General features: G+C 38.4%; 5 protein-coding genes and 1 long non-coding RNA gene across 25 annotated transcripts; 5 read left to right on the top strand and 1 right to left on the bottom strand.

The window, feature by feature from the left end:
• The first annotated feature begins 51,594 nt into the window (after nt 1-51,594).
• On the top strand, nt 51,595-52,119 carry LOC129774201 (protein SET-like). The gene has a single exon (XM_055777907.1). The coding sequence runs from the start codon at nt 51,595-51,597 to the stop codon at nt 52,117-52,119; it is 525 nt and encodes a 174-aa protein (XP_055633882.1).
• Nucleotides 52,120-73,601: 21,482 nt separating this feature from the next.
• On the bottom strand, nt 73,602-204,904 carry LOC129778638 (phenoloxidase-activating factor 1-like). Of its 13 annotated transcripts, XM_055785663.1 has the most exons (5): nt 76,033-76,220; nt 75,805-75,963; nt 75,542-75,723; nt 75,168-75,475; nt 73,602-75,108 (listed from the first exon to the last, which is right to left on the bottom strand). In XM_055785663.1, exons 3-5 carry the CDS (start codon nt 75,555-75,557, stop codon nt 73,951-73,953), a joined length of 1,482 nt encoding a protein of 493 aa, XP_055641638.1. In that variant the 5' UTR covers nt 75,558-75,723; nt 75,805-75,963; nt 76,033-76,220; the 3' UTR covers nt 73,602-73,950. The 13 variants fall into 13 exon arrangements, with proteins under 13 accessions (XP_055641638.1, XP_055641640.1, XP_055641639.1 ...); XM_055785665.1 differs by lacking the exons at nt 75,805-75,963; nt 76,033-76,220 and adding an exon at nt 204,552-204,904; XM_055785664.1 differs by lacking the exons at nt 75,805-75,963; nt 76,033-76,220 and adding an exon at nt 76,240-76,531.
• Nucleotides 76,150-78,037, top strand: LOC129778643 (uncharacterized). The gene is made up of 3 exons (XR_008743472.1): nt 76,150-76,399; nt 77,634-77,819; nt 77,881-78,037. It is a non-coding gene; the product is annotated as an uncharacterized LOC129778643 (long non-coding RNA).
• On the top strand, nt 108,702-109,892 carry LOC129774200 (uncharacterized). The gene has a single exon (XM_055777906.1). It carries the CDS (start codon nt 108,702-108,704, stop codon nt 109,890-109,892), a length of 1,191 nt encoding a protein of 396 aa, XP_055633881.1.
• On the top strand, nt 134,701-136,875 carry LOC129778640 (serine protease gd-like). 3 transcript variants are annotated; one of them, XM_055785675.1, is made up of 4 exons: nt 134,701-135,089; nt 135,148-135,183; nt 135,321-135,561; nt 135,624-136,875. In XM_055785675.1, exons 1-4 carry the CDS (start codon nt 134,989-134,991, stop codon nt 136,701-136,703), a joined length of 1,458 nt encoding a protein of 485 aa, XP_055641650.1. In that variant the 5' UTR covers nt 134,701-134,988; the 3' UTR covers nt 136,704-136,875. The 3 variants fall into 3 exon arrangements, with proteins under 3 accessions (XP_055641650.1, XP_055641652.1, XP_055641651.1); XM_055785677.1 differs by having other exon boundaries at nt 134,987-135,089; nt 135,148-135,254; XM_055785676.1 differs by having other exon boundaries at nt 134,987-135,089; nt 135,148-135,254; nt 135,304-135,561.
• LOC129778642 (CLIP domain-containing serine protease B15-like) lies at nt 204,546-206,891 on the top strand. Of its 6 annotated transcripts, none has more exons than XM_055785682.1 (5): nt 204,590-204,836; nt 204,953-205,096; nt 205,155-205,520; nt 205,606-205,913; nt 205,982-206,891. In XM_055785682.1, the coding sequence occupies exons 3-5, from the start codon at nt 205,236-205,238 to the stop codon at nt 206,733-206,735; spliced, it is 1,347 nt and encodes a 448-aa protein (XP_055641657.1). In that variant the 5' UTR covers nt 204,590-204,836; nt 204,953-205,096; nt 205,155-205,235; the 3' UTR covers nt 206,736-206,891. The 6 variants fall into 6 exon arrangements, with proteins under 6 accessions (XP_055641655.1, XP_055641657.1, XP_055641653.1 ...); XM_055785684.1 differs by having other exon boundaries at nt 204,591-204,836; nt 204,953-205,233; nt 205,355-205,520; XM_055785680.1 differs by having other exon boundaries at nt 204,546-204,618; nt 204,953-205,520.
• Nucleotides 206,892-288,358: the final 81,467 nt, after the last annotated feature.

Below are 288,358 nucleotides of genomic sequence, written 5' to 3'. Positions count from 1 at the left end.
TTATTCCTTCCATTCCATCCTTTGTTTCCCTTGATTCCTTCCTGAAAGTTTTTTTTCTGACAACCTTATCCATTTTCGATTCTGATTTTTCCTTCCATTCCATCCTTAAGCTTCTCCCGTGATTCCCTCCTGAAAGTTTTACTGGACTACGCTGGTGCTACGTTCAGGCTGCTGTTGATGTCGTTGGCTGTTGTTGCTGGGTGCTTGCTGCTGGTTGCTTCAAGTACTACGGATCTATGTTGCTACTAATTGTTACGTTCACTAGTATGGATAGCTCAAGTGGTATTCAATACAATCACTTTTGAAATTTTCGCGTCACATTAGTATATATACATAGTTTTTTTTATGATGTTTGTAATTTTAGATAAATTTAGTTTAAATTTTGTTATATCAAGACACCTTTCATTGAATGTTTTCTTAGTTGCTGTTATGTATCCTAATGGATGATCTCAATCCAACTAACAACACCTCTTCGAATGTGTGTTTACCGGGTGTTGTGTTAAAATCAACTCGTCCAAGTAATAAGTTATCGGTTTGTTGTTTGAATATTCAAAGCATCTGTGCTAGGATAATGAGCAAATTTGAAGTGCTTAACCAGATTATCAGTACATCGGGCGTTGATATCATATGTATTGTAGAATCATGGCTTAATGAAAAAGTGAATGATTATGTTGTGCACATCGATGGATACAATACTGTAAGACATGATAGAGTATGTAGGCTGGGTGGAGGAATCTTGATTTACATCAAAAGTTCTATAAAGCACAAGATGGTTAGCACATCGTATAACGAGGGTATGAATAACACTGAATTTATCTTCATTGAAATTTCAATGAATAATAACAAAATATTGCTGGGAACGGTTTATAATCCTCCATGTTTGTCATGTAGTGAACAAAATGACAAACTTTATGAATCTTTATGACAAAATTAGTGAGATTGGTGTTGCTTACACTGACATAATCATACTCGGTGACTTCAATACAAATCTGTTGGATCACACAAATAAAGTATGTGAATTCAATAATGTTCTGAACAGTCTCGGTCTAATCAGTGCTGGTATTGAACCAACTTATTTTTATGCTCATGGTTCTTCGCAATTAGATTTCGTATTGACCAATAGACCGTCCAAACTGATTCGCTTTAACCAAGTAGGTGTTCCGGGTATGTCCAATCACGACTTGGTATTTGCATCATTCGATTATAATACTGCAGCTCCAAACAATATTAGTTCTTATAGAGATTACAAACGTGTGAACCCGCAATATGTTCTTGAAGAATTTAACAATATTTCTTGGGATATCTTTTTTAGTGATGTTCCGGGTGTTGTCAGAAAAAAAAAAAAAAAAAACTAAAAGAACATCAGGATGTATGATCCTGATGTTCTTTTAGAATCATTCAATGAAAATATTATTTTCTTGTACGATACATGCGTACCACTTAAAGCCTGGCGTTCAAAAAAGCCATACAACCCGTGGTTTAATGCTGATATTCAACGAGCAATAATTGATCGTGATCTAACGCATCACACATGGAAACAGTCAAGGGACGATCAAGATCTAGCAAGCTTCAGAAGAATGCGAAACAGAGTAAGCCTAGCAAAAAAACTGGGTGTAATTTTCAAATTCATAATAACCTACATCAAAAACATTCCGGTCTCGTATATCTTAATCTTTCCTATTCCTGCCTACCCTTTTTTCTTTTATTATTTATCTATTCCTAAGCGATTCGCGTGATCGAAGGTACATTGTCGATATTTACTAATCAGACTAACATGCCCGAAGGTAGTTTGAAATGGTTATATTTCAAATGTATATTATTACTTGATGTTTTTTCGAATGCTCAAGACACGTAGTCCTGACTCTTACTTAACCATTTGCATTTTCAACATTACCTGATATTTCCATAAAAACTTATCATTATAACATTGAATTATTATTAGACAAAATTTTTGTCCAATTCCATTAAGATTTTTGGTTCACAGGCTGTTGGCCATCTCTAGCTGGCTGCGCACCTTCACTATCCAGTAGAACCCTCGGTTTGTCAAGCGAGATCAACAAGTCAAGTCTGTCATCGGGCGGGCAAGCAATTGAAACAAAAGCTATAGGAAGGAGAAAACGTGTGCTACCGATTTAAGTCGATTTTCAGTTAAATTCTAACTTAAAAGACTAAATACTATTCTCGAATAACTTATATTAAAACTTACATTATTTATTGAGTTATTTAGTATACTTCAAATGAAAATGAACTCAAAACTATAGTAATCCTAATTTAAAATCATTCTAGCAAATTATCGTGAGGTTAACCTACACATAAGACTAAAACTAAAGATTGCTCTTAAAACTAAATGAAATTTATGAATTAACGATAAGGGGACTAAACGTGAGTAAACCTATCTTAACTATGAATTTAACTTACAACTAGCAGTTGAACATAATTCGCATGCAAATTTAATAAATATTAAGAACACATAAATACTAATAAGATACACATGTAAATGAATTAAAACCAATACAATTTATCATGTATTTAAATTTGCAGGAAAATTATAATCCTTATATGAACATTGAAACATCGTTCTGAGACTATAATCACGGCAGAAAACCCCTCTCCGTTGTTACCACTCGTAACACAGGCATTTACCCGTCAGATTCAAATCATCTTTAATGATGAATTTTAAAAAATATGGTAAATATATCTATAATCGAACAAAATAACATCTAATAACAACGACTCGTTTCGTAAACGGAATGAAAGTGTCGCTTTGAAGCAAATGGTGACGGGTTATGAAAATGCATAATTTACAACAATGTTGAATAACAAAAATTTGGGAAAAAAAAGATTGGGGATTCGGGATTGGAAAAGTTTAGCATACGTTCGGTCTCTGCAAAACACTCCCAAAGGCAAGAACTTCGACTCTATGGACAGCATAAAAATTACCTAGAACAGTTTTCGACGATAAATCACTTCTATTAGACCAGGTGATGATCCTGCTGCTTTGTGTCATTGTAAACAAACAACGCTTCAATTTATATTCTAGTGCTTTTGTATTAGTAACTATCATAGACTGCATGATTTTCATATGTGTGTGTGCAAGCGTTGAGCGTAAACAAATGTTTTCGTATTTTTCAGGTGTCAAGTTTCTATAAGACCAATTATGTTTTCCGTTGTTTTTAGTAAGTTTGATCGATAAATCTGCAAAATGCCGAAAGGAAATGTACTCACAGATAGAGAAAAAGGACAAATCGATACATTTCACCCAGAAAATGTTATAATTAGAGAAATTGCTCGTCGGATTGGACGATCCCATCAAGTAGTTCTCAATTATTTGATGAATTCTCGAGGATACGGTAGAAAGAAGAGTTTCACGTAGATCGAAGCTCTCTGACCGGGATAATCGAGAAATAGTTAAAACAGCTTCAAATACTTCAAAATAGCTTATGCAAATAAAGCAATCTTTGAATTTAAATGTTTAACGGGAGACAATTCGTCAAATTATGGTAAAAATTCCTTACATAAGGAGGGCTAAAAAGGTTAAAGTCACCTCGAAAGACGTCTGAGTTTTGTCATAGCTCACATGAATCAACAGTGGGACATGGTATGTAACGACAAAGAACGTTTTCAAAAGAATACATTTTGCTATACACCATAACGAAAAGTTCTTATTATTATTTTTTTTACTTTCAACTTTGCTAAGTTATCTTCAGTGACGAAAAAAAGTTCAATTTGAATGGTCCTGATGGTTTCAACCGATGCTGGCGTGATTTACAGAAGGAGGAACAGTATTTTTCAACCAGGAATTTCGGTGGAGGACCGTGCATGGTTTGTGCGGGATTCTGTTCAACCGGAAAGCTCAAGATAGCTTTAACATCATTCAAGGATTACATACATGTTCTGAAATCTTCTTTCGTACCGTTTTTGCGTGGATATCGTCAAAAAAAATCACATTCCTGCAAAAAATGCTACTATTCATACCAGCAAGGAAACTAAGCAATGGATTAAGGACCAAAAACTTCATTTTTGGGACTGACTGGTTCGCTCTCCAAACTTGAATTCTCTTGACAATCTTAGGGGGGTCCTTGTACGCAGAATCTACACTGAAGGAAAGCGGTACACCACGGTTGAAGAGCTCAAGGGCGCAATTTTGGGAAAAAGGTAAAAATATCGAGAGATCCGTCAGAAAAAATTGATAAATAGTATGCTAACACGAATTTTCCAGGTTATTAGCCCAAAATGGCAAGGTTGCCAATTATTGAGATGTAAATCAAGCAATAGTTCTGAATTTTCCATTGATCATACATATGAATTTTGAAAAGGTCTTATAGAAATTTGACAGCTGCAATTATCATATTTAAGCCCAATAAATAAACAAACAATTCTTTTGGACGAAATTGACGTTAAATATACTTTATTCTAAGCATTCTACATTGTATGAATGTATCTTGTTGAAATTCTAACTGTTTGTGTTGTAACGAAATATAATCAGGGTGGTCTTATAGAAGGTGTACATAGTGTATTCTGGAAGGGAATTTCTCAGCTGCGTGAAAGATGGCAGAACATTGTGGAACAAAACTTTTTTAACCGACCGATTACGCTTTGCTTCGTACACCAGGCCAGCTTTAGAGAACAATCTTTCTTTGTTAACTCTACTGTAAGGAGCTGAAAGATAAAGTCTAGCGAACCTTGCCAATTGGGGTACTACTTAGAGTTTAATGACTACCAATCGTAAGGAACGTGATTGCGACCCATTCAAAATATAATATATTTCTTGCAGGAAACTTGATATTCTATTAAGTGATATTCATTCTATACGGAAAATGTATTCATAGTTCATGCGCACATGCAGTTTCTCTCAGTTTAGATTTGTATATAAAGAGCCGTATATCCGGCCGCCGGATATCTGGTTATCCGGCCTCAAAGCTTTCCGGATATCCGGTATCCGGCCGAACTACTATCCGTCTCATCACTAGTATGTATCATTCACGAAAATGTGGATATCATAACTCACAGCTTCAAAAAATATGGCTTATCCAATGAACTAACCCTTTGCGGTCGGAATTAATTTCTCTTGAAAAAAAAACTCTAATCTTTCCACGCTAATAGTATTTTGTTTATATCGGGTACCGTTACCTATTGTTCATAGAAACTTTTTATACATTCGTTGAAAAGTTCACTAGACATTAAAATCGTTTATAAAAAACGTAAACTATTACATCGTCGAATAATGTTTTTAGTATGATTCCTGGCTATGGTGGCTGAGAGCAGACAAACTACCGCAAAGGGTTAAAAGTGTTTACAGATAGTTTGTCATGTGAAAATGCAGTAGTAGATTGTCCCTTATGCCGATGTGAAAATTGTATTAATCATTTAGGTAGTAATTTGCGAAGATTTTCGTCATGATATCCGTTAACTTATTTATCTAAAAAAATATTGATTTTATATGTCAAAAAAAGCACATTAATTTGAACAAAATTTATTTTCCGTCTAATAGAGGTGCATATATAAAAAAAGAAAAAAAAATTTCCAGTATTTGCCAATTTAGAAACAACTATGATATAGATGTGGAATGGCATTTTTTTGGCAACAATAAACCGCATGGCTACAAGGGCTAGTCTAGATGAAGAACGTGAAAATCCCATCAAAAAATGCAAAGGAACTATTCGATTGGGCTCAAAAGCGAATGGAGAAGCTACTAACCCGAATTCTGTTTTCCTATGCAACTACAACAGAGCATGGAAATACCAAGCTTAATGAACAGTATTCGAAAGCATTTACCATTCAAGCAACACAAAAATACTATTCATTTATTCCAGTTTCCGTAGATAAAATACAAGTTAAGCAATTTTCAAACCGTCATGATAATAAAAAATTGTAGGCAATATGAAACAATAAGAAATCTGTAATAAAATGTTATCATTGTATAAAAACATGAAATAAAATACATTCAGCAAAACGATTTTCTCATTTGACTAAACTCGAAAAACTTCCGAAAACGAGTGAAAGCTGGCGATTTCAGTTAATTTCATTTTAAAATCACTGTATCTCGAGAACGGTAGCAATTAGCATAATTTTGCCATACAAATAATGCATACTTTCATAAAATCGGAACAAAAACATTATTAAGAACAAATTTCAATAGATTTCAAAAATCCAACTTTTTTTTAAATTATAACTTTTTTTGTCCATTACTTTTCCATCTTGGCACACTGTGTAATCAACTTAATTAGTGGTCCTCGGCACCATATAAAAAAAACGAAAAAAATCATAAACACCTTTTATGAGAAAATTGAGTTTTAAGTGTTATTTTCGAAATAGAATACAAATAAAACTTTTTATAACAGTACATAACAGTATATTTCTTTACATAGTCCCAATAATAACCTAAAACATTGCGGAAGACATCAGAACAATTGGACAAACCGTTTCTGAGTTATATTTTTTGAAAATTTTCAACCAATTTTTGTTTGGACCCTTCTGAAAGGTAAGCCAGGATTCAAAATGGAAAACCGATGATACAAATTGTCCTATTTGGTCATAAAGAATTCTTCTGCAAAATTTGAGCCAAATCAAAAAATACAAGAAAAATCGACCTTCGACCAAATGGAATCGCTCATGTACGGAAATGGAAATGCTCATGCATTTGTGAGTGAAAAATTAAAATTATGATGGGGTGAGGTGGACAATGAAATGTTGAGATCACATAGAGGAGATGTGTCTAAAACGCGCCTGCCGGCAATTTGATCCGCTTGATTTTCACGTAAACCAGCAAGAATAGAAATGCAATGGTAATAGGCAATCGTGCTAGCCAATGATAGAAACCTACCATACAAGTTTTACATTCGTAACATGCTAAAAAAATAAGAAAATAATTTTCTTTAAAAGCGATTGTCGATGTAATTTTCTACATCATTTGTATATGGTTTTTGTTGCTTGCAACCGATTCAGAGGCGCTAACTGTGAGTCATATTTATTGAGCCGAGTTACCAGTGGATATCTCAGATGAAGGAAATGATGAAAAAGGATTCATTTCTTTCTCAATTTGATATTTTCCGTATCAGCATACCATCGGGCAGTACGGCAGACCCTCGATCGGGGCAATTTGCTCGCTTTCGGTCCGGTAACATTCTCACGAGAGAAATAGCGTGTATGTGAGGGATACCGGATGATTTTTTTTTTCAAATATCTCTGAATGACACGAATAAATGTCTTCAAATGTAATCGTAATAAAAAAAAATTAGCAAACCAATACGATATTTCTAAATCATGTTCGATAAATCACACAAACAACTGTTTTCATATACTTTGAAATGACCTCAGTATGTTTTCACAAAATTAAATGTCTTCAAAACGGAAATATGTCTTCACATCTGCCATCTATATTATGTGTTTAGAGAATGTAAATGGAAACACGCTCACCGGAGAAACGATTTCTTCTCTTCGCTGGTGGGCATGAAGCAGTCTTCAGAAAACAAACGCAGCACTGCGCTTGAGTTTAATTTTCATCAGCGCGCGCTCAAAGAAAACTCGTATTCTATCTTGGTGCGAAGAGCACAAAATTCATAAGCGAGACAGCGTAAAATGTACCCGGCGCAGAACTCAGATACTAAACATTCTCACTTGTGTGATGCCCGTCTCATTCTATACACACACACACACATACACATCAAATTCTAGCGTCCGCTTTGTCTTCGTTTGTTCTAAGCAAAGCATAAAAACAACAGCGCGCCCCCATTTGAACCGTATACGTTTGTGTGAAGAAAAATTACTCAACAGAGAGAGCAATCCAGTTTCAAGTGCGCTGTATAGAAATACGGCGCAAGCACGGCGCAAATTTCAGCGTAAAACTCAGCTTAACACTGGGCGCAAATCTCTGCGTAAGAACGGCGCTGACAACCAAACATTTCATCTGTGTTTCGGAGCGTGCTCATTCGCCAGAGCACATGTGTGCACAAGGAGTGGGAGCTCAACTGGGTACAAAAATCTTGTTGCGCATCAGCACCGAGTTGCATTCTGAAGACTGGCATGAAGTGAATAGAATGTCGGAATCTGTCATTCACACAAATTTCTCTGAGTATTATAGTCTCTGAGAGAAACAGTTTATGAGCATATTATACTTCTGCTAGGCCATTTAACACCGTATGATTGGAAAATATAAAATTTGGGCGCCTTACAAAATAAAATTCGTAGCACTTGTGTTATTCAGTATCTAAAACACAGAACCATTACAGATGACTGAGGGTTAACTAATCTACGTACTGATGTAGTTGTTACCTTAATTTTTAAGAGCACGGTCAAGATAAACCCATTCTCGCTTAGGGGGCGCGTATTACACACTTCTCCTATACAAAGCATGTTGGTTAATGATGGGAAGAATATTCAACGTTTTTTCCATTCTCTTTATCTATTTGTTCTATTTCAGTTGTTGGACAGATAAAAGATGAGCGAGAGCGAAATTATTGCTCTCGCGAGCGATAAACTTCTACGTTTCGTTTATCACAAACCTATCCGTATTAACCAACCCTATCCCTCCGCTCACTTACACTACCAAGGCGCGATGCACAAATTACGTAACGCTAAAAATTCGGATTATGGATCCCCTCATCTTCCTTACGTAACGCAAATCGTATACCTTATACATAAAGGGTGTGTCACATCAAATTGCATCACGGAAAAAACGCTGTAGAAATTCGCCCAGTAGACCGATCCTTTTGAAAATTTTAGACAGTAAAATAAAAACTATTAAACAACTTTTGGCATTTTCTTTTTATTCATACTTCGAGCCCAAGCCCGTATGCTCGCACCTTCCTCTTTACCCCGTCCATAAGGTTCTGTACAACGTCAGGTTGTAGTTTTTTTTGAACAGAAATCCATTTTCTCTTGAAGTCCGCCTCCGATTTGACAACTTTTGGGTTCTTCCGGAGGGCCTGCTTCATAATCGCCCAATATTTCTCTATTGTGCAAAGCTCCGGCGCGTTGGGCGGGTTCATTTCCTTTGGCACGAAGGTGACCCCGTTGGCTTCGTACCACTCCAACACGTCCTTTGAATAGTGGCACGAAGCGAGATCCGGCCAGAAGATGGTTGGGCCCTCGTGCTGCTTCAATAGTGGTAGTAAGCGCTTCTGTAGGCACTCCTTAAGGTAAACCTGCCCGTTTACCGTGCCGGTCATCACGAAGTATATGTATAAGTATAATTCCAAAAAATTAAATTTCTACAGCGTTTTTTCCGTGATGCAATTTGATGTGACACACCCTTTAGCAAATAACGTAACCTGGATAAAAAAAGACACTACTCTGTTTGTCACTCTTCAATTATCAAGTAGCCACTCAAACAAAGTAGCAAAGTAAAAATCGACTGAAACAGTTAACGTAACGTAACCATATACTTTACAAGTTTTATGAACAGAGCGGACCGATTTGGCTGAAAAAAAATTCCAATCTCCAAAGCTTTTTTGAAAATGAGAAAGAATGAACCAACTGGGGTAATTTTTCATTCAAACAGAAATATATCTGTATGGAAAAATTCAACAGGAACGTTCTAGAAATCAAATGGAATCTGGTCAATAAGGTTAATTGGATTTGCTATTGACTTAGTCAGCAAAAAAAAATGTTTTAGTCCACAAAAACTTTGAAAAAACGGGAAAAATCGATTTATTAATTCTTCCCGATATTTTTGTTCACAGTACTTTAGACACCCAGATGAAAGCATGTTCGTAAAATATTCAAAAATTTCACAAATCATGATTTAAAATTATGTACATTCCATCTTCATGCGTTGATTTTTCACGAAGTTACAGCATTTACAGCAAAAATACCTTAAAAATATGAACTTCGGACTTTGATTCTCTATTTTTTTTTGTCAACTATATATGCTGTAAATAATCAACCTGTTACTTGATTGGGGAACAAGAAATCTATTAATTTCTCGGTGGGTGGCTGTAGTGATCGATATCTCGCGTAATATCGATCACACAGTTTCAAATTAATGTCCGTTGTCAAGGCTGTTTTTTGTTTGTTCCATTCAGTTGTGAGTTACAGGGAAACAGAAACAGAAACAGAGAAAATTTGGTACATTTTACAGTTTTTGTTAACAAAAATCGAAAATGCATACCAGATCGCTGAAATTATGAATGGTGTTTATGGTGCCTATACTGTCACAGCTAATTACGTGCAATTTAATTTTTCAAATTGTATTCGATTAATTTGTTTTACCTATTTATTTTTTCTAGTGCAATATACTAAATTTAGATCTCTACGGTCAACAACTGGATCGTTTGAAGCTAGCGCTTGACCAGAAACGGCCATAATTGGCCAACAGAATAGGTGTTGTGTTCCATCAGGACAACGCAAGGCCACACACAATTCTGTAGTGACTCGCCAGAAACTCTGGGAGCTTGGTTGAATAGTTTTAATGCCTCCATCATATAGTCTGAACCTGGCAACAAGAGATTACAAACTTTTTCTCGCATTGAAAAACTATTCAGGAAATTCAGGGAAGTCAAGGGATTAGAATCAGGAGAATATTGTAAAAATTGATCACTAGAGTATATCGTCAGTAAGGACTGAAACTTTTATGAGAAAGCATTATGAAGCAACTTTTAGAATGACAACAAATTTTACAACAAAACGGTGCACTTTTGACACAAATAGGACAATCCGAAGCATATTAAATAAAGCTTTGAATTTCTTTTCCTCCAACCAAATATTATCTTCCAACGAATAATTTTACTCTAACAAGATTTTCGTGTCCAGATTTTTTCCGTGTTCAACTTTCCTATACCATAGAATCGTTATCAAATTAGTCATCTATGATAAATCTCAATTTTGCGAACAGAAACTCCGACTGAATTTTGTTGATGGTATAAACTCGGAAAGCTTTTCCTTATCCCATCCACACACACACAAACACACGTTTGACATGAATCCATGACAACGAACACGGCTTCCCTGACCGTAGCCCATTATTGAAGGAGTGCTTTCCCTTATCAACTGCAGCTTGTGTGGCCCATTCTCAAACTCAAACCGCTGGTCGAGATTTTATGCACACCTCTCCACAAATGTTACAAAGATAAGGACCAGAGCAGCACCTTCCCGCACAAAAGGACATGAGTTATTATTCCATTATCAATATAGCAGCAGCGCACTACTAGCAGCTCATGGGAGATTCATTTACCTCCAATGCACAATGACTATCGTCTCGCAGTTGCATGTTCGAAAGTCTCCTGAGAACAAAAGAGAAACTGGAAGTGAGGGTGGCAATACTTGCAAAGCCGTTTGTAAGCGGAGTGATGGGAAAATAGTGATAACGACAGGGTTGAAGTTGAATGGTGTGGATTTGCGTTGACTTCATAGTCATTTGATCTTACAGCCACGCTTACACTATCAACCCTCTCTATCGCCGCACAAAACCATGCTACAAAGGGAATGCGTCCCTGACCTTCCGTAACGGAGAAGCCACTATTCTTGATGGGATGCACTCATCCCGAACTACCTTGGTTCATGGATGCAGCTTTTACGCCATTTTCTACGTGAGTGCCCCCACACTATGCGATGCAATGTGGCAAATTCAATTAGTTGATTTCTCCCGGCCACTGACGCTTGATCATCACGCTCCCTCTGGGGACTTTATCTGAGACCACCCGGTCCCGTTAAGCTCTTTTCTGTTGAATGATTCTACCTTCTCCGGTGTGCAAGTGGAGAACTTACCCCCAGTGGAGTGTTCCCCAGACCCCGTTATCTTCCGACCAACCGAGGGAGATAGGGGGGATTGGGTGGATCCTTGACCCAAAACGGTTGTGAAGTTAATCTGGTATATCCAATTAATGAAGACACAGTCCTGAATGACTTCCAGGAGGACCAGGTGCACTAGACGAGCCACACAGAATAAACTTTCGATGGATTCCAGATTTACCCGGTTGCCAGGGTTTATGTTAGATGGGTTGTTATAATAACGCACAAATTAGTTCGAGACAACACAGTCAGGATATGAGTGCCATAGCAATGAACACAGTCATCCTTTTGAAATTGAAAATGTGTTTATTTTTCTAAAAATTTCTGTTCAAGTTTTTTTCTACTTTCAAGAAACTTGATACACTATTACATAGGATTTGGAGTGAACAAGTTCATTTTCAATTACAATTTTTTCAATGCGCCCTTTTTCGATACATCTCTAATTTGAATTTAACACGCCCTATAGCAATATTTGTGACCGATGAAGCTGAATCGTTTTCTAATTTCAAAACAAAATATAACATAGATGCAATTGGTTGCAACAATTCGAAGCGACTAAATTCCCTATTACTTCTACCAAAACTCGCCATTATAATACACTGATAGACATTCGTTTAGCCGCACTTGGAAAAAACTTGAAACACTTACGAAACAACTAGGAATGTTCTTTTTATCGGGATACTTATTTGCTGTAGTGGTAGTATATTAAGTCAATTTTATTGAAAGGACGTGCGTCACAATCGCACACACACAAGGCGGCATCGGTGGATATAAACATTCAAACGTCGTGTTTTCCCGAGACATACGTTTAGCCGCATGGCATAAAAATAAGGTTTTCGTATAATCACCAAGCCTTTATCTGTGTTTTTTTGAAAAAAAATACTTGGGAGTGTTCAATTTACAAGGTAAATATTAGATGTGCAACGTAAGAAGTTAGTCAGATTAGTGATTCACATAGCATTTGAAAAAATGGCGAAAGGTATTCTATTGACGGAAGAGGGGCGGAAAATAATAAAGATGTTCAAAGAACAAAAGTTTTCTAATCGCTCTATCGTAACAAAAATTGGTCGTTCTGAGAAAGTGGTACGGAATTTCTTTAAATAGTGCCAGAAATATGGGATATAACGACCAACAAATGGGAACACCAAAGTTACTTTATGTTTTAAATGTCGGATAAGACATGAAACAACCAAGAAACGATGTCCTGCTTATACATTAATGCAGAATCGGTTGTTCCAGTAACGAAGAGGCATATTGCGCGCATCTTGAAGTCACCAAACATCATGTGGAAGAAACTTCAAGGGAAGCCGAAACTGACCGCCACCCATAAGCAGAACCATCTCATTTTCGCCCGGCAATACATGGAATGGAAACTAGAATGGAGAAATGTTGTATTTTCCGGCGAAAAAAGTTCATTTTTCATGGTCCGAACTGTTACAGTTGCTATTGGTACAATTTAAGTCAACGACATGTCGTGAGATCGAAGCGAAACTTTGGGAGCGGAGCCGTTTCCTATCACAGCAAGCTTCCCATTTGTTTCATTTTCACCCGAATGAACTCCGAAAAGTATCTTCAATTACTGGAGAACGTTTTGATTGGCCATATTGAGAATAACGCTACCGAGGATGTCGTTTTTCAGCAGGATTATGCATAGATCCACGTTTCCAAGCAATCGAAGGCATGGTTTGCCGAGAAGGACGTTCCGCTTCTCGAATTACCTGCTTGCAGTCGATTGCAATCCCATAGAGAATCTATGGAGAATCTTGGCCGAGATGGTCTATATCGGATGACAATTTAACAACATTTCCAGTCTCAAGGCAGTAATTCAGGAGTGTTGGACTATAATCAATATGGCAACACTTTAAAAGCTGTCTGACTCGAAGCCAAATCGAGTTTTGAAAGTGATCCGAAATGGAGATGGACATAGTAATTATTAGCTACCGATTGGGCTCGAAATTTGCCGTACAAATGCCGTATCTTTTATTGAAATTTTAGGATGCGGCTAAACGAATGTCCACCCTGGTTACGTGAGTGTTTTACCATCACTTCTCTTTCAGTTTATCGAATCCGCGGTGAGTTTTCTCATTTTTACTCCAGGAATATATCCTTCTTCTTTATCTTGACAAAGGCCTACTAACTACGTTTGCAAGAGCAATCGGAAGTTATGGATGAACCATCGGATGGGGGAGGATGTAAAAGCTGTTAAGGAAGGGTCCTCCGCGAACACAGCTGCGTTGAATTCCAGTATTCCAAGAATAACACTCATACGGCACCTCAAAAATTCCAATTTTACACCACACCTAGGACCACTTTCGATAGTTTTCAGTCAACAGTAGCAACAAGAACTGGTGCGACATCCCCTGGACGTAGATTCTATGGGAAGGCTTTCGAACTGGCGGTGACATACGAACTGAAGAATTCGTTCATTACATCAACTAAGATGGGGGTCTCCGTAGCCACATTGGTTGCTCGTTCGCTTAGTAAGCGATCGATCGTGAGTTCAAAACTCAGGGCCCCCATTGACCATCTTTGTGTTGTTACAGAATAACTACGTCCACGCAACAATCATCAGCGATGGAGATCGATTCATCCAACTGCTCTGCTCTGCACAAATATCGGGCTGCTGTTCTATAAATAACTCAACAATGGATCAACGACTGTCTCCGCTGTCCAGTCTTAACTGTGGATAATGGAAGAACAGATAGAAAACTCTTACGCCTAAATGGCTACTGTGTAAATGTGTACCATATGCAATGGTATAGTAGGGAATAGTCTAACGCCGAAAAATGGCAACTGTGTAATGTGCTAATTATAGATATGATAAACATGTGACATGTACACGATTCAAATTCGGCTCTGTTACTGCTAAAATGCTAATGAGCCTAAAATAAACAAAAGGGATAAAACTCAACTAAGATGGCTCAATCAACTAAGATGGCTCAACTAAGATGGCTCAGATGGCTGAAACAACGGCGTAGTGAGGGTAGACAGAGCCCCCGGCAAACTATGAAATGGCGCCCCAAAAAATACCACTCTTTTTTCGATTTTTCACTAGTTTTCAGATTGCGATATTTTGTATAAACTATATAGGTCCTTCATCTGTGTCTTGAACATTTCCGCTTCTGATACAAGTTCCTCGTTCCAACATCTGAAGAATACTTCCGCCAGAGATTTGACGCAATCTGCTTCAATTGATCCATACACTTAGACGTAAGTCAGTCTCTTGTTCTAAATTATAAATGGAAATTCTTTTGCTATATCCGCTATGGCAGGGTTGGCCAATCTTTTCACCACCATGTGCGTCTTTTTTTCAAAAGCAGACGGCGGACTACCAATACAATATGTTTTTAAGTGACCGTTAATAAGTAGTAGTTTGATTGTAAAATGTTATTTAAGGTAGCGAGAATAATGATTTCTTCTCAAAAACTGATTATATAACAATATACTTTTTTTTTTACTTTTTTTTACTGCAAACGATTTTATTTTAAACATATTTTATCCTGAATGTTTATTTTGTATCTGATAAAGCGCTGGAAACATGAGATTGTATAGATTGTAGATTGTATGATTGTAGATTGTATGTTTTTCATATTTTTGTTCAAATGTACTCAAATTTATTTACAAACATGCTGCCAAATAGTTATCTGTCAAAAGAGAGCGATGTTATTTATAGCAGAAAAAATTGTTTTCAGATATAAGTATATCCGAAAAATATTTTCAAAAATACAACACATTTCCCCGCAAACTTAATTCCAACAAGTACAGTAAATATATTTTTGAAATTGAAATGCTTTCTAAATCAAGTGCTTCATCTTTCTTGGTTTTAAAAAAAATATCGCTATTAAAATTAATGATTCATTTTCACTTAATGCTCTTTAATTTCATTGATATTTCTTCTATGTTGATGGCATCATTGAATGGAAATGACATGATTTATATTTTTTCGTCTATTTTTGAAATATCTTCAAATCTTCTGTTGAACTCATTTCGTAACGAAGAAATTTAATCTGCATAACGATCGTATTCAGGTGTTTTAATCTGCTGAATTAGTCGCAATATTTCGGAACTGCTTTAAATTTTGTTTCCTAAATTGTGCTTCTAAGAGTGTTTTCAGTTTTTTTCCTTGATTTTTTTTATCCCTTTTGTTTACTTCAGGATCATTAGCATTTTAGCTGTAACAGAGCCGAATTTTAATTGTGTACATGTCACATGTTTATCATATCTATAATTAGCACATTACACAGTTGCCATTTTTTCGGCGTTAGAGTACTCCCTTCTATACCATTGCATGTGGTACACATTTACACAGTAGCCATTTAGGCATAAGAGTTTTCCTTCTGTTCTTCCATTATCCAGTTAGACCGGACAGCGGAGACAGTTGATTGATCATTGTGGAGTTATTTATAGAACAGCAGCCCGATGTGTCTTGCAGAGCAGAGCAGTTGTATGGATGAATCGATCTTATTTCGACCGTGGATCAATCTCCATCGCTGATGATTGTTGCTTGGACGTAGTTATTCTGTAACAACATAAAGATGGTCAATGAGGGCCCTGAGTTTTGAACTCACGATCGATCGCTTACTAAGCGAACGCGCAACCAATGTAGCTACGGAGACCCCCTTTTTTCCTTGATGTTTCAAATTTAATTAACTTTACTTCGCTTGGATGACACAATGAAAAACGCGTAATAATAATAATAATACTTCATTCACAATTCTCTTGCTTTGAATTTGCGTTTCTGTAAACTGATTTCTATACGTAGTTAACTATTTTAACTAACTATATTTACTATTTTGAGTGTCAAATTCCGCACATCATCGGATTTCAATATTTTTGCGCACAGTATTTGCTGAGGGAATGGTAATTGATAAAATTTGAAATATTATCATCTATTTTACAATGATTCATTGATCCATTATGATCAGCGTACAGATTTATCTGGAAAGGTACAGATTTTCTTCTTAATTTTTGGTACAGATTCTTTAAAAAAAAACTTTGTATAAGCATTTTAAAACACACGAAGGACTTGCAAATATAAATGTTGTATTTGTAATAAATAAATGAGTACTTTTCATGCTAAATTCTACAACGAATATTTTCGATGGTACATATTTTTGGTACAGAGTTTTGGACAAAAGGTACGGATGAGAAAGATTCATAACCCCTTTGGTACAGATTTAATGTGACAACGCTGACTATGATTTCCAAACGTGCAAGGAGCTCCATCAGCCATCGATACCAATTTTTTATAGGAAATCATGTTTTAGTGATGAAACACTTGAATGAGTTGCATATATATTTCGACTTGTCGTTTATCCCTTCATTGATAGAAATTTGTTCAAAATACTTCTTTATTAGACATATCCTGCAAACACATCCTTATGGATACACATAACTGTGCGGTATTAGTTCATTCGTCGAATTGTATTTTTAGCTTCTGTTCTGCTTATAATTGTGTTTCTTGAGAGCGACTTTTTTTTTATCAAAGCAATTATTTCAGATTAATTGTTGAAATTCTTCTAATATAGAAGCATTCGTATACTTCAATGCAAAAAAAAACACGGTCAAATGACGTCAAATGATGTTTCGTACTAATCATTAATGAAATAAAATTTTCCATCTAATCATGATTGTTGGCCGAAATCTATGTGTTTCTTTTAATTGTTAATCATATCGCTCTCATTGTGGAATCCTTTGTTTTCCATGAACAGCCACACAAATATGTCAAAATCAGAATTTGTTCCAGAAATATTTCAGGTACTCGATTTTTGGTACGCACAGTCACCATTTCGTTTATTCGATTATCCGAGAAGCTGCTTCAATACCTTTTAGACTGCCCAGGAATGATTTCTCTGTGGCGAATTGCTTTACTCAACTCCAATTTGCTCCAATATTCCTTGTTGACTGCCAAAAATCAGTGAAACTTCCTCAAAAAGTGTTAATCCACTTGAAAATTACTTAATCCATCTCCGTACGCATCGTTCCGATCATCCATCTCCAATGTATTCCCTGCCATGTTTCAAACCCCCACATTTTGGCAACAATCTGCCACCAGCTGTCCTCCGGAATAATTGCCTGCACGTTTCATACATGATTCCCATCGGGGGGGGGGGGGGGGGGGGGGGTGGCGAACAGACTCGGAGACCTATAATGTGTCGCTTTTTGGCAGAAGTCTTTGCGCTCGCATCGTGCCTCGAATTCCTTGCTGGGCGATGGATATCGAAATCCCACGCACGCTTTAATTTTATCATCCTCCCAGACACCGCCGCCGCCGTCGTCATCAACCAAACACCGGAATGCCCAGAGCACGCAAATAACCAACTCAAGATAACATGCATTCGTCCTGGTTCCGGGAGCATGAATTCCGAACCAGCAGTCGGCAAATGAATATAGATGAGGCATCCTTCCCGGAGAGCAGCGTAGTGATGAGACGTTATTGGAACCATCCGTTCGGCGGTGCGGTGAGTAAGTCATTCAAGGCAACCGAAGCGGCATCAAGCCTCAACTCCCTACTCTCCCAGAGCGTTTACGTGCGGTACGTGCGAATGCAAATTGGAGAAAATTAGTTTTAATTCCGTGATGTATCAGTGCAGCAATTGAGTGGAATCAGCCATCCGCAAAGGTGTAGAGGCCGACTGATGCCATGGTAATCTGAAGTTGCTGCTCTATGCTAATAAATATTATTAATTACAGTTGTTTGTTGGATCTAATTGGAATATGTGTGTGCACAAAGGATTCCTGTTTGATAACCGGAGAGTAGCTTTCATTAGTCATAACACTGTTCTAGAATCATGGATGTGCAGCGAAACAATTCAACGAATTCTGCTGGTGTAATAAGTCAAAAACATTGCTTCACTTTACTCTATTGATTAGTTCAGATTTATGGTGCAGCTTTCGGTCCCGGGGCAGTACCAATTTGCTCGAATCCCGGCCAGCCACGAAAACATCCCCACGAAGGCTGCTGCCATATGGTCCCTTTGTCGGTGACCCAGGAGCATATTTTTATGGCCACACAATCCCTTTACTGTCGAGTGAAAGCTCTAGCAAGGGAATACATCTATCTGTCCATTGTTTATAACGCGTGTTTGAATGGATGCGTGCGATCGTTCGGACCAGTTGACTATCAGAACACGCACCGTATTGCCACAAATCACACATCCGGGATGATAAATGAGCGTACATGATTAATATTTTTATTTTGCACTCCCACAGGTCGTACTTCTGTTGATGGAACCGAAGAAGCGCCATGCGACACGACGATGTACCCAAGCTCGCGCAATCTCCCGCTTTCCACGGTTGCACCTCAGCCGCCGCAGACCCGATGGATGGCCTGGGAAAGGATATTATGGCTCGTCTTCGACGTGATAAGAGCAGATGAACAGCGCAGCATATCACGCACGGTTGCATTCTCTGCCGTTGTCGGATAAGTTATTGATTCCTATAAATAATTTGTATTTGACAGAGAATCGTTTAGTAGAATAATGATAAAATCGATGAACGGACGTTATTGATGCGCTGAAGAACCGAAGCTCCATGTTCCAACTGAAATACAACATCAATAACCTGATACTATACCTGGATGGTCGACGAAATTAAATTGGATGGATGATAATTGTCAATTTTCATAAAATACTGAGAACGTTCGCAAACAGCTGAACCATACAACTGACACCCAGCAAACCATTAAGCATAGTATATGTAGTAAATCACCATTCTAAATTTCATCTACTTACTGCTATTAGTAAGAAAGTTTTTTTCAATAGCAATGAAAAGGTTGTCGATCGAAGAATAATTGATGATTTGAAGATGCAGATGATGATGGTCTCGCCTTCTTCCACTACAGAGGTTAGAGCAAGACGAGTTATCTAAAAGTTATTTTTTGTTTTCTCAGCATTGAAATCAGTTTAGCAAAAAAAAAGAACTGATTTTATTTACAGTTATAAATTCAAAAAATTGCAATGTCAATAGACAAGCCAATACTCAGTTTTGTCCGCCACAGACCCGATACGGATCCGACAAGGCCCTACCAAAATATGTGAACGGAAGAATCACATCATCAACGATCATTGTATTTTTTCCCTCTGAAATTATTGCACATCTCATGTATACGTAGTTCTCGAACCGCGAAAGTTTATTCACCTCTAGTATCTGAAATGGCGATTTTCCCAGGCGTCTCAGTTTAAAAGTACGTTTTAGAGAAACATTATCCGATCTGCACAACGACAAGCGAGTACAAAAGTACTCAATACCAAAAAATATCCCCGACTTGCATGTATTTACAAAGCGGATTCCCCCAGGCACATGGATTGAAGTCCGTGTTAGGAAAACACAGCTCGGTGGGAACAAAAATACCCCCGACTTGTATGTATATTTGCAGAGCGGATTTTCACAGGTACATAGATTTTGAAGTCCGTGTTGGAGAAACCGTAAATCGGGCCAATCAAAACTTGGCAATTAGGGCGTTAGATAACGCTTGACATTTTACAGTTATGCAATTGTTCTTCTCATGAAAAATAATATTTTATTGATTGTGATAGACGCGTAGAAATATTTCCTATCAATTGATGCAAACATCTTTCCGATCTGTTAAGAAATGTTCGAGTTATAAGCATTCGAAATACGGGTAGGGTTAGCACACAAATCGACAGAATAAATGTATGGGGAAAAAGGAAGTTCTTCCAGTTTTCATGAATTTGAACCGTTTAGATATAGCGAATTGTAATGTATAGCATATCAAACAAATCTTAGAGAATTTCTTATTCGATTGGTGCAAATCATGAGTATTCGTTCACAGTGAAAATAGTTATTAACGTTGACTTTATTTCATAAAAACGTGACCTGTTTTCTGATTTGGCACCCTTCCTGAAAGACGTAGTTCTACGTCAAAAAAAAACAAAAATCGAAGGGTTGTATCCGAGACACGATCGCTTAGGACGTAGGAGTACGCAATCTTTTTTTTAATTTATTGGTTTATCATTTCGGATATTATTTGCGAATACGTCGAAATTTCATAAATCACTCTTTAGTAAAAAGTTCCGGGGACTCTGTTTAATGGCTTGTGTGATTTTGTAGAACCATTTCGAAAAGCAACGATTCTTTCTTGCCTTCGCGAGAACAATACACTAATTGCTCATATGTCGCAATTTGTTTATTTATATCAATGCACGCATTGCATTGAGTATTTAATGAGTGGCATCTTCCGTGCATCGCCATTCAACAAGCATCAAACACGCGTCCAACAGATGCACACAGTGGCAGCGATAAAAATGAAACATCGCGAGAATGCCCGTTCATGAGAAATCGTTTCTCGACTCTCGGTCAAAACCGTCGCTAGGAGCTAGGAGCTTGTTGCATCAGAACAGAGCCGATGCGCACGAGAGCAAATACGAATGACAACTGAAAGTATCGAAGGTGTGCTATTCACATGTACAGGAAAAGAACAAGTTCTAGGTTTCGCGCAACGAAAACAAGCAACACACACAAAGGATGGTTGTGTTAATTGCAATGCCAGATACACTTCAAGTGAAATATTCGCTAGCGTTCACAGTTCGCTGACACAAAACGAGCAGAATAAGCGACCTTTGTTGTTTCGGGCACAGAAAGATTCTGAGAATTTTACTCAGAGAAAATGCAGTACTTATACGCTAGCGACAGCTTATTTACTATGCAAGGGAGGAGTTTACTTCGCAAATATTCTCTTTTCGCTATCCCCCTTCGTTGTTTCTATTCTAGCGGCTGCATAAGTTGCCCGTTATTGACAGCTCTGTTCGGGAAAGCACACAAATGGACAGAACAAATGTATGGGGAAATGGGAATGCTTCCAAATTTCATCAATTTAAACCATATATGGACTATGGGATTGTAATGTATAGCATATGAACCAAATCTCAGAAAATTTCCGATTCGATTGGTATGCAAATCGTTGAAATCCGTTCGAAGCAAAAATAGTTATTAACGTTAACTTTATTTCATAAAAACGTGACTTGTTTTCTGATTTAGAACCCTTAATGTAAGACGTAGTCCTACGTCAAAAAAACTGTTCACATTAAGATATCCGTTCGTATAAAATTTCGTCATTCAAAATCGTTGTCAAAAATTTAAAAAAATATCATTTTTGTCTGTTAGAAAAATTTGAATTTTGTGAAGCACATGTTAAGAAATGTGGTGTTCTTAATTCATCCGCGTTTCTAGTATTATATCTATGAATGTCACTTCCCCTCAGTGTTGTAAACGGTCGACATTTCTCTCAACCATCACATACTGCCCTTGCTCAAGAGTTACGGCTCAATATGTATTGCGAATGTAACCAAGAATGCATTGCTCGGTTCTAACAGTCACATCAGAAATAAACGCACGGCCGCAAACACGACTATCAATTGAACGTTTATATGTTTTCTCTTTCTGTCGACCGTACCCAGAAGAGCGATGAAAATATGCTATTTCCATTCTACCATTCGTGCTCATAACCATCCCTCAATTCCGGCTAATATGACTGTAGTTTTAATGTCATTTGACATTAAAACTGCAGTGGTGTGCATTCTTTTTCTCCCTTTATTCTGCATTCAAGCGTAGCTGCACATATACATCCACCTGCTCACTCACACATCTATACACGATGGATGGTATTCAGACGGATTGCTATATCAAAGCAACCGTTGAACTCTCCCCTATCAAGTGCGAATGTGTTGAATGAACGTTTTCAGCGGTGAGCGTTCCCCGTGAACACTGTTGTTTAATTACGGGGCGATGGATATCAAATATATAGGACGAAAAAAAGCCGAAATGTCATATGACATTTTTAGTTCGACGGTTGTTTGACTGTTCATTTTATGATGTTCATTAATGACACAGCACATACGTCTCCATGAACAGTCATACGATGGTGACCATTAGCAACACTGCTTCCCCTTTCAATTCGATCACACAAATATCGAGGCAGCAAACCGTTAACTGTCTTCAAAATGAACACCATAGTCAAATACGGAATTCTTTGCTTCACAGATAACCATTGCAGAGCGTCCAGCATCAAATATGAAGAAATAAACCTGCTACATTGTAAAATCAAACGCATTATTTTATTCTTCAAGCGCTGTAATCCCGATATTTGCATTTCATTGGCCAAACACAAAATGGAGGAACAAAAGTCTAGATGAAGAGGGATGATTGATTTGTATAGCTGTATTTTACTGCAAATAGTTAAATCGTTTCTTAGTCGACACAAAATGCCATACTTCTTGGCAATAATTTTCTTGATGACATTGTTAATGTGGGTATTGAACTTAAGTTTGTCATCAATAATCGCGCCAAGATATTTATTCTCCCGAACGCGATCAATGGTCTCATCATCAGTCACAATAGAGACGTTTTCATTTATTCAATTTCGCGAGATTACCATATATTTAGTCTTATTAATGTTCAATTTCAATAAGGTTAAAAGATACACTTTATGGTAGCGTATAAAATTCTAACGCAAAACTGAACTCTTGAAAGTAATAACAAAATTTAGTCAAAATTAACCAACTATCCCCGCTCTTCTTTAAGTCAAAAATATTTAGGGAATAGCTTAATACAGCCATTCCATGCCAAACCGATACAGTGGTTATCAGATTTTCGTTGAAAGTGGTTATTTTGTCTTTATCACAAAACATTAGACCCGTATTGTTTTATTTTTTCATTAGGGTCTCCATTTCCATTTTAGAGTGGTCCGAACAATCATTTTTTCCACTTTTTTCCATAAATGACTTTTTTCAATAATTCATAACGTTTGAATCACTGAACCGATTTAGATAATCGATATATAAAATTGAAGCCAACGAACTAGCCTTTCAAAAAAAATCGTTTATGATATTGGTTTTTTTTATTGTTTTCATGGCCTTGCACTGGAAGGCGCTATATTTTTTTAAATATTTTCTTGAAAGCTGAGGATTTTTTACATAATATATGTCGATATCAGAGATGCTATTTTTTGCATTTTTCAAGATATGATTTTTCAAAGTTAACCGGTGGTCCGAAAAATCATTTTCCCCTTTTATTCAAACTTTTTGCAAAAATTCACAACATTTGAACTACTGAACCGATTTAGATGATCGACATATTAAATTGAAGCCAATAAGCTAACCTATGATATGATATCACACGTGTGGGCAGACTGGATTCTAGTCGCATAGGTCTGGTCTAGTCACATAGGAATATTGAGCGAAGACTTAAAACATGTTAAATTTGAAAAATCATCTCTCAAAAACGAAAAAAATGCATCTCTTATATCGAGCTTTGTTATGTAAAAACATTCCAGAAAAAATAATTAAAAACAATATAGTGCCCTCTATATTTAACCGAGAGAACTATGAAAAACTAATTCAATCAATTATAGGAACAACAATTTTAATTTTTCGCAAAAGTAATATTTTTTTCAAACAAAAATAAACCATAAGCTTTAATTTGATATATCGATCATCAGAATCGGTCCAGTAGTTCGAAAGTTATAAATTTTTATAGCGGAAAAAAGGAGGAAAATCTGATTTGATTCATTTTGAAAAATCATGATTCAAAAACGAAATAAATAGTATCTCTGACATCGAGATATATTATGTGAGAAATTATCAGCTTTCAAGAAAAAATATTAAAAAATATAGCGCCCTCTAGTCCAAAGCCATAAAAACAATAAAAAAAACCACTACAATCACTGATTACGAAAATAAAATCCATTGTTTTTCTCAAGCTCAATATTATTTAATAAAAGGCTCATTGACTTCAATTCGATTTGTAGATCATCTGAATCGGTTCAGTGGTTCAAAAGTTATGAGTTTTTGAAAAAAAGTCATTTTTGGGTAAAAGCGGAAAACATATTTTTTCGGACCACCCTAAAATGGAAATGAGCACCCTGATAAAAAAAAATTAAAATACGGGTCTAATGTTTTGCGATAAAAAACAAAATTGCCACTTTTGACGAAAAACTGAGAACCACTATATCGGCTTGGCATGGAATGGCTGAATAACCAGTTCTTCCGGGATTTTCGAAAATGATTTCCAAATACAAAAAAGTGATATGGAATATAATCTGTAGCGCCCGAGCGGTCCAAGGCACTTTCTTTAGGAAATAAATACAACTTTTTTCTCCAAGCTGTGAGTTCCGACTCTCCTATATTTGATCCATTTTCTTTTAACGAAGCATTCCTAATCTTAATTTCTACCGACTGAACTCCAGAGGCGGAGCTTGTTCATTCTCACCTTCTCTCTGTTTATCTCTCTAACGCTCTATCTCCATTCCTTCTCTTCCTCCTTACATTCATATTGGAAAATCCTTGGTTGGATTTTCCCCTATCTCTTTCCCGTTAAAATCATAAATTCTTGTTGAAACTATTTACACGACCCGCCATAAAGATCGTTCGGGGAGATGTATTTATTTAGGCTCGAGCCTATTGATAATTTTGGGTATACAAAACCCGCCTGTTTTATTGGTCGCTGCAAATCATCACTAAACACATGATTTACTGAAGAAAACTCGAATCATTTAGATGATGAGAAAAAACATGCTGCGGTTATACGAGTATATATCAATCACTATTCTTTTCGGACATTAACTCTGTTTTGCCACGCCGTATAAAATCAGTAGTTCATAAAGGTGACGAATTCAGCTTAGATATTGATTCTGAGATGATATCATGACACTCCTCTCGTCCGATTCTGTACCTATTGTTGGCTGAACCGTCGCCATATCTGATGTGGTGATATTTTGACTCATGTTTTCACGCTTGGTTGGCCTGCCAAACGCGCATTCCTTCGCCATAAGAGTGCAGTATCTAGACCTGGTGGTCATGTCCCACGGGTGGCGGATCTGCCGAAGCAGATCCGTTTGCAATCCACCGAAGTTGGATTTCCGCATTTGCACACCAGTGCACACATATGATTCGAATTTCATGCGCCAGGATCGCTCGTCAAGGGATGTCCAGATGTCGCGATGCGAAGAACAGTTGCTGTTTTCTTAGTAGACAATCGGAGGAATAATATTCCCACGTGCGGATGTGCGCATTCGAGGGAGTTTTGAGCATCACCAGCAAAAACTTCGGTTCGCGGTAGACATACCGTTGGCGAGAAGGAAAAATGGAAAGATGGCGTGCAGAACGTCTCGACAGGATGTAGATTGAAACTGAAATTGAAAATGTATCATGCATGATGTGTTATAACCGTTAGTCTTCCTCGGATTGCATCGTGTACAGATAAGGTGTTTCCAGTGGCTTGAATCCCCGTTGGAGTGAACCCAACTACAAGTTTTCAACTCAGTACATATTGTTATAAAAAGCTGTCAAGCCCATTTTGTCAAAGAAATTGAATTGATGAAAATTCTCATGTTCATCGAACCCGAAGTAAAACTGCAGTAAAGTTGTGAAAATAATGAATGAGAATTAAGAAAGCAGGAATTGTTCACGTTGTCATGCTATTCATTTAGGAATCATTGCAAGAGATCAAACGTCAGTAGTGATGATAGAATAAATTTGTTTCCCTACCCCCCTTCATGTTCGATGGAAATGGAACTTTCATTCATCTTTTCACATTACCATTATTCTGCGATCTCGTGTCTTACTTCTTCGCTGTCGTCAAGGAATAGTTATTACTCATCACTTCAATCTTGTCACTGTATTCCCATCCATCTTCCCTTTATCGAGTCAGGACTGTGGCGGTTGTCTTTATTTGGGAAAAGTGGACGTACACACATAACTCCAGTGTTTTCCCCCACGAGACCTTCCGCGCCACCAAAGAAAGTATAATCCAATCTATAATAGCACACAACTATCTCGTCCCGTGATATCACCGGACGTTGTGGACGGTCAGGAGGGATGATTTATTGGCTGTTTTGCTGCTGTCCGTCAGTCAGTCAGTTAGTCAGTCACCTTTTGGCCTCTTGTCCGAAAAGCAGCCAATATTTGCGTTTATCTCTATCGATGCATCGTTCGAACCGATAGCAACGGGGGTGAACTTCCCAGCGTTATACATCAGGAATTTATTGAACTTTGTTAAGTCCCTGCAGCTAGGGTCGGGGCGCAGTTTGACGGTTCGTGTTCTAGCGAGAGCAAATCGGTTTGTTAGAATATGGATTGTGTTTGTAAGTCACTTTGTCATATGTAAATTTTCGGTTCCAGCAATAAACAGAGCGTGATTGATGGCCGAACGCTGATGAATTCATGTGCTCCTGCGGCTCGATAACACTATCTCCTTCCCGGGAACTATCGCGTTGGATGCTAATCGCCATAACCATTAACATCAATGCCAACGTTAATGAGGCTTGTTATGGATGCAGTGCCTTGCACCACAGCGCAGGAAATCGTGCCTAATTGATTTATTATAATTGGCAATTATCATTAGTTCACGAATGTCAGATTTCAGAGGGGTGACTATTATTGTTCGCGAGAGGCTATTCATACAGGACTAGCCATTCGACGTTGAAACACGTTCACGTAAACGATACATGAAGAACTTTTTTTCTTTATTATATTTGTAGCTAAGAGTTTAGAAGAAAAAGGTTTTAGCTACCTTCACAGGAATCTTGAATTATCAGTTGACTAACACAGCCTTATCACCCCTCCTTTGGTCACTTGTAGTTGACGACCTTCTGATAAGTTTAGAGGTAAAAGGATTCGAAGTTGTGGGCTTTGCCGATAATCTAGTCATAATGGTACGAGGCACGTTTGACGACGTGTTATCGACGTGTTATCGAACAGAATGCAGATGGCCTTAAACTTTACACAATCTTGGTGTATCACAGAAGGTCTGAACATAAATCCCTCAAAAACAACAATTAGTCCGTTCACTAAAAAGAAAAAACTGCATCTGCAGTCTTTACATCTTGGGGGAGAGAAAATAAAAAGCAGCGCTTCAGTGAAATATCTAGGTGTAATCTTAGATGCTAAATTTAACTGGAACGCGCACTTAGATTCAATAATCAGCAAGGCCAACTCAGCTTAATGGGCATGCTCTAAAATGATAGGAAGAACAGTGGGCCTTAAACCAACATGGGAACAGAACATCGAAGAACATGGAGCCTTAAACCAAAAATGGTTATGTGGGTTTACACTGCAATTGTACGGCCTAGGATAACCTATGCCTCACTTGTATGGTGGCCAAAGACTAAGGAGACTGTAGCTACAAAAAAGCTAAACAAACTCCAACGACTAGCATGCGTTGCAATTACTGGAGCAATGCGAAGTACACCCTCAAAGGCATTGGAGGCTATCCTTCATCTGGTACCTTTGAACCAATATGTTCAGCTGGAAATAGAAAAAAAATACTAGACGGGGACAAAACTGGTCACTTGAGCATCTTGAATCTTTTACCCATTGGACCAGCCTCAGAGATGAACAATGATTGGATGGAACTTAGGACATTTCATACAGAGTGATCGAACATTCTCGCTCAATATGGGATGAAGGTGGCCCCAACGTTCGTAATGGTTCAATCATGTTCTACACTGATGGGTCGAAAATGGGAATCAGAACAGGTGCTGGAGTGTATGGTCCCAGAACAAAAATCTCTGTGGCTATCGGAAACTGGCCAACAGTTTTTCAGGCAGAAATAGCTGCAATAATAGAATGTCTAAATGTCTGCCTCAAAAGAAAGTATAGACATGCTAACATCTGCATATTCTCTGACAGTCAAGCAGCACTTAAAGCTCTAAATGCCTTCAAGTGCTCTTCAAAAATTGTCTGGGAATGCATTTCCCTTTTACGGCAATTAAGTCAGATAAGTTCGGTACAATTGTACTGGATTCCTGGTCATTGCGGTATAGAGGGCAACGAGCGAGCAGATGAACTTGCCAGGAACGGTTCAAACTCACCATTTACAGGTCCAGAACCATTCGGTGGACTCTCCGACTGTGTGTTAAAAAGCGAGCTGAAAAAATGGGAAGACCGGGAAGTGACAACCAATTGGATGGCTGCAAAACTTAAACAGGCGGAAAAATTTATCACGCCGAGTATTAAAATTACTCAACGGCTGCTAAGCCTTAATAAGAAAGACTTAAGCGGAACATTTGCTCTGTAACAGCGGAGTTCTAACTAGACTCAGACTTCAACACCTTGATAAAGCTATTCTGGAGCCCAAGGAAACACCCAACAGGGGAAAAACACTGCCTTCTTATTATAATTATACAAATGTTGCCGTTCTTCTTCCCTGAACAATCTTATATTAAAATTTTTCATTTCTAATGGTAAAGCATTATACATTATAATGCCTTGGTAGAACAAATTTTTAGAATCAAAAGTTGTTCTCGAACCACTTATGTACATATGATCTTTCTGCCTAGTATTATACGAATATACTGTAGATACATAAAATAAGGTTACGTTTGTTTTGATCAAATTATGACGTATTTTGTGAATATGACATATAATATTTACATAAAAGTTGATCGGGAAGTGTTCACCTGTACATCCCCTTGAACAACTCATATAAGTAAGGTGTGGCATTATAAGTTATACGAGTTATACAATTTCCAGCCAGTATTTTCGCCAATAAATGATCTTGCTTTCCGGATGGCAAAAACGTTAAGTGTTATTTCTTTTATAAAATGAGCTATGTGGGTTTTTATATGATAAATTTGAATCTATCATTAATCCGAGAAAGTTCACAGAATCTACTTTCTTCAAGGGTATCGAATTAATGTTTCAACATTCATCTTTAACTTGATTGTAGTTAACCATTGTAACAGTGAGCTTATATTAAATTTCATATTTCATTCCAATTCTTCAATTGTGGATTGGAAAATAACTATTAAACTTCTTTTTGCCATTTTACTCGTATTTTATTTACAGTCCATACGCAAATGCTCGCACCTTAGCCTTAACACCGGCCATAAGATTCTGCACAACCTGGGAATCAACCGTTTTTTGCATGTAAACCCATACTTTCTTCAGTTCCTCGACTGTCTTCACTACCTTAGGTCGTTTAAGAAGGTGCTGCTTCATAATCGCCCAGTACTTCTCGATGGGGCGGAGTTCCGGAGTGTTGGGAGGGTTGAACATTTCCGGCACGAAATTGACCTTATTGTCCGCATACCACTTCAGCACGTCCTTGGAGTAGTGGCATGAGGCCAAATCCGGCCAGATGATTGTTGGGACGTTGTGGGCCTTCAGGAGAGGAAGCAGCCGCTTCTGGAGGCACTCTTTCATGTACACCTGTCCGTTCATCGTGTCCTGGGTCAGGAAAGGTGCACTCCGCTTCCCGCACGTGCAGATGGCTTGCCAAACCAGGAATTTCGTCGCAAATTTGGACATCTTCTGAGTGCGGACATGCTCCGGAACGCTGAACCTATCCTTGGCCGTGAAAAACAGGTTGCCGGGGATCTGATTGAAGTCGGCCTTCACATATGTTTCGTCTTCCATGATGCAGCATTCAACTTTCGTCAGTATGTTGAGGTTCAACTTTCTGGCACGGGTTTTGGCGGACTTGTTCTGCTTCTCGTCGCGATTAGGGGGCTTTTGTACCTTGAACGTTCGAAGCCCAGCCTTAGTTTTGGCCTTCTGGACAAAACTTCGGCTAAGGTGCAGCTTCTTAGCCACATCCCGGATGTGATTTTTGGTGTAGTACGGAATTCTTTTTCCTTCACTTCTGGGCTTCCGATCGGTGGTCAATCGAACCGCTTAATCACTCGCGACACCGTGGAATTCGCGATTCCCAACGTTTTAGCGATGGAACGATGCGAGAGATCCTTGTTCTCGTGATGAATGCGCAAGATTTTATCACGCACGAGCTGTTCTTTCGACTCCATTTCCGCGAGTTTTGATCACAGGACTTTAAAACTTGCAGGAAGTAAACAATGCACTATGAACTATATCCACCCAAATTTTCATTAAATTCTACCCAACGGTTAAAAAGTTAGAGCAATTTCATAGTGTGGCAATTTCATCGTGGACACCCTTTAATAGAGTTTGTGGGTGAGGAGTGCGTGTATATGTGGGAATGCATATGTATATGTGTGAGTTTCATCACTCCTTGCAATCCTCGTACCTATGAAATGAAAAAGAATGTAATCAATCCTTCATTCTGAGAGTACGCATAGTGCTTCTCTCATTTACTTCAATCTTTGTTCGATCGGCTGAATGTTGCTGATTATGAGATGTTCACAGGTTTTTTTCTGGGATACACTAAGCTAAAACATTGTCTGCTAACATTTGAACTTACTGCAATATGTATTTTCAAAATTACAGATGTTTTCTAAAACGTTAAAAAACCTGTTCTGGAACGTTTTTGAAATCGATGCAAAAAATTTAAATTATGATTTTTTCTTAATGGAAATAATTTAACCTTGTATAGAATTTATTGGAGTTTTCAAAACTGCCTTTTGATTTACGATGCGATGATTATCTATTGAATTACTAGCTCACCCGGCAAACTTCGTCCCGCCCAAAATTTATGTTTCATTCCATTCAAACAGGAATAATTCTGCATGGGATGATCATACAGGAACGTTCTTGGAACCAAATGTAAGCTGGTTGATAAGATTGATCGGATTTGCTATTAAGTTAATTTGAAAAGAATGTGTTAGTTCATTAAATCTTTGGAACAACAAAATATAAGTTTTTTATTTCTTCCCCATATAGTTGTGCACTAAACCTACACACCAAGATAAAAATATGTAACGGGTGTTGAATAAAAAATGAGAATTTTTTCAATCACATATTTATTTTTTTTTAAATTTGTTTCATCGATTTCAGTATTTTTTATTAATAACATAATGTATTTTCTTCAAAAAAATGTCAGTGAATGTTTGAGTAAGGGCCGTGGTCTGCTGTTCGACGTAACTGTGTCGCGATGCTCTCACAAGAACGTTGTCCATTTTCCATTTTCCGGATACAATTCCGGATTCTTGTAGTCAGTTGCTTCGTGTCCTTGGCCCTCCAATTGTTTTTATACACTAGGGCACTGAGTAAGCCAAATAAATCCTCTATTGGGCGGTACTGGGGCAAGTTTGTTGGGTTACGATCTTTCGGCACGAACGGTATCTTTTCCTCCTCAAGATACACCAGCGTCTTCTTGGCGTAATGGGAAGACGCCTTGTCCGGCCAGAAGACGTACTTCCCATCCGCGTAATGCTCGTTCAGGAACGGCAGCAGGATTTTATCGAGGCACTCTTCTCGATAGATTTGTTGGTTGATTGCCAGACCGCTCGGCTTAAACCAAGGCTTTGAAATGCCTCGGTCGGAAATGGCGATGTACAACATAACCTTTTTTTTCAAACTTGTGCTTGAACTTGTATTTCACTTCAGGCGGTGTGGATGACTTGTCGCTGGAGTAGTAATTATCATTTCCTGGAGTATGCGTTTTGGACAGCGGAAAATAGCTTTCGTCGTCCAGAACGAAAGACGTCCCACGGTATTTTTTGGTCATCCACCGACACGTTGATTTAACCGTCTCAATCTGCACCTCCGTGTACTCCGGCGACCTCGTCTTCTTCCTGCAGACGATTACTTCCATCTTGAGGGTCCGATGGATCAATTCGTGGGAGCAGCCATATTTCCGACCGGCGTCACGCAGGCTGGTTGCGTCCTTGTTGTCAAACAGCTTCTTTAACGATGTCTTCCTCTGCTTCGTCATTATCGTCACCGAACGACCACTTCCGACCTTCCGCTCTACGTTCAGGGAACTCAGGATATGATATACCTAACTGACAGGTACATTTTCTTCCTTAAAATGTGCCACCGTGAACTTTTTTCCTTGCTGGAAATGCGTTTCGTAGAACCGTACAACGTTCTTGTGAGAGCATCGCGACAAAGTTGCGTCGAACAGCAGACCACGGCCCTTACTCAAACATTCACTGACATTTTTTTGAAGAAAATACATTATGTTATTAATAAAAAATTGATGTGGCGAAACATCGCTTGTTGAATTTATTCAATCGGTTTCTGGAACATAATATTGTTCCAGATGATTGGAGACAAGTACGAGTTTTAGCTATTCAAAAACCCGGAAAACCCGCGTCCGACTTCAATTCGTACCGCCCAATAGCAATGCTGTCTTGTATACGGAATTTGTTGGAGAAAATGATCTTGTTTCGTCTTGATCGATGGGTTGAAACGAATGGCCTACTCTCAGATACACTATATGTGTTCCGCAGGGGCAAGGGGACGAATGATTGTCTTGCGTTGCTTTCTTCAGAAATTCAAATGGCTTACGGCGAAAAAAAACAAATGGCTTCAGTATTCTTGGACATAAAGGGGGCCTTTGATTCAGTTTCAATAGAGGTCCTGTCAGACAAATTACACTCTCGGGGTCTGCCGCCTCTATTGAATAATATGTTATATAACTTGCTTTGTGAGAAACATTTGAATTTTTCTCACGGGGATTCGACAAACATCGACAATTGCCTTACACAAAATTGCAGCCTAAGACAACTTGCAGATGATGGAGTGGTGTCTGTCGTAGGATCAAACGAATCCGACCTGCAAGGACCCTTACAAGATACTTTGAACAATTTTTCAACCTGGGCCATTGGGCTAGGGATCGAATTCTCCACGGAGAAAACAGAGATGGTGGTTTTTTCTAGGAAGCATAGACCAGCAAAACCAAAGCTTCAACTTTTGGGTAAACCGATCACTCATGCTATGTCATTCAAATATCTTGGGGTCTGGTTCGACTCCAAATGTACTTGGGGGGCCCATATTAGGTATCTGAGTAAAAAATGTCAACAAAGAATAAACTTTCTCCGTACAATTACCGGCACCTTGTGGGGAGCCCACCCCGAAGATCTTATAATGTTGTATCGAACAACTATTCTCTCAGTGATGGAGTATGGCAGTTTCTGTTTTCAATCAGCTGCCAAAACACACCTCATTAAACTCGAGCGAATTCAGTATCTTTGTCTCCGTATTGCGTTGGGATGTATGCCCTCAACGCATACCATGAGCCTCGAGGTTTTGGCAGGCGTACTCCCACTAAAAGATCGCTTCAATTTATTATCTCTTCGGTTCCTCATCCGGTGTAAGGTTATGAACCCATTGGTGATCGGAAATTTTCATTCTGGATTCATGAGCTCATATCATGAATTCGTCTCCATGCAGGTTGATCCTTCTTCGTATATTCCCAATCGTGTTTGTTTTCCTGACTACATCAATTCCTCTGTGCATTTTGATCTGTCCATGAAGCAGGATATCCATGGAATTCCAGATTATCATCGATCGAGGATCGTTCCTACGATTTTCGAAGCAAAGTATGGGCGTGTTAATTGTGATAATATGTACTTTACTGATGGGTCCTCTATGAATGAGTCCACAGGATTTGGAGTGTTCAACAATTTTTTTAGCACCTCACACAGTCTTCAGAATCCTTGCTCAGTGTATATTGCTGAATTGGCAGCAATTCATTGGGCACTGGACAGCGTCGCCTCACGACCTGTTGAACACTATTACATTGTAACGGATAGTCTGAGCTCTGTCGAAGCTATCCGTTCAGTGAGGCCGGAAAAGCACTCGCCGTACTTCCTTGAGAGAATACGAGAAATTTTGAGTGCTTTATCCAGACGCTGTTATGTCATTACCTTTGTCTGGGTCCCTTCACATTGCTCAATTCCGGGTAATGAGAGGGCTGACTCATTAGCAAAGGTAGGTGCAATTGAAGGTGAAATTTATCAGCGTCAAATCGCCTTCAATGAATTTTATTCTTTAGTTCGTAAAAATACCATCGTTAACTGGCAACGCAAATGGAACGAAGATGAATTGGGCCGGTGGCCCAATTCATCTTCTCAATTCATCCGACTCATGTCCAATCACTGTTCGTTAGACGCGCTGCTTTTTCGTTTTAATCTTGCCGACAGCAATCTCTGCGGTTGTGGCCATGGTTACCACGACATCGAACACGTTGTTTGGTCGTGCGAGTTGTATCTTGTCGCCAAATCGAATTTAGAAAACTCCCTTCGGGCTGGAGGAAAGCAGTCCAATGTGCCGGTGAGAGATGTGTTGGCTCGGTTAGACCTTGATTACATGTCCCAAATATATGTTTTCCTTAAAGCTATCGATCTTCGAGTGTGATTGTTCGTACATCCTTTTCCCCTCCTTTTCGTCCTTCGCGAGCTATCGGTTCCCTTCCTACTAACATTAGAATAAGTTAAATTGTAAACACATATTAAATGTAAGGATAGTTTTAAGAATTGAGTGTGAAGTGTCAGTGTGAATGAGAATGTGAATGTGAATGTGAATGTGAATGTGAGTGCGAGTGTAAACACACATCTCCTTACATCCCATCCTTTTCCTAATGAAAATGTGTCACCCTTCTAAACTCGAGTCGACCGCGAGTAATCGGTTTCCTATTTCATTAACCATAGAATTAAGGAAACAACATGTTGATATATGCTAGTTGAAATATAGTTAAGAGTTTGGCTCAATTAAACTTATGTAACTGAGCCTGTAAAAATAATCGGATTAATAAAAAAAAATTAATAAAAAATACTGAAATCGATGAAAAAAAAAAATTTTTTTATATGTGATTGAAAAAATTCTCATTTTTTATTTAACACCCGTTAGGGGAAGTGGGGTTAAAACGAACATGTTAAGAAGAACTTCAGTTATATCTTTGGAAACTCATGTTTCCCAAAACTTTGATGCAGCTTCTTGCAATTCAATATAATGTTTCTCTACCTAATTGGTCAAATATTTTGAGTGTTTTTCAATATTTTTCCTGAAATTAAAACAGACCGGAAAGACTTTTTTTTCGATGCGGGTAATATGGACATATTGTGGGGGGAATATGGCCAAGTTTGTGATATATAAAACGTAGAGGTTTATTGATCGCGAGAGGAATAATTTTATTCAACCAAGGTCTGAACTCATCACGAATGTCCGTTGGATGATGCAAAAATCGAATTATTCCACCTAGAAGTGATATCGTGTTTTTCAGCAGTATAAACAGACAGACCTATTTTTCATTTGGTTCCAGTCAGCTTCTAAACAGTCCACATTTGGCGATTTGATTTCCATTTATAGACGCAGGGCATTCCTTAGGAATAGATTAAACAGACTTTCACTCCCACTGGCAACTGTCCGTTTTACCCCACCAGTACAATTATTACAATTATTTAAAGTTTTCACTCAAAAATTAATTGACTTTTCCGTACATACCTAGTATCACTTCTTTGTTAACTCACAAACCGAAATGTAACCATCAGCGAATTGAATTTTGATATTAACCCTTTGCGGTCGTATTAAATTTGGGCATGGGTGTTTTACTGGTCGGAATTATTTTTCTTTGAAAAAGCAGTGATAAATGCAAGATTATGAAAAATGTTTTTTTATTTATTTTTTTAACTATATATAAGTATTAACTTCGTAAAATCGTTTAGAAAAAGCATAAACTGATACTTGGTGCAATATAAGATTATCATGGTTTCTGGTAGACAAACGACCAGAACGGTAAAAAAGGTATGGTGGCTGAGAGCAGACAAACGACCACAAAGAGTTGAACCACTCAAAATGCTTAATATCGAAGCAGCTAAAATCATGTATGATTTTCGGTTTTTGTTTCCCTTTTCCACTTTTGATCAGTATTCATTGCCATAGGGTAACTTAAATATTATAGAATAACATGTAGAAGGTGAAATTTGAAATGTAACTATACAAATCAACCACCTGTCCATATTACCCCCACTGTCCGTATTCCCCTACGTAAAATATTCTAATACCTTTTTTTTTTTTTTTATTCCATTTATTTATTTATCAGGCTCATTAGCATTTTATCTGTAACGTAGCCGGGTTTTTATCGTGTACATGTACATATGTTTATGTTTCTATAAACTGTAAATTACACAGTAGAAGTAGTAGCCATTTAGGCGTTAGATTTTCTGTTCCATTACATTATGGTAAATTACACTGTAGTAGCCATTTAGGCGTAAGGGTATTCTATCTGTTCTTCCATTGTTCAGCAGACCGGACAGCGGAGACAGTTGATATTGATCATTGTTGGGTTATTTATAGAACAGCAGCCCGATGTTTCTTGCAGAGCAGAGCAGTTGTATGGATGAATCGATTTTTGTTCCACCGTGGATCGATCTCCATAGCTGATGATGTTTGCGTGGACGTAGTTATTCTATAACAACACAAAGATGGTCAATTGAGAGCCCTGAGTTTGAACTCACGATCGATCGCTTAGTAAGCGAACGCGTAACCAAGTGGCTACGAAGACCCCCATTCTAATACCTGAAAATTGGTGCTTTGAAATGATGTATTTTCCATCTGAATGAGATGATTTTTCACGAATACAAATACAATCGCCTGATTTGAATAGAGAAATAACTTCAGTGATTTTTAATGTATTAGAATAAATATTATTCCTAAGCATTTGGTTTGCTAATTGTTTTAATGCTGTTGTCACAAAATGTCTCGTGCGGTAGAGAAATTTCACCTATAATCCATAATCCATTTTCCACGGACAATCGGTGCTCTTCTATGTATATTTTTATCTTGTATTTTCGTGTACTGGCTTTTATTTGAATATAAGAAAGGCAATCTTTACCAACTGCTGCAGTACGGTAAAGATTGATGATGGTTTGTGCAACGTCTGATTCTTCAACTTATGTGAAATGAAATACACTATTGTTGTCAATATTTGGAGTGGAATATTGATTTGAGTGTGGTACATTGACAGACCCTACGTTTATGAAATATTTATTGAAAATTTCAGCTATTCTGTATGCCGACCATTTTGAACTAGGACTTCAATATAATATTTTGAATAGGACTTCAATTATAATAGACCACAACTTTTTAGGATCTTTTTTACAACGATCAAACTTGGAATTGTAACATCTAATTTTAGCATTTTTCGTTTTGTTTTTTATATTGTTTCTAATCTTTATATATTGATTCTTCGATGGAACATTAGTGAGATCGGTTTTGAGCTGTTGAAATTACTTCTTCTTCTTCAATATACTTCCTAAGAGTTCCCTACTTATTTAAGGTTGCAAAGGTGTCTTAGCATCCGGTAATTGATAAGTATGCTTGTTACTATATATTTTATTGTTAAAAAGTTTCTCAAAATCTTCGCAGGAATTCACAAGTTTTAATTGTCGTCTAAACTCATTTTTTATTAAATGTTCATATTTTACCATACATTCATTCATTGATTTGTTCGATTTTTACTTTTGTATTCAATAGAACAAATAATTGTTTTATGACCAGATATGTGATTTTCGGTTTCATTGAGAATTATTGATATCTAAAATTCGAAAGATTCGAAATAATATGGTTTATTATTATTATTAGTGAGACTTTATTTGATATTATAGTTGCATATCTATTGTTCAGTTTATCCAATATTTCTTATCCTTGAGCACCTCTGCGGCAATAATAATCGATAACCACTGTATTTTTATCATCCAATAAACTATGTTATGCATTAGGATATATCAATATAACAATTCTACAGTATTTGCTCAATGTATCTTTAAACTTTTGAACGAAAACATTTCCACTCATTAATCCTCAACAATAGCCTCATGCCTGGGCCCAATAGAAAAAATTAGAATCCAAAAAGATAATTTTGCTAGAATTATTTAAGTTTTCAGTTCACACCGAAGAAATAATAATCAAAATTCCACCCAGTTTCGCAGATTTAACTGTCCCCATTTTTCAGATCATCCCATAACGTTCATTGTTTGGTTCAATAAGATTAGAAGTGAGGTTCACAAAACGCATAACTTTTAAAAAAATTGAACCAACAAGGTAAGTTAGCAGAATTTGAACCACGCAAAATATGGGGCTTGCATGTCTCATCGGACAAAGATGACCCAATTTCGTAAATAATTTCAGATAAATTATAGGACTGAAATTCACTCCGTAGAACCCCAATATCCATTACCACACAACATTTTCAACATTTGCCAAAATATGTCACAAAACGTCAAATTCCAAGTGAGTTTTTGAATGTAACATAAATCGCAGCTTTATAGAATATACTGTGAATCGTCGATGAGGGTTAAGATAATGATCGCCAAATAGAGTGATTCCGAACGACACAATTATATAGGATTATTAATAAATTATAGAAACTGATTCGAATTAATCTGGCACGGAATGTCGAAAGGTGTTTAATGAAAATAAACTAATCGTATATATACATTCATTCCTCGGGAAATCTCCTTCCTGTTCCCGTATGATATTCATTCAAACCTTAAAACCGATATGTGTGAGCATAAATTCTAGTAGTTTATGAATAATATTATACCATTTTCATCTACCTTTTCCACGCTCGGTTGGGAAAACGATTCCCACTTCGTAGGTGCTAATAACCTACGCTTCCTCTTCTATGAATCCCTCCGCTTGCATATCGCAGCCTCTACGATGCTGTCGCACCGTTTGGTGCTAAAACTTGAAAGCGCCCCGGTGACATGTGATGGAGGTTATAATGGGAAAATTTAAATGGAAATGATTCCAACATATTACAGAAGGCTTCCGTCTCCGCGTATACCACTGATTTTCACAAGGCAGCTCAGTTACATTGTGCCACTTTGAAGAAATAATTGTATGCTAGCAGCTATGGCGGTCGTCTCCCATGGCATACATATATGAGAAGGATGCTGATTTGCATTCTCAGAAAACAAAGTTTTTCAAGTTCCTCGAGGAACGCAAAAAAAACAGCACCAACGCTCGATTCCAATTTCTAAGCGCCCCTTTGTTGAAACAAATCTGTATAACCATTCACTTGGATTATAGGAACATAAAAAATCAGGAAGCAATATCGAATTTATCGAATCAATCCAATTCGAAAACTTTTCTTACGACGCTTTTCAAATCGGTATCTTGTATCACAAACAATCACCACTGTCAAAAGTCGTTAAAAATTGGATCGAGGAAAAACAATACCGTGGACGGGAAACTCGCATTCGAGGAACACTCGGCCCCAAATTAGCGCCATCGACGAGCAAGTACATAACAAATTTAAATTCCACTCGTAAATCTTATTTTTATCATTGCACCATTAGAAAATAACGCTAGTTCGAGCTCCGGGATGCACACAAAAACATGATTTAAACTTTTTATTCGCAATTGGAAAGTTTTACCGTTTTACCGCGATCGTAAACAATCCGTCGCATAATAAGATTATGCCAAAGTCATGCTGCCGATTGGGGCCGTAAAATCAAGTAATAACAGCGCCATGGCAGTTCTTTTCAGTCCGTAGGAGCAGGAAACGGACAGGAAGTGTGGCTCACATAGCAGCAAACTTGTAACCAAGTGCTGGTCAGGGTATTGCAAAGCGTTCGATTGCATTGTCATTTAGAAATCTTTACTAATGGAACTTTCGGTTTTTGTTTTATCCGAAGACGACTCATTTTGTTTAGTGGCTTTAGGTGCCCAATAGTTATATTATTTTTTGAATAACACAAAGCCGAATGATAGGACCTGTTCATCTTCATCCCAAATCGATAAGTGATCTCAGTACTAGAATGGGTTTATTACCGTCTGGTTCTTTTCCGAACTTTTCGAACCACATCTCTTTCCGCCACCAGTCTTTGCTTAGGAAACGCTTGTGTGTTAATTACATCACTACTTCGTTGATGAAAGTACTTAATTCCTTCTCAGACTTTTTCTTGTTTTGCAGCCATTGCTCAATCAAAGGTAGAGTAATTTGACAACTTTATAAAAGTTCATATCAATAGCGCACGGAGAACAAGACGAGATATTTTTCTTTTTATGAGACATTCGACGGAAACAAATGATAGTCAGAGGGTTAATGTCTGGAGAATAAGGCGCAATGGTATGTGGTTGCGCCCTATGCGCGGATTCGGACAAATTACAGAAAACCGTAAATCGTATTAACTGAATGAACTTCTCTTATATTTCCGACCGTTTCATTTTGTGGACTATTCAATTACATCCTAACTCGAATAGTAATATGGTGCGACTGGCTTGGGTAGCGACCGGCATAACGAAATACTTCCTAGAAGATAATGTCAGAGAAGAGATTACAGAATTCTTCGAGAATCTCTGATTCTGTGACCACGATAGCGCGATCATTATAATGTGACCGAAAGAGACGGATTTATTTCCATAATTTGTGGATCGCATGTTGGTACTTTAAATCGGAATCTAAGAATTTTATCTCTCGCTCAACCAGTATGACTATTTAACTCAATGTATCCAAAAATAAGACGACCCTTTTCGCAGCGCAGCACCATATGAAAATAGATATTATAGAGCTTAACATTTAGAATCTTTTTATTAAAAAATTGAAAAAAAGACTGAGAAAAACTTATTTTTCCCGAGTAGTTCAAAAAAATAGAGTAGAATTCCGAAAATATATTAACTTACAACGTTAAGGTGAAATTATGGTGGATTTTATATGTACAGTGGGGTCAAAATGGTGATTTTTGAAAATTTTGCTAGAGTTTTCACCGGGAATTGATTATATCGATATTGCAGCGAAAATAAGATAGATAGAAGCTGGATGTCAAAGAACAAATTGTAGAGCGGTTAGAAAGCTTTGTAGCGTGAATCCCTTATTCCTTTCCCACATTCAAACCTATTATCCCAATTCAATTTCTTGTTTTATCTCATTTCACACTAAGTGAAATGCAGTTAACAAACATCCCACATTCATATCCATCTGCATGTCATAAAGTATGAATCACCCGCTTTATGACTTATCCGGAAAACATTTCCCATGCTGTAACCAAACACCACACTTGTACCAACATGTGCACGCTTCGTCACAAGTTGCAAGAGTCGGTCGTTTTTATTTATGACCCACTTAAGTTGCGCTTGCCCAAGCAAGGCGAAAGCCTGAAGGCCAAGCGTAATAACTTCCACTCATCCTCATTCTTTCTCTTTCCATTTTTATCGCCGTGATGCTCCGCCCAGTAGTATACATTAGCTGTTTTGTGTAGAGTTGAGTAAAGTAAATGTAAACTAGTATTTAAGCGGACACTTGTAAAATATACGACGCAGCCATGGTGAGACATCTAGATACGTCTTTCTTTCTCTACTCTATCACAAAGTGTCCAGTATACGAAAGCTTCAATAAAATTGATAGAAACAATCAAATTCAATATGAATTTTTAGGATAAAATTAATAATAACTCATTAAAAATAACAAACTATGAAGTTTTTCACTCCCAAGATGTTATTTAAAGCCACTAATTTAAATGTTTCACAATTATATACTGTACTAAATTTTCTCATCTTTCTAATGGAAGTAACAGAATCGTCTTCTGTAGCGTACTTTTTAATGTAGCACCAGTTTGAGACAGCAGAGTCCGAAACAAACAAAAAGTTCTATAGCTCTGTCATTGTTGAAATTCGAACATATGCGTAGAAGGATTTTTTTCATCAAATATGATCCTCTATCACTTCCCGAATGAATTCGGATTTTTTATATGAGAAAGGTATTTTATGACTTCACGGAGATGAATCAAAAATTAAATTCATCTTTCATATCGGAAAAAATAAAAACAACTGCATGAAAAACGATTAAAAAAAGGTTTTTTTGACTCGATTATATACAGGATCCGATTATATACAGTGAAAATAAGTCCGAAACTGTATATAATCGAATCCGCCCTGTACTTCAAAAGTGATGATTGATGACTTTTCAAAAAAAAGTTTTAGAAAAAAGTTAAAAATGTATTTTTCGAACCTCCCTCGAAAAGAAATGGTCACCCCAATGAGAAAATAAAAAAATGTACGAACCTAATATTTTGCTATAAGGAACAAATTTTCACGAAAATCTGAAAATTACTACATCGGTTTCGCATGGAATGATTGAATAATGAAATAATAAGAAATGCTACTCAAAATTCAGGGTATAATTTTGTTATCAAATAAAAAAACATTTGTTTAGCTAATTTTAATTTTTAAAACAATATTTGTAACATGTAATTAGAAGTTCTTTTAAGGAAAAATAATATTTTAAATTCACCGTTAGAAAACCTTATTCAAAAATTGTATTTAATATTTAAAATGTTCACAGTTCAAAACATGACCACTTTTTATTATTTTTATTACAGGTCAGACTCGATCATATATAATCGCAATTTCACTTTTCACGTTAATTTTCGAATCCAATACATAATCGAATCACAAAAAAAAAGTTATTTTTCTATTAATGTTTGACATTCATACATTAATGAAAAAATTGTGGGCTTGACCAAAACGGATTAGCCCTCCCACAGATAACCACTATGTTGAAAAAACATTATTTTAGTAATTTGCAGAAAAAAATAAAAAAAACAATAAGGTAATGCCCATGACACGACGGCATTGTTAACGTAGGACCACGATTTTTTTTTATCAATTCGCCTGTTTATCACTTCCGATGTTGTCTTACGAGAGAATGAATTGAATAACTGAGTTAATTCTGTAGTTTTTTTTTTGTGGCGTTGATGCGTTGATGCGTAGACGTAGTTTTTTTTTTCAAATTTACGGATTTTTATATTTTCGGCTTTTCATATTTTTATTTAAGCTATACAGCAATTCCAAATAAAATCGTCGAATGACAAAACATGACTATTTTTGATTCGAATAAAAGTTTGTATTCCGTTTGGGTTGTAGCAAATATGAGTTTTCCATAGCATTTGAGAATATTTTACTCAAGTGTAACTTTTGAAAAGGGCGTATCGATTTTAGTAAGATAAATCTTTGATAACTTATACGTCAAAAACTATGAGTCCTACCGAAATAGTGTCTTAGAAAGAGTTATAGAGTATTTATGTCTAAATGTGAAAAAATATACACTTAGAAAAAAATTAGTATTTTTATTTAAAAAAAAACATAAATTTGCAATATCTAAAATACACATTTTTCAATTTTTGTTTAATTTTTTCATAAAATGTAGAAAATTTAAAAAACCGGTACAAGATGGTAAAACTATTTTTGACGAACTTTGTGAAACATCAAATTTTCATGAATTTTCGAAACTTCGAATTTTTGTATGTTAACACTCATTTTTAGCCACAAATTATGAACCCTGATTTGATTTGAAATAGATTTGAAAAAAAATCTCTTTTTCATTCGCTATTTATCAATCTCCTTCTTAATACAGCCATTCTCGAGATATTTGAGAAAACATTTCTAATTTATTGTCTTTTTAATTTTTTTCAATTCATACATGTATTTTTTATTATTTTTTTATTGTTTTTCATATAAATTAGAAGTCATGTACAAAATTAGAAAAATGAGTCCAAGATGGTAAAACTATTTTTGACGAACTAAGTGTGTGGTAAAACAAGCAAAACACAGCAAAACAGCAAAGAAAAGTGGTGGAAAAACATGGCATATACGGTTGACAATGTCACTGTGTAGAAAATGGTGTGAGGTTTTGCATTTTTTTTCTCGTGGGGAAATTGTAAATTTTGTGCTGTCAAATTCTACACTCAAACTGTCGTTGGCAGAAAACTTATTATCGTATTCTTGTCGTGTGCTGAAGGGTGAAATGAACAAATAAGATCACTTTTTTCGAAAGTTTTATAATGTTCGTATGTATGAGAACAGGCATCACTTTCTCTCAGACTGAACGTCAGCTTGGGATTTTCCCCAAAAAAAAAATCCAAACGATGTTAAGCGGGGATCGAACCAAGGGCGGCTGGAATGCAAAAGGTTGTTTTACCCGACCACACTATCCACATAGTCACTTGTGCTATTGCATAAATGCGTGATAATACTACACCACATTATAAAATGGAGTTGGAAAGTGTTTTGCGTGCTTATTTGCAATATGTCTCTTGTTTCACTCGCTCATTTTGCTCTTATATTCCTATGGCACACATGTTATACCAATTCTGTACCAATATGGGAGAGTAGCACATTTTCTGCTATTTTTAAGCTCATTTAATGTAATAAATCAGGATGCCAAAACATTTGCTAAAAATTAGTTTTGGGTGTACCTAGATGGAACAAGATTTACGGCTGCATTATATTGTCGAGTTATGAATTTTCAATCGACAAACAGAACTTATGGCTACACAGCACGAACTCGATTATATACAGTCTCCAAATTCTTTCCACTTTATATAACCCATCAAAATAAAATATTTTTTTTGTTTGTTTCATATGCATGTATTATTTTCGTTTCGGTACAGGATATAGTTCATTCTTCGCCGATTGCCCGAAGTAACCAGACGAAGGAAAGTCGCGTCTAAGTTTCGTTATCGGTTACCGCGTGATTGTTGTTTTTTTTCGCCGCTGAAGAGTTCATTTCGCTATCTGGATAGTGAGTGGAGTACCATGAATGAAAGCGGATAGAGGCTTTCATCATCGGAAAACCAAGGATTGGTTTTTATTTTGTCGCTGCTTCGCCGACATTGGAGTTTTCGCCGAATCATCGTGCCAACAGTACCAGTGCGGGTAAGCTTTTACCGACGACTGTGTGTAGTGGTGTCGTAAGCACATTCTCACCACCAACGAGCTTTCAGCGCGCTCCCGTTCATCTGCACTGGAGTGCGTTCATAGGTGAATAAGATTAAATATACTCAGAGAAAATATTTATTAATTATAAGTTTTTTTTTTGTTTTTGTGAATTATTTTATTGTGAAATATTGTTCAAAAAACAAAAAATACTTAGAATATAAGTGCAAATTTTAAAATGGCAGAGAGTGGGGGACCTTCGGATATGGAGGTCTCTGACTCCAGTTCCCTCCTAAGTGATAAAAAAAAGTCACTCAAACGCGTACCAAATACGGAAGATACTTCTTCTGGGGACGAGTCAGCTAACCCTACCAAGCCTCCCTCCAAAAAATTAGCAAATCTCCCATCTGCCCTTAACGATCCCACTTTACCTTCAACCTCATCTTCTCCCTCTGTTCCCCTCGCTCCTTCTCAACCTTCACCTTCCCACCCTACTGTCCCTGATCCCTCTCAATCCCCGTCCTCGCCTTCCTCCCCTGTTATTCCCACCCCGCGTGTGAAGGTCTATCCAGAAGATGCGCCCGAAATTGGTCCCTGGGTTGTTTTCTTCAGGCCTAAGCCTAATGGAAAAGCGTTGAGAGTCATGCAGATCGCGAAAGATCTGGCAAGGTATACCTCCGTTTCGGAAATTTCGAAGGTTAGACCAAACAAATTACGAGTTGTCGTGACTGACCGGAAAGACGCAAACAAGATTGTTGTCGATCAGCATTTTACAATTGAGTATCGGGTTTACATTCCCTCTCACATAGTCGAAATTGAGGGTGTGATAACCGAAACGGGCTTGACGTGCGAATACATTACGAGTGAAGGTACTGGCCGTTTTAAAAAACTGCCCTCGACGACTGTTAAGATCTTGGGTTGCCGCCAGCTCGGAACAGTCTCCCATGAAGGAAATGACACTAAATTTACGCCGTCCAACTCGTTTCGAGTCACCTTCGCTGGTTCAGCTCTACCTGACTACGTGATGGTAGATAAATTGAGGTTAGCCGTGCGACTTTTTATTCCAAAGCCAATGACTTGTCTAAAGTGCAAGTCAGTTGGTCACACGGCTGCTTATTGTGCCAATAAAGAACGATGTGCCACTTGCGGAGAACAACATGAGGGGAAATCCTGCAGTGCGACTGAGCATAAGTGTCCATATTGCGGGGGATCCCCACACGTGCTCTCAGCTTGTGAAACATACAAGATTCGCTGGGAGAAACAGAAGCGCTCTTTGAGGGAACGCTCTAAACGCACTTTCGCAGAAATTTTGAAGGGTGCTTCTCCACTGGCTCAAGAACAACAACCAAACAATACACACAATGTCTTCGCTACGTTGCCAGTTGACGAAATGGAAGCGGATACAGCTAACGGGGACACGCCATTTATTTCACAAGGGAATCCTCGGCGCAAAAATGTGACCACTCCCAAAGTTCAAGGACAAGTCCCTCCGGTGATACCCCCTGTTAGCTTGCCTAAAAAATCGAGTGCAGCGGATAAGCAAAATCAGGTCCCTCCTGGCCTCCGTGGTAATAGTTCACCTTCGAACAACCCAGCACTCGAGGGGACATCAAAAACCCCAACTGTCCCTGTTTTTCCGTCCAGTTCAACTTCCCAATCGGGATTTATAAAGTTGTCTGACCTTGTGGATCAAATCTTCATGTGTTTTAATGTTTCCGACTCCATCAGAACCATTGTCACCGCAATGCTTCCAGTACTAAAGACAATTTTGCAGCAATTGATGCAAACATGGCCCCTCCTTGCAATGATTATCTCTCTTGATGTCTAATTTAAATAGAGAGGTCGGAGATATCACTGTTTTACAGTGGAATTGTCGTAGTCTCATCCCTAAATTGGATACATTCAAATTTCTATTTCATAAACTCAATTGTGATGTTTTTGCTCTGTCCGAAACCTGGCTCTCTTCTCAAAATGATCTCTCTTTCCACGATTTTAATATAATACGCTTGGACCGCGATGACAGATACGGAGGGGTACTATTGGGGATCAATAAGTGTCACTCATTTTTTAGAATTGACCTTCCACCTATTGGAGGGATCGAAGCTGTTGCTTGTCGGGCAAACATCAGAGGCAAAGACCTCTGTATAGTCAGCTTGTATTGGCCTCCGAGAGCTGCGGTTAGCCGCAAGCAACTTGTTGACATGTGCTCACTCCTTCCTGAGCCACGATTAATCTTGGGAGACTTCAACTCTCACGGAACTGCCTGGGGGGAACAGTACGACGCCAATCATTCATCGTTGATATATGACCTTTGTAACAGCTTCAATATGACCGTTTCGAACACTGGGGAAACAACACGTGTACCTAAACCTCCTGCTAAGCCAAGTGCTCTTGACCTCTCGCTTTGTTCGAATTCACTATCGTTAGATTGCAAGTGGAATGTAATCCAGGACCCCAACGGTAGTGATCACTTGCCAATCAAAATTTCCATCACCATTGGGTCGAATTCTTCTGAATCTATAAACATGGCATATGACCTCACAAGACACATTGACTGGAAAAAATATGCGGACGCGATTACTCTAGCCATCAATTCCAGAGATGGTTTACCTCCATTGGAGGAGTATAGCTTCCTTTCTCGTTTGATCAATGACAGCGCGGTTCGCGCTCAAACGAAACCCATCCCAGGTTCCACTCTTCGCCGAAGGCCTCCCAATCCATGGTGGGATAGCCAATGTTCCAAGCTTTATCAGGATAAATCGAACGCATTCAAAGCTTTTCGGAAACGTGGAACCATTGAAAATTTTCAGTCGTATTTGGACCATGAAAATCAATTTAAAAACTTGATCAAAGGAAAAAAACGTGCTTATTGGCGAAATTTCGTGGAAGGATTGTCGCGAGAAACGTCAATGAAAAAATTATGGAAAGTGGCTCGAAACATGAGAAATCCCTCTTCAACGAATGAAAGCGAAGAATATTCACATCAATGGATTTTTAATTTTGCACGGAAGGTTTGTCCCGATTCCGCTCCCGTGCAAAAAATTGTTCGAGTTATACCACAAGATAGGTGCGATCTTGATTCCGGGTTTTCGATGGTAGAATTCTCTCTTGCTCTCCTTTCTTGTAACAATTCGGCTCCGGGAACGGATAGAATTAAGTTCAACTTGTTGAAAAACCTCCCTGATGTGGCGAAACATCGCTTGTTGAATTTATTCAATCGGTTTCTGGAACATAATATTGTTCCGGATGATTGGAGACAAGTACGAGTTATAGCTATTCAAAAACCCGGAAAACCCGCGTCCGACTTCAATTCGTACCGCCCAATAGCAATGCTGTCTTGTATACGGAAATTGTTGGAGAAAATGATCTTGTTTCGCCTTGATCGATGGGTTGAAACGAATGGCCTACTCTCAGATACACTATATGTGTTCCGCAGGGGCAAGGGGACGAATGATTGTCTTGCGTTGCTTTCTTCAGAAATTCAAATGGCTTACGCCGAAAAAAAACAAATGGCTTCAGTATTCTTGGACATAAAGGGGGCCTTTGATTCTGTTTCAATAGAGGTTTTGTCGGACAAATTACACTCTCGGGGTCTGCCGCCTCTATTGAATAATATGTTATATAACTTGCTTTGTGAGAAACATTTGAACTTTTCTCACGGAGATTCGGCAGTAAGTCGGGTCTCTTACATGGGCCTCCCCCAGGGCTCATGTTTAAGCCCCCTTTTGTACAACTTCTACGTAAGCGACATTGACAATTGCCTTACACAAAATTGCAGCCTAAGACAACTTGCAGATGATGGAGTGGTGTCTGTCGTAGGATCAAACGAATCCGACCTGCAAGGACCCTTACAAGATACTTTGAACAATTTTTCAACCTGGGCCATTGGGCTAGGGATCGAATTCTCCACGGAGAAAACAGAGATGGTGGTTTTTTCTAGGAAGCATAGACCAGCAAAACCAAAGCTTCAACTTTTGGGTAAACCGATCACTCATGCTATGTCATTCAAGTATCTTGGGGTCTGGTTCGACTCCAAATGTACTTGGGGGGCCCATATTAGGTATCTGAGTAAAAAATGCCAACCAAGAATAAACTTTCTCCGTACAATTACCGGCACATGGTGGGGAGCCCATCCCGAAGATCTTATAATGTTGTATAGAACAACTATTCTCTCAGTGATGGAGTACGGCAGTTTCTGTTTTAAATCAGCTGCCAAAACACACTTCATTAAACTCGAGCGAATTCAGTATCTTTGTCTCCGTATTGCTCTGGGATGTATGCCCTCAACGCATACCATGAGTCTCGAGGTTTTGGCAGGCGTACTCCCACTAAAAGATCGCTTCAATTTATTATCTCTTCGGTTCCTCATCCGGTGTAAGGTTATGAACCCATTGGTGATCGGAAATTTTGTACAGCTGATCGAGCTAAATTTTCAATCTGGGTTCATGAGTCCATATCATGAATTCATCTCCATGCAGGTTGATCCTTCGTCGTATATTCCCAACCGTGTTTGTTTTCCTGACTACATCAATTCCTCTGTGCATTTTGATCTGTCCATGAAGCAGGATATCCATGGAACATCAGATTATCTTCGATCGAAGATCGTTCCAACGATCTTCGATGCAAAGTATGGGGATATCAATTGTGATAATATGTACTTTACTGATGGGTCCTCTATGAATGAGTCCACAGGATTTGGAGTGTTCAACGAATTTTTTAGCACCTCCCACAGTCTTCAGAATCCTTGCTCAGTGTATATTGCTGAATTGGCAGCGATACACTGGGCGCTGGACAGCGTCGCCTCACGACCTGTTGAACACTATTACATTGTAACGGATAGTCTTAGCTCTGTCGAAGCTATCCGTTCAGTGAGGCCGGAAAAGCACTCGCCGTACTTCCTTGAGAGAATACGAAAAATTTTGAGTGCTTTATCCAGACGCTGTTGTGTCATTACCTTTGTGTGGGTCCCTTCTCATTGCTCAATTCCGGGTAATGAGAAGGCTGACTCATTAGCAAAGGTAGGTGCAATTGAAGGCGATATTTATCAGCGTCAAATCGCCTTCAATGAATTTTATTCTTTAGTCCGCAAAAATACCATAGTTAACTGGCAATGCAAATGGAACGAAGATGAATTGGGCCGGTGGCTCCACTCGATTATCCCTAAGGTTAGCCTCAAATCATGGTTCAAAAGTCTGGACTTGAGTCGGGACTTTATTCGCACCTTCTCCCGACTCATGTCCAATCACTGTTCGTTAGATGCGCTACTCTTTCGTATTAATCTTGCCGACAACAATCTTTGTGTTTGTGGCCAAGGTTACCACGACATCGAGCACATTGTTTGGTCGTGCGAGCTGTATCTTGTCGCCAAATCGAATTTAGAAGACACCCTTCGGGCCCGAGGAAGGCAGCCCATGGTGCCGGTGAGAGACGTGTTGGCTCGGTTAGACCTTGATTACATGTCCCAAATATATGTATTCCTTAAAGCTATCGATCTTCGTGTGTGATTGTCCTTATACCCTTAGTTTTTCCTTTTCCTTTTCCTTTGTGAGAGATCGGATCCCTTCTTAAGAATAAGATGAAATGTAAATACATATTAGATATAAGATAGGTTTAAGAATTGAGTGTGATGAGTGTGATTGAGTGTGTGAGTGTGATCATTGTCAATATATCCTCATATCCCCTCCTTTTCCTGAAGAAAATATGTCACCCTTCTAAACTCGAGTCGACCGCGAGTAATCGGTTTCCTATATTATTAACATTAGAATTAAGGAAAAATGTATATATACTAGTAACAATACAGTAAGGAGTTCGGCTCCTTTAAACCTATGTAACTGAGCCTGTAAAAATAAACGATTTAAATTAAAAAAAAATAAAGGATATAGTTGTGAAACATCTAAATTAGTGTATTTAAATAACATTTTGGAAGTGATAATTATAAATGTAAATTGTTTTTATGGTGTTATTATTAATTTTATCCCAAAAATGCATCATAAACATGATTGTTAATATCAACCAAATACAAGCTCTTTAATCACGCTACAATTCGTTCTTTCACATCCAATTCCTATATTTCATAATTTCGCTGCAGTATCATTTTACACAATTACTGGTGAGTCTTCAATTAAAATCTTTAAAAATAACCAAATAAACTTTCAGTTTAACGTTGGAATATATTATTTTTTCCTGATTTCCTTTCCTGAGCCATATTTGAAACATTAAAAAAATATTTTAAAAAAATTGTATATTATCGAATCATATGTAATCGGGTCTGTATATAATCGAGTCCGACCTGTACTAGGTATTCTCTGATCCACGATAACGTATCATCTGATCAGTCAGTATCAGAAAGTTAGTTCGGGGTAGCGTATTTTGAGATCTCGCATGTTCGCGTTGTGGATATTGATTTGAATTCATACCCAAAAAGAATCCAGGACAGGTAGCTGGTAGCTATTCGTATAAAAACCTGCGCTCGACCTGAACTAAACACATAGGCGGCACAACCTGTACAGATCATACTCTCGAGATTGAAGACTGAACACTCACTCAGTAGGAAATGGCAAGTTGGATTTACGTCCGGGACTTCGTAGTCCAGCAATCGTACTTCATGCTGTTGGCTGACGAGAATCAGTATTGGTGGTACTTGCAAAGGTTTACCGTGGAGGAAGTGGCCGGCCCACGAAGGAATGGTTTTCTGATTAAATTTTATTTCAACGAGAATCCAGTTTTTCGAAACCGGGTTCTGTCTAAGGAATACATCGTAATCGCATCTGGTGGTTTTTTCGTCAAGGGTGTAGCTAGTACTACGCTCAAGTGGCAACAGGGTCGACAGCCACCGGAATACGGCCTTGCGCAGCAAAGTTTCATCAACTGGTTCAGAGATGGTGCCACCTCGGAAATGGACCAAATGTTGGGTATATTGGATTACTACTTGCCGCAAATGATCGAAGCTGAGAGACGACTGTTTGATAACGCAGCAGATGATCTGGATCTTTCGATTATTACGGTGGATGAGGAGGATGAGGTGAACGATAGTGGCATAATGTTGGAGGAAGCATATGAGATAGATTCGGATTCATGAAATAAAAACTATTGCGCACGGAAAAAAACTGTTGTATGTTATATGTATTTTGTCTTTCATATTGTAATGTGTACTTAGCTGGTTTATGTATGATCTCAGTTGTTTCACAATTTTCAAACGGTTTTATTTAGCTTGCCCTATAATTTGTTGTTTGTATGTTTGTATATTTGTATGTTTGTATGTTTGTATGTTTGTATGTTTGTATGTTTGTATGTTTGTATGTTTGTATGTTTGTATGTTTGTATGTTTGTATGTTTGTATGTTTGTATGTTTGTATGTTTGTATGTTTGTATGTTTGTATGTTTGTATGTTTGTATGTTTGTATGTTTGTATGTTTGTATGTTTGTATGTTTGTATGTTTGTATGTTTGTATGTTTGTATGTTTGTATGTTTGTATGTTTGTATGTTTGTATGTTTGTATGTTTGTATGTTTGTATGTTTGTATGTTTGTATGTTTGTATGTTTGTATGTTTGTATGTTTGTATGTTTGTATGTTTGTATGTTTGTATGTTTGTATGTTTGTATGTTTGTATGTTTGTATGTTTGTATGTTTGTATGTTTGTATGTTTGTATGTTTGTATGTTTGTATGTTTGTATGTTTGTATGTTTGTATGTTTGTATGTTTGCATGTTTGAATGTTTGTTTTTTTATAGAGGTGTGGAAAGGAACGCTCTACCAGCCTTATTAAGGGTTAACCCAGACGTCGAGTGGGGATCTCACCCTCAAAAACCAAGCTCTCTACCCGTTTCCTCGTTCCCCCTGGAACCACATCTAGGCGACTAATTCAGGGGGCGGCTGAGCTCATGCACTTCTCGAGTTTTCAACGCTGACTAGCGTTGATCCTTCCCTTTTTCTCAATATTTTTTTCTCCATTCGTTTTTTTCTTTCCACTGCGCTTATGTACATTTCGCAGGCATCCATTTACTCGTCAAACGTGAACCGATTAGGAATTGCCCTCCAACTTGACGCGTGTCCCTTCACAGCCATCCTCGCAGGATTCCTCTTCCCAACGGAGCGCCGATAAGGCAGTGCCCTCCAACATAACGCGCACTCCGTCACAGAGCTCTCGTGGGGTATATTTTGTATGTTCGTATGTTTGTATGTTTGAATGTTTGTAACATGTTTGTCTGTAGCGCTTTAACACATTAATAGAAATTTGAACCCCTTCCTGTTGACCGATTGCACTGAAATTTGGAACACACCTTTATCTCTGCAGTAATTATGAAATTGCGTATTTCATGATTTTAAAAATCCAAGACGGCGGCCGCTACAAAATGGCGGATTACATATTTTCTCAAAACCCCATCAATATGGGTATTATCAATTATTGATCTGAAATTTGGAACAAACCTTTATCTCTGCTGTCATTATATAACTGTGTATTCCATTATCTTGAAAAATCCAATTTGGCCACCAATAAAAAATGGCTGAATGGCTTCACTTGGTAATTACATACTACATTTTGAACAACATAAATTCAAAAAGGTGTATGTATTTTTTTGTAATCCCCTCAATATCGGTATCGAATAAAATGATCTGACCAACAGAATACAGTACATCATTAAAATATTTCGAAGAAAATTAGGTAAAAAAGGTTTAATGGTTTTATTCTAGAGAAGTATACTAATCATACAGATAGTGTACTAAAAACTAGAAAATAAAAAAAAAATTAAAAATCTTTAAGTAAAACGGTTTAATGTACTAAAAACTAGAAAATAATCTGGCAAGTAGCAGCTAGTAGTTATCATATCCCTTCCTTCATTAATCTAGGGCAATGATGAGATTAAAATAAAATCGTGGGACACATCGGATTCCCATTATCCATAGTTAGTTGTTTCCTCATATGCCCACGATTTTATTTTAAACTCATCATTGCCCTAGATTCATTGGTTAACCAGCTGCCGAGGCATCCAGACGTAGAGTTGTTTGCGTCTGTTGTACTGTTACAACAATACCGTTATTGGCTTCGTGACTGGTGGAGTGCTTTTGTTTTCACCCAAGCGGGTTTGTGAGTGTCGCGTGTGATCCGTGCTGTGGAGAAGCGGAATACCAGTGCCACAATCAGCAGAGAACAAAGGCTGCTACAGCGGACGCTGTGACCTTTTGCAGGTGTCGGATTATCGGCATTGTTTTTCTTACATTGCCGTATTATCACCGAGGAATACCGATTCATCGCATTATTGGCCGATACACCATCTCGTCTGTATCAACGCGGTCTGCCGTTCGATTTGGTGCAACGAGGTACATACAAAATAAATATAGATATAAGATTATAAAATAAGTTAGAACATTTAATATAATGGAGAATGATGAGGGATCTCCAGAAATGGAGACCTCCGACTCTGAAACCAATTCAAAAAAAGTAAATGGAAAAAAACATAAACGAGTCCCTCCTACAGAATGTAGTTCGTCTGGGGACAAATCTGCTCATCCTACCAAGCCCCCTCGAAAAAAATTGCCTCCTCCCTCCTCCCTGAACTCCCCAAAACTCCCACTTCTCCTCTCCCACCATCGATTTCACTTCCTTCTTCTGATATTTCCGAGCCAGTTCAAACCTCGTCCTCGTCTTCCTCTTCTGTTGTATCCTCTCCCCATGTCAAGGTATATCCAGAAAATGCACCTGGAACTGATTCCTGGGTTGTTTTCTTCCGGCCCAAACCAAACGGAAAAGCGCTGAATGTTATTCAGATCACGAAAGATCTGACAAGATACTTCTCCTCCGTGATCGAAGTTTTAAAAGTTAGACCGAACAAACTGCGTGTTATCGTGAGTGATCGGAAACATGCAAACGGTATTGTGATCAACCAGAGGTTCACCCTAGAGTATCGTGTCTACGTGCCGTCCTATGACGTAGAAATCTCGGGTGTGGTAACTGAAACGGGTCTGACGTGTAAAGTGTTAAAAAAAGGATTTGGAAAATTTAAAAGACTCCCATTGGTGAGTGTTAAAATCATGGACTGCCGCCAATTAGGGAAAGTCTCCCAAGAAGGGGGAGAAACTAAATTCACACCGTCCGACTCGTTTCGAGTAACTTTTGCTGGTTCCGCTCTCCCTGACTACGTTATGGTGGATAAATTGAGGCTGCCTATGCGAACGCTCGAAACGCACATTTGCGGAAATTTTAAAGGGTGCTTCTCCACTGGCCCAGCAACAACAACAAGCAATCTCCACACACAATGTTTTCTCTACGTTGCCAGTTGATGAAATGGAAGCGGACACAGCTAGCGGGGGCACACCGTTTATATTCAAAGGGAATCCCCGGCACAAAAATGTGACCACTCCCAAAATTCAAGAACAAGTCCCCCCGGTGATACTCCCTGTTAGTTTGCCTAAAAAATCGAGTGCAGCGGACAAGCAAAATCAGGTTCCTCCTGGCTTCCGTGGGAATAGTTCATCTTCGAACGACCCAGCACTCGAAGGGACATGAAAAACCCCAACTGTCCCTGTTTTTCCGTCCAGTTCAACTTCCCAATCGGGATTTATAAAGTTGACTGACCTTGTGGATCAAATATTCACGTGTTTTAATGTTTCCGACTCCATCAGAACCATTGTCATCTCAATGTTTCCAGTATTAAAGACAATTTTGCAACAATTGATGCAAACATGGCCCCTCCTTGCAATGATTATCTCTCTTGATGTCTAATTCAAATAGAGAGGTCGGAGATATCACTGTTTTACAGTGGAATTGTCGTAGTCTTATCCTTAAATTGGATACATTCAAATTTTTAATTCATAAGTTCAATTGTGATGTTTTTGCTCTGTCCAAAACTTGGCTTTCTTCGCGAGATGATCTCTTTTTCCACGATTTTAATATTCTACGCTTGGACCGTGATGACAGATACGGAGGGGTGCTATTGGGGATTAATAAGTGTCACTCATTTTTTCGAATTGACCACCTATTGGAGGGATTGAAGCTGTTGCTTGTCATGCAAACATCAGAGGCAAAGACCTCTGTATTGTCAGCTTGTATTGGCCTCTGAGAGCTTCGGTTAGCCGCAAGCAACTTGTTGTCATGAGCTCACTCCTTCCTGAGCCACGATTGATCTTGCGAGACTTCAACTCTCACGGAACTGCCTGGGGGGAACAGTACGACGACAATCGTTCATTGTTGATATATGACCTTTGTAACAGCTTCTATATGACCGTTTTTAATACTGGGGAAACAACACGTGTACCTAAACCTCCTGCTAAGCCAAGTGCTCTTGACCTCTCACTTTGCTCGAATTCACTATCGTTAGATTGCAAGTGGAATGTAATCCAGGACCCCAACGGTAGTGATCACTTGCCAATAAAAATTTCCATCACCATTGAGTCGTATTCTTCTGAATCTATAAACATGGCATATGACCTCACAAGACACAATGACTGGAAAAAATATGCGGACGCGATTGCTCTAGCCATCAATTCCAGAGATGGCTTACCTCCATTGGAGGAGTATATCTTTCTTTCTCGTTTGATCTATGACAGCGCAGTTCGCGCTCAAACGAAACCCATCCCAGGTTCCACTATTCGCCGAAGGCCTCCCAATCTATGGTGGGATAGTCAATTTTCCAAGCTTTATGTAGAAAAATCGAATGCATTTAAAGCTTTTCGGAAACGTGGAACCCCTGAAAATTTTCAAACGTATTTAGCCCTTGAGAATCAGTTCAAAAATTTGATCAAAGGGAAAAAAACGTGCTTATTGGCGAAATTTCGTGGGAGGTTTGTCACGAGAAACGTCAATGAAAAAATTATGGAAAGTGGCTCGAAACATGAGAAATCGCTCTTCAACGAATGAAAGCGAAGAATATTCACATCAATGGATTTTTAATTTTGCACGAAAGGTTTGTCCTGATTCCGCTCCTGTGCAAAAAATTGTTCGAGATATACCACAAGATAGGTGCGATCTTGATTCCGAGTTTTCGATGGTAGAATTCTGTCTTGCTCTCCTTTCATGTAACAATTCTGCTCCAGGATCGGATCGAATTAAGTTCAACTTGTTGAAAAACCTTCCCGATGTGGCGAAACATCGCTTGTTGAATTTATTCAATCGGTTTCTGGAACATAATATTGTTCCAGATGATTGGAGACAAGTACGAGTTATAGCTATTCAAAAACCCGGAAAACCCGCGTCCGACTTCAATTCGTACCGCCCAATAGCAATGCTGTCTTGTATACGGAAATTGTTGGAGAAAATGATCTTGTTTCGCCTTGATCGATGGGTTGAAACGAATGGCCTACTCTCAGATACACAATATGGGTTCCGCAGGGGCAAGGGGACGAATGATTGTCTTGCGTTGCTTTCTTCAGAAATTCAAATGGCTTACGCCGAAAAAAAACAAATGGCTTCAGTATTCTTGGACATAAAGGGGGCCTTTGATTCAGTTTCAATAGAGGTTTTGTCAGACAAATTACACTCTCGGGGTCTACCGCCTCTATTGAATAATATGTTATATAACTTGCTTTGTGAGAAACATTTGAATTTTTCTCATGGGGATTCGACAGTAAGTCGGATCTCCTACATGGGAGTCCCCCAGGGCTCATGTTTAAGCCCCCTTTTGTACAACTTCTATGTAAGCGACATCGACAATTGCCTTACACAAAATTGCAGCCTAAGACAACTTGCAGATGATGGAGCGGTGTCTGTCGTAGGATCAAACGAATCCAACCTGCAAGGACCCTTACAAGATACTTTGAACAATTTTTCAACCTGGGCCATTGGGCTAGGGATCGAATTCTCCACGGAGAAAACAGAGATGGTGGTTTTTTCTAGGAAGCATAGACCAGCAAAACCACAGCTTCAACTTTTGGGTAAACCGATCACTCATGCTATGTCATTCAAGTATCTTGGGGTCTGGTTCGACTCCAAATGTACTTGGGGGGCCCATATTAGGTATCTGAGTAAAAAATGTCAACAAAGAATAAACTTTCTCCGTACAATTACCGGCACCTGGTGGGGAGCCCATCCGGAAGATCTTATAATGTTGTATCGAACAACTATTCTCTCAGTGATGGAGTATGGCAGTTTCTGTTTTCAATCAGCTGCCAAAACACATCTCATTAAACTCGAGCGAATTCAGTATCTTTGTCTCCGTATTGCTCTGGGATGTATGCCCTCAACGCATACCATGAGTCTCGAGGTTTTGGCAGGCGTACTCCCACTAAAAGATCGCTTCAATTTATTACCTCTTCGGTTCCTCATCCAGTGTAAGGTTATGAACCCATTGGCGATCGGAAATTTTGAGCAACTGATCGAGCTAAATTTTCACTCTGGATTCATGAGTTCATATCATGAATTCATCTCCATGCAGGTTGATCCTTCTTCGTATATTCCCAACCGTGTTTGTTTTCCTAACTACATCAATTCCTCTGTACATTTTGATCTGTTCATGAAGGAGAAAATCCATGAAATTCCAGATTATCTTCGATCGGTGATCGTTCCTACGATCTTCAATGCAAAGTATGTATATCAATTGTGATAATATGTACTTTACTGATGGGTCCTCTATGAATGAGTCCACAGGATTTGGAGTGTTCAACGTATTTTTTAGCACCTCACACAGTCTTCAGTATCCTTGCTCAGTATATATTGCTGAATTGGCAGCGATATACTGGGCGCTGGACAGCGTCGCCTCACGACCTGTTGAACACTATTACATTGTAACGGATAGTCTTAGCTCTGTCGAAGCTATCCGTTCAGTAGGCCGGAAAAGCACTCGCCGTACTTCCTTGAGAGAATACGAGAAATTTTGAGTGCTTTATCCAGACTGTTATGTCATTACCTTTGTCTCGGTCCCTTCACATTGCACAATTCCAGGTAATGAGAGGGCTGACTCATTAGCAAAGGTGGGTGCGATTGAAGGCGACATTTATCAGCGTCATCGCCTTCAATGAATTTTATTCTTTAGTCCGCAAAAATACCATGGTTAACTGGCAATGCAAATGGAACGAAGATGAATTGGGCCGGTGGCTCCACTCGATTATCCCTAAGGTTAGCCTCAAATCATGGTTCAAAAGTCTGGACTTGAGTCGGGACTTTATTCGCACCTTCTCCCGACTCATGTCCAATCACTGTTCGTTAGACGCGCTACTCTTTCGTTTCAATCTGGCCGGCAGCAATATTTGCGTTTGTGGCCAAGGTCACCACGACATCGAACGCGTTGTTTGGTCGTGTGAGGTGTATCTTGTCGCCAGATCGAATTTAGAAAACTCCCTCCGGGCTAGAGGAAGGCAGCCCAATGTGCCGGTGAGAGATATGTTGGCTCGGTTAGAACTTGATTACATGTCCCAAATATATGTTTTCCTTAAAGCTATCGATGTTCGTGTGTGATTATCCTTATATCCTAATACCCTCCTTTTCTTCCTTTGTGAGGGGACCATTTACCCCTTGCTATAAACAGAAGAAAAAGTTGAAGTTGAAATGTAAATTAACAATAGATATAGATTTAAGTATTGAGTGTGTGTGTGTGTGTGTGTGTCTCATATCCTAACCTTTTCCTGAGAAAATATGTCACCCTTCTAATCTCGAGCCCACCGCGAGTAATCGGTTTCTCACATTACTAACCACAGATTTAAGAAAATTGGTTATATATATAGTTTTTAAAAATATATTTAAGAATTCGGCTCCTTTAAACTTATGTAATTGAGCCTGTAAAAATAAACGAATTAATAAAAAAATTGCCCTAGATTAATGAAGAAAGGGCTTCATTAATCTAGGGCAATTCTGACTGCTACTTGCCTAATTATTTTCTAGTTTTCAGTACATTAAACCGCTTAACTTAAAAAGGTTTTTTTTTACTTTTTTTTATTATTTTTCTACATGCAAGGGTAAGACAGCTGGAGAAAACTGAACATGCACGACTTACATTTCCGTGATATAGATTATTGCTCGATAGTTATTTGAAACCTACAACACTGCGCGTTCATTTTGGCTCACATTATGCAAGAAAGAAAGGGAAGCGAGAGAGGGATACACTGTTCTTACAAATTTTGCGAAATAATTGAGATATTTAAAATTTATCCGCGGTTATTTGTCACTAGATGGTGTTGATGGTCATATATCGGGCAACAACGAGATGGAGTATTGAAGGTGGGAAGATTCACGGGTTTTGGTTGTTTCAAACTTTTATTGTATTAGTAACCAGGATGATAGGAAGTTCACATATCAGTAGGCTGACCAAACGTACCGTTTTCAACCCCTTCACGTATAACGTCGAACCACACTCGTGGCGATTGGGCTGTGCCAGAACGTACAGCATCGAACCTCACTCGTGGTCTATCGATGTGAAATGGATACATGCTTCAGGCGCGTGATGATGCGGGACTGCTACAGTCGTTAGTAAGATACACACACTCAGCAGAGTATCGAAACGACTCAATGTGCTCGTGGATGGGCCCTGTTGTTGGAAATTAAATCGTTCGCCGGGTGGGGGGGGGCTTTGGTTTACTGCCATACAAATGAAGCATACAGTTCTGCATAATTCAAGAACTAATCAAGCAAACTGAACCACATTTGGCATGTGGAGGTTTTAGGGAGCAAGAAATATTTCTAAGGTGGTTCAACTCCTCCTACCTTTCTGAAGAGGGGAAGGGGGAGGTCTACCATAGAAATTCAACGGGGTCAATTATAAAATCAATTAACGAACAGTTCTGCGATTGGACCCATAAACTTGCTCATAGTAAGAAAACGTGAATGTCTGAAGGTATTGATAACAAAACATAAATTTTGGGCGGGACGAAGTTTGCCGGGTCAGCTAGTAGAAAAATAAATTCATAATAAAAATTGTCGGCGGCGTTAATACGTAAGGACTATTGCATGATTTTTCTCTACAATGAAAAATTCCAATGGTACGGATTTTTCGAAGAAAAAGTACAGATGAAATGGATTTTTATCCCTTCTGATACAAATTAAAATGTGGCGGCAACACTGTCCCCAAAAAGCCTCAAGCCATGGTTCAGAAGTCTGTACTTCATTTGGGACTTCATTCGCAACTTCTCCCGACTCATATCCAATCACTGTTCGCTAGACGCGCTGTTTTTATCGTTTACAACCACTCCAGGCATTCTTCGGCATAAGCTTCGAGTAACCGGTCATGTGCTGTGAGCGTCTCCGTTAAAGCATTGTTTTCGGTTACCGTTGGCTGTTATTTTTTTATTTTATCGCCCGGGTGTGCTTTTTTCGCGCGTTTTCGAACTGTTCGAGATATCGTAAAACGCAGTGTGAACTCGGAATTAGTGAGAAAAGCAGAATCATCAAAGCCTGGCAAGGCCAGCCGGCTTTCAGTTTTCGCCGATTTGTCGCCATCGCAATCGAAGTCGGACATCGGTGGTCAGTTGCACGCACACAATACCAGCGCGATTTGCTGCTCACTTACAGCAGTGTGAAGGAGAGCATCACTTCTTAGTGGTGTGTGATAGTGCCGAGCGCTCAAGCGCTCCGATTGAGAAGCAAGCAGCGGTTGCCAGTTCATCAGCACTGGGGTGCATTGTGGTGAATAGAAATAAATAAGATATAAGATTTATTTTTTTTTTATTTTTTTTTATTTTTTAATTATTATTATAATTAAAACAAAATATTAGATTATAAGTACCGATTACAGAATGGCAGAAGGAGGGGGAGGATCTCCAGATATGGAGATCTCTGATGATGACTCCCCTCTGGTTGAAAAAATTAATAAAGGAACAGCGAAGACACTTAAACGCGTTCCTACATCAGAGGATGTTTCGTCCGGGGACGAGTCTGCTAACTCTAGCAAGCTCCCCTCTAAAAAACCTGCAAATATCTCCTCTCCAACCCCCCTCGCTCCTACCCCAGCTCAGATTTCGCCTCCCCATCCTGTTGTCCCCGATCCCCTTCAATCCTCGTCATCTCCTTCTCCTCCTGTTGTCTTCTCTCCACGTGTCAAGGTCTATCCTGAAGATGCACCTGGAACTGGTCCGTGGGTTGTTTTCTTCAGGCCTAAGCCAAACGGAAAAGCACTTAATGTTATTCAGATCATGAAAGATCTGGCAAGATACTCCTCCGTGACAGAAATTACGAAGGTTAGACCGACCAAACTGCGTGTTGTCGTGGCTGATCGGAAAGACGCAAACGGTATTGTCGTCGACCAGAGGTTTACCCTGGAATATCGTGTCTACGTGCCTTCCCATGACGTATAAATCTCGGGGGTGATAACCGAAACGGGTCTGACGTGCAAATCAATTATGGAAGGAGATGGCAGATTTAAAAAGCTGCCTTTGATTAAGGTTAAAATCTTAGAATGCCGACAACTCAGCAAAGTCTCTCAGGAAGGGAAAGAATCGAAATTTACGCCGTCCGACTCGTTTAGAGTCACTTTTGCTGGCTCCGCCCTCCCTGACTACGTTATGGTGGACAAATTAAGGCTACCGCTGCGACTCTTCGTGCCAAAGCCCATGACTTGCCTGAAATGCAAGTCAGTTGGTCACACAGCAGCTTACTGCGCCAACAAGGAGCGCTGTGCCACTTGCGGAGAGCAACATGTGGAAAAATCCTGCAGTGCGATTGAGTAAAAGTGTCCATATTGCGGAGGAACTCCGCACGTGCTCTCGGCTTGTGAAACTTACAAGAGTCGCTGGGAGAAGCAGAAGCGCTCATTAAAGGAACGCTCGAAGCGCACTTTTGCGGAAATTTTAAAGGGCGCTTCTCCATTGTTAAAGGTTGTTGCCCAACAGCAACAACCTTTAACCGCAAACAATGTCTTCGCTTCGCTGCCAGTTGACGAAATGGAAGCGGATACAGCTAACGAGGGCACACCGTACATCTTCCAAGGGAATCCCCGGCGCAAAAATGTGACCACTCCCAAAGTTCAAGAACAAGCCCCTCCGGTTATACCCTCTGTTAGCATGCCTAAAAAATCGAGTGCAGCGGACAAGCAAAATCAGGTTCCTCCTGGCTTCCGTGGGAATAATTCACCTTCGAACGACCCAGCACTCGAAGGGACAAAAACCCCAACTGTCCCTATTTTACCGTCAAGTTCAACTTCCCAATCGGGATTTATAAAGTTGACTGACCTTGCTCAAATCTTCACATGCTTTAATGTTTCCGACTCTATCAGAACCATTGTCACCGCAATGCTTCCAGTATTAAAGACAATTTTGCAACAATTGATGCAAACATGGCCCCTCCTTGCAATGATTATCTCTTTTGATGTCTAATTCAAATAGAGAGGTCGGAGATATCACTGTTTTACAGTGGAATTGTCGTAGTCTTATCCCTAAATTGGATATATTCAAATTTTTAATTCATAAGTTCAATTGTGATGTTTTTGCTCTGTCCGAAACTTGGCTTTCTTCGCGAGATGATCTCTCTTTCCACGATTTTAATATTATATGCTTGGACCGTGATGACAGATACGGAGGGGTGCTATTGGGGATCAATAAGTGCCACTCATTTTTTCGAATTGACCTTCCACCTATTGGAGGGATCGAAGCTGTTGCTTGTCATGCAAACATTAAAGGCAAAGACCTCTGTATTGTCAGCTTGTATTGGCCTCCGAGAGCTGCGGTTAGCCGCAAACAACTTAATGACATGTGTTCACTCCTTCCTGATCCACGATTGATCTTGGGAGACTTCAACTCTCACGGAACTGCCTGGGGGGAACAGTACGACGACAATCGTTCATTGTTGATATATGATCTTTGTAACAGCTTCAATATGACACTTTTGAACACTGGGGAAACAACACGTGTACCTAAACCTCCTGTTAAACCAAGTCTCGCTTTGCTCGAATTCACTATCGTTAGATTGCAAGTGGAATGTAATCCAGGACCCCAACGGTAGTGATCACTTGCCAATCAAAATTTCCATCACCATTGGGTCGAATTCTTCTGAATCTATAAACATGGCATATGACCTCACAAGACACATTGACTGGAAAAAATATGCGGACGTGATTGCTCTAGCCATCAATTCCAGAGATGGTTTACCTCCATTGGAGGAGTATAACTTCCTTTCTCGTTTGATCTATGACAGCGCGGTTCGCGCTCAAACGAAACCCATCCCAGGCTCCACTATTCGTCAAAGGCCTCCCAATCCATGGTGGGATAGCCAATGTTCCAAGCTTTATCAGGATAAATCGAACGCATTCAAAGCTTTTCGGAAACGTGGAACCATTGAAAATTTTCAATCGTGTTTGGACCTTGAAAATCAATTTAAAAACTTGATCAAAGGGAAAAAACGTGTTTATTGGCGAAATTTCGTGGAAGGTTTGTCACGAGAAACGTCAATGAAAAAATTATGGAAAGTGGCTCGAAACATGAGAAATCGCTCTTCAACAAATGAAAGCGAGGAATATTCACATCGATGGATTTTTAATTTTGCACGGAAGGTTTGTCCTGATTCTGCTCCTGTGCAAAAAGTTGTTCGAGATATACCACAAGATAGGTAGAATTCTCTCTTGCTCTCCTTTCATGTAACAATTCTGCTCCGGGATCGGATAGAATTAAGTTCAACTTGCTGAAAAACCTCCCTGATGTGGCGAAACATCGCTTGTTGAATTTATTCAATCGGTTTCTGGAGCATAATATTGTTCCAGATGATTGGAGACAAGTACGAGTTATAGCTATTCAATAACCCGGAAAACCCGCGTCCGACTTCAATTCGTACCGCCCAATAGCAATGCTGTCTTGTATACGGAAATTGTTGGAGAAAATGATCTTGTTTCGCCTTGATCGATGGGTTGAAACGAATGGCCTACTCTCAGATACACAATATGGGTTCCGCAGGGGCAAGGGGACGAATGATTGTCTTGCGTTGCTTTCTTCAGAAATTCAAATGGCTTACGCCGGAAAAAAACAAATGGCTTCAGTATTCTTAGACATAAAGGGGGCCTTTGACTCTGTTTCAATAGAGGTTTTGACAGACAAATTACACTCTCGGGGTCTGCCGCCTCTATTGAATAATATGTTATATAACTTGCTTTGTGAGAAGCATTTGAACTTTTCTCACGGAGATTCGGCAGTAAGTCGGGTCTCTTACATGGGCCTCCCCCAGGGCTCATGTTTAAGCCCCCTTTTGTACAACTTCTATGTAAGCGACATCGACAATTGCCTTACACAAAATTGCAGCCTAAGACAACTTGCAGATGATGGAGTGGTCTCTGTCGTAGGATCAACAGAATCCGACCTACAAGATACTTTGAACAATTTTTCAACCTGGGCCATTGGGCTAGGGATCGAATTCTCCACGGAGAAAACAGAGATGGTGGTTTTTTCTAGGAAGCATAGACCAGCAAAACCAAAGCTTCAACTTTTGGGTAAACCGATCACTCATGCTGTGTCATTCAAGTATCTTGGGGTCTGGTTCGACTCCAAATGTACTTGGGGGGCCCATATTAGGTATCTGAGTAAAAAATGCCAACAAAGAATAAATTTTCTCCGTACAATTACCGGCACCTGGTGGGGAGCCCATCCCGAAGATCTTATAATGTTGTATAGAACAACTATTCTCTCAGTGATGGAGTATGGCAGTTTCTGTTTTCAATCAGCTGCCAAAACACACTTAATTAAACTCGAGCGAATTCAGTATCTTTGTCTCCGTATTGCTCTGGGATGTATGCCCTCAACGCATACCATGAGTCTCGAGGTTTTGGCAGGCCTACTCCCACTAAAAGATCGCTTCAATTTATTATCTCTTCGGTTCTTCATCCGGTGTAAGGTGTAAGGTGTAAGGTCATGAACCTATTGGTGATCGGAAATTTTGAGCGGCTGATCGAGCTAAATTTTCACTCCGGATTCATGAGTTCATATCATGAATTCATCTCCATGCAGGTTGATCCTTCTTCGTATATTCCCAACCGTGTTTGTTTCCCTGACTACATCAATTCCTCTGTGCATTTTGATCTGTCCATGAAGCAAGATATCCATGGATATTCAGATTACCAACGATCGAGGATCGCTCCAACGATCTTCGATGAAAAATATAGGGGTATCAATTGTGATAATATGTACTTTACTGATGGGTCCACTATAAATGAGTCCACAGGATTTGGAGTGTTCAACGAATTTTTTAGCACCTCACACAGTCTTCAGAATCCTTGCTCAGTGTATATTGCTGAATTGGCAGCAATTCATTGGGCGCTGGACAGCGTCGCCTCACGACCTGTTGAACACTATTACATTGTAACGGATAGTCTTAGCTCTGTCGAAGCTATCCGTTCAGTGAGGCCGGAAAAGCACTCGCCGTACTTCCTTGAGAGAATACGAAAAATTTTGAGTGCTTTATCCAGACGCTGTTATGTCATTACCTTTGTGTGGGTCCCTTCTCATTGCTCAATTCCGGGTAATGAGAGGGCTGACTCATTAGCAAAGGTAGGTGCGATTGAAGGCGATATTTATCAGCGTCAAATCGCCTTCAATGAATTTTACTCTTTAGTCCGTAAAAATACCATCGCTAACTGGCAACGCAAATGGAACGAAGATGAATTGGGCCGGTGGCTTCACTCGATTATCCCTAAGGTTAGCCTCAAACCATGGTTCAAAAGTCTGGACTTGAGTCGGGACTTTATTCGCACCTTCTCCCGACTCATGTCCAATCACTGTTCGTTAGACGCGCTACTCTTTCGTTTCAATCTGGCCGGCAGCAATATCTGCGTTCGTGGCCGAGGTTACCACGACATCGAACACGTTGTTTGGTCGTGTGAGGTGTATCTTGTTGCCAGATCGAATTTAGAGAACTCTCTTCGGGCTAGAGGAAGGCAGCCCAATGTGCCGGTGAGAGATGTGTTGGCTCGGTTAGACCTTGATTACATGTCCCAAATATATGTTTTCCTTAAATCTATCGATGTTCGTGTGTGATTATCCTTATATCCTTATACCCTCCATTTCTTCCTTTGTGAGTTATTGGTCCGCTTGCTATAAACAGGAGAATGAAATGTAAATTCACAACAGATGTATGAATAGATTTAAGAATTGAGTGTGTGTGATTATCAACATTGTAATAATGTCCTTATACCCCATCCTTTTCCTGAGAAAAATATGTCACCCTTTTAATCTCGAGTCCACCGCGAGTAATCGGTTACCCACATTACTAACCATAGATTTAAGAAAATTGTTCATATATATATTTTTAAAAATATATTTAAGATTTCGGCTCCTTTAAACTTATGTAACTGAGCCTGTAAAAATAAACGAATTTACAAAAAAAAACCACTCCAGGCCAAAGCGATATGGTGATTCTCAGATTTTCGTTAAAATTTGTAGTTTTTTTTTTTTATCCAAAATATATATTTTATTAAGGCTCATGTGGCGTCAGCCTAACGGGGCCGGGAGTTCAATATTTTGACAATGTTTGCTTAGACTATGTTTGTAATATGTAACCGATTACTCGCAGTTGACTCGAGGTTAGTATTACAAGTGTTCTCATAATTGGTATGTTGCAGTCTTCGATGCTCTGTACGTGTGCCCGACACGGGATACCTCCTATTGGGATGCAGCTGACCATTAATCAGCAACGCCCCCCTAGTCTGTACCTCATATCTAGCGTGGTGCGTCTTTCTCGACTCGAGGAATCCAGGATAGAATGGTCACTGGCCGGCGCAATCATCAGTTCGTGTAGAGTTGTCATGAGCGGTACAACATTTGGCTCTTGTTGAATGATCAGTGGACTGCACAACCTTTGGCCCGTGTGTCTGTAAAGAGTGTGTGTATGTATTGCCGCGACTAAGTAAAAGTTTATCGATCGGATAGGAGGGATATGAAACGGGAGCACAACGAAGGAAACATCATTAAACGTTGACTTCGGCGTTTCTGAGGAACAGGTATAGATGAAGCAGAAGATCAGGATCCCGGCTACCTAAGATATCCCGGACGGGGATATCCGATTGTCTGCCTTGTGCTCTCAGTGCTCTAGAGAGCTGAGAGCGAGCAGCATGGAACCGGATACACGACCAGACAACATGCTCGATGTCGTGGTAGCCATCGCCACAATCACAAAGATTGTTTGCTGCGAGCCCAATGCGATAGAGATGCGCGTTTAGGTTGTAGTGATTGGACATAAGCCGAGATATCACGCGAATGAAATCACGACCTACATTCAATCCCTTGAACCATGCACTCGTCGAGACCTTAGGGATAATCGTGTGTAACCAACGACCGAACTCATCACCACTCCACATGCGCTGCCAACTTACGAGCGTATACTGACGAGGAATGTGGAAAAATTCATTATAAGCAATTTGCCTTTCAAAAAGTGTGCCTTCTAAAGCGCCCACCTTAGCTAGCGAGTCCGCTTTCTCATTCCCCGGAATCGAGCAATGAGAGGGAACCCATGCTAAGGTAATCTTAATTTCGACCAAAACACTCAATAGTTGTCTTATTCTTGTTAGGAAATAAGATGAGCGTTTATCAACTTTCATTGAGCGGATTGCCTCTATTGAGCTGAGACTGTCTGAAAAAATAAAATAGTGGTCGATGGGCAATGTTTCAATGATCTCTAATGCGTAATATATCGCACCCAGTTCAGCGACATACACGGAACAAGGATCTTTGAGTTTGAAAGAGGCACTGGAATTTTCATTGAAGATGCCGAAGCCAGTGGACCCGTTTATGAATGAACCGTCAGTAAAGAACATTTTATCAGATCTAACTTTCCCATATTCTGCCGAAAATATCGGCGGAATAGAATCGGAGCGTAGGTGATCTGGTATTCCATGGATTTTTTGTCGCATGGACAGATCAAAAATGACAGAGGAATTGCAAAAGTATGGGAAGCAAACTTGGTTGGAGATGCCTGGTGAAGGGTGCACGTCGTGGGTAAGGTACTCATGGTATAAAGACATAAAACTTGACTGAGGAGTCAGTTGGAGTAGATTTTCGAAGTTATCAATCACCAATGGATTCATGATCTTGCAACGGATGAGAAATCTGTAGGATAATTCTGTGAACCGAAGAGTAAGCGGGGGTACTCCTTCCAAAACTTCGAGACTCATCGTATGTGTCGAATGCAAACACCCCATGGCTATACGCAAGCAACGATATTGTATTCTCTCCAGCTTGAGAATATGAATCCTGGCAGCTGATCGGAAGCAAAAACTGCCATATTCTAACACTGATAATATCGTTGTTTTGTACAACTGAATGAGGTCTCCTGGATGGGCACCTCACCATGTTCCGGTTATTGTTTGGAGAAAATTGATTCTTTGCTGGCATTTCTGTTTCAAATACGCAATGTGTCTCCCCCAGGTATACTTAGAATCAAAATCTCATTCTCAGCGTGCAGTCTCTAGTTAGACAATCATCCATATCATTGACGTAAAAACTGTACAAGAGGGGGCTTAGGCAGGAGCCTTGTGGTAGGACCATAAAACTGTAACGAGAAGATTTCGAGCTGCCATGAGAGAAAATCATGTGCTTTTCTGACAGTAAATTGTACAGGAAATTGTTAAGAATTGGTGAAGAATTGGAAGAAGTCCACGATTATGAAGCTTCTCTGAGAGAATTTCCATGGAAACTGAATCAAATGCCCCTTTGATATTAAAACAAAAACACCAATTTCAACGATATCAGAGAATCACTATTGTGGGGGAGTTGTGGGACCCTCCTTCGATATTCTGGTAGCGTCTCCCTCACATAGATGGGGATTGAAACAGGACTCTTCCACGATTTTCCAGATTCACACGCTTATTATTGTTACACAGTTTTAAAAAATTCACAAACTATTTATTTTATATTTAACATTTAATATTTTAACATTGAACATTTAGCAAACTATTCACAACAAAGAATAATTAACAAAGGAATAAACATGTTCGGTGAGCCTGGGTCCTGGGTTCCGTGTGGTCGATTTGGCGGTGCTAAATCCATTCAACTCTATCGTTCGATACGAGTTCTCCAGGATCTATCGGTTGGGACTTTGCGATGTTTTCTCGTTGAGATAAGCCGAGGATTTTTATCTCTCTCTCTCTCTGATCAATCTCACTGCTGCTAATGCGAATTAGAAGTAATTGATGATTGTGCGATGATTGTGATTATCTCTCTCCTATTGCGTTACGTAATATGGATGATGAGATGTATCTACTCGTTTAGGGCCGGACTCTTCGCCATGCTGGGAATGTGTACTTGCAGACAACTATATCGATTTGTCATGGAATGATTGTATGAGAATGTTTTATTATTTGGTTTTATTCTCAGTTTCATTCACTCAATAAGATTCTTTTTAAAAAATGGGTTGTTTGGCTTACGTGTCCCGTTTTTAGTCCGGAACCATTTGGTCAGCCTACATATCAGGCATACCAGTCAGTTACTCAAATGGTACAAAATGGAATGTGTCAAATAATGTCAAATAACGTTGAAAAGGATATACAAAAACTAATTACATATTCGCAAAAAATATTTTTCGCATTACATTCATCATTTGAAAAATAAAACAGAGCGTCTCACAAACTTAAATGTTTTATTTTTTCTTTGATTTTTTCTTATATCAGAATAAGTATTCTAATATCTATTATTCTTGGATTTTATAGGAACTTGATGGAAGTTTATCTATTGACCGCAATTGTAAAAAAAAGTTAACACAATTAAGGTGCTGAACACTTCATTATTTTAAAACCTAAACGCAAGAGGAAAACTTTTCATCTCAATATAGATCATACGGAGCCAATCAAATTTTTTTTTCAAGTGTATGTTACATGAAAAAATTACATGAATTTGAATTTAATGAGAACAAAAAGTTAAAAAAATATATAATTTTAGCGTTGAGAATCATAAAAACTTTACAATTGACGAGAAATAAAATTGACTTGCAATTAAGTTTAGAACACTTCAACACCACCCCAATTTCAGTATCTCTTGAATTGTCAGTTGAGCCCTTGTGATTTTGAACGCTAGCATTAGTTTTTGAAAAAATATAGTTCGTTCATTCTATCCAATTTGTTTCACCTTTATTAACAATAATGTTCTTATGGATTATAACAGTAACATAACTAAATCGAAATCTGTGACGTCACATTTTCCATCTCGGGGCAACACCGATTCAATCATGTCAATACACCAAGCCCTAACCATGTGACAGTTGACAAATTTCACGCCAACTCGTCTTAGAAGTTGGCAACACTATTTCAGATTGCAGTGAAACGTGGTGGGTGTAAAGACATTGGTCATTTAAGCAACTTTGCATACTTGAAATCTCCAACAACAACAAAATTAGACTAGTTACAAATGTCTTTCCTAATGGCGGGTTTACATTAGGAAGATACATAGCTATAGATGGATTTATTCACGTGAAAATAGGTGTAAACGGATGAGAATAAATATGAGACAATTATTCGAGGTATATATAACTTGAATAAACACAGCATATGTAAACGCTTGTGAAATTATCACTGGTGAGAAATCACTAAAGTTGGATGCAGTTCAGGTGAATAAATTTGCCGAAAATATGAATATATTCGTAATAGAAGTTCACGCTAGTGTGAACGGTTGATGCGATTTATATAAATCCCATCATATTTCTTCACATGAATATATCACTAGTCTAAGCGTGAACTTCTATAATGAATATATTGTATTTTTGCGCGCTATAATATAGTCCTTGACAGTGTTTTGTTTGGTTAAGTCGTTCGTGAGTTATAGTGTCGCAAATATGGAGCAAAATAAAGAGAAAATCCGACATATTTTACAGTACTACTATGACAAAGGCAAAAATGCATCTCAAGCTGCCAATAAAATTTGTGCAGTTTATGGACCCGATACAGTTTCCATTTCCACCGCACAACGATGGTTTCAACGTTTTCGTTCTGGTGTAGAGGTCGTCAAAGATGCGCCACGCTCCGGAAGGCCTGTCGTCGAAAATTGCGACAAAATCGCTGAATTAGCCGAGAAAGACCGGCATAGTAGCAGCCGTAGCATCGGCCAAGAGCTGGGGATAAGTCATCAAACCGTTATTAACCATTTGGAGAAGCTTGGATTCACAAAGAAGCTCGATGTATGGGTGCCACACACGTTGACGCAAAAAACATCTTTGACCGTATCGACGCATATGAATCGCTGCTGAATCGCAACAAAATCGACCCGTTTCTGAAGCGGATGGTGACTGGCGATGAAAAGTGGGTCACTTACGACAACGTGAAGTGCAAACGGTCGTGGTCGAAGCCCGCTGAAGCGGCTCAGACGGTGGCCAAGCCCTCATTAACGGCCAGGAAGGTTCTGCTGTGTGTTTTGTGGGATTGTCAAGGAATAATCTATTATGAGCTGCTTCCCTATGGCCAAACGCTCAATTCGGACCTGTACTGTCAACAACTGGACCGCTTGAAGGTAGCACTCATGAAGAAGAGGCCATCTTTGATAAACAGAGGCCATCTTTGATAAACAGAGGCCGCATTGTCTTCCATCAGGACAACGCCAGGCCACACACTTCTTTGGTGACGCGCCAGAAGCTCCGGGAGCTCGGATAGGAGGTTCTTTTGCATCCGCCGTATAGTCCGAACCTTGCACCAAGTGACTACCACCTGTTTTTGTCCATGGCGAACGAGCTAGGTAGTCAGAAGTTAGCCACAAAAGAGGCCTGTGAAAATTGGCTATCCGAGTTTTTTGCCAATAAGGAAGCGAGCTTCTATAACAGGGGTATTATGAAGTTGGCATCTCGTTGGGAACAAGTCATCGAACAAAACGGCGCATATTTGACTTAAAACAGATGATTGTAACTAATTTTATGAACAAATGAAAATTCAAAAAAAAATATCGCAGGACTTTTTTGACAGCCTAATATTTATTCTCACCCGTTTACACCTATTTTCACGTGAATAAATCCATCTATAGCTATAGATCTCCCTAATGTAAACCCGCCATAATAAATGGAACAAAATATTTTTTAGGAGCTATGCTCCTCTTTTATTTCGAGTTCACTTGAGACTAAATACAAATCCGAGCTTATGCTATGATGAAACCTCGCTCGCTGGGTGGTTGATGTTTATAAACGGCTATCTCCGCTGAGTACGCATTCTCGGGAACGGAAGATATTTATGCTGACCGATCGTCCGTTAGCAATATCGATGTTTTGACTGACTCGCAAAATTTCATCGCTACGTCTGGTGCTAACTGACTACGTTTGAAAATGGCCGTATTATTTTTTTTTAATTTTTTACAAAAATTTCTAACTCTTAAACTATGAAACCTATAAAATTTTGATCAAAGAATAAAATGTTGGAAATTGTTGAAATTAGGAGTAATACAAAAACGAAAAAAAACAAAAAATATTTTAAAAATTGAAATTCATTTTTCTCAAAATCGTTTTTTTTCAAATGCTCAAAAATTTTCTATGAAATAAATTTACATACATACGATAAAAAAAGGTCATTCATACATCGGAAGATGGGCACTTTTACAGGGAAAATGTTTTTTTCTAATAACAGCAACTGGGTTTAATTTAGAATTAGTTGTATTGTTTTAAAGAAAACCAGTTGTGAACAGTGGAACCCGTCATTCATCGTTAATCCCTGTTGTAATTGAGGTGTTACAACAGGGATAGATGATTCCTTCTCATGAAAAGAATTATGAAATTACCCGAGGATTAGTGAACGGCTAATGGTAATAAAGGTTAATATAAACTTGATTATATTGCGAAAATTGAACTGAATCCACCGATCACGTATACTTTCCATATAAATATTTCGGACAACAATAAATACCATAACACCAGAAATAAAGTGACCGAATGCAAATAAAAACTCGATTTACATCAGAGGACTTTTCTAATTTAACTAATCAAAAAAATTCGACATATTTCAGAGAAACTAACATTCACTGAACCGTGGAATTCGATACACAATAATCATCAACTATTCATTAATTTTTCTGTACATATGCATACACTATTTTATATTTACTTCATCCGATTATTCACAGTCTCGTCGCAAGTTTTAGCCAGTATCGAAGGAAAGCCACATCGATATAGACAGCGTACCTTGTCGTGTCACATTTCACCGTATCGTAATCGAACTGACCTCTGGAGGCTACTCCCCGCAGGTAGTACTGGCTACCTCTTCGCATCACCAGTCCACTTCCGGAATCTCCAACGCAGGACGTTTGCTGCTGTCCTTTGCCGCAAAGAATCCTTGCACTGGCTTGATACGGTTGAGACTCGTTCACGCTACATCTTCGTTTGTCCAAAATGGTTGTGGTGAGATACGTTGTAACCGAGCTGCTGCTCGCTCCGGAAGCTCCCCAACCCGCGACGTAACCTTCTTTGCCCACGACCCACGTCAGATCGTTATCACCCTGCCACAAACAGATCGGAATAATATAATCCGAGTACTCTAGTTCACGGGTCATCCGGAGAACCGCCACGTCCGCATCGTTCAGCCTGTCACCATGAATGTACTCCTCGTGGGGTACTATCGCATCGATGTCAACAAATTTTGCGTTATCATCGAAGAAGTTGTCAATATTGAACATTCCGGGGACGGCCAGAATTCGTTCCGGTTCGATCGGATCGTTACCGTCGTACACACAGTGAGCGGCCGTGATAAGGTGCTTCTTGGTGATGATCGTGCTGCCGCAGATGTACCTCGGGTTGCCAGACTGAGTGCGATCGAACAGCGGTACCGCCCAGGGAAATTGACCTCTGTTTACAAACGCGCCGTTCACCGAGAGCCGTGTCAAAAAAGTTCTGGAAGGTTTTCCGCATTTACTGCTTATGTCAAAATGAGAAAGAAATGAGGCATGGGTATGGGCAAGCATGTTCAGAGCCGTAGGTACGACACTATTCTGGATCTCATTCACGGAACGTTGATATTGACGGACATTGCGGCCCTGTAATATCGCCTGGGGTGTATGCGGCTGTAGATACAAAGTTTTTTCCAGGTGAACGATGCGTCCCGTAGCATGGCGACCCGAACAAATGGTTTGATCGTTAAGTGCAATCGATCGCACAGTTGGCAGGACGCTTTGCAACGGGAAGTTCACTCGGTACTGGGCCGGTAAATCGCTGGCTATGTCATTAAAGGTAGCCTCCAGGGATTTCACCAGAGCTATCGACATGTGGCTTATGATATAATCCTGAAATTAGGGAAGGTTTACTGATACATTCGAGTGACGAGGAGTTACGAGCTACTCACCGATCGCAGCTGAGTTCCAAGAACCAGATCAACATTGAGCTTGGCTGTCTGTCCCATTTGCAGGTCTCTTATATCGATTCTACCGAACAACCGGTTTGTTCTCAGGTCCCTTCGATAAGTGAATATTTTTGGACAGGGCGATATCGGCACAGACATATCCACAGCTTTAACGATTTGGCCCAGGACCAAGACTAATCCATAGAAGTAGATCAAGAGACTCGAGTGGTGATTTGATGAATTCATTTCTAATCCTATCGCTATGTATTCTCCAGGACAAGTGTCTGCACGTCGTAAAATTTGTTTGAGCACTGACCACTCAAGACCGAATAAATTCGAATTAAATACGGTTCAGCACCTATCAGTGATTTGTTTACCTGAGTGACATGACATGTTAGAGGCGGGTTGTATTTACGAATGAATGTTTAGGCGAATAATCAAATGTGGTCAAACAGTTTGTTTACGTGTCCTTTTCTTAATGTATCATTACATATTGTTTATTACTTGAGTGACACACAGGTAGAGCCTGACCTAGTATAATAGTAAAAACTTCTGAAACCTTAGAAAGAATAAAAAGAGAAAAGTTATTCCTCGTATGAAATTGCTCATCTGAGCTCAATAATCATTTTCTGTTACGTACAATTTAGGAACGTTGTAGAGCCTAAAGAGGTTTATGGGCTAAATTTTTATGATGGTGATTGTGCACCTGAGCAGGTAATCGAGAGTCAAGTGTATAGTGAAAAAAGTACGTCTTAAGTTATAATTTCTCCACTTGTCTCATCAATGTTTTGTCTTAAACCTGTCAGCAATTGATGAAAATGTACAAGCTTGCCCAGAAATTTTGATCTGTTCACAGGATTTTAGTTACTTTCGTACTGAATATAACATTAACTACACTTTGCGTAGTAGATAGTATCTCTAGCAATTTTACAATTTGTTCAAACTTCAATGAAATCATTTGTAAATTATTGGTTCATAATATTACATTCCTTCTTCAGTTTGTTTGATGACAGCGTTGACACTTGTTTCACAGATGTTGTCTCGAGAGTTTCTTCAAAATAATACGCATACATACTCTTTGTTGTTTGTACACTCACTATCTACACTACGACACAAGCATCTTTTTGTTCATTATTAATTCAATATATTGTGGTTTTTGCGAAACGATCTGACCAAGAAAAATGGAATACAAAATGAACGAGCCATCGTACAGAAGTGCCAATGAAGGCTATCTGGTAAGCATCCACCCTCACCGGGTCGAATAGCGATAATATTTATTCAAGTAATTATTCGTTAATGAGTTCACTATTGTGGAACCATTTCGATGCATTGGCCATCATGTCACAAAGGTAACTTTACACTGACGCAAGTCTCAACCGATACCAATGAACAGCGCACTGAAAACCCATGAAATTATTTCACCACAAATTATGATTTATTTGCGAGTGTTTGAATGCCATTGCAATTTCAATCCCCGCAACTGTCAGCTGTGTGTGCATAGATTTTTTCCCCGTCAAGTTTTGTATTCCAATTAATTGCTGTGTGTCAGAAGATAAAATATTCATTCGTTCGAACCCAGATTCAATTAGTGTTTTTCAAAAAGCAAAAAGCTGTTCAATCAGAACGCGTCTAATAGATATGTCCATTGGTTGCAAATTACAGTTTTTCGCGGGAAATCACAAACAATTTGTGTGTTCAATTATGATACAAAGAACAATGTGCGATGATTGATAGGCATGTCACCGTCATAACTTTGTGATTCGAATCAATTGAAGATCAATCTATCTATTCATGGGTTCATTTTAACCCTTTATAAGCCCGTGGCAATTATATTGCCACCCAGGAAAAATGTTTGTTTCGCTGCACTTAGAATATTAGTTCATTATTTTACTTATCCAAAAACTTTTGAAGGTATCTGGTAACACTACAATTTTTTTAGGGTTGCTAAAAATGTACGATATTAATTTGGAAATCATTTTTATGTAACAAAACCACGATTTAGGAGTGCCGAGAGAAAATTCTTTTTGAATTCGTTGTAAATACAACAAGTTGATAAGTTTTTCACTGTAAGCGTATTATCTGTGATCGACTGTGTAAGATCATGCAGTCTTTTCAATAAAATATATGCCGTGTCTTCAACAGTCACTACGATGTGTTTGACTTTAATGTTTCGCGTTACAAAAAAAAAGGGTTGTTTCCGCAGAGTTTTTAATTATTATTTGTATATAAAATAAATGGTGTATTGGATGAAAACTTCAAATTTTGTTTTTTTTATTTGTAACTCTATATAAAAAATTTTTTTTTGCTGCACTAGAAATATTGTTTTGATTTTTGCATAACCAAAGGTGCAATAAGAAGAATTTACAAGACAGCGGCAAACAGTGCTATTGGGGTTAACGGGTAGTGGCAACTATATCGCCATCAATTTTTTCAACTGTTTCAATAGTTCATTATATCAATTAATTTCAGAGTATGTCGCAGTTGTGGAAGAACGTCTGATACCATGCATTCAAGGGTCCATCGCAACAGTTACCGATCCTCAAATTGGCACCTCCTTCGTCGGCAGCTGGTATAGGACCCGTATTTACATTTAACGAACACATCAATCGGTGTTGCTATCAACATCCCAGAATTTAGCTGGATAGGGTTGTTCAGGTAATACTGAATTGCACAATTCATAGCAATCAAAGTATTTATGTCTGCATATACATTTCAGTTAAAATGTTATTCGTCCACATCAGCGAAATGTTGCATAACATTGCGTCATCTGAAATGAAGCTGTACTCTAGCCGTACCTGATAGTTCTACAGCATATACGCCATTTTGTCAGTATTAGTAATCTGCATTGTAAATAAATTAAATAATTACTATCGACGGTGTTTTTTAATGTTTATTTCATCTTTATGAGAACAAATGATGCTATAAACAGAGCCGAGCAGTTTTCCAATCGGTCGACGCGGTGCCAGATTGGCACAGTGTTGGCTCGTAAATGGTAATCGAATACGAACTGTAGGTCGACATAATCATTGCAAAATGGCACGACATCGGGACCGTTGTCGACACCATTTTTTGGAACCGATTTGACACAACAAAGTAGACTAGAATGCAAGAGCTCGGTTGAAATGATGTAGGGGAACCGTGGGTAATACGGACAGTGGGGGTAAAATGAACAGGTGGTTGGTTTATATAGTTACATTTTGAATTTCAAATGTCTGTTAATGAGAACACCTTCTACATGTTATTCTACAATGTTTCAGCCATCCTATGTCAATCAATACTAATCAAAAGTGTAACAGGGGAACAAAAACCGAAAATAATACATGATTCCACGTGTGGATGTAATTTTAGTTGTTTCGATATTAAGCGATATTTTGATATTAAACCCCTCTAAATGGTTTAATATCAAAATTCAATTCGCTGTTGGTTATATTTCGGTTTGTGAATTAACAGAGAAGCAATATTAGGTATATACGGAAAAGTAAATCTTCTCGCGATCGATGAACCGCTACGCTTCATATATTACAAACCTGTCCAAATTACCCTCACTATATGTCCATATTACCCGCATCGGAAAAAATGTTGTACTTTTCAATCTGTTTTGATTTCAGCTGCCGTACAAATGAAACACAAGTTTCTGCATTACTCGAGAATTAATCGAGCAAATGAAATGAAATTCGGCATGTGGACGTTTAAGGGTGCAATAAATGTTTCTATGGTGGCTACCTCCCCTCTCTAAGGGGGAGCTGCCATACAAATGAAACACAAATTTCTACATTACTCGGGAATTAACCAAGCAAATGAATCCAAATTTGGTATGTGAAGGTTTTAGAGTACAATAAATGTTTCTATGGTGATTATTCTCTCCACTCACTCTCTAATGGGGGGGCTTCCATACAAATAAAACTCAAATTTTAGAATTACTCGAGAATTAATCAAGCAAATGGAACCAAATTTGATTAGATACTCTTCCCCCTCTCTTAGGTGGGGCTGCCATAAAAATGAAACACAAATTTCTGCATAACTCGAGAATTAATCACGCAAACTGAACCAAATTTGGCATGTGGAGGTTTTAGTGGGCAAGAGACATTTCTAAGGTGGTTCAACACTCCTCCCACCTTTCTGAGAGTGGGGGGGGGGCTGCCATTGAAATGAAAACACAAATGTCTGCATATCTCGAGAACTAATCAAGCACAATTTGCGATGTGACGGTTTTTGGGTATGAGAAATGTTTCTATGATGGTATGACACCCATCCAAACATGACAATTGAAAATTTTCGGAAAACTCTGAAGGAAAAAGGGAAAATTCGGAAAATTAAATTCCCATATGTTCTACAATTACATACCGACAAGTGCTTTTAGTCCATTTGATGTTTGCGCTAGCGAAACTGTTCTTTGTTCGGAACAGGAAATGGATTTTAATGTGATGAAACGCACTCCTATATCTTCTTCTATCTATACCAAAAAAAAGGATCGCTGGATGTGTTGATAAGAGCAGAACTCGAGGAAGGAATTGTCCGATTTAGGGCTGTCTTTATTCCATCATATTTTCTGTATAAAACATTTATTTCATGTAACGGAGAAACATGTTATTTGCAAGTGGTAAAAAAAATCTTGAACGAGAATTGTGTCTGAAAATAATCTGATATTATAATGAAGAGTTTTGTTAGAAATACTAAGAATTTTATAGTAGAAGATAAATTCAACGGGGTCGATTAAAAGATCAATCAATTAACAGTTCTGCGATTGGACCCATGAACTTTCTCATAGTAAGAAAATGTGAATGTTTGAAGGTATTGATAACGAAAAAGAAATTTTGGGCGGGACAAAGTTTGCCGGGTCAGCTAGTTTCTTCATAAAAGTTTCCGTTGGAATATTTTCTTTCAGATTGTTAGTTATTTAATATTAACACATCCAGTTGTTCAACCATAACTTGTGATAAAGCAAAGCATTATTACTAGGAGCAATTCCAACAATGTTTTCACCAGACATATCTTTTGTTAAATGACCAACTGAAAATGCTTGAAACATCCGGCATTGGATTTCAAAAATCAATAAAAGCTAAATTTTCGTAGAAAACCTCGCCTTTGAAGACCGCGAATGCGAGTTTGAATGAAGTGTTGTTATGTTTATTTTATAACAATGATAAGTAATGTGAATAAATTGAGCAGTTTTCTTTCAAGAAATATGGTAGAAATATCATGGTTGGTCTTTAGTGATGAATAAGAAATTATAAATTTCGAAAATTATATATTGGGTCCTATTATGTAATTCTTGTAAATTTTGCTCGTAAGCTCTATTTTGCTATTATAAATACAGCCGGGTGAATGCTGTCGGCATAATTTTTCGAGCTGTTTGCTTTGCTTGTTGCATTCCTTATGTTTCGCTTTGAGAAACATTTCGGCAACGTTTTAAAATATGCAATTCGCCAACGTACGAGAAAGATCTCGATTCGATGAGACTCTATCGAATTATTAATTCATAAATGATTTTTCCTTTTTCCTTATCCTATTTTTCCGTATTTCCTTATCAATTTCCTTAAAATAATCAACGATATTGTTCGATAAGACTTTACGGTAAATATTACTTAGCAATTATTGATAAATCGATAATTATTTTGTGTTTTAAAGAATAATTCATCATTGAATATTTATTAGTGTGACCTATATTTTTCCTTTAGTTAACCCTCCTATACTCGAGCCTCACCTCCCCAGTTAACCCTTCTACACTCACAGGCCGAGAAACAATAATTTTATTTTGAGGAGGCCGAATGAAATGACTATTGAACTGCATGATAATATTTATTTTTATAGAGTTTTTTTTATTCAATTATATATTTTAGTTCTTTAAATAAATACAAATAACGCATAAAAATACATAATAGCAAAAAAAAAAGGCACGCACAGTAGGGTACCAATGAATGTATGGAAAAAATCGACCCTAAAATTTTAAAAAGTTACCCCATACAACATGTTCACCACCTCGAAAAAACATCCTATGCAAAATTTCAGCTTAATCGGACTTAGAGGAGAGTGGCGCAAAGCGTTCAAAGTTCGAAGTTTTTGAAAATTGGGGATTTCAAAAAAAATTTATGCCAAATGTCTTAAAATGGCATGAAACGTCGAAATTAACTGTCATCTCGAAAAAAATGTTACGTCAAAAATGGGCACTCTGGGACAATTTTTTTTGTCAAAAATCGACTTTTCAGATACAGAAACGATCGAGCGCAAAAAAAAATTATTTTTGACAAACAATTTTTTTCGAGATAACAGTAGATATCGACGTTTTGTGCAATTTTAAGACATTTGGCATCAAGAATTTTTGTTTTGAAAACCCTGATTCCCAGTGATTTTTCCGTTCTCAAAAAACTCAATTTTTTACGTCTGCGACACTAATAAATGAAATCCGATTGAGCTAATATTTTGCATTGGGTACATTATCGTGCAAATCAACATTTCGTAGCAAGTTCCGAATGAAAAATCGAGATAACTATTTTTATTGGCACCCGAAACCGTACGTTTTGCCTCGTATTCCGAAAAAAAGTCCCAGAGTGTCGATTTTTTACACAAAAAAAATTTCGAGATGACAGTAGATCTTGACGTTTCATGCAATTTTAAGACACTTGGCACCATTTTTTTTATTGGAAACCCCGATTTAATATTTTATTATTTTTTTTGTGATTTTTCGATTTTCAAAATCTCAAAACATGACCGCTTTGCGCCACTCTCCCTTAAGTTCAGTTGAGCTGATATCTTGCATGAGTGTTTTTTTCGAGGTGGTGAACATATTTTATGGGGTAACTTTGTTCAAGATAACAAACGGTTATTATTATAAAAATTGAAAATAGTTCACTTATCATAATAAATTCGTACATTTTTGTATTGAAGGTTTAAAGTGGTCTCACTCGCACACTTCATGCTAAATGGGATGGATTTATGTCGTTCTAGTCGAAATTTGTTTTCAAATAGTAGGTACATGTATGAAATAAGCTGAGCCTTTTCACCTAGCATCATAATTGAAATTTTCTCGTGTGTAGAAAATCTTAGCAAGAAACACTTCACATAATCAGGCTTGGTTTTAGGGTGGTATATTTTGCCAGGGCCAAAGCCACAAAAGAGACCCGTTCAAGAGCAATAAGTAATTTCTATGCGAATTAATCGCTGAACTTAAACAAAGTGTCTGTTCACCTCTCCTAGAGCAAAAAAAAAAAGCACTGATATGACCTGATATCTTTGACAAACCATCTGATTTCTGCTTTTATTTATATTTCGACATGCGACAAAGACTGAATACACCAGACCTTTTCAAAATTGCCCAAAAAATCTACTAAACAGGTAATTCTCAAATTTCATTTCATTATGAAAAAAATCCTGAGTTATGAGTTAAGTGAATGAAATAATTTCGTAGACCTACGTCAGCAATACGGTAGTGTCTTGGTTATAAAATTTCATAAAATTTTCATAAAATTTCCTAAGTCATTGAAAGGATATAGTTTAATAGAATTAGGTATTTTCATGTTACATAAATTTATAAAAGGATTATAAAACAAACTATCGCCCTTTGCAGAAAATTGTCAAGGTTTATGTCAGAAAACACAGATTTACAAAGAAGTTTGATAAACTAATATCCTCACTCCCACAAAACATGCAATGAATTTCAATGAAATGGAATCTCATTCCATGAAATCTCATGGAGGGCGCTAAATTCCATCACCCAAATATGTAAACGAACTATCTATTATGCAATCGCTTGACAGATACAATGTTATCTTCATGAACGTGTTTCGTGTATAAACGTGTGTATAAATAAAATTCTTGACACAAATCAATCATTGAAATACTTTCCGCATATCACACATATTAATCATGCTGGTCCAATGATTTAATCAACTTCCATCAAAATATTCACTCGAGCTTAGAATTAAATTTTTGCATTTCCACTGAAACACGGCGATCATATTATGTTAAAGTTATTCACAAAAAAAACCAATAGCAGTTACCTTACCATAACGCATAATATTATATATTACATATTACAATATTACATTCTCGAATGTCCTCTGATCCGAAAATAGATCTGATATACAAAATCATAATTTATTCAACATCTCAGCAATTAAAAATTACTGGTTCCATGCAGCCTTGCTCATCGGTTCGTCCTTCGGCAGGCACTATACAAAACTTTATATGGGAAACTTTTTAAACGAGTTCCGCTACAATACTTCATCGTTTACTGGCTTTCCCGGAACTACAATTCTACGCCCACATCGCACTCTATCTCTATTCATGTATTTCTCTATCTCTATAGAAAATATCCACTTTTGAGCGGCAAAAGGCACAATCGGAAGCACTCGTCCAAACAACATCAACAGGGGGGAAAAAGAACTATGCCACTAGTGCTTTTCCCATTGCTGATCAATAGACTAACTTTTCGCTTTGTTCTAGGCCACCACTAAAGGCTTTTACTCGCTACTTCCCGCCATGTGCCAGGGGCATATTGAAACTGTGGAAACTGCGACAAATTGCCGTTAAAACAAGCATCAAACTTTTGCTGCTCTCGGAAAACTGAGGTCTGAAAAAGCAAAATAACATTTAAAAAAACTCTTGTCTTTGGCCTTGGAAAATGACTTCTAATTAATTCGTCATTAAAGGATAGATTTTGCTGGCTGCTGTCTTCTCTCACCATGGTTCACAGAGAGGACATTAATGTTTAATGAATTATGGCATTGATTGGCTTCAAGAGGAACAGCTTTAGGATTATTTCCTCACGGTGATGAGGATCGAAAGTTGAGTAGGATTACTTTGTCCCTTATGGAGAGTACGTATCTGTCGGAAAGTTGAGATAATTACGATGAGGTACTCCCAAAGGGCATGAAAATCACATTAAGGCTCTTAAAATCCAATTTTCTGCCATGAACCCCTCTCTCCACGGAACTGTGAACGCTTTCATCGCCACTTAGCCAAGCTCACTAATGAATTTATCTTGCCGCATTACTTTGCCTCCGAAGTTAAAATTCTCACTCAAAGGCATACAATTACGTTGTTTTAGTAAGACTGGCCTAATTGAGAGAGGGTGGGGGGTATAAGCAACTTAAGAATGCTTCCCACATATGTCGCCAGGGCATCCAGTCAACGGTGGAAAACACTACCGGCTCCGGCACCCTTGTAGTGATTTCGCAAGAAATCCTACAGATCCCGTTCATAATTTTTCAAATGCACGACGCGGCGGTCTGACACCGCAAGGATGTGGCATATTTTACATTTTAGAACTCTTACACATATTGCACTCATTTTATCTCAGCTTCTCATTTCTAGGGTTTGGAGCCCTAGACGGTAAACGACTCCTGCTTGGGACCAACATCAGTTAATATACTTCAGATTCGCGCACTGGCTGTAAACCGATGCACAGTAAGCAAGAATGCGCTAAAATTGCATCGAACAAACCATTGAACAGTGTGACCAGAATCAGTTAATCATAATGAGCCGTGACCAGTGTGCCGGGAACTTTGACTTGCACACCTTTTCACGTGCAAGTAATCAAGACTATGCGCATTTAGTTCAGAAAGGTACGTTGATGATAGCGAGAATGCAACACTTCCTGAAGTGCAGCAGAAGCGCACTTCAATTTAGCTACAGTTAAGCACTAAACGTTGAGAGTGGTACGTTTCAAAATATGCAATTTCTAGTGTATGTTTTTACTATGTTGCATTGACTCGTTCATTCGTATTTCAATACTAGATTTTTTTTTGTAATGAATCGTTTGAGAAATTTATATCCTATCATTATGTAACCCATTATAATATTCAAACAGTGACAAAAGTTGGTAACCACAATGATGAAACAACAACGACAATCTCATAACCGATAAATACCATCGAATTGGATATACAATTGACAAAAAAATAGGGCAAGTTGAAATATTTAGGTGATATTTGAAATGCTGTATCTTCGTAAAAAAATCAACGTATGACGCAACGCATTTTAACTTCAACTTTCAAGTTTTGGGTGTGTGTAGATGTAGTGGACAAAAATGACGGGAAGAAATAACAAATAAATTTCTTTCTGATTTTCCAATCTTTTTGTAGACTAACACGATTTTCTGTTAGCCAACTCAATAGCAAATCCATTGACTTTGTCAAATAGCTTTCATTTGATTGCTAGAACTTTCCTTTCAATACAAAGATATTTCTGTTTGAATGAAACATTACCCCTCCTTGTTTGATGATTAAGAATTCAATAAATAATGGTCGCACCGCAAACCAGTTTTGAATGCTCCAGTCAATTCTGTTCAAAGTTTATTATTGCTTTGACAAAAAAATTTGAATTTTTTGCATCGATTTCAAAAAAGTGCCAAAACAGGTTTTTACAGTGTTTTTTCTGTAATTTTGAAAATACTGCAGTAAGTTCTATCGTTGGCAGGTAAATTTTTAGACAATGAGGTACATACCGTTTTGTCTCATATTCCGAACAGTCTCAAATTACGAACACTTCATTTTTAAATGTAAATTTACTAAACTTTTAGGTTATAAATAATTGAATAATGAAAACACAGACATTCTTTGGGATATAGGCTTGATTTTGACATCATTTACAGGTATCGATACAGGCTATAATGTATAATATTAAACATTTGCAAAAAAAGTGTCAGTCAAAACCAAAGATAAAATGTTTGCTTTAGCAAAAAACGTAAAAAACAAGCATAATTCATTATTCAGTTGTCGTAGTTGTTTCAACTATTTTGTTTGCTGTTTTCACGTTAAGTGCTATAAAATGTAAGAATCTACAATAAATGGACGAAAAAATTATATTTTATGCAGAAATCTTCATTAAAATTAGTATCGAAGTAGTGTTCGGAATATGAATCAAGTTTCAACGCATGATTCAAATTCCGAATGCTTTATTTTCAAATGTAAATTTACTGTACTCTTATAAATCATTGAATAATCAAAACCCTGACATTCATCGTTATCCCTGACATCGCATCGTTATCTTTTCAATAAAAAGCGAGTACAATCAATAATTACAAAAACAAAATACAAAATATTGTGAGTATAGCATTTTTCTAAAAAAGACTAGCTAATTGGCTTGATTTTGATATATCGATCTTTTTACGAGATATATCGAGTTTTTTACCATGAATATGTATTTGTAAATCTATTTTATTGCAGTCAAGGGCTCTATTGTATCCAACAATTAAATTGATTTCGCGAAAAAGTACCATTTTGAGTAATGAGTCACTGTTCAATGCTGATGGCTTAAGTGTTCGGAATATGAGACAAAACGGTATGCAGTTTACATGAATTGATAAAAAAAATGGTGTCTTTATTATATACGTTCAACATGGAATGTATATGGGAGAAGTAAAACAATGTTTAAGTATGAGCAGTTGATGAAATCTTGTAATTGATTTTTTTTTAATAGATGACAACTGTATTGAGACTTATTTCCTTCATTTATGGATTTCATTTATGGTCCTCGAGAATAGCAGTATTTTCAATTGAATGTTGTTTAATTGTACTTTTTTTCCTCAAATCACATACACCGACACTATGAGCCTTGAAAGTTATCGCGAAAATAATGAAAATTTGTTTGATTCTATGAAGATGAGAGAGTGAAAAGGACACACAAAAAGACCACCTCCATCCATCTTCTTCGACATGATTCTTCAAATATCCATTGCAGAATGTCACATTATACTCATATTCAGCTGGAACTCCAAAAAATATCCGTCATTAATTGTTAGAAAATTTACTGAAAAAAACATTTTAACATGGATGTGGAAGAGCAATTCCAAATGAAATCGACAAATGACAAAACATGAGTATTTTTGATTCGAATGAACGTTTGTATTCCGATTGGGAATTATGAGTTTTCCACAGCAATTGGGATTTTTTTTGACTCAAGCGTAACTTTTGAAAAGGGCGTATCGATTTTAGTAGGAGAAATCTTTGATAATTTATATCTCAAAAACTATGAGTCGTACCGAAATAGTGTCTTAGAAAGAGTTATAGAGTATTGATGTCTAAACATGAAAAAAATATACACTGAGAAAAAAAATTAGTACTCTTTTTTTTATTTACAAAAAATACTTTAATTTGCAATATCCAAAATACATTGTATATTACAATAAATGGTGTGTCACATCAAATTGCATCACGGAAAAAACGCTGTAGCAATACGCCCAGTAGACCGATCCTTTTGAAAATTTTAGACAGTAAAATAAAAACTATTAAACAACTTTTGGCATTTTCTTTTTATTCATACTTCGAGCCCAAGCCCGTATGCTCGCACCTTCCTCTTTACCCCGTCCATAAGGTTCTGTACAACGTCAGGTTGTAGTTTTTTTTGAACAGAAATCCATTTTCTCTTGAAGTCCGCTTCCGATTTGACAAATTTTGGGTTCTTCCGGAGGGCCTGCTTCATAATCGCCCAATATTTCTCTATTGGGCGAAGCTCCGGCGCGTTGGGCGGGTTCATTTCCTTTGGCACGAAGGTGACCCCGTTGGCTTCGTACCACTCCAACACGTCCTTTGAATAGTGGCACGAAGTGAGATCCGGCCAGAAGATGGTCGGGCCCTCGTGCTGCTTCAATAGTGGTAGTAAGCGCTTCTGTAGGTACTCCTTAAGGTAAACCTGCCCGTTTACCGTGCCGGTCATCACGAAGGGGGCGCTCCGCTTTCCTCAAGAGCAGATCGCTTGCCACACTATGTACTTTTTGGCAAACTTGGATAGTTTCTGCTTGTGAATCTCCTCCGGAACGCTGAATTTGTCTTCTGCGGAGAAGAACAACAGGCCCGGCAGCTGACGAAAGTCCGCTTTGACGTAGGTTTCGTCGTCCATTACCAGGCAATGCGGCTTCGTCAGCATTTCGGTGTACAGCTTCCGGGCTCGTGTCTTCCCCACCATGTTTTGCCTTTCGTCGCGGTTAGGAGCCTTCTGAACCTTGTGTGTACGCAGGCCCTCCCGCTGCTTGGTCCGCTGGACGAATGAACTTGACAAATTCAGCTTATTGGCGACATCCCGGACCGAACTTCTCGGATCACGTCTAAACTGCTTAACTACGCGCTTGTGATCTTTTTCACTGACGGAGCACCCATTTTTGCCGTTCTTCACCTTCCGGTCGGTGGTTAGGTTCTCGAAGTATCGTTTTAGTACTCTGACGATTCCCAGCATCTTACCGATGTCCCGATGTGACAACTCCGGATTCTCGAAATGAGTGCGCAGGAGCAATTCACGACGCTCTTTTTCGTTCGACGACATTTTTCCAAATTTACGAAAAATTGACAGTGAAGCGTGGCCAACGTGATCTATACACTCTTATCTGATTATAAGCGAAAGCTGAAGATATAATTCCTAAAAATTAAATTTCTACAGCGTTTTTTCCGTGATGCAATTTGATGTGACACACCCTTTACAAATACAATTTTTTTTCTATATAAAATAGAAGTCATGCAGAAAAATTTAAAAAATGGGTCCAAGATGGTAAGACTATTTTTGACGAACTTTGTGGAACATCGAATTTTTATGAATTTTCGAAACTTCGAATTGTTGTATGTTAACAATCATTTTTAGCCACAAATGATGATTCCTGATGTGATTTAAAACAAAAAAGCTCATTATAAATCTCCTTCTAAATGCAACCATTCTCGAGATATTTGGAAACATATTTCTTATTTATTGTCTTTTTAATAGTAAATATTCCCTTTTAATATGTTTGTCGTCACATTCGCTATCCAACTCTTGACGAGTAAAGTTCAGTGTCGGTATTGTGCGTTGCCACTTTTGCTATTGTGCTATTGGTACGAGTGAACCGTGTACGAGTGAAGGTCATTGCTGTCCGCTTTCGACCTGACCATTTGTGAAGTGGAACGAAGGAACAAAGGAAGCAGCTCTCTTGTAGCGAGCCGGATTGCGGCTGTTGAACTGATTCGGCATAACGGGATCGCCATCGCGTGACTGTCGCAAACGGGATTCATCATCACGTGGCTGCGCTATTGTGTATTCTTGCGCTATTGTGTTGTCTCCGTAGCGCGTAGCCTCTGTCTCTCCCTGATTAGGGCAGTAGAGCGCATTATTGGAACAACTTATATATTAAGGTACACATATTTATTATTAATATTATTATTCAATTCATTTGTTCATTGTTTGACGACATTTTTGTTAAAATTTTGTTGACGACGATTATTGTTAAAATCAATAATAATTTAGAAATAAGACAGACATTTTTTGAATGGAGAATAGTGGAGGATCTCCAGATATGGAGATCTCCGATAATGAATCTCATACAAGATCTGGGAAAAAACATAAACGAGTCCCTCATAAGGAAGATAATTCTTCTGGGGACGAATCCGCTCATCCTACCAAGCCCCCCTCTAAGAAAATTGCAAGCCTCCCTTCTCAACCCACTGTTACTTCCACTCCCCCTCTCCCATCATCGATTTCGCTTCCCCCTTCTGATGCTTCCGATCCAACCCAATCCTCGTCCTCGTCCTCATCCTCATCCTCGTCCTCGTCCTCGTCCTCGTCCTCGTCCTCGTCCTCGTCTTCCCCCTCTGTTGTCTCCGCTCCACGTGTCAGAGTTTATCCAGAAGATGCACCTGGAACTGGCCCTTGGGTTGTTTTCCTCCGGCCAAAACCGAAAGGAAAAAACCTTAACGTGATTCAGATCATGAAAGATCTGGCCAGATACACTTCTGTATCTGAAATTCGCAGGGTTAGACCGAACAAATTGCGAGTTGTCGTGAATGAACGGAAACACGCAAACGAGATTGTTGCTGATCAACATTTCACTCTCGAATATCGAACATTTATACCCTCCCATAACGTAGAAATTTAGGGGGTGATAACTGAAACGGGTCTGACGAGCGAACAAATAAAAGCAGAAGGAAAAGGCAAGTTCAAGAAGCTCCCCTCAATGGAAGTGAAAATCTTGGACTGTCGCCAACTCGGGAAACTTTCCCATGATGGGGACCAAACAAAATTTACGCCGTCCGACTCGTTTCGAGTCACCTTTGCTGGTGCCGCCCTCCCTGACTACGTTATGGTGGACAAATTGAGACTACCTGTGCGACTCTTCGTGCCAAAGCCCATGACTTGCAACAAATGCAAGTCAGTTGGTCACACTTCGGATTATTGTGCCAACAAGGAGCGCTGTGCCACTTGCGGAGAGCAACATGAGGGGAAATCCTGCAGTGCGACTGAGCATAAATGTCCATATTGCGGGGGATCCCCACACGAGCTCTCAGTTTGTGAAAATTACAAGAGTCGCTGGGAGAAACAGAAGCGCTCTTTGAAGGAACGCTCGAAACGCACTTTTGCGGATATTTTAAAGGGCGCTTCTCCACTGGTCCAACAACAACAACCAATCAACACACAAAATGTCTTCGCCACGTTGCCCGTTGACGAAATAGAAGCGGACACAGCTAACGGGGGCACACCGTTCATTTTCCAAGGGAATCCCCGGCGCAAAAATGTGACCACTCCCAAAGTTCAAGGACAAGCCCCTCCGGTGATACCCCCTGTTAGCATGCCTAAAAAATCGAGTGCAGCGGACAAGCAAAATCAGGTTCCTCCTGGTTTCCGTGGGAATAATTCACCTTCGAATGGCCCAGCACTCGAGGGGACATCAAAAACCCCAACTGTCCCTGTTATTCCGTCCAGTTCAACTTCCCAATCGGGATTTATAAAGTTGTCTGACCTTTTGGACCAAATCTTCAAGTGTTTTAATGTTTCCGACTCCATCAGAACCCTTGTCATCTCAATGCTTCCAGTATTAAAGACAATTTTGCAACAATTGATGCAAACATGGCCCCTCCTTGCAATGATTATCTCTCTTGATGTCTAATTCAAATAGAGAGGTCGGAGATATCACTGTTTTACAGTGGAATTGTCGTAGTCTTATCCCTAAATTGGATACATTAAAATTTTTAATTCATAACTACGATTGTGATGTTTTTGCTCTGTCCGAAACTTGGCTTTCTTCGCGAGATGATATCTCTTTCCACGATTTTAATATTATACGCTTGGACCGTGATGATAGATACGGAGGGGTGATTTTGGGGATCAATAAGTGCCACTCATTTTTTAGAATTGACCTTCCACCTATTGGAGGGATCGAAGCTGTTGCTTGTCATGCAAACATCAGAGGCAAAGACCTCTGTATTGTCAGCTTGTATTGGCCTCCGAGAGCTGCGGTTAGCCGCAAACAACTTGATGACATGTGCTCACTCCTTCCTGAGCCACGATTGATCTTGGGAGACTTCAACTCTCACGGAACTGCCTGGGGGGAACAGTACGACGACAATCGTTCATTGTTGATATATGACCTTTGTAACAGCTTCAATATGACCGTTTTGAACACTGGGGAAACAACACGTGTACCTAAACCTCCTGCTAACCCAAGTGCTCTTGACCTCTCGCTTTGCTCGAATTCACTATCGTTAGATTGCAAGTGGAATGTAATCCAGAACCCCAACGGTAGTGATCACTTGCCAATCAAAATTTCCATCACCATTGGGTCGAATTCTTCTGAATCTATAAACATGGCATATGACCTCACAAGACACATTGACTGGAAAAAATATGCGGACGCGATTGCTCTAGCCATCAATTCCAGAGATGGTTTACCTCCATTGGAGGAGTATAACTTCCTTTCTCGTTTGATCTATGACAGCGCGGTTCGCGCTCAAACGAAACCCATCCCAGGTTCCACCATTTCCCGAAGGCCTCCCAATCTATGGTGGGATAGCCAATGTTCCAAGCTTTATGTAGAAAAATCGAATGTATTTAAAGCTTTTCGGAAACGTGGAACCCCTGAAAATTTTCAAATGTATTTAGCCCTTGAGAATCAGTTCAAAAATTTGATCAAAGGGAAAAAACGTGCTTATTGGCGAAATTTCGTGGGAGGTTTGTCACGAGAAACGTCAATGAAAAAATTATGGAAAGTGGCTCGAAACATGAGAAATCGCTCTTCAACGAATGAAAGCGAAGAATATTCACATCGATGGATTTTTAATTTTGCACGGAAGGTTTGTCCTGATTCCGCTCCTGTGCAAAAAATTGTTCGAGATATACCACAAGGTAGGTGCGATCTTGATTCCGAGTTTTCGATGGTAGAATTCTCTCTTGCTCTGCTCTCATGTAACAATTCTGCTCCGGGATCGGATAGAATTAAGTTCAACTTGCTGAAAAACCTCCCTGATGTGGCGAAACATCGCTTGTTGAATTTATTCAATCGGTTTCTGGAGAATAATATTGTTCCAGATGATTGGAGACAAGTACGAGTTATAGCTATTCAAAAACCCGGAAAACCCGCGTCCGACTTCAATTCGTACCGCCCAATAGCAATGCTGTCTTGTATACGGAAATTGTTGGAGAAAATGATCTTGTTTCGCCTTGATCGATGGGTTGAAACGAATGGCCTACTCTCAGATACACAATATGGGTTCCGCAGGGGCAAGGGGACGAATGATTGTCTTGCGTTGCTTTCTTCAGAAATTCAAATGGCTTACGCCGAAAAAAAACAAATGGCTTCAGTATTCTTGGACATAAAGGGGGCCTTCGATTCTGTTTCAATAGAGGTTTTGTCGGACAAATTACACTCTCGGGGTCTGCCGCCTCTATTGAATAATATGTTATATAACTTGCTTTGTGAGAAACATTTGAACTTTTCTCACGGAGATTCGGCAGTAAGTCGGGTCTCTTACATGGGCCTCCCCCAGGGCTCATGTTTAAGCCCCCTTTTGTACAACTTCTATGTAAGCGACATCGACAATTGCCTTACACAAAATTGCAGCCTAAGACAACTTGCAGATGATGGAGTGGTGTCTGTCGTAGGACCAAACGAATCCGACCTGCAAGGACCCTTACAAGATACATTGAACAATTTTTCAACCTGGGCCATTGGGCTAGGGATCGAATTCTCCACGGAGAAAACAGAGATGGTGGTTTTTTCTAGGAAGCATAGACCAGCAAAACCAAAGCTTCAACTTTTGGGTAAACCGATCACTCATGCTATGTCATTCAAGTATCTTGGGGTCTGGTTCGACTCCAAATGTACTTGGGGGGCCCATATTAGGTATCTGAGTAAAAAATGCCAACAAAGAATAAACTTTCTCCGTACAATTACCGGCACCTGGTGGGGAGCCCACCCAGAAGATCTTATAATGTTGTATCAAACAACTATTCTCTCAGTGATGGAGTATGGCAGTTTCTGTTTTCAATCAGCTGCCAAAACACACCTCATTAATCTCGAGCGAATTCAGTATCTTTGTCTCCGTATCGCGTTGGGATGTATGCCCTCAACGCATACCATGAGTCTCGAGGTTTTGGCAGGTCTACTCCCACTAAAAGATCGCTTCAATTTATTATCTCTTCGGTTCTTCATCCGGTGTAAGGTCATGAACCCATTGGTGATCGGAAATTTTGAGCAGCTGATCGAGCTAAATTTTCACTCCGGATTCATGAGTTCATATCATGAATTCATCTCCATGCAGGTTGATCCTTCTTCGTATATTCCCAACCGTGTTTGTTTCCCTGACTACATCAATTCCTCTGTGCATTTTGATCTGTCCATGAAGCAAGATATCCATGGATATTCAGATTACCAACGATCGAGGATCGCTCCAACGATCTTCGATGAAAAGTATGGGGGTATCAATTGTGATAATATGTACTTTACTGATGGGTCCACTATAAACGAGTCCACAGGATTTGGAGTGTTCAACGAATTTTTTAGCACCTCACACAGTCTTCAGAATCCTTGCTCAGTGTATATTGCTGAATTGGCAGCAATTCATTGGGCGCTGGACAGCGTCGCCTCACGACCTGTTGAACACTATTACATTGTAACGGATAGTCTTAGCTCTGTCGAAGCTATCCGTTCAGTGAGGCCGGAAAAGCACTCGCCGTACTTCCTTCAGAGAATACGAGAAATTTTGAGTGCTTTATCCAGACGCTGTTATGTCATTACCTTTATCTGGGTCCCTTCACATTGCTCCATTCCGGGTAATGAGAGGGCTGACTCATTAGCAAAGGTAGGTGCAATTGAAGGCGATATTTATCAGCGTCAAATCGCCTTCAATGAATTTTATTCTTTAGTCCGCAAAAATACCATCGCTAACTGGCAACGCAAGTGGAATGAAGACGAATTGGGCCGGTGGTTTCACTCGATTATCCCTAAGGTTAGCCTCAAACCGTGGTTCAAAAGTCTGGACTTGAGTCGGGACTTTATTCGCACCTTCTCCCGACTCATGTCCAATCACTGTTCGTTAGATGCACTACTCTTCCGTTTCAATCTTGCAAGCAGCATTCTCTGCGTTTGTGGCCAAGGTTATCACGACATCGAGCACATTGTTTGGTCGTGCGAGGTGTATCTGGTCGCCAGATCGAATTTAAAAAACTCCCTTCGGGCCCGAGGAAGACAGCCCAATGTGCCGGTGAGAGATGTGTTGGCTCGGTTAGACCTTGATTACATGTCCCATATATATGTTTTCCTTAAAGCTATAGATCTTCGTGTGTGATTGCCCCTACATCCTTATACCCTCCTTTCCTTCCTTTGCGGGTAATTCGTCCCCTTGCTATAAATAGTAGAATAAGTTGAAATGTAAATACACTATAGATATACGAACAGATTTATAAATTGAGTGTTCATCAACATTGTTACAATTTCCTTATATCCCATCCTTCTCCTAAAAATATGTCACCCTCCTAAACTCGAGTACACCGCGAGTAATCGGTTTTCCACCTTACTAACACTAGATGTAAGAAAATTGTTTATATATATATATATATATAGTTTTAAAATTATAGTTAAGAATTCGGCTCCTTTAAACTTAAGTAACTGAGCCTGTAAAATTAAACGAATTAAAAAAAAAAAAAAAAAAAAATGTTTGTCGTGTTATACCTTCATGTTCATGAAATTTTATGAATTTGCTTATAACTTCCAACAACTTTTCCAAATACATCATTATGGTAAAAATATATGTTTAGGAGTTACGTTGAAAATCATTTGAACACATGTGGGTTAACATAAAACGTAGCGATATAAAAAAATGTTTTTCTTTTATCTTAATACAAACTTTTAACATGTTATACATGTTGCGCCAACAGAACACAACATTTATAAAAGGAAAAAATATAATTCTCTACAATTTGATCAAATAATTCCTATATTTATCGGAGTTCAAGAGATACTAATAATAATACTAGAATTTTTAGCATTTATTTTTATCAACTAACAATTTTGTGGTATATATTTTAATTGTTTCATTATTTTCTTATATTTCACATTATGATAACTTGCTGCATTGTCGTTAGAGTACAACTTTGCTGCTACTTCATTTTCGGATACATGTACAAAAGAATGATACTTTTGGGTACCTGGAATTTGTTTGGTGTTATCATACATGCTACTTAACTCTTGCACACCCTGATCATATTCTTCTTGTGACATATATGAAAATGACAATTTTGTAAGATAGACTTCTTTTCGCTTGCTAGCCCAGTCAAATAACGTTTTTGCACTCGTAATCGGATGTTCATGCTGCCTAGCCAGCTCTTGTTGCCATCCGTTTTAATGTGCCACCAATTGCATCACAAGGTCCTTTGCCGTGTGATGTTGCAAAAAAAAATGCCATTCAGCGTCAATGTCGTATTTCGATTTAAACTGACATAAACTCGTAAAAAAATTTCTATTTTTATACTGGGATGCAGCACCATCCGACATGAATTTTATTCTTTTTACCTGCATTTGTTGTTTCAAAAATGTTACCAATTTAGAAATAAATACTTGCACAGCTATTGTGTCATGACTTAAAACTTCAGATATAACTACAAAGCTTAAATTTGCCAGAGAACATTTTTCATCTCTATAATAAACAACGAATGGATGGATTGTTGCTTGATCATTGTGATGACTTTGAACTTCATCTTGAAGCACAAATGAATAATTTTCGGAAAAATCGCAAATCACAACAACCTCATTTTCTTGCAAATTAGCTTTTATATTGTTGAGAAATGTGGACTATTGTGTTTTAATGTAATCATGAGTAAGTAATTTTTCAATTGTTTCGCAAAAATACGATACAAATTCTTCCACCGGTTTTACAAGAGTTTCTATGTCGCATTGATCAGTAGAAATCCATTGTGCATAAGTAATTTCAATTAAATTGCGTTCCTGAAGCTCATCTAGAAACCAGTTCCCAAACTCGTTCATTGTTGGGCATTTTTTACATTCACGAAGGTAACAGTATTTTGATCTATTTGATAAGTTACATAGTATTTTTCCATATATTCTTTGCATTCAATGTTAAAGGAATATTTTTTGAGACTATGAAGCATAAGAATTACATTTTCATGGAATGTACAAACACAAACGTTAAGATTTAATGAACTACTCAGCAATTTGCAATCCTTCGGACGCATTGATGCAAAAGAGCTAAATCCAATTTTGCAATTTGGATTAAGTTCCTTAAATATGTTAAAAGTTTCTCGTAATGATGTTATTAATAACCTTTTTTGGATGTGTTGACGCTTCCCATCTTTGGCTACAGAAACATAGTCTCTTTCTCCAGGTAATGATCGACTGATATCGTCGTCTTTATAAAATTCCTTCACTTAAACTTGGTCCATATTTGCTACGTGTTGTCGACAATACACCTTTTTCAATTGCCAGTTTTTTGGCTTGAATTGCCATATATTTACTAACGCCAAATTCTTCTTCCATTTTTTGCACGGACCAAGACTTAGGCAAAACTGTTAAAATTCTAACTTTTTCTGATCTTGTTGCCTCTGTGTGGTCAAATTTCTCTTTGAGCTGATTGATAATCTCATCAAACTCTTTTGCCTTTTGTTTAAAGTTCGACTCTTCGTCTTCTTCATGTGAAAAGGAAAATAGATTTCTTTTAATACCTTTAGAAATTTCTTTGAATTTTTGTTCGGGGTAACTAGCCTGTCCAAGTCTTTTCGTCATTATTGGTGAAACGTTAATACCGGCGATTCCCTTGTTGAAAAGCTCAATGTTGTACGCTCGGGAATACTCTGGTATATTGCTGTTTTGGGAATCTTGCGAAGATGCTGAAACGTCTGAAACTATCGATGGTACTTCTTCTAAAGTATTTCCTACTGCTGTACTGATCTGCTCCTCAGTATTACACTGCTTTGGTTTGGAAGAGTATACAGATAAACGGCATGATCCGCAAATTTTTAAAGATGTATCTAAAAGGATGTTGCATCCCATTGACTTAAGTTTCTCAATCATTGACACGGTTAAGAAACGATTTTCAGATGGATATTTCTTACCGTTTTCCAGAACGGGCTACAACACGAAAAAAAAATTTTGTAGTCCATTGTGGTATACTGTTATTCACTCTATAAGAAAGATTGTTCGACTGATGAACGATGTTTGAATATGAGTAACTTGATATACATTATAGAGGTACCTTAAAGGTACCTTACTTTATATACCTGTACAGAGGTAGCTTAGAGATACCTGACTTCAGGTATAATCTAGGCATAACGTAAACAAGTCAATTATATTTGTACCCATAACGTCCGGTTGAATCAACAAGGTGTATTTGTTGTTGGAATTTCAATTCTACTGTTCGTGTTTTGATTGTGTAACACGAATAATATGTTAAAAGTATGTATTAAGATAAAAAACAGGAAGTGGGTTATATCTATGGTATAACCGCAAGGGTGACGTAGGACTATCGTTGATTTAGAGATCATTTGTTTGAAGCAGAATCTAAATCCATTCTGAATGAATGAATAAATGAATATTTGGGGGACTTCGAAAACGAGAGCGTTACGTTGGAGGCACAAGGATTTATGCATCCAATATAGGATACGAAAAACCTTGTTCTGAAGAATTATCTTCAGAAGCTTTCCTGCTAACTGTACTTGAGTGACAAATCACAAACCCAAATGTATTATATGGATATTTTATGGATAGAAAACAATAAAATAAACTCTTTCGCTTGAATGTAATTTTCAATTCCAAGGGGAACTGGCAGATTATTTTCCAGCAACGATTAGATATTTCCACATTTTTCTCGATACTGGAAGCCCACCAGTGGTTAATGCTAATTCGATAACCACCTGTTAATAGCACTTGATTGAAACATATTTGGTCACAGTGTTACATGGATAGAAAACATTAAAATAAACTCTTTCACATGAATGTAATTTTAAATTCCCAGAGGAACTGGCTGATTATTTTCAGTAACGATTAGATATTTCCACATTTTCCTCGATACTGGAAGCCCACCAGTGGTTAATGCTAACTCGATAACGATCTGTTAATAGCACTTGATTGAAACATATTTGGTCACAGTGTTACATGGATAGAAAACATTCAAATAAACTCTTTCACATGAATGTATTTTTCAATTCCCAGAGGAACTGGTCGATTATTTTCCGGATCTTTCTCGATGCCATTCATCCAAATGAAAAGAATTCCGTGCGTGTATGTGTGTGTGTAGCGGCTGCTTCGATGGTCACCTTCTCTTCTCCTGAAGGATCGGCTTCTCTGTGCTCCCTCACAGTTTCAAACAAACTGCTTGCGTTTCAGGGGAGATCTCGATCCTTCGCTGTCCAGCACTCTCAGCAACAATGTTGTCTTGTCGATGTGCTCACGAAAAATGAATGCCTCTCACCATCAGAATATCGCTTGAGTATGCTTTTTGTGCGTGATTGAATCGAGAGAAGGTGTGGTTTACGATGGCAATTTGGAAGGCAAACTAGAGGGGAATGAACTCTCTGAGCTCGGAACTTTCGACGACTGAGCAATAATCGATTGCGGGCGCATACAATATTGGATACGGAAATATCGTACTGATGGGGAAGAATAATCTTCAGAAGCTTTCCTGCTAACTGCACTTGATTGACAAATCACAAAACCAAATGTATTATATGGATATTTTATGGATAGAAAACATTAAAATAAACTCTTTCGCTTGAATGTAATTTTCAATTCCAAGGGGAACTGGCAGATTATTTTCCAGCAACGATTAGATATTTCCACATTTTCCTCGATACTGGAAGCCCATCAGTGGTTAATACTAACTCGATAACCACCTGTTAATAGCACTTGATTGAAAAATATTTGGTCACAGTGTTACATGGATAGAAAACATTAAAATAAACTCTTTCACATGAATGTATTTTTAAATTCCCAGAGGAACTGGCAGATTATTTTCCAGCAATGATTGAATCTTTCCGGAACTTTCTCGATGCTGAATGGTATCCAAACGGAAAGAATTCTGCGCGTGTATGTGTATCCTCCAGCACGTTAGGCAACGATGTTGTCTTGTCGATGTCCTCACGAAAAATGAATATTGTATTAAAGAGACTTTGAACTTTTGCAGTCCATTCGTCTCTAGCCTTGAGAAAGGCCCTTTGAAAACTCTACTCTACTCCAGCGCTATCACCTCCACCCTCTTGCCTTGAGAAAGGCACTCGATCCCTCGCCGTCCAGCTCGTCCAGCAACGATGTTGTCCAGTCGGTGTCCACACAAAGAATGGCTGAATGCGTATCACCACCAGAATATCGCTTAAGTATGATTTTTGTGTGTGATTGAATCGAGAGAAGGTTAAAATAAACTCTTTCACATGAATGTATTTTTAAATTCCCAGAGGAACTGGCAGATTATTTTCCAGAAATGATTAGATCTTTCCGGAACTTTCTCGATGCGCATGTATGTGTGTGTGTAGCGATGTCTTCCCTGGCCTAAGGTGCACAAACAGGCTCTTGTTGACACCATTCATCCGCGCTTTCATGATAAACGAAGAGCTTCACCACAACAGCGACAACATGCTCCAATCGCTGTTCAATTAGAACTGAGTGGATTTCCGAGCGGCGCTCTCTTATATACCGATTGGTGATTTCAATAGCCTGTTTCGAGGACAATTTTATGGCTATTGAAACAAGTTTTTGGATCAAAAAGTAACAAGTATATAACGCGTAAACATTTTATCTTTCGAATGAAATGTTTATCATACCATTTCGTTCAGTTGTTCAGGAGCTATTAACGCTCAAAATATCGGTCTCCGGCGTAACGCTTTCGGTTTCGAAACTTTAATTTTACACCCTGGTATAGAAATGAAAGACGTAGTCCTACGTCAAAATCAAACAAAAATAAAAAGACATGTATTTTGGATATTGCAATTTAAAGTTTTTTTGCACATAAAAAAAAGAGTACTAATTTTTTTCTCAGTGTATATTTTTTCATGTTTAGACATCAATACGCTATAACTCTTTCTAAGACACTATTTCGGTACGACTCATAGTTTTTTAGATATGAATCATCAAATATTTCTCCTACTAGCGCCCTTTTCAAAAATTACGCTTGAGTCAAAAAATTCCCAATTGCTGTGGAAAAGTCGTATATTCTCCAACCCAAACGGAATACAAACTTTCATTCGAATCAAAAATACATGTTTTTAAAATCTGCATTTTTTGGACGACTTCAATTGGAATTGCACGGAAGGCAATTGAATGTAACAAACGCTCACAAACTCTACCATCTGCTCCTTCTAATAATCCTGCTCATGGGTTTGTGGGTACGACGATTGCAAAGAGTGATGATACTCACACATATAATTACCTATTCCAACATGTACACACACTCTGCACCCAAAATGTTGGAAATGAAATGTTGAGATCGCATCCAATGCATGATGGAAAGTGATGGAAAGGTAATCCAACTGACGTAGGATTACGTGTTTCGGGAACATATTGGGTTACAAATTGAAAATCAAAAATCAAGCACATCGTGAATATTGTCCAATTTCAAGCGCTTATTGCTCAGTCATTCCATGATGGATTGATAAGATTTTTCGTCAATCGATTTAACAACACTCTATAACAAATTTTTACATTGAATAAAATAATATATGTGATGAAACTAACTATTGAACAATTGAAATATCTCAATCCCTATCCTAACGGAAATACCCACTTGGGATTGGTCGAAAATGATGACATAAGCGGCGGCTTATGTACTTACAAATTATTGCTCAGTTGTTTCCTGATGAATTTACGAGATATTTGCATCATTCGATCTTAGTACTCCATAACAATTCATCACAATGAATAAAATAATATATTATATGAAACTAACAATCAAACAATCGCAAAATTTCCAATCGGAAATACCTCGTTTTGATTGGTTGAAATTGAAGATACGGAGAAATCGGCATTGCAAATACATGAGAGTGGGGGGAGGTTTTGTTCCCACCGAAATGTTCCCTAACAGAGATTTCTAAATCAATGTGCCTGGGGAAATCGGCATTGCAAATATATGCAAGTGAGGGGATTTTTTTGTATTGCATGTAAGGTGAGTGATACGATTAATTCTAGCAAATAAAATTTAAATTTGCAACTTTAAAGTTGGCTGCTTGCTTCGTAACATTTCATATCAATGATCGATCACGTATTGTGAAATATTTAGCACAAGTGTAAGTGTAAAATTGTATACGGTAACAGTTATGTAAATGACTTGAAATATAAACTGATTTATTTCAGTTTCCATAAATAAAAAAACAATGTGTGAAAGCTGAGGTTTTTCACATGAAATATCCAAAAATCAGAGAGGCGCTTTTTCCGTTTTTGAGTTATGATTTTTCAAAGTTAACCGATGATTATAGAAAAAAATTTGAACTACCGGACCGATTCAGATGATCAATATATCAAATTGATCTCAATGAGCTATTATTCTTTCAAAAAATATCACACTTGCAAAATTTTGGGATTTTTTTTTCGTGATTATTGATTATAAAAACTATAAAAAATATATATATAGTTTACATGCTCTCGGGACCAAAAGCGCTATATTTTTTTATGTTTTTTTTTAAAAGTTTTTTAACATAAGATATCAAAAAATCAGATAGGCATTTTTTCGATTTGGATTTCATGGATTCTAGGAACATAGATCTAGTCTATTCACATAGGAATATTGAACGAAGACTGAAAACAAGTTTGAAGAATCATAACCCAAAAATGAAAACAACCACTGCTATGATTTTTGGACATGTTATGTGAAAAAAACCTTAGCTTTCAAGAAAAAACATATGAAAAACATGTAGCGCCCTTGGTTCAGAAATCTTGTAAACATAAAACAAAAACAAATACAATCAATTATCCAATGTTATGTGTAACATTTTCCTAGGCAGACTAGCTCATTCACTTGAATTTTACATATCGATCATCTGAATCAATCCAGTAGTCCAAACGTTATAAAATGTTGAAAAAAGTCATTTTAGAAAAAAAAAAAAAAAAAAAAAGAGGGAAAATTTCGGACCACCTTTAAAATCAAAATAGGCACCCTTTTATGGTGGTACGAAAAATCAATTTTTCCAAAACTGACTTTAGGGGGTCTTCGTAGCCACTTGGTTACGCGTTCGCTTACCAAGCGATCGATCGTGAGTTCAAACTCAGGGCCCTCAATTGACCATCTTTGTGTTGTTATACAGGGTTTTCCAACTTTAAATTCCGAAAATAAATTGAAATAAAACACACTTAGATTTTGAATTTCGATGAAACTTTTATTTCAAATTAAAGTTTGGTTTATGCCATTATGTGTGAAATACAACATCATTCAAATGTCCACCTAGGGCTTCCTCGCACACCTTGATCCGGAACAGGTAATTTTCGATGACTTTTCGGCACATATGGGTCTGTATCTTGGTCATAACTTCACGAATGTTGTCTTTCAAATGTTCAAGAGTTTGCGGAGAGTTGGCATAGACACGGTCTTTCGCATAACCCCACAAAAAAAGTCTAGCGGGTTCAAATCGCATGATCTGGACGGCCAATTGGCATCACCAAAACGCGAAATTATGCGTCCCTCAAATTTCGTTCGCAATATGGCCATGTTCGGTCGTGTTGTGTGGCACGTGGCGCCGGTCTACTGAAACCACATGTCATCCGTATCCATATCTTCAATTTGTGGCAAAAAAAATCGGTTAACATGCGGCCATAGCGCTCACCATTCACAGTTACCATCTCGTCGTCCTCATTTTCAAAGAAATACGGCCCGATGACTCCGCCAGACCATAATGCGCACCAAACAGTGACTTTTGGCGGATGCAATGGCCTCTCAACAATCACGTGTGGATTTTCTGAACCATATACGGAAATTTTGGGTGTTCACATAGCCACCGAGCTCGAAATGTGCCTCATCGCTGAAAAAAATTTGATGCGAAAATTCAGCATTTTGCTGCTGTTGTTCGTTCACCCAATCGACGTATGCCCGACGCATTCCATGGTCACCACGCTCTAATTTTTGATGTAGGTGCAAGTCCAAATGCAAAATTCGCCACAATGATGTGTTTGACAAGCCCAATTGCTGAGCACGCCGTGGAATCGAAACATTCGGGTCATCCTCCACACTGGCAGCAACAGCAGCAATATTTTCGGCCGAACGCACATTACGATGATGCACATACTTTCGGAAGCCCGTAATGGAAACCCTGTAGAATAACTACGTCCACGCAACCATCATCAGCGATGGAAATCGATCCACGGTCGAAATAAGATCGATTCATCCATACAACTGCTCTGCTCTGCAAGACACATCGGGCTGCTGTTCTATAAATAACTCAACAATGATCAATATCAACTGTCTCCGCTGAGACAGTCTGCTGAACAATGGATGAACAGAAAGAATACCCTTACGCCTAAATGGCTACTACTAACGACTGTGTAATTTACAATTTATAGAAACATAAACATATGTATATGTACACGATTAAAACCCGGCTCTGTTACAGCTAAAATGCTAATGAGCCTAATAAATAAATAAATGAGATAAAAAAAAACTTTCTTTTCGAAAATTCATAAGTTTTGAACTACTGGACCGATTCAGATGATCGATATATCAAATTAAAGACAATTACTTATTCCAATTATATTACGCTTGCCAAAAATTTGGATTTTGTTTTCGTAACTATTGATTGTACTTTTTTTTTGGGTTTTCATTGCTTTGGACTTGAGGGCGCCATATTTTTAATATTTTTTCTTGAAATATTATTCAAAAAATACCAACTAATTGGTTGTAGTTCAATATGTCTATAATCTGAATCAGTCCAGTAGTTAAAAAATTATGAACTTCCGAAAAAGTCATTTTTGGAAAAATGGATTCTACGAACCACCCTAAAATGGAAATGAAATTAAAAAAACGGGTCTAATATTTTGAGATAAAGAGCAAATATACCACTTTTCACGAAAATCTGAGAACCACTATGTCGATTTGACATGGAATGGCTATATTGATATATAATATTTTGTGTATTATGGATAACATTTAAACACTTTTGACACAACACTGTCTATATCGTAACAATTCAAAACAAATGCAAGATATCAATTGTAAAACAAGATTAAGTTTTAATCACAATCCCAAACCATTGCAACTGTGTATGGCATCAGTGTGATTCCTGAGAACTGCCTCAAACCACTTCCAGATAACAGTAGCAACGGTGATGGCAGCCACAGCTACTGCAACACCTGGATTCTGGCGATGTAAATGAATTCGTATTAAACCATTTGCTCGCACATGCAGACTGAAATACCTAATACACTTCGTGCGAACGCGCAATCTAAGTGATACACCAGAGAAGAGGGGATTGTAATGAATATTTGATGAAACTTCCCTGCACAAACAATGACAGGAAGTGTGCTGGTTGGCTGTTTTCGAATAGTAATGAAATTAGCATATCACATAATCTGGCGGAATCTGGAATCGGATGAAATCGATACTCGCAGAGAATGGAAATGTTTCGGTAATTCAGGAAACGGCTTTAATGAGCCGCTTCCCATGGCAGTCTAAATTCTGCTGAAAAGCGCCATGCAAAAGCAGACACAATTTCTGCAATAATGAATTTCAAACTAATTATCGTGTAAATTGAATGCATCCCACTCACACTTTACACATTTTTACTATACGTGCTTTTCGAATTTGTGAATGGTATGAATCGTTGCACACGAACCATGCAAAGTATTCAACGCCACTCTTAATTTAAATGTTTATCACGCGAATGCCATCCCCCTGTATGGAGCGAGAATTTTTTTCATATTCCTGGTCCCACCCATTTTTTCATAATGAATTCCAAAAAAGATCACGCCACCATCGGAGATGAAAATTGGTGAAATCACGACTCAAGTGCGAATCCCTTTCTGGTCAGATAATACGGAAAATATGCCGACAGAAAATTGATTGCAGATATTCTGCGGCCATCGCCCCTAAATTCGCGCCTCTTGCCCATTCCACGAACGGGCTGAGATTACCACTCTTTTACTGTCTCGCAGGACTCGTTCGCTGATTGAAAACAAAAGGATTGAAAATTGAACTTTGAACGATATCCCATTTGTCTTCCAGCCCGGCGGGGGCGAGATCTGGTTCCAGTTCCTGGAAGTTCTGAAAATCCAAGCTCTGGCTCTGTGATCGACATCCATAATTTTAATTAGATGAGTTATAGCTTTTCCATTGGAAAAGTTTAACGAAATCTCACCCCACCTGGCACCACCACCAGGGGAAGAACAATGATGGTTCGAATTTCGTTGACGCGCATGCTATTGATTGCAGCTGTCTGCTCCCGATAATGATGCTCGAGTATGATTGATGATGCACGGTAATGAAATTCCTGTTGTTGCACCCATTTGTCTAATTTGTCATGAAGTGGCTGTCAATGAGTTTTTGAGCTGAAGAAAAAAACGGCCGTCTCTTCTTGTGAGCGACAGCCTATGTGGACTCCTCATAATAGAAGATGGATTGTTTGCACCTCGAACGAACTAATGAGCGTTTCGATGTCACTTAAAGGTAATATTAATGAGAAGAATTCTAGCTCGAAGCCGTTTAATTTGGCATGGCCAAAAAGCTGAACGTTTTTATTACCGATTGTAAAAGTTAGCACCGTTGAGTTTGAGCTTATTCACTTATTCACTCGCTATAGCTTCAACTGATGAGCTCCTCGTTAATTCAGATCAAATTTACAGGATATTACATAACTTCAAAAAAGTTAAAAGTTAAAAATTTAATTAAATAGTCTCTCCACTTTAAATTGTTTCAAATTCATTCCTCCGAATTCCATCTTTCACCACGAAATGTGCTTTAGTTAATAGCACATAGAAACAAAAAACAGAAAACTTGTGATGGAAAATCTTGCTTTAATTATCCGACCGAGTTCATTGCTCACTCGGGGGATGCAGCACGAAAAACGGAACCATCAAACTGCACCATAAGATTTTCTCCCTATTCAACTAATTTTATCTCCCGAGAAATTTCAGCTTTCCGCTTTTTTATCTTGCACTAGATTACTTCCATCGGATCGGAGAAAAAAAAATCAGAATTCGAAACGTTCCCTCGCGATTCATTTATAATAATCACACGACAGTCTTCCGGGAAAGAATCCTATTGTTGTTAAGCTTCACATCCCGCAAATCGCCCGTTGTTCCACACAATTTTCGTAATTTATCGACTGTGAAAATTTATTAACATCTCTTCTACTTCCCAGCGGGACCGAATTCCTCCAGAAAGCCTCTCCGGTGATGGCTCGGCTCGCATAACATATAATTTCCTTTCTTCTTATGGCTCGTATACCACTGCTTCTCACGTTCTTTTTTTTTCCCAGACGAGAATTTCCGGATTCCAGCTCCGAGAAGCAGCAAAAACCTGTGTATCCCTGATTGTTCCAACATCCTGCTAACAACGAAACACGTATTCAACGCTTGATTTTTTCTCCTCTGGTTTCAAAGCTGTCGCTTTAAAATTGGATTTAGCACGAGTTTTTATTTGCCGGAAAATGACGGGGTAAAAGTGTCATTTTCACGCGAATCCAAATTGAAAACTGGAACTTCGTGAATGAACCTCGCATTTTCGTGTCATGGGAGCAACCCATAAGCAGCGGAAGCACGAAGAATCCAACGGTGAAAACTACTAGCTTTTTTTTACATCCCTTTACGGCGCTAATGCATAAACGCTTGCGATGCTAAGGTTCGCAAACTTCTCTACAGATTCAACAAGAGTTGTGTTACAGTGCGGGAGTGGGATTGAATGAGACCATGAGAGATTTATAGTCGAATCTTGTCTGAATGCCTCGTAGGCGCTTTTTAAGAACCTCTGCGTGATTAAATGAAATGGTCCATTTTTTTTCGATGCAGCTGCAGTTTCCAGAAGACTATACCGGAACAAAGTGTACGCTCGGATGGATTTACGCATTCTTCATCCGCCAGCTTGCAACTAGGTGCCGTTGTGGAATAGACATCCGAGCGAATCGACTATTTCCCGCCCGATGGATTCGGTTCGATGTGCTGTCTTGATTGTGACATACTGCTTATAGCAGCCTTCCTGTAAATTGAACGACGCAGTGACATGTATGGACATATGCAACCGTCACTATTTCTGCGTTTATTTCAGTAATGGTAATATTCACAGAGTTTACATAATGATTTTTCTTGTTCAGAGACCAGCATCAGCTATACAACAAACAATTGTTACTAATAAAGTTGAAGCAAATTGTTATTCATATAATAAAATGAAAAATTTTTAAGGGCAAAACGAATCAACAAAAACCCTAAACTATTGAGTAAAAAAAAAGGGCTTTAACTGACTTACAATTTAAAAACAAACACAACTATCATTATTCACAATGCTCGCGAATGAGCTCATGGTCGGATGCAGTAGCGCAGTGTGCGGGCGGCAAACCCGGCATTTGCCAGAGGCGCTGACCCTTTTGGGGCCTCAAAATCCAAGAATTTTCGATAGCAATTTTTTTCACCCTATTATATTGTGCATTTTGAAGATCTTTCCATCCCTTTCATCACACCCGCAGCTCCGCCACCAATGTTTTGGCTCTATCTGTCTGGATTTCAACCCATGATCACTGACAATGATGTCGAAAAAATCGATTCCCGTTGTCTGAATTCTAACGATCCAATTAAGGTCATTCGACTCGTGCCTAAAGGAAGAGATATTTCAAGCATGACCTTCGTGTCGTTCAAAATTGGTGTCAACCCAGCTCTAAAGCCACAAGCCCTCAATGCTGAAAATTGGCCCGACGGTTTGCTGTTTAGGGAATTTATGGTGCAGCCAAAAAACGTGACTCGGCGTGTGATCACTACAACACGGGAGACCACTCTTGCAACCGCGCAGGACACAGCAACTCCGATAGTGATTTGAAAGGAATGCGATGTTATGTGGACGGTGGGAACCAACAGGTTTCCGCCAAAGGCGAGTATTTAGTCGAATTTGCACCCCCTCCCACTCTCAATGATTATACGTTGCAGTGCATTATCCGCGTGGATGATATTTCGATCTACTATCAAAATGTACGTGGCCTGAGGACAAAAACGGAAGAGCTGTTTCAAGAAGCAAGTGACTGTAATTTTGACGTGATCATCATGACCGAGACTGGACTGGACGATTGCATTACCTCGCAACAGCTTTTTGGTACCGCTTTCAGTCAGCCAACAGCAATGAATCTCGTTTTGGTGGTGTCCTGATTGCTATTGCACAGCGATATGTGAGCCGAGTTGTGAACACTATGAGTGGGCAACGCCTGGAGCAAATATGTGTTTCCTCGACGATAAAGGGTAGGAAGCTCTTAATATGTGCAATCTACATCCCACCGGATAGGAGTCAGGATGTCGGCGTAATTAACGACCACCTTGCCTCCATGAATGAGTTATGCAATAAATGTTCAAACGATGATGTTATCCTGACATGCGGTGCCTACAACCAACCGCACATGCGTTGGCGTTCGATTGATAACGTTATCCAATGTGATAGTTCTCAACTACCCTCGTCCAGTAGCACACTTTTGGATGGCATGGATTATTTGTGCCTCAATCAAAGAAATCTTGTGCACAATCCACTCGATCGCATTCTCGATCTGATCTTTTGTTCGCCCGATATTGATATTGATGTATATTACTGCCCGGCTTCGTTGTTGCCCTTAGACTCGCACCACCCCTCGCTTGAAATCTACCTACCCGCGCGTGTGGTATGTGTCGAAGCAATAGAAAGAAGAGTGGACCGGCCTCTAAATTTCCGTACAATCGATTTTGCTGCTCTTTTGGCCTATCTGTCCACTGTTGATTGGGATATGATTTCTGCTATTAATGATGTCAACGAAATGGCCGAACGTTTTAATTCCATTTTGAACGATTGGCTGGTTACGAATGTTCCAAGAATCAAACCGCCAGTTTCGCCCGTCTGGAGCTCGCACCGTTTACGTACACTGAAGCGCGCGCGCAATGCTTGTCAACGGCAATTACGTCGTCAGCGTACGCTTACCAACAGACAATGTTTTCAACAAGCAAGTAATGCATATAGGTCTTTGAATGCTTCTCTCTATAAAAATTACGTGTTCCGTGTGCAATCCGCTTTGAAAACAAACCCGCGTAGTTTTTGGCACTTTGTTAATTCCAAAAGGAAAAATTCAGTGATCCCAATGAATGTTCATTTGAATGATATAACAGCAACGTCGGCTACAGAATCAAGTCAGTTGTTCGCTGAGCACCTTGCGTCCGTGTTTGCAGAGAATCCCGCTTCAAGGTCTGAAATTGAAGAAGCCATCCGTGATGTTCCCGTTGATATGGTAGATCTTGGTATATTTGTTGTAAATCCGGAAATGGTCTCCCTTGCTGCAGAAAAGCTCAAACGATCGCTAACCCCTGGCCCTGACGGTTTGCCTGCAGTCGTGATTTGTCGTTGTATTGCCATTCTTGCGTGACCACTGAGTGACATATTCAATCGCTCGCTGCAGCAAGTAGAATTTCCCCGCATCTGGAAACAGTCGTTCATGACACCAGTTTTCAAACGGTGTGATCGCCATAATGTCGCTAATTACCGAGGGATCACAAGTCTCTCAGCTGTCTCGAAATTGTTTGAGACTATAGTACGGGGAGTGATTCTCGAGGCAACTAAGAACTATATATCTACTGACCAACACGGGTTCGTGCCTAGGCGGTCGGTTACCACTAACTTATTGGACTTCGCGTCACGATGCATAACGAGTATGGAGCATAGAGCACAAGTGGATGTCATTTACACAGATTTAAAGGCAGCATTTGATAAAATTGACCACAACATGCTACTGCACAAGCTGATCCGTCTTGGAATTTCTTCGCAGTTGGTATCCTGGTTGGAATCCTACCTTACGGATGGAGAACTTAGAGTGACGATTAATGGATATTTATCACGACCGTTTTCAAATAAATCCGGAGTCCCACAAGGTAGCAACCTCGGGCCTATGCTGTTCATTTTGTTCTTCAACGATGCTGCTTCAGCTCTTGGAAAATGATTCAAATTGGTTTACGCTGACGATTTGAAGTTATACGTCATAGTACGCACGGAAGCGGACTGCTGGTTTCTGCAAAGTTTGCTAACTTCGTTTGCCGATTGGTGTCAGAGAAACAAAAATCAGATTATCACGTTCCATCGCATTGTACAGCCAATCATATTTGATTACAAGATAGGTGGCAACGCTTTAACAAGAGTCACGAGCGTAACTGATCTTGGAGTTCAACTGGACTCAAAAATGACTTTCGATCTACACCGCTTTATGATCGCTTCGAAAGCATCACGTCAACTAGGGTTCATTTCGAAGATAGCGAAGGATTTTTCGGACCCATATTGCTGGAAGTCATTGTATTGCGCACTTGTCCGTCCAATTCTGGAAAGTGCATCCGTTGTATGGCACCCTCATCAGGTAACATGGTGCCTAAGGATTGAACGAATTCAACGACGTTTCATTCGCATGGCCTTACGGAACTTGCCTTGGAGAGATCCTGACAATTTGCCTCCATACCCTGATAGATGCCGATTGTTGGGTTTAGACATACTGGAGCGCCGCAGAAGAATTCAGCAATCGACGCTAGTGGCAAAATTGATTAACGGAGAAGTAGATGCTCCAAATCTACTGTCAATGTTGAACTTCCGTGTGCCAAATAGATCGCTTCGGAACACAACGTTGCTGCAACCAAGCTTCCATAGAACCGTTTTCGGATACAATGAATTACTGTCAAGTTTTTTTGATTTTAATGAACCAACTAGACACTTTGTTAGTAGAATTAGACATGTATTGAATTAACTGTTATTTTACAAATTTTATTCATCAAGACTAGTGTCAAATGAATTACCACAAATAAATAAATAAATAAATTGTATCTTTCAATTGAGTAAATAAACATCTATCATGAGTAGTTGCTTCTTGCAACAATACCCTTTTAATTTTTCGCTACGCATGCCTGAGCGCCTCTCCATGCAATGCGTTGTTTTACAGTATTGACTTAAGGTTGAAAAATAATGAATTTTCGTGATATTTTTTCGGATGTTAGGAAAAAGGGGAGTATTTTTGGATTTTTGTACTTTTCACTTTCTCATAATGAAATTTTCCCGTAATAAATATACTAATTTCTGTGCCAAAGTTTTCTTGGTTGTAAATGAGAACTGTCAGAATATCTCTCCGGTCCGCACTTGTCTATATCTTACATGAGGTTAAATTCTCTTGATGCAAAGCTGTACTTAACTTTTTTTATCTCTATTGAGAATAATGTGTATGTAACGTTAGCCCCAAAGTTGAAAATGTAGGAATACGTCTGTGTGTGAAATTACACAAGAGAAAAAATTTGAATCCTCATTCAATGAAAAATATACATATTCCCGTCTGATTCAAAGTAGAATCACGTTTAATGATGGGACCATGGTAAATATATGTTTAACCGAGTTAAGTATCATCAACATTAGGAAAATTCAACCAGTCATCCACTGCTGATATGTTTTCTTTATTTGTTGAGTAAAGATTCATTCCAAAGCATAGACTCGAGTCGACCGCGAGTAATTGGTTTCCTATTTTATTAACCCTAGAATTTAGGAAACATGTTGATATATACTTGTAAAAATATAGTGAAGAGTTTGGTTCATTTAAACTGATCCAATCTTAATAAAATAAATATTAGAAATATAATCGAAAAGGAAACATTGGAAAGAATATTAGCCGCCAAGAATTATGTAAAGCTAAATAAAGTAAATACAAGTTACGTTATATTTTCGCAGCAAATAACATCCAAATGCTACAAATCGATGCATAAAACTTTTAGAAATAAGTACATCCATTGCTTGAAGAAAATTAAGATGTTCAGAAAGTTCGTGCGGCCAAATTCGATGACCAAATCAACACGCTGGTCATAAAAAGAACCTCGGTACATGGCATAGAATAAGAAGATTCACTCAAGATATCTTAAATTATCGTTAATGAGCATCCAGTGAAGATTGGCTACGTATATCGTAACAATGTGAAGGTTCCACGCAATTTGACCGAAAACCTTTAATGGATCGCATCTTTATCTCATTATAGTTTCATAAACGTAACGAAAATGACGTTATGAAGGAAAAATATTCAAATAAAAAGAAAGTATCGTTGGCTTCAAATTAATGTTTTGCAGAGTTTGTTTCCTCGAGTTTTCTCGAGATCGAATTCAAAGTAGAAAACAGCCACAATTGCATAATTTGAAGTAATTCAAACTTTATTGAAGCATAAAATGCCTTTTGAAGACGGTGAAAGAAGTTTTGTTGCATCAGAAGATTTATTGTTTGAATATTTCAACAATTAATCTGAAACAATTTTTTTGATTGAAAAAAACTCGCTCTCAAGAAACACAATTATAAGCAGAATAGAATCTAAAAGTACAATTCGACGAATGAACTAATACCGCACAGTTATGTGTATCCATAAGGATGTGTTTGCAGGATATGTCTAATAAAGAAGTATTTTGAACAAATTTCCATAATTGAAGGGATAAACGACGTGTCGAAATATATATACAACTCGTTCAAGTGCTTCATCACTAAAACATGATTTTCAATAAAAAAAATGGCATCGATTACGACAGCTGGAGCTCCACACACGGTTGGAAATCATAATCATTGCTGCCACATTTAAATCTGTACTAGAGGGGTTCAGAATCTTTCTCATCCGTACTTTTTCGTCCAAAAATCTGTACCATCGAAAATATTCGTTGTAGAAATTTAGCATGAATTGAGTATTTTCATTTATTTACTACAAGTACTACATTTATATTTGCAAGTCCTTCGCGTGTTTTATAATGCTTATACAAATTTTTTTTTAAATCTAGATTGCGTACCATCATTAATTAAATTTAAAAAACAATCGCTCCGAGCGATACTGCGGCGTAAAAGTCGTCATGCACCATAATGTTGCTTTGTTCGAATGTAAGAAATTTCTCACGCGGAAAAAATCTGTACCAATCTGTACTTTTTGACGAGAATGTGTACTCTGTACCGTACAGAATCTGTACCAAAAAAACGAAAAAAATCTGTACCTTTCCAGATAAATTTGTACGCTGAACTGACACTGATCATAATGGATTTATGAATCATCGCAAAATTGATGATAGTATTTAAAATTTTATCAATTGCCATTTCGTCAGCAAATACTGTGCGCAAAAATATTGAAATCCGATTATGTGAGGAATTTGACACTCAAAATAGTCAACATAGTTAGATGAAATAGTTAACTACGTATAGAAATCTGTTTACAGAAACGCCAATTCAAAACAAGAGAATTGTGAATCAAATATTTTTATTATTATTACACCCTGGGGTGCCAAGTTTTTAAAAAAAGAATTAATGGCAATTGCCAAGAAATCATATCCTCAATAAATGATTATACGTGGTTATACGTGCTCTCGTTTTTCATTGTGTCATCCAAGCGAACCAAAATTAATTAAATTTGAAACATCAAGGAAAAAACTGAAAACACTCTTAGAAGCACAATTAGGAAACGAAAGTTAAAGCAGTTCCGAAATATTACGACTAAATCAGCAGATTAAAACGATCGTATCCAGCGTTATGCAGATTAAATTTCTTCGTTACGAAATGAGTTCGACAGAAAATTTGAAGATATTTCAAAAATAGACGACATAATAGAATTCATGTCATTTCCATTCAATGATGCAATCAACATAGAAGAAATATCAATAATGAAATGAAAGAGCATCAATTGAAAATGAAATCTTCAATTTCAATGGCGATATTTTTTTTAAATCAAGAGAGATGAAGCTCTTGATTTAGAAAGTATTTCAATATCAAAAATATATTTACTGTACTTGTTGGAATTTAGTTTGCGAGGAAATCTGTTGCATTTTTGGAAACTTTTTTCGGATACACTTATATCTGAAAACAATATTTTCTGCTATAAATATCATCGATCTCCTTTGACAGATTACTATTTGGCAGCATGTTTGAAAATAAATTTGAATACATTTGAACAAAAATTAGAAAAACATTACGTAAATATACAACCTTATGTTTCCAGCGCATTATCAGATACAAAACAAACTTTCAGGATGAAATATGTTTAAAATAAAATCGTTCGCAGTAAAAAAAAAGATTCTATTGTTATATAATTAGTTTTCGAGAAGAAATCATTATTCTCGCTACCTCAAACAACATTTACATAACATTTTACAATCAAACTACTACTTATTAACGTTATTATAAAAATTTTAAAAACATATTGTATTTGAAAAAAAGGCGCACGTGGTGGTGAAAATATTAGCCAAACCTGCTATAGCGGATATAGCATCAGATTTTCCATTTATAATTTACTACGAGAGACTGCCTAACAACTATGTGCATGGATCAATTGAAGCAGATTGCGTCAAATCTCTGGCGGAAGTATTCTTCAGATGTTGGAACAGAGGAATTTGTATCAGAAGCGGAAATGTCCATGGACAGAACGAATACAACAAAATAATGACGGCTCAAATCAGACGATTTCTTCCTCGAGTTTTGCGCTTAGTAACAAATTTGGCGATTAATTTTTATTTATATAAATTTCCGTATAATAAATTGCAAAATATTTGTGTTTATTCCTAAAATTGTATTGAATTTCTAATTCTAACCCAACAAAGGGGATACTATTAATGTAAGTTTGATTATAGATAATTGTAACCCCTGATATACAGCTTTTTGTCACCCAAATCGCTCACTCAAAATTTATTTTTAGCACATGTATTGTCATCCCATTTTATTATATTAAATGAACCTAAAAATAACAGAAAATGTCTTGACTCTAAAATACAGGTATAGCATTTGTATAATATATATGGTATTGCAACATAAGATCAATATGAGCGAGCGAAACAAGAGACACATTGCAAATAAGCACAAATTCGCGTACTTCGCTACATATACGGCCCATACCGAGATAGATATAGATTCACGTTAAGCTCTCCTTTTCGCAATTAAAAAACACTTTCCAACCTCATTTTATAATGAGGTGTAATATAATCACGCATTTACGTAACAGCACAAGCAGCTATGTGGATAGCGGGGTCGTGTAAAACAGCCTTGCATTCCAGTCGGCCTTGGTTCGATCCCCATTGTCATCGTTAGGACTTTTTTTTTGGGGTGCAATCCCAAAAGAGATGAAAAAATTATATGAGGTTGTGTCCAAGATACGACCGCATTGTTGACGTAGAACTACGCTGTTATTTTATATAAGTCGCTTATTTATACCTTCGGATATTGTTCTATAATGCTGTGAAATTTTAGAAACAACTGCTTAGTAGAATAATCTCTGAAATAGTTGTTTCATTGTAGAATCAGTTGACGATAATTGATTGATGATTCATTCTTGACCTCGCAAAACAATACACTAGCTGATCGTATGTCGCAATTAATTTCATGTCAATGAATCCAAAAATTAACCTCGAACGCTATTCCGGTGATCTTTTTCGCAATTGACATAGACTCGGCTACAGCCGATTATATACATCTTGCACCAGCACCATTATTCCACATCTCATAACTACATCAATATATCTTCGGCACCGCATGGAAAAAACAACAATGACAACACTTGCAAGTATCAAATATCATGCTACATGTTATTTAGTATTGCCTCAAAGGAATCGCACGTCTAGGCATCGTTCGTACAACGTAACCCAAGCGACAAACAAGCATTCGCCATAGCATACATACAGAGCCATACATTGGTAGCTTGAAACTACTAGGAATATAAACACTTCTCATAATTTTGTGCTATTCTCAAAAGAAACGCTTCTGTAAATATTACTGGCCTCGAAAAAAGTTGCATTACTTTCTCATGCTCGAGAGAAGCGCAGCTGTCACCCTTAGTGGAAGAAGTTTTGCTACTGGCAAGCGAAGCCTAATCACATACAAAATTCCAGAACAACATTTACTTTCTTGGTGACTAAACAAGCGAAATAAACTCTTTTTGTTAATAACAACCTCGAAAACAATAGCAATGCTTCATTATGATCCATATTAGCGCGAATGCGATCCTAGTTGAAGGCAGTATTGCGACTGGCACGCGAGTCAAAATAACTTATAACATTCCAGTAAGACATTCAAGATGCTTGGTATCCCCTAAATATTTTTTTGGTGCACAACCTTAACGCCTGCTTCGCCGTAACGTCAGTTTAATGCATTGATGCATTCTCAAAGGCACCAACGAAGCCCTTATGATGATGGAAAACAAACAATGTTAACTGCTTGGGAAGAGACAGAATTATGCCACACAGCTTGTACTCTGCTGTAACATCCATCGATGCGAACTCGCTGAGGAGTTTGTCAAGAGCGACCGCCTTCACCACCAGCGGGGGGAGCTTGATTTTGGTTGCTGCCTAGGTAACGGCGTTTACATTTTCGACCGACGCGCCGAAATCGCCCACTTCGCTGTTGTTCGATGAGGTGTCACAACGGTAGTCCTACGTCCACCTTGCGGTTATATCACAGATATAACCCGCTTCTAGGTTTAAAACTAAAATTCATTTTTCCTAAAATCGTTTTTTTTTTAATTCTCAAAAAAAGTGATGCTAAATCCATACAATAACCAACGAGACATCCATACCTCGGAAAATGGGCAACTTTTTCATGTTTTCATTGGAAAAATTACAACTAATCTTAGTTTTGTTTAAAGTCAAGTATATACGACAACGTTTTATCTCTTATAGCTATTTATTGAAATATATGGCTTTTTTTTTGAGAAACTCGTATCATTTTGATTATAAATTCTTGGAATTTAAAAAATTGGCCCTTTTCAAAAGGTTTATTTTTTGGAGTTATGCTCAAATAACCGATGTATTTACACTCATAAAGGTTCACTGCAATCTGAGATGGTGCTGCCAATGGCCAGTAGAGTTGGTCCGATTTAATTTACCAGTGCAAAGTTGAGATCACAGCTGTTCGAATCTGCATTAAATCAAAGATGACAACTCAAATCGTTTCGAGTGCAAAAAACTATAATTATTTTTTCGATGTAAATATGGATGTAGACAAAAACAATCTTTCAGTTGAACAACCAATTACTTGGCAGCATTGGAGCCAATAAAAGCGAATTCGTCACAAATTAACGGGTAATACGTATTGTTCGCGAGCTAAAACGATTGTGAATCAATTTATAACAACCTCATCTTCCCCTCCTCTCGGATGCGACACAAATCCTCCGAGAGATACTTGTGGGGATGCTGTTTGTCACGATGCTCTCTTTCGCTCTGTCCAACCGGTGAATCCCGATGAAGATTGAAGATAGGAAGAAATATTTAATTTTGCGTAATTTCCTGTCACGAATAAATCTTCATTTTGTGCGGACGATGCCTGGTCCCAGCAGTGTAGCCTTTGCCGTCCAACGGTAATGTTTTCGTCTAATGGGAAACCACTTCCGGTAGAGGAGGAAATTGTACTTGCAGTAGGATATAACCCACAGCAGGATGGTTCTCTGCGATAAAATGTTTGCCTTGCTAAAGTCTTTCGTTGCAAAAGCTACATTATTCTGTGTCATTGAATGATTGCTGGAACATGTACCTTGGAGAGCATGTACCAATTGTGGCCACACTGTGGCTGCCTAGAGGGCAAAAAATCACCCTTCCTACAACATCGTTTCATTTTCGGTTATTTACCCCAACCAAATCGTTTCCACAGAATAACAAGTACCATATTTATGCGTTTACGCTATCAATTCGTCCCAATTTCTGTCCCAAATCCACACCCACATCGTCACCGGGCCTTCGATGCGTATTATTCCGACAAATTATATTCTGTAAAATCAATTTGTGCCTCGAATAATGGCAAAAAGCTCTAATTTCAGCATATTTATCGTTTACCTTGTTCATCATCAGGGGGGAAGGGCGGTTGGTTACCATACAAATCAACCGATAAAACGGATGCCGAACCATGAAATTTGGCTCTGTTGCGTCTGCTAATGATAATTTTATAAATCATGCCCCTCCAGCAGGTTGAATGCTCGCTGGGAGATGGGGTGATCCCCAAAACATGAGACTGCAGCTGCTCGTTTATATTCGCACCCGGAGCCTCCCAATTCCTAACAATCCTAACAAAATCACATTACTCCCGTTGATGCTGATGTTGCAGCAGATCATAAACAATCCCACAAACTTTTTTTTTGTGAAACGAGAGTTGATATGTATAATGCAGAATACGCTCGGGTGTGTGCGATGGGAGCGTGAGTGTTTGGATTTGCCTACTTCAGCAATAAATTATCGCTACAGATGAGGCTAACGGCTCAGCACTCCTGCGAGGATGGCACTGGAGACTCCGTGTCGGACATCGGACTATGACCACTGTAAAATGTTCTACCGATAATCGAACGGGCCTTCGTCAGCTGATGTAGGGCATGAGCGCATCCATAGCATGGATAAATGGGCGAATGAGGATCATGTTGTAATTGGCAGATTGGATTTCGGCACTCCCCAAATGTCAGCCGATTATATACAATGTATTGATTATTTACCGGTGGTAATGAAAAACTATAAACAATTCAGTTCAGTAATCTTTGAGTCAAAACGAGCCCGTGTTGCAATTTAGAACCTCGTAATGATTCGTGGTACTCGGCCTTATTATTAATAGAATTTTTTCAAGACAATAATAACGAAATTCCAAGCACAAGGGAAAAATGCAATTAGCCGGTCTGAGCGCGTCGAAACAGAGAGGCAGAGGTCAGTCTTTGCTTCACTTTCTTTTCACCGTCAAATTAAATTTTCTCTAGAAACCGTCGAGGGGGCCATTAAAGCAAGAATGTCAAACGTGACTTCGAAAGCAAAAAGTGGCAAATCATTCTGCTCACTCCCATCGAGACGTAGTAAATCAATTTAGAAGGCCTTCTCAAACCAAATCGATAGCCCCGAAATGAGTCAATTAATTTTCGGTGCCCACGATAATGGGGTACATATTTTTTTTAAAGATGGGTACCCCATTTACGGTCCTTTCCTAGGATTGGCGTTTCGAGGGTAGAATTTCAGAGGGGGCATCGCATCCTACTTAGCTAATTTGCTCCTAATGAATTGACGCAACTAATCGGATGTCAAATGGGGCGAAAGCGCGTTTACCAAGATACTTCAAAGGATAAGGCGGCGAATGGAAAAAAACTGAAGATAGAAAACTGTTTTGAAGCTTGATGGAGCAGTAATTCCTGGATGAGTCGAATAGTTCGTCCGATTACTAATTGTTTAAATCAACTTGCTGAGCCGTGTTTGGGTTAGTACGAAGGTACAAGCATGATTCGCTGAATGGTCAAAAGGGAATTTCTACAGGAGCGGTTCGGAGGATGGAAAAATGTGCAATTACCAATTAAACTTATTGTACACCAGGTAAATCGTACAGAAATATGATATGATAATTTAAAACCATGTTAATTTGTCGTTAATATAAAAAACAAATTGGTAAGGGGTTGTGGCTAGGACACGAACGACTTTTTTCACGTAAGACTACCAAAATAATCTATTCAATCCACTTGTCCGCAATCCGCAAGTGATAACACTTCGGATATTATATTAGAATGCATCAAATGTTTTGAAATATATCTTTAGTCGAAAACTTTATTGGTGGGGAAAGAATTTTGGTTTTGTAAAATCAGCTGAAGATGGTTGAGTCATGATTCAGTCTTTTCCTCACTATCATAATACGACGGAAAAGAGAATAATAAGCAAGCGTCGCAAACGTTACTTAACTTCTTGGCGTTATAGTTATAAGAATTATCGTGAAGTTTTTTTTTCAATTGACGAAAAAATTACGGTAACAGGCGATTATACACTTTTTCCATCACCACCATTGTTCCACGTTTCTAATAAACGAAACATCAGAACCACTTGATGGTAACCATATCGGTGTACGTTTGGTAAAGCATAAAAACCAATAACAATGTGAGCGTGTTATGCAAAAACACACAAGCGCTCTCCACCAGACAGCGTTTCCGATTCAATTGGTATACAAATCATCAAAATCAAATCATAGCAAAAATAATGATAACGGTATCATTATTTCATAAATCCTTGACCTGTATTCTGATTTGGCAGCCTTACTGAAAGAGGTAGTCCTACGTCAAAAATGTAGTGGGTGATATCCAAGACACAACCGCATTGCTGCCTCAGGACTACGAAATTATTTTATTCAATTGGCTTGTTTATCGCCTCGGATATTAGTAGATAATGAAAAACAGAAAAAAAAAATTATTTAGTAGAATTTTTCTTTTTTTATCTAAAATATATATTTTTATTAAGGCTCATATGGCGTCAGCCTAACGGGGCCGGGAGTTCAATATTTTGACAATGTTTGCTTACAACTATGTTAGTAATATGTAACCGATTACTCGCGGTTGGCTCGAGGTTAGTATTACAAGTGTTCTCATAATTGGGATGTTGCAGTCTTCATTTTTCTTTGTTGTGTTATATTTTTTCTATCATCCACCTAAAGTTTTTTTTAGTTAACAGCTGCTTCACGTCATCAGCCGGTTGAACAATCGGTTTCACTTGGGAGCAGTCCACTTGTTTCTTGTTGTAAGCAGAGCTTGTATGAATGGGAAGAGACCGTGAATCGATCTCCATTGCTGGTGATTGTTGCGTGGACGTAATTATTCTATAATAACAGAAAGATGGTCAGCTCAATTGAAGACCCTGAGTTTTGAACTCACGATCGATCGCTTAGTACGCGAACGCACTACCAATGTGGCTATGAAAACCTCCTTGACGTAGTTATGGTATCAACATATACAGCGCGGACTCCACTATATACAGTTTTTGATTTCTTTTCATATAAACGAATCCTGTATATAATCGAGTCAAAAATTTTTTTTTCTTTGTTTTTTTTTTGCATGTATTTTTCGTTTTTTGAAAATAAAAGGAATTTGATTATTGATTCATCCCCTTAAAGTCAGAAAACACCTTTCTCACGTAAAAAAAAAATAAATTTATTCAGATTCTCTCAGAAGGTGATAGACGATCATATTTGATGAAAAAAATCCTCCTAAGCATATGTTCGAATTTCAACAATGACAGAGTTATAGAACTTTTTTTTTGTTTCGGACTCTGTTGCCTCAAACTGGCTCTACATTAAAAAGTACGCTACAGAAGACGATTCTGATGCTTTCATTCGAAAGATGAGAAAATTTAGTACAGGATATAGTAGTGGAACAACTAAATTAGTAGATTTTAATAACATTTTGGAAGTGGAACACTTAATAGTTAATAATTTTTAATGTGTTGTTATTAATTTTATCCTAAAAATTTATATTAAACTAGATTGTTTCTATCAAATAAATTGAAGTTCCTTAACCGCTCTACAATTTGTTCTTTGACGCACAACTTCTATTTTTCTTAATTTGGCTGCAATATCGATATAAACAATTCCTGGTGAAAATTCAAGCAAAATCTTCAAAAATCACGATTTTTACCCCACTGTACATGTAATAGCCACTTAAACTTCACCTTAACGTTGAAAGGTTACATTTCTTCATGAAATAAGTCATATTTGAAATATAAAAAAAGAAATATTTTTTTCCAAACTATATATAATCGAGTCCAAAATTGTATATAATCGAATTACATATAATCGAGTCTGTATATAATAGAGTCCTACCTGTACCTTGGTGTGGATCAATTTACCAGAATATAATAGAATATAAATCATAATAGCATGACCGGAGGTATGCATATAATATATTTATCAGACACAATTTCTTAAAATAGATTTTATCCCAACATGCAAAAAAATGAGTTATTCTACAACGTAGAGTTTTTTTCATTTTTTTTCTTTCATAACTTTCATAACTTTCTTTCATAAATCCGTTATCATGTTCGAATCAACCCAGTGTGATAAAAATAAGGGCTGAGTGTGAGTGAGATCACTACGTTTCCACAACTACGTTCTAACTCGTAAGATAGATAATAGTGTCCACATTTAGCTAGCTATTGCGTGGAAACGCTATTTATGCTACAGTAAGTTCTATTTTTTTTTACTATGGTTCTACGTCCCATTGAGAGATTAGATCTGATTCACAACTTTTCGTCAATAAACCCGATGAATGACTACAGTTCTTCCACTCCCGGCCAATTCATGCCAAGACCTGCTCCAGGTGGTTCAACCACCTTGCTCGCTGGGCGCCTCTCCTTCTTGTTCCTACCAGATTCGATGCGACCACCATCTTTGAAGGGCTGCTGTCCGGCAATCTTGAAGCATGCCCTGCCCATTGCACTCGTCCAACCTTGGCGCCTCCTGGATGCTGGGTTCGCCGTAGAGTTGCGCCAGAGTTGGTCATTCTCCTTCTCCTGACTGAATCAGTCTTGTCAGCTTTCGGGGAAAGCCGTGTTCGTCCATGATCCTCCACAGCTGTCGTCGGTCGATTGTATTATATGCGGCCTTAAAGTCAACGAAGATGCTGGAATAAAGTGCTACGTATGGCCATGTTCTTGGAGGCAGCAAAGTCGATAAGTCTTAGACCGTTTTCGTTGGTTCTCCAATGGGCGCTGAACCTACCAATAACCGGTCTGAACTTCTCTTCTTTGCCGACCTGAGCGTTCAAATCACCGATGACGATTTTGATGTCATGTTTTGGGCAGTATTCAAGCTCTAGCTGCGAGTAGACTTCTTTTTTATCGTCGTCGGTGCTAGCTAGATGGGGGTTGTGGACGTTGGTAATGCTGATGTTGAAGAAGTGGCCTCAATCTGCACATCACAATCAAAGCTGTGCCTAGCTCGTGTGTGATGCCGCAGCTCTGGTAGTTGGTATACCAACTACCAACTACCTTGCAACGATCGCACCATCGAACCTTTCCAGCACACCTCCTGCAGCGCTGCGATGTTGAAATTGCGGGCTCTCAATATTTCCGAAAGAATTCGGGTAGGAACTCGCATGGAAGTTGAGAGACTTGCAATTCCATGTTCCGTCCAATCTCTAGTCCGTGTTCTTTGCGTGGGTCTAGTTCGATTGTCCTGTCTCGAATTTCTTTGTGAATTTTGCTGTGCGTTTCATTTTTACGGATGGCTTGCAGGGCCTACACCAACCCCCTGTCTCGCCGGAGGACAGGCGTGCACAGCTCTTTTAGAGTCTCCGCTGGCGAAGACAGTGATCAGCCGCCCCTCACATGGGGATCAGACGCTGTTTTGAGCCGCACCTCCATGGTGAACAGACGCTTGGATAGTCCCCCTTCCCTGTCAGCATACGACCAAGATTCCACCGGGGTCTTCACTATGATAACTCGTACCCCAGCCGGCACCACGGGGAGGTGGGGATAGAAGTTACTGGACAGGAAGCTAAGGACCACGAATGGGGTCTATTTTATACCTACAGGTACGATGGTACGCTTAGTGCAGTCATTTAACAACCAGTAAGTTCTATATCAATTGAAAAAATAGTTTTTTGAAATGTCTTCTGAAGGAGTAAAATATGGTAGTATATAGTGGATATTTGTGGAACCACCCCAAGAAAGAAGAAAGAAATATTTTTGTGTTAGTTTTAAGTTTGAGCTTGAGCTTGGGTAGACAGTACATTTCGTAGTTGCACTCCGTGATTGACCTAAACCCACGAAATTGCACAAAGAACACAACGAATGACGCTTTGAAGTGACAAAACATTCTCATTGTACAAGTTTCGGTGATTCGAACTTTGAATAGTCAATAACGACGCCGGCCACGTCCTTGCAGTCACCAGAAGAAAGAAAGGAATGTTAGTATGATATTCGTCGCCCGAAGGCCAGAAGGGTCGCCCCTATGGCGTGGTTTCCTAGCGTTTATCAAGGAAGGGATAGTTGTTAGTAGGGTGAGGTAAGAACCAGGATTCACTGTGGTAAGTGTTGTGATTAGGAGTTTATCCATTTCTTTCTTTCCATAATAACCATGGATAACAGCTATTACAACCACCCTCCTTAGGGGCTTAGGATCCTCTGCTTCAGAGCAGAGATTCAGGTTCTTTTTTTTTTTATTTCTGTATTATAGTGACTTTCAACACATTTGGCTGGTTCGTCACTTTTACCTTCCATTTCGGAAGAATGTCGGGAGTGAGAATTGAACTCGTGACCTTTAGCGTGAGAGGTATGGATGTTACCGCTACGCCAGATCGCCTCCAAAGATTCAGGTTCTTTTTCGAACATGTTACTATAGAAATCCATCATTCGCGGGCGAAGTTGAGATATTTTTGTATTAGTTTTGTACATTTACCCTAATAAACACTTATTAAACTTATTATACACAAATTTTCATAATTTTTTACGATACCAGGATGACGTTTTCATGGCTCATAGTGTACATGTGGCATGGACAAATGGTTTTTCATCAACGAAATTCGAAACTGAATGCCTTCAACACTAATCCCAATTAGGTTAACTTCACAGTATAGAACATATTTGCGAACCATTGCAGTTTTCCATCTTAGTTCAATTTCCGTGTTTTTTTTTCTGTAATATCTAAATCGTCAATTTTGAAACACCAAAATCATCGTTCATACATGTCATGAGATAGAATAAATAAAATAAAATGATGCGAAAGTTGATTAGCATGAACCAAATCACATGTCAATGTTATTAACTATATATTTAGTGGTTTTTCAGCAATTGTTTTCTGGTGTTGTTGAAAACACAAAGTATAAAATGAATCAACTTGTTTGTCGGCACATTCCGCTAAACTTAAAAATTCTCATTACACACAAAAAATAAACTCATATATCAATAATTCGTTGAATTATTTCACATACCTGATCATGCCAGACAGTCGTTATAAATGTTCGATTGTGATTCTACCAAGTCCAAACATAGCTGGCAAACGCTGGGCAGAAATGTTTTGCACATCAGTAGTATTGCCATCAGCATAGGCGTGAAGACAAAAACAAAGCAAAACGTGATTGCATTCCCTGCCGAGGCTCCATTTGTTCCTGCCAAACTCGCTCTTGATATCCCCCATCAATTAGCGTTTGGTCGAAAATCCTTGCTTAATGCAGTGGGCTTACCGACCGTAGGACAAGCATGAGTTTTTCCAGCCAACGAACGAAACATCGGGACACATTCAAACGTCACGAGAGACAAAAATATACACTCCGCGCACAGTAGCACCCTATGCTGACTCCCTTCCAGAGTATCCTCGACTGTCGTAGCACCGGTGTCCTCCAGAGCGCGGGTTCCGATAAAATTCGCAATTTGTATGTAAATTTTGTTCTAATAATAATAACAACCATAAATTTATTACTATGTGACACATTCGGGAGGAGCTTTCACCAAACACTGCGGTTCGCGCGAATGGTGGCTGCTGAAAGCTGTGGTTATTCGCCCGATCGAGAACACCGAGCGAGGACATTCCGAGCGCGAAAACAGCAGAAACACAGTGTTGAAATTGGAAATAAAAACAAATTGTGTGCGAATTCACGGAACAAATGCACCCAGCATCCGAACGAAAGTGTGGTGGAAGGTATGGAAGCCAAAAGATTATTCTCGTGGAAAATCGTCGCAATAATGAAGACAACATAGTTCGCCATTATCGTATATCATGATTGCGTTGAAACCCCTCCAAGATGAATCTCAAGTTGCATTTCTTTTTCTGAATGGAATATGTAAAACTTGTATACATATAATGAAATAATATTCCATGCATGAGCTTTGACGTAGGACTAAGTCTTTGATTTCTTTATTCGGGGATCACTATTCGAAAAATGTAACGAAAAATTAAGGGTTTTCAAATGCATATTACACAAAATCATTTTTTCTATATATCTGATATTATATACCATTTGATAGGAAATTTACTCAGCTTTTTTATAACACTTACTAGCTGACCAAGCAAACTTCTTCCCGCATAAAATTTATTTTCCGTTATCACATTCACGTTTTCTTACTAAGCTTACGTTCATGGGTCCAATCGCAGAACTGTTCATTGAATGATATTATAATCTACCCTTTAAAATTACCTTTCACTATGAATTTCCTACTACTTCTACCACAATTTTTCATTATAATATCAGATTATTTTCAGACACAATTTTCGTTCAAGATTTTTCAACCACTTGCAAATAACATATTTCTCCGTTACATGAAATAAATGTTTGATACAGTATATTTGAAAAAATAAAGACAGCCCTACATCGGACAATTCCTCATTCGAGTTTTGCTTTTATCAACACATTCGGCAAACCATTTTTATTAATATAGATAGAATAGGATATGGGAGGATATGGTTCCATTTGCTTGATTGATTCTCGAGTAATGCGCCCCACCCCCTTAAGGAGGGGGAGGAGTGTCAAACCACCATAAAAACATGTATTGCATCCTAAAACCTCCATATACCAAATTTGGTTCCTTTTGCTTGATTAGCTCTTGAGTTACGCAGAAATTCATTTGTATGGCCACCTCCCCTTAGAGGAGGGGAGGAGTGTCGAACCACCATAGAAACGTTTTTCGATCTCTAAAACCTGTATATGCCAAGTTTGACTCCATTTACTTGGTTAGTTCCCGAGTTAATCAGACAACTACACCCCCCTTCCCCCCTTTGAAACATTTATTGTTTCCTAAAACATTCATATGTTAAATTTGCCTCTATTTGCTTGATTAGGTCTCGAGTTATGCATGAATTTATGCTTCATATGTATGGCCTTGTTTACCAAATCAAAATCCTGTCGAGAACTCATGAGGAGTGATCGAACGGATAGTAGATGCAGCTTACCAGCAGTATGAGTGAATTGAAGAGCTTAAACGAGCAGTATCTTCTTAACGAGATATCCGCTACAACATGGCGCAGCTTGGTCGTAACCACCCCGAACTGATTGAGAACTAAAGATGACCTACGAATTAGAAACTTGTCGTAATTCATGTTAAATTGGCGTTAATTTTGTAAAAGAGTGAGAGTTTTTCCATCTCATTCTATAGTTATTCTATAGTTAGTATATAGTAAACACTGGAATTATAGTTTTTTGAATGTTTCGAGCCTGAACACAACAATAAAGTTGAAATGGCCAGTCTTATAAATGAAGATAGTTATTGTACCCTATACTATATACTTCAATTCAACCGACTTCTTACATATTTTTGGAAACTCAGAAAAAATGAGTGGTTCTATAACTGTGAAACGAACGAACTTCGTTAGAATCATCGGTCGTGAATATTCGATAATAAAATTACTGATTTTACCAAAAAATGCGGCTCCATTCAGTCCGGCGGCAGAAAATAAATGTGATTTGGAGAAAAGAGCAAAGTGCTTGGCGAGCTAGCTAGGCTATTCTCATGTCACTTCGTAATCACAACTAAACGGATTCTTCCCCCACTTCTTCTTCTTCTTGTGGTTGAATTATAGAGACTTTAAACGTTTGCAGTTCATTCGTCTTTTGCCCTGAGAAGGATCCTTGGGAACAACTCAATCCAAACTTTTTCTCCACCTACCTTGACAAAGACACTTCATTGTCGTTCGGCGCTTCTCAGCAAACCGTGTCCGTTTCAGCAAACATCAAACGATGTTCTTGGAATGGATTTCCGAGCGGGCACCACGTTATATCTATCTATCTATCTATCTATCTATCTATATATATATATATATATATATATATATATATATATATATATATATATATATATATAAATGGAGTGATGTCTGTCTGTCTGTCTGATTCTTATAGACTCGGAAACTACTGAACCGATCGACATGAAAATTGGTATGTAGGGGTTTTTGGGGTCGGGGAAGGTACTTATGATATTTCCAGACCGCTCCCCCCTCTCTAAGGGGGGTTGCCATACAAATGAAACACAAATTTTTGCATAACTCGAGAATTAATCAAGCAAATGGAATAACATTTGGTATGTGGAAATTTTAGGGTGTAATAAATGTTTCTATGGTGGTTAGACACTCCACCCCCCACTCAAAGGGGGGGCTGCCATACAAATGAAACTCAAATTTCTGCATTACTCGAGAATTAATCAAGCAAATGAAACCAAATTTGGCATGTGGAGGTTTTAGGATGCAATAAATGTTTCTATGGTGATAAGATACTCCTTCCCCCTCTCTTAGAGGGGCTGCCATACAAATGAAACACAATTTTTTGCATTACTCGGAAATTAATCAATCAAACGAAACTAAAATTGGCATGTGAAAGTTTTAGGGTGCAATAAATGTTTCTATGATGGTTAGACAGTCCTTCCCCCACTCAAAGGGGGGGCTGCCATACAAATGAAACACAAATTTCTGCATTACTCGAGAATTAATCAAGCAAATTAAACCAAATTTGGCATGTGGAGGTTTTAGGATGCAATAAATGTTTCTATGGTGTTAAGATACTCCTTCCCCCTCTCTTAGAGGGGGCTGCCATACAAATAAAACACAAATTTCTGCATTACTCGAGAATTAATCAAGTAAATGGGCGGGACGAAGTTTGCCGGGTTAGCTAGTATATATATATTTCATTAACATGTTTTCAAAGATATTTTAAGCTATTGAAACAAGTTTTCGGGTCAGTAATTAATAAGCATATAATCCTTAGACATTTTATCTTTTGAATAAAATGGTTAGAATTCCCTTCATTTAGCTGGAAAATAATTATTAACGCTCAAAGAAGGAATCGATTTCTCCACGAAAATACCCAGCACAAAAATCTGTACCATCGAAAATATGCAGAGATCTGTTCTACAAACATGAAAAAAACTCATTTATTCACTACAATACGTTTACTTACTAACTGAATATTTACATTTACTTACTACAAATACTACATTTGCTGTAAATGTACATTCACATTTGCAAGCCACGAAAATTAGATTGCATACTATCATTCAATGAAATTTTCGATCTGTGACCACGATGTTTGATTTAATCTTTTGATCTTCAAATTGCGTTCATCGTGTCATAGCTGAACCGATTTTGAGGCTTAATTTAGTTCTGATTATATTCAGAAAAAAATCACTCGACGTATGTTGAGGAGTGAGGCATACTGAGATCGTTCAAGACAAGGAGTCGAAATGCCGAAAATGTGAGCGAACATTTTCTGTCGTTTCTTTTTAAGCAACCAATTGTTGTGCAACAAAAATTTTGTCACGAAGCAATTTAATATTTAGGCATGGTATTCATGGCCCATCATGAAAACTTGAAAACGCTTCCAATACTTACTTGATGCTTGTCAGATTGGAAATGTTTCTGGGATTTAACATTGCAGCAGCCTTGAGGGTCCAATCAACGGTATCAAATCTGTGCCTCATCTGTTTTACCAGCTCCACGTGTTATTAACTCATCCTACCAGAAAATCTGTATCTATCTGTACTTTTGTACAAAAATCTGGTAATCTGTTATATACAGAATCTGTACCAAAAAGTCGAAAAAATCTGTACCATTCCAGATAAATATGTACATCTGGCAATACTGCTCTTTATAGACATTGGAACAACTGATGGACCTCTTACGGTTTTTGGCGTAAGCGAGCTCCAGTAAGGGCAGAAAAAATTAGTTTGAATTCCGCCTTAAATTCGGTCGAGACTTCCAATTCAAAGATTCTATGGTTTCGTTGTGCTTTCCAAGCAGTTGTTTTTGACTGGTCTCAAAACGTACAGCGTTTCGCAGACGCATGTCGCTCGTGAGTTTAGAACAAGATAAACACAGCCAGAAAAGCTGTTTACTTTTCAAGACTTTTCAAGACTTCATCCATAATGTGACAGCATTTCAAATGGGAAATTGCGTTACAAAACCCTTGACAAACGGCTTGATTTTCTGTAGCATCGATAGCACTATGAAGACTATGAGCCGTTCATCAAAGTGAACTGCTATTCCCAACTCTACACCCAAACTAGCGTTGGCAGAAATGATGCCATTTCGTGTGCTGGATAGTCAAATGCGCAAATAATGAGCTGTTTTAAAAGCTTATAAATGGTTTGTATGTATGCGAGCAGACATCTCTTTCTGTTTTCTTTTCTCATTTCATTTGGGATTGTGCCAAAAATATCCACATAGCTGCCAGCGCTGTTATATTGAAGCGTGATAATATTACACCTCATCATACAATGAAGTTGGAAAGTGTTTTCTATAAAGAAGAACATGAACGAGAATATATCTTCCTCTATCTGGGCCGTGTATTTGGCAAACTATACGAAAAGCTTTCATATGCTTTCATTTAAATGTGTCCCCTGTTTCGCTCGCTCATATTGGCTCTAGCGTATATATTATAAGCATATATATTATAATATAAATGATATATATGTATTGGGGAGAAGAACATTTTATGTTATTTTTCAACTCATTTAAGGTAATAAATCGGGATGTCATAACTTGTGCTAAAAATTAACTTTGGGTGTACTCCATGATCTGGTTTTCTTACACGTTCTCGCATTTTTTTTCGTGACGGACAAGTTGAGTCGATGCATGTTAAGAATTATTCTACATTTTCCGATGGTAAGCACTTATCGGAAACAAAGAAGAGGAGATTACTTGGGAGATGGCGACACTCTGTTATATTTAAGGTTTCAACGAAAGCCTGGTTTAACACGTTCGTCGCATCGTCACCAAGATATTGGTGACACTTTCATCGTTCAAATTGAATAGGAATTTTTTAATTGAATTCATCGTTCACGCACATCGTTCATACGACTCTCTCCATGTTCTACTTCAATAGCACTAACGTTCCCAACGTTCACCTTCTTATCGTAGTATTACTTGCATCTTTTCAGTAGCACTTAGTTGAGATTTCTATATCAAGCAACACGCCTTGAATATATTCTGAGTGGCAACCTCTAGAATGTGTGCGACCACAATGCATGTCAGAAGAAATATCTTTGCCCGGCCGTTCTGAAAGGACAAAACGAATATTGCACACGCATAAGAAAACAAGATCTTACCACAGGCACTCCTTTAGTTATGAACATCATTACTCATTTTGAATTAATATTCATGAATAGCTGTATCAGACGATTAAAACAAAGGAGTGCGCTATCATGAGCAACGCAGACACAGCGTCAAAGTTTTATTTTATTTTTTTTAGTTATTTAGTTAAATTATCCGAACGAATTTGCGATTTTGTATTCTGTAATCCGTTCGTGCAAATGTGGCAACCTTGCGACGCAATTCGACATAGACAAAATTCAGCTACGTGTTCCATTTCTGTGAAGCAAAAATGCACAATGGATATTCGGGAAGAATAAACACGCTGCTAAAACAGTGTTCTTTTAATAAAAATTTATCCATAACATAAAATCATCGTCAGACACAATTTTCGTTCAAGACTTTTTCCCCAATTGTGTGTATTTAAACGACATCGAGTGATAATTTTCATTCAAATATCACTTCAAAACTGCTTTCCGATTTGCTAATATGATAGAAAGTAAATTGATCCACGAGACAGCATTTGAACGAAACGAATATTGATTTTCTTCATTTCATTTTTCTACTTTACGACAAAAATATAATACAAAAGTATTATATTAAAAAAAAGTATAGGAGATTGTGTTCAAGACACGACCGCATTATTGACGTAGAACTACGCTGTGGTTTAATTCAAGTCGCTTGTTTATAACTGCGGATATTATTTTATAATGTTACGAAAATTCTGAAATAACCATTCTACCACTTTGGTCACCTCGAAATGATTTTTTATTGTTGAATCATTTGATGATTCATTCTTGTGCTCACAGAACAATACATGCTCGAGAAAGGCCCAGTTGTCATCCTTAGTGGAGAAAGTTTTGCGAAACCAAATTACATACCAAATTCCAGAACGACATTTAGTTTCTTGGTGACTGAATAAACGGAATAAACTCTATCTGTTAATCTCAACAACCTCGAGAAGAGTAGCACTGCTTCATTATGATCAAGATTAGCGCAAATGCAATCCTAGTTGAAAGCAGTTTTGTGACTGGCACGCGAGCTCAAAAAAAAATTAATAACCAAATATAACTTGTTGAATAACTTGGTATTCCCCAAATATTTTTTTGGTGCACTACCTTAACGCCTGCTTCACCATAGCGTCAGTTCAATGCATTGATGACAGAAAACAAACAATGTTAACTGTTTGGAAAAAGGCTGAATATTTGCCTAAGCAGAGATTCATTACTAATAGCCTAGCGTAAATATTTTCCTCCCACTATCTCCCCTCCATGTTTATATTTATCATTACGACTGCATAATTTGCAACACCAAACGCACGCACGTAGGCACACAAATATCCATATATCGATGGCTTGGAGCAACTAAATATACACACACTTATCTCCGTTATGCGCTCTTCTCAACAGAAGCCCTTTCTGTTAATATTGCCAGTCTATATTAGCTTAGCTGTCATCCTTTGTGGAAATAATTTTCCTACCGTCATGCGAAACCAAATCACTGACGAAATTCCAGAACATTTATTTTCTTGGTTAGCTGACGAAATGCTAGCTTGATGATTCCCCACACAATTGTGTAGCTCAGAACCTCAATGCAATGGCGTCAGTTTGATGCAATGATTGCAATGCCAGAGACATCAGCGAGTGAGTAATTTGTTCGCGTCCACAGCTCAATTCGAACAGAAGACATGTGATGACGCAAAACAAGGAAGAACAAGCGATAGTCATTGCTTTGAATACAGAACGATACTGAAAGTTTGCCTTCCTTCCGTGCTTGAGACTTCTAAACTTCTTCAGTTCATTCGTCTCTAACCTTCAAAAAGGCCCTTGGAAACTTTACTTTATCCATAATATTACTCCTCCATCCCCATTACCTTGAGAAAGTCATTCGATCCCTCGCGGTCCAGCTCGCCCAGCAACGATGTTGTTCAGTCGATTCCCTCACGAAGAATGAAAGTTTGCTTCAGCGAGATCCACTGTTTATACTCTAGGCAAATATTCCCCTTCGTTCTTCTTCTTTTCCATTGTTCACGAAGACTTTACATCTTACGATTTCCCCTTCGTTGCTCGTCGATAAGTTGCCCGTTATTGACAGCTCTGGACGGGAAAGCACACAAATGGACAGAACAAATGTATGAGGACATGGGAATGCTTTCAATTTTCATCAATTTAAACCATATACAGACTATGGGATTGTAATGTATAGCATATCAAACAAATCTTAGGGAATTTCCGATTCATTTGATATGTAAATCGCCAAAATTCGTTCGTGGCAAAAATAGTAATTAACGTTAACTTTATTTCATAAAAACGTGACCTGTTTTCTGATTTGGCACCCTTAATGAAAGACGCAGTTCTACGTCAAAATAGAGATCAAACATGTTAACGGTAATGAAATACATTGCATCATGAAACATCATACAAACTTGCTTTGAAATCGTTCCATTCGTTCGAATCATTCTATAGATCGTCTAAACATTCAAACACGCTTACAATACATTAGTTATGTTTTATTTAACACCCAGAATATTTTCTAGAAGTGGTGCATCTGTGGCCGAGTGGTTAGCGTCGTTAGTGTTAGCGTCATTATCATGCCGGGTGTTCGGGTTCGATTCCCGTTCTGGTCGGGGGATTTTTCGTCAAAGAAATTTCCTTCGACTTGCACTGTGTTTACGCGTATTCTAGAGCTTGTCCCTCGGAATACATTCAAGGTGTGTTATTTGGCTAAAGAAATCTCAACTTAGTATTACTAAATGACGCTAGTTAATGCATACGTTGAGACGACAAAAGTTCCACAGGGAACGTGAACGCCATTCAGGAATATTCTCTAGAACTAATTTGTATCGCATGACAACGTTTGCCGGATCAGCTAGTTAATGTATAGTACGGATGGTTTGTACTGCAGCCATAATATAATATATGAAATTGGTATGTGTTGTTGTTGTCAATTCGTCTTCAAATTTAAAAAAATATATATTGCAAGATCATGTAAAAGTCTACAAACTAAGTTTGATCCTCATTTAATAATGTATCCGCAAGTTGTATAAATATGTATAAATAAGCAACATTTCACTACAGAATTCGCAAAAAATTCATGAGGCAGTACTCACGGTTATAAGATCTTATGAGATCTAATCTGCATCACCTGGCTATATAATAATTACAAGGCACCACAGACAATGTTTCAAACAAGTGTTATTATGCCGAGGTAAGCTAGTTATTCAAACTTAAGTTTATGAATGAACTGTAAGATGATGGATTCGTATCGTATCGTATTAACGGAATTCTGAACATTTACAAAAACTTGATTCAAAAGCAATTGCCCTACGTCAAGTTTCTGTCTGTGTCATCTAGCCACAATATATCCCAACAGATTGCTACATCCCTTAACAGAAGCGCACAAATGTAGACCTAAACGAACAGGAACTAATCAAGAATCGATAAGAGCATTCAACTTTTTGACGTACCCGACAAACAATACACTTTAGTTTACTTCACTGTTTACACAACAAACATAGCAATGATAGTAAAAAAATTACCGGGAGGCATCCAATCAGTCGTTGTCCCTCATGTGTTGTTAGAAATCGTGTTGTGTATTGGTTAGTTATTTAAAAATATAAAATACCATCGGAAAATGTTATTCGTCGATAGATATTGCTATTGTGACAATTATTGTTGGAACGGATACATCGAAGGGTATATATGTGTGCGTAACACATTAATATGTTCGATTCGGAGTATTTTGGATTTGATTTCCATTCCCTCATGATTCAAATTTTTGCACACGTTCTTATTGTTAACTTTGTGATCCTTCAATGTCAGGTGTAAGTTGTTCCCATGTTTTATTACCTGTATTAGTTTAAAAATTTATTTTTGGCACAGGTGGAAATGTTGTGCGGAACTATCCATAGCTCACAGGTAGGTATTCTGGGCAAACATTTCACGAGTTGAAGAGAATAAATAGAGCCACACTCCCATATATTCAATAAGTACCTTAAACTGTTTGCCAAAGAATCACGTTCATCTAGTCAATTATAGTTCCTGAAATATTTCAGAATGGTGCTCGATTACTACGTTAATTCGTTGGCATTGGTGGTATATCTGGCCGTCTTGAGTTCTATCGAAGCTGGATATCTCGACACAGCAGTGCCGATTTCACCCTGCCCTGAAATATTTTCATACAGAAAAGACCTAAGAACTGAGCGAATTTTCGGAAAACTGGAAATTCCAAACCTTCAAGTTGGACAACCAGCAAAACTCAAACTTGTTATGTCAATTGTGAGGCAGTTGAATTGGGTGAGTTATACACATCTTGAGCTAAGATTGTCCTTCATTCTAAAACATACTTTATTTTTCAGAACAACCTCGGCAGCATAAATCAAGTTAAATCTCTCTCCGCCACGTCCGGGGACATCGCTCGTGGAAAACCAGCACAGTATCGTGTGAATTTCCCTCTTCCATATCCCCTACCGACAGTGCTGTCCATTCAGCTCAATGGGAATACTATATGCACTGGTCAGCGTCACCAAGGAATCTCCACAGTCATAAAGCTGGAAAAAGTTCTAAACACCGGGTTGCAATCCGAGGCTCGAAACCCAGCTCACCTCCATCGTCAGCTTGAAACCAAATTTATATCATCTCCCGACGGTGACTGCGGGAAACCGTCGAGCAGTTTCTTGAGTCGTCTGGCGATCAATGGAGAGCTCGCGTACAAGGGTCAATTTCCGTGGATTGTACCCCTATTCGATCGTGACCATCCTCGGAATCCAAAGTACATGTGTGGCAGCACGATAATCTCGAGGAAGCATATCATCACAGCGGCCCACTGCGTGTACGAGGCGGAGGGCTTCATCGAACCGAGCCGAGTGCTGGCAATTCCAGGAATGTTCAACACCGACAACTTCTTCGACGAGAACGCACAGCTTTCCGATGTCGAGCAAATTATTCCACACGAGGAATATGTTCACGACGATGACCTGAACGACGCAGACATAGCGCTTTTGAGGTTAAAGACAACGTTAGAACTTTCGGACTACATTGGACCGGTTTGTTTGTGGGACGGAGGTAGCGATTTGAAGGACATCGTTGGCCAAGAGGGTATCCTCGCCGGGTGGGGTATTCGAGAACAGGGCACCAGCTCGGTACCGACATTCATGAGGACAATTGTCGTTGACAAGAGGCAGTGCAGCTTGAATTTGCTCCAAATGTCGCTGGGTAGCGCAAGAGTGTTCTGCGGAGATGGCCGAGGGGCGACGCCCTGCAACGGAGACTCCGGAAGTGGGATGATTCTGAAGAAGGATAGCCGATTCTTCCTGCGAGGAGTGGTGTCGAAGGGGATGGTTGATCATGAAACGCTCAAATGCGATGCAACAAAGTACGCACTGTATACCGATATTGCACCATTCCTAGACTGGATTCGGAGTGCTATGACACATTAAACGTCTATTATTGTTTTATCAGGAGTAGATAATGAAACGATAAATATTATCATTGTTATTGACTAAATCATTTTTGTGATGAGGATATATGTGATACAGATTGCATTGATTCAAAATAAAAGGACTTTGAGCGCAGTTGTCGTACTTTGGCAACACATAGCGCGAAATTTTGTGTATTCATATTCTATTTATTCATTTTTTTTTTATTTTTTTATATGGCATCAATCATGTCTGAAGATTCGTTTGATGTCGCTTCTTCGTTTGACAAATTTGATCTGACAATCTAGAAAACCAATGGATGGCCGTTTACTTCAATTACTACTGTACCCTCCGCAACGACCGAAGTTATGAGTACGTTAATGTGTTTGTTGAACTTGTAAGTTCATTTTCCCTTCTGTGACATTCGCCTAGACGAGACATGAATAACATAACTTTATCTGTAATGAATCCACTGAATAAATTCAACGCACCAGACAGACAGAAGTTTTACCATACTTCGTTGTTTTTTTCACTTAGATCTCTGTTCTCCGATGTTACCGAAAAGTAATTTTCTTTTCTTTGTTTCGACCGTCGGACCTTCCCTCACACATTTCTTCTTATTCATTTATACAAGATTTCCACAAAACAGGCTGATATCGGAGATGTTTTACTATTCGATGCGTACCTTTTAGCCCCTTTTCCCCCGATAACCTTTCAGACACGTGCGGTGATAAAGCTCTCGGAAAATTTGATCAAGGAACTGCATGTATCGCAAACCGTTTTCAGCGACGGAAGCAACAAAAACACAAAAACGCACATGAATCAAGAATCGAGAATCGATCCAAATCCGCCACCATTCGAATTCCCATTCCAATTAATCATGGAACTTCTTTAAACATTCAACAATATCGTATTTCAACTTGATGGAAAACCACATCCCTCGAGAGGACGATGTGAACCAGAAGTACAGACATTCTGCGGTTTTCACCAGAAACCACCACCAATCCCGAGCAGGCGGGTGGAGTGGGGGAGGAATGTATACTTGTAGTGAGCATTTCGATCGGAATAAATACAGGAAGGCCCGCAGCTGGGTGGGGCAGCTCCGTGTGGAGACCTACCAAGCACATCAAACCCATCCAGTTCGATTTCCTTGCAGGAATACGTAATGATTTATTTGTGGGAATGCCTTTTGGTTTTGGTTGTATTTCTTCGGACTCATGAATGTGCGTGTGGGTGTGCTTTGTGTTGAACACATATCGATTATACATCTCGCATACTGATCGAAACATCGTTTCCAGCCGAGAAAATCAACCAGGCGAAATTGAGTGAAAAGTTGAGCAACATTATTGCTGTTAACTTTGCTGACTTTGAAGTGAGAGGTTTCCGATAAGAGGTTTTGATTGACCGAAAGGGCGAACGATGGACATTTATCGCTTCATTTATTGCTCTTTTTAAATCCTACTACGGAATATAAATGAGCAATGAGGTCTTGGCCAGCTGTTTTGCGGATTGAATTTCATATCAATATTTGATATTATTCACTCGAGAAAAGGCTGAAACCACGTCGCTAGAATACGCTTCCAAAGAGGAGTTTTTTGAAGAACTCGATATAAGGAGTTTATTTTGTGCGTCAGCATTCCTTTTCACAGTCTCTGAATTCTTATTACAAGATGGGTTTGTATTCAAACGACAGTATCGATAAAAAATCTCTGTGGCATTGTCACCCAACAACTGTGTATGTTTACTTGTGTTTTTATTGTTCAAAGGCAAATAATAATGGCCAGAGTCACTCAATTCTCTATAGAGTAGGTTCCGGTTGTAAAATTCATTTATCCGCTGTCATCCGATAGAGTGAAGGTTTCATTTCATGCCTCTGACAGTCGACTAATCTGCTTACGATTTGACGAAAAAAAGTGTTATGAGTGTTGAAATTCCCAGTACTTTCGGCGAGAGTTGCTATTTTTTAACGAGGAGAGTGTGACGCTACGAAAAAAAATTATAGGAGGTTGTGTCCAAGATACGACCGCATTGTTGACGTAGAACTACGCTGTTATTTTATATAAGTCGCTTGTTTATACCTTCGGATATTATTCTATAATGCTGTGAAATTTTCGAAACAACTGCTTAGTAGAATAATCTTTGAAATGGTTTTTCATTGTAGAATCAGTTGACGATAATTGATTGATGATTCATTCTTGCCCTCGAAAAACAATAAACTAGCTGATCATATGTCGCAATTTATTTCATGTCAATGTATTGAAAATTAACCTCGAACGCTATTCCGGTGGTCTTTTTCGAAATTGACATAGACTCGTTTGTTTTTTGCAGGGCTCGAGCCTGCCTTCCTCTTCTTCTTGCTCATCACACACTACGCGATGCGTTCAATGTACGACGCGGGAAGAAAAACACACGATACGAATAACGAATAACGAACAGAAAAAGCAAACGACGATATCCAAGTTGGATTACCACTGGTGGGGTCCAATCTTAGATCGAAGCGCAGCGAAAGCAAAGTGAACTGGATTGCTCAACAGTTCGATGCCGAATGAAAGTTTGCCTCAGCGAGATCCACTGTTTATACTCAAGGCAAATATTCCCCTTCATTCTTCTACTTTTCCTTTGTTCACGGCGACTTCAAATTCTACGATTTCCCCTTCATTGGTCGTCGATAAGTTGCTCTTTATTGACAGCTCTGTTCGGGAAAGCACACAAATGGACAGAACAAATGTATGGAAAAATGAAAGCGCCCAAAGTTTTCATGAATTTTAAACATTTACAAACCAGGGGATTCCAATGTATAGCATATTAAACAAATCTTAGGGAATTTCCGATTCTTTTAGTATGTAAATCGCTAAAATCCGTTCGCGGCAAAAATAGTTATTAACGTTAACTTTATTTCATAAAAACGTGACCTGTTTTCTGATTTGGCACCCTTAATGAAAGACGTATTTCTACGTCAAAAGAAAAATTATACTTATTGCACATTTATTTACACAGGAACCACCTACATTAAAGAGAACACAACATAAAATTTTAGGTTGGGAAAAAAAGTAATCCATTATTTCCTCGGTAGCTGGCTTTAGTGATCAATATCTCGCGTAATATCGATCTCACAATTTCAAGTTTATGCTCGTTGTAAAGATGACAAAAAATCTTTTGCTGTTTTTGTTCGTTCCATTCAGTTAAGAGTTACAGGGTGTTAACAATGGAAGTCAACAAAGAGAAAATTCGGCACATTTTACACTTAAAATGTATAAAGGCGAAAATGCATTCTAGAACACTGAAATTGTGAATGATGTTTATGGTCCCGAAAATGTAACAACTAAATACGTGCAATTAATTTTTTTTATTTCAATTCATTTTTTGTTATTTTTTGGTTTTTTTTAGTGCAATACACTAAACCATTAACCGGAAACGTCCAGAATTAGCCAACATCTTTGTGTTTCATCAGGCCACAAATGTCTATAATGAGTCGCCAGAAACTCCGGGAGCTTGACAGGGATGCTTTAACACTTTCGACGCCCCGTCACCCAGATATGGGTGACACTTTCCTCGCTCGAATTGAGTAGTATTTTTAGAAGGTATTTGATAGAATAGGCACCTAAATGTAACTATAGGATATGGAGAAAAATAATAAAATCATAACCATAATATTATACTGTTTATACTATACTTTTTGTTAATTTATAGTACGGATGGTTTGTACTGCAGTTTTTTGCAAAACCCCTATACTGTGACTTTGGCATGTGTTATTGTCATCAATTCGTCTTCAATTAAAAACAAACATTGCTAGATCATGTAAAAGTTATCCATAAACTAAGTTTGATCTTCATTTAATAATTTAATCACAAGTTGGGCTCTGCAAGAAACTCAAAAACGTCGCGTTGGGCGTCGAACGTGTTAATGCATCCACCATATATTTCGAACCTGACACCAACCTATTACCTTCTTTTTTTCGCATTGCAAAACTTCCTGAGTGTTTATAAATAACGACGTATAGGAGTAACTTTTTTGGACCAGAGATTTTTTTCTTATTTTATAATATCATTCAATGAAATACGTAAATTAACACTAAACCTACCGATGTTTCATGTATACCTATTCCTACCACAGCGGGTCAAGTGACCCTTTATGAGTAGTTAGTGAATAATGACTCGATTTATATAGTTTTGTTGAGAAACGTGACATACCATATTTCTCCTGTATTTTTCGACATTTTAAGATAACAATTATTAGCAAAATAATGGAATTACAATTTTTGACACGCAAAATAGCAATGTAGCTTGGAATGGTTACTGTTAGCTCGCCTGAATAGTCAGCAATGAAATTAATTCTAATCATTTACTATCCATTCACAAATACAACAAAATACATAAAGCAATAACAAAAATGTGTAATGCAATGGTTTTGTATCACAACCACACATACAAATCTTTCCGGTATCAAATGAATATTTGCGCGTGTCAAATGACCCGTTGCGGTAGTCAGGACCAGTTATTTTCGAAGCTAATAAATGTGATTGAATTTTCTTCATACAGCTCTCACTTCCACTACAGTCATTTTCGGTGGATTAATTTCAGTGTATCGGGGTGAAGTGGAAACGATATATTCTCTACGCGTACTGAAACATTGATTCTTTTGTTTCGTTCCTTTCCTCTTTCGTTCTCTTACAAGTATGAAAGCAGAAGCTTTCACAGACGATTAAAACTGCTTGAACGGGTTATATTTATTTTCATTTCGCATGTTAGAGGATGCTTGCTGCTTTCAAACGTAAGTTTTATTTTACCTAAATAGATCATAGCGGACCGTGTTCAAAGTTCTTCAATCACTTGTAAATAACATGTTTCTCTGTTATTTGGAATACATGTTTGTGACAGAAAATATAATAAAATGAAAGACGGCACAGATCGGACTATTCCTTTCTCAAGTTTTAGGGGGCAAACAATATTTCTATGATTTCTACCCTCTCTATGGGTGAAAGGAAAAGTCCGATTTGAGCTGTCTTGATTTTATTATATTTCTTGTATCAAACATGTATTCCATGTTACGAAGAAGCATGTTATTTGCAAGGACACTGGATTCTTTTGTATGCGTTTCTTTGCGTGATATTTTTACGCTATTCGTTCAAAATTACGCGATTTTTTTACACGATTTTCTCGAAATTACGCGATTTTCGACTAGGTCTGCGTTTTCAGCGTGCCCACGCAGAATTGCGAGGGCACGCACAAACGCAGACACAACGCCGGAAGCACACGCACGCACATACCAAATGCGTGCACAAACACGCACACACACGCGCAAACATGCGCAAACATGTGCACAAAAACACGAACGCACACAAACATTCAAATGGATGCACAGGTGCGCACAAACGCGCACACACATGCACATACACGCGCACAAACGTGCACACTCACAGACGCACGCACGGAAAGAAACGAGCACGCACGTGCACACACGCACACAAATACGCTCAAATACGTGCACACACACACCCACACATGCCCACGCACAAAAATAAACGCGCACACCTGCACGCAAGCAAGAAAAAAAAACACGCTCAAATGCGCGCAAACACGCCTACACATGCCCGCGCACAAAAAAGCGCACACCTGCATGCAAGCAAAAAACACACGAGCAGACGCACGCGCACACACGCACAAACACCCAAAAAACGCACGAACATACACAAACACCCACACAAACACACGTGCATGCACAAACACACCCATACATGCGTGCATACAAACAAGCACAAACATAAACATCGGGCTGTCGAATACTCGGCTATCCGGACTCGAAGCTGACCGGTATCCAGTATCCGACCAAACCACTATCCGTTTCATCACTAATTTCACGCTTACAACTAGCGGCGGTAAATAATTATCCCTGCAGACATACTACACAACCCTCACTGCACCACTTCCATTAGTTTCAGTGAATAAGTTTCGAATGCATCAAGGAAACATTCATTTCTCTACAAACTGCCAGAATACATGAATGCTTCAAATTAATTTTTTCCAAGTGACGATTTCTAACGTCGATTTTGTTTGCAAAATGAAAGGAATCAACGTGAAATGAAAGGAATATTTACGAAAGAGACGAGATACCTTTCTAATTGTGCGTGAAGAGAGAATAGATATATTTTTAGCCTACATGGTTCTGGTTCTTTTCTGAGAAGCGATAGACACATTATTGAGTGACGATGTGCTAATTGAAGTGAAATTGTCAGGCCCTGGTCAGGACAGATTACATATATTACTCAGTAAAAAAAATAACAAGAGAGGAGTAAACACTGAAAAATACATTCGATGTATGTTTTAAGAAAAGTAGTGTAGTCAAATTATGGTGTGAAAATGTAATTTGCATGAAAATTCAGACTAAAACCTTAAAATAGGTCATTTGACCCCTCGTGGTAGGTTTAGAGTTAATATCATGCCAAATTTGGCTCGATTTGCTTGATCAGTTCTTTATTTGTGTCAAACCACCATAGAAACATTTTCAAGATCTTCCATAGGTTCTCTTTAGGGTTCAGATCCGGTGACTGCGATGGTCACTCCACGACATCGACTTTGTTATTCTGGAACCACTTTGCGACGGTCTTGGCGGTGTGCTTCGGATCGTTATCCTGCATTTCAGGGGCAACTCCCACTCGGCGTGTGGCAGCATAACATCCCGTAGGATTTGGGCGTAGAAGTACTGATCCATAATCTTATCTTAAGCACCCCTCAATATTCCCTCTCCCATGCTTGAATGGCTTCGTGGTATACTGTGGCATGTAAGCGCAGCCTATTGGGCTATAGACCCAAGTTTTTCATCCGAGTCGATAAGGCTTAGCTTGTGCAGTAAAGATGAGTTCGGTCGTCGGTTACACACGATTATCCCTAAGGTCTCAACAAGTGCATGGTTCAAGGGATTGAATGTAGGTCGTTGTTTATTTGGAATACTTTACACTAAGGTAGCTGGTGCATTCGTATCCGAATGTAGGTCGTGATTTCATTCGCAAGATATCTCGGCTTATGTCCAATCACTGCAACCTAAATGCACTGATATTACTATAATCGGTCTGGGAGACCGACACGAGTATAGCAGTAGCTTTTTTGGACTAGTGTTTTTTTCTCTTATTTTAGAATATTGTTCAATGGAATATATAAATTAATATTAGTGGTGTAGAATATTTATTGAGTACTAGCTGACCCGGCAAACTTCGTCCCGCCCAACATTTGTTTTTTGTTATCAATACATTCACGTTTTCTTACTAAGCGCAAGTCCATGAGTCCAATCGCAGAACTGTTCATTGATTGATCTTCTAATCGATTCCGTTGTATTTACCTTAAAATTCCTAGTACTTCTACCAAAACTCATCATTATAATATCAGATTATTTTCAGACACAATTCTCGTTCAAGGTTTTTCAACCACTTGCAAATAACATGTTTCTCCGTTACATGGAATAAATGTTTTATAACGAAAATATGATAGAATAAAGACAGCCCTAAATCGTACAATTCCTTGCTCGAGTTCTGCTCTTATCAACATATTCGGCGATACATTTTTATTGGTATAGATAGAAGAAGATATAGGAGTGCGTTTCATCACATTAAAATCCATTTCCAGTTTCGAACAAAGATCAAATTTGCTAGCGCAAACATCAAATGGACTAACAGCACTTGTCACTATGTAATTGTAGAACACATGGGAATTTAATTTTCCGAATTTTCCCTTTTTCCTTCAGAGTTTTCCGAAAAATTTCAATTGTCATGTTTGGTTGGAATATTTTTGGTTTAAATATGTGTAATATTTTTATGGGACCCCCTCTCCATTCCAGAGGAGGGAGGGGTGTCACACCATTATTAAAATATTATTATGAACAACGATCAAAACATCCCGAGAGTGGTAAAATTAGTGCCCAAAGGTAGAGACCTATCGACCATGAGATTCGTGTCATTCAAAGTTGGCGTCATCTACACTATGAAGAATGCTGCACTTCGTTCTGATTCCTGGCCTCAAAATATTCTCTTTTGAGAATTGGAGGATCGCTCAAAAAACTCCCCGCCGATTGTACGCATCCATACGGAACATCAGCCAATTCCGGACGACACGAGAACTCAGAACAACTCTACGACGACATTGGACCAAAACGATACGAGACTAGTGTGAGGAGCCGAATATCCACCATTACTACCTTCTCTGCATCACCAGGACGCACTGCCCCCAGTACTAAGGGAACCTCAACTCCACCCGATCCAGTCGCGCCATCGTGTTGTTCCAGCCATCGCTGTCGTCCTGGTCCTGAGATCGTGGTTGGAAATGGGTCTCCCGACAACATATATTCGGCAAGTATAAATGCTCTGGAAAGAATTTCTGCCCTAATTCGCTTCCGCGTGCCAGGCCTAACCATCGTTTCGATGATGCGGATTTATTGACACCTCGTAGCCTCGTTTTACCATATACTGAAAGTCGTCCTGCCCCTGCGGTTGTGGTCGATGAAATAGCCTTTCAGCCTGTGCTGACAGTGAATAACGATTTGGTTCCTGCGCTTCGGATTTATTATCAGAACGTTCGTGGCCTGAGGACAAAAATTAACCTGGTGTTCCTCGCTACTGCTGAACTGGACTATGATATATATGTCTTCACCGAAACTTGACTCGACGATTGTATCCAATCTGCACAGCTGTTCAGCAGTAATTACAGAGTGTTTCGAGTAGATCGCTGTGACACTAACATCCGTCGACGTGGTGGAGGGGTATTAATCACAGTGAAGCAGGTGTATGGCTCTGCAGCTGTCCGTCATAGTAATGTCATAACTATCGAGCAGTTATGGGTAAAAGTATCGGTAGTAGGAGGTGATATTTTGATTGGTGCATTATACATACCCCCAGATAGAAGTCAGGATAGCTCTTTTGTGCAACTTCATTTTGATGCAGTATCTGAGGTACAGGGTGGGCCATTTAAAGTGGAAGGATTTGTTTTTACAATAGCAATGTAAAGAAGTGAAATTTTAAATTTTTTTTTTTTTAAATTCATTTATTTTGGTCCAAGGAGATTTGTTCTAACTACTTTTTGATTATGATATCTCGTAAATGAGCGCCTCTGGCCTTGACCGCAAAATGTGCCCTTTTTTCGGCATTTTCCATCACTTTGCCCAATGTTTCGGCCGATATGGCAGCAATTTCTTGTCGGATATTGTCTTTCAGTGCAGCCAGGGTCCTTGGTTTACCAGTGTATACCTTGGATTTTAAATATCCCCATAAAAAAAAGTCAGGAGGCGTCAAATCAGGTGATCTCGGTGGCTAGTCATAATCGTCGTTTTTCGATATTAATCTTCCGGGGAACATTTCGCGCAATAATTTGGTCGTGGCAGCCGCTGTATGGCATGTAGCGCCGTTTATACGGAAACATTTTCAAATCAACACGAATTATGCGTCGGAGAGTGGTACGAGCGATGCCTAACTCTTGCGAACGATGGCGACCTGATGTCGATGGAGTCTCTGCAACACTGGCTCGAACGGCATCAATATTCTAGTCGAAACGTCTTGGTCGTTGTCTGGACAGATGACTGGCATTACCAACACTACCAGACGATATAAATTTGGCATATAATCGACGTATAGTGTTGTCTCCAGGCGATGTTTTAACTTTATTTTTATTTTTCCATGCACGTTTAGTTAACACAATTGAGAAGTTATTTTGAATGTACAGCTGAACAATTTCAGCGCGTTGTTTAGGTGTGTATTGTTCCATGGTTAAAATTGTACTGAAATGACGCTTCCAACGCGCTATGACATTTGTTAATCTGACATCTCTGTCAAAAGTTATGGGGTTGCCAGATGCTTTCACTTTAAATGGCCCACCCTGTATTTAGAACCCAGACGGGTGTAATCACTGTGGTTCTGCTTGGCGATTTCAATCAACCACGCTTGGTTTGGTTAGAAACGAACAACGGAGAATATGCTTCTGTGGATCCATCGCAGTCATGTATCAATATGGCCAGCCAAGTTCTCCTCGACAATATATCATTTCATGCACTGCGACAACGCAACTTGATTCGCAATTGCTCGAATCGTATACTTGACCTCATCTTCTCGAATGGCACGCTCGTGAGCAACGGTTCCGTATCCGTTACCCGGGAACCGATAGTTCCGATTGATCGCTATCATCCTGCCTTAATTTATTCTGTGGAATGCAAACCGCCTGTCCAGTATGAAGAAGCTTATGACTTCGAAAGACTCGACTTCCGCCGAGCTGACTACGACGCTCTGAACCAATTACTATCACAAGTAGATTGGTCGGAAGTTTTCCAATCCCTTGATGTCGATAGTGCCACCAACAGCTTCAACCATACTCTTATGAGTTGCATAACACAGACTGTGCCACGTAGCAGACCACCAAGAAATCCCGCATGGTCTAATGATCGTCTTCGAACACTACGCAAATGGCGCGTCAAATTTTGGAAACTCTTCTGCCGCCAAAGATATCCCATCATTAAACGCCAATTCAATGAGGCCAGTCGAATATATCGTGGATACAATCGCTTTCTATACAAACGTTACGTTAAGAGAAGACAGGACGATCTTCGCCGAAATCCAAAACGGTTCTGTAGTTTTGTAAATTCTAAACGCAAAGAGTTCGGGCTGCCAACCGTTATGCATCTTGGAGATTCGTCGGTCAAAACTCCACAAGCGAAGTGCGACCTATTCGCGCAACATTTTAAAAGTGTTTTCGTGGATAGTATTCCTACTGAGGACGAAAAGACAACAGCGATCAATGGAACCCTTAGAGACGTTATTGATTTCGACGTTTTCGAAATTACCGAAGAGATGGTAGAGTCCGCGATAAATAAAATCAAGTTCTCCTACAATCCCGGGCCGGATAAGATTCCCTCTTGCGTTTTTAAGAGATGCAAGACCTTGGTACTACGACCTCATCAAATTATTTTCAATCGCTCTCTCCAACAACAAAAACTTCCGACTGTCTGGAAATCGTCTTATATGATTCCTATATTCAAGAAGGGCGACAAAACCGACATCTCGAACTACCGTGGCATAACATCGTTGTCGGCGGGATCAAAATGTCTAGAATCTATTGTGAATGCTGTCTTGTTTAGTTCATGCAGACGCTACATTAGTGCTTTCCAGCACGGATTTTATCCAAAGCGATCAGTAGAGAGTAATCTTTGCGAATTCACTTCGAATTGCATCGGTGCGATGGACGACGGATTACAGGTGGATGCAGTGTACACGGATATCAAAGCTGCTTTCGACACCGTAAATCACGAAATCCTACTGGCTAAACTATTTCGACTCGGAGTTTGGGAGAGAATGTGCAACTGGCTTCATTCGTATCTGCGCAACAGGCAACTTTGCGTGAAAACTGGATCCTGTGAATCGACGCTTTTCTCGCCACGTTCTGGTGTACCACAAGGCAGTAATCTAGGTCCATTGCTGTTCACACTGTACTTCAATGATGTGGTAACTCCTCTGCGAAACGGTGGGCTACTGATTTATGCTGACGATCTTAAAATTTTTCTAATTGTTCAAAATGAAGCTGATTGAAGAGAGCTGCAGGAGCTCTTGGATCGTTTTGTGTATTGGTGCACTATAAACTTTCTCGAAGCGAGTGTCGCTAAATGTTCGATTATAACCTTCCGGAGATGTAAAAGGCCTATCATATACAACTACACCATTCGTGGAGAACTACTTGAACGCATCGAGAAAGTTAAGGATCTTGAAGTGTTATTGGATTATCGACTCTCTTTCAAACTGCAATACACAGCTATATTTGATAAAGCCAATCGTCAATTAGGGTTTATCTTAAAAGTCGCCGAAGGTTTTGTTGATCCTTCGATTCAGGATGCATTGTCATGACATTGCGCGTGTGTTCAAACACAAAATGAAGTTCGATCGTGTTCGTCCCCATATATTGTTGGTTGTATTCTGTTGAATGGAAAAAGCGCAATTTTGCATTCTGTTCAAGCTCAAGTCCAATCGAGTTGAGCAAATGTGACAACCTTGCCACGCAATTCGACGTAAACAACATTGGTCTCCATGTTCCATTTCTCTGAAACAAAAATAGTAATGGTTTTTTTGGGTGGAATAAACACGCAAAATTTAGCATTCAAACACATTCAAAACAAATTTAGCATCCAAACGAAATCGAATAATAATTTTCATTTAAATTTCAACAATTTAGAATTATTTCCGGAATTATGCCGATCAGATAGAGAGTAAATTGAACCACAAATACGGATGACTTATTTTGACCATTGTTTCGCGACAAGGCGAACGAATTTAAGAGTGTAAAAGTCGATTTCGATCGAATTGTAAAATCCGATTACTCATATGCATATATGAATATTGAGTTCTACAAATCGGTGAAGAGTAACATCCATGAATAAAGGAAGCAATATGGCTGTGTTTCAAACTTAGATTACCGATGTGAATACTCCTCGATTGAATGACAACGATAAAATAACGCGATTCCAAACAGGCCGATTAATCAGCTCCATTGAAGTTAGCTGGCGTATCGCTGTTTTCCAATTTATGAACGAGACCAAGCTGTAATAAACTAAGCCACGTTGAAAATCACATGCACGTATTTTCTAACAAGGAGACAGCAATAAATATTGATTTTCTATATTTCATTTTTTCTACTTTACGACAAACTTATATTACTTTTTTCAGTAGACGTTTAACTTTTAAGAGATCAATATATATATATATATATATATATATATATATATATATATATATATATATATATATATATATATATATATATATATATTTATATTTTTATTATTAACAAAATCATCTGACGACATGGTCTACATGATAAAATGTTACATGATTAGGTACTAAACTACACTAAATCTCGATTACGCAAGCGATTCTTGAAAGTTTCACAACTAATATTGAAGTCGAACAAATGAAAAACAGAATTAAACATATAACACATAGCACAAATTGGTTCGTTTTGTCCGTAAACTGTCCGGTGGAAAGGAATACGAAAAAAAGTCGTAGAACGGAGAAATCTCGAAGTCACATTCACGTTTAGTTTAGCTAGAATTTTAGGAGCGTCGATTGTCCCAAGAAGCAGTTTTCCAACGAAGATCGCGCGCATATCGTCTCTTCTTTTAGCCAGTGTGTCCATGTTGAGCAGCTTGCATCGACTTTCGTATGGAGGAAGCGCCATCGGGTCCCTCCAAGGAAGATTCCGAAGCGCAAACCTGATAAATTTCTTCTGAACTGACTCAATCCGCACGGACCAAATATCAGTATAAGGACTCCAGACAACCACTGCCGTTTCAAGGATTGAGCGGACGAGTGCATAGAAAAGTGCTCTTAAGCAGTACGGATCACGAAAGTTCTTAGCGATTCTCATTATGAATCCCAAATTTTTGTTTGCTTTAGCGATGATATTACTGTAGTGATTCTGGAAGGTAAGTCCACTATCCAAAAGGACACCTAAATCTTTGACTACTTTCACTCGTTGAATTTTTTGCTGGCTAATAGAATAGTCATATTGTATCGGAGTTTTCTTCTTACTGTAGCTGATTACTGCACACTTCGCAACGCTGACGCTAAGTAGATTACATGTGCACCATTCGTAGAAAACGTTAATCAATTTCTGCAGTTCGGAGCAATCGGTAACTGAATGAACAGCAAGGAATATTTTGAGGTCATCAGCGTACACGATTCTGCATCCTGGGGGGAGTATCAGACATACATCATTGTAGAAAATCGAGAAGAGTAGCGGTCTAATGTTACTTCCTTGCGGAACGCCTGATGTACTCTGAAAGTCACGGGAACGATTGTTCCCTAATTTCACAGAGAGTGAGCGGTCTTCGAGGAAGAATTCCAACCATCGGACGAAAACATCAGAGGCTCCCAAACGTTTGAATTTTGCAATCACTATGGCGTGGTCAACCCGATCGAATGCAGCTTTGATGTCGGTGTACACGGTATCAACTTGTGCTCCATCCTCCAAATGATTCAGACAGAAGGAACTGAACTCCACTAAGTTTGTGTTAATTGAGCGACCAGGAAAGAATCCATGCTGATCTGTTGATATGTAGTGCGCAACACGTTTTTGTAATGAGTCACCAATTAGAATCTCGAAAAGTTTCGATCCGGCACAAAGAGAAGTAATTCCACGATAGTTATTGATATCGCATTTGTTTCCCTTCTTGAATACAGGAAAAATGAAGGACTTCTTCCAGCACTCGGGAAATGTTTTCTGAAGAAGCGATTGATTAATGCTCATCTGTAGCGGTTCCGAAAGATAGGTAGCACAATTTTTCAGTACAATCGAAGGTATCCCATCTGGCCCCGGCGTCAGTGATTTTTTCAATTGTTTCATGGCAGTAGAAACTTCACTTTGCGAAAAGTTGGTTATGTTTATGTCACATACGTTTTCAGGAACATATTTTAAGGCGGCAAAGACACTCGAAAAATGCATTGCGAAGAGATTGCAAATTTCCTCAGGGTCGCTGGAAGTTTGTTCACCAAGGTTCATTTGCGCTGGAAATCCGGTTTCATTGCGTTTTTCGTTTACGTATGTCCAGAAACGTTTAGGATTTCGTTTCAAATCACGTTGTCTTCGCAAAACATAGTTAGAATAGAGGTATCGGTTATAGTTCCTGTATCGCCGACTGGCACCACAAAAATCACGTTTGGCAAGTGCATCATGTGTACGAGAATATTTTTTCAACGCAGCAGATCTGCAGCGTTTGAGTCGGCGAAGTCGTGCATTCGACCATGCTGGCTTAGGCTTCGGTTTTGGTCGAGGAACATGTTCACGTAGTAATGTCATAAGCACTCGATTAAAGAGAGATACAGCCGTATTTACGTCGCTTACATCAAGAAATGTCCAGTCAATCAACTGTAAAGCCTCATTCAAACCAGTATAATCGGCGCGGTGAAAATCTAACTCTCGGTCATCAAATAGATCATTGAACCGAACGAGAGACGGGCACTTGAGGTTGACGAGTAATGGGGGATGAAACGGATCAGGATCGACGAGAGCTTCAGATGATTCCATTACACTGCATTGATTGTCGGCCTCGGCATTAACAAAAATCAGATCCAAAGTACGGTTGAGGCAATTAACAAAAGAATTTATCTGCTTCATATCGAGCAACGTCATTCCATCAATGAGTGCACTGTTTGCTGCAGTGAGCGTAGAATCAGCAGGATCGATACGAATATGTCCAGAGGGGGAAGTATTCCATCTAAGGCCAGGTTGATTGTAGTCCCCAAACAACAGATGAAGGTCATGAGGTCGCAGTTTTTCAGATATAGTCAGTGCAGATCCGATGTGATTTTCTATATAGTCCACAGAAGTAGAAGAATCTGGTGGGATATATACCACACCGAAACAAATTGTTCGACTTCCACCATTCACATTAACCCATAACAATATCTGATTCCAATGAACTGTAACGTTTTGAAACAGCAATGAGGACGCCGCCTCCTCTTGTTTTACCTGTACTAATGGTATCACGGTCATTGCGGTAAATGTTGTATCCAGTTCCAAATAGCTGCATTGAATGATATTGTTCGTTTAACCACGTCTCAGTTAGTATCACAACGTCAATTTCCGAAACACTGACTGAGATAGAGCAGGCTATTTTAGTGCGGAGGCCTCTGACGTTCTGATAATATATATGAATACTGTCGGTTTCCAAGAAATTCAATCCACGAGTGACGTTAATTTCATCGTTGGTCATGGTGATGTCTTCACATAACGGTTCATTGAGGTCTGTACTGAAATTCTCGTTGACGAAACTGTAACACGAAGAAGAATCAGGCAGATGGTCGTTACAGAAATACGCATACTTGCCTGAGAGAGGTTGTAGGGAGATTCCTTCACCGACCTCGACCGAAGGACCAGGACCAATACGAGGGCAGAAACAATGATGACGGGAACTATCTGTATGCTCGACTTGGTTGGGTGGCTCAGGAACTCCCTTAATGCTGTCGGCAATGCGTCCTGGGTTTAAAGGATGACAGCTGATGGTGGCTTCCTCGCGGTAATTATTGGTGAATCCGGATTCACTGCATAGAGCCTCCGAAATTTTTGAGAACCATAGTCCTCGAATTGACGGAACATAATTCCCTCGGGCCACGTAGTCGGATTAAGCGCTTTGTTCTTCAAAGCAGGATCGAGTCCTACTTTGAATGAGACAAACGAGATATCGCTGGTATCCGTACCCTAGCTACCAATTTCACCACATCAGGATCGCCGTCTATCTCCAAATTCGCTTTCACCATTGCAGAAATTGCTTCATTGGTGACACCTGGCTGGATGCGCGAAAGATATAGCCAGAATTTGCTAGCAGGTTTTTCGCTGACAGGCACGGATATAGTAGTTGAGCTCAGCTGCTTCGAGCCGGATTGGCACTCAGATGATGGACGTACTGATTCCGTTTCACGGGGTCGTTTGGTAGTACGTATCGATTCCCTAACAGTCGGCCATCGATTGTGCTGTGGGGACTGCAACGTTAGTGCGGGCTTAGAAGAAATCTTCCGTATTTCGGTTTGCAAACTGTTGATGGACTCCGAGAGCAAATGCAATGAAGATTTTCATCCACTGGTTTTGTCATGGCTCGAAAATGCGAGTTGTTAAACAAATCGGCACATTTATCGCACATCCAGTATAGGTTTTTTCCATGAGTTGTAAAGTAATTCATAAGAGCGCGCGTAACATTAGTGCAATTCATGTGGAACATGCAGCTGCAGTAACCATGGCAAGTAATACGGTCAAGGCCAGTAATAGGACGAGTGCATTTGGCGCAATTATTTTCCATGATTTCGGTCGGTGATACAAAACGCCTTACAGTAGACTGTGCACAGTTAGCTTTTGATGATATCTTGCACGCAACAATGCTTCGAAAGTGCGACAATAGGCACAAAGTCTGTTGGCCGGGCGATGGTGGGGAAGTTGTTTAGTGAGCAATTTCACAGAAGATAACAGCACGTATTATATACGAAAAACATTCAAGCTGGATCAAACAACACTCAAGACACGACAAGGATAACACTAACAACGTACTCGACGATGAATTTTAAATTTAAAGGTTCAATGAAACGGTAAAAACGTGTGAAAAAAATTCGCTCGATAAAGCATACAATTGCGATATAGCAGTGATGCCAACGAATATATGAAAGCGATGGATGAAAGCGACTCTGATTGTGTCGGCTATTTGTCGACGCAGTCATACATGCGAACGTGAATGAGCGGAAGGTGCGGAAGATGAAGGGAACGAAAGGACTAATTTGCATTTCTATCTTTACTTCTTTTGAGGTCGTATTAGGTGTTGTCGGCAAGAGGCTTCGGTGTTTCTACACCGTTTTTTGTTGCCTAATGTCACACCGTCAAACATTCATTCGGGGAAAAAACTACAAAAAATCAGAACAAAATTGGCCGAAGAGCTTTGGCAGGGATTCCAGTTGAAAAAGTTTGTTCATCTCTGGACGAGAATTGTGGTTCAAAAATATTACTGGGAATTTTGGGTTAGATGCAATGCGACGAAATACATCTTGAAGTTTAGAAATAGAGTAAATAATAATAAATATATTAAATGCGAATAAATTTATTAAATACGACAGTCCCAGAAATGATCATTTTGAGAAAAATTTATGTAATTTTTTGAATTAAATTTGTTGTTGGTATAAGACTTCAGTTACTATGTTTTTAGAAAATAATTCAATCAATTTTCTAATAGCCATTGTGGCGCGTACAGTTCGGTTAAACGATAATATCGCAGAATAGTCCTCACGACTGTCCGAGATTGTATGACTTCATCCTTGGTGATCGTATGTCTAGTCTCAGCCACCATATCTTTTTTACCATTCCGGTCGTTTGTATATAATTTTTATTTGGAAACCATACATAAAAACACAATTTTCTGTGAATACATACCCCATGTTTACAAGCAAAAAATTAATAAATCATGTTTATCTTTCATAATCTTACTTGGAATGTATCACTGCTCTTTCAAGTAAAAATAATTCCGACCAGTACGACACCCATGTACAGATTCAATACGATCACAAAGGATTGCCATCATTGGATTATTTTCTTTGGGGCTGTGTTGAATCTGAGAATCATGTCAACAAACCAGCAACACCTGATGATCTTGAGGCCAACAAACGATTCACCATTATTGCCATTGAAGCGTTATTTTTTATCGGAAATGAGCAGAAATGATCCGTTTTGTCCATCTTCAATCTAGACAGAGAGCTTGCTAATACCCAGCTGCATCCATGTTTTCTACGAGAAACACTTCTACTTACCATCGGAATCATTAGCGGAAAATATGCCTGGAATAATAAATCAAAAGCCTTAGTAAACCACTGCTAGTGTACAAACTCCCAAAAAAAAAAACAGAAACAATATCGCATTTAGTCATGGTCAGAAAATTAATTGCTGCAGCATTCCATTTGATGGCACTTTGTTTACCCATTACTCCCTCAACATTTTAACCCAGGATTCTACCAAGAGTGAAGAAATTTCCGTAACCACAGTCAACGGTAAACTATCTTTCCATCTCGAGAAACTACTTTACCCATTAATGAATAAGAAAATATTAACACAACCGGCGATAGTGTTATTCCACACCCATTCGGCTCGAGTGCTTTGGGCTGGGTGAAGTAGAGAAGGATATAAAAAACACACCACCAACGCAAATCCATCAACCACTCAGCTTGTGATGAATAATATCTCAAGTGGTCTTTAGAGTATCATATTTATCCTCCGTAACGCTGCAGAATCATCCAGAGTTTCGCCAGTTATAACTCATTACACCCGTAAATGTTCTTCTGTAAGAGGAACTGTCTTCATGGAGTTTGAAGTGAAAGTTTGAACCTGAGCTAATCTTCAAAAGATATTGTACACTTCTTGTCCACCAATTTTGTTCTGATTTTTTGTAGTTTTTTTTCCCCGAATGAATGTTTGACGGTGTGACATTAGGCAACAAAAAACGGTGTAGAAACACCGAAGCCTCTTGCCGACAACACCTAATACGACCTCAAAAGAAGTAAAGATAGAAATGCAAATTAGTCCTTTCGTTCCCTTCATCTTCCGCACCTTCCGCTCATTCACGTTCGCATGTATGACTGCGTCGACAAATAGCCGACACAATCAGAGTCGCTTTCATCCAGCTATTTTCTCTTAAAATACCGTCCCATTTCGTCATGACAAAAGCACCGGCATCATAACATCATCATATCACGCTTCCGGAATCATCTCCTGGTCGGATGGTGGATGTCGGGCAATGTGGACGGGAGAAGCCGAGGGGGACGCCGTCGTACGGCGCGCTGAGAATATGGATACGGAGCCTTATGAAAAAATGATGCCTAGAGGTGCCTCCGGCCGAGGCAACCCTTGAGCGTCAGGATACACAGGGAAGACAGAACACCTCTGTGTATCGAATGTCTCTCTTCGGCATCAAAGTACGGGGGAGTACGGTGTCTCACTTCGGACGAGTGCTGAAAGTGTTCTTTTTTGCGGCTGGCATAAAATCGTGGGAAAACATCAAAGAAAGCGGTTGAGTCGAACAGATGCAGATAAGAGGGAAAATTCTGCTTTGAAGCACACGACTTTTATGGTTGAATTTTACGGTGGGGATTACAACCCATGTTGGGTGCGACAGACAGGTGTTCATCTGTTGACTGACGGAGTGATTCGACCGTGGGCATGGTGATTGCCATCCCAGCGGTGGAAAGAGATCGTAAGGAAGTAATTACAATTCATTTGCTCACCTAGCCATCTTGCACTTCAAAGGTAACACAATGATTGGAAAGCCATTTGTGATGGCCATAGTGGCAGTGAGCTATGAGCTCTAGGGTAGATCATTCGATGAATCCGCTTTTGGTTCTACTCATCAGATGGGAGAGCTACAAAAACATTAATAATTGCTTCGTAATTAATATTTGTCAATTCAGTTGTTCATTTGAGTTTGTAATTAGCTCTCGTGCCCAACATTGGTAACTCACCGCTCGCCAAATAAATCCACTTTTCACCGCCAGTCATTTCCTTTTTGTAACTGGCGAGAAGCATTTCACATGTGATTTTTCGGTTCTCCTGGTGTTTTTCGTTCAGCTCATTTGGAACTCATTTTCCGAATTTCTGGATCTTTCCCATGGCCTTCTAACGTGTTGAGGTGGCTTTTTGAGTCACATTTAATTGATCTGCGAATTGCTGTTACGTTTGGGTGTAATCTTCATCCAAAAGCACTTGCAGTTCACTGTTGTCAGACTTTTTGGGGGGTTTTCCACGCTCTTCGTTTCACAAGTTTGAAATTTTTGAAACCATCCAAAGCACGGCGATTTTCAAAGAACATGTTCACCGTATGCTTTGACAAGAACTCCATACGATTTTACAGTAGCATTCTCGAAATGGTAGCAGACAATCAATACTCAATGCAAATCGTACTTTCCAGATGCAAAAGGTGACATGTTCAAAACTCTTTTTAATTTATAACCGCTCGTGTTATGAATAATTAGATTAGATTAGAGGTAATTTCTTTTTAAATATACACGTTTATATATACGTTTTAAAGTATATTAAATTTATACGATTTCATCACGTTTGAATGAGTAATGTGTAGAAGGCCTTAGAGTTATTTGTTTGCGAATTCCGGTTTCATATTATATGATTATGTTATTCCAATTAATAATAACTATATCTTCAAAACAGTTGATCCAATTGCCTTGGTGTGAAGGTAAAAATTACGGTTGGTAGAAAATTATGGTGACCATGCTCCAACTGAGCGAAGGTGTCAGACGTGGTTTGCACGGTTTAAAAGCGGTAATTTTGACTTGTAAGACGAAGAAAGATCTGAACCGCCAAAAAAGTTTGAAGATAAAGAATTGGAGGCTTTACTCGATCAAGATCCGTCACAAACGCAACAAGAACTTGCAGATATACTTGGAGAAGCTCAGCAAACCATATCCGATCGTTTAAAAGCAATGGGAATGGTCCAAAAGATAGGACATTGGGTGCCGTATGAATTGAAGCCACGAGACGTCGAACGCCGTTTTTTCACGTGCGAACAACTGCTCCAACGGCATAAAAGGAAGGGTTTTTTGCATCGAATCGTTACTGGCGATGAAAAGTGGGTCCATTACGACAATCCTAAACGTCGGACAACGTATGGATACCCCGGCCATGCATCAACATCGACGGCCGCGCGGAATATTCACGGCCAACGGTGGGACCAGCTGGGTGTGGTGTACTATGAGCTGCTTAAACCTAATGAAACCATTACGGGAGACCTCTACCGACGACAATTGATGCGTTTGAGCCGTGTACTGAAGGAAAAACTGCCACAATACAAGCAAAGACACGATAAAGTTATTTTGCAGCACGACAGTGCTCGGCCGTATGTCGCGAAACCATACTTGGAAACGCTGAAATGGGAGGTTCTATCCCACCCGACGTATTCTCCAGACATTGCTCCGTCCGATTACTACCTTTTTCGATCGATAGAACATGGCCTGGTTGACCAGCACTTCTCCAATTTTGATTAAATTGGCTTATATTACTTTTTTGTGTTGCTGTTTGGGCTTGACCTTGAGCTTGGGTAGACTGTGCAATTCGTAGTTGCTCTCCGTGATTGACCTGAACCAGCGAAATTGCACAAAGAACACACCGAATGATGCTTGGGAGTAGCAACGTCCTTACAGTCACCAGAAGAAGGAAAGGAATGTTAGTATGAAATACTCCACCCGAAGGTCAGAAGGATCGCCTCTATAACGTGCTTCCCTAGCGATTATCATGGGAGGGATAGTTGTTAGTGGGTAGAGGTTAGAATCAGGATTCACTGAGGTATGTGGTATGATTATGTAAACGCTATCTATCGACTGCTCGACGAAACGAAATTCCTAAAAATTCCTTTCAAAATGCGGCAGAGAATATCTTCAGGTAACCTGACAAGGGAAACCTGTAATATTCGTTGGACCGGCTAAATATTATTATTATCATTGGGAAACCTGAGAAAGTAACCAAGAGAATTCATGTAACATGAAATATATATATATATAGGGTTTTCCATTTCGGGCTTCCGAAAGTATACAGCCCTGCGCTGACAACCGTTTGACATAGCTGTCAACCAAAGCGTCATATCGTTAGTTGAATGTCTGCCATTTTACAATATGGATCGTTTTAGCATCGCACAACGTGTAAATTTTGTTAAATTATACTATAAAAATGATGAAAAACCGGCAAATGTTTTTCGAGCATTACGGACGGATTTTGGTCGTCATGGACGGCCTACAGAGCACACAATCGCTAATGTAGTGCGTAAATTCGAACAAACTGGATCCGTAGCGGATATTGTGAAACCTGTGCATCATCGTAGTGTGCGTTCGGCCGAAAATATTGCTGCTGTTGCTGCCAGTGTGGAGGATGACCCGAATGTTTCGATTCCACGGCGTGCTCAGCAATTGGGCTTGTCAAACACATCATTGTGGCGAATTTTGCATTTGGACTTGCACCTACATCCATATAAAGTCCAACTGGTACAAAAATTAGAGCGTGGTGACCATGGAATGCGTCGGGCATACGTCGATTGGGTGAACGAACAACAGCAGCAAAATGCTGAACTTTCGCATCAAATTTTTTTCAGCGATGAGGCACATTTCGAGCTCGGTGGCTATGTGAACACCCAAAATTTCCGTATATGGGGTTCAGAAAATCCACACGTGATTGTTGAGAGGCCATTGCATCCGCCAAAAGTCACTGTTTGGTGCGCATTATGGTCTGGTGGAGTCGTCGGGCCGTATTTCTTTGAAAATGAGGACTGCGAGACGGTAACTGTGAATGGTGAGCGCTATGGCCGCATGTTAACCGATTTTTTTTTTTGCCACAAATTGAAGATATGGATACGGATGACATGTGGTTTCAGCAGGACGGCGCCACGTGCCACACAACACGACCGAACATGGCCATATTGCGAACGAAATTTGAGGGACGCATAATTTCGCGTTTTGGTGATAGCAATTGGCCGTCCAGATCATGCGATTTGAACCCGCTAGACTTTTTTTTTGTGGGGTTATGCGAAAGACCGTGTCTATGCCAACTCTCCGCAAACTCTTGAACATTTGAAAGACAACATTCGTGAAGTTATGACCGAGATACCGCCCCATATGTGCCGAAAAGTCATCGAAAATTACCTGTTCCGGATCAAGGTGTGCGAGGAAGCCCTAGGTGGACATTTGAATGATGTTGTAGGGTAAATGATCTTGGTTTGTCCAGTCGAAAATATGATCATGGTTTGCTCACTTTTTTGAATGCTCTAATTCAGCGCTCCTGTGTCAAATAAGGCCTTCGAATGTTTCGAAACATATAAATGAAATTGCCTTTTACATGATTTATAATAGTTTGATAGTATATTTTCACGTAATCACATGTTTTAAAGGATTATAAAATACACCTTCTATTTGTGTCAATGCGCCCCTCATTCGAGCTAACTTTTAATCGATCACCAGATGATTATTTGGCACGTATTCAGACCTTTTCTGGATTACAACACTTATAAATATTGTAAACATCATGCTTGCTCACCATTTGTATCGGATTTACATAGCTAAACCATTAAATTAACGCATTTTGATGAACTCAATTCTGATCATGAGTTGTTCAATTCAATAATGTTGTTTTGTCCACATGATTTCTATGGCAACCGCTTGGTGCGCTGCAGTTTGTTTATGTTTGTTTATGGTGTGCTTCGGGCATAGCAGAAGTATGGTTTTTCTGTGTTGATTGTGTTGAGGCGAACACTTCTAAAATGCCCAAGAAAAGGCAATATTCTGAAGAAAGTCTAAATTATGAATGAATCAATATGATGACAGTAAACTCAAGCAATGATAAATGCAACATCTAATTATGAATTCGAATGTTTTCATTCAAAAATGGAGATTTCTAAAACCGGACAAACCATGATCATTTTTTTGGGCAAACCGTGATCAGAGGTGGTCAAACCATGATCATAATTCTTCTTTAAGGAAAATCGTTAAAAAACATAAAAATTTGAATAATTTCAACACCTTATGGTAGTATTAGCAACTAGAGACTTGGAGCTTTTCAACAAACCGAAACTCGTATCGATTACGTGTGATTTTCATGAAGAAAAATCGATTTGCATTTACTAGTTGCGTAAAAACACCCCAAATTGGACAAACCAAGATCATTTACCCTATTTCACACATAATGGCATAAACCAAACCTTAATTTGAAATAAAAGTTTCATCGAAATTCGAATTCTAAGTGTGTTTTATTTCAATAAAACTAAAGGGGGATGCCATAGAAATGAAACACAAATTTCTGCGTAACTAGCGAACTAATCAAGCATATGGAACCAAAATGTTTTTGGATGGTTTGATACTCCTGAGTGAGCTGAACAACTCGAGAACTAATCAAACAAATTGAATCAAACTTAGCATACAGAGGTTAAACGGATCGATAAACGTTTCTATGGTAGTTTGACACTCCTCCCTCCTCCCTAAAGGGGGCTCCTATACGAATGAAACACAAATTTCTACATAACTCGAGAACTAACCAAACAAATTGAGCCATATTTGGCATGTGTAGGTTTTAGGGGGCAAGAAACGTTTCTATGGTGGTTCGACACACCTACCCTCTCACTAAGGACATGGAGCCAAATTTGGTATGTGAGAGTTTTTGGGAACGAGAAATGTTTCTATGATGGTATGACACCCCTTCCTCCTCTGAAAAGGAGAGGGGGTCCCATAAAAGTAATGCACATGTTTCAACCAAACATATTCCTACCAAACATGACAATTGAAAATTTTCGGAAAACTCTGAACGAAAATGGGAAAATTCTAAAAATTCAATTCGCATGTGTTCTACAATTACATAGATAAGACTGAAACTGTATACCGTAATTCATCGCGTACTCTTTGTCAAACTCCATTTGCATAGCTAGCAAAATTAAGTATGAGGTAAATTAAAGTATTATATGTTGAAGAATTTAATAATTTATGAATTTGAGAACTTTGAAAGACGCATTAGCTTTACTAGAATACGCTATCTACTACCTACACAAATACACTATTGATGATTAACGTAAACCTTTTACGATTCACAAACTTCTTCTTCTTCTTCAATGGCACTAACGTTCCTAGAGGAACTTCGCCGTCTCAACGTAGTAATTACTTGCGTCATTTTTATTAGTACTTAGTTGAGATTTCTATGCCAAATAACACGCCTTGAATGCATTCTGAGTGGCAAGCTCTAGAATACGCGTGATCACAGTGCAAGTCGGAGGAAATTTCTTTGACGAAAAATTCCCCCAACCAGAACGGGAATCGAACCCGAACACCCGGCATGTTAGTTATAACGCTAACCGCTCGGCTAAGGGAGCACCACGATTCACAATCTATGACGTATGAATCACGATTAACAATTTACGATTACGAGTTGGGGAATACAATCAACGACTCAAATTACATGATTTCTCGCGCAACTCACGAGTAGGACCTATCCGCTTCGATCAACTCTCTTTATCAACATTATCTTTCGTTGATAACTCAGCAGTAAAAGCACTTTCTGATGTGTTCGGCGATCGGGAGAGTAGCACGGAATCTCGTTTATCAAACTAACTAAAATGGCACAAAATCTGTCTTCGTGGCCTTGGTTATCGAAAGAGAAAGTCAATCAAGAAAACCAACCAAAGCGGACAGGTCACCTCCAAAAGTTACGCGATAATTGAACCATATGATTTTGAATTTTAGATATTAACCTTCCTATACTCGCGCATAGGTCTGACAGACCGAGAATCGATGAGGTGGCTGATTAAAATGTCTATTAAAACTGAATGAAGTTGAATAAAACATATTTTCTGCAGGTTTTTCTTTCAATTATATCTTTTTATTTAAATAAATACCAACAACGCCTAAAAATACACAATAGCAATATTACAGAGACGCGCACAGTCTGTGAGTATACGAGTTACGATTTTTCGCGAGAGTATAGGATAGTTAAATGTTATAATAATAACTTATTTTGCTTCGTGTGACATACCCTGTGCTTCTCTTACTCATATTTCCTCACCGGGAAAGCTGTCAGTCCTTTCTCTCGCCAAACACATTTCTTCTCACTCTATTTCATGCAAATAGTACACCGCAGAAACTAAACGGAACTTTCCTAATTTCAACGGCTCAGATTCCAACACAGCAGCAGAAGAGAAATACGTCACTCTTGCAAATAGATATTTGCCACAACATTCCATCAGTTCACGCTTATTCGCGTTGACGACATTGAGCTTCGTTTACTAAATAGTTTAGGGGAGCGTCAAAGATAATTATTCAATTTCAGGATAAAATTGCAGTAGCCGTAGATTTTTTCTCTGGGTTTGGATCTATTAATCGTCGTAAATTATTCGTTCGCTTAGGTTATTGGTTGAGCAGTATTCGTTCGATGAATATTCAATTTCTGTAGGAAGTGTTCGATTAATCCATTAATCGAATGATTATCGAGGATCACACATATTTAGAGCGCAAACAAAAACACAAACACGACAATCACGCGATGGGAATCAAATCCTCTCCGCCGAACGAAGTACTTTTAGATCAATATTTTCACGCTATTTAGCAGGGGTTTTAAACAAATTGCACCGTAATTCAATGTGTCGATGCAGAAAGCACACTTTTATATTAAGCCAGTGCATATTTATATCGAAACGCCATCGAAACTCGAAAAGACAACTAGGAGATGAAACCAACCTTTCTCATGATGTTTCCTTCATGCTCTTGATTAAAGCTTCATTTAGAATCCAGAATCGTAAAACCAGTTGTATCTCTGGATTGGCTACAGGTACAAAAATGTTTTCATATCAAAATATAGATAATTTATTGTTCTTTCAGAAAGAATTATTGTAAAAATTATTCCTTTACAGTTTTGATGAGTTTTCGTACTTTTCTTCGAATACCCTCCATCAAAATTTGGACTCTCTGTCGGTCAACCTCAGCGGTCCTTATATCCACGATCTCTTCATGCTGCAGCATCCCGATTCACTTTGGCAAAAATTCCGCAATCCTGCTTCACAATTGCCCAACATTTTACGATTTAGCAGAATTGGGGACAAATGGAAGGATTGAGGTTTTTCCACCGGACGTTTCTGCGGGCACTCTCTCTCCTATGAATTTTTGAATCCATTGTATTGTTTGTGACGAACCGCTGGTATAGAATGAACCGGGATTCCGGATTCTAACTGAATCAAACCTTGAGGGTAAATAGATAAAACGACCTTCGACCTTCTTCAGCACAAGTATTTAAGCCATATTGCAGAGCATATTTTGCAAAAATGCAAATTTCATATGGAAGTCCTGGTTATGGGCAATGGTTTCAGATATGAGATCAGCTTATTCAAAATGCTCAAAGTGTACTGTAAATTGTTTTTTGGGACTTCCAATGCTCTTATTAAAATTATGGTACCTTACGTTATATCGAGTGACATTATATCGAGGGTATATTGTATCGAAGTTCCCCTGTATTCAGAAGCTAATCATTATCAGCTTTATGGTTTGAAAGACCCACGGAAGACGTTCATTCGCATTTCTCAAAGATAACTCTTCAGTCAGATTAATGTTTCCACCGATGAGTAATATTTAATTTTCTACCAACGTGCAGCGTTTCGTTCAAATTGAACGTTAAAATGAGAATTGGAATTTTTGAAGTGACTGTGATCTGAAATGACAGTAAGCATGAAAAACATACAGTAGGCAAATGAAAAAAAACCAATGTGGTTGACCTACGAAGAAGAGAACAAGACAATAGTAAAACACAGCTAAATCCATTAACTTAGAGTGGTGGTGCTATGTTCCCATCCTTTTTCGTCATTCCGCCGGAAGTTTAATAGGCAATAAGTGAATTCATGCTCTGATCACAACTGCCTTCGAATGAGACATAAAGCCAACTTCGCCCTAGAATCTACAAGCACTGACTGTGTTTAAAATACTACTACTTCTCAGAATCACATCAATATATGCATTGCTGACTCGGCGGTAACCATCGGCAGAAACTCGACAACAACGGCATAAGGACAATGTCCCGCGATTTGGCTCAAAACACTTTACTGTCGATTTTTACCACCCACTCAGCCGCCGTCGTTTGCTAGAAACAACATTTTAGTGTGTTTGAGCAAAAGTTGCCACTGTTGATTAAATTATCAAATCGTGCTTTTTTATGGCTCGCGTATAAAATCGGCTCTATACGAGAACACTTTAAGATGAGTCGCTTCGCCGTTCATCATCCCTGCTGCCGATTGTCATCGCTTGACGCTTGTGGGCACAGCAATATGTACGAACTAAAGCCGAGATTCAACTGAGGCAACTTGAGGGCATCATGCCTGCGCATGCTACTTGAAGAAACAACATACGACATAATTGACGAGTCGAAAAGCGTTGTCCTGCATTGAAGTCGTAAAAGAATTGAATGTGTATTTAGGCTGCAGTGCAGTGGTGTTCAGATATTTTTAATGAGCTACTCCAGAACTTGAAATTTATACGTGTTATACATTTCGATAGTAGTTTTTTATAGATGGCGAATTCCACCAGAAAATGACGAGCTCGAGATGACGAGATGTTTTACAACATTCAATCGCAATTTCACTTGAAATGCAGTGGAAATTCGAGTACACCCGCTGTATAACATCCTTAATTACGTTATAGTGAGGAAGCGTACATAGTTAAAGTTAAGTGAAGATGATATTGAAGGGTGGGCAAAATATTATCCATAGATAAAGCAATGTATTTCAACATTGCCCAAAAAATATCTAAATATCTGAATATCTAAATATCTAAATATATGAATATCTGAATATCTAATTATCTAAATATCTAGTACAATATATAATAAAACCTTTCAATTTCAGAAATACACGTTCAATGTTATTGCACGGCTTACTATATGGGGCAATAATATTAGGCGCGTATGGGCCGCTTAAGGTTGACAAAATTGGAATGACGGGCATAGTGATCGATTATCAATCGATTGAATACCGTGTAACCGATCCAATCCTTTTCTATCCTAATGCTGCTGGTACATATGACGAATTTGCTCAAAATTGTAAAATAAGGCTGAAGAGAAGCGAAACATTGCGTCGTAAGCGCCACCTCAGTGTGATTCTACAGCCAGCCAAATTGAAAAACAAAAATCCAATCGCTCCGTCCCGAGCCGATCATTCGTTCCTAACCGGGAAGCATAGCAGAATTGGAAGAGAGAGAGAGAGAGAGAGAACAAAACAAACAAGAACAAAACTAAATTCATTCCATAAAAATGTGGCGCTTTTCAGCACCACCAAACTGCTGTTCTACGCATACTTGTGCCATGTTCCAAAATCAGCAAATGAGAAAAACGCAATCAAAGTTTTATCGCATATTTGTCTACCAGAAGCTTTAGGCATTTCAGTCAACCAATACACAAGGTTTTTTATAAGCAGGAAACTGCTGTTTCATGAAATATGAAAAGATCTCCTTACTTTAATCGATTAATCTTGATTACAGGCTTAAAAAGTTCATGGTTGAGCAGTTATGCCTAGAAAACCAACATAGGACAATTGAACTTGATGTTGCTTTTTTAATACTGGGAACAAATAACAAGTTTTTTTTTGTGTTTTTCTGAAAGATTAAGCATGACAACATCAAACATCAACGCAGTGATTGATCTGCAGTACTTTTTCAGAATATAAATCTAATTATTATTAGGCCTTCGCCAACAAGATGTAACCCGAATACTTAGAATATCAACATGGGACAATCGAGCTTGATGTTGTTTTTCTAAGAGCTGGGAACAAACAATAAGTTTGTTCGTGTTTTTCCGAAAGATTATGCATAAAAAACATCGTTTTATGAATAAAAGTGAAAATTGCAACAACAAAAAAGTAACATGGGACAACTATGCACAGAACGGCAGCGAACTTTATTTAGAAGTTACTAGCTGACCCGGCAAACTTCGTCTCGCCCAAAATTTGAATTTTGTTATCAATACCTTCAAACATTCACGTTTTATTACTATGACCAAGTTCATGGGTCCAATCGCAGAACTGTTCATTGATTGATCTATTCGATCACGTTGAATTTACCTTTTACTTAAAAAAAAATCCTAGTACTTCTACCAAAAATCATTATTGTAAGATCAGATTATTTTCAGACACAAAATGTTTGATACAAAAAATATGATAGAATAAAGACAGACCCCTCCTCTCTCCTCCTCTTAGAGAGGGGGAAGGAGTGTCTAAGAGGAGTACCAAACTTGGCTCCATTTGCTTGAATAGTTTTCGAGTTATGCAGAAATTTATTTTTCATTTGTATGACAGCCCACCCTAAGAGAGGGGGGAGAAGTGTCGAACCACCATAGAAAAATTTATTGCATCCAAAAACCGCCACATGCCAAATTTGGTTTCGTTTGCTTGATTAATTCTCGAGTAATGTAGAAATTTGTGTTTCATTTGTATGGCAGCCCCCCCTTAGAGAGGGGGGTGGAGTGTCCCAAATCCATAGAATCATTTATTGCATCCTAAAACCTCCATATGCCTAATTTATTTGCAGAGGGAGGGAGGAGGGGTCTCAAACTATCATGAAAACCTTCCCCGGCCCCAAAAACCCCTACATACCAATTTTCATGTCGATCGGTTCAGTAGTTTCCGAGTCCATAAGAATCAAACAGACAGACAGAAATCCATTTTTATATATATATATATATAGATTACTACACAATTCAATGCAACAGTTTCATGTATTCTAAAGGGATATCCTAAATAATAAAAAGCGATTTCGTTTTTCTATGATTTGTTTGCCGGGGGAGAGTTTGTGTGAATTTAGGAGTGTTTTTGGACTTATTTGTTGACTTTCCGATTGATTATTCCATTTTCATCAATTTGTGCATTGTTTTCGGGTCAAACGTGGCGTCAAAGTACAACACATCACCGCCAACACAGTCGATTTTGGAGAGATATGAGATATTTCTCCGGGAATGATGTTTTTGGGGTGTTTTTCGTCAGTCACACCGTGATGAAACCTTCGGATTCGATCCCCGTTTTGGAAACTGACGACAATTTCAACTTTTCCAGATATTTATGACGGAGTGACATAAACTGTAACGATGGGATTTAATAATAATTTCATTTTATTTCCAACAGCTAATGTGCATTGAATGGTACGAAGGCCACTATTTTTGTTTTACTTATGCACATCGGTAAGCCGCATCATCCCCATTATCATCGTTGAACGTTGTGGTGTTGACAACGTGACATTAACCCAAAAAGGTTTACCGTATCAAATTGCATTCGACAGCCTTTAATCGAGAGAGACAAAATTAAAACCCAAACTGCATTACGAACCCCTACCAGAGGCCATTCTCTAGCCCCAGATTGCATTTTTAATCTGCCAACGGCAGATGAAATGAAAAATGCAAAATAAAAAAAAGTAAAACCATGCACCGAGTATAAATTATTTCACAACTCATCAGAAAGTTGTCCACTGCAAGCGAATTTGCATCCGTATTGGGTTAACTTTTTCAATTTTTAAGTTTTAATTTATCTCGCAAAGACGGACGAAGGAGGCGTTTACAGCAATCTCGAACCCACCCCCGGATGTTCTTCCGAAAAGCTGCGGAAAAGAATGTGCACTGTCCGGGGACGAGTTTGTGGGTGCCCGAATAAACGTGGACGGATGATGGTCTTTGGATGGATGGTGAACAGAATTTTTGCCGGAAATAGATGCGCGAGCCGACTAGCACGAAGTATTGAAAACAGACGGAAGAGTAGAAAGAATGCATTTAAGAAAATGATACTGACGAAAATAACTATGATATCCCGTATTCCATTCTTCCATCCGAATACAAGGCACTCGATGTTTTGGCGTAGGAGTACGTCTTTTAGTAAGGGTGCCAAATTAGAAAACAGATCACGTTTTTATGGAAAAATGTTAACATTAAAAATATATATTTGCTGTGGTCGAATTTCGCTGATTTGCGAATCGGAAATCCTCTAATATTTGTTTGATATGCTAAACATTACACTTCCGTAGTCTGGTTTATGGTTTATATTGACGAAAAATGGAAGCCTTCCCATTTTCCTAAACATTTGATCTGCTCTTTTGTGTGCTTGTGTGCTGCTCTTTTGTGTGCTTACGTCAATGAGGAACAACTGCAAATCAGTCGCGCTTAAGTCGGTCACTCGAATTGCATACGCAAATAACAAACAGAACAAATAATGTAATGTAAGTCCCGCCCGATGGCATCCAGAGCATAAAAGTAGTGAATTTCCATCTAGTGAATCCCCATTTTCCTTCAAAGTTTCCCAAAAGAAATTCCGATTTTTCTCTCCGTAACATTGATCTATGAGCAGATATGTATACAACGAAATAAAGACGGCTCAACTCGGACCATTCGTTCCACAAGTTTTGCACCTAGCAACACATTCGACGATCCATTTTTACTTATATAGATTACACAGTCTTGATCCTTGCAGAAGTCGGCATCAAATCGCGATGCGATTTTGTTCGCAACTTAAAATCCTATGTGGAACTCGATAAAATGATACAAGTGTCAATTTTCATGCCGTCTGGTGAAGAATGCTTGAGTATTTTTACATCACACGCTCTGTTCAGTCCCGGAAAGCGAAAAGCACAACGCAAGCACCACCTCTTAGTGATTCATTGAACACCCAGAAATAATACATAGAAATAGCTGCCTCGCAGTGAAGTGTAATGATTAAGGCGAATGAGCTTCTGAATTTAAAGTCTCTATAAAATTCTTTCTCGAACCATGAAGCAGTCACCATCCAATCATTAGAATCAGAAGCGACAGTAGGAGATGTGCGGGTAAGACGGACAATCAGGGTAAGATGGATAGGTATATTAACATAATGAATTTCAAATTTCTGTTAATGAGAACACCTTCTCCATGTTGTTCTATGGTATTTAAATTGATATTAGGTATGTACGGAAAAGTAAACTCATTTGTGAGTGGAAATTGAAATTATTAAAGTACAATTACTTGGTGGAGTTGAAATGGACAGTGAAATGTTGAGATCACATCCAATGCACGATGTAAATTGATGGGAAGAGTATTCAACTTTTTTTCTATTGCTATCTTTTTTTCTATTTCAGTTGCTGTACACAGAAATACTGAGAGAGAGCGAAATTATCCCTCTCGCGAACGATAAACTTCTACGCGTATATTATAAACCTGTCCATATTCCCGATATTCCATATCGCCCGCATCGAAAAAAATTCTCTACTTTTCGGCTTGTTTTTAAATTTCAGTAAAAACATTAAAAAACACTCTTTTTGTTAAACATTTGGCCAATTCTTTCGAAAAACAGTACATTGAATTGTAAGAAACTGGTTTAAAGTTACAATCAAAGAAAAAAAATATATAGCTGGTTAATAAGGTTAATTCTTCTTAACCTGTCCGTCTTACCCCCACTTTCCCTATTGGAAAAAGCAATATCAACGATAGCCGCAGCAAAAGAGTGTTTACTTCATTAACGACCAGCTGTTCGACAAATCAACATCAACTTTGATGGTTTTGAATACCTTTGGAAAGCAACCGTATGGTACTGCGCACTTCGGATTCGCCGGCCACACTCGATACTGCTTCCTGTCGCGGATTTTGGTCACCATATTTTGTTTGTCGATCCAGTTCGGTGCCTGTTGAACCTTGTATATGTGGAGACCAGCATATTTCATCGTTTGATGAAACATATCGAATGAACCGACAGAATCCGATATGGAACAAATTTTCACCTCCAGTTTTCCAACGAAGAACACAGCTCTCACCGCTGCAAAATACTTTCTTCACATTCGGCTTGGAATGCGATGCACTTTGATGCCATCTTCAACCTGGAAACACTCGAATTCACGGAAATAGAATGATGGACCGGAATACCAATCATTGGCGTCGAGTGGAGCTTTCACTCCCGGTGCGGAAGAGTCTGATTGCACCCCCTTCCTCTTCGCTATCTTTATACGGTGTATACAGAATAGTGAAGTATTTGTTAATATAGGAGTGTTTCTGCGCCCCTAAAATCGTGTAGTTTTGGTGACCACGAAAATGACCGATAGTTTGAGTGATTTCATGGAAGTAGTTGGAGATGGTTAATTTATGATTCATTATTGTTCTCTCGAGAACAATACACAAGATGGCTACATATCGAAATTTAAATCCTTATTGCCAATACACGTGTTGCATTTATTCTTCTAGACACAGACTGCAACCACAGGCGATTCTTTATTTGTACCACCTTCGTCATGGATAACGCATAAAATCAAAACGGTATGAAAATCTATGCAGGGATTCTAAAACGATTTTGGCAAGAGACCCCTTTTCCAGAATTAAGTGATACTATCGATCCCTACAGCCAAATTTCATAAAAAAATAATCTTTATCTTATTTATTCTCAAAATATTTTGCAAGAGACCTTGTTTCCAGAATGATGGTATTACACCATCGACCCCTACAACAAAATTTCATAAATAATTTAATCTTTATCTTATTTATACAAAATACTTACCAATTCAAAAACTTTGCGGTTAGTAGAGTGAGTGAACTTGATATCATTTTCTCATCAATAAATAGACATATAATGTAATAAATGTCAAGTGTAATTAATAGTTATTAATACCAATTACAACAAAAATACTTTATACTCAAATATTATTCATTCTTATTACAAGTTGATCCACGTAACACAACTTCTACAGTATCTTGAATGTTTCAGACGCAAACTTATGTTTATTAAAAGGGGTCGATTTCAAGACCTCATCGACCCCAAGAGGTTTCACCACCGGATTTGAAAACAAAAATTAAAAAAAAAAACGAATCGCAAAGCAGTGAGCGTCTCTCGAGACAAACCTTTTCAAACCTCTTAATGAATGTGCAATTAATAATATTACTCTTCAGCTTTGCTCCTGTGCGTCAGTGCAAGCTTTGCACTATACTTTCTTTGTGCAAATTCTAAGAATGCATTCTGAAGCAACAAATAGAAACAATTCTGAAGCACGGTAGTAAAAACGAAACTGAGGTTTACTATCGTTTGTCTCTCTTATAGAGGCTTCCAACTTGTGCAATTCACTTGCCTTTAGCATTGAAAAAGGTTTTTTTTTGGACAACTAACGCTGAACTCTAAACTTGTGAAAGGCCATTTGGATGCCTCGCTGCCGCTTCCGACGCCAGCTGGATGTCGGACGAAACTTAAATGGGGCGATTATATCTTGTCCCACCAGCACCATTATTCGACATTTTCTAAACCATCTTAAGCAACGCATGAAAACATCAACAATGTGTGCGTGTGATACACCAATACAGAAGCACTATCCACCAGACGGCATGAGAATCGACGCGGTGCCTCAGCCTAACATATTTGCACCACTGTGGGTGTTGGATCGATAGCACGAGAGCAGAGATCTACGATTCTCCGGTTGAAAAGTGTCCAGAGCCACCTATGAACTTGTACGTTCACAAAGAAAACTCTTTTGGGAAAATGGTTTGCACATTTTTGACGGTTTAGTGATTTTTTTCATTTTTGACCGTTCAGTGATTTTGGAAGCGCAGAACAGAACAGAGCAAATGCATGAAACAAAATGAATGGAGAACTACTGGGAATTAGTAATGTTCCGCATATCAAAATTCCTATTGATGTTGAAACTATTTCATGAAAACGTGAAATGTTTTTCGATATGGCACCCTTACAAAAAGACACACACTCTTGTTCTAGACTCCAATCGAATCAGAACCATCCACACAGAATGCAGTTTTGCATTCTGCAAATCGATCGACACGTTATGAGCAAAATTAGTTAAGAAATTATCACAATTTGAAATAAATATTATGAATGAAAACAAAAAAAATCGTATCAAATATTTTTTTTTTTTATTAATTCGTTTATTTTTACAGGCTCAGTTACTTAAGTTTAAAGGAGCCGAATTCTTAAATATAATTTTAAAACTATATATATAAACAGTTTTCTTAGATCTATGGTTAGTAAGGTGGAAAACCGATTACTCGCGGTGTATTCGAGTTTAGGAGGGTGACATATTTTTAGGAGAAGGATGGGATATAAGGAAATCGTAACAATGTTGATGAACACTCATTTCTTAAATCTATTCGTATATCTATAGTGTATTTACATTTCAACTTATTCTACTATTTATAGCAAGGGGACGAATTACCCGCAAAGGAAGGAAAGGAGGGTATAAGGATGTAGGGACAATCACACACGAAGATCTATAGCTTTAAGGAGAACATATATATGGGACATGTAATCAAGGTCTAACCGAGCCAACACATCTCTCACCGGCACATTGGGCTGTCTTCCTCGGGCCCGAAGGGAGTTTTCTAAATTCGATCTGGCGACCAGATACACCTCGCACGACCAAACAACGTGCTCGATGTCGTGATAACCTTGGCCACAAACGCAGAGATTGCTGCTGGCAAGATTGAAACGGAAGAGTAGTGCATCTAACGAACAGTGATTGGACATTAGTCGGGAGAAGGTGCGAATAAAGTCCCGACTCAAGTCCAGACTTTTGAACCACGGTTTGAGGCTAACCTTAGGGATAATCGAGTGAAACCACCGGCCCAATTCATCTTCATTCCACTTGCGTTGCCAGTTAGCGATGGTATTTTTGCGGACTAAAGAATAAAACTCATTGAAGGCGATTTGACGCTGATAAATTTCGCCTTCAATTGCACCTACCTTTGCTAATGAGTCAGCCCTCTCATTACCCGGAATGGAGCAATGTGAAGGGACCCAGATAAAGGTAATGACATAACAGCGTCTGGATAAAGCACTCAAAATTTCTCGTATTCTCTCAAGGAAGTACGGCGAGTGCTTTTCCGGCCTCACTGAACGGATAGCTTCGACAGAGCTAAGACTATCCGTTACAATGTAATAGTGTTCAACAGGTCGTGAGGCGACGCTGTCCAGCGCCCAATGAATTGCTGCCAATTCAGCAATATACACTGAGCAAGGATTCTGAAGACTGTGTGAGGTGCTAAAAAATTCGTTGAACACTCCAAATCCTGTGGACTCGTTTATAGTGGACCCATCAGTAAAGTACATATTATCACAATTGATACCCCCATACTTTTCATCGAAGATCGTTGGAGCGATCCTCGATCGTTGGTAATCTGAATATCCATGGATATCTTGCTTCATGGACAGATCAAAATGCACAGAGGAATTGATGTAGTCAGGGAAACAAACACGGTTGGGAATATACGAAGAAGGATCAACATGCATGGAGATGAATTCATGATATGAACTCATGAATCCGGAGTGAAAATTTAGCTCGATCAGCTGCTCAAAATTTCCGATCACCAATGGGTTCATAACCTTACACCGGATGAAGAACCGAAGAGATAATAAATTGAAGCGATCTTTTAGTGGGAGTAGGCCTGCCAAAACCTCGAGACTCATGGTATGCGTTGAGGGCATACATCCCAACGCTATACGGAGACAAAGATACTGAATTCGCTCGAGTTTAATGAGGTGTGTTTTAGCAGCTGATTGAAAACAGAAACTGCCATACTCCATCACTGAGAGAATAGTTGTTCGATACAACATTATAAGATCTTCTGGGTGGGCTCCCCACCAGGTGCCGGTAATTGTACGGAGAAAGTTTATTCTTTGTTGGCATTTTTTACTCAGATACCTAATATGGGCCCCCCAAGTATATTTGGAGTCGAACCAGACCCCAAGATACTTGAATGACATAGCATGAGTGATCGGTTTGCCCAAAAGTTGAAGCTTTGGTTTTGCTGGTCTATGCTTCCTAGAAAAAACCACCATCTCTGTTTTCTCCGTGGAGAATTCGATCCCTAGCCCAATGGCCCAGGTTGAAAAATTGTTCAAAGTATCTTGTAAGGGTCCTTGCAGGTCGGATTCGTTAGATCCTACGACAGACACCACTCCATCATCTGCAAGTTGTCTTAGGCTGCAATTTTGTGTAAGGCAATTGTCGATGTCGCTTACATAGAAGTTGTACAAAAGGGGGCTTAAACATGAGCCCTGGGGGTGTCCCATGTAGGAGACCCGACATACTGTCGAATCTCCGTGAGAAAAATTCAAATGTTTCTCACAAAGCAAGTTATATAACATATTATTCAATAGAGGCGGCAGACCCCGAGAGTGTAATTTGTCTGACAAAACCTCTATTGAAACAGAATCAAAGGCCCCCTTTATGTCCAAGAATACTGAAGCCATTTGTTCTTTTTCGGCGTAAGCCATTTGAATTTCTGAAGAAAGCAACGCAAGACAATCATTCGTCCCCTTGCCCCTGCGGAACCCATATTGTGTATCTGAGAGTAGGCCATTCGTTTCAACCCATCGATCAAGGCGAAACAAGATCATTTTCTCCAACAATTTCCGTATACAAGACAGCATTGCTATTGGGCGGTACGAATTGAAGTCGGACGCGGGTTTTCCGGGTTTTTGAATAGCTATAACTCGTACTTGTCTCCAATCATCTGGAACAATATTATTCTCCAGAAACCGATTGAATAAATTCAACAAGCGATGTTTCGCCACATCAGTGAGGTTTTTCAGCAAGTTGAACTTAATTCTATCCGATCCCGGAGCAGAATTGTTACATGAAAGCAGAGCAAGAGAGAATTCTACCATCGAAAACTCGGAATCAAGATCGCACCTATCTTGTGGTATATCTCGAACAATTTTTTGCACAGGAGCGGAATCAGGACAAACCTTCCGTGCAAAATTAAAAATCCATCGATGTGAATATTCTTCGCTTTCATTCGTTGAAGAGCGATTTCTCATGTTTCGAGCCACTTTCCATAATTTTTTCATTGACGTTTCTCGTGACAAACCTCCCACGAAATTTCGCCAATAAGCACGTTTTTTCCCTTTGATTAAGTTTTTAAATTGATCTTCAAGGGCTAAATACGTAAAAATTTCCAGGGGTTCCACATTTCCGAAAAGCTTTAAATGCATTCGATTTATCCTGATAAAGCTTGGAACACTGGCTATCCCACCATAGATTGGGAGGCCTTCGGCGAATAGTGGAACCTGGGATGGGTTTCGTTTGAGCGCGAACTGCGCTGTCATAGATCAAACGAGAAAGGAAGTTATACTCCTCCAATGGAGGTAAGCCATCTCTGGAATTGATGGCTAGAGCAATCGCGTCCGCATATTTTTTCCAGTCAATGTGTCTTGTGAGGTCATATGCCATGTTTAGAGATTCAGAAGAATTCGACCCAATGGTGATGGAAATTTTGATTGGCAAGTGATCACTACCGTTGGGGTCCTGGATTACATTCCACTTACAATCTAACGATAGTGAATTCGAGCAAAGCGAGAGGTCAAGAGCACTTGGGTTAGCAGGAGGTTTAGGTACACGTGTTATTTCCCCAGTATTCAAAACGGTCATATTGAAGCTGTTACAAAGGTCATAGATCAACGATGAACGATTGTCGTCGTACGGTTCCCCCCAGGCAGTTCCGTGAGAGTTGAAGTCTCCCAAGATCAATCGTGGCTCAGGAAGGAGTGAGCACATGTCAACAAGTTGCTTGCGGCAAACCGCAGCTCTCGGAGGCCAATACAAGCTGACAATACAGAGGTCTTTGCCTCTGATGTTTGCATGACAAGCAACAGCTTCGATCCCTCCAATAGGTGGAAGGTCAATTCGAAAAAATGAGTGGCACTTATTGATCCCCAATAGCACCCCTCCGTATCTGTCATCACGGTCCAAGCGTAGAATATTAAAATCGTGGAAAGAGAGATCATCTCGCGAAGAAAGCCAAGTTTCGGACAGAGCAAAAAGATCACAATTGGAGTTATGAATTAAAAATTTGAATGTATCCAATTTAGGGATAAGACTACGACAATTCCACTGTAAAACAGTGATATCTCCGACCTCTCTATTTGAATTAGACATCAAGAGAGATAATCATTGCAAGACAATTGTTTGCATCAATTGTTGCAAAATTGTCTTTAATACTGGAAGCATTGAGATAACAATGGTTCTGATGGAGTCGGAAACATTAAAACACGTGAAGATTTGATCCACAAGGTCATGTATCAAATATGTTCTATGTAGCATTTTCTACAAGCGGTGAAAAAATCTTAAGCGAAAATTATGTCTGATAATATTTTATTTCATTATAAACGAAATTTATAGAGGAATAATTGAGTGACGGTCAGGACTATGTGTTATATTTACAGGCGTCTTATATCATGAGGACCTAACCCACTCAATATTGTCATCAATATTCAGACCAAAGTATTTTGTTTATGCTTCGCGTCACGGTCTTCGAAGACGAGTTGCCAGATTTGAAACCGTGTCTGTGAATTAGCAAACATTTCATTTTTGTTAGAGTCTTTTTTGCGGACTTTTACAGACTTTTGAAATTCTGGGTAACATGAAAACAACATTTGGTTGGGAAAATTGGAATGAAAACTACAAACAGCCAAATGTGGTGCTTTTCGCAATCCAAATCTACCTCATAAAGTGAGCAATCTTTTTAGGCGGTGTATTCCCTCGGACTCCGCTATGTGCACAAAATTGAAATATGAAGAGATCTGAGGAAAGAATCTAAAGCATTAGGCCAAAGAATCAGATTACATTCACCTCAGAAATTTTCACAAATTTCCCAGTCTTATTTATAGAATTGAAATATTTGCTTGTAGATAATATAGTTTTCAGACATTTGTAAAAATTGCAGATATTTTTCGCAGACTCTAAAGGCATTCCTAAAGCTAAAAGGAAAGTCCGTATGTGTGAAGCAAGTATTATGATGGGTCTCGGTAAAAAAAAACACATTTTTAGAATGAAAATAATCTCCCTTGTACCAGATAAGTGGCCATTTTCTGCAAGCTTGAGCTTGAGTACACTGTACACTTCGTAGTTGCTCTCCGTGATTGACCTGAACCAGCGAGATTGCACAAAGAGCACACTCAATGACGCTTGGGAGTAGCAAATCATTCTCATTGTGCAAATTTCGGTGATTCGAACTTCAAATAGTCAATAACTTCGTCAGCCATGTCCTTTCGGTCCCTAGGGGAAGGGAAGGAATGTTAGTATGATATATTCGCAGCCAGAAGGGTCGCCTCTAAAGCGTTGTTCCCTTGCGATTATCATGAAGAATAGTGGGAATGGGTAAGAAGATTCACGATTCACTGTGGTCAGTGATGTGATTAGGGTTTAGAAAATGAAAATAGAAAATGAGTGTCTAGTTTTATATTATAATGATTAGGTTATAGTGGAAATATTAGGAAAATAATACGATAAAACTGTTTGCTGGTCCGAGCTGCAGGATGGCATCCGATGCTTCCATTGATCATCACTGGTTTCTCGGAAAATTTTTAACTCTATAAAAGAGATTCCACCACAAATGGCATTTTTTCCCGGGCTTCCCAGCATCCCCCAACTTGTCACCGCGGCGTGAATAAAGCGATAGAAAAGTGAGAGATAACACGCCCATCAACCGTCCAGAGCAGCCCGACACGACGGGAACCGTTACGGCGAGGAAGCGTGAAACGCATCCAACAGCGGGAGATGTTTGTAGTTTTCCTTATAATGCTGCACTTATTTTCATTCCCATCCTTCCGATAGCGCACTTTTTTTTCTACTCATTGCTCCGGGCCACATCCTCGGCACCTCCGAGTCCACCTCCGGTGAGAGATTGCTGCGTTGGTGGAGAAATGAGGTTTCCCAGCTTGGTGTGACGCCAGCAGCGCAAATGTGTTGACACCGGCGAGGCGGTGTTGTGGTGTGAAAACTTGGCTCTTTATCCGTTTCCTTGTCCGGACCATGAGGCATCCTGGTTATTCCCTAGCCCAGCAGCGTCGACGCCTCGAACGCCCCGAAATCGGAATCGGGCATAAACTTCGGTTTGGCTGACGTTCTGTGAGATAACGCTATCGTGTACTCAACGAACAGAGGTGAACAATCAAAGGTTGCCAAGGAAATAATTAGTTTTCATCCTGTTTGACGTCTGCCTCGTTCTGTCCTCATGCCAATCTGCCAAGTGAATTAGAATTAATATGCGGTGATGACGCTGAAGAAAGTGAGCATTTTTGAACCTATTATTGCATATCGACAAACGTTAGACGCTCGATTGTGGTTGGTAATTTTATTCTACTCAATCTCCGTTCCTTTGATCTGAATTCTATGTTTTCTTTTCTGCCATTGCTCTGCCAATACTCCTCATCGAAAATTTGTATTTGAATTTCAAAGCACGTCTCGTAAATTGGGTCAATAAATAAGATTACGTTTCATTTGTTTTGATAACGCTTGGCCTCACAGGGTGGGTGTGAGCATAACCATAGTCTACGCTCCAATGAGCAAAAAAACAGCTACACTCACTCCCTCTTCGTTCGCTCGTGAGCATCTGCCGAAAGAAGCAATTCTTTAGAACCAGGACATGCCCCACTCATTTATCGTTGGTCCCCGAGAAGGAGAACACACACACACGAACGGAGTGTAAACTTCACCGTCTCCGTCGACTTAAAGCGTCGTTGTTTTTCGTAATCATATTTACAGACGTCTTATATCAACGCCACCGCAAAAGGGGCTGATGTTTTACAGAAAACCACAGAAGCGGCAGCGAGGCTTGGGGAAAAGCTGGTTAGGCACTAGTGGCAGTAACCCAAAAGCAGCCTGTACGGCAGAACAATTGGGAATACTCCGGCAACTGTTTCCCACCACGATAACTTAACTTCCACTGCCTCCGACGAGAAAAGACAATCCCTCCCAACAGGTAAAGTTCATGATTTAAGTGCACACGGGAGGCTTTCGGGATTCGCAGGATATTAATCCATCTCAGGCTCCACCTCCCTCATCGGTTACCCGACGTGAGAATCGCACAGATTTCCCCGACGGAACTTTCGCACGTTTGCCCATTTTCCTTGGCGAGCGAGAAAAACCGGTAGGCTTCTTAATATTCCGGACGGCATATCCCGCGTTGCGGTTAATTTAGGCGGTTTGGGATGTAAAGTGGATAAATGGACGAACGGTGTAGCGATACTATCGAGAGCTCGGAGCATCCATCCCCGACGGATTGTGGCGCGACTGAATTCTACCTCTGAGCAGTATTGGCAGTCGTTCCGAATGGAAATCGTAGGATTAATACCGTCAATGTCGTTGCGTTCGTACCCTGTACCAGTGGGTTTGTTTCCAAAATGTAAAGCGAATCCACTTGGCTGTGAACGAAATCGTTTCGATGTCCGCTTTATTTAACACCGGTGGGAAGTGGCTTTAGACTTCGCAGACAGCAGACAACCACTGCAGTAGGAGATTAACAATGGTGGACATGACTGAAAGCATCAGCCATAGCGATTTGCCAATCTTCTAATAGCATAACTCGAAGAAGGGTTTAAAATTAACAAATAACACCCCCATCGGCTGGTTTTCCCAGAGGTGACAAAGCAGCTGAACAAACTTTCTCTCATCACTACGAATTACGTCTGGCGTCAAAATTCCAATCACGTATCGTCCGTGTACCGTCTCTGTCTCGTTTCAAAAGTTCTACGTCGTCTAGTGTATTAGGACAACCCCGGGACACGTGAGACGAAGTAACGAAAACTTCAAAGCTGCTAGAATGTATATTTCATGATGGCGATGGAGTTTCCTGCGTTTGATTTTGGTTCTGCCTTCGTGAACTCACGCAAAATCATTTAGTGACTGATACCAACTAATCAAGTTTTTGGGGAAAATTTTATAGTACAGTGTCTTTCAGATTAAATGCTAACGCAACAAATTTCAATAACTTCTATAAATGTGAACCGATTTTTATTCTTAAAAAACAAAAATAAAGCTTATTTTAGGACATTTTCGATGTGATCACCCCTTTTTCCGATAACGCGTTTTAAACGGTGAACAACATTCTTCATGCACAACTCTAACATTACGACTTCGATGCTTTGAAAATCCGAGTTATTTCTTCTTTAGGTTCCTCCAAATTTTGTGGCTTATTAACATAGCAACGGTCCTTCACGTACCCCCAGAGGAAGTACCGTTTTGTCTCTTATATCGAACAGTCTCAAATTTCGAACATTTCTTTTTTAAATGTGAATTTACTAAAATTTTATGTTATAAATAATTGTGTAATGAAAACACTGTCATTCTTTGAGTTATACACTCTGTCCAACTTCTATAAGACTACCCTGATTATATTTCGTTGCAACACAAACAATTAGAATTTCAACAAGATGAATGTATTGTTAAATGCTTAGAATAAAGTCTATTTAACGTCAAAATCGTTCAAAAGAATTGTTTGTTTACTTATTGTGTTTAAATATGATATTTTCAGTTGTCAAGTTTCTATAAGACCATTACAAAATTCATAAGTATTATCAAAGAAAAATTCAAAACTATTATGTAATCTACATGTCAAAAATTGGCTACCTTGCCATTTTGGACTAATAACCTGGAAAATTCGTGTTGGCATACTATTTACCAAATTTTTCTGAACGGATTTCTCGATATTTTTCCCTTTTTTTTTTTCCAAAATTGCGACCTTGAGCTCTTCAATCGTGGTGTGCCGCTTCCCTTCAGTGTAGATTTTGCGCACAAGGATTCAAGTCTTGAGAACGAACCAGTCAGCCCAAAAAATTAAGTTTTTGGTGCTTAATCCATTGCTTAGTTTCCTTGCTGGTATGAATAGTAGCATTGTTTTGCTGGAATGCGATTTTTTTGTAACGATATCCACGAAAAAACGGTAGGAGAGAGGAATCCAGAACATGCATTGAATGATGTGAAAGCTTTCTTGAGCTTTCCGGTTGCACAGAATCCCACCCATATCATACATGAACCTCGACCAAAATTCCTGGTTGAAAAATACTGTTCCTCCTTTCGTAAATCACGCCACTACCCGTTTAAATCATCAGGACCATCCAAATTGAACTTTTTTCGTCACTGAAGATAACCTAGCAAAATTAAAAGTAAAATAATAATTGAAGAACTTTTCGTTATGGTATATAGCAAAAAGTATTCTTTGTCACGTATGTCACGACCATGTCCCACTGTTGACTCATGTGAGCTTTGGCAAAACTCAGACGTCTTTCGATGTGAGATGGTGTAAGATTTGAAGCTTTGACCTTTTTAGCCCTCTTTATGTAATGACTTTTTACCGAAATTTGACGAATTGTCTCTCGTAAAACATTTAAATTCAAAGATTGCTTTATTTGCATAAGCGATTTTGTAGTATTCGAAACTGTTCTAACTATTCCCCGATAATCCCGGTCAGAGAGCTTCGATTTACGTTGAGCTCTCTTCTTTTTACCGTATCCTTGAGGATTCGTCAAATAATTTAGAACTACTTGATGGGATCGTTCAATTCGACGAGCAATTTCTCTAATCCCAACATTTTCTTGGTGAAATGCATCTATTTGTCCTCTGTCCGTGAGCACTTTTCCTTTCGGTCTTTTCCAGATTTATTAATCAAACAATCTAAAAACAACGGAAAACGTAACTGGTCTTATAGAAACTTTACACTTGAAAAATACAAAACCACTTGTTTAAGCTCAGCGCTTGCACACACACACATATGAAAATCATGCAGTGTATCGTAGTTACCAATACAAATACACTAGAATATAAATTGAAGCGTTGTTTGTTTACAATTACACCAAGCAGCAAGATCGTCACCTGGTTTTATAGAAGTTGGACAGCGTGTAAGCTTCATTCTGACATCATTTACAGGCGATACAGCCTATAATTTATAGTATTAGGCATTTGAAAAAAATGTGACAATCAAAACCAACGATAAAATGTTTGCGTTAGCAAATTCTGTACAAAAACAATCATCGTTAATTTTTTTAGTTTTTGTAGTTTTTTCCAACTATTTTGTTTGTTGTTTTCATGTTAGGTGCTAGAAATGGCAAAAATCTACAATGAAAGGATGAAATAAAATGATATTTTAGGCAAAACTCTTCATAAAAATTAGTGTTTCGACTGATTCAAATTGCCGAGTAGCCGAATATTATTCTCCCGAATGCAGTGCTACCTTCGAAGAAGTGAAAAATTCGTCGACGTTTAATCTGAAAGACCCTGTGTCATTCGAGAGAATACTTATTATAACATGCGAATTAAGAATTATTCGATACATAGACCTGGTTGTATCGTTTTTATAAAATATCCCAAGAGTTGCTTCGTTTGCTTGTCAAAGATTTAAAAGAATATGCGCCATCGGTAAGTATGTGTGAAAATTGGTTGACGCGATTCAGAAGCAATATTTTTATTAGGATGATTAAATATAAATGATGATGGTCCCACCTCTTTCCCCTACATAGGTTTGAGCTGGACGAGTTATCTTGTGGATAATTATATGGAGGAGTTTCTTTGTAATATCAAATCAACCAGTAAGCTAGTTAAAAACAAAAAACGGTCCGGTTGTACCACTGGCATAGATTGTTTATCAAAAGAACTAGTAAGGGCATTATCTAAACGCTAAATATTCCATGGCATGTCAAGAGAATTTCCAATCCGGGAAGACACTTGACCGATCGGGAATCGAACCCAATGCCTATATCAGAATTAGCCATGAGTTTACAAGGGATTTCCCGCTTTACTAGATTCCCGAGAACGATCTACTAATGCGATCGCTTTCGAGTCCAGACAGCTGAGCAACCCCGAGCCTAATTCTAGCCGACACTTCAGGCCCAGTAACTCTCCCAAGGCATGTCAAGAGAATTTCCAACCCGGGAAGACCCTTGACCGATCAGGAATTGAACCTAATACCTATGTCAGTACCAGCCTTGAATTTACAAAGGAAATCCCGCTTTGCTGGATACCCGACAACGATCTGTTAATCGTTTTCGAGACCAGACAGCTGAGCAAACCTAAGCCTAATTCCAGCCGATACTTCAGGCCCTTCATTCAACCTGGGGTATAATCGCGTCAATCTGAATCTGCAATGAGATCTGCCACAACACAGAAAGATCTCGTCAATCATCTGTCAAAAGGATAAATTTACAAGTATTCCGGTTGAGCTATCCCTAGCTTCTTTTCAGTTTCCACTTTCAATCCCTTGGAATGGATCGATCTTATTAAACAAAACAAAAACAAAGAAAAAAAATCACTTTTGCCAATGTTCAATTTCAAATTTTACTATGCCGGTTCACGCGCGCGATGCTCAAACTCTTGTAGACTTCACAATTATTTTTAAACTAATCTAATAACTAAAATTATTAAAAATTGAAGAAAAAAAAATAATAAAAACAACATACCATCATCATCATAGTCTAAAGATAAAAAAAAACACACACACATGCACCTACACCTAAAACAGTACTCTATTCATTATGTAATAATGATGACGGTCCCACTTTATTTTCCTACAACGATTTGAGCTGGACGAATTTTCTTTGATAACTATATATATATATGGATGTCTTTTATAATACAAACAAAACCAGTATATTAGTTAAGAGCATATACATAGATTGTCACTCGAAAGAGCAAGTAAAGGCATTATATGAACGCTAGATATTCCTAGGCATGTCAAGAGAATTTCCAATCCGGGAAGACCCTTGACCGATCAGGAATCGAACCTAATACCTATATCCATACCAGCTTTGAATTTACAAAGGAAATCCCGCTTTACTGGATACCCGACAACGATCTGTTAATCGTTTTCGAGACCAGACAGCTGAGCAAACCTAAGCCTAATTCCAGCCGATACTTCAGGCCCTTCATTCAAATTGGGGTATAATCGCTTCAATCAGAATCTGCAATGAGATCTGCCACAACACAGAAAGATCTCGTCAATCATCTGTAAAAAAAAGAAAAATTTACAAGAATTCCGGTTGAGCTATCCCTAGCTTGTTCGCAATTTCCACTTTCAATCCCTTAGAATATGATTTTCTTAAAAACAGAATAATTTTTTTAGCCAATGCTCAATGTTAAGCTTCTCTATGCCGTTTCACGTGCACGATGCTCAAACTGTTGTAGACTACTCGAAATGTATAAAAAAAAAAAATTAATTAAAAACGAGTACAAACAAATAAAATACCACCATCATCATAGTCTAATGATAAAAAAGACAAAAGCACAACAAAAAAAAATTAATCCGTTATAGCTTCGTCATCTTACATACTAACATTGATTACACACCAGGTCAAAAATTTAAATCATGTTTCAAAAACTCTTTACAAATACTACGAAACATTCGAAGGCTTGTTGCTGTCTTTGCCTCATTGGGTAAGGTATTATACAGTCGATATCCCTTATAAAAAATTGAATTTTGGGTACACGACATTCGGAAGTTCATGGTTCTGAGGTCGCTTGCTTGTCTTGTATTATATCGATGCATGTCTCTTCCATGCATTATAGTGTTTCGTAGGTAATTCGGCGTCATATTATTAGTCATTTTGTATATAAACGTGAGCGTGCAATATTTAATACGCTGACTGACTGACATCCATTGTAGGCATTCTAGCATGAATCTCCGCGGAGTTCGTCGATCACATCTCAATATCAGGCGCATAGCCTTGTTTTGCAACATTTGCATTCTTTGCATCTGTCTCTTATTTGCAAGAAATAGTACAGATGCACAATAATCAAAATGTGGAGCGATCAGCGCTTTGTAGATCGTTATTTTGCTTTCAAAAGTCAAGAAACGATTTATTCTACAAAGCACTCCATATTTTTGAGCTGCCTTCTTTATAGTATAATTAATGTTCTCTTCAAAAAGCAGCGTTTCGTCTAGAATAACGCCAAGATATTTGATTGATGATACTCTTTCTACGGGTTGCCCATCTATACTTATACTTAGATTGCCACTATCAAGACTGCGTGTCGACACTACCATGTATTTCGTTTTACTTATATTTAATTTCAATTTTTTCCATTTTAACCAGTCATCTAAGTTTTGTAGTTCAAGATTCATTTTTCTGTAACAGTCTTGCAATGTATCTGCCACAACAAATATAGCTGTGTCGTCAGCGAACAAATTCACGTCGCTGTCATTTAACACCTGTTTGATGTCATTGATATAAAGCAAGAAAAGTAACGGCCCCAGAACACTTCCTTGAGGCACACCCAGATTCACTGATCCCGCCGATGATTTACTGTCCCTATAAATAGTGATTTGTGTTCGCCCGCTTAAGTACCTTTCAAACCACGTCAATACAGGTCCAGTTACATCATAACTGGAAAGTAGTTTTATCAATTTACACCGGTCTACTGTCTCGAAGGCCCTTTTCAAATCAATAAATACCGTCAAAATAACTTTCTTCTCCTCTATATTTAGTCTGTTTCCATTTTAGAAGCAACAAATTAAGAGCCGTTTCACAAGAGTGGTTTTTCCTAAATCCAGACTGTTCATCTACCAGTATTTCATTTTCCGTTATATGTTCCAGAAGTTGATCTTTGACAACGATTTCTAGGATTTTTTCGTACATTGGTAATATATTAACTGGTCTACGGTCTTCTGGTTTGGTCGATTTCGGATTTTTTGGAATCGGTATGACAACGGATTTCTTCCAACTATGTGGGCATTCACCTCGAATCATCGACTCATTTACTATATATAGTAGATTCTCTTTGATTAAATCAAATGCATCTACTAATACCGTTTTATTGATATCGTCAACACCCGCACAGTTTCTTAAATCCATCACAACCTTCCTCAGTGTTTCCATACTGATGGTTCTAAAGCATCTCCATTGTGAAGACAAACTAGGAAAAGCAAGATTTAGTCGATTTGTAGGAGGCACAATACCATTGTGGATTTCCTCCACACTTGACGTGAAAAATTTGTTCAATTTTTCATGTTATGAAATTACATTCTGTATTACCGTCAAATTCAATGTCGATATCTTTACTTCCGCATGGATTACACAAATCTTTTATTTTTTTCCACAGCTTCTTTGGATCATGTTGAACTGCCATTAATTCACTTTGAATTAATTTATTTTTGGAATTCTTTAGTTCACGTACATAAATATTTCTCCATACTTTGTACATGTCCCAATATTTAATACTGTTTGTACGTTTAGCTATTATTAGGTAACGATCCCGTTTTCTTCTGATGGAAGCTAGCGTAGTGGTATACCAAGCTTTGTCTCCGCTCTGTCTTTGTGCTGGAATGCCCGATCCTCTAGGGGTCAATATCTTTTTCATTGAAGAGCAAAGTGCTTCCTCAAGATTTTTTGCAACATCATGAAGAGAGGAGTGTTCTCCAATCGGCATTATTTTGTTCTGTAAAACAGATTCCAATTTGCGTTTCGAATAATTGTTCCAGCACTTATATAACTTGTCCTTTATTTCGATAAACTCAACATCAGAGAAGTTATAGATCATACCAATTGTTTCATGATCCGAGATTTTGCTGTCATGAAGAATCTCGATAACACCATCGTCAAAATTAGTAAAAACTAAATCAATAGTCGTCGAAGTTGTCCTTGTTATTCTGGTGTGATCATTAATTCTCTGTTTGAATCCAGCGGCTTGTGTGATTGCTTTCAATTCATGAGATTTCTTACGTTCGGCCTAATCAATATTAAAATCACCAGTAATGATTATTCTCTTTTGTTCATGAATTTGAATGTGTTGCAGCCACAAATCTTCCAGAAATTCTAAAAAGTCCCTATCGCTACTACTAGGCGAATGGTATATGCCAGCGTATATCCCAGCCATTTTGCATCCTCTGACTTCTACAGCTAGAAACCAATTGTCCCCGTATGTATCATTATAGATTTCTTTAAATTTCATAAGGTTCGAAATGTACATAGATACACCTCCAGTATGTACAGATCTCGACAAGCAATTTACCATTGAATACCCAGCTACATTGAATCCATTTAGATCGGTTGAAACCGTCAAGTGTGTTTCAACCAATATTAGTATTTTCGGTTTTTTGTTGGATACCAAGATTTCAATTTCGTCGAAATGTGTGCGTAATCCTGCCACATTCAGGTAAAGTATATCATATGCTCCTTTCTTGGATGGCTAGATGGAGAAATCCACCTGCCCCTTTTTCCTTTCGTAGTTGCGAAGGAACATAGGGCAGTTAGCTAAATGCTTTGTATCTATGTCTAATATTCGCTCATTTTTAATTTTGGTGCAATTGGAACATTGAATTTCTTCGGATTTACAATCTTTGAATTGATGATTTTTACCGCATTTTGGGCATACACTAAGCTCTGATTTGCAATCGACAATTTTATGGCCATATTCGCAACACTTGAAACATCTAAGAACCATCAACCCATCAACTACCCGACATTTTTCGAAACCACAAAATATTGACTTGGCTTCCATAATTTTATTATATGTATCGCCATCGACTTCTATAATTGCACTGTATTTGTTGTATTTCATAGCGTTGTTACTGTAAATTTTTCTCACTTGAAAATGCTTATTTTTATGCAACAAAGGGTTTTGCTTCATCAACGTTATTTTTAAATCATTTTCATTTAATTCCTCGCTAAATCCGATTATTTTAATGGTCGGTTTTAGTGCTTCTGGTATTTTAACCTCGTAGTCCTGACCCAATTTTTTTTCTAAATTATCCTTCAATAACTCTATTGAGTTTTTATCCATAGCAGAGACAACAACAGCGCCATTTTTCCCGTTTCGCAGGCCATTTATATTTAATCCCTTGGGATTAACATTTTCTTTCAAAGCTTGTCTTGTAACATCTAACTCTTGCGTTGTTTTTGGCTTAATGATTAAAACTTTTTCCCTGGTCAAAATTTTGTTTTTTGTACTAGTTTTTTTATCAGCTACACTCTCATTTGTTGTTTTCCTAGCATCTTTCAAAACCGCAGCAAAACTCAATGGAGTTGTATTTTCATTTTGATTTGCTGGCTCGTCACGTCGGCGCTTTTTCGAATTTGAACGCAGATTGTACCGCTGAGGTGTTTCCTCTGCATCTGCGTTAATATCAATATTGTTTTTTAATAGATTACCAATTTCCGTCCGTACTGCCTCTTTGACTTTGAGCTCAAAGTTGTTGGCCAAGTCAACTAAACCTTTCAGCTCATTTATATTACTCAAAATTTTACTGACGGAGTCATCATAGTGATTATTTCCGAAACCATTTTCATGTAACAAGAGACAAGTATCACAAACAAAATCGGCTTTTTTTATTTTTCTCAAAACATCGATATTTTCCCGCACCGCGCTTGGTAAGCATACAACATGTATTGTTTCATGACACTTACCGTAGCACTCTATCGCTTCTGTGTTCGGATCTTCTATCTTCTCACAGCAGCGGCTACACATATCAACCAGACCCATATCAATACATTCAATTGTATCTGCGTGTGCACCGGCCATCGGCCGGGCCGTGCGAGGCAAATGAAGATAAAAAAAAACAACACAAGCGCGTGCTGGTAGAAAGTGCTGGGAGAACACACTATGTATCAGCAGCAAATTAAATCAAGAGTGAGGTATTCAAGCTGCTTTCAACACTACCACTACTACAGTGATAAGTGTTGTGATTTTCTTGAATACCAATTAACACATCAATTTGATCGCAAATTACAAGTACAAAATAAACATCCAAACTTATCCTTCTTGCGCCGAACACATAGATGTAATCCACTAGTGCTAACCACTGCGATAAAAATCAAGTAACAACACTTTGTTTGCACAAATTTTACCACTGATTTCGCACAAGTGAAAACAACAACCTACTCTTTCTAAGGCGTAGAATGATGATCACTTAAATCATACTCAAGACATCGATTGGAAACACCTACTGTCTTAAACTATCACTGCTGAACGGTATCGCCTGCAATAAACACCTTTCAACACAGACCTGAAGAAAAAACGACCGGAATCGAAGAATAGTCACGACAAGATAACTTTACAACATCACAACGCCCGACTGAATGTTCATGGTTCTGTCAATAAGTATCTAGCAAGAATGAACTGGGAGTTTGCATCTCCCTCAGATTGCTATTTTTTCAGAAAAACGAAGATCTTGTGAAGAAATCAAAAATTGGTTTGATAAATGGATCGTTTTAAAACAATATAACTACTACCAGCGAGAATACACATAAAAGTTTTCTATAACATGGACAAAAGGGTAAAAATGAAAAAAGAAAAGGATAAAAGAAAAGTACGCCAAAAATAGACTCCATGTACTCATTGAATTGAATACGCTTTGTCGAGTGTGCAGCGTGTATATATAGGGAAAAGTTGGGAAAGACGGACAGAGTGTAAAAAATGTATGACACCTATGTATGATTGCTAAATTACATTTTTATTTTAAATTTTAATGATGTGCAAACCTGCAAAACAGTGTAATACCTTTGACACTTACTGTGTACACCTAGCTGGCTTTCTGTTAAAATTGTAAATGAAAATAATAAAGTAATCTGCAAAGAGCAGCTCGATGTAAATTTTCGTCTGCAGAAAATAAGGTGCTCATTATTATCGAGTATTTTTTGGAGTATTTTTCGGTACGTTAGTGTTTTACCATCACTTTTCTTCCAGTTTCTCGAATCAGCGGTGAGTTTTGTCATTTTACTCGAGAAATATTGATGAAAAAATATACTAATCAAGTCGGGAAAGACGGACATTTTGTTTTAAAACAAATGGATTATCTCCTCCTTCTTTATCTTAACAGATGCCCACTTGTTGCGTTTGCAAGAGCAACAGTAAGTTATGGTCGAACCATCGGAGGTAAGAGGCTATAAAAGCTGTTAGGGAATGTCCCCCCGTGAACATAGCTGCGTTATATTCCAACATTCCAAAACAACACTCATACGGTACCTCAAAAATGGTGATGGTGAATGGTGATAAACGTACTTTTAATTTTTTTATGCACGCCATTCCAAATAGCTTTGAGATGAAAATTTGAAAACATATTTAAAGTGCAGCTTACTATGGTGTATCGAGAAATACAGGGTGGGCCATTTCAAGTGGAAGGATTTGTTTTTGCAATAGCAAAGTATAGAAGTGGAATTTAAAATTTTTTTTTGAGATTCATTTATTTTGGTCCAAGGAGATTTGTTCTTACTACTTTTTGATTATGATATCTCGTAAATGACTGCCTCTGGCCTTGACCGCAAAATGTGCCCTTTTTTTGGCATTTTCCATCACTTTGCCCAATGTTTCGGCCGATATGGCAGCAATTTCTTGTCGGATATTGTCTTTCAGCGCAGCCAGGGTCCTTGGTTTACCAGTGTATACCTTGGATTTTAAATATCCCCATAAAAAAAAGTCAGGAGGCGTCAAATCAGGTGATCTCGGTGGCCAGTCATAATAGCCGTTTTTCGATATTAATCTTCCGGGGAACATTTCGCGCAATAATTTGGTCGTGGCAGCCGCTATATGGCATGTAGCGCCGTCCTGTTGGAACCAGTAATTGTCCAATTCATTTTCACGAACAAATGGCAATAAAAAGATGCCTAACTCTTGCGAACGATGGCGACCTGATGTCGATGGAGTCTCTGCAACACTGGCTCGAACGGCATCAATATTCTCGTCGAAACGTCTTGGTCGTTGTCTGGACAGATGACTGGCATTACCAACACTACCAGACGATATAAATTTGGCATATAATCGACGTATAGTGTTGTCTCCAGGCGATGTTTTAACTTTATTTTTATTTTTCCACGCACGTTTAGTTAACACAATTGAGAAGTTATTTTGAATGTACAGCTGAACAATTTCAGCGCGTTGTTTAGGTGTGTATTGTTCCATGGTTAAAATTGTACTGAAATGACGCTTCCAACGCGGTATGACATTTGTTAATCTGACATCTCTGTCAAAAGTTATGGGGTTGCCAGATGCTTCCACTTTAAATGGCCCACCCTGTATTATCAAAAAATTTGTTCATCAAAAATGTTAGTATAAAAAAAAAATCATGAAATATTGAAATGTTTTTGGGGAATTCAGAGATTGTCCGACCACTTCTCATAAGTTCTTGACAGGCTTTTATTTGGTAAACAAGCTGACCAGTCCAGAATCTGAAGCCCCTATTCATTGTACCATGCCATGACCTTCTAAATTTTATGAATTGATGCCAAATTATCCAAATATCAAATAGTTTTTGATGCAAAAACAGCATTAAATGGTTTTGAAGTGCTTCGTTGCACTTCTGACTGTTAATTCGTGTTGATGGGAAGCTATCTAAACCAGGTCTTTTTGAGAAAATTCTCTCAAACCATCAAACTGCCGCTTGCAAATAACGAGTTGAAAGATTAAATGACACGTTGCGTAACACCTTCAAGTATGAAGAAATTCTATTCAAGTTGAATTTCTTTTCATCAGAGAAGGTCTCCTAAAATAGTGAAACCCATGGGATTAGCTTCCACATTAGTTTTTGGACTCGCAGCTTTAAAAATGGGATTTTTGTGGTTTGCGGAGAATTTTCTCAAAAAGACCTGGTTTAGATAGCTTTCCATCAACACGAATGAACAGTTAGGAGGGGAAACGAAGTACTTAAAAATCATTTACCGCTATTTTTGCATCAGAAACAGTGTGATAATTGGATAATTTGGCATCAATTCATAAAATTCGGAAGGTCATGGCATGGTTTAAAGAATACGAGCTTCAGATTCTGGACTGGTCAGCTTGTTTATCAAATCAAAACCCTGTCAGGAACTTATGAGGAGTGAGCGGACGAATAGTAGATGCAGCTTACTAGAAGTGTGAGTCATTTGAAGAGCTTAAACGAGCAGTATCCTATGCGTAGAACACACTACACACTACAACATGGCACAGCTTGGTCGTAACCACCCCGAATGGGTTAATTGAACTGATTGAGAACTAAAGATGACCTACGAATTAGAAACACATCGTAATTCATGCTAAATTTGCGTTCATTTTGTAAAGAAGTGAGAGGTTTTTCCATTTGGTTCTATAGTTATTAAACACTGGAATTTTAGTTTGTTGAATGTTTCGCGGCTGAACACAACAATACAGTTCAAATGACCAGTCTTATCAATGGAGATAGATTATTGTATTCTACACTATTTACTTCATTTCATCCGATTTCTGGAAACTTAGAAAAAAATGAGTGGTTCTATACTTGAGAAACGCAGTGTAGTAAATCATATAGCGATTCAGAAAAAAAACTGAAAAATTACTTCTGAAGCGGATGGTGACTGGCGATGAAAAGTGGGTCACTTACGACAACGTGAAGCGCAAACGGTCGTGGTCGAAGCCCGCTGAAGCGGCTCGGACGGTGGCCAAGCTCTCATTAACGGCCAGGAAGGTTCTGCTGTGTGTTTGGTGGGATTGTCAAGGAATAATCTATTATGAGCTGCTTCCCTATGGCCAAACGCTCAATTCGGACCAGTACTGCCAACAACTGGACCGCTTGAAGGTAGCACTCATGAAGAAGAGGCCATCTTTGATAAACAGAGGCCGCATTGTCTTCCATCAGGACAACGCCAGGCCACACACTTCTTTGGTGACGCGCCAGAAGCTCCGGGAGCTCGGATGGGAGGTTCTTTTGCATCCGTATAGTCCGGACCTTGCACCAAGTGACTACCACCTGTTTTTGTCCATGGCGAACGAGCTAGGTAGTCAGAAGTTAGCCACAAAAAAGGCCTGTGAAAATTGGCTATCCGAGTTTTTTGCCAATAAGGAAGCGAGCTTCTATAACAGGGGTATTATGAAGTTGGCATCTCGTTGGGAACAAGTCATCGAACAAAACGGCGCATATTTGACTTAAAACAGATGATTGTAACTAATTTTATGAACAAATGAAAATTCAAAAAAAATACCGCAGAACTTTTTTGACAGCCTAATATTTGAATATAAATTGAACCAGTACTAGGTCTTGAAATTCTAAAAAAAACAAATTTTGGGAATATAGTTTTTTGCACCGCGCAACACTGCTATAAATATTATAATGTCAGTCACTGTAAGTATTCGTGTTAGTCGGTTTGTTGATCATTATAATACAATCGTGCATAGAGCAAATAATATGTTGTGCGTTACTAAACGATTTAGCTACCATTTTCAGGATTCTTACACAATGAACCCATTGTATGTAACATACGTCAGGTCAATTCTAGCATATTCTGGTACTTTATGGTGGGCGTCTATCTGTCTGTTTGAGGAGAATAAGGTACAGTTAAGTTTACCATCGTTATTATATTTAAGCAACCTATGTAGTAGATAGCGAAATCGAGAACATGTCAATCCCGAGAAGACACACACACAAAAGTCTCGATACAAAAATGTCATATATTTCAAAAGCTACAAGAGAACAGTCGTTGACAAAAGTCCATATTTTTGTATTATCTTAAATTTTTCCGAATATGTACACTATACCGCTGTTTTGATTTTAAATAACATTAGAATTAGTTGTAATATTTTCTAAGAAAACATGAAAAAGTTTTTGTTAGAAAAACTTTTTTCCTATGGAAGTGTTCATTCTTCGATGTATGGATGACCTGTTGGTTATTATATGGGCTATTCGTATATATTTTTTGAAAGTTTTTAAAAAACACGTTTTTGAGAAAAATATATTTTCATTTCTAAAAATTATTTCTTTTTTGACCAAAATTTTGTAGGTCTCATTGGTTTTGAGTTAGAAATGTATTAAAAATGTGAGATAAAAACTATGGTTCTTCTAAAAAAAATAGTATTTTTGTAGATTCTAGGTAAGCAAAGTTGCTCAAATGACCAATGTCTCTACAACCCCAACGTTTCACTACAACCTGAGATAGTGCTGCCAACTCCTGAGACGAGATGGCATGAGATCCGTCATTAGCAATCCAAAAATATATTCAATTCGATGGCATTTCAATTCAATTTCATTGTTTTATAAAAGCTTCAATGGGTTTCGCAGCATGAGTTTTACGGGTTTGGCAATGCGAGACCGTATTCTGCTCATATTGTGGTGATTTTTTCGCGCATTGCTCGGCTCCATCGCATCAATTGGATTCGAAGCTGTCTCCGATACTAGTTACTCCCACAGTATTCGAAGTTATTATTTTGAAACAGTCACACATATCACACATCAACATGGTACGGTTGTCAGCTGATGTATAAATAAATGCTTCCATCGGCACGGTTCGGTTTTCACTCAGACGATCTCCGTTTGATCAGTTCCGGATTGATTCCAGTTCAATGGTACAATTTTCCACGAAAATAATACAGTATTTCTTGATAAAAGTCAAATCTTCCGATTTCAATTTATCACATCTACTTCGCTTTGTTGCCATTCCATCAAACAGTTCCCCAAAATCTACAGTTCCAATTCACATTCACATATGTGTCCTCGAACTGTGTAGACGAACAAAAATCCAACCACCATCTTAGTCACACATAGCAGGTCATCATGTGCAGGAAGGGCGCCCATCTCAAAGCTTCGTGCCAGGATCCAATATGACGACAAGTGATGAAAGTTTAATATTAGCAGTACATTATTCTGTTTGCAGTTGGATTTCGTCGCTGCGAAGGAAAAAAACGAAATACTCCTTCACTACAAGCTACTTGTTCATCGGAGCGGGTAGAGTTTATCCCAAAGCGTGTTAAAGATCTCACCCACCAATCCATAAATATCGTGAACGAAATGGAGGCAACCGATGCTTTCGAAAGAATAAAAATGTGAAATTATTACATCAGATTGGATTCCAACATATGTTACCAGCTCGATATCAATCAACGAAAGTTTTCCTTTCAGGGTGCCCGAAACAAATCAAATACTTTGTTACCATGGCAGGATTGGTCTATATTTTGAATTTATTGCCAAGGTAAACCGAAAAACAAATTATGAAGTTCCGGTTGAGTTGAGATGATTTTATGATTACCCCTCCTGCGGCTAACTTGGGTATCTATAAAGTTTATAACCCATCATTTAAAGACATACCAGTTTTCCACCGGCCCGAGGGCACGATTGTTTTTGATCAAATAGATTAATCATTTTTGCAATATTTGCTAATCAACGAAGCAACACTCAGTTCTTAGTCGAATGAGATAATTAATAGTTGGTCATTTATTCCCGATGCGCCACCATCACGAGGCTCATGGTCTAGTATACGTACAGTGAACAAGGACATCCCACCACAAGCATCGTCAATTCCGGTCCAATCGGGCGCCAAGCGTTGAAGCCACCAAACGGAAACGCTTAATCTTTGGATCGTTCCCCTGCCTGTGTACAGACTTCCATTTCCGCCGCCGAACAATCGGTCGGTTCAGTTTCTTGCGATTGGAATTCTTTATGGCGGCTTTCCCCATAAATAATCTTTTTAAATGAGGAAAATGTGTACATGCATGACTGGCGCCAAATCACATTTCGTCTGAGTATGTATGGGTTCCTCACGGCACACGAGCTTATGAGCTAAAAAGTGAGGGTGGTGTATATATGAATTGTGTATGGGAATTTTCTTCCATGAATGCACAAGAAGGGAAAATATACACATATGGTATGTTGGTAGGTGAGGTGAGAGTGGTCGCCAGGGGGATACCACTATCGTGAGTGGGATTATATTCCTGCAATGCACCATATGACGAATTTGATGTTATGGTGGGACATTTGTCTCACTCGATCCTCGAGAACTTCATTCTCGACAGCATACATAATCATTTGCGAAATACACAAAATATTGACTGAGTCCACACCATTCGTACAGCCTCTCAGATTTCTGTGATTTTTTTTTTTGAACAGATTATATATAATAGTTTGCCTCTCCTACTTTAACGAAAAAACTTTTTAAGTTAAAAGGTTTCTTTGTGATTAAACAGAATAATAATAATACAGATAATGTACTAAAAGCCAGATGATAGTTAGGCGAGTAGCAGTTAGAACATTGATGAGACTAAAATGAAATCGTGGGGCGTGGGGCGTGGATTTCCATTATCCGCATTTAATGGTATCATCGTAGAGCTCGAAGATGAACCAAAACACGTGTAAGAGAAGCAGTTGTCAAAAATTAACTCATCATTCAAAATAGCCGTACTTGTCAGCATAAGTGAGAGACATGAATACCAACATAATGCCACAAAAAATCTAGACATAATGCCACAAAAAAAATCTAGAATCGAATATACGTAACCCGCGTAAATTCCAAAGTCGCGATACTTTTCAAACAGACCTTGTACATACAATGAAATGAAGTATTGCCAAACTATTGCCGATAAATTCAACAATTATTTGGTCAATAGTGTTCTGCTGATCAACCAAAGTATTGACTTGGTCAGTGAACCTGACGAATTAATACAGCCAATTTTTATCAATTATAGACTAGATTGTTTTTCACCTATCACTTTTGCTGAGTTAAAAGATATTTGTTTTTCATTGCAAAAATCGGCTGGTATCGATAATGTCAACGCAAAAGTGATACAAGATTGATTTCATGTTATTGGACACGATCTACTGGACCTAATAAATGAATCTCTACTGGGCATGTGTCAACGGTTTGGAAGGTATCCCTTGTGATTTCGATCCCCAAAGTCAATGGGACGGATAAAGCCGAAGAGTACCGCCCTATTAACATGTTGTACATATTAGAAAAAAATGTTAGAACTTGTTGTGAAAGTCCAGCTGATGCATTTTGTAGATAACAACAATTTGCTAATACCGGAACAGTCGGGATATCGAGAGGGACACTCTTGTGAAACCGCACTGAATCTGGTGTTGGCAAAATGGAAAGAGAATATCGAGGCGAAAGAGACTATATTTGCGGTATTTCTGGATCTTAAACGCGCTTTTTAAATAATTTCTAGGCCCTCATTGTTACAAACATTAGAGCGCAAGGGAATTGTAGGAATGTCGTACAAATGGTTCGAAAGCTTTTTGTGCGACAGAACTCAAAAGACTCGTTTTAATGATTCTATTTCCGATCCCATCGGCAACTCACTCGAGGTGCCGCAGGGAAGTGTCTTAGGGCCCATTTTGTTTATTGACGTAGGTCTACGTCTAACCGGAAGATATAGGGGGTGAAATGGAAATCTAGGCACTGAACAAGTAGGAAAAAATGCAAGATTTGGAACGCTTATAACTCGAGCATTTCTCAATAGATCGCAAAAGTTTTTGCATCAATTGATAGGAAATATATCTACGCATCTATCATAACGAATAACATTTCATTTTTCTTGAGATAAATAATTGAATAATTGTGAAATATCAAGCATTGTCGAAATGCACTATGTGCCCATTTTTGATTGGTCCATTTTGTGCTCCTCAAATCGTACCGACCAAAACGGGCAACCAGAGCAGCAGCGAAATAGAATGAAGCACGATTGGAAAGGGAAAAGAAAAAAAAATGAACGAAACATTGGTCGCTGTCTCACACATGCGAAATTCTCGAGCCAGCCAGTCAGCTTAAAAATCCCCGCTCCGCTGCCGTAACGATCATTCTCATTCAAACCGTACACCACATCGGTTCGCATCACAACACATCAACAAACCAACCCAAGCAGCCATGTCTGGACATGGTAAAGGAGGAAAAGTGAAGGGAAAGACAAAATCCCGCTCGAACCGTGTTGGTCTGGAGTTCCCCGCAAGGGTAGCTAGGCTGAGCGCGTTAGTACCAGTGCACCAGTCCACCTAGTCGGCGTTATATAGTTTCGGCCGCCGAAGTAATCGAGTTGGCTGGTGAAGCTGCTCGCGACGATAAGAAACCCCGCATTCAGAACAGAACACATCAAGACAACAACAGGCAGTTGCAGCGAGTGGCGAGTGGCAAACGCAATCGCAAAACGGCATCAGCAGAAGAAAAAAAGTTTGTTCTTTATACAAACTGCTTTGGTGGCAAATCCAGAACAAGGCGGCATCGAGGGCGTTCGAAATGGTTTTATTTTCAAAACCACGAGTACTAAGTTTTCTAAATTGGAACCATTCCATAAAACAAGGCACTTTTCAGGGCCATTAAACCTTCCAAAAAAGAGTTTAGGAAATAAAGTTCAATGCTTTCTAAAACATTAAAACAAACCTCGCATTGAATGTAATTTACTGTACAACATGTCACAAAGCTGGATGGGAAGAAATTTTCCAACTGTGAAAGCTGTGACGAGTGGCAAACGCAATCGCTAAACAGAAAGGTTTAGCCGAACAATATGGGGATATCGAGTGATAACAAAACAATAAACTCTTTAGATTGAAGATAATTTTGTGATCCTGAAAAGGACCCTTTGTAGCCTGCATGTGAATCCAACGAGCGAACAAATCGTAATGAATATATTTTTCTTTCTTTCTTTCTTTGTTTTTAAGAGGCTTTAAACTTTGAAGTTCATTCGCCTCTAGCCCAGTGGAGAGCCACAATAAAACCAGCCCAGAGGGGACTGTCGAAAGGGAAACCAAAAAACGCAAAAACACAACGCCAAAGGTTCTTTTCAGAACCACCAACATGTTCATAAAGAGTAAACAGTACACTCATCCATTTTTCAGGTAGATAGGTAGGTATTCACGTAGGAGAAGAAAATAAAACAATATATTTAAAATATATATTTAACAAGAGCTGTCCCCTTTGTATAGTCCTACGTCACTCCGGTTATGTCCCCGACATTACCCACCCGTCTTTTTTCTATTTTATATATAAATGATCTGCGACAGGTTTTACGATATTGTGACATTAATTTGTTCGCGGATAATACTGTCCTGTTCATCGCAGCTAAGGATATAAAAGAAACCGAGAAACACATAAACGAAGATTAACATTCTCTGGCTCAGTGGCTTAAATTCAAACAGTTGAAATTGAATGTTGCCAAAACAAAATACATGCTAATTTCTTCAGCAAACTCCAGTATTGACGTTAATTTTAAAATAGATGGTGAGACACTAGAACGCGTGAAAGAAATCAAATACTTAGGAGTTATCATTGATGACAATTTAACTTTTAAGACTCATATTAATAATGTTATCAAGAAGATTGCCAAAAAGTACGGCGTTTTGTGTCGTTTGAAAAAAGAGTTGACAATAAATTGTAAAATTAAGTTATATAAATCATTGATCTCACCACATATAGACTTTTGTCCGTCGATCCTGTTCCTTGCAAACAATACACAATTAACAAGATTGCAGCGTTTACAAAACAAGGTCATGCGTTTGATTTTGAGATGTAATAGATACACTTCCTCTAATTTGATGTTGCGCGCGCTACAGTGGTTATCTGTGAAGCAATGAATTCATTATTTGACAATGGTGTTCATCTTTAAAATTTTAAACGGTATGCTACCTTGATATTTGTATGATCGAATTGAAAGAGAAAGTGATGTTCATAGATTCAACACTAGAAACGCGGATGATGCAAGAACACCTAACTTTATATTCAGTAGGTCATAGAACTCGTTGTTATACAAAGGAATACATTTTTTTCAATTCGATGCCCAGGAAAATAAAACGAGCGGCAACAATGGCAGAGTTCAAGAGAATGTGTATTTCCCACGTTAAATCTGTTTTGTAAACAGGGTTTCGAAAATTTTTTGTAAATTAATTTATTTATGTTTACTAATTATTGAAATTTAAAAACTTTTATAGGTATCTCAAACTACCATGTTCGTACTGATGATGATCATGTTTTTTTATTGTATTGTAGATTATTAAAATAAAAAAAAAATAAAACGAGCGTTGTCTACGAAAGTTTGAGCCTCGCGCGCGTTTGGTGGGCCTGGACTAATGTTAATAATGAGCACTGGCAGAAAACTGACACACAATGAAATTTTATGTAGGGTCTGAAGTGGAAACTGGAATTAGGATAGCTCATTCAGAATTGTCGTAAACTATCTTTCATCAGATGGTTATATCGATTATTTCTGATTGTAGCATATCTCTTGTTCTAAGTTGAAACTTTTGGATATTGGGTTCAATTCCCAATCAGTCAAGGATCTTCCCGGGTTGGAAATTTTCTTGACATGCTTGAAAAAACTTGAAAAAACTTTGGGCCTGAGTTGAGACTATGACTATGTCAATGTCAATATGGATAGGAACATTGTTTGTTTTTTCGCAGTTTATGCCTATTTTTAATGTTCTATTGATAGATATTTATGCCTGCAACAGAGCCAGTTCGCTTTGTTTTTGTTTTTATAATACTGGCTTCTTGATATGTTTGAAAATAAATATTAACTATGAGATAAATCGTCCTGCTCAAACCTTTGTAGGGGTATGAGGTGGGCCAGCATCGTCATCATCACTTTACTTTTCTAAAAATCTAAAAATCTAAAAATTAAAATTAAAAAAATGCCAAAATATCTTATTTGGTAGCCTATACAATAGTATCCAGTGATAAGGTTTGATCACGAATATAACAAAATCATAGGTTTTTTGAAAATAACAAAATTACGAATAATGAAAAATTGATTTTTTTGTGCAAAAGAAAAATTCTGATAAACTTTACGCGTATCAATAAAATACTTGCGATCCCAGTTAAATATAAACTGAAACACTACTGGGTCTGAAAATTCTTAAAAAAAACAAATTTCAAAACAAAAAAAAAGAAAACCTCTTTTTTTTGGTATCAATGCATTGCGCTTTAAAATTATGAAGAGAAATCACACATATCTGAAAAAGGCGTAGGATCACATTTGAATACAAATTAAGGTAGCCCAAATTCCAAAAAAAACAAAATTTTTAAAAAATAATGGATTGAATATCTGATGAAATTTTAAAAGAATTGTCCATCTTTTGGTTTGGGGTCCTTTTGCTTCCTTACCCAGCCAGACCCTTCACACCACGTCGGTTTTCATACAGTTAGGTGAAGCGCGTTTGTGTATGATTCAATCAGATTTCTCATCCGTTGCAAGATCATGAATCCATTGGTGATTGATAACTTCGAAAATCTACTCCAATTGACTCCTCAGTCAAGTTTTATGTCTTTATACCATGAGTACCTTACCCACGACGTGCACCCTTCACCAGGCATCTCCAACCAAGTTTGCTTCCCTTACTTCTGCAATTCCTCTGTCATTTTTGATCTGTCCATGATCTGACAAAAAATCCATGGAATACCAGATCACCTACGCTCCGATTCTATTCCGCCGATATTTTCGGCAGAATATGGGAAAGTTGGATCTGATAAAATGTTCTTTACTGACGGTTCCACTGGCTTCGGCATCTTCAATGAAAATTCCAGTGCCTCTTTCAAACTCAAAGATCCTTGTTCCGTGTATGTCGCTCAACTGGGTGCGATATATTACGCATTAGGGATCATTGAAACATTGCCCATCGACCACTATTTTATTTTTTCAGACAGTCTCAGCTCAATAGAGGCAATCCGCTCAATGAAAGTTGATAAACGCTCATCAACAAGAATAAGACAACTATTGAGTGTTATGGTCGAAAAATTATTCAAGATTACCTTAGCATGGGTTCCCTCTCATTGCTCGATTCCGGGAAATGAGAAAGCGGACTCGCTAGCTAAGGTGGGCGCTTTAGAAGGCACACTTTTTGAAAGGCAAATTGCTTATAATGAATTTTTCCACATTCCTAGTCAGTATACGCTCGTAAGTTGGCAGCGCATGTGGAGTGGTGATGAGTTCGGTCGTTGGTTACACACGATTATCCCTAAGGTATCGACGAGTTTATGGTTCAAGGGATTGAATGTAGGTCGTGATTTCATTCGCGTGATATCTCGGCTTATGTCCAATCACTACAACCTAAACGCGCATCTCTATCGCATTGGGCTCTCAGCAAACAATCTTTGTGATTGTGGCGATGGCTACCACGACATCGAGCATGTTGTCTGGTCGTGTATCCGGTTCCATGCTGCTCGCTCTCAGCTCTCTAGAGCACTGAGAGCACAAGGCAGACAATCGGATATCCCCGTCCGGGATATCTTAGGTAGCCGGGATCCTGATCTTCTGCTTCATCTATACCTGTTCCTCAGAAACGCCGATGTCAACGTTTAATGATGTTTCCTTCGTTGTGTCCCCGTTTCATATCCCTCCTATCCGATCGATAAACTTTTACTTAGTCGCGGCAATACATACACACACTCTTTACAGATACACGGGCCAAAGGTTGTGCAGTCCACTGATCATTCAACAAGAGCCAAAGGTTGTACCGCTCATGACAACTCTACACGAGCTGATGATTGCGCCGGCTAGTGACCATTCTATCCTGGATTCCTCGAGTCGAGAAAGACGCACCACGCTAGATATGGGGTACAGACTAGGGGGGCGTTGCTGATTAATGGTCAGCTGCATCCCAATAGGAAGTATCCCGTGTCGGGCACACGTACAGAGCATTGGAGACAGCAACATCACAATTACGAAAACACTTGTAATACTAACCTCGAGCCAACCGCGAATAATCGGTTAAATATTACTAACATAGTTGTAAGACAAAAATTGTCAAAATATTGAACTCCCGGCCCCGTCAGGCTAACGCCACATGTGCCTTAATAAAATATATATTTTGGGGGGAAAAAAAAAACGTTTTGTTGATTATATGTGTTATCAAATGTTTTGAAAAATTATCATCTCGTGTGTTTTTCTCGCGAAAACATAAAATGAATTCTGAATGGACCATTTTCAGCTGCTTCCACAAAACCACGCAAACCATCGGCCTATTTTAGGGCAACCTAAACTTTTTTCTAAAGAGTTTTTTCTAAAATTGTGATGCATTCTGAAATAATATTCGAGGTTATAAAAAGCTAATTGAGAAAAAAAATCGTAATCCCACGTCAACAAATTCAAATTCATTGTTTCCACGAATTGCGTATTTATCCTTGGACACCTCACTTAGACCTTGTAGACGTAGAAGAGGTGGTTGATTTGTATAGTTACTTTATGAATTTCAAATTTCTGTTCATGAGAACCCCTTCTACATGTTATTCTGTAAGATTTGAACCACCCATATGATAATGAATACTGATCAAAAGTGGAAAAGGGAAATAAAAACCGAAAATCAAACATGATTCCGCGTATAGAATTTTTGCGTTTCGATATTAACCCTTTGCGGTCGTATTAAATTTGGGCATGGGTATCATACTGTATACTGTATCATTTCCTTTACTCCTCTTGGGTGATTTTCGAGGATCAAAAACAAAATGTACATGGTCGGTTTTTGAAATTTGACATGACCATTTTCGCTGCCACCCTAATGTATATGTATTAACAACTTCAACATAGTTTGAACCAGTAGTTACTCAAATAATGATTTCTGCGTATCCGAAATGATCAGAACTTTTCACCTCAGATGAACAAAGATTTTGTCGCTTGAGACACTTATGCGATTATTCAAATAACATGAGACATTTATGTAAACAGTAGTTTTGATATTTATGAACAATTTTTTCCATCGCACCAAAGTGTTACAATGGCTAAATCCTGCTGATTTTCTGTCCCACATTCCTATACATTCAACGCACTGTGAGTTGTTTTGTGTGGGTGACTACTTTGTTTGATACTGAGTACCGTTATCTATTACTGATGGGAGCACCGTATTGGTTCGTGAACAGGTTCAATAGACATCAAGCTTCGTTTAGGAAAAGCATAAACTGATACTTGGTTGAGTAAAATATAAGATAAGCATGTTTTCTTGCTGTGGTGGCTGAGAGCAAACAAACGACCACAAAGAGTTAAGCATTTTGAGTGGTTTAATTTGAAAATTCAATTCGCTGATGATTATATTTCGGTTTGTAAATTAATAGAGAAGCTGTACTAGGTATGCATGGAAAAGTAAATTCATGATATGAGATGCGAAATTATTCCTCTCGCGAGCGATAATCTTCTAAGCTTCGAATATTAGAAACCTGTCCTTATCTCACTATATGTCCATATCACTCGCATCGAAAAAAAAACATTACTTTGAATGATAAGAAATAATTGCAATTGTAAGCATTTAAGTTTTTATGTAATTGATGTTCTTATTAACATGTCCGTCTTACCCCCACTTCTCCTATACATATAAATCTTCCAGAAATTTGTTAGTGAGTGGTAAGCTCTTGCTGCTTTGTTTTGGTCACAGCTATCTGATCACTGGTGTACACATCTATGAATATGGATAGTTTGATGGCTTCTGTATTTACCTTCTGTTTTTGTACCTCATTGTTAATCCTTTATTGCGTTATCCGCGGTGACATTGCCACTTAAAAAGTATTAAAGCTGATGATTTGCTTCAGAAATGGGTCCATTCCGTTGCGTCTTAGTTCGCACTTTGGTTAAATTAAATTTTTCAGTGACAGGTCGACCAGAGCTAGGGCGATCTTTGACATTAAAATCTCCAGAACCACATTAAATTAACCACCTTCTTGTTATTCATTCACATACAGTCGTAAATTGGATGTTTCTGCTGCGCGTTTGCCTTTTCATTAGTAAAAAAATCACATAACGTATTTCTTTGGAAAATTACACTCATTTTCGAATCAATTTCACTTTGATTATTTCTGCTTTGTTTACAAAGAGTATAACCTAAAATGTCATCTTTTAGGTGCGTGTTCTTTTGACACAATTGAATTAGTGTTGCCTGAAATGTGATCATCAATACCATCTAGTGAAAATTCATCACGAATACATTTTGAATGACCCAATATTTTATGTACGAGTAAAATGTGTCAGAAGAAAAAAACAACAGGTAGACAAAACAAATATCCCAAACCCTTTTGTGCAGTTCGGAAAATCCCACTTACCAGCAAAGCAGCGTCGAGGTATAATCGAAACCGGGTGTATATAAAGGAGTCGCAAGTTTAGAAAATGCATGGATATTGCAAAGTATGAACAGTGGACACGTCAGTTTCCTGCCATTCAGACGCTTCTGCGCATTACTGGAAAATAATATCTCCGAAGCCGCTTTGGAAATGGATTGCTTCTTGATACTGTTTCTATTTGTCAGATTAACCGAAGGAGGAAAACTTTTCACTGCAGTGCCAACGTCACCTTGTCCTGATGTTTTCACCTACCGAAAGGATCTGCGAACAAACCAAATCTTTGGCCACATCAAAATCAGCAATCTTCAGATCGGACAGATTGCAACGTTGGACATTAATCTGCTACCAGCGGTAAGTGACTTTTCTCGGCAAATTGTAAACAATATTATTGCTTGCTTACATGTTGTCTCCATCCCAATACCCTTTCTCTTTCTAGCCACATCAAGCCACAATTGTCCCACTAAAGACCCTAGAGGAAAGTCTTAATGACATTTCGCATGGGCTACCAATCAATTACCGCGTGAACTTCTCTCCTCTTTTACCACCACCGCGGATACTTTCCATTCAACTGAATGATAAAATCATTTGCGCCGCACATCATTCGCGGAAGTTATCTACTGTTATAAATCTAAATAAAACGAGTTTCCCGCGGAGACCCCAGCGGCAATGGAAATTGGTGACCCAAACAATCAGGCCACAGTTCGTGCAACCTATACGTGTTGCACCTGTGTCACAGTCAAACTTGTAAGTATGAACACAAATATAGTTCTGTTTACAACATGGTTATTAACTAGTTATGTACATTCTTACAGCGATTGCGGGAAACCTTCGGACGCCTTCCTTTCTCAGAGTTCCAACAACGAGCTGCCCTGGATAGTTCCTTTGTTCGATCGCATTAACCCACAGCATCTACGTTACATTTGTAGCAGTATGATTATCACGAAGAACCATCTCATCACAGCCGCCCATTGCGTGTATGAAAACAATGGATACATTCCTTCGGAAAGAATCGTTGCCACTCCCAGAACGTACAGGATCAACATCATTTCGGCTGATAATGTGAGGTTTGCCGCCATCGAAGCAGTAATCCCAAATGAGGAGTACGATGCCGCGGATGAGCTGAACGATGCAAACGTGGCCGTTTTGCGGTTAAGTGAAGCGCTGATATTCTCCGACCATATCATCCCGATCTGCTTGTGGCAAGGCGATAACGATCTTTCGAGAATCGTCGGCCTCGAGGGTTTTGTGATGGGATGGGGCAGCTTCCCGTCAGTTGGAAGCCACTTCAATACAACCATCGTCAACAGGCAGCTGTGTAATTTCAATCTTGCCAAAGCGTATCCAGAAAACGCCCGAATTTTCTGTGGAGAAGTAGTAGATCGTACATCTTGCGTCGGAGATTCCGGAAGTGGGCTGGTGTTGAGAAGTGGCGATCAATACTTCCTGCGAGGCATCGTATCGAGAGGACAGATTGACCATCTAACGCTCGAGTGTGACGACATAAGGTTTGTGCAGTACACGGATATTGCCCCGTTCCGGTATTGGCTCAAGAAGGTTACAAATTAGCAGCTTTCTGTTTGTATGGTGACCGTCAAAAGATAAACATGAAACCCATTGTTGTTTGTGGTGTGTTTCTCTTAATACATCAAACACTAACAGGTTTTCGTTAGAAATTGTATTAGTATCTAAGTTATATTCAATAAATACATACACGTATGGTTATATTTCTTTTATTTATTGTAATAGTTCGACTCATCACTCAATTCGACTCATGTTGAACGATAGCGCCAAACAATGGGCCTGATTCTCGAATACACTTCACGGTGGAAACGGAATAAACGTCACGCCATTGAACTACGTTTTACGAGTTAGTGAAGTGTCGAAGATAATATTGAGTTTTCAGGCAGAATGAGCACTTTTCAAATAAAAATTCATTAATTAAAATTAACTTCTTCGTATCAAACTGGTATTCAATGTGAGTGGAAAACTTTGTATTCTTCATGTGATATAATAATTTCATACAAAAATTTCATCTGAAGATAATTTGATATTATAATGATAAGTTTAGTGAGAAACTAATCTCGTTTTCAGATGTCGACACCGTACCGATGTCATCACGAATACGTTTAATTCCGTTTCCACCGTGAAGTGTATTCGTAGTGTATTCGAGAATCAGGCCCAATAAGTTTAAAATTGGTCATCGGTGTCAGTCATTGTCTCATACGGCGCCATCGGCATACATCAGTGTCAGTCGTCAATTTCGAACAAAATAATCAATAATTTTATAAATTGTTTTACAAAGTAGGTAGATATCGCATAACTTCAATTCTCATCAACCTGTCAGCTATATGTCATGTGGCCGAGTCTTTTTTCTTTGATTTCATGACTATCGCGTTATTTTTTTACCAATGAAACAGTATCCCATAATAGGTCATAGTTCGCATCGTTTTTTTCCTGCGCGTCAATTCAGGTTTTTCCCCGTTTCACAGTTATATTTACAATCAATGCTTCTTTCTGCACACGGGTAGTTTTCGCCAATTTCAGGTTATTCCTAAAATTTGACTACCTACCTGATTCGGCAACGGATTCAAGCATTTTTGACAGACTGGTGTTACGAATGATCCCATTCCAACAAATGCAATATGAATCTTATAGAGCTAGTTCCACCCGGAATCGATTCGGTCCGAGCCCGTTCCCGACCGTTCCCGTTTTTCAAAAATTTGTTCAAACGACTACCCAAAATATCACTTCTTGTTTTCATGTGCACTACTTTTTTTTTATCCCATTTATTTATTTATTAGGCTCATTAGCATTTTAGCTGTAACAGAGCCGGGTTTTTATCGTGTACATGTACATATGTTTATGTTTCTATAAACTGTAAATTACACAGTAGTTAGTAGTAGCCATTTCGGCGTTAAGTTTTCTGTTCCATTACATTATGGTAAATTACACAGTAGTAGCCATTTCGGCGTAAGGGTATTCTTTCTGTTCTTCCATTGTTCAGCAGACCGGACAGCGGAGACAGTTGATATTGATCATTGTTGGGTTATTTATAGAACAGCAGCCCGATGTTTCTTGCAGAGCAGAGCAGTTGTATGGATGAATCGATCTAATTTCGACCATGGATCGATCTCCATCGCTGATGATGTTTGCGTGGACGTAGTTTTTTTTATAACAACACAAAGATGGTCAATTGAGGGCCCTGAGTTTGAACTCACGACAGATCGCTTAGGAAGCGAACGCGTAACCAAGTGGCTACGAAGACCCCCATGTGCACTACTTGCATAAGGTTTTTTTTTGAGTCGGAAGCTCTAATACGTTTTGTAATTTATTACAGAATATTGACTTACACAAAACAAGTTGAATTGAAAATGGAACGGTTAAGTCTGACAGCGTTGGTATCTCTCCTTATGTACAATGTTAAAAGAAAACGGAGAGGATTTGGTCGAAATTGAATGGTTTTTTTTTACAAATATGACGTTGAATTTCTCAATTACCATTTCATTTAAACTATTTCATTATAAGGGTGCTCTACTGGATCTATACTTAGTTGTATGCCACTCGAAGTTGGGACATTCTGCGTGGAAAGTAAGTTACACTAAAGTTGCACGTTTCCGAAGTGCATTTGGTGTGATTCCCTCCGTGTGTGAAATGTTGAAATATTCCAAGCAGAAATTAGAAAAATCTGTTTGTTTTTTATTAAAGCTTGTATGTGTGCAAAATGGCAGTGGAACCTTTTGGGGAAAGCCGAAGTATCCCACTATGGGAGGCATAAAGATTTTCAGTAAGTAAATGCTACGTTTGAAAAAGTATAAACCATACAGCATGGTTGGCAGAAATTCTTATGCTCCATGTTAAACTGCAGGTTGACTTGAATGATAGCAAAATTTAAACTTGTTGCCAGTGACAACGATTATCTTTCAACTAATACAGCTCAATACTTTAGTTGCTGTAGGGTAGAAAAACAATTTTTTTTCTAAATTATGTTTCTATGTTAAGTAGGCGACATTTAAGAAAAAAGTATTGATGCACATCAGTCTTGTAAATTCATTGCATTATTACATATTACTTCGCAGTAACGCATTAAAATTCAAGATTACGGGTCATTTATTAATAATGAGCATTACTCTAAAGATGCACAAGGAATACGAACAAATTATAAACACCGATATGTTCCATTTTTTAAAATATAGCAAGGTGAAAATAGATAAATCTTTTATAATAAGTACGAATCGGGACGACCGTACGATAAAACTGTAAAATAAAAGTAGATAAGCACGAATCGAGACGACCGCACAAACTGGTACGGCTCGAGGCAACCGAATGGGGCAAAAGAAAATGGAAATAAATGCAGATCGGGACGACCGTGCTTTGTAAAAATGGAAGTAAAATTATTTGTGAATCGGGACGACCGTGCAGAACAAGTACGGGCCCGTATGGAGAACAGAACATGACTCGATATTTTGTTAGTTAAACGTCATCAATAAGCTCATACATCTCAAAGGTGGCTCAAATGTTTTCTATGAAGGAAAATACGAAGAAACAAAATCCACATGCATGTGTTCTTTTCGTGTTTTTTTATTCAATTCTTTCTTTGTTGAGGAAGAGAGAAGATGTGTGGCATACCCAGTTCTGGCAACATGGGCATCGTCTGTTTAGCGATCAAGTGGGCTGAACACTCGGCACATTTCCGCCATCTTATCAGCAGGCAATCACCGTTTGACTTTGGGCGGTCTCCGATTATCCCGCGGACGCTCAGGAACACACGAGTGGTATATCTTACGAGAAGAAATTGGTAAAGCCCAAGTCACAATGTAAATAACTCTTCTTTCAATTGTCCTAATTGAATAGCACTGTTTTATTTCTATTTTAGGTTTAGACTCAGAGAAAGTTTGCCACACCATAAAATGGAAATTGAGGCCGCTAGCCCAAATACGTTGTGATGGTGTGAGAGAAACAATAATTCGTCATCTCTCATTAGAAAGAACGATCATTATGATTGATTATGTTTAATATTGATAAGTACCTGTTTAATTTTTCTAACATTGTAGAGCTGATTTTTGTAATTCGAACATTCGCCATTGGTAGACAAGACTCGAATCAGAACATGCAAAGCATTCACAAGATACTGTTTCCAAATTCTTCTCTAGTTCTTTTTTCATAATTTTAATATTCATCTAAACAATATCAGCATCACTTTCTGCATCCGGAAAATTCCTTGAAATCCATCAGATGTTTTATACCTCTAAAAATTATATTTCTGACCGACGCTGCTAACAACTGGATTTTTTCTGCTATTGTAAAATACGTTGTGACAAGAGATATGACGCGGCCCTACATGCATCACTACATTGTCATAAAATGTCCCAACAGAGATTAATTCGCTCTACAATGTAGCAATGCTTTCAATCTCCGAATAAATGAGTTATTGCCATTAATTTGTTAGCCATTTTCTTGAACTCACTCCACAGCGCAAGCAAATCACCGCTGCAATTGTGAATCCATCCGCAAAAGTGATGCAATTTAACTGTCCTTTGGTTAATCAGTACAAAGCATATGCTGGTGAACGGAAAGATGGAAATAAATCCCGAGTAGGGTATTCAAATGCATTTCGTGGAGAAATCAATCGCGAGTTCGAAATTGAAATGATAATGGAATTGCTTGCTTCTGAAGTGCAAGGAACATCGGATTCAAATTGTATTCCAATATTCTTTACTCTGATTATCGCAATAAGCGCAGCCATTTCAGGAAATGTGAAATCAAACCTCATGTCCCGTATATTCAATTACACGAAAATGGGAAGGATAAAGAGATTGAAATTCCGAATCCCAAATGGAAGTAGCTCAGATTATTCAATGGATAAATTCGGGTTTGCGGGGGCCACTCATTTTTTCGGAGTTTCCAGAGATATGTAAGAAGTTGGTTGAATTGAAGTATATAGTGCAGAATACAATAACTAGCTTTATTTATAAGACTGGTCATCTCAACTTTATTGTTGTGTTAAGGCACGAAATGTCCCAAAAACTAAAATTCCAGTGTTTCATAACTATAGAACCAGATGGAAACACTCTCACTCCTTTACAAAATTAACGCCAATGTAACATGAATTACGATAAGTTTCTAATTCATAGATCATCTCCAGTTATCAATCAGTTCAAATAACCCATTCGGGGTGGTTACGACCAAACTGTACCATGTCGTAGTGTGTATCTCGTTCTACGCAGAGGATACTGCTCGTTTAAGCTCTTCAATTCACTCATACCGCTTGTAAGCTGCATCTACTATTCGTACGATCACTCCTCGTAAGTTCCTTACAGGGTTTTGACTTGATAAACAAGCTGACCAGTCCAGAATCTGAAGCTCGTATTCTTTAAACTATGCCATGACCTTCCGAATTTTATGAATTGATGCCAAATTATCCAATTATCAAATTGTTTTTTTATGATTCTGAAGTACTTCGGTGCATTTCTGACTGTTCTTTTGTGTTGATGGTAAGTTATCTTTTTTGAGAAAATTCTCCCCAAACCATAATAATCCCATCTCTAAAGCTGTGGGTCCAAAAACTAATGTGAAAGCTAATCCCATGGGTTTCACTATTTCAGGAGGACTTCTCTGAAAAAAAAATTCAACTTGAATGGAATTTCTTCATACTGGAAGGATTTACGGAACGTGTCATTTAAGTTTTCAACTCGTAACTTTGCAGGTGGCAGTCTGATGGCCCCTATCAGGAACTTATGAGGAGTGATCGGACGAATAGTAGATGCAGCTTACAAGCAGTATGAGTGATTTAAAGAGCTTAAACAAGCAGTATCCTCTGCGTAGAACGAGATACATACTACAAACATGGCGCAACATGGTCGTAACCACTCCGAATGGGTTATTTGAACTGATCAAGATCTAAAGATGACCCACAAATTAGAATCTTATCGTAATTCATGTTAAATTGACGTTAATGTTGTAAAGGATTGAGAGTTGTTTCATCTGGTTCTATAGCTATGAAAAACTGGAATTTTAGTTTTTTGAATGTTTCGCGCCTGAACACAACAGTAAAGATGGAATCTCTTATAGGGTAAATGATCTTGGTTTGTCCAGTCGAAAATATGATCATGGTTTGCCCACTTTTTTGAATGCTCTAATTCAGCGCTCCTGTGTCAAATAAGGCCTTCGAATGTTTCGAAACATATAAATGAAATTGCCTTTTACATGATTTATAGTAGTTTGATAGTATATTTTTACGAAATCACATGTTTTGAAGAATTATAAAATACACCTTCTATTTGTGTCAATGCGCCCTTCATTCGAGCTAACTTTTAATCGATCACCAGATGATTATTTGGCACGTATTCAGACCTTTTCTGGATTACAACACTTATAAATATTGTAAACATCATGCTTGCTCACCATTTGTATCGGATTTACATAGCTAAACCATTAAATTAACGCATTTTGATGAACTCAATTCTGATCATGAGTTGTCCAATCCAATAATGTTGTTTTGTCCACATGATTTCTATGGCAACCGCTTGGTGCGCTGCAGTTTGTTTATGTTTGTTTATGGTGTGCTTCGCGCATAGCAGAAGTATGGTTTTTCTGTGTTGATTGTGTTGAGATGAACACTTCTAAAATGCCCAAGAAAAGGCAAAATTCTGAAGAAAGCCTAAATTATGAATGAATCAATATGATGACAGTAAACTCAAGCAATGATAAATGCAACATCTAATTGTGAATTCGAATGTTTTCATTCAAAAATTGAGATTTCTAAAACCGGACAAACCATGATCATTTTTTTGGGCAAACCATGATCAGAGGTGGTCAAACCATGATCATAATTATTCTTTGAGGAAAAATTTGAATAATTTCAACACCTTATGGTAGTATTAGCAACTAGAGACTTGAGGCTTTTCAACAAACCCAAACTCGTATCGATTATGTGTGATTTTCATGAAGAAAAATCGATTTGCATTTACTAGTTGCGTAAAAACACCCCAAATTGGACAAACCAAGATCATTTACCCTAAATGTCTGGAAATGGAAAGTCTTATAAATGAAGAGAGTTATTGTATTCTTCACTATATACTGCAATTCAATTCGTCAAATTGTTTAACTTTTCAACTATATTTTCTGTTCGTGTTTCAAGCAAAAAATTGCTGAATAAATTTCCTGTCTAATGGTATATACACAACATATGTCACAGTAACGATTTTGAGTAATATGCGTTTGAAAACTCTTCATAAATCGTTACATTTTTTGTAGAGTGACCCCTTCTTCTTCTTCTTGAATGGCGTTAACGTTCCCTGTGGAACTTTTGCCGTCTCAACGTATGCATTAACTAGCGTCATTTATTAATACTTAGTTGAGATTTCTTAAGCCAACTAACACGCCTTGAATGTACTCCGAGGGGCAAGCTCTTGAATACGCGTGACCACAGTGCAAGTCGAAGGAAATTTCTTTGGCGAAAAGAGTGACCCCCTATATAGAAATCAAAGACATAGTCCTATGTCAAAATGCGATTCCGAATGACATTTTATTTGTTAATGATGTCTGCGTGTTTCTTAGAAATGTTAAGGCAGATACGCAGCTGATATGAAGTTGCATAAAAAAAATGAAGAAGACTCTCAAACATTCAAATGAAGTTTACATCTTTTATACATGGTGCACTAGAAGTTTATTACAGCTCAACGTTAGAAAATGCACTTTGATGCTTTTTTTCAAGAATAAAAACACCATGTAGCAATGATATTAAGCTGGGATACCCATGAATAGATACTAACGAATAACTTAGGTGTGGTCTTAGATTCGAAATTAACCTTCGTTGATTATAATAATATTAGGTTGCAGAAGAAGTAATCGTAATAATTTGCGTGAAATTCAAAACTTTTTCCAGTACGCTTCAGGTTGTCTGATTTTGGCCTTTAGACCATTTTAAAGGTAACTTCATAATGCCTCTCTCATAGAAGTATTGGTCCATATTGGTGAAAAACTGTAGCAATAGATTTTTACAATTTTCTCTTGATCCCGATTTCTTATCCCTCAGGAAGCATTTCAATGCGAGAAAAATTGTGTAATCATTTGATGCCAGGTCCGGACTAGATGAAGGATGCATTAAAACATCCCAATCAAGCTTGTAACCGTTCCGACACGCGAGTGTAGTGAAACACGGTGGCTTTAGCGCCACTCCCAGTAGGGAGACCACCTGTCGTGTTGAATTAATGCCCGACTAACTACAAGAATAGCTCAGGGTCAAGTTAGTCTCGAACGATCACGTACGATTCCAGTAAGAGGTCACGTAGTTACAGGTGAACTCTCTTGCAAGAAATCATATCCGACCAATTCGCGGATTTCACGAACGCACAAAGAAACACTTTCAAAAATCTCACTCTCTCCTTCTTCTCTTCCTACCCTAATTCTCCCTTTTATCCTTCTCTCTTCCCAAATTTCTCCAACTTAAGAAATTCAACATAAATTAACGTAACGTGTAACGTGTTACGTTTCACGACATGGCCATGCGTAAAATTAGCACCTACCTGCGCGCAGGGTTTTACCGGACGTTGCTGACTGGCTGCGTGCTATGCTGTGTGCGCTGATACAGGCTGGATACAGATGAAGCCCGATTTATCGTCGGTATGCCACCGTTTCTTCCAGCAGCTACCACACAGTATATTGCGGTCGGGTCACAAATCAAAAAGCCCAGCGTGTAATGGCGGTCGCTGGGGGACACTGCGACTTCGTCGAATGCCGGTCGGATGATCCTTAATGTCACACATCCGTTTCGTTGCGGTTGGAATAAAAACCTATCGTGCTCCGAAAGAGCTCATTGAATCGGGGAATATCTCCGTCCCACGTATGCCGCCTGTTGAACAGGCTTTCTGTTCAACGGTAAGGGAAACTCATAATTTTGGGAATGGGAATGAGAGAAGCGGAATTACCTGCTATCCTTGTATAATAAAATTCAAGCGGAACACAATAATATTTTCTTTGTAATTTCAGTTCACTAATGAAACAAAAAAAAAAATCTATATAAACTAAACGTACTTTGAAAACTACCGTTTCTATTATCTATCGAAACAACATCTCCACTAAGTACCTTTTGTACTTTCGCGCACTTTAGGAAAAAAACGTCCCACTCTCCGACCGCTCCGCAAACGAAATGGCCGAGAGTTCCTGAAAATAGTAGGCCGGAGGCCGTAGCATGCCAAATGGCGACTTATTTGTGAATAGATGTCGTTGTTGTTGTTTTTTTTTAATATTCGGCAATGATTCTTTTTTTTAATATTGACAGCGGAAAAACGTTACAAGCTCCTGATGGAAAACGACACCTCTTCTGCTGGCCAATTCTGGGCGCTTCTGGTCAATCACTAGCTTCATACGGACCAGCAGAGATCTGTATTTAGTGTACTGCACTAAAAAAAATATAACTGTTTTTGTCAAATAAAAAAAATAAACTGCACTTATTTTTTAGTGTACTGCACTAAAAAAATATAACTGTTTTTGTCAAATAAAAAAAATAAATTAAAATGAAAAAAAAATAAACTGCACTTATTTTACTGTTACAGTATCGAAACCATAAACACCATTCACAATTTCAGCGGTCTGGCTTGCGTTTTCGCCTTTATAAAAGAAAAAAGTGTAAAATGTACGGAATCTTCTCTTTGTTGACTTTCATGTTAATACCCTGTAACTCACAACTGAATGGAACAAACAAAAAATAATTATGTGAATATGTTTTTAGTGTGAAATTTTACCTTTACAAGAACTTTAACTTGAAGTTTGAGCTTCATTAAAGGCTTCAGCTACCATTTCCAGAATCGTTACACAATAAAAACATTGTACGTAACATACGTCAGGTCAATTCTCGAATATTGTAGTATTATATGGTCTCCCTACATAACTTCACATGAAGACAGAATTTAATCTATACAAAAACATTTTTTATTATTTGCACTTCATAAACTAGGCTGGTCTTCATATAATTTCCTTCCATATGAAGCACGTTGCATGCTAATCAATATGAAAACCTTAAAAGAACCTCGAAACTCTTGCCATGATTCTATTTATTATTGACATCATATCACAACGAGTGGACTCACGCAGTCGCATTCATTTACGCATCAATTAGGAATCTTAGAAAATTTAACATGTTCTACAAGGATTTCACAGGAATGAATTACGTCAAACCTAGTTCTACCAATGCTGAGCCTCTGTAATGAAAAGAAATGAAATACAGGTCGGACTCCATTATATACAGACTCGATTATATGCGATTCGATTAAATACAATTTTGGAATCGATTATATACAGTTTGAAAAAAAAATCTTTTACATTTCAAATATGACTTGTTTTAAGAAAAAATGTAACCTTTGAACGTTAAGGTTGAATTTAAGTGACTTTTATATATACAGTGGGGTAAATTCGTGAATTTTTGAAGATTTTACTTGGATTTTCACCAGGAATTGTTTATATCGATATTGCAGCGAAATTAAGAAAGATAGAAGTTGGGTGTCAAAGAACAAATAGCTGAGCGGTTTGAGAACTTTTTTTTCATCAAATTTTTTCATCAAATATGATCATCTATCACCTTCTGAGAGATTCCGGAAAAAAAATTATGTGAGAAAGTTGTTTTCTGATTTCAAGGGGATGAATTAAAAATAAATTCTTCTTTTATTTTCGAACGAAAAATATATGCATAAAAACGAATAAAAAAAATATTAGTTTTTGACTCAATTATATACGGGATTCGATAATATACAGTGAAAAGAAATCGGAGACTGTATATAATCGAGTCCGCGCTGTAATGTGAAATAATCGATGTAACCATGTCAAGGACCATGCGTACAGACTGTCTGAATAGAATAAGCTATACTTAGTTAAGTTTACCATCAATAAATAAAATTATTATCAGACCTTATTGTTGATCCTCCGAATGCGTAACTAGCGAAATGACCAGTACCGCAGAAAACATTCACCACAACCTTACCCTGCTACAGTTCGGATTGATATCAATCGGAAACTTAGATAAAAACACGTCGAGCTAGATAATTAGTAAAGTAAATGTGGTTGAAACTTAATCCAAAACTTATTCTGAATCAAAATAAATCGGAACTGTACGAAATCTCGATCCTCGTGATAAAATAATCCCAAAAGTAACGCCAGATTATTAAAATCAATCACAAACAGCCGCCAGCGACATAATGATAGGTTATAGAAACGTAAACAAAATGATCACATGGAATACCTGTCAGAAGCATCGATGCTGAATTCTAGTTTTGCCCGCCTTTACAGCGTTCAATCGCAATGATACTCGAACATGTCGAGACAACAGTGAAGTATGTGTATGAGCGCTTGCATGCCGGAAGCAGCATGACGTTAACGTCAGGAGTGTATGTTGGTGTTAAAAATCCAATATGGCTTGGATTTCAGCCCACGCTAACCGTCCTACCTCCTTCAACCATCGCCGGCACGATGTCACTTGCTGCTCTCTGTTGGTTTGATATCTCGAGAAAAAACAGCAACTGCATTATAAATATTTATAGGGCGGATAGAAGAACCACGCAGGGCGCCCTCGTGTATCAGGCAGTAAAAATGAGAAATCCGAGCAAATAGTATAAATATAAAATATATTTATGCATACACATACATACACATACAGAGGGAGTTTCGATAATATGGAATAATCTCGCGCTAGGCAAAATTCGATTTATTTGTATTCCATTTTTTCTGCTGCTTCCCGACAGTCGAACTTGGAAGAGAACGGTGGCATCGATTCCCCACCCCCTTGAGCACATGCATGGTTTCACACCGCGACCAAACCCTTACAAACTTCCTTGTTCCGAGGAAGCTAAAACCAAGAAAGATACCAAGTCCTGTCAGGCGAGAAGATCGAAGCGAGGGCAAAAATTGTGAATAATAAAAGCCAAAAAATAAATGTTCTTCAAGATTGGCTCCTACTTCGCCAGGCTGATAGTATCTCATACATTATCCGTTGTTTCGTTAAATTCTACTCAAAGCAGAACATCCCCAACCCGCTTCACGTTTTTCCACTCTCCTTGCTTGCTTGTAGGCCAACATAATACACACAATTGGAGGATGACATCGGAACACAGCATCATATGGAAAGGCCGCATTGCTTGAACTTTTTTTTCCTTTTCCTTCCGCTGCTTGCAAACATTTTTCAAATTTAATTTGTGCCCTTCTCATTTTTTCGTCGCTACACATAATTCGTTTCATATCCGAATAATTTCATGCCAATTACCAAAAGCATTTTTGATGAGCAAGCATTTTTGCTCTGGCAATATTTTTCACTGTGTTCCAGGCTTGGAACAAGAATTTGGATAATTGCGTCGATCAGAGGCGGGTGCGGATGAAATTTAGGAAAGATAGATTGTTTCATTGGTCCGAGATGATACAAACAGTGCGATATATTACGTTATAATTCATTTTATTTATTTTTTCTTGTTGAAGTCTCAAAAGGAAGATAGAGAAACAAATTATAACGGATAGGTTTAAAAAAAAATCCTTTCTAGCTTGTTAGTATTTTGTAATCTGTTCATAAAACTGGATCTCGGAAGGTTTTAAAAATATATATGATAAGAAAAGAGTCACAGTAGGGCTGTGTCCGAGATACGACCGCATAGTTGACTTAGGATTCCGTAATGCTATCTGTTGCATGCTGATTTCGGATATGTTTGAAGAATTACATTGTTGAACACTTTGATAATGACTTGGTGGCCCTGATCGTTTGGTTGTTGGGTATTGTTTGTTCATTTCACCAGTGCTTACAACCGAGTAGGATGACAGAAGGATGGTGATTAGTCGTTTGATGGTGCGTATCACGATAGAAGATGCCGAAGTTAATTGAAATATGATGAAAGTCACCCTCTCCAACCTTGGACAAGATGTCTCCTGTGTTCTGAAAATTTGAAACGTTCCGTCAGAAAAAAAACTTATGATTATCGAACACAATTATCAATTATCACCAGAAAAAAAAAACATGTTACTTCATTATAGAGAAAACATATTTGTAATGGAAAACCAATCGTAACTGTTGTTATGTGATTTTAGTTTGAAATTGAAGCCTCCGAGTGAAAAATGTTACATTGGACGTTTTGACTGACTGCTTCGTACATTGGACAAATTACGTTGTACGATGACAATTTGCAAATAACTACTGAACAACGCTTCAAATACTTGCACTTCGTGCTAAAAGCAGATAATTTTTGTTATAACTCGTTGAATTGCACTAAAAACGATATCAACACCCGAAAATGACAAAAATTCAAAATGTCCGAAGTGCGACTTCGTGTTGTTTTGATTGCTTTGTTACTTCGGACATATCGAGCTTCAGAGGAAAGTGGCGTCCGAAGTAATAGTCGAGTGCTTAAAATTCGAATCTGTACATTGGACATTTTTTGTATCGGTAATGAAAAGGTGAAAAGAATAGATACTTGAACGGTTGTTTTCGCATTGCATTCAATGTTTGAGCACTAATAGTATGCATCCATTTACTCGATTTGTTTACATTTATTACTTAGGACCATGGAGGCGATCTGGCGTAGTGGTAACATCCATGCCTCTCACGCTAAAGGTCACGAGTTCAATTCTCACTCCCGACATTCTTCCTAAAATGGAAGTAAAAGTGACGAACCAGCCAAATGAGTTGAAAATCACTATAATACAGATAAAAAAAAAAAAAAAATACTTAGGACCATTTCAAAAGTTACGCGAGATTTCATCTTTGGCGGAAAAGATGCCATTACCTGTGCATGAGAGTCAAATGCGCAAATAATGAGCTATATTGAAAGCTTAAAAATGGTTTGTATGTATGCGTGCAGACATCTCTTTCTGTTTTCTTTTCTGATTTCATTTGGGATTGTGCCAAAAAAAAAGTCCATACGACGTCAATGGGGATCGTACCTAGTCCGGCTGGAATGCAAAGCTAATGTACACGACCACGCTATCCACATGGATAATGGTGCTTAAGAAGTTGTTCAGCAAATAACGTTCTGAGTCATATTTCGGACAACATCATAATTCGGACACTTCGTTCTAATATCTTGACATTCTTAACGCACTGATGACATAACTATAAAATTAATATCACAATTGCTTCTTTAGAGTAATCCCTAGATTTCACTATCATTTCATATGAGAACTACGTTAGAATTATAACATAATCGGCAAAAATCTGACAACACTACTCATTATCGTTTGGGTTTGACGTTTGCTTAGCGTGAGCACGTAGAATTTACCCGTTAATAAATATATTATTATAAAATTTTATTTAAATACAAATTTCAACGAACATTTTTTTCTGTGAAGAGGAACCATACAAAATTTACATATGTATCTTGATTCGCTTAGGTTATGCATTGTTCTCTCTCGTATTTCTATTTTGTTCCAATTGTCGAGACGGAAGTGTCATAAATGATTGAAATCATTCTGATAACCCGCTTGTCTTTCCATGCGAGAAGAAGAATATCACCTTTTCTAGAAAATATTATGTCGCCTTTCTTCATTGTTGATGTCTTTATTTTAAAATTGGCGGTAAGCCTCTGCTCTCCCTAATAGTCCCACACAGTGTTGCCACATTTCAATCTATACCAGAAGGAAAACAATCTTTCTCATCTATACTTTTTCTTCAAAACATCTGTATCAAAAATCTGTACCATTGGAATTATTCATTGTAGAGAAAAACAATGAAATATGAAAAAATACTCATTTGTTAACAAGAAAGTATTATATTTACTTGCTTACTTTATATCTAGATTTACTTACTACAATGTACATTAACATTTGCTAGCCTCGAATCACCCGTGTGTTTGATTATGCTTATACAAAACCTTTCTAAATTTAGATTGCGTACTGTCATTCAATAAAATTTTCGAGAAAAATTTCACACGCGGAAAAAATATGTACCAATATGTACTTTTCCATGAAATTCTGTAATCTGTACCAAAAATAACGAAAAAATCTGTACCTTTGCAGAAAATCTGTCCGTGTGGCAACACTGGTCCCACATTCTAGTCTTGTTTTGGAGCAGCAATTCAACAGTAGATGTACTTTTAGAATAACTTTTAGAGAATACTTTTATTTTTTTTTATCTGTATTATAGTGACTTTCAACTCAGAATACTTTTAGAATATGGTGCCATATGCCAAGATAAGGACCAAGAACTGAAAGAATAGTTTGCTCCAATTATTTTATATGTCCATATTTGTTCAAATCTATGGCGGCTCATTCTTTGTGCAAATATAGGGGTAAATATCGAAAGATCTGTGGACCAATAATCTTTCCAGCTATCTTTTCTTGTTTGACCCATTAGAATAATTAGGCCAAGGAATTTCTTCATGTCTTTCGGTGTAACCAGAGACCACTTGAATGCTCTGGATGGGGGTTTGCGTTTCAATGCGGTTTGATCGGGATAGTTGCACAGCTCGTTGCAAAACATTTCAAATAATTCTTCACCAAAAAAGAAATTGGTCACAGAGCCTACAGAGTCACACAGAGACGAAACTTTACTGACCCCTGGATGACCTTCAAGCATCTGTAAACGCGGTGATGTGTCAATTTCAGACCAACAATTAGCATTATCTTAGTCAGTGTCGGAATAACGTGAAAACACTGCCATTTTACTCTTCTTTACAGGTCTAATAATTTCACTGTCACCGGAAACGTCCTCGCAATCTTCGATAGAGCCATCTGCATTTTCGTTCTCACTAGGAACGACTGAGAAAATTATCGTCAAAAACTTCCGAAACGATTTCATCTTCGTTCGTTTCCAGCTCTTTCCTGAAGGAGGCCATTTCTTAAAGGGCGAGGAACTTGGAGACGAATACCATCCGAATTGCCGTGTCGAATTCTCTCTGAGACTAAGCTGGTTTTTCAGGTTCAGGTTTTGAATTATAGAGACTTTAAACTCTGATAGACAGTAGAGACGCGAAACACGAAAGAACTCGTGAGCTTGATGTGTTAACACCACCTCTGCCATATACAATTTTACAATTTTACAACATACAACTGCCAATATAAAATAATGCAGATTTTCCCAGGCTCCTTGGTTTTGAAATCTGTGTTAGGGAACACATTTAGGTGTGAACAAAAGCTCCCTCAAATTTCATGTATTTGCAATGCCGATTTCTCCAGGTACCTTGGTTTTGAAGTCTGTAGTTTCATAAAATATATAATTTTATTCATTTTCACTGGAATGAATTGTTATGGAGTGCCCAAAATGATTTTTTGCATCAATCATTTTGGGCACTCTCGTAAATCCATCATAAAATCACTGAGCAATAATTATGAGCACAACAGGTAGTTTGTATCTTTAAATTCGCCCAATCAGAACGAGGTATTTCCGTTTAGAGATTTTTCGATTGTTTGATAATTAGATTCATATAACATATTATCTTATTCATTGTAATGAATTTTTATGGAGTGCTCAGATCGATTGATGCGAAAATCTCGTAAATCCACCAGGAAATAACTGAGCAATAGTTGTAAGTACATCAGTCGCAGCTTGTGTCATCAATTTGGATCAATCAGAACTGGGTATTTCCGATAGGTTTCCGTTAGGTTTCCGTTAGAACATTTTTCAAATTTTTATTTTTTCAAGATAACATATGGATTTTGCACCACGATAATGCACCAGCACCGTCGATCATTGTGAATAGAATTTTGACGAAAAATGACACGAATGTGATTGATCTAGGATTGGGCGATCTTGGATCGATTTTCTGAAGATCGATCCTTTCCATTTCGATTTCCGATTTTTTGGATCGATTCATTGTACCCTAAAAAATCGTAGAGATCGATCTTTTTCCTTCGATTTTTTCGATCTAAGATCTTTTTTTTTTGTTCAATGTGCATCGATTTTAATCTCACCACCTGACAAATTTTAAAAACATGATTTAAACATTTGCATAGCTTTCGAGGATGTCAAATTAGTGACAGTGAATAAGATTGGGCGAACTTGGATCGATATTTTGACGATCGATCTTTTCCCCCCCGATTTCCATTTTTTTTTCGATAAAAATCGCGAAAATCGATCTATGCCATCTTTCCTATCTTTTTGATCGTAGGAAAAAAAATTGTAAATTTGTTTTTCAGTTTTTGATTCTCACCAAAAACCACAATTTCATAAATCACTGGTAGTAAATTCAGGAGAAGCAGTTTTGAGAGTTTGGTCATTAGAATACAAGTGTTCACAAGTTATATTTACACCATTAAATTCATTATGCTGACAGTGAAAATTGTGACGAGATAGAATGGTTGACATCAGGTCCAGCTGAAGCGCTCTTTTCTAGAACTGAGACTACTTTCGACTAAATGCTAAATGGATTATTATCAGCGGAGATGAACATCAGTTGTTGAATTTCTAATAATAATTTTCAATTAATTTATTTAATTAAATGAGTTCATGACGGTTCAGAATGAATGCATGGAAAATACATTTTTTCTGGATTTTCAAGTTTTTTTTGTGACCTTCATTCCGAGAATCAAATTGAAATGCCTTTGGTGTTTGAATCGTGAATCGATCCCTGCGCTGTTTAGAAAATCTATCCATCAATAACGATTTTTTTCTAAAGATCGCCCAATCCTAGATTGATCGAGCAATTACAATTACAATTCCTGAATACAGCCATTAACAAATTTTGATGACTGGATTGTTCGTTGGAAAGAGTGTACAGCTTTAAATCCTGGTTTGAAGGCGATAATATAAATTTAGATGATAAATAAAGCATCTCGAAACTAGATGATGTATATATTCAGCCATTCCATGACAAACCGATATAGTGGTTCTCAGATTTCCGTGAAAAGTGGTAGTTTTGTTCCTTATCGCAAAATATTAGACCCGTATTTTACAATTTTTAATCTTTTTTCAACAATTCATAACTCCCGAAATACTGGAGCGATTCCGATTATCAACATATCAAATTGAAGCTACATAGCTAGTCTTTTCTAAAATGCAAAAATACAATACTTGCCAAAAAATTGGATTTTGTTTTTGTAATGATTGAATGTTTTCATTTTTCATAGTTTACATGGTCTCGGGACAATTGACGCTTTATTTTTTATATTTTTCTTGAAAGCTGAGGTTTTTTACATAACATATCCGAATATAAGGCAGGTGTCGTTTTTCGTTTATAAATTATATTTTTTCAAAGTTAACATGTTTTCAGTTTTCGTTTAATATTCCTATGCGACTGTACTACATCTATGCTACTAGAATCCGATTTTCACGCAAGTATGGTATTTTTTCAAACCGGAAACCATTAAAACTATGAATAATAAAAGCAACCAATAAATACGAAAACAAAATTCAAATAATAATGTTAGTGTAATATTTTTATGAACAAGAATGGCTCATTGGCTTTAATTTGATATGTCGATCATCTGAATCGGTCTAGAAGTTCAAAAGTTATGAGTTTTTGTGGTGGAAAAAAAAAGCAAAAATTGATTTTTGTCATTTGTCATTTGACTGTCATTTTTGGAAAAAAGGGGAAAACTTGATTTTTGGACCACCCTAAAATGGAAATGCTTACCCTAATGAAAAACTAGAAATATACGGATCTAATGTATTGCAGTAAAGAACAAAATTACCACTCTCCATGAAAATCTGAGAACCAGTATATCGGTTTGACATGAAATGGCGTTTGTATTGATTCTCGCAAAGTAAATAACCGCAGAGAAAAATGCGTAATGTCACAGAATTTTTTTCAGAAATTAAAAAGAAACTTTTCGAGAAAAATTTAATTTAATGTTTTAAATATTTTTTTTCTGAAAATAAAAAGCCACAATAAAAGTTGACATAAAGAATTTAAGGATATTCTTGTTTGCAATCGTTTGATGAAGCAGCAGTCTTCAGCTACACGAATGGTATACCTACTCAAATAGTAGTGCCCATTTCGAGAGACTTTCAGAGAAACTCGCACACCACAGTACACTTCTAAAAGAAAGAATCCGATATTTCTCTCGTATAGTCCGCTTAAATCGCAACTCGACAAACTCAGATCACGTTTAACACGAAATTTGACTTTCCGCTGAAAGCAGCAAAATATTCCCCCCCAAAACATAGTACCGTTTCCCCAGAACCGAGACATGACATCGGTGGTAGTTCAGGCCATGAACCAGCAAGCATCACTTTGGTACTGCAGCACGAGTTCCAATTTGTGACATTCCAGTTACTGGCTCTGTTTCGAAGCAGTAACTCAATTCCTTTCCGATTTAGCGAGACATCTCACAGCCAATTCCTTTACAGATCTCAGTACTCGTTTTTTTGTGCCTGAGGATTACAGCAGCTCCGGTTCATCTTCTTCGCGCGTCCCGGGGCAAAACATTCCACTAGCCGGGATTCATACACGTATACCTTGAGTCGTTTGATGTTGGGCGAGCGAAAAGTTTTTCTGGAAATCTTTTACTCCCGTGTGTTTGTTTAGTTGGTTCTTTTACTTGTTATTGGAAACCACATCAAGCAGCAGTTGTGATCACAGGACTCGCCGGAAAATAAGTTCCACATTCTTACTGCCAGGCAGTGAGCTGATGTGCGCGTCTTTTTGCGAGGATGCGAAGAAAATCCAACCTAGGGACGAAGTTTGGGTATTATTTGAAATTGAAACCGACACCGGACTGTATGTTTTTTTTTTATTCATTGCCTGTTCGGACATTTGAGTGAAATTCGTAGAGTAGCGGGACTTACTTTTTTATCCTTTCTTCTTCATCTCGAAAGGATTGACATAAAAAATAGTTTTGAGAAGAACGAAACACTTGCAACTGAATTAAATTGTACTATTGTATGTTGAATTAAATATAGGCATAATTTGTTTTCTGAAAAATTTGTTTTTTTGATTGCAAGAAATGTTTCCAGACACCAAGCTCTGAATGGAACAAGTTAGCGAAGCACTTGGAACTAGGATTGGGCGGTATTTAGGAAAAGATCGATTTTGATGGAACTATTTTCTTAACGGCGTAGGGATCGATTAACAGATTTAACAGAGGATCGCAAGCAAGCCACACCCGATGGTTGACGTGGTTTTTTTTCTGCCGGAAAAAATATCAAGCTCTAAAAAGGAATTTTGAAGAAAATTAAAGTTGGTAATTTAGTGCATTTCTCGGACGATCACTCAACCTGATCGAGATAATATTGTGAGAAAAATAGTGCATGACAATAGTCTCATTGGCACCTATTGTGTTAAACAAACAATAAGTGGAATCTTTTGTTTGTTTCAGGCCAGTTCGGCTCAATACGACAGCACATAAAAGAACGGTTTGCAGCAGCACATGGCGTCACCATCTACACGGAAATCCGTGGGGTTTACATGGAAGTGGCTAAGGAAATACCTCCACACATATACATTGGCCATTTTCGGGCCAGAATATTTTATGATGGACTAAAAAATGTTTCCTTTGTAATGGCTAGGGACACGTGAAGGCGGATTGTTCGCGAATGGTTTCTCGCAATGGTGGCAGTGGTAGCAGCAGCGGTAATCACAATGCTAGCAGTGGTTCGTCGAACGCCAATGTGACTGCGTTGGGAGAAGGCGCATATATTTCTACTGGTTCAGAGCAACAAACTAAGAGCGAAGCAACATATGAACTAGCAGCATCATCCTACGAATCGACAACGAAGTCATCGAGCATCGAAACAAAATCACCCGATAAAGACACAGTCAATCCAAATCAACGAGGAATCGAATCATCTCAACTGCTAGAAGCTCTGCCAAGAACAGTTTTGGAAAAAAAAGATCAGCATCGGAGAGCCAATTACTACCAAGCGGAGCTAAAGTTACAGTAAACACAACACAACGATCATAGTGAATTTCATAAGAAGAATTGCTACATTGAATATCAATGCAATGAGCATCACAGCTAAAAAATCATTACTTAAAGATTTCATATGGGACAATGACTTGGATGTTATATTTCTCCAGGAAGTGTCATTTGAATGTTTCGGTTTCATTTCGACGCACCAAGCTTTTGTTAACATTAGTTCGACAAACAAAGGCACAGCCATTCTTCTACGTAAGAATATTGATCCCCGGAACATTCTTCTTAATCCTAATGGGAGAATATCGTCTATTATTTTTGATAAAGTGAATTTTATAAACATCTACGCGCACTCAGGCTCCCAGTACAAGGAACAAAGAGATCTTTTGTTCAATGAGGACATAATACTCCATTTACCTAATGAACATCCAAATATTTCATTGGGAGATTTCAATTGTATTCTAGATTCAAACGATTCTAATTCAGCCGTGAAAAATTTCTGTGCAGGATTGAACAACCTTATATTGTCAATGGATATGAAAGATATTGAGAAAAAAGTTAATAATTCAACATCATACACCTTTTTTAGAGCAAATTCGAAGTCTAGACTAGACAGAATGTATTGCCCGAAAGAATTTCAGGAACAAGTTTTTGAGGGTTTTTTTCAAATTTCATCTAGAATAAACCGAGATAGCAAATCCAATTTGTTAAAACTGGAAGAAAATGGTGCAGTTACCACCAACAATGCAATCTTGAAAACTTGTTTAGAAAATCATTTCCATGAACTTTTTGACAGAAAAAAATTTGATGCAACAGGTGTTGAGCAAGTTTTAAGTCACGTTAATAGATCTCTGAATATGACTGATCAAAATAGATTATCATCCCCAATTTCAGACAGCGAGTTTGAAATAGCTCTAAGGCAGGTGGCAAAAAAAGAAGCCCTGGTCCAGATGGGCTAACGTACGAGTTTTACAACACTTACAAAGAACATCTGAAAAATGACATGGTAAAAATATTCAACACGTATCTCGTTGAAAGTGTAACACCACCTGCGTCTTTTGCAGAAGGAATAATTACACTTATTCCGAAGAAAGGTGACATACACGATATTTCAAACCGACGTACAATCTCAATGCTGAATTGTGACTACAAAATATTTACTGAAATATTGACAAACCGTCTACAGCCGTTAATGGGAAAACTGGTTGGTCCAGGCCAAGCAGATGCTGACCCAAACAAATCTTGTGTTCATAATCTGAAGCTTCTACGTAATATTGTAATACGATCCCAATAAACGAAACGTTTAAAAGGTATGTTAATTTCTATAGACTTAGAAAAAGCCTTTGATCAGGTGAATCACGAATTTCTGTGGATCCTGCTAGAGAAATACAACTTTCCCATACAATTCATAAATCGTATCACAAACCTCTACCGTGCCGCTTCATCAAAAATCCAATTTAATGGATTCCTCCAAGATCTATAAAAGTCGCTTCATCCGTTCAACAGGGACGTCCATTGAGCATGGCTTTATTTGTCCTATATATTGAACCTTTGATTCGCATGATATATGAAAACATTAATGGATGCTTCATAGACAACAATTTCATCAAAATAGTTGCCTTTGCTGTCGACATCAATATCTTTGTTCTCAATGATATGGAATTTGATACTGTTCTTACTATCATAAACTATTTCAGTATTTATTCAAAGATTAAATTGAACATGCAAAAATCAAACTTTTTGAGATTTAATAACTGTTTTTCTGATCCACATCAGTTGGACGAAGTTAATAAAACGAAAATTTTAGGTGTTTCATTCACTTCGAGCTTCAAAACTATGATAACAGAAAATTATGATGACATTATTAATACACCGAAATACGCCATAAAAAATCACTCTAGAAGAAATTTAAATTTGTTTCAAAAAGTTCATATTCTTAATTGCTATATTTTATCTAAAATTTGGTATGTTGCTCAAATATTCCCGGCTGATAATAAACAAATTGCACAAATTCGAAGAATTTGCCAGAAATTCATTTTCAATTCAATGATTCTCAAGGTTCAATTGCAGCAACTATATCTAGATGTAGAAAATGGAGGCTTATCCTTGATCGATGTGGAAAATAAAATGAAAGCTTTGTTCATTAAAAACATGGTTTTCGTGCAAAATGATCAGCAAGTTGACAAGTTCATGATGGTACAAAAATCTAACCAACCACTAACACGCAACACTCATGAATGGATAAAATTGGCAGAGGAAAAAAGGAAATATACAAGATCTAACACAGGTAGTCTTATATATAAAAGCTTGATAAATGAACTGAAAATCGTTCCGAGGATAGAATTAGAATTGCCAAGTCTTGAATGGGAGATTATTTGGACGAATATGCACCAGAGTTTCTTATTCACAAGTGCAAAAAATGTCCTATTTATAGTTCTAAATGACATTGTACCATGTAAAAATAAATTGTTTCGTCATTCTATACGTGGGACAGTCTCTCAACTTTGTGATACCTGTGGAACCGTATATTCATCCATGCATCGCATAAAAAAGTGTACAATATCCAAAATTATTTGGAACTGGATATTATATATAATCAATGAGAAAATGAGGATAAGAATTTGTGACACAGAAGAAATGATTGTTAAAAAAATTAATGGCAAATCAACTAGCGGAAAGGCAGCTCTGTGGCTATGCACAGAGGCTATTGCTATATTTGAATATATTATTTTGAATCTGGTTCAATGTACCATTTCCGCAAAACCATAAGAGAAAAAAAATGGAACAGCCAATTATTGTTTAGAAAGCACTTCGGAAATTACTTGAATGTTTGTTAATGTAGGTTAAGATAGGTTAAGTTAGTATAATCCCGAGTAGGCCGCGGGTAAACGGCCTCCCATTAAATTTTAAGTTAGGTTAAAATTATCAGTCCAATAAAGAAATGTGTAAGGGATTTGTGGGTGGATGTGTGAATGCTGAATGTGTGAATTGTGAAGGTGTGAATGGTAAATGTTCGAATGGTTAATGTGCGAATATTATGTCAGAACGTGAACTGACCCCGAGTAGGCCACGACTAAACGGTCCCACAGACAAAGGGCGATTACACATTATCCGGTTTCTGCCGGACCGGTTTCAAAAAGCGCCACTGGGTTTGGATGGAAAACCGGATAACAATGTGAAAGAGACCTCGCACTGCACAAAACCATACATCTCTCACATACACATACATGCAGTTATTTATACAGTGGATTGACAGATAAACATCGCTGCAAATATTCGGTAGCAGGATCTGATTGCATACGGAAAATCTCGAGAAAAACAAAACACGATAGCTGAAATATATTCCGGACAGTAATGTCTATTTTTTGAACAGTAGAGCTCCGGTCATCAACGAAACGATCGAGCTAGTGAAGAAAGTTATCATTCGTAGAATCAATAAAGAAGTGAGTAGCAGAATAGTATTTAGTATTATTCAGAGATGGTGGTCATGTGCTGAGCCACACTTTTCACCTGGCGGATTTAAACGCTCGCGGGTTAAGCAAGCTGTTTTCGATTGTGATTTTGAATGTACAACCATTCTAGGAATATTGTTTGAAAAACGAACAATATTTGGAAGCGCAGAGATCGCAACGGGCGCAGAGTATGTACTGAGTGTAAACAGAAACTGCCTACACGACAAGGTCTCTGGCGGAGCTAACGGGAAAAGAGTAAACCGTTTTAACACCTTGGTATTCTTGCCGATGGAACGGTCGTTGCGTAATTCAAAGCGTAAAAACCACATATCGCTGCTGCACTAGTTAAGAAAAACTGTGAGAAATTTGAATCTAAAATTTGTTGGCTATTCACATAATTTATTTTAAGGATATTTTCAGCGTCTAATTTCATCCTGATTGGTACTAATGAATAGGAACCAAATTATAGCATTGATGCTCTATAATCGTCATAGAAAAAGAAAACATTGCGAACGTAATGTCTGGGTGCACAATATCAATAAACAGAGAGAGAAGTTTGGCTTATTTCACACCTTGTTTGAGGATCTACGGAAGGATGAACATAAATTTTTCAATTATTTGCGGATGAATATTCACACGTTTGACGAACTACATGGAAAACTTAAGAATGCTCTTCAGCGCCAAAATACGCAGTTCAGGAACTGTATACAACCTATCGAGATGCTGGTAATAACGTTGAGGTAAATACAAATATTATAATGGAAGTTGAAAGAAAAAAAACAACGAAAATTAACTTATTTGATAATTTAAAATACCGTCGATGGGGGTGAAATTGACGCAGGTAGTTTTCGAAGTTTTTGTTGAATAACTATCTTAAATTAGAGTAAACCACAACTCTAATTACGTAGAAATGTTATCTAACGATGAACCTCGTAAGTGTTCAAAGAATTCTTGAATAATATTAATTTTTACTGACGATTAAATGAAAGTTGACTCAATCTCACCCTTTAGAAGGGATGACAATGGGTCAAAGTAGTGAATATTACTTTCCTTTCTATTAAGAATTGTGTTTAGGAATCAATTTCTCAATAACTTCAAGATAATTTAACAACATGTAAGTGTCTTGAATGATTATTTAAGCTAGGAAAGTGTCAACCCACCTAGAAGTGCGATGGAAATATTTATATAGAGCCATTCCATGTCAAACCGGTATAGTGGTTCTCAGATTTTCGTGAATAGTGGTAGTTCTGTTCTTTATCGCAAAACATTAGACCCGCATTTTTTATCATTAGGGTGATTATTTCCATTTTTGGGTAAAAAAATATTTTTTTTTCCAAAAATGACTTTTTTTTAATTAATAACTTTTGAACTACCGTACCAATTCGGATGATCTACATATCAAATTAAAAAGGTGACCATTTCCATTTTAGTGTGGTCCGAAAGATATTTTTTTTCATTTCTTCCAAAAATTACTTTTTTTAAAAACTCATAACTTTTGAACTGCTGCGCCGATTCAGATGATCGACATATCAAAATAAAGCCAATTAGCTCTCTTTCAGAAAAATACCATACCCACAGAAATTTGTATTTTGGATTGGATTTTGGTATTGTAATTATTGATTGTATTTTTTATAGTTTACATTGTCTCGGGACCAAGGGCGCTATATTTTTTTATATTGACGTAGGACTACGTCTAACCTTTCAATATAGGGGCCCATTTCAATATTACGGTGTGAAAAAGTGTTCAGTTTTTGAACGCTAATACCTCCTCAATTAATAAATGGATTTTGGTTCCAAATACACATATTGATAGGAAATATCCTCAGCAATTGTTTATATGCTACATATTACGGTTTTTCAGCTCACATAAAGTTCAAATTCATGAAAAATTGGAAGAAAAAATTCCCTACTCTCCCATACATTTTGTCTGCGCTCTGGCAGCAAACAGCTCTTCATTACAAGCAACCACGGGTACGGGCGAAACGTATGGACAAGGTGAAGGAGGGAGACAAAAAAGAGATTATAAATAAATATAGGCGGTATGATTTTCATTGCTAAGCCAACGGTAGTCCTACGAACGTACTTCTAGTATTTTCGTATATGTTTTAATTTTATAACCCCCATCTGAAATTGTATGAAAGCCATTTCACCACAAGGCTTCTCTCCTTGTGCTTTCAGAATTTTTACTTCAAAGTCATCAAGTGATTTTCTTTTTCTTGCTCTTCCATGTTTCCAACGAAGCAGACGCACTTGAATTTGTTGCAACATCTACTCCTCCTTCATCATGTATCTGGTTTTATCCCATACGATACTGTAGATAGTATTACAAACTTTACTCAAGAACTGCAATCGATCGCAATATGTATATTTTTGTTGTAGTTGTAGTGTCCTTGTAGAGGCGCTGGTTCTCCGGATTGGTGATCCTTTCACGGCGGAATCTGGTCCGTTGGACGGTAGAAGTTTACCGTAATAAAAAAGCGTGAATGATAGCACGTGGTACACTATTGAGGTTTTATTTCGTAGCGAGTGGAAAATAGAACTGTATAATTCGATGGTTTTTATTAGACTGATCTGCTCGATAAAAATTATAGTGGTTATCGAGGCAGAGAGTTTCATCTCGATAACGAGATGGGAGAGCATCCTATCTCCTATTGGTACTCTCCTCCGCTTTGCGTTACGTAAAACGAAGTGAGTTAGTAATTCCAATTATAGCGAATTCATTTAGGGTAAACTCAGTAATTATTGCAAGTGCCCAAACAGTCGTGATCCACTGGATTTTCTGGCTTTGATTTTTCTTCTGTATGTTAAAAACGAATCCCGAACATTCGTCCACATCCTTATTACAATTTTTTTTATATTTTTCTTTGCAGGTATCTTGCAAGCGGTTGCACTTTTACCGATCTACATTACAATTATCGAATCGGTATCTCGACAGCAAGTAAAATTGTGAAAAAATTAGTGGGTTATATCTATGATATAACCGCAAGGTTCACGTGGAACTACCTTAGCTTAGCAATCATTCGTTTGTATTGATTAAATTCTTGATTGAATGAAACAGTTTCCAAATTCAATTGAGTTCAATATATTTGCTCTGTGAGTGAAAAAAATGAACAAATGCCGTGTAAAGTCAATTCATTTATTGTGATTGATTGTTCTTCGTTACAAGTAAATTTAATGACGGACCTTTTACGTTTGGTATGATGACTAGAACAAAATATATGTACGGAAGAATTATCAAACGTTTGATGAACCAGCCTAAGGCTGAAAATCTTTCCAATAAAGACAAAAAAAAATTATCAAACGATTATTTTATTTTACATTTCCCTCTGAAGTTTACATCCCAAAAGTGTACATACTTCTCGAATCTCGAATTTGCTTGAAACTGGGAAGTTCATTCGCTTCTAGTGGCTGCACGATTTTCCCAGGTTCCTAAGTTTAGAAGATCATGTTAGGACAGACATATTCCACTCTGCACAAAGGCAAGCGAGGACAAAAGTACTCGCAGTTTGCATTTATTTGCAGAGCCGATTTCCCCAGAAACCTCGGTTTTGAAGTCTGTGTTAGGGAAACACATTTCAATCGGAACAAAAATACTCCCGATTTGTATGAATTCGCAATGCCGATTTCCCCACGCTTCATGGATTTGAAGTCTGTGTTAGGGAAACACATTCCAGTCGGAACAAAAATACCCCCGACTTGCATGAATTTGAAATACCGATTTCTCCAGGCACCTTGGTTTAGAAATCTCTATTAGGGAACACATTTCGTTGGGAACAAAAGCTCCCCCTACTTTCGTGTGTCCTTTTTCTTCTTTTTGGCTTTAAGAGGGTTTAAACTTTTCAGTTCACTCGCCTCTAGACTCTTTCGTGTGTTTGCTTGCGATTTCGCTGCTTGGTTTTAAAGTCTGTGTTAGGGAACATTTTTCGATGAGAACAAAAGTCCCCCTACTTTCATGTATTTGCAATGCCGATTTCCCCAAGGCTGCTTGGTTTTGATGGCTGTGTTAGGGAAACCGTAAATCGGGCCAATCAAAACGATGCAGTTAGGGCGTTTAGATAACGCCTAATATTTTACAGTTATTCAATTGTGTATCTAATGAAAAACAACATTTTGTTAGTTGCGATAGATGCGTAGAAATATTCCCTATCAAGTGATGCAAACATCTCTCCTATCCAGTACGAAATGTTCGAGCTATAAGCATTCGAAATCTTTCATTTTTTCCTGCATGTTCTGTGTTTAGGTTTTCATTTTACCCTCCATATATTCCGGTTAGACGTAGTCCCACGTCAAAATGTTTGTGTGGCAATATGGACTGTATTGAGAGAGGAATGCATTCCAATACCAACATCAGAAATTTGGAGCTCAGTCGCGTCTGGCTTGGAAAACAACGCTAATTTTCCACATTGCATCGGAGCTGTCGATGGCAAACACATTCGCATTATTTTCCCGTCCAACTCTGGCTCAATGTACTTTAACTATAAAGAATTTAATTCTATAGTGTTAATGGCTGTAGCAGACTCGAATTATAAATTTGTTTATGTTGATGTGGGGAGTTATGGGAAGGACTGTGATTCCTCAATTTTCAAGCGTTCCAGTCTATGGCAGTCCATTCTAAACGAAACACTACAACTACCGAAAGAAAAACCTCTTCCAGGAACGAATGAGCCAAACATGTCATACTTTTTCTTCGGTAATGAAGCTTTCGGGTTACACAAGCATTTGCTGAGACCATTTGGAGGAACGCATCTAACAGTTGAAAACAAAATTTTCAACTACCGTCTGTGCAGAGCAAGGAGATACGTCGAATGTACTTTTGGTATTCTGTCCAACAAGTGGCGAATACTTCATCATCCGATTATCGTAGAACCGGATTTTGCAGTCACGATTGTGAATGCTTGCATCGCATTACATAATTTTGTAATTGAGAGAGAAGGGTTTAATAATATACATACGATGCCTATCACAACACTAGAAGATCTATCAAATGATAGAACCACAAGAGGGGGATTTGCTGCAAACACAATCAGAAACATATTCTGTGAATATTTCGTTTCCGACGTCGGAAGTGTACCGTGGCAATCATCAAAAATATAGTAATACATTATACAATAAAAAAAGTGAAAAAAACTTTCTATGTTAAATGGTTTCATTCTAATAAAACATAGTAATAATACAGATAATGTACTAAAAACTAGAAAATAAATAGGCAGGTAGCAGTTAGTAGTTATCACACCCCTTCCTTTAATCTAGGACATTGATGAGACTAGAATAAAATCGTGGGGCACATGATGAAACTATTTGCTATTGATCACGGAAATTCAATGTGCCCCACGATTTTATTTTAGTCTCATCAATGTCCTAGATTAAAGGAAGGGATGTAATAACTACTAACTGCTACTTGCCTATTTATTTTCTAGCTTTTTGTACTTTATCTGTATTATTATTATGTTTTATCACAATGAAACCGTTACGCAGAGATAAACGACTGTTCAAAATTTCGGATCAATTAGTCAAAAGGAACCGGGTCAAGTTTTGACGTAGGACTACGTCTTTCATTTCTATACCGGGGTGTAAAATCAATGTTTCGAAAACGAAAGCGTTACGCCGGAGACCGAGATTTTGAGCGTTAATAGCTCCTAAACAACTGAACGAAATGGTATGATAAACACTTCATTCGGAAGATAAAATGTCTACGCGTTCTATACTTCTTACTTTCTGATCCAAAAACTTGTTTCAATAGTCTTAAAATTGCTTTCAAAACAGGCTATTGAAATCATCAATCGGTATATAAGCGAGCGCCGCTCGGAAATCCACTCAGTTCAAATTGAACAGCGATTGGAGCATGTTGTCGCTGTTGTGGTGAAGCTCTTCGTTTATCATGAAAGCGCGGATGAACGGTGTCACCAAGAGCCTGTTTGTGCACCTTAGGCCAGAAGGGAATCCATCAGGAGGAGAGTGATGCCACAAACGGTTCCCAGGGAAGATTTCGAAGCAGCCGCTACACACACACACACACATACACGCGCGGAATTCTTTCCGTTTGGATGCCATTCAGCATCGAGAAAGATCCGGAAAATAATCTGCCAGTTCCTCTGAGAACTTCATGTGAACTTCATGTGAAAGAGTTTATTTTTCTATCCATGTAACACTGTGACCAAATATGTTTCAATCAAGTGCTATTAACAGATGGTTATCGAGTTAGCATAAACCACTGGTGGCCTTCCAGTATCGAGGAAAATGTGGCAATATCTAATCGTTACGGAAAATAATCTGCCAGTTCCTCTGGGAATTTAAAAATACATTCATGTGAAAGAGTTTATTTGAATGTTTTCTATCCATGTAACACTGTGACCAAATACATTTGGTTTTGTGATTTTTCAATCAATCGCAATCAACAGGATAGCTTCTGAAGATTATTCTTCCCTATCAGTAGGGTATTTCCGTATCCAATATTGGATGCATAAAACCTTGTGCCTCCAACGTAACGCTCTCGTTTTCGAAGTCCCCCAAATATTCATTCATTCAGAATGAATTCAGATTCAACTTCAAACAAATGATCTCTAAATCAACGATAGTCCTACATCACCCTTGCGGTTATACCATAGATATAACCCACTTCCTGTTTTTATTAATGTGGGACAACCTTACAGGCATACAAACAGGTCAAAGTTTAACCGAAACCGTATAAAAAAGTAATTGGCTATTTTGTTACAGCGGCCGTCTTAGACTTGAATTTTCCATAAATAGCTGTGATTTACTGGTTAGGCCCTTTCATTTGACACCCATTTTGATGGGGTTTGGTTCGAGAAAATAAGTAATCCGCCATTTTGTGGCTGCAGCCATTTTGGATTTGCATTCCTCATGAATAACTGTGTTCTACTAGTCAAGACCATTTATTTGATACCTATTTTGATGGGGTTTTGAGAAAATATGTAATCCGCCATTTTGTGGTGGCGGCCATTTTAGATTTGCTATTTTTGAAAAATAACTGTGTTCTACTTGTCAATCCCTTTCATTTGCTACCCATATTGATGGGGTTTTGGGAAAACTCATATTGATGGAGTTTCGCCGCCATTTTGTAGCGGTAGCCAACTTGGATTTTTAAAATCATGAAATACGCAGTTTTATAATGACTGCAGAGATAATGGTGTGTTCCAAATTTCAGATCAATCGGTCAACAGAAAGTGGGTCAAATTTCTATTAATGTGGTAAAGCGCTACAGACAAACATTTTACAAACATACAAACATACAAACATACGAATATACAAACATATAAACCTACAAACATACAGGTTACAGGGCAAGCTAAATAAAAGCGTTCAATAAAAAATAAACTTTTGAGGGCACTGTATTTTATGAACCCATCCAATACCAACTGTTGGTTAATGCTTATCGATTAATAAAATTATAAGTTTATAATTCACCTACCAACCGAAGTTTTATCACTATCATTGAAAGCATGACAATTTGGAAATAATTCTGCGCATACTTCCTATCAAACATTTTGACGTAGGACTAACCGAAAGATATAGGGGTTAAAATGAAAATCTGGGCACAGAACATGTAGGAAAAAATTAAAGATTTTGAACGCTTATAACTCGAGCATTTCTTGATAGATCGCAAAGATGTTTACATCAGATGATAGGAAATATTTCTACGCATATATCTTGATGAATAACATTTTATTTTCACCTATGTAACTAAGCCTGTAAAAATAAACGATTTAAATAAATAAATTTTATTTTTCTTGAGATAAACAATCGAATAATTGTAAAATGTCAAGCATTGTCCAAACGCATTATGTGCCTCGATTTGATTAGTCCAATTTGTGCTCCTCAAATGGTTCCGACCAAAAAGAGTCCAACGTCTTTTCGGTTATGTCCCCGATAAAATCCCGCACTTACTATCGACGTAACAAATTCTTAGCAGTCCCACTTGTGATTGATATCAAAACCCTGGGCGAAACAGAAAACGGAAGAAAACTCTCATTCGAAACATTGAAAGACACCAACACAAACTGCCACTAGCCGATAATAACTTGAATATCGACCATCACATGATTACCAGCCAGATGGTATTTCTGATCGAGTTGCACGCCGGACCCCGCTTTCGATCGGTGTCGAAATTTATGTCCAGCTGGTGTATGTTCGTTTCACGCAGCGTTTGGGTGCAGAACAGTGCCCAGGAACCTGGATCCAGGATCCAGTTCAAATGTATGAATGGTAAATCAAAATACTCTAGGAGTTAAAGGAATAGCAATGTACAAACGCAATGAATCAAACGTATGTTTGTATTTGCATAACTTTACTAAATGTGAGAAAAAAACCGCTGTATTTCACTTTGCAAAAGAAAAGATGATTCCCGCGTGAAAACTTAAATGAAATAAATGTTTTAGTTTGTGTAATTCATTTTTTTAGTTATTTTTATAAAAGAAAAATGTTAAAATAATAAAATTCTACCGTTCAGAATCCTAACATTTGGTGAGAAGTAAAATTGAATTGTAATTAGGTTTAGAACATCTCGATAATTTCATTTCCTGCCAAAATATCAGTTGAATCCTTATCACTTTTAACGCTAGCATTATTTGAATAGAAAATCCACTTTATTAATATTCAATAATTCCATTATTTTTGCCTTTAACAATAATGCTTTCTTTATGTAGTGGATACTTGAAAAAGTAACACTTTTTCCCTCCTGATTATTGGATCTCTTACGACATTTTTATTGGATTTTTTTGACAACCAATTTAAACCTATCTGCATGACCCAGGTTTCGACATTGGGACGTAAAACGCATACCTAACATCGTTCTGTACCAGTAAAGAAAAACTGTGTTTCATTGATTTTTTTAGCGCTTGCATGAAATTCTGCTTGGTAATAATGAATCGCAAACAAATAATAGCATTGATACTCTATAATCGTCATCGGAAAAGAAAACAACGCAAACATAATGCCTTGGTGCAACTTATCAATGAACAGAGAGAGAAGTTTGACTTTTTGGCTTTTTTACACCTAGTGAATCACACAAAAAAAAACTGAAGAATATACAACCAATCGAGATGCTGGTAATAACTTATAGGTAAATTGAAATACCAATATTATTATGGAAATTGAAGGAAAAAAAACAACGAAATTAAACTCATAAATTAATTCATAGATTTATTATTAAAATTGTATACATGGTTAGTTTCGCTTGTATCAGAATCAACACTGTCTGCATCTGAAGATGCTATTGGAATTGGAAAATAAATTGAATTTTGGTTCTGAGAGAAGTCAATTAGTGAAGAATCCTGTACTTTTCTTTTTTCATTAATGTTTTCTATCAGTTTTAAACTTCCCAATTGAAACTGTAGGAAATCCTCATCATTGAAATTTTTAAGATGATGCATAAGGCTTTGTAAGAAAGCCATTTTACCACATGGCTTCTCTCCTTCTACTGCTTTCAAAATTCTCACTTCGAATTCATCAAGTGGCTTTCCTTTTGTTTTTTTTCTTCGTTTCCGATGAAGCAGACGCACTCGAGTTTTCTGTGAAGTCTTGCACATTCATGCTTTCTGCTCCTTCTCCATCCTGTGTCTGGATTGGTCCCATACTATCGACAGTGTCTCGTTCATCACACACTTTACACAAGAACTGTAGTTGATCACTATATACGAGGGTCACTATTTATATTTCGGGAATAGGAACAAAAACAAATAGTTAAGCTGCGAATATATTTTTATTGTTTTTCAAAGTACTCGCCACGATGATCGATACACTTTGCATGCGCTTAAACCAATGTTCAAAGCATTTATTCCAATCGACCCGAGCCTTTTTTTTGAGCGATTGTCAAATTATATGGGATCCAACGTGAACATAATTTTCGCACAACTGAGTGTTCATGTAAAATCGCATATATGCTGGTGGAACTAATGCTTAGGGATACCTCAATCTCACAATAGGTTACATGACGATCTTGCTTAATCATTTCGTGCACAGCATCGATGTTTTCTGGCACTACAGTCGATTTTGGACGACCTTCACGAAACTCGTCGGACAGCGAACTACGACCACGATTGAATTCACTATACCAGCGATACACAGTGGTTTTTGATGGAGCTTCATCGCCAAAAGTCAAATTAAGTTGATTGACGCACTCTTGTTGTGATAATCCACGTCGAAAGTCGTAAAAAATCATCGCACGAAAATGTTCACGATTCAGTTCCATTTTTTTGCCGAGACCAAACTTTCAACTAAATATAAAATAAACAAATAGCGTCCGTATGACAAAATGTTCTGAGTACGTATATCGTCAAAAATGTCAAACTTTACGATGGAACCGTCAGATGGACTCACATGACATCAGTGTTGCCAATTCCCGAAATATAAATAGTGACCCTCGTATATATTTTTTATATTGCAATGCCCCAGATCCACTGGATTTGCTTGCTTTAATTTTTTTTCTGTATTTTAAGAACGAATCCCGCATATTCGTCCACTTCCTAATTACTTCTTTACCTAAAATGAAATAAAAGAGGACAATTTATTATATTAGATGGTATTAGTTTTATATTTTTATTTTGCAGGTATCTTGTTTGCACATTTACCGTACAAGTACAATATAGAATCGGTATCTCGACGGCGAGTAAAATTGTGAATAATTTTTGTGTGGCAATATGGACTGTATTGAGAGAGGAATGCATTCCAATACCAACATCAGAAATTAGGAGCTCAGTCGCGTTTGGTTTCGAAAACAACGGTAATTTCCCATATTGCATCGGAGCAGTCGATGGCAAACACATTCGCCTTACCTGCCCGTTTGACTCTGACGCAATGTTCTTTAACTACAGTTGAACCCCGATTATCCGCGGAATAGTCTGGCACGTCACCTCGGATAAGGAAAATCGCGGATTATGCGATAGCGGGCTAAAAATAAAGTGCCAACGCGAAAAAAATATATTTCAGAATGTTTTTTTAATGCAGAAATCATTAAACTATCCATCTGTGTATACCAAAGGACAGACAATGTGAAAGCCATGACAAAACAAAATATCAAGAGCATATCATTCACTGATAATTTTCGGAAAGCTCTATAGAATTACTGTAGAACTAGCTAGGCGGATAATCGGGGTTCTACTGTATAAAGAATTTAATTCTATAGTGTCAATGGTAGTACCAGGCTCCGAACATTAGTTTGTTTATGTTGATGTGGGGGAGTTATGGAGAGGACTGATTTCTGAATTCCCAAGCGTTTCAGTCTATGGTAGTCCATTCTAAATAAAACACTACAACTACCGGAAGAACAACCTCTTCTCGCAATAAATGGTCCAAACATGCTATGCTCTTTGGTCGGAAATGAAGCTTTCGGGTAACTCAAATGGTCTCATATTTTGAGGAACGTATATAACAGCGGGAAAACATTTTCAACTACCGCTTGTGCAGAGCAAGTAGATACGTCGAATGCACTCTTGCTGATCTAACCAATAAGTGACGTATATTTCATCGTCCGGTTGACGAAGAACCGGATTTTGCGGATACGATTGTGAATGCTTGCCTTGCACTACAAAATTTCGTGATTGAGAGAGGAGCACTATTGAGGGCATTGTATTCAATAACAACTTTTGGTTATCTATTGATGGATGTTTATCACTCAATGAAAATGTTATACACCCACACCTCGCTTTACGGCCTAGATACGTTCCACGAAACTTGGCCGCAAAACGAAAAGCCGTGTAAGCAATCAATTATTCTAATACAAATTCACACAAATTCAATCGGATTGGTATAAATTCTCATTAGAATGATTGATTCCTTATACGGCTCTTCGTTTTGCGGTTTAGTTTCGTGGTACCTATCTATGCCGTAAAGCGAGATGTGTGTATAATTTTACAATCCACTTACCAATCGAAATTTTGTCACTGTCATTAAAAGCATGAGAGTCTGGAAATAATTCCGCGCAAACTTCCTGCCAAGCACTTTTCGTAGCATTCCAATCTTTGTATGAATCACTGAATTTGTCCCATAGCACAGACCGTTGCTGAACTAACGAAATTAAATTTTCGGCATCCATGTCGCTTGCGACTTTTGAATTTTTGAGAATAAACAAACAAACGCCAATAACACACTCATATTGATACATGAGACGAAAAATTGTCTGAATCGTATCAATACTAACACACATGACAAGCATACTGTCAATTCGCGTAGGTAGCATTGAACTTCGTGCTCCGCTTTTGGGAAATGATAATAATAATGGATTTCCTGGTGCAATAAGCACGTATACAAAATAAAAATTATTAATGAAAATGAACTTTTTTTTAACAAAAATGTTATTTTTGTAAAAGAGTAACACGTTCTTTTGCAAGTAGTGAAAGAATTCTGAACAAAAATTGTGTTTGATAAAAACTGTATGTTATAATGAAGTGTTTTAGCGAAAATATCATAAAATTTATATAAAAATGGTTAAGTAAAGGTCAGTTTTACGTGTTTTAAGTAATCAAATAACATGTAGTATAAATTTTCATTAAAAATTTAAACAATATAAAACTGTCTTAAGTTCTGATAATCTTATAGGGTATGATTTGCTTTCCCAAACCGATGTCTCCACCAGACGTCGACACAATGCTACTGTCATGCTTGTCCGGTCACCGGACATTGCAGTCGCAGTAGACGGCTGCATCACGGCGCCGTAAAGAGGTTGGTACGGTCGAAATTTGCCATTTGGGAAATTTACCGGTCCGGCAGAATCCGGATAATGTGTAATCGCCCAAATCTTGAATTAAAATTGATGGAAGCAAAACGCAAAAAAAATCGGTACCAAAGAATCGATCTTTGAAAAATCACATTTCAATTTTCACTTTTCTATTCAAACATCAATTCACTTATTTGACATTTCTATTCAAACATCAAGAGCATTTCATTATGAATAATATAACGATGGTCACATAAAAAAAACTTGAAAGCCCAGGAAAAAAAATAATTTCTAGAGCATTCATCTTGAACCGTCATGAAATTATTTAATTAAATTAATTGTTTGAAAATTATTACAAATTCAATAACTAATATTCATCCAGAACAATTATTGTCATTGTCATTGAATCCAACCGTGTCAAACGTCTGGCATTTAGTCAAAATCTTGGTAGAAGTCCCAGTTCTAAAAAGAACTCTTCAGTTGGTCCTGATGTCATCATCCCATCTCGTCGCAATTTTCACTGTCAGCCGTGATGATGTAAATATAACTTGTGACCTCTTGTATGGTAATGACCAAACTTACAAAACTGCATCTCCTATGTTTACGACCACTAATTTGAAAACTTTGAAAGGGATACAATGTTTATGACAATTGTCAAGTGGTTCTTGGTAACATTAATAGCAAAGTTCACTGAAAACAAATTTACCATTTTTCTACAATCAAAAAAATCGAAAAGAAAAGATCCATTTTCGCGATTTTTTAGAGTAGAATGAATCGACCCAAACAATCGGAAATCAGAGAGAAAAAGACTATAGATCCAGGATCGCCCATTCCTATTCACTATCACTAATTTGACATCTTCTAAAGTTATCCATATGTTCACATTTTTTTTTTTTTTTATCAGGCTCATTAGCATTTTATCTGTAACAGAGCCGGGTTTTTATCGTGTACATGTACATATATTTATGTTTCTATAAATTGTAAATTACACAGTAGAAGTAGTAGCCATTTAGGCGCTATATTTTCTGTTCAATTACATTATGGTAAATTACACAGTAGTAGCCATTTAGGCGTAAGGGAATTCTATCTGTTTTTCCATTGTTCAGCAGACCGGACAGCGGAGACAGTTGATATTGATCATTGTTGGGTTATTTATAGAACAGCAGCCCGATGTTCCTTGCAGAGCAGGGCAGTTGTATGGATGAATCGATCTTTGTTCCACCGTGAATCGATCTCCATAGCTGATGATGGTTGCGTGGACGTAGTTATTCTATAACAACACAAAGATGGTCAATTGAGGGCCCTGAGTTTTTGAACTCACGATCGATCGCTTAGTAAGCGAACGCGTAACCAAGTGGCTACGAAGGCCCCCCATGTTCACATTATGTTTATAAAATTTGTCAGGTTGAGATTGAAATCGATGTAGTGGAATCGATGAGTGGAGTTTGAGGCTCTGAACGACGATGACAAGCCAACAATAGTTTTGCATTTTTTATCATCGTAGAAAGATGTATTTTTCTACGATGATAAAAAATCGATTTAGGCTTCCGAGGGAGCGAATGCTTCATCAGTTTTGTAGCCACATCAGGTTGATGAAGATGAAGGGTCCGAAAATTGTGTTTTAAATGAAACAGCCTTATGTGGAATCGATAAAGTTATTACTAGGGTTGAGGAAAACGGATTGCCATTGGGAAAAAATCCTGCTGCGCGAATTACGTGCAACTATTTTAGAGAAAATTTACTATAGTTAAGTCACAAAATATTAGCTTTTAAGTTTTGCTTTATTGCATATCATGTACATTAGAGTGCCAATGAATGTGTGGAAAAAGTGACTTTCGAATTTTCGAAAGGGACTTTCTGCAGAATGTTGATTCCCGCGAAAAATACCCTATGCAAAATTTCAGCTCAATCGGACTTCATTTACTAGTGTTGCCAGGACGCCAAAGTTTGAGTTTTTAGAAAGCCTTAAAATCACCCAAGGGATATTATCAAAAATCGACTCTCTGGGACAGTAGATCTCGATATTTCACGCAATTAGAAGTCACTTGGCATCAAACAACATTTTTCCAAAACTCCGAAATCATGTACTCCCTCATGGAATGTACATTTTACTCCCAAATTCATGTACATTGGGCGTTTTTACGGTTTTCGAAAAACTCAAACTTTGACGTCTTTGCGACACTAGTGAATAAAGTTCGATTGCGCTTGTTGCGCCACAATTATGGTGAAACAGAAAATTGTTTTTTCTATGTATTTCCGTAGTTTATAAGTTGAATTTTATATTTTTATCACTGGTTCTGTTGTTATTGTTAAATGTAAAAATTTGCTATAAAATGATTGTGCAACCCTACTAACCCACACCTTTGAGGAGTATACCACTGGAGAGCATCGAGTGACAACGAGAGATCCGGAAAGTTTAGACCATCAAGAAAGAGGAAAGAGAGAGAGAGAGAAAGAGAGAATGAAAAGGAAGAAGGAAGGTGATGAAGCGTTTAAGGGGGACTTGGACTGCGACTGCGAAGCTAAACGGAAGCAAGAAAAACGTTAAGAAGGAAAAAGCGATTTATTTGAAGAAGCACATCGGAAGTACAAAAGATTGAGAAAAGCGAATTCGAAAAGAGTAGTGAAGGAGTAATAGAAAGCTAGAAGGAAGTGGTGAGAAATGGAAAGCGCGGAAGATCGAGTGTGATGATTTTGAAGGTGCGCCAGGTGATTCCATTTGAAAGGACGCGCAACCAAGTTTGGTCGAAGCTGAACATCCGGATTCCATCGTGAGCAGCAATAATTTTGGAACGTTTCGATTTCTCGAACAGCTAGCCTGGTTGGTGAGGTAATGTTAAAATTAATTCAAAGAAACAACACATGTTTTCGAAATTGAAACTCTTAAAGAAAGTCGTAGTCTTACATAGAAAAAAAATTGAACATATAATTTAAAATCCAACGCTCACATCTTGAACATCTTGAAATAACGTCTGTTCCCAAAAGTATTTGATACGTTTGAGCAGCAATACTCGCAAATCAATCGAAAACTCTCATTCATGTTACAATAATTTGTACATTCATTCAAAATCATAACTCTAGACGAAGATTTGAGTTCATGATTTTATTCTGATATTTAGGTTTCTGATTATAGTATCCAGTTTCCAGTTTAACACTTTACATCTCAGGTACCTGATATTTTTGATGTAGAACTACATACGTCTTCCTGTAAGTGTACCAAATTAGAAAACAGGTCACGTTTTTGTGAAAAAAAAGTTAACATTGGCAACTATTTCTGCTGCTAACATAAAAACACTGCATCTCAAGCCTATCCCCTGTGTGATTCTCCTGGCAGCCAGTATGTATAAAATCAGCTGCACCGCTGCTCGATTCATCAGCCATCCAGCTAGCGATGAATACGGCTGAGAAATAAAGTTTTACAAAATGGCCGTTTCCGATGCTAAAGGCGAATGAAATGAGAAAGTTAAAAGATCCAACACACACTGTAGTTTTGTTCGGAGGAAGTACCACTCTTGTTGTCTGGTGGAGAGTACTTCTGTTTTTTTATTCACACGCAAACAAAGTTGTTGGTTTTATGCGTTGCCAACGGTAGATCGAAGTTGTTGACAAATGTGGAATAACGGTGCTGGTGAAACAAAAAACAATCGCCTGTGTTGAGTGAGTGTCAACTTTGAAAAAAAAACCATCGCGATAGCATTCACGATGAATACGCAGTGCAATGTGTACATTGACATGAAAAGACAAATAGCGACATATGATCAGCTTGTTCTCGCGGGGCAAGAATGATTCATCAATCAACCATCTTCAACTAAAAACCACGCACGAGTTATTTATGAAATTTTAATGATTCCAGATTCAGATTCCAGATTCAGATGCCAGATTCAGTTTCAGATTGAAATTCCAGATTCAGATTTCAGATTCAGATTCCAGATTCAGATTCCAGATTCAGATTCCAGATTCAGATTCCAGATTCAGATTCCAGATTCAGATTCCAGATTCAGATTCCAGATTCAGATTCCAGATTCAGATTCCAGATTCAGATTCCAGATTCAGATTCCAGATTCAGATTCCAGATTCAGATTCCAGATTCAGATTCCAGATTCAGATTCCAGATTCAGATTCCAGATTCAGATTCCAGATTCAGATTCCAGATTCAGATTCCAGATTCAGATTCCAGATTCGGATTCCAGATTCAGATTCCAGATTCAGATTCCAGATTCAGATTCCAGATTCAAATTCCAGATTCAGATTCCAGATTCAGATTCCAGATTCAGATTCCAGACTCAGATTCCAGATTCAAATTTCAAATTCAGATTTAAGAATCAGATTCCAGATTCAGATTCCGGATCACATATTCATATTCCAGATTCAAATTCCAGATTCAGATTCCAGTATGAAGTTGCAGATTGATATTGCATATTCAGATTCCAGAGACTGATTCCAGATACCGAATTTCTGGTTCAGATTTCAGATTCCAGTATGAAATTGCAGATTAAGATTGCATATTCAGATTCCAGATTCCCGATTTCAGATTCTAGATATAAGACTCCAGATTCAGATCTGGAATTTAGGTTCCAGATTCAGATTCAGATTCCAAATTCTGATTCCAGTTCAGGTGTCAGATTCAGATTCCAGATTCAGATTCAGATTCCAAATTCTGATTCCAGTTCAGGTGTCAGATTCAGATTCCAGATTCAGATTCTAGATTAGGATTCCAAATTCAGATTCCAGATTCAGATTCAAATTCCACACTCAGAGTGTGGGATTCAATTCCAGATTCGGATTTATGATTCATGTTCCAGATTCAAATTTTATATTCAGATTCCAGATTCAGATTCAGATTTTAGGTTCAGATTCCAGATTCAAATTGCAGATTCAGATTCCAGTATGAAGATGCAGATTGATATTGCATATTCAGATTCCAGAACCTGATTCCAGGTACCGAATTTCTGACTCAGATTCCAGATTAGGATTCCAAATTCAGATTCCAGATTCAGATTCAAATTCCACACTCAGAGTGTGGGATTCAATTCCAGATTCGGATTTATGATTCATATTCCAGATTCAAATTTTATATTCAGATTCCAGATTCAGATTCAGATTTTAGGTTCAGATTCCAGATTCAAATTGCAGATTCAGATTCCAGTATGAAATTGCAGATTGAGATTGCATCTTCAGATTCCAGATTCCCGATTTCAGAGTCTTGATATTAGACTCCAGACTAAGATTCCAGATTCAGATCCGGAATTCAGGTTCCAGATTTAAATTCACATTCCGGATCACAGATTCAGATTCCAGATTCTGATTCCAGCTCAGGTGTCAGATTCAGATTCCAGATTCCAGATTCTGATTCCAGATTCAGATTCTAGATTAAGATTCCAGATTCAGATTCAAATTCCACATTCTGAGTCCTGATTTAGCTCCCAGGTTCGGATTTGAGATTTATATTCCAGATTCAGATTTAATATTCAGATTCCAGATTTCAGATTCAGATTCCAGATCCCAGATTCAAACTACAGATTCAGATTCCAGATTCCAGTATGAAATGAAGTTTAAAATTGCATATTCAGATTCCAGAGTCTGATTCCAGATCCCAGATTTCAGATGTAAATTCCAGATTAAGATTCCAGATTAAGATTCCAGATTCCCGATTCCAGATTCACGATTCTAGATTCTAGATTTCAGAACCCAGATTAAGACTCCAGATTCAGATCCAAAATTCAGGAATTCAGGATCACATATTCAGATTCCAGATTCCAGATTCTGATTCCAGTTTAAGATTCCAGATTCAGAATCCAGTATAAAATTGCAGATTAAGATTGTATATTCAGATTCCCGATTCCTCATTCTAGATTTTAGATTTCAGATTTAGATCCGGAATTCAGGTTCCAGATTCAAATTCCAGATCCAGATTCCAGATTCCATATTCAGATCCCAGATAAAGATTCCAGATTCTGATTCTAGTTTGAGATTCCAGATTCAGATTCCAGTTAAAGTTGCAGATTGATATTGCATATTCAGATTCCCGAGTCTGATTCCAGATACCGAATTTCTGTTTCTGAATCCAGATTCTAGATTCTGATTCTGGATATTAGATTCCAGATTTAGATTCCAGATTCAGATTCCAGATTCAGATTCCAGATTCAGATACCAGATTTAGATTCCAGATTCAGATTGTAGATTCAGATTCCAGATTCCAGATTCAAATTCCAGACTCCAGTATGAAATTGCTGTTTAAGATTGCGAATTCAGACTCCAGAGTCTGCTTCCAGATTCCAGATTTCAGATTCAGATTCCAGATTTCAGATTCCAGATTAAGACTCCAGATCCAGATCTGGAATTAAGATTCCGGATCAAATATTCAGATTCCAGATTCCAGATTCTGATTCCAGTTTAAGATCCCAGACTCAGATTCCAGATTCAGAGTCCAGCATGAAATTGCAGATTAAGATTGTATATTCATATTCCCTATTCCTCATTCTAGTTTTGAGATTCCAGATTCAGATTCAGGATCCAGATTTAACTTCAGATTTCAAATTCAAGATTTAGATTCCGATTTCCGATTCCAGATCAGATATTCAGATTCCAGATTCGAACTCAAGATACAGATTCCAGATTCAGATTCTGGATCCAGATTCCACATTCAGTGTCCTTATGTAGATTCCAGATTCGCATTTAAGTTTCAGATTCCAGATTCAGATTTTAGATTCAGATCCAAATTCCACATTCAGAGTCCTGATTTAGCTCCCAGATTCGGATTTAAGATTCATATTCCAGATTCAGATTTCATATTCAGATTCCAGATTTCAGATACAGATTCCAGATTCCACTTTCAGACTCAAATTTCAGATTCAGATTCCAAATTCAGAATGAAATATCCACAATTTTTCAAAAAAATTACGAGAGTCTAGTTATAACACATGAACTAGGAAGAAAAATGTATAGCTGGAATAGCAATCATCGTTCCGAATGCCTCCATGACCAGTATGAATTCCGGTCATTCCATACTGCTACTCTTCCCGTCATATGGAACAAGTTCTGATACAAATTGAAAACATGCACATTGTTACTTATGTTATTGAAATTCACAGTAATTACACACAATTAATCAACCTTCAAACTTCTCGAAGCAAGTGCATCTTCCCTCACTAAATCACAAATTGTCATTCTCGAAGATTATTATTAATACCACTGCAAAGTTACGAGCAATTCCATTCAATTTACCAGGAACCGTATTATTTGCGAGAGGAAAATACAGAGCCACACTCACTAAGCCGAACGCTTATCATTTCGTATTGCGTTTATATCCACTGAAGTGCATTGTAATACATCAGGAGGAAGGATGGAACGCTGGCAAGACAGTAGAGCAGCACTAATGTAATTTTTTCACATGGGAGGAAAACAAATCGTTAGGAATAATACTTTGAGTGGTTTCCGATCATCCCACTCAGCAGTTGGTAAAGGCCAACAATGAAGACTAATGATATAGTTTGGTCCATGTTCAGTCCTCCTCGGAGCAGCTTTGCCAGGATAGATAGTAAATTCATCTCGATAGCAAAGGAATAACTCCTTAGCCTTAATCCCAGCGAAACGGCGCACAGAACGATTGCATCATTGAATTGAGTGAAAAAGTGAATTGAGGACCCAAGCTTAGAATCCTGTCTTCCATCGTGCGTTTTTTCTTCTGTTTTCAATCCCCACTACTTGGCAATTGTTGTTCGAAGTAACCTATTTCAAGAAATTGCAGATAAACTTTGTCACTAACAAATCACAACTTGCCCCTAACGACTGTATTTTGTCGGAAAACTTTGGTTCAATTTTAACGATTTATTCTCCATCAAAATAATGACATTCCGCTGTTGTGTGCAGCAAAAAAAAGTAGAAAACGTTGCTCGAATTGCGATATGAGCGGAAAACAACAAAAATCAAAGATCGAAAACAGTTTTAAATTTATTGCTTATCTCCATCCCAAACCTAAATGCAATGAAACTGTTCGACTACGACGCCGGCAACCGGATAGTAGCGCTCTTCCGGCCGAAGATGAATACAAATAATATCGAAAACAAAAAGTTAGAGCAGAGCAGAGTCCTAGAGCCCCTCCTGGTGGAGATGGCGGCTGATTCCTGGGATCGGATGTCAATCCCCGAAACGGCACAAGTTCTGGAGACTAGCGGAAGTCAAGAGAAACGCAGGGATTGGAAAAGAAAGAGAAGCACTAGATCAGTTATCCTCTCTATAAATAATGCATGTCATTAATTTGATACTGAGAGCTATCAAGCGAAGCGGAGGCAACTTCAAGTGGGAACGCTCTATCGACAATAATAGTCTAGGGTCTAATAAGGCATTTCTGTTACGGTTTCTTCCTCGGTAAATGTGGTTAACTGTAAATAGAAAACTCACCCTCTTCAATGCAAAAATAGTTTAGCCAAATCATTTAACAAATCTTTGCACGGCGTAAATGGCGGAATTCACCATAACATAGCACTATCAGCGGGCGTGGGAAGGCGTTCCATTTAATTTAGCAGCTCCACTTTTTGTTTATATCTACCAAAACAGAAACGAACCCTTTCCACCTGGCCACTGCACGCGATACCACCATAATCCGCCGCCCACGATTCGCTCTCCGACGAGGCAAACTTTGCTATCAGTCTGATGTGTCCCTTGTTTTCCCAGAGCAGAAACATTTTTTTGTTATTTTAGATCCACAGCAAGGATAGGAGGAAACGGGACAATATTTTATGTTTCAAATGAACTAGAAACATGAGTAGTTTCCAAATTTATTTTCTCTGCCCTCGCCATCTCCGTCGAATGCTTGGGTGTTTTAGAGCCGATATTGACAGCACTGAGTCCGTTTAAGAATCCCGATGGGGAACAGTAAAAACCCATCGGCACCAGAATGCCCGAATTGAGCGGTCCCAAGCTACAAAAACTCCATCGTTCGCTGGGTGATGCAGTGACAATTTGATGGGAAAAAGAATTCAAACAACAAACTCGCAAGTCAAACACGGAATTATACAACAAAACTCAAATAGAAATACATCTACTCGGGGCAAGAGGACACGAGAGCGCTCAATGGGCACCAGCAAACGAGCCAAAGTTTCGCCCGGGACAAGTTTGATAGATCGTGGATATTTTGTGGATGCATGTGTACTTTGAAATTCGAGCAGAAGAAGTTGAATTCCAATGGTAAGAAAGTACGGAAAGCTAACGCCTGCAGCTCCATTGTGAAAAGTTGCATTCGATTCCTTCGGAAGAGGAAAGAAAACTTGTCCGTGCAAACGAGATGACAACGATGGTTCAGGCCCTGCTAATCTGTACCTTTGTTGCGGGAGTTTTGAAGTAAATGTAAGTTGTGACGGTAGATTTGTTCTTTGAAGAAAGTAAAATTTTTTAAAAAAAAGTCAATTATTCGAAACGAAAATCGCAAATAGAATCTGTAAAATCTCAAGAATATCTTCACTGCAATCAAGTCCCATTTGTTTACTCGTGCTATTCAAAAATCTAGAAGTGAGTTATATTCATGATATAACTGGAAGGTAGACGTAGGACTACCGTTGGATAGGTAATCGTTTGTTTGAAGTAGCATCTGAATCAATTCATAAAGAATGAATTATTTAATGGATATTTTGAAATATTACTGAAAGTAGTTTTTGTAAATGTGTAACATTATCATTTATACAAGAAATATACAAAAATAAACTCTTTAGAACTTTTTCGAGGCCCAGGAATAAACTGACGGGTATACATGACTTTGTAAAGCAGATGAAAATCAATACCATATGATTTATTAGGCTGTCAAAAAAGTCCTGCGGTATTTTTTTTGAATTTTCATTTGTTCATAAAATTAGTTACAATCATCTGTTTTAAGTCATTCGCTATCCAACTCTTGACGAGTAAAGTTCAGTGTCGGTATTGTGCGTTGCCACTTTTGCTATTGTGCTATTGGTACGAGTGAATCGTGTACGAGTGAAGGTCATTGCTGTCCGCTTTCGACCTGACCTTTTGTGAAGTGGAACGAAGGAACAAAGGAAGCAGCGCTCTTGCAGCGAGCCGGATTGCGGCTGTTGAACTGATTCGGCATAACGGGATCGCCATCACGTGACTGTCGCAAACGGGATTCATCATCACGTGGCTGCGTAAGCTATTCTTGCGCTATTGTGTTGTCTCCGTAGCGCGTAGCCTCTGTCTCTCCCTGATTAGGGCAGTAGAGCGCATTATCGGAACAACTTATATATTAAGATTATTGTTAAAATCAATAATTATTTAGAAATAAGACAGAAATTTTTGTAAAATGGAGAATAGTGGAGGATCTCCAGAGATGGAGATCTCCGATAATGAATCTCATACAAGATCTGGGAAAAAACATAAACGAGTCCCTCATAAGGAAGATAATTCTTCTGGGGACGAATCCGCTCATCCTACCAAGCCCCCCTCTAAGAAAATTGCAAGCCTCCCTTCTCAACCCACTGTTACTTCCACTCCCCCTCTCCCATCATCGATTTCGCTTCCCCCTTCTGATGCTTCCGATCCAACCCAATCCTCGTCCTCGTCCTCATCCTCATCCTCGTCCTCGTCCTCGTCTTCCCCCTCTGTTGTCTCCGCTCCACGTGTCAGAGTTTATCCAGAAGATGCACCTGGAACTGGCCCTTGGGTTGTTTTCCTCCGGCCAAAACCGAAAGGAAAAAACCTTAACGTGATTCAGATCATGAAAGATCTGGCCAGATACACTTCTGTATCTGAAATTCGCAGGGTTAGACCGAACAAATTGCGAGTTGTCGTGAATGAACGGAAACACGCAAACGATATTGTTGCTGATCAACATTTCACTCTCGAATATCGAACATTTATACCCTCCCATAACGTAGAAATTGAGGGGGTGATAACTGAAACGGGTCTGACGAGCGAACAAATAAAAGCAGAAGGAAAAGGCAAGTTCAAGAAGCTCCCCTCAATGGAAGTGAAAATCTTGGACTGTCGCCAACTCGGGAAACTTTCCCATGATGGGGACCAAACTAAATTTACGCCGTCCGACTCGTTTCGAGTCACCTTTGCTGGTGCCGCCCTCCCTGACTACGTTATGGTGGACAAATTGAGACTACCTGTGCGACTCTTCGTGCCAAAGCCCATGACTTGCAACAAATGCAAGTCAGTTGGTCACACTTCGGATTATTGTGCCAACAAGGAGCGCTGTGCCACTTGCGGAGAGCAACATGAGGGGAAATCCTGCAGTGCGACTGAGCATAAATGTCCATATTGCGGGGGATCCCCACACGAGCTCTCAGTTTGTGAAACTTATAAGAGTCGCTGGGAGAAACAGAAGCGCTCTTTGAAGGAACGCTCGAAACGCACTTTTGCGGATATTTTAAAGGGCGCTTCTCCACTGGCCCAACAACAACAACCAATCAACACACAAAATGTCTTCGCCACGTTGCCCGTTGACGAAATAGAAGCGGACACAGCTAACGGGGGCACACCGTTCATTTTCCAAGGGAATCCCCGGCGCAAAAATGTGACCACTCCCAAAGTTCAAGGACAAGCCCCTCCGGTGATACCCCCTGTTAGCATGCCTAAAAACAGGAAGTGGGTTATATCTTTGGTATAACCGCAAGGGTGACGTAGGACTATCGTTGATTTAGAGATCATTTGTTTGAAGTTGAATTAAAATCCATTCTGAATGAATGAATAAATGAATATTTGGGGGACTTCGAAAACGAGAGCGTTACGTTGGAGGAACAAGGTTTTATGCATCCAATATAGGATTCGAAAAACCTTGTTCTGAAGAATAATCTTCAGAAGCTAACCTGCTAACTGTACTTGATTGACAAATCACAAACCCAAATGTATTATATGGATAGAAAACATTAAAATAAACTCTTTCGCTTGAATGTAATTTTCCATTCCAAGGGGAACTGGCAGATTATTTTCCAGCAACGATTAGATATTTCCACATTTTCCTTGACACTGGAAGCCCACCAGTGGTTAATACTAACTCGATAACCACCTGTTAATAGCACTTGATTGAAAAATATTTGGTCACAGTGTTACATGGATAGAAAACATTAAAATAAACTCTTTCACATGAATGTATTTTTAAATACCCAGAGGAACTGGCAGGTTATTTTCCAGCAATAATTAGATCTTTCCGGAACTTTCTCGATGCTGAATGGCATCCAAACGGAAAGAATTCTGCGCGTGTATGTGTCTCCTCCAGCACGTTATAAAACGATGTTGTCTTGTCGATTTTTTTTTTATCCAAAATATATATTTTATTAAGGCTCATATGGCGTCAGCCTAACGGGGCCGGGAGTTCAATATTTCGACAATGTTTGCTTACAACTATGTTAGTAATATGTAACCGATTACTCGCGGTTGGCTCGAGGTTAGTATTACAAGTGTTCTCATAATTGGTATGTTGCAGTCTTCGATGCTCTGTACGTGTGCCCGACACGGGATACTTCCTATTGGGATGCAGCTGACCATTAATCAGCAACGCCCCCCTATTCTGTACCCCATATCTAGCGTGGTGCGTCTTTCTCGACTCGAGGAATCCAGGATAGAATGTTCACTAGCCGGCGCAAACATCAGCTCGTGTAGAGTTGTCATGAGCGGTACAACCTTTGGCTCTTGTTGAATGATCAGTGGACTGAGGCAGTCTTGTCGATGTCCTCACGAAAAATGAATGCGTCTCACCACCAGAATATCGCTTGTGTGATTGAATCGAGAGAAGGTGTGGTTTACGATGGCAATTTGGAAGGCAAACTAGAGGAGAATGAACTCTATGAGCTCAAAATTTTCGGCGACTGAGCAATAATCGATTGCGTGCGCATACAATATTGGATACGGAAATATCCTACTGATGGGGAAGAATAATCTTCAGAAGCTTTCCTGCTAATTACACTTGGTTGAAAAATTACAAAATCAAATGTATTTGATCGCTGTGTTATATGGTTAGAAAACATTAAAATAAACTCTTTCACATGAATGTATTTTTAAATTCCCAGAGGAACTGGCAGATTATTTTTCCAGCAATGATTAGATCTTTCCGGAACTTTCTCGATGCTGAATGGCATCCAAACGGAAAGAATTCTGCGCGTGTATGTGTCTCCTCCAGCACGTTAGGCATCGATGTTGTCTTGTCGATGTCCTCACGAAAAATGAATGCGTCTCACCACCAGAATATCGCTTTAGTATGCTTTCTGTGTGTGATTGAATCGAGAGAAGGTGTGGTTTACGATGGCAATTTGGAAGGCAAACTAGAGGGGAATGAACTCTCTGAGCTCGAAACTTTCGGCGACTGAGCAATAATCGATTGCGTGCGCATACAATATTGGATACGGAAATATCCTACTGATGGGGAAGAATAATCTTCAGAAGCTTTCCTGCTAATTACACTTGGTTGAAAAATTTGAAATATGTGTGTGTGTAGCGATGTCTTCTCGGGGAACCGTTTGTGGCATCACCCTCCTCCTGATGGATCCCCTTCTGGCCTAAGGTGCACAAACAGGCTCTTGGTGACACCGTTCATCCGCGCTTTCATGATAAACGAAGAGCTTCACCACAACAGCGACAACATGCTCCAATCGCTGTTCAATTAGAACTGAGTGGATTTCCGAGCGGCGCTCGCTTATATACAGATTGGTGATTTCAATAGCCTGTTTTGAGAACAATTTTAAGGCTATTGAAACAAGTTTTTGGATCAAAAAGTAACAAGTATATAACGCGTAGACATTTTATCTTTCGAATGAAGTGTTTATCATACCATTTCGTTCAGTTGTTCAGGAGCTATTAACGCTCAAAATCTCGGTCTCCGGCGTAACGCTTTCGGTTTCGAAACTTTGATTTTACACCCCGGTATAGAAATGAAAGACGTAGTCCTACGTCAAAATTCGAGTGCAGCGGACAAGCAAAATCAGGTTCCTCCTGGTTTCCGTGGGAATAATTCACCTTCGAATGGCCCAGCACTCGAGGGGACATCAAAAACCCCAACTGTCCCTGTTATTCCGTCCAGTTCAACTTCCCAATCGGGATTTATAAAGTTGTCTGACCTTTTGGACCAAATCTTCACGTGTTTTAATGTTTCCGACTCCATCAGAACCATTGTCACCGCAATGCTTCCAGTATTAAAGACAATTTTGCAACGATTGATGCAAACATGGCCCCTCCTTGCAATGATTATCTCTCTTGATGTCTAATTCAAATAGAGAGGTCGGAGATATCACTGTTTTACAGTGAAATTGTCGTAGTCTTATCCCTAAATTGGATACATTCAAATTTTTAATTCATAACTCCAATTGTGATCTTTTTGCTCTGTCCGAAACTTGGCTTTCTTCGCGAGATGATCTCTCTTTCCACGATTTTAATATTATACGCTTGGACCGTGATGACAGATACGGAGGGGTGCTATTGGGGATCAATAAGTACCACTCATTTTTTCGAATTGACCTTCCACCTATTGGAGGGATCGAAGCTGTTGCTTGTCATGCAAACATCAGAGGCAAAGACCTCTGTATTGTCAGCTTGTATTGGCCTCCGAGAGCTGCGGTTAGCCGCAAACAACTTGATGACATGTGCTCACTCCTTCCTGAGCCACGATTAATCTTGGGAGACTTCAACTCTCACGGAACTGCCTGGGGGGAACAGTACGACGACAATCGTTCATTGTTGATATATGACCTTTGTAACAGCTTCAATATGACCGTTTTGAACACTGGGGAAACAACACGTGTACCTAAACCTCCTGCTAACCCAAGTGCTCTTGACCTCTCGCTTTGCTCGAATTCACTATCGTTAGATTGCAAGTGGAATGTAATCCAGAACCCCAACGGTAGTGATCACTTGCCAATCAAAATTTCCATCACCATTGGGTCGAATTCTTCTGAATCTATCAACATGGCATATGACCTCACAAGACACATTGACTGGAAAAAATATGCGGACGCGATTGCTCTAGCCATCAATTCCAGAGATGGTTTACCTCCATTGGAGGAGTATAACTTCCTTTCTCGTTTGATCTATGACAGCGCGGTTCGCGCTCAAACGAAACCCATCCCAGGTTCCACCATTTCCCGAAGGCCTCCCAATCTATGGTGGGATAGCCAATGTTCCAAGCTTTATGTAGAAAAATCGAATGCATTTAAAGCTTTTCGGAAACGTGGAACCCCTGAAAATTTTCAAACGTATTTAGCCCTTGAAGATCAATTTAAAAACTTAATCAAAGGGAAAAAACGTGCTTATTGGCGAAATTTCGTGGGAGGTTTGTCACGAGAAACGTCAATGAAAAAATTATGGAAAGTGGCTCGAAACATGAGAAATCGCTCTTCAACGAATGAAAGCGAAGAATATTCACATCGATGGATTTTGAATTTTGCACGGAAGGTTTGTCCTGATTCCGCTCCTGTGCAAAAAATTGTTCGAGATATACCACAAGGTAGGTGCGATCTTGATTCCGAGTTTTCGATGGTAGAATTCTCTCTTGCTCTGCTCTCATGTAACAATTCTGCTCCGGGATCGGATAGAATTAAGTTCAACTTGCTGAAAAACCTCCCTGATGTGGCGAAACATCGCTTGTTGAATTGATTCAATCGGTTTCTGGAGAATAATATTGTTCCAGATGATTGGAGACAAGTACGAGTTATAGCTATTCAAAAACCCGGAAAACCCGCGTCCGACTTCAATTCGTACCGCCCAATAGCAATGCTGTCTTGTATACGGAAATTGTTGGAGAAAATGATCTTGTTTCGCCTTGATCGATGGGTTGAAACGAATGGCCTACTCTCAGATACACAATATGGGTTCCGCAGGGGCAAGGGGACGAATGATTGTCTTGCGTTGCTTTCTTCAGAAATTCAAATGGCTTACGCCGAAAAAAAACAAATGGCTTCAGTATTCTTGGACATAAAGGGGGCCTTCGATTCTGTTTCAATAGAGGTTTTGTCGGACAAATTACACTCTCGGGGTCTGCCGCCTCTATTGAATAATATGTTATATAACTTGCTTTGTGAGAAACATTTGAACTTTTCTCACGGAGATTCGGCAGTAAGTCGGGTCTCTTACATGGGCCTCCCCCAGGGCTCATGTTTAAGCCCCCTTTTGTACAACTTCTATGTAAGCGACATCGACAATTGCCTTACACAAAATTGCAGCCTAAGACAACTTGCAGATGATGGAGTGGTGTCTGTCGTAGGATCAAACGAATCCGACCTGCAAGGACCCTTACAAGATACTTTGAACAATTTTTCAACCTGGGCCATTGGGCTAGGGATCGAATTCTCCACGGAGAAAACAGAGATGGTGGTTTTTTCTAGGAAGCATAGACCAGCAAAACCAAAGCTTCAACTTTTGGGTAAACCGATCACTCATGCTATGTCATTCAAGTATCTTGGGGTCTGGTTCGACTCCAAATGTACTTGGGGGGCCCATATTAGGTTACAATTACCGGCACCTGGTGGGGAGCCCATCCCGAAGATCTCATAATTGTTGTATCGAACAACTATTCTCTCAGTGATGGAGTATGGCAGTCTCTGTTTCAATCAGCTGCCAAAACACACCTCATTAAACTCGAGCGAATTCAGTGTCTTTGTCTCCGTATCGCGTTGGGATGTATGCCCTCCATGCATACCATGAGTCTCGAGGTTTTGGCAGGCCTACTCCCACTAAAAGATCGCTTCAATTTATTATCTCTTCGGTTCTTCGTCCGGTGTAAGGTCATGAACCCATTGGTGATCGGAAATTTTGAGCAGCTGATCGAGCAAAATTTTCACTCCGGATTCATGAGTTCATATCATGAATTCATCTCCATGCAGGTTGATCCTTCTTCATATATTCCCAACCGTGTTTGTTTCCCTGACTACATCAATTCCTCTGTGCATTTTGATCTGTCCATGAAGCAAGATATCCATGGATATTCAGATTACCAACGATCGAGGATCGCTCCAAAGATCTTATAATATGTACTTTACTGATAATATGTACTTTACTGATGGGTCCACTATAAACGAGTCCACAGGATTTGGAGTGTTCAACGAATTTTTTAGCACCTCACACAGTCTTCAGAATCCTTGCTCAGTGTATATTGCTGAATTGGCAGCAATTCATTGGGCGCTGGACAGCGTCGCCTCACGACCTGTTGAACACTATTACATTGTAACGGATAGTCTTAACTCTGTCGAAGCTATCCGTTCAGTGAGGCCGGAAAAGCACTCGCCGTACTTCCTTGAGAGAATACGAGAAATTTTGAGTGCTTTATCCAGACGCTGTTATGTCATTACCTTTATCTGGGTCCCTTCACATTGCTCCATTCCGGGTAATGAGAGGGCTGACTCATTAGCAAAGGTAGGTGCAATTGAAGGCGATATTTATCAGCGTCAAATCGCCTTCAATGAATTTTATTCTTTAGTCCGCAAAAATACCATCGCTAACTGGCAACGCAAGTGGAATGAAGATGAATTGGGCCGGTGGTTTCACTCGATTATCCCTAAGGTTAGCCTCAAACCGTGGTTCAAAAGTCTGGACTTGAGTCGGGGCTTTATTCGCACCTTCTCCCGACTCATGTCCAATCACTGTTCGTTAGATGCACTACTCTTCCGTTTCAATCTTGCCAGCAGCAATCTCTGCGTTTGTGCCCAAGGTTATCACGACATCGAGCACATTGTTTGGTCGTGCGAGGTGTATCTGGTCGCCAGATCGAATTTAAAAAACTCCCTTCGGGCCCGAGGAAGACAGCCCAATGTGCCGGTGAGAGATGTGTTGGTTCGGTTAGACCTTGATTACATGTCCCATATATATGTTTTCCTTAAAGCTATAGATCTTCGTGTGTGATTGCCCCTACATCCTTATACCCTCCTTTCCTTCCTTTGCGGGTAATTCGTCCTCTTGCTATAAATAGTAGAATAAGTTGAAATGTAAATACACTATAGATATACGAATAGATTTATAAATTGAGTGTTCATCAACATTGTTACAATTTCCTTATATCCCATCCTTCTCCTAAAAATATGTCACCCTCCTAAACTCGAGTACACCGCGAGTAATCGGTTTTCCACCTTACTAACCATAGATGTAAGAAAATTGTTTATATATATAGTTTTAAAATTATATTTAAGAATTCGGCTCCTTTAAACTTAAGTAACTGAGCCTGTAAAAATAAACGAATTATAAAAAAAAAATCTGTTTTAAGTCAAATATGCGCCGTTTTGTTCGATGACTTGTTCCCAACGAGATGCCAACTTCATAATACCCCTGTTATAGAAGCTCGTTTCCTTATTGGCAAAAAAAAATCGGATAGCCAATTTTCACAGGCCTCTTTTGTGGCTAACTTCTGACTACCTAGCTCGTTCGCCATGGACAAAAACAGGTGGTAGTCACTTGGTGCAAGGTCCGGACTATACGGCTGATGCAAAAGAACCTCCCATCCGAGCTCCCGGAGCTTCTGGCGCGTCATCAAAGAAGTGTGTGGCCTGGCGTTGTCCTGATGGAAGACAATGCGGCCTCTGTTTATCAAAAATGGCCTCTTCTTCATGAGTGCTACCTACAAGCGGTCCAGTTGTTGGCAGTACAGGTCCGAATTGAGCAGAACCTTCCTGGCCGTTAATGAGGGCTTGGCCACCGTCTGAGCCGCTTCAGCGGGCTTCGACCATGACCGTTTGCGCTTCACGTTGTTGTAAGTGACCCACTTTTCATCGCCAGTCACCATCCGCTTCAGAAACGGGTCGATTTTGTTGTGATTCAGCAGCGATTCACATGCGTCGATACGGTCAAAGATGTTTTTTTGCGTCAACGTGTGTGGCACCCATACATCGAGCTTCTTTGTGAATCCAAGCTTCTTCAAATGGTTAATAACGGTTTGATGACTTATCCCCAGCTCTTGGCCGATGCTACGGCTGCTATTATGCCGGTCTTTCTCGGCTAATTCAGCGATTTTGTCGCAATTTTCGACGACAGGCCTTCCGGAGCGTGGCGCATCTTCGACGACCTCTACACCAGAACGAAAACGTTGAAACCATCGTTGTGCGGTGGAAATGGAAACTGTATCGGGTCCATAAACTGCACAAATTTTATTGGCAGCTTGAGATGCATTTTTGCTTTTATCATAGTAGTACTGTAAAATATGTCGGATTTTCTCTTTATTTTTGCTTTATATTTGCGACACTATAACTCACGAACGACTTAACCAAACAAAACACTGTCAAGGACTATATTATAGCGCGCAAAAATACCTTTCCAACAAGCTATAGTATGACTCGATACAATGAATACAACTAGAACTACGCGCTTACAACGACACCTCGCGGAAATACCGCAGGACTTTTTTGACAGCCTAATATTATTGTTCTCGCCAGAACAATACACGAAATTTGTATCCTTATTGCCAGTATCTATCTCTTCCTCTAGACACTGAGTGCCGCCACATTTTTTTATTTACTTTGTAGAACTTTTTTTTGTAATCGGAGTACCGTTAAGTTTGTTGCTTTTTTTAAATTAATGCTTTGTTCTGCAAAGATGGTTACAAATTTATAAGTAATGCTCATCGCTAGTCACAACTTTTTCCCACCTTTTTGGAAATTCACGAATCCCTTTGCAGAAATAATCGGCGGGTTTGTCGGCTAACCGCGAATCGATCCAATTTTTGAATTCATCAAAATTGGAGAAGTGCTGGTCAACCAGGCCATGTTGCATTGATCCCATTTCAGCGTATCCAAGTATCTTTTGACCGGTTTCGCGACACGCGGCCGAGCATTTCCGTGCTGCAAAATAACAAATATCGTGTCTTTGCTCGAATTGTGGCTGTTTTTCATTCAGTGCACGGCTCAAATGCATCAATTGTCTTCGGTAGAAGTCCCCCGTAATGGTTTCATTCGGTTTTAGCATCTCATAGTACACCACACCAAGCTGGTCCCACCAAATAGACAGCATAATCTTCTGGTCGTGAATATTCCACGTGGCCGTCGATGTTGATACATAGCCGGGGTATCCATACGTTGCCCGACGTTTAGGATTGTCGTAATGGACCCACTTTTAGTCGCCAGTAACGATTCGATGCAAAAAAAAAACCTTTTTTATGCCGTTAGAGCAGTTGTTAGCACGTGAAAAAACAGCGTTCGACGTCTCGTGGCTTCAATTCATACGGCGCCCAATGTCCCATCTTTCGGATCGTTCCCATTGCTTTTAAACGATCGGATATGGGTTGCTGAGCTACTCCAAGTGTATCTTATTGCGTTTGTGACGGGTCTTGATCGAGTAAAGCCTCCAATTCTTCATCTTCAAATTTTTTTGACGGTCCGGAACGTTCTTCGTCTTCCAAGTCAAAATTACCACTTTTAAACCGTGCCAACCACGTCTGACACGTTCGCTCAGTTGGAGCATGGTCACCATAAACTGCCACCAAAATGCGATGACTTTCCGCAGTTTTTTTCTTCACATTGAAGTAATGAAGTAACACTCCCCGCAAAAACGCTTTCGTTGGTACGAAATTCGACATCTTCGAATGGGCAAAAAACTATGTTGTTTACGCTTCAATTTTTTGACATATACTGAAAAAGACGCGCAATGATAGTAGCTTTCCAACGAATGTCTGGAAATTTGATTCACTGGAATAATAATCAAGTTACGCCATCTGTCGTAAAACCGTAGAAACTTACCGGTACACCTAATATTATTTAATATAACTGATATAGCGTTTTTGTTCTAAGATGGTCACCATGAAAACAATATTTTTTGCTCTAACTCATACATTCCAAATTCTACAGGCAAACTGTCTTTAAACGACTTTCCGAACATACCAAGACAAACATTTTGCGATGCAGAACTCGTCAATATCTTGATCGAGATTATCGATATGTTTTCCCCAAAAATACGCCCTCTCCATTTGTTTGTCGTTCTTTCTGGGACGAACATAAGAAATGTTTATTGGCGACGGCGACATTTTAAAGGGAATATGCGACTCCAGATAATGTGAACGCTTCAAAAATAAGTTTTATTTTTTGTATTTAAGCAAATAAATTTGAAATCATGAGTTTTTGGGTAAAAAAACATCAATAACTTTGAGTACAATCATCTTCTCAACAGATAATTATAACAAGATTTTTCTGTGTTGTGCCAGATCTCACTGTAGATTCAGGTTGACACGTTATACCCTAGGTTGAATGTAGGGCCTGAAGTATCGACTGGAATTAGGCTTAGGTTTGCTCAGCTGGCTGGTCTCGAAAATGATCGCATTAGTAGGTCGTTGTCGGGTATCTAGTAAAGCGGAATACCTTCGTAAATTCAAGGCTAATGCTGACATAGGTTCAATTCCTGATCGGTCAAAGATTTTTTTCGGGTTGGGAACTTTCTTGACGTGCCTTGGGATAAGTAATGGGCCTGAAGTATTAACTAGAATTAGGCTTGGGTATGCTCAGCTGCTCGAACTCGGAAACGATAGTACCGTGGCCGGGGATCTGATAAAGCGGGAATGCCCGACATCGAAGCATTTCGAAGCGAAATACATGTATTCCATACTTGGTGTGATAAAAATCTACTAACACTGAATGTGAAAAAGTGCAACTCTATAACATTTAGCAGAAAAAAACATGTACCAAATATTGTAATATGTCTTGGAAATCAAAATGTAGAAAAATGTGAAATAGTTAGAGATCTAGGCGTCGTCCTGGACTGTAAACTCACATTTATAGAACACTACAACTCTGTAATAAATAAGGCGAATAGTGTGTTAAGTTTTGTCAAACGCTTCTCACATAACTTCCAGGACCCATACACAATAAAGCTTTTATATATTACATATGTAAGGCCTATTCTGGAATACTGTAACATCGTTTGGAACCCGTATATGGTCGTACATGAAGAACGCATTGAGTCAGTCCAGAAACAGTTTCTTCTATTTGCACTTCGTAAACTCAACTGGACCTCATTTCCACTTCCTTCATATGAAGCACGTTGCATGCTCATAAACATCCAAACACTAAAAGAACGCCGTGAATTTGCAATGCTTTCTTTTGTTAATGACCTAATTTCGCAACGAGTACAGTCAGCTGAATTACTAGAAAAACTAAATTTCTATGTACCTGGGCGTCAACTAAGAACGCGAAATTTGTTTCTAACCAAAACATCCAGAACAAATTATGCAAATAACGCCCCTATCAATCGCATGATGCGTATATACAATCAGAACTGCGAAATAATTGACACAACAATGAATAAAAAACAGCTAAAAAGAAACATGCACCGCAAAAATAATATTTAACCTAAGAAAACATTGTAACATTAGTGTATAAGTGTGTAGTCTACATTTGTTTGACGAAATGAATAAATAAATAAATAAATAAATAAATAAATTGTTGGCTAATACTGACATAGGTATTGGGTTCAATTCCCGATCGGTCTAGGGTCTTCCCGGGTTGGGAATTCTTTCGAGATGCCATGGAATAGATACGTTTAGATATTGGACGATTATAATAAATTATTGTCGTGCTCTTGAATCATATGCGGCTTTAAAGTCGATGAATAGATGGTGCGATGGTACAATTAGATCCAGTCAGTTCATCTGCTTCGCTGATGGCGTAGACATTGTCGGCAGAACATTTGAGACGGTAGCTGAACATTACACCAGACTTATACACGAAGCAGTGAAAGTTGGACTGAGAATCAATGCGTCTAAAACCAAATACATGTTGGCTTCCGAAGCCGAACACGACAGGACCCGATTATGTAGTAGTGTAGTGATCGACGACGATAAGTTCGAGGTAGTGGACCAATTTGTCTACCTTGGCTCAATGGTAACGTCTGACATTGATACCAGCTGTGAAATCCGGAGACGCATTATCAATGGGAGTCGTACCTATTATAGGCTTCACGTGCGAAATGTTCCCTGTACAAAACGCTCATAAGACCGGTTGTCCTCCACGGGCACGAAACGTGGACAATACTTGAGAGGACATTCGAGCACTCGAAGTCTTAGGCAAGAATGTAGAACAACTATTATGCAAAAATGGTGTTCATCGGGAATCCGCAACGAGCAAGGTAGTTAGACCAAGTGGAATAGGACATTGTGAGCGCGGTGTGACCGCAGAATTGGAGAGAGATAGCCACGAACCGTGTGGAGAATAAATGTAAATCAGGCCATGTTGTAAAGACTTTAAGCCAAAATCTATATATATAAAAATGTATTTCTGTCTGTCTGCCTGATTCTTATGGACTCGGAAACTACTGAACCGATCGACATGAAAATTGGTATGTAGGGGTTTTTGGGGTCGGGGAAGGTACTTATGATATTTCCAGACCGCTCCCCCTCTCTAAGGGGGGTTGCCATACAAATGAAACACAAATTTTTGCATAACTCGAGAATTAATCAAGCAAATGGAATAACATTTGGTATGTGGAAATTTTAGGGTGTAATAAATGTTTCTATGGTGGTTAGACACTCCACTCCCCTCTCTAAGGGGGGGTGCCATACAAATGAAACACAAATTTCTGTATAAAACTCGGGAATTAATCAAGCAAATGGAACGAAATTTGGCATGTGAAAGTTTTAAGGTGTAATAAATGTTTCTATGGAAGTTAGACACTCCAACCCCCTCTCTAAGGTGGGCTGCCATACAAATGAAAAACAAATTTCTTCATAACTCGAAATCTAATAAAGCAAATGGAGCCAAATTTGGCATTTGAAGATTTTAGGGGGCACGAAACGTTTCTATGCTGAATGGACACTCCTCCCCCTTCTCTAAGGGGAGAAGAGGGGAGAAGTCTGTCTTTTTTCTATCATATTTTCTGTATCAAACTTTTATTCCATGTAACGGAGAAACATGTTATTTGCAAGTGTTTGAAAAATATTCAACGTGAATTGTGTCTGAAAATAATCTGATATTATAATGATGAGTTTTGATATTGATGATTTTTTTTTATTGCTATTGACAACAAAAAACAAATTATTATTTTATTATTTATTATTAGCATTATTATTTCTTTTAAGTTGGTTGGAGCGCGATATGTCATTCAGTTTGTTTACAGCGTCATTAAATACAAGTTATTAATTTTTCTACTCTGCTATTTTTGATACGGATAATTCTATTGGTTAAAGATATTGTATGAAATGTTGTGTTGCAAACAACATTCATTGTGCCGAAACGATCAAAATGTTGCAGAATACAAGTCTAAGCGAGCTATTCCGTGAATTGAATATCTCTCACGATACCGTTCGTTATATTTTGGTTGATGTTTTGAGCATGTGAAAGGTTGCAGCACGACTAGTGCCAAAAGATCCATTTTTCTTCAAAATTTTCACCATTTGATTAAGAGGCAGAGGACATGCTCGGACAATCAAATTCTGATCCACGTGCAATTACTGATGATATGGTTCCGTGTGACTTTTTTCCTATTTTGAAAACTCAAATTACCGCTTCGTGGGATCCGTTTTGCCAGCATTGAAGACATAAAAAGATTCCTGCGTGAACTCGTGTGTCTCGATGACTGGATTTGTTCATTGGAAAAGGGGTATTGCTTCAGAAGGGGCCTATTTTGAAGGCGAGCATTTTTCTTAGAAACACAAATTATATATATTTGACAGACAATTTTGTACAATTGTACAAACGTACAATATTTGGTCGGGGTTCTACCAAAACGAACCAAGCGCCAAAAACATCATTCTGAGATATTTAAATTTGAAGTTTGGGCTCCCATTACTTGACCGTGGCTGATCAAATCTATTATTTTATCGATTACGTGTTAGAAACAGGATGTATTCAATGCACTGAGATTATGAAAATCTGTAAAATAACACATAAATATAGAAAGAAACTACTCTTAGTTTCGGTACACATGCACTCAGTTCACTTTGGCAGAATGAAAGTCAAAGAATATGGTTTTCCGTTCAGTGTGGTTGAATGAATTTTTAGTCTGGATCGTTACTGCAATAATAACATTAAAATGGTTAAGGAAAACTTGTGATTCTTTGTGGCTGGTCAGGACATTATCGATATTAATAATGTTTTGATCATTGGAAACCAGCTTCATGAAGAATTCCTGGTTTACATGTTTCATCAAGTGTTAAATGTCGTAGTTCTTCGTATGAGAAATGTTGTGTCCATTTGAGTGTAAACTGGTCTGGTCCTAAAATGTTATAATCGAAGAAAATTTAAAAAAAAGTTCAGCCAAGTGAATAAAGTTAAAATTGCCTCCTGAAGTTCGGACGACATAACCAAGTCTTTCGCAATAACACAACACTCTTTTTCATGCTGTGAGCACACATACGAGCTCCATTTATTTTGGATTCCGAATCTTTAAGAAAATGAAAAAAAAAAACAAATGTTGTAGTTGCTAGAAGCGCTAAACTTCGTTCTCTTTGCAGCCAGAGCGAACCAAGTACGTGCTAACTATCAACTAAATACACAACACATTAGTTTTTCGAACCGCTCTTGACTAATTTCATAAATGGTATTTATATTAACTCACTTTTGCAGTTTTTGACAAAATAATATCTCAATAAATGAAAATAAATTGATTTATGAATACATTACACTAGGTCCGAACGCAATTTCGAAAAATGCAAATCAGCCCTCTTAACACGATTTTACCCTTCATGGCAGCCCTTTTGCTGTCTTACTTACCAGATCTCGAAAACAACTCCTTCCAAGAGCTGTCCAAAACAGAAAAATCTGGAGAAAACGATCACTATCTTCCTATGCCATGTTGTTCGTTTATGGTTCACTCTGGCTGAATGCGATTTCTTTTTTTCCCACAGCCTGCTACACAGAATTTTTGTTTGGTAGCTGTTGTCTGCTGTCCGAATGACATGGTAATTTTATAGTCGACTAGCTGACCCGGTAAACTTCGTCCCGCTCAAAATTTGTTTTTTGTTATTAATACCTTCAAACATTCACGTTTTTTACTAAGCGCAAGTTCATGGATCAAATCGCAGAACTGTTCATTGATTGATCTTCTAATCGACCCCGTTGAATTTACCTATTACTATAAAATTCCTAGTATTCTAATATTTATTTATTTAGTCAACAGGTAAAATATTCACCCCAATGACAAAAAATATACTAGCACTATACACATTAATTAAGAACACTACGTTAACTACACTTATTTTTATAACGCGAAACATTGAAGTCAAACACATCATAGCATCTGTTGAAGATTCGGCACATCCTTCGCATGGGCTCGTTATGTCCGTAGTTGGTTCGTGAGAGACGAATATACAGGAAAATCTGTGAGCGTAAATTACGACGGCGGGTGTATATGTGAAGGCAACTTAAAAGCGAAGTGCAGTCGATGTTTCCCTGAATCAGATCACCGATGAAGCTTGCCATCGCAATGTTGCGTCTCGCCTCCAGTAGCTCCAGATGTATAAGCATACAACGGCTTTCATAGCTGGGCAAATTGTTGGAGTCATTCCACGGAAGATGCCTCAGAGCGAAACGAATAAACTTCCGTTGAATAGCTTCGATGTGATTCGTCTCGTTTTGGTAGTATGGACACCACACTACAGCCGAGTATTCTCAAAGAGGCCGCACCAATGAGCAATACAAAGCTTTGAGGCAATATACATTTTTGAAAGTTTTAGCGAAGCGAAATATGTAGCCGAGACGAGAGGAAGCTCTTGATACAACGTAAGCGACATGATTCTTGAATGTGAGCTTAGAATCAATGAGTATTCCCAAATCCTTAACAGTTGATTCTCGTTGCAAGCTAGTGCCCGATAGAACATAGTTATGATGAATCAATGCACGATGTCTGCCGAATGATATTACGGAGCATTTCGAAACATTGAGTACCATGCGGCTCAGTTGGCACCACTCGGCGAAAACATCCAATTGATCCTGTAAGAAACTAGCATCGCCTGGTTTCCGTATCACCAAATAAAGTTTTAGGTAATCAGCGTACAACAACTTAAGGCATTTCAGAATAGTGTTAACATCGTTCATATATAACAGAAGCAGAAATGGTCCGAGATGGCTGCCTTGAGGAACGCCGGATGTCACGGGGAAGGGAGAAGAAACATAGTCTCCAATTTTAACAGACATATTTCAACCAGCTAGATAAGAGGATAGCCAGGCAAGCAGATTGTTATGGACGCCTAATTTGTCGTATTTAGCCAAAGCTCCCTTGGCCGAGTGGTTAGCGTCATAACTAACATGCCGAGTGTTCGAGTTCGATTCCCGTTCTGGTCGGGGGAATTTTTCGTCAAAAAAATTTCCTCCGACTTGCACTGTGATCACGCGTATTCTAGAGCTTACCACTCAGAATGCATTCAAGGCGTGTTATTTGGCATAGAAATCTCAACTGAGTACTAATAAAAAAGACGCAAGTAATACTACGTTGAGACGGCGAAGTTCCTCTAGGAACGTTAGTGCCATTGAAGAAGAAGAAGAGCCAAAGCAATATCGTGGTTCATTTTATCGAACGCTGCAGAGAGATCCGTATAGATGGCATCTACTTAATGGCCTAGTTCCACTTCGCGGATGATGAACGAAGTAAACTTCACTCAATTGGTAGTCGTCGACCGCTTGGGCATGAAGCCATGCTGGTCCTCCGAAATGCAGTGGGCGAAGTGTTGAACCAGTTTTTCGAGAATAATTAACTCGAATAATCTGGAGGTAGCACTTAATGAAGCTATTCCTCGATAATTAGATACATTCCTTCTACTAGCCTACTTGAGAATCGGGAAGACATAGGATTCCTTCCAACAGACTGAGAATACACCGGATAAGAGAGAGCAGTTGAAAACATTGACCAGAGGCATTGCCAGCGCAGGCAAACAGCGTTTATGGACCAATGACGGAATGCCGTCTGGACCGAAACCCTTTGAGCGCTTCAGTTGATTCCCAGCTGAAACAACAATTTCTCTGGTGATCGAAAACGGATGACTAGAGAAAGCTAAGGGAGGTATATTGCGAGATGCAGCTTCTACGTCCTGATTGCTAATTCGTTCATTGCTGAAAACGCTTCTGAAGTGTGTGCGAAACATGTCTGCAATATCGGCGATGGTGGCAGCTTCCATTTCACCATTGGTCATGCTTGAGGGTAACCCTGTTTCCTTCCTTTGTGTGTTTACGTATTGCCAGAACCTCTTGGGATTGGATCTCAGATGACGTTGCAACTGTGTTTGGTGCGCTTGAAACAGTTGATCGTTCAGCCGTTTGTAGTCCGAATTGGCCTCGAAAAAACGTGCTCTCGTAGAGTCAGTACAAAGTTTAGCGTGTTCTCGAAGAGCTGCCCGTTACTTCTTTTTCAAACGCCTAAGCCCCGAGTTTGACCAGGCAGGTTTGATAGGCTCACGGTTGTTACGCTTAGGTACAAATTTATCGATTGCGTACGTTATGATGCACGATACCGTCGACGCCGCGACGTTAGCGGCTCGATTAGCCAGTTCTTTTTCCCAATTAACGTTCGAGTACTTCTACCAAAACTCATCATTATAATATCAGATTATTGTCTGACACAATTCTCGTTCAAGATTTTTCAACCACTTGCAAATAACACGTTTCTCCGTTACATGGAATAAATGTTTGATACAGAAAATATGATAGAATAAAGATAGCCCTAAATCGGACAATTCCTTCCTCGAGTTTTGCTCTTATCAACATATTCGGCAATCCATTTTTATTGGTATAGAAGTCAAGGTCACAGCTGATAGCATCAATCTAGAACTGAACGAGCTGCAACAACAATAACAAGCGGTGGCTTCATCTTTACACGCGCTAGAACGGGCGCTGACGGTGTCATCGAAATCGGAAGCCTAGTCTCGGCGAACGACATAAACGACCGGTGTCATCACAACGGACGGCGGCAAAAGTAACTCGAGAACCCGCGGACGCAGCAAATAGCTGAGAACTGGTAGCTAGTAGGGCAACGATAGGGAAAATATGAATTGAAATAAATCACTTTTTGTCAGAAGCTCAAACTGGTAAGTCGTAATCTTTTGTAAACCTTTTTTTTCCTTTTTTTGAAAACTCCCTCCCGTTCATCAAGAACGTATTTTAGATAGAAGAAGTTAAATATTTCGTTAGAGCAAACACATAGTGACAAGTGTTGTTAGTCCATTTGATAATTGTAGAACATAAGGGAATTTAATTTTCCGAATTTTCCCTTTTTTCTTCAGACTTTTCCAAAAAAAATTTCAATTGTAATGTTTGATTGGAATATTTTTATGAGACCCCCTCTCCATCCCAGAAGAGGGAGAGGTGTCATACCATCATAGAAACAATTCTTATTCCAAAAAACCCTCACATCTCAAATTGTGCTTGATTAGTTCTCGAGTTATGCAGAAATTGTAGTTCATTAGTATGGCAGCCCCCCTTAGAGAGGGGGGACGAATGTATTCATCATAGAAAAGTTTCGTACCCCCTAAAAACTTCACATGCCAAATTTGGCTACTTTATCTTGATTAATTCTCGAGTTATGCAGAAATTTGTGTTTCATTTCCATGTCACCAACACCCCCCCCCCCACCCAACTTTCAAAGATGGGAGAAGTGTTGAACCACCTTAGAAATGTTTCTTGCCCCCTAGAACCTCCACCTGCCAAATTTGGTTCCGTTTGCTTAATTAGTTCTTGAATCATTCAGAAATGTATGCTTCATTTGTATGGCAGTCCCCACCTCCCCTCAGAGAGAGGGGAGGAGTATCTTACCACCATAGAAACATTTATTGCACCCTGAAACCTCCATATGCCAAATTTGGTTTCATTTGCTTGTTTGATTCTCGAGTAATGCAGACATTTGTGTTTCATTTGTATGGCAGTGTCTAACCCCCATAGAAAAATTTAGTGCACCCCAAAACTTCTATATGCATAATTTGGTTTCATTTGCTTGATTAATTCTCGAGCAATACAGAAATTTGTGTTTCATTTGTATGGCAGTCCCCCCTCAGGAGGGGGAGGGGTCTTAAACTATCACGAAAACCCTCGCCGGCCCCAAAAACCCCTACATACCAATTTTCATGTCGATCGGTTCAGTAGTTTTCGAGTCCATAAGAATCAGACAGACAGACAGAAATCAATTTATATATATATATATATATATATATATATATATATATATATATATATATATATATATATATATATATATATATATATATATATATATATATATATATATATATATATATATATATATAGATAGATAGATAGATAGATAGATAGATAGATAGATTATCATTTTCTGCAACCAGTGCAAAATGGTCCAGGAGGTGCATTGAAGTGAAAATTAGCATTTAGAGCTCGACAGATATTCTCTAGACAAAAACTGTCTTCGACAAAGTTGTGTTACATATGATAGGGCGCTCATTTTCATGTTGTCGAAGATAGAGTGACCAAAATTGTCGATGAAGTATAACATCTAACTTTCTTATCATTTTAGATAGAGGAAAACATAGTTCGACAATGTTGTAGCCCCAGTTATTTGAGACATATTTGTAAAACAAAGGTTTTTCATATCTCTTGAAATAACCGATATAGCGCCTTTTTTCTAAATTGCGTTAGGGCCACCATGAAAAAAACGATTGGTCACCCTATTTTTGTAACATGAAAATGAGTGCTCTATCATATGTAACAACTTTGTCCAAGACAGTTTTTGTCTGGAGAATAACCGTCGAGCTCTAAATGCTAATTTTCTCTTAAATGCATCTCCTTGAATATTGTGCAGTGGTGTATGTAACTCAATTTTAAAGAAAATGGCGCTTAGTTCGATTTAGCAGAACCTCGACTATTTGATGAAAAAAAAAGAATTACACGCATATTGTCGGATTCCAACAATCAGAGCTATTGAACATTTTTTTTATTTTGGGCTCTGTTTGCCTCCAATTGGATGTACTTCAAAAAAAGTACAAAAAGTACACTACGTAAGACGATTCTGTTGCTTCCATTTGGAAAATGAGAAAATTTAATACAGGATACAGTTGTGAATCATCTGAATGAAAGTATTTAAATAACATTTTAAAAGGAAAAAAACTTGAAATATGTATAGTGGTTCTTAAGGTGTTATTATTCAATCCCAAATATTAATAATAAACCTGATTGTTCCTATCAATAACATTTAATCTCTCTAACCGTTCTTCAATTTTTTGTTTGAAACACCTATCTATTTTTTATTTCACAGCAATATCATTTTAAACAATACCCGGTGACTCTACTGTACTTCTAATAGGCAATTATCTTTCACCTTAACGTTGAAATAATACGTTTTTTTGTATATAATCGAGCCCAAAATAGTATATAATCGATTCATATATAATCGAGTCTGTGTATAATTGTGTTCGACCTGTACTAAGAAACACACAATTTACGCTTCATAACATTCGTAACATGAATACAGGAGAACAACGGGTTTTCCAATAAACAGTATTGTTTATGCAACTGTATGAGCAACTTGACATGGAAATTGGATAAGAAAGGGTTCTTCAAACATTGTTCGTCAATACTCACTAAACGAAAGCGTCGAATTGATTTCGATATCAAAACTTTCCACTCGAATAGACTCTGGCTACGATCGGCAAAGTGTGAACTCACTCTTAACAGCTTTCCCATTGGCGACGAGTGGAATTCAAAATTTGGTATTCTAAAAAAGGTGCAATAACAATCATTCGAATGACCGCTTTCCCTTAACGACAGTACTTTCTTTTGAACATTGCGATGTTGGGTCGGTCAGTTGCCCCGATTAAATGAGCTTCAAGTTTGTTCCCAGATACTTATGATAGAGCTGTAGACGGGTTTTGCGACTGCAGGAAAAACATAAGAGAGTATCAGATATAATCGAATGCAATAAAATCCACAAATATTGTTTAAAATCTTCATAACGTTAATAGTACACTAATTGAGACACTGACAGTAATACTGCTGATTCCCGCTCATTCGAATGATTCATTAATTTATGCAATCGTTATTTTCAAAAACTGCAACCAAACAACAATCGGCAATGGCAATCGAATAGCACCACCAGCACGCGTTCGGTTTGATATGATTCCGTACTCTGCTCGCGTTAATTTTAATTTAACTATTCTGACGCTATCGGGAACATTAATTTTCAATATTATTATCACCACCATTATTGTGGTCGATTTTCATAGCAATTCGTGCTTTCAGAAATTTGGCATGCCCGCACACCGGTGGGTGGATGGTGGCCGAGGTGAAATTTCTGTTCCAGTATACCCGACCGGAACGAACATCCTGGCGACAGTATGCACGCAGCATCCCGACCCGTACTCAATGTTCAGCATTGCTGTCACTATAACCATTGCCTTCCCCACTTCCGTTTTCCCTGCGTTAACCGGAGCAAATCATTCCACCCACATAACAAGAAAGCGATTATCCGCATTAACTTCGGCCCAGACAGTTGCCAACGAAACCGAAGGCGACAGTCGAAAATATCGTCCTCGCCTCCTCTGACTGCTACAGCATCATGGCCGGGCAATATCTGCGCGGATTATCGTTCCGAGGAAAGGTCACACCAATGTGGCAGACCTTTCCGCTGCCACGGGGAGAATGTGCGAAGTGCTTCGAGCAGGGACGCTCGGGTCAAATTCCGCTGATTCAGAATCATTCTGCAATCTTTTTATCGGAATTTGCTCGCAGCCACAGTCCTACAATGTTGTTGGGGGGAACGGGATCCGTACAATTTCAACCCGCACTAGGTATAACCCCTCTGTATGTGCGCTGTGTTTGGCTAATGTTAGCAGAGGGCTTGCGAGTACTGTGTTGTCATAATGGTGGAATACACGCTGCACTGGTGGGTCAGTGTTTCAACAATAACATTCCGTAAGGCAAGAATTTACTACGAGGTTTCTGTGAATTTTTGAGTGTATAGTAGAACCCCGATTATCCGCGGAATAATCTAGCAAGGTCACCGCAAATAACGCAGATAACGCGATGAAGGACTAAACATGATGTGCGAACACGAAAAAAAAGATACTACAACATGAAAACTATGTTTTATTGTATGGTTTATTTATACAGGCTCATTTACATAAATTTAAAATTTGTGTTTTGTTATCAATACCTTCAAACATTCACGTTTTCTTGCTATGAGCAAGTTCATCGGTCCAATCACAGAACTGTTCATTGATTGATCTTCTAATCGACCCCGTTGAATTTTGTATGGCAGATCCCCCTTAGAAAGAAGGAGTTGAGTGTCTAACCACCGTAAAAACATTTATTGCACCCTAAAACCTCCAAATGCCTAATTTGGTTTCATTTGCTTGATTAATTCTCGAATTATCCAGAAATTTGTGTTTCATTTGTATGGAAGCCCCACCTAAGAGAGGGGGAGGAGTATCTAACCACCATAGAATCATTTATTGCACCCTAAAACCTCCACATGCAAATTTTGGTTCCATTTCCTTGATTAATTCTCGAGTAATGCAGAAATTTGAGTTTCATTTGTATGGCAACCCCCCTTAGGGAGGAGAGTGGAGAGTCTAACCACCATAGAAACATTTGGGTGGAGAGTCTAACCACCATATTAAACATTTATATTTTATTGAGAGGTCTGCGCCCATACATATAAACTTTGAAAAAGAAGCTTTTATTTGTTTACTTCACCCTTCAGCCTTCAGCAAAAGTATTTTTTTGTGCCAAAGCTACACCCAAACTTAATTTTCGGTACATGTTCTGGCATCCCGATTTGTTACATGAAATGAGTACAAAAATAACAGAAAATGTGCTACTATTCCATACTGGAATAGCAATTGTAGAATATATATGCTAGAACAATTTAAAAGCAATATGATCTAGCAAAACAGGAGACACATTGCAAATAAGCACGCATTATAGCTTTTCGTATACTTTGCCATATACACGGCTCAGACCGAGATGTATATATAGTAATATTTAAACTCTTCTTTTTACTATTCGAAAACATTTTCCAACTTCATTTTATAATGTGGTGTAAAATTTTCACGCATTTATGCAACAGCACCAGCTTTGTGGATAGCCTAGTCGTGTAAAACAACCTTGTATTCCAGCCGCCCTTGGTTCGATCTCCATTGAAATTGTTTGGACTTTTTTTTTAACGATTTAATTTAGCTTGACCCGTTTGTATGTACGTTTGTAACTTTGTGACTTTGTCTGTAGCGCCGTCCCTCATTAATAGAAATTTAACCCCCTTCCTATTGACCAATTGATCTGAAATTTGAAAGGAATATTTCTCTCTTCTGTCATTATAAACTGCATATTCCATTATCTTAAAAATGCAAGATGGCGGCCGCTACAAAATGGTGGAATACATATTTTCGTAAAACCCCATTAATGTGGGTATCGAATGAAAGCGCTTGACTTGTTGAGCACAGTTATATAAAAATTCAACTTCAAGATGGCGTCAGTCACAAAATGACCAATTACTTTTTTATGTGACTCCCACATATAGGTAGCAAAAGAAGGATTTCCTTCATTTTGATTGTTAGCTCTGAAATTTAGTACGCACCTTTATTTATGGTGTCATTATAATTATGCGTATTCCATAATAATGGCTGACATGGAGAACACACTACCTTATGAACAACATTAATCCAACAAGGTCACCGCCACTAAATGGTCGACCATGTATTTCTGGCAACCTTCTTGATATTAGTATCAAATGGAATATTTGACAGTACATCATGAAAACATTTAAAAAAACGATGTATTAAATAAAAAAATGTTGAATGGTTTCATGGTAGAGAAATATACTAATGATACTGATAATGTACTAAAATCTAGAAAATGAAAATAGTCAAAAAAAACCTTTTGAAGTTAAACGGTTTCATTGTGAATAAACTTAATAATAATATAGATAATGTACTAAAAGCTAGAAAACAATTGGGCAAGTATCAGTTAGTAGTTATCACACCCCTTCTTTCATTAATCTAGGACATTGATGAGACTAAAATAAAATCGTGGGGCATATGATGAAACAAATAACTGTGAGTAATGGAAACCTCACGATTTCATTTAAGTTTCATCACTTCACTAGATTAATGAAGGAAGGGATGTGATAACTACTAACTGCTGCTTCCCTAGTTATTTTCTAGCTTTTAGAACATTATTCGCAATAATACGTTTAATCTCGATGAAACCGTTTAATATAAAAAGATTCTTGTTTTACTTTTTTTTGTCCTAAGTCCCAAGCTGACATTCAGTCTGAGAGAAAGAGATGTCTGCTCCCGTCCATACAAACATTTTAAAGCTTTTGAAAAAGGTACTTTCATTTGCTCATTTTACCCTTCAGCACACGAAAAAGCATTATTTTTTTCTGTCGGAGATGAAATGATTTCTGCCTGCGCTAGTTTGGGTGTACTGAAAATTCGGTACGTGGCGCCATTCCTGAGATCCAAGAGGTGGTCGGTTCATGACTACCGATTGGATTAGGACTACCTTCCCCTACTAACTAAAGAATTATACGAGGGTTTTGTGATGTGTACCTCATGTGTGAAATTCATTTCACCTTTATACGAATGAAGTTTCCGTTAGACCTATGTGTACAATGGGATCGAGATGAAGAATAGAAGGTGGGAAGATTCACGGGTTTGGTCGTATTGAACTTTGATTGTGTTAGTAGCCAGGAAGATAGGAAGTTCACATACCAGGCATACCAGTCAGTTACTCAAATGTTACAAAATTGAATGTGTCTACGAATAACGTTGAAAGAGGATATACAGAAGCTAATTACAGATTTCCAAATCATATTTTTCGCATTTTGAAAAAAACAAAACATATCACGAACTAAAATGTTTAATTTTTTCTTTGATTTCAGAAATAGTATTCTAATGTCTACTATGTTTTAATTCTAGAGCAACTTTATGGAACTTTGACTTTTGTCAGCAATTGTAATTACTTTTTTCACAATTAGGGTGCTGAAAACTTCAGTCGTCTAAAACTAAGACGCAAGCGGAAAACCTTTTGTCTCAAATTTATTTTTCATGTTAATTTTACATGAAATAACTTGCAACCTTTTTCCCATGCTCTGTCAAATGTTTATTCGTCAAAGGAACAAAAGATTGTGTGACTCTGACTTTGTTCGTTAACGTTTTTGGTCGACGTAACGAGAAGTAAAATTGAATTGAAATTAAGTTTAGAACACTTCAAAAATATTGAAATTTCAGTTTCTGTTAGAATGTCGGGACCTTATAATTTTGAACGCTAGCATTGATTTAGGAAAAAAAAACTAGTACGTTCATTTCATTTGCTTATTTTTACTTTTAATAACAACACTTTTCCTATGTAGTGGACTATTATAAGAAAAATAACATACATAAACAAAATCTGTGACGTCACAGATTTAAAAAATCTTCCCACCTTCCATTTTCCATCTCGCAATGGGATTACTACTGCAGGTATGTGTGCCGTAACTCACATTTCAGTAGGCTATCGCAAAAAAAACATTTCAGTTACCGTAGAAGTGGCCGTGTGGACTGTAAAGGCTGATTTAGACGATGCCAGTCAGCGCTCTAGTTGAAGTATCCAGTGAATAGAGAACAGACACTGTGTTTAAGTTAGAGGCCAATTACTTGTTCGATACTGGTACAAGTAACTTGAACAGAGTGTCTGTTCTCTGTTCACTGGATACTTCAACTAGAACGCTGACTGGCATCGTCTAAATCAGCCTTAAGAAGGATTCTCGAGCAAGAAAAGAAGGGACAGTTGTCTGCAGGTCGTTCAAGGACAGTTCGATACAAGAAAAAAAAAGTTCATTGAAATTATCTTTTGTAGTTTATTTCGCATTGCCATCCGAAATTATTTCCATTTTCAAAGCATACGTATTGGTGAAAAAAAATCAAAATTGTATTCAAAGCATTCCTCTTTGTCATACATTACCTCAACGAAAAATATCAAATGGTACAAAACATAATCGATCCGAGCACACTAAACCGCAGATCCCGCTCACAAGCACCCGTTCCCGGATTCAGCATAAAGTATCGAAAGCGCGCCCATCCTTAGAGGACGAACAATTCATTTTTTCCTCTTATACACTGTCTACTGAAAACATACAATCGGATAGCGGATCCCGACTGGTAATTGCAACTCGACTGCCTCCCGTGTTCGGAGGACCGGTCCCACCGGAATGAGTTCACTATAGGTACGTGTGTGTTAACCACCGCTCCGAACACGTACCATAACGAGCGAATTAAATAAATTTTATTTAATTTGGCATCGTACAAATGAAATTGTTTGAAATTATCTAATCATTTATTCAATTTATCATTCAACCGACGATGAGGCGGGATGATTCTCTCCTCGAGCAATAACGAAAACCGAGAAGCGAAACCTTTTGGTTTCAGTGTGAATTTTTTCTCGTATTTCCGTTCCGGGTTCCGGCTGAGTTCCGGATGGCGAGGAATTCCAGGGGGCGGATATAGGGCGGGACAAATGTAAATGGTTCAAAAAATTTAACTTATTTTATCTTTATGTCATCCTGAGGATGAATAACGGATTAGTGATAATAGAACGGTAACATTAACAGTTGCATTTTGAACTTTGTTCGAACGCATTAAGGCCCGTTGTTGTGGATCGTTTTGAACATGCCTATCATGTATACGTTTATAATTCTCGGTATCTATATTCTTTTTTCCAAACCTTCATCGGTTAAGTGCATATTTTTACAAGATTAACAGACGTAACTACAAAGTGGATGTGAAAAACTAGAGGTAGGTCATATCTGTGATAGTAGCAAGGTAAAAGTAGGACAACCGTTACCTTATAGCGAATTCGTTTTTGTTCAGTTTCAACCCCAGTGCCGCACTAACTGCTGTCAAAACGTTTTTTTATTCACTCAGTTTCGCACTCAGTGTCGCACTAGTTCGCCCCGAAAACTGTTAGTTTCGCACTGAGATGTTTCACGGGTTGGCACTCGGGTTCACCAATACAACTATACTGAACTGTCAAGTTCCGAATATTATTTTGGAAAATCTAAAAATAAAGACTATGAAAATGGAAAACCTGCTGCTTTTGCTTTTGTATTATTGGAAGCGTAATCCAATTCGGATTCTGATTTTGAAGAGTATATTCGAGTAGACGGCATTAAGCTACGTGTGCTTTCATTGGGAGGTGAAAATAATGATGGATATTCAGGTAGAATAAATTTCAAAATCAAAATTATGAATGAAAATTTACTTTAACGTATCGAATATTTATTTTATGTGATTAAGTAAGAGGATTTTTCCGATATCGCAGAAACATATTGAACGAAAACTGTGTCTAATGATGATTTTATATTATAATAGTAATTATTTGTGGAACAAACAGGAAATGCATCGACAAATGGTTAAGTGAGTGTCAGAACTACATGTGTTAGGTAATCGAACAATATGAAGTACAAATTTTCATTCAAACTTTTATATGTTTACACTGCACTTGGCCCTTCTGATCTGATGGAGAACAATTTACCTCCCAAACACTAATATCGCCACCAGACGTCGACACTGTACATTTGCCGTCGTAAATATAAACAAATCAGACTATATAACGTACACCAACAAACCAACGCATTCGTGAAACTGAAAACGTTTTTTTATTACAGAGTCCGTTTGGCACTGACTCAGTTTTAAAAACGAATTCGCTATTAGTAATCAATTGTTTGAAGTTGCATCTGAATCAATCCTCAATGAATGAAAGAATCGGTGTGAGTACCGTTCTGAATCATATTTCGGACGCTTAAGGCATATGATGCAGAAAACAGATCTAAGCTTTATACACAGATATTATTTGGTTGATATTTTTAATAAACTAGTTCAATATGCTTTTAAGCTTTCTACTTTGGTACCTATTTTATTGAAAACATAAAAAAATTATCGAATAAAATGCTTTTCAAATGAAGCGAATAAGAATCAAACTTCGGACACTTTATTTTGTAATTTTTTGGACGAAAATTACATTATACTTGATTATACTTTATAGTCAACTGCGTAACACTTACCAAGCAATCACAGTAAACTGTTAACGATGATGAGAACAGATTAAACACGGGAGAAATTTAAATATTTATGAATGGGTAAATTCTACGTGCTCCCGCTAAGGAAACGTCAAACACAAACGATAATGAGTAGTGTTGTAAGATTTCTGCCGATTATGTTATAATTTAAATGTAGTTCTCATGTGAAATGATAATGAAAGCATGATATTACTCTAAAGAAGCAATTGTGATATTAATTTGATAGTTATATCATCAGTGCATTAAGCATTTCAAGATATTAGAACAAAGTGTCCGAAATATTATGTTGTCCGAAATATGATTCAGAACGGTATATGAGTATAAGTATGTGAGTGGATGAGTATAAGTATTGAATTATTATTGATAAATACATAAAATTCAACTCTTTTAAACTGGAATTTAAAATTGGCGTGGCTTTGTAGAAAGAACTGAAGATGGTTGATACATGATTCATTATTGCTCTTGTGAGAACAATATTTGTGACATTATTGCCAGTATGTATCTCTTCTTCTAGACTTTTACTGCCGCTGCCTACTTCCGATTCAATCGTACACAAACACTCTGCACCTAATGGTATGAAGCTTCGGCACCTCAAAGCTTTTTTGGCATTCGAATAACCACTTAACATTAACTTAACCAGAATGATCCTGTTCAGCGCACCCTCCTCCATAGCTAACTATTTTATACTGAACTCTATCGCAATCCAGCGGCCCATCAAAATATCACGTCCAAGAATCGATTCCTTATTCTAAGAATACCCAGCGCAAATTATATCTCCACTAATTCGAGTCGACGATCGATTGCGGGATTCTTGAACATATGATTTCAGAACCGCTACTTTCATCAAACAATGTGGTTTTTTTGGTATGGTGAGATGTAAATAGTGTTTAGACGACCGAGTGAGTCCATTCTCTTGTCGCAATCAAAACTAAATGGATTTCCGAGCGGGTATCAGTTTATATACAGATTTGCTATTAACAGGCTATTAACTGTTTTCCAAGCATTTTTAGACTATTGAAATAAGTTTTCGTGTCAATAAGTAACATACATATAGCTCTTAGACGTCTTTCGAATGGAGTGATTGTCATACCACCCCGTTCAGCCTGAAAAAATTATTTACAATCAAATACTTGCAATACAAACGTAACACTCTCGTTTTCGAAACTTTGAGCTTACTCCCCGGTACAGAAATGACGTAGTCCTACGTAAAAAAGAATTAAAGTATGAATTTGCTAAAACACATGTTCTAGTCACGTTTTCCCAAGATGGTAGTCCTACTCCATATTCCCAGGTGCCCACAATACTCTTTCAAATGCAATGAGTTTCACCTTTTGCAGTGATCATTTTCTAAAGCGTTTCAATTGATCTCAATGAAACATGTCATTAGGAAGAGTAGATAATTATTCGTGTGAGTTTCTGCGTTGTTCTTTTATACGTATTCTGCTCATGGAATGGCCAAACCGATATAGTGGTTCTCAGATTTTCATGCAAATTGGTAGTTTTGTTCATTATCGCAAAATATCAGGCCCATATTTTTTTTATTTTTTTCGTTAGGGTGGCCTTTTGCATTTTAGGGTGATCCGAAAAATAATGTTTTACCCTTTTGTCTGAAAATCACTTTTTCAAAAATTCAAAGCTTTTGAACTACTGAGCCGATTGAGATGATCGACATATCAAATTAAACTCTATTAGCTAGCTTCTTTGAAAAAATATTACAGACGCAAAAAAATGGATTTTGTCTTCGTAATAATTAATTGATTTTTTTTCGTTTTTGAGTAATAATAAGATTAAAAAAAACAAATTGTCAGTCTTCGCTCATTTTTTTATGCGACTAGACTACCATGCGCTTACATTGGCTAATAAAGACTTTGACATTATCAATACTCATTATAATTTATAGTCCTGAGCTATCATGTTATACATAGAGACTTGAATCAATTTCGGTTATTGCTTTTGTATTTCATGAAATAATTAGATTTTATTTAGATAATACATATTTCCCGGACTATAAGGAACTCCATATCAATCCATTTCGATTAGATTCAATATTTTGATAAGACAATCTTATTGTTTCTAACTATGCACATGGCGCAACAACGAGTGGACCCATGCGGAAGCTTCAATGGCCTCTGAAATATTGGAAACATTGTCTTCATGTTTTATCCCTTTAGTATCAGCCAATTATTCATAATTGTGAAACCGACACAGCGCGGTGAGATCTCATCAAGAATCTATTTGAAACGTTGATATCTCTTTGCCGATTGAAAGAAATAGTTTAGTAAACATTTCACATTCGAAAGATAAAAGGTGTATGAGAATAATTTAAAGTCTCCGTGAACAAAGAAGAAAAGAAAAAGTAGAACGAAGGGAATATTTGCCTAGAGTATAAATATTGGATCTCACTGAGGCAAACTTTCAGTATCTTTCTAGATACGAAGCAATGAATATCGGTTGGTCTTCGTTGTTGTGCGTCATCACATGTCTTCGTTTCGGATTGAGCTGTGGATGCGACCAAATCAATTACTCGCTGATGTCTCTATCTTGATCAATAAGTTAACGGAATCACCATCGTGTGACGCTCTCAATCAACCGTTTTTATTTTTCACTAGCTGACCCGGCAAACTTCGTCCCGTCCGTGTGCTCTTATCAACACATTCGGCAATCCATTTTTATTTATATAGATAGAAGAAGATACAGGAGTGCGTTTTATCACTTTAAAATCGTTGGCGCAAACATCAAATGGACTAACAACAATTGTCACTATGTAATAATAGAACATATGAGAATAGAATTTTCCGAATTGTCCCATTCCAATTTTCAATTGTCATGTTTGGTTTTAAATATGTGTAATATTGTTATGGGACCCCCTCTCCATTCCAGAAAAGGGAGGGGTGTCATATCATCATATAAACATTTCTCGTACCCAAAAACCCTCACATCCCAAATTTGGTTCCGTTTGCTTGATTGATTCTCGAGTTATGCGAGTGTCAAACCACCATGGAAACATTTGTTGCCCCTTATGTTATTATAACTCACTGATTCTCGAGTTCTGCAGCATCCCCCCTTGTTAATTCACGAGTTGTGTTGCATTCTCAAAAGAAACGCTTTTGTTAATATCACTGGCCTCAAAAAAAGTTGCATTACTTTCTCATGCTCGAGAGAAGCGCAGCTGTCACCCTTAGTGGAGGATTTTTTTGCTACTGGTAAGCGAAACCTAATCACATACAAAACTCCAGAACGACATTTACTTTCTTGGTGACTAAACAAGCGAAATAAACTCTTTTTGTTAATATCAACAAACTCGAAAACAGTAGCCAAACTTCATTATGATCAATATTAGTGCAAATGCAATCCTAGTTGAAGGCAGTTTTGCGACTGGCACGCGAACCTAAATAACTTATAACATTCCAGTAAGACATTCAAGATGCTTGGTATTCCCAAAACATTTTTTTTGGAGCATAACCTTAACGCCTGCTTCGCCATAACGTCAGTTTAATGCATTGATGCATTCTCAAAGGCACCAAAGAAGCCGTTTATATTTTCGACCGACGCGCCGAAATCGCCTACTTCGCTGTTGTTCGATGCGGTGTCACACTCGCGAAGGCTCGGTTCAGTACGAGCGCTTTTCACTGCACCAACAATTTTAGATCGAAGCGCAGCGAAAGCAAAGTGAACTGGATTACTCAACAGTCCGATGCCGAATGGAAGTTTGCCTCAGCGAGATCCACTGTTTATACTCAAGGCAAATATTCCCCTTCATTCTTCTACTTTTCCTTTGTACACGGCGACTTCAAATCCTACGATTTCCTTCATTGATCGTCGATAAGTTGCTCGTTATTGACAGCTCTGTTAGGGAAAGCACACAAATGGACAGAACAAATGTATGGAAATTTTTTTTTGACGTAGGACTACGTCTTTCATTTCTATACCGGGGTGTAAAATCAAAGTTTCGAAAACGAAAGCGTTACGCCGGAGACCGAGATTTTGAGCGTTAATAGCTCCTAAACAACTGAACGAAATGGTATGATAAACACTTCATTCGAAAGATAAAATGTCTACGCGTTATATACTTGTTACTTTTTGATCCAAAAACTTGTTTCAATAGTCTTAAAATTGCTTTCAAAACAGGCTATTGAAATCACCAATCGGTATATAAGCGATCGGCGCTCGGAAATCCACTCAGTTGTAATTGAACAGCGATTGGAGCATGTTGTCGCTGTTGCGGTGAAGCTCTTTATTTATCATGAAAGCGCGGATGAACGGTGTCACCAAGAGCCTGTTTGTGCACCTTAGGCCAGAAGGGAATCCATCAGGAGGAGAGTGATGCCATAAACGGTTCCCCGGGAAGATCTCGAAGCAGCCGCTACACACACACACACACACACATACACGCACGGAATTCTTTCCGTTTGGATCGAGAAAGATCCGGAAAATAATCTGCCAGTTCCTCTAGGAATTTAAAAATACATTCATGTGAAGGAGTTTATTTGAATGTTTTCTATCCATGTTACACTGTGACCAAATATGTTTCAATCAAGTGCTATTAACAGGTGGTTATCGAGTTGGCATTAACCACTGGTGGGCTTCCAGTATCGAGGAAAATGTGGAAATATCTAATCGTTACTGAAAATAATCTGCCAGTTCCTTTGGGAATTTTCAAAATATATTCATGTTAAAGAGTTTATTTGAATGTTTCCTTCCATGTAACACTGTGATCAAATACATTTGGTTTTGTGGTTTTTCAATCAATCGCAATTAACAGGATAGCTTCTGAAGATTATTCTTCCTCATCAGTAGGATATTTCCGTTTCCAATATTGTATGCGCCCGCAATCGATTATTGCTCAGTCGCCGAAAGTTCCGAGCTCAGAGAGTTCATTCCCCTCTAGTTTGCCTTCCAAATTGCCATCGTAAACCACGCCTTCTCTCGATTCAATCACGCACAAAAAGCATACTTAAGCGATTTTCTGGACGCATTCATTTTTCGTGAGGACATCGACAAGACAACATTGTTGCTGAGGGTGCTGGACAGCGATGGATCGAGATCCGCCCTGAAACGCAAGCAGTTTGTTTGAAACTGTGAGGGAGCACAGAGAAGCCGATCCTTCAGGAGAAGAGAAGGTGACCATCGAAACAGCCGCTACACACACACACATACACGCACGGAATTCTTTCCGTTTGGATGCCATTCAGCATCGAGAAAGATCCGGAAAATAATCTGCCAGTTCCTCTGGGAATTTAAAAATACATTCATGTGAAAGAGTTTATTTGAATGTTTTCTATCCATGTAACAATGTGACCAAATATGTTTCAATCAAGTGCAATTATCGAGTTATCGAGTTGGCATTAACCACTGGTGGGCTTCCAGTATCGAGGAAAATGTGGAAATATCTAATCGTTGCTGGAAAATAATCTACCAGTTCCCCTTGGAATTGAAAATTACATTCAAGCGAAAGAGTTTATTTTAATGTTTTCTATCCATAAAATATCCATATAATACATTTGGGTTTGTGATTTGTTAATCAAGTACAGTTAGCATGAAAGCTTCTGAAGATTATTCTTCAGAACAAGGTTTTTCGTATCCTATATTGGATGCATAAAACCTTGTGCCTCCAACGTAACGCTCTCGTTTTCGAAGTCCCCCAAGTATTCATTTATTCATTCATTCAGAATGGATTTAGATTCAACTTCAAACAAATGATTTCTAAATCAACGATAGTCCTACGTCACCCTTGCGGTTATACCATAGATATAACCCACTTCCTGTTTTTTTTTGTCTGTATTATAGTGACTTTCAACTCGTTTGGCTGGTTCGCCACGTTTTACTTCCATTTTTGGAAGAATGTCGGGAGTGAGAATTGAACTCGTGACCTTTAGCGTGAGAAGAATGGATGTTACCACTACGCCAGATCGCCTCCACATGTATGGAAAAATGAAAACGCCTAAAGTTTTCATGAATTTTAACCATTTACAAACCAGGGGATTCCATTGTATAGCATATTAAACAAATCTTAGGGAATTTCCGATTCTTTTAGTATGTAAATCGCTAAAATCCGTTCGCAGCAAAAATAGTTATTAACGTTAACTTTATTTCACAAAAACGTGACCCGTTTTCTGATTTGGCACCCTTAATGAAAGACGTAGTTCTACGTCAAAAAAATGACGCAGAAAAGAATATCTTGTATTTTCATTTTTTTAACACATTTTTTAAAGTGTATTCGAACTTATTGAACACCTTGTCAATTGAATTGATTTGCAATAACGTCACTTACCTGTCCTGAATATGGGTTAATTTGACCTTCTTCTGTGAACAAATCAATATCGAAAAGAAGTGCCGTTCAATTCAATCAACAGCTCGGCCATCACTTGGCTCGATTAGGCTAAACATGTCGTGTTTACTTTTTCTTCACGGTTTGCAGA

Source organism: Toxorhynchites rutilus, chromosome 3, assembly GCF_029784135.1.
Source record: "Toxorhynchites rutilus septentrionalis strain SRP chromosome 3, ASM2978413v1, whole genome shotgun sequence".
Classification (NCBI taxonomy): Eukaryota; Metazoa; Arthropoda; class Insecta; order Diptera; family Culicidae; genus Toxorhynchites; species Toxorhynchites rutilus.
The sequence above is the reverse complement of the archived record's forward strand: the minus strand, read 5'-3'. Positions and strand labels throughout refer to the sequence as shown.

Coding starts and splice junctions, on each gene's coding strand:
- LOC129778642 (XM_055785680.1), top strand. CDS start 205,236: ATGAACAGTGGACACGTCAGTTTCCTGCCATTCAGACGCTTCTGCGCA. Junction 205,521..205,605: donor ACATTAATCTGCTACCAGCG/GTAAGTGACTTT, acceptor TTCTCTTTCTAG/CCACATCAAGCCACAATTGT. Junction 205,914..205,981: donor CCTGTGTCACAGTCAAACTT/GTAAGTATGAAC, acceptor ACATTCTTACAG/CGATTGCGGGAAACCTTCGG.
- LOC129778640 (XM_055785675.1), top strand. CDS start 134,989: ATGTTCGATTCGGAGTATTTTGGATTTGATTTCCATTCCCTCATGATT. Junction 135,090..135,147: donor GTGATCCTTCAATGTCAGGT/GTAAGTTGTTCC, acceptor TTTTTGGCACAG/GTGGAAATGTTGTGCGGAAC. Junction 135,184..135,320: donor GAACTATCCATAGCTCACAG/GTAGGTATTCTG, acceptor GAAATATTTCAG/AATGGTGCTCGATTACTACG.
- LOC129774200 (XM_055777906.1), top strand. CDS start 108,702: ATGAGTGGGCAACGCCTGGAGCAAATATGTGTTTCCTCGACGATAAAG.
- LOC129774201 (XM_055777907.1), top strand. CDS start 51,595: ATGGCAAGTTGGATTTACGTCCGGGACTTCGTAGTCCAGCAATCGTAC.
- LOC129778638 (XM_055785665.1), bottom strand. Junction 75,109..75,167: donor TTGGAACTCAGCTGCGATCG/GTGAGTAGCTCG, acceptor CCCTAATTTCAG/GATTATATCATAAGCCACAT.